At 44.1% G+C, this 281,782-nt stretch overlaps 1 protein-coding gene across 1 annotated transcript; it reads right to left on the bottom strand.

Annotated features, from left to right (window-relative positions):
- Nucleotides 1-74,575: 74,575 nt before the first annotated feature.
- On the bottom strand, nucleotides 74,576-243,694 carry TDO2 (tryptophan 2,3-dioxygenase). The gene is made up of 12 exons (XM_069243128.1): nucleotides 243,603-243,694; nucleotides 243,232-243,340; nucleotides 223,280-223,370; nucleotides 202,295-202,365; nucleotides 178,946-179,073; nucleotides 144,986-145,172; nucleotides 126,128-126,235; nucleotides 105,613-105,724; nucleotides 103,250-103,307; nucleotides 100,142-100,221; nucleotides 96,947-97,037; nucleotides 74,576-75,062 (listed from the first exon to the last, which is right to left on the bottom strand). The coding sequence occupies exons 1-12, from the start codon at nucleotides 243,635-243,637 to the stop codon at nucleotides 74,903-74,905; spliced, it is 1,230 nt and encodes a 409-aa protein (XP_069099229.1). The 5' UTR covers nucleotides 243,638-243,694; the 3' UTR covers nucleotides 74,576-74,902.
- Between the last annotated feature and the right edge of the window lie 38,088 nt (nucleotides 243,695-281,782).

The following is a 281,782-nucleotide window of genomic DNA, read 5'->3' as shown; positions in this document are numbered from 1 at the left end:
TAGACTTTTCCATGATTTAGAGCCCTTCCTCTGCCATGTTTTACTACACTGTTTCAAGCACTATCTGGCCAGTGCCACAATGCTCAACTTTCTGTACCAACTTACTATCACCTTACAACCTGAAAATTTAAATAAGCCACTTGGGTGTGGACAGTTTTTTTCTCATGTCACAGCACAAATTGATTCAACACCAGCAGAAACCTGTCTATAAAAATGGACAGATCTTGGGACACCACAAAGAAAAGGCAACTTTGGTACAGGGTATTTGTTAGCACTCTTTAATCTAAAAGTGACCACTATGATGACAGTAAAATTGTATACTTTTATTTTCAAATAATGTTTGTGAGGGGAAACACCCTGAACCACGACTCCATAATAAGGAAGTCCTGGACAACAAAAGCGGAACAACGCTTTCGTTAACCACGACTTTGTTGTTTTGTGCCTTAACCACGCATGTGCTGAACCACGCACATGCGTGGTTAAGGCACAGAACAAGGGAGTCGGCTGAGGAGGACGATGCGATGAGTCAGTTAAGTGGGGCTGTTTTAGGGGCTGGGGGTCAGGGTATTTTTAGTTTTAGGGGCGATTGTGGGGGGTTGGGGTTTTAGTTTTAGGGGGCGGGGGTATTTTTAGTTTTAGGGGTGGGAGGTTGGGGTTTTAGTTTTAGGGGCGGGGTGGGGGTAGGGGTATTTTTAGTTTTAGGGGTGGGGTGGGGGGTTGGGGTTTTAGTTTTAGGGGCGGGGGTGGGGGGTCGGAGTATTTTTTGTTTTAGGGGCGGGTAGGGGGTTGGGGTTTTAGTTTTAGGGGAGGGGGCGTCGGGCAGTTTAGGTTTAGGGGCGGGAGGGAGGGAGGGGTATTTTTAGTTTTAGGGGTGGGGTGGGGGATCAGGGTATTTTTAGTTTTAGGGGCGGGTGTGGGGGGTTGGCGTTTTAGTTTTAAGGGCAGGGTGGGGGGGTTGGGGTTTTAGTTTTAGGGGAGGCGGCGTCAGGGTGGTTTAGGTTTAGGGGCGGGGAGGGAGGGAAGGGTTATTTTTAGTTTTAGAGGCGGGGTGGGGAGGTCGGGGTATTTTTTGTTTTAATGGGAGGGGGTGACAGACTCAATATTTGTATTTTTTACTAGGATGTTTATGTGCTAATAAGTGGATGAGGTATTGCTATAGGCTGGGGGGTGGTGGAGGAGAGTCCAGGTAAAAGTTCCAGTCTACTGTATCACAGGTACACTGTCCACAGGGTCATTGGGTGGGGAGCCATGGCAGTTGAAGGGGGACAGGGTGACAGAGTGGGACAAAGGGTGACAATCAGGGGAGTCTTATTTCCTGCCAAGGGTCTTGGCAATGTTCTCTGGCTTCTGCCTGGATCGCAGGGACCGTTTGCAGGGTGGTTCTCCTTCTGCAAAGGGTGAGGCGTTGGGTGCCTGTTGTTCCTGTGGCGGGGCCGCCTGGCCACTATCGTCAGCAGAGGTTTAGGGCTGTTCATCATTTTGTCTAGTGTCAGGGGCCCGTTGGTGTGCCACTGCCTCCCTAATGGTGTTGGCCATATCTGCCAGCACCCCTGCAATGGTGACCACGGTGGTGTGGATGTCCCTCAGGTCCTCCCTGATCCCAGATACTGTCCCTCATGCAGCCGCTGGGTCTCCTGCAACTTGTCCAGTATCTGGCCCATTGTCTCCTGGGAATGGTGGTATGCTTCCAGGATGTTGGTGAGTGCCTCGTGGAGAGTCGGTTCCCTGGGCCTGTCCTCCCCCTGTCGCACAGCAGTCCTCCCAGCTTCCCTGTTGTCCTGTGCCTCTTTCCCCTCAACTGTGTGCCCACTGCCACTGACCCCAGGTCCCTGATCGTCCTGTGTTTGTGGGGTTGCCTGGGGTCCCTGTAGTGGTGGACACACTGCTGATTGACATGTCCTGGGGACAGAGGTACGGGTCCACTGGGTGGGTGCTGTGGAGGTGTTTCCTGAGGTGGGAGGGGACTGTCCCTGGGTAACCGACTATTCGGTGGTCCCTGATGGGCCAGGTTGGTCATCCTGATCCAGGCGGGCAGAGCCTCACTGCACGCCTGTGGGCCTCTTCTGTGGGCCTCTTCATCACTGTGGGCCTCTTCTGTGGGGTGACTGGATTTTGCTAGCACCTCCTCTTCGGTGACGTTGTGTGGGGGACCTGTGGGGATGTAAATGTAGTGTTATTGTTTCTGCTAGTGCCATCTTGTGCATGGCTGTGTTGCCCTGTATGGTTGTGATTGCCCTGGCAGCTTAGGCTTGTGTGAGTGGTGATTTGGTTGGATAGGTGATTGTCTCAAGTGTGCATACTTTGGTGATGGGTGTCTGCAGGTCTGTGATGGGTGTCCATGCATTGTTGTTGCACGCAGAGCTTGGTAGTGGGAGGAGTGGGTTGTGATGGTGGGGTGTATGTGAGGTGGTGGAGTGATGGGAGTGAGGGTCGGGGTATGTGATGTCTTACAGGTAGGGGGGTGATAGTAATAGAGATTTGACTTACCAGAGCCCAGTCCTCCTGCTACTCCTGCCATGCCCTCAGGATGCAGTATTGCCAAGACCTGGTCATCCCATATTGTTAGTTGTGGGGGAGGAGGTGTGGGTCCACCGCCAGTCCTCTGTGCTGCTATCTGGTGTCTTGCAACCACTGAACGCACCTTCCCCCATAGTTCGCTCCACATCTTCCTGATGTCACCCCTTGTTCTTGGGTGCTGTCCCATGGCGTTGACCCTGTCCACAAATCTCTGCCATAGCTCCATCTTCCTAGCAATGGATGTCTGCTGCACCTGTGATTTGAATAGCTGTGGCTCTACCCGGATGATTTCCTCTACCATGACCCCTACCTCCTCCTCTGAGAACCTGGGGTGTCTTTCTGGTGCTATGGGTGTAGTGTGAGTGGTTTGTGTGAGGGTGTGTGGGGTGATGTGTTGGGGTGTGTGCTGTGAGGTGCATGGATGGTGTTCTGTGGCTCTGGTTGTGTGGGTGCTCTTGCTGTATCTCTCTCTAGTAGCAATGTTTTTGAGTCGTAAAGGGTTGTGGTTAATGTGTGTTTGTGTTTTATAGTGGTGTGGGTGTGGTGTGTGTATGGGTGTCAGGTGTGAGTTATTCGAATTGTCCAGTGTGATGGTGTTTTGTATGTATTTTGAGCGCTGCGGTATGTACTGCCAATGGTTTACCGCAGTTGAATGTCCGCTGCGGTGATTCGTGGGTCATAATGCTCTGGGCGTAGTTCTGTTGGCGTAATGGTGTGGGTTTTGGTACCGCCAGTTTATCACTGACCTTTGGCCTGGCGGACTTGTGTGTGTGTCTGTATAGTGACGGATTGCTATGTGTGTGTCATAATATGGGTAGCAGTAAACCACCGAGGCGGTGGTATGTTGGCGGTAGTCAGCATGGCGGTAAGCGGGACTTACCGCCAATGTCATAATGAGGGTCTAAGGGCCAGATGTAGGAAGCCTTTTGCATGTCGCAAACTGCGAAAAACGCAGTTTGCGGCATGCAAAAGGCCGAACGCGATTAAGGATGCAACTCGCAAATAGGAAGGGGTGTTCCCTTCCCATTTGCGACCGCATCGCCATGCTGAGTTGCTTTGTGACTGCAAATGCGGTCGCAAACCAACTCGCAGTTACCACCCACTTGAAGTGGGTGGTAACTCATTCGCATTCCCCTTTGTGAATGCCCCAAAAAAATAATTTCAGAGCAGGCAGTGGTCCTATGGACCACTGCCTACTCTGAAAAAAACGAAACCAAATGGTTTTGGAAGTTTTTCTTTTTGCAACTCGTTTTCCTTTAAGGAAAACGGGCTGCAAAAAGAAAAAAAAAACTGCTTCATTAAAAAAGCAGTCACAGACATGGAGGTCTGCTGTCTTCAGCAGGCCACCATCCCTGTGAGTGCAAGGACTCGTTATGGGGCCGCAAAATGCGACCCACCTCATTAATATTCATGAGGTGGGTCTTTGCGACCCGATAGCGAGTTGCAGAAGGTGTCTGAGACACCTTGCTGCATACAATTTTGCGAGTTGCAAATTGCGAGTCGGTCTGACTCGCAATTTGCAAGTCGCAAAATTGTAGATTGCTACATCTGGCCCTAAATATTTTATTTTCATTTAGCTTTACAGCAAGCTAACACCAGGAGCACTATTTTTATGCTCTAATGAATGGAAGTTACTATTTCTAATTCATCTACCTTCTTGACCAACCTATATGATAATCATGTTAGTGGGATCCTTAACATCTACCAAATCTTAAGCTGAAGTGCTTGACAACTGCAAATACGACCTCTATCTAAATCATTGACTGGGATTCCCTTTGAGGGAATATGAGAAATCCACTTTTGTAGAGAATATCACAGTCGTGCAAGATGATAGAGTGGAACAAATTAGACCAAAATTCAACTCATACTATGGACAGGTCATATTTGCTTGAAAAGGATACCAGTTTTAATTCAGGTGAGGAAAGCAAGTGCAGTTGTTGGTAATTGTGTAATAACTGTAAGATCTATGTCTATTGAGTGGATTTTACCATTTGAAAAAATCTATAATCTCCATCTCAGTACTGGAAGGAGAAGGCTTACATACTTAACTTCTGAGTAAATTGAACTATTATTGGAACATGTCTTAATGGATGCACTGGACTTAAGCAAACTGGACGAGTTTTATATGATGAACACTTAATGCAGAAGAATGTTGATTTAACATAGTATGCAACATTTCAAAATTTCAGGGGTTAGCAATTGGGTAATTCCTGTGCCTCTGAGACTCCTGTCTTTATTAAATTATCTGCTCTGAAATGGGCTGTAGTAACAACTGTTGAAATTGATGTAACAATGGCCAGATTTACCTTATCAACAGTGCCTTTGTACTTATTGACTATTGGGAAATAGGATGATTGACCTAATTTTAGGTGGTACTCCTGATCTTCCCTCTTGTCTGAGAATAATTTTTGTAATGAGTATACAGTCCTCTTCTTCTTTTCTCTTTTTTATTTAATTTAATTTTATCAGTTTGAGTTGAATGTGATCTTTTTTTAACATCCTAATTCCGATCTATTTTATCCTTTACTAAAGAAGTAACAATTTCTTTATAGCACTGTATTATTAAGGATGAGCTGTTTAAAGCTAGTAAAGACTTTAAAACTGTTGTTTGGATTTCAAGAGTGTGATCAGAAGTAGTTGTTACCTTTTCTATCAACATTAAAATTGATTATTGTATTCTTTAGAGTGCCTGCATAGCTTCAGAGAGGCAAACATAGTCTCCTGTTGGGATGAAATAATGAGAGGGAAACCAGGTGACCAAGATAGGTCTTCTCCAGGTTCTTGTCCATTACGTGGCATGTCCTTAAAAGGTTCAAGCATCTCTTTTGCAAATGTGACCCTTTTCACACTAAATAGCTGTCTCATCTCTATATGTGGTAAAATAAAATCCAAAGTTGGTACGGATGAAGGTAATAACTTTTTAACAATAGACTGACCATGTAAATTAGTCAGCTGATCAATAACTGTAGTAATAGACTGACCATGTAAAATAGTCAGTTGATCTGAACTACTTGTATTCAGTTTGGAAGGAACTTTCATGAGTGAAATTCTCATATGTTACACAGATTGAATGATTCATGTAAGTGTTGTAAGTACTAGAAGTAATTTCTCTATTTCCTTAGTGAGTCTGGTATATTTTAGAGGAAAATTCAGGAATAGGCTGGAGATCTTCTAATGAGCCAGATGCAGAGATTATTTTCTCCCTCCTTTTACAGAATACGTTTCTCCTTGCCTTGTTAACAAGATAGCACAACTCCTTCATTTCTTTATTATCATAATTAGTGTTATACCTGTCAGCCTTAGAGTAGTTTTTGCCACATTTTTGTCCTTCTCCACTTTTCCTGACATCATTTTTTGCTGGTATTAGGACTCTCTGCACTTTACTACTGTCAGTGCTAACGTTCATGTGTCCAGTCCTTAAATAATAATATTGGTTTATCCCCACTTATAAGTCCCTTGTAAACTGGTACTACCTAGGGCCTATTAGTTAAATGCTATTGGTGGGCCTGCAGCATAGACTGTGCCCCCCACCTAAGTAGTCTTTTAAACATGTCTCAGACCTGCCTTTGCCGAGCTTGAGTGTGCTGTTTTAAACTGCCATTTTGACCTGACATAATAACCCTCTTGCTAGGCCCAAAGCTTCATTGTTAATGCATATAAGGCATCCATAGGGAAGGCCATGGGCAGCCCAGGGGGCAGGGTGCTATATATTTAAAAAGTAAGATTTATTTTTAAGCTTTGCATGTCCTGGTAGTGAATCTTAAATTAGTTTTTCATTACTGCAAGGCTTCTCGAATAGGCTAACACAGGAGCTGCCTTATTACATTTTATTAGTTTAATTTCAAATGGAAAGAGCTAACTGGTTCAAGTTTAGTGTCTCTAGACTGGCAATTTAAAATCCTAACTGATGGTGAAGTTTAATTTTAAATTGCAATTTTGAAAATGCCACTTTTAGAAAGTTGCCATTTTTTGACATAGCCCTTTAGTGACTGCAGTCTGTCTCTGGTCACATGACTGGGTGTAGTTGGCAGTTGAACTTTGTACATTCCTCCTAGACAGCCACACACAAAGGGAGCTTAGGTGTGAATGGATGGGCCATTACTAACTGGATAAGAGGGAGGAGCTGCACACAGCCTCACTTACATTAGAATAGGCTTGGTCCTGCCCACACACAAAGGGCCTAACGATCCTACAGTATCAATCAAGCCAGCTTGATGCCAGGCCGAGGCAGACAGGGAATTCCTTGCACTTCAAAGCCACTGTTTAGGAGCTTCTCCCACATTACAGAATCAGTGCACCAGGGTATAAAAGATGGATCTCGGACATCAGCACTTCAGTACTCATCTTGTTCTGTGTATACTCTGCCAGTAAGAAGGACTGCTGTGCTTCTGAAAGAACTGCCACTCCGCTGGTCTCTTGCTATGCTGACTTGTCAACCTCTTGTCTCTGAAATAATACCTGGACCTGCAACTTCATCTTGAACCCACAATCTCAGAGTGACTCAAAGGGCTAGTTGGCAGTCCTCCTGATCTGAGCCTCTGGGACACAACAGGCACCCCAATACTGTCTTCAGTGAGTTCCTGTCCTCTGAGAAGTGCCCTTCAGGTCCTGGACCCTTGGTGTGGCTCTTGAGTTCTTAAATTCAAGCTTTTGGGCTCCATGCAAACAGGCCTGTTCACACCTGCACTGCTCGCACTGAAAATCAGGGTGAGCTGCCATCAGCTTGTCTCTTTGCCCAGAAAACACCAATTACTGCGGAGGACCACCAATGTGAAGTATAGGCCTGCTTGTCCCCGACACCCAGCTTGCTCTTTGCGTCATGCCCAGCAATGCTCTCTGTGCTACTAGCGACTTTCTTCCATGAAAATCAGACTCTTGGCACAAAACTTGAGAAGATAAAACTCTGGCAGGACTAACATGCGACTGTATCCGATGTGCACTCAATTGCAGTCGGCTTTAATGTTTGACTTTGGCCCGGTCCAGAACGACCAGTTGACCCAGCTGCTGTTGCCACTTTTCTACTTTGAGGCACCATATTGCAGTTTATTCTCTAAAAATTCATAACTACCATTATACTTATTTATTAAATTGTAGTCTGTTTTTCTGACTGCTGCGGGTTCCATTTGTGGTGTGGTTTCACTGTGTTACTGTTTGAAATGTTGCACACATACTTTACACATTGCCCTCTGAGTTAAGTCTACTTTCTCCGTGCCAAGCTGCCAGGGGATTGAACGCAGGTAAATTTGAGTCTTTCTTGTGCTGTACCCTGACAAGAATTGTGGTTGCTGCTTGACCAGGTTTCACACCCCAGTCACCGAACAACCCAATCCCTTACAATTATACAGTTATTCCTTCACATAATTGAAATTTTAACTTGTCAAAAAAGTATAAAATAGAAATAAAAATAAAATTCAACAGCACTGTAAAAAATAATTTTAAGAACCACTCCCCTCTACCTGTGTAACAATGACCACCACCCACTGAGTTCTTGAAATGACATACTCAATTCCTTACAAAGGGGCAAAAATGGATTTGAATCCAATGCATTCGGGCAGTGAGAAATATTAGCAGATAACTTTGACAGTTTGTAGTTTGCACATTGAGAATGCTTACCGCAAGCTAGTTAAAAATCCTCCTTCACTCTCACTGTCCTGCGCAGAGTCACCCCCCCCAAAAAGGGCTAAATTGCTGGGCAACACCAGGGAAGCTAGACAGTGCAGAATGCATTGCAAGGAAATGACTGGTGCTGAAAGCTGGATAGTGTGAATTTCATCCATCGTTCTCCCCCTCCAATGGGAGGAAGGCAGCAAGGAGGCAACGAGCACCAGCAAAGCAAACAGTGTGTCCACCATTTCCTTCCATTATCCATTCCACACCCTGCGCCCTTCTACAGCAGGGATATGGAATTGTGGATTGTGGGCAGGCATGAGTGCCTACTCATTTGGGCTACATTTTTTGATGGGTGGTTTGATTATTCTGTATTGGAGCGATTTATCATGATGGGAGCTCTAGGTCCTCTTGATCAGCTTTGATACTGGATATGGGTTGGAGCTGGCATGCCTTAAATTTAAAGAAACAAAGGGGAGTACATTTTGTAATGAATTTGAAAGAAAACAATTTGTTGAAGATATTGTGTACTATTATGTTTTTTTGAATATCCGTTTTGTAAAGCCCTTACAATTAAACCCTTAAGCCTTAATACCTTTTTGGAAAGTTGTATGTATTTAGGAGTGAATGGCAGGAAGCTGCACTAAAACAATAATGAATGAATGCTTATTGATTCAATTAATTAAAACTATGACAGTAAATACAGCTAAAATGAAATAGGTAAAAGGAAAACAAGACAGAATTCTGTTCATTTTTAAAACAATACACAATTACATACAATTGAACATAGATGTAGGAAACTGAATCAGAAGTAGTTTATTAGATTCAATTTTTAAAAATAAATACATCATGTAAGGTCAACTTGGCTCATTTTATTGGATCAGCTAGCTAAGGTTTTGCAGTTCATCCAGGATTTGTGAGAACGTTGATGGGTGGACATGGAGACTGGTAGAAATGGGGTCTTTGGTTGACAGTCAGGTTACCCCCTGTCCAAGCAAGGACCCTCACTCTAGTCAGGGTAAGTCACACACAATCCAAATTATCCTGTGCCTACTGTCTGTTAGCTTGGCACTGAGCACTAAGGCTTAACTTATAAGGCAATGTGTAAAGTATTTGTGCAATAAATCATGCAATAACATAGTAGAACACCACAAAAATACACCACACGGTATTTAGAAAAATATATAATATTTATCTGATAAGATGTTGAAATACCACTGTAAAAATTATGTAAAGTGTCTTTAGTCTTTTAAAAGCAACAAATGTCTCTTATAAGCACAAAGTACCTGGTTTCCGTTCACATTCTCTGCAAGGGACCGCAGAGGAGGAGATGTGAGGAGATGAATTTACAAATGGATCCCAACAGAAACAAGAAAATCAGTAACCCAGGCCCTCGTCAGCAGCAGACTCGACTACGGCAATGCCCTCTACACCGGTATCTCATCCAAACTCCTCCAACGCATCCAAAACGCCTCTGCCCGACTCATCCTCAACATCCCTCGCCACTGCCCCATCACCCCCCACCTAAAAGACCTTCACTGGCTCCCTGTCAACAAGAGGATCACCTTCAAGCTCCTCACCCACGCACACAAGGCACTCCACAACACCGGACCATCATACCTGAACAACAGACTCAGCTTCTACACCCCCACCAGGCATCTCCGCTCCGCTAACCTCGCCCTCGTCTACATCCCCCACATCTGACACAAATTATCCGGCAGCAGATCATTCTCGTACCTTGCCGCCAAGACCTGGAACACCCTCCGGCCGGATCTACTACAGACCCAGGACCTTCTTTCCTTCAAAAAACTCCTCAAGACTTGGCTCTTCGATCAGTAGCAGCCCCCGCACCCACCCTCCAGTGCCTTGAAACCCTCACGGGTATGTAGCACGCTTTACAAATTGATTGATTGATTGATTGTGGAAAACGGGGAGGTGTGTGTCATTTTTTCCAGCGCACACAGACAATGTGTCGTTGAGTTTTCACACAGGGCAGGCTTTGCGTCGATTTCCAGCAAGTAGACTGGAATCCTCTTTGGGTTGTGGGGTTTTTGGATGCCCTGGGGATGATGCATTGAAATCCTGGGCATGCAGGATGAAGTCACAGGAGCTGCGATGATCCGGTGGGCGATGCGTGGAAATTTCTGCCACACGGCAGGCACTGCGTCGATTCCTCTCAGGAAGTCGGGCTGTGTTGTTCCGGCTCGGCTTTGCATCGATCTAGTGGGCCATGCGTTGAATTTCCCGTTGCAACGCTGGCACTGTGTCAGTCTTCTCCTTGTGGTTGGGCTGCGTTATTCCGGTTGCAGGATGTGCATGGTTTCTTGCAGGCTGTGTGTCGATTTTCGCTGCACAAGGAGTTCATTTGCAGGCATGAAGTCTTTTTGGGTCTGAGACTTCAGGGAACAGGAGACAAGCTCTATCCAAGCCCTTGGAGAGCACTTCTCAGCACAGCCAGAGAGCAGCAAGGCAGCAGGGCAATAGAAAGGCAGCAGTCCTTCTCAGAAAAGCAGTCAGGTGAGTCCTTTGGGCAGCCAGGCAGTTCTTATTGGCAGGTTGCTGGTTCAGGGTTTCTTCTCCAGGAAGTGTCTTGGTGAAGTAGAGTGTCTACCTCAGTAGTGTCTTCTTCAGACGTGTCTGAGTTGGTAGGGTCAGAGGCCTTGCTTAAAAAAACAAATGTGCCTTTCAAGTGGGGGAGACTTCAAAGAGTGGCTTAGAAGTGCACAAGGTCCCCTTTCAGTTCCATCCTATCTGCTAGGGTCACAGTAGGGGTGTGTGACAGTCCTTTGTGTGAGGGCAGCCTACTGTCCTTTGACATGTAAGTGCCAGGCCCTCCACCCTCCCAGCCCAGGAAGACCCATTCAATATGCAGATGTATGTAAGTGTATCTGAGCATCCTGTGTTTGGGGTTTGTCTGAGTGAATGCACAAGGGAGCTGTCAACTAAACCTAGCCAGATGTGGATTGTAAGGCACAGAAGGATTTTAAGTGCAGAGAAATGGTCCCTTTCTAAAAGTAACGTTTAAAAAATAGTAAAATAAAATCCAACTTCACCATTAAGCAGGATTTTGTATCACCATTCTGGCCATACTAAGTATGACCTAGCTACTCCTTTCAGATCAGGATCTATCACCCAAACAGTATGTGAGGGTAGCCCTAACGCTATCCTGTGAAAGGAGCAGGCCTCACAGCAGAGTACAATGAATTTAGGACTTTTACACTACCAGGACATATAGGACACCCATGTTCATGTCCTGCCTTTTACCTACATAGCACCCTACCCTATGGGCTACCTCGGGCCTACCTTTTGGGTGACTTATATGTAGAAAAAGGGGAGTTTACGGCTTGGCAAGTACTTTTAAATGCCAAGTCGAAGTGTCAGTGAAACTGCGCACACAGGCACTGCAGAGGCAGGCTTGAGACAGTGTTAGGGGGCAACTTATGTGGGTGGCACAACCAGAGCTGCAGCCCACTAGTAGCATTTAATTTACAGGCCCTGGGCACACGTAGTGCATTTGACTAGGGACTTACAAATAAATTAAATAAGCCAATTGGGTATGAGCCAATGTCACCATGTTTTAAGGAGAGAGCATATGCACTTTAGCACTGGTTAGCAGTGTTAAAGTGCGATGAGTCCCTATAGCCAGCAAAAATGAGATCAGAAAAAGAGAAGGAGGAATGCAAAACGTTTGGGGGTGACCCTGCAGAAAGGCCTTTTCCAACAGAGACCATTGGGCATTGTTCACTAAACTGACTTCCCTGGAGTTAACAATGATCTTAGCCTCTGCAGTATAGTACAACTTCTTCAACATGTTAAAAAAATGTGCAAGTTTCTTAGTCAGTAAGAATTAACATTACTGTAGTTGCAAAATCTTTATTAAGAAACCTGATAATATTTGACTCTTTGAAAGACTTGGAGATCTCTATTCCTGCCTGAATTTGATTGAATAACACTGTTAAGAAAGGGAAAAGCTCCTCTGCAAAGTTATTCTAAACTTCTATAATGTGTATTGCTTCCACTAGTTTTTGCTTCTGCCATGTTTTTAAGTGCATTAGCTCTATTTTCTCGACCAGGGAGCCCTTTTGGGAACTAGGGAGTTGCAGTAGATGGAAAGTACTAAAATATTGTTCAAGCCTTGTTTGAGGAACTACGTACATTTTTTCATATATATTCCTGTAGTGTCTAAGAAAATGTCAGCTATCTCCTAACCCTCTACCTCGATTACACGGGTATCCAGATTCCCAATTTTTGGATTGCCTGCTTATCCTTTTTGTTGACCAAGCCAGATATGTCCCTATCTGCTGGCTTTCCTTGTATAATTTTTGGTGAAAAGCTCTATCATTAGTCATTTCTTCCACTGTAAGAAAATCTCTGTACTCCTGTTTTGCCCTCTCTATCTTCCCCTTTTTTGTCATTTTACTGGGGATGCAAGTCTACCCTCCAATCCCATAAACTACCCATAGCATTATCCACTGCCGCTTTACCTGCTCTGTTTAACTTGGCCTTATAGGCTATCACCTGCCCCCTAAAAGTGGCTTCAAACGTCTCCCATTCCATAAAATCAGAGGCGGAGTTACAGTTTGTCCCCAAAACTTCCTTTATAAAATGTCTTGTATCATCTAGCCCCCCGATATTGAAACATTAAGGCACTTGTCTGCCTCCTGCTGCTTTCTAGTCATTATTAAACTTGAAAAGGTACTCCACTCTTCTATCCTGCTCTCTTCTACTACTCCTGTAACCCCCAACCACCACACCCACCTCTCCCCCCACCACTGGACCCACTTTCTCCCCAAGGCTCCCATCCCTTACCTGACACCCCTCCTGTTACCACTCACTCAAAAAATGAAAAAAGAAAAGAAGAAACATTCTAATTCATTTATTCAGTAATTATTACTTCAATAATATATTTCTAAGCTTTTAAAATCATAATTTGTATTTTTTTCTTGCCTCCTCAATCACTGAAAACAAATGGAGTTGACCCTTAACAATGACCTGACCTAACGTTTTCAAGTCCCTGATTAGCCCTTGAAAAGCTGTTCCATGACATGCCCCCATAATTGATAGGTCAGAGTACACCCTCATATTAACATTGTCTGCAATCTCAAAAGTTTTCCTATGAATTGCTGCAGCAAGAATTTTGTGTCAGGACCGGAGGCTCTGATTATGCTTTCTCTTTCTTTTACTGTTCCAAACAGCAGCCAATGAAATAACAGTAAACAGAAAACTTCAATACCCATGATACCACAGATATGGTCAAATGGTCCAATCATAGTCCAGGACCTAATCCCATATAAGCCATGACCCCGACAGTCACTTCCTCTTTCTTTGCTGCTCCGCAGCAGATACGTACAACATCATTATTTTGATCTGTTTTTATATTTGTGCATAGCATTGTGAAGATTTATTTTATTTTTCCAGTTTGCCATTGTGTCGTGCATGTGTGTTTATTCGCACTGTTTGGCCGAGTCTTTGCCGGTGGAGCGGGAGCAGACTATGCGTTGCTCGTGTAGTCCTATTTCTATTTTCAGGAGCGCGTTGTGTCGCGTGTGCGAGCCGACTCTTTCCCTTTTCTTTTCCCTTTTCTTTTCCCTTTCTCTTTTTCTTTCCCTTTCAATTTCCCTTTCCCTTTCCTTTTCCCTTTCCATTTCCCTTTCCCTTTTCCTTTCCTTTTCCCTTGCCCTTTTCCTTGCCCTTTCCCTTTCCCTTTCCCTTTCCCTTGCCCTTTCCCTTTCCCTTTCCCTTGCCCTTTCCCTTTCCTTTGCCCTTTCCCTTTCCCTTACCTTTTCCCTTTCCCTTGCCCTTTTCCTTTCCCTTGCCCTTTCCCTTTCCCTTTCCCTTGCCCTTTCCCTTGCCCTTGCCCTTTCCCTTTCCATTACCTTTTCCCTTGCCCATTTCCTTTCCCTTGCCCTTTCCCTTACCTTTTCCCTTTCCCTTGCCCTTTTCCTTTCCCTTGCCCTTTCCCTTTCCCTTTCCTTTTCCCTTGCCCTTTGCCTTGCCCTTTCCCTTTCCCTTGCCCTTTCCCTTTCCCTTGCCCTTTCCCTTTCCATTTCCCCTTCCCTTTCCTTTTCCCTTTCCCTTTCCCTTGCCCTTGCCCTTTCCCTTTCCCTTGCCCTTTCCCTTTCCCTTGCCCTTTCCCTTGCCCTTTTCCTTGCCCTTGCCCTTTTCCTTGCCCTTTCCCTTTCCCTTGCCCTTTCCCTTTCCCTTTCCCTTACCTTTTCCCTTTCCCTTGCCCTTTTCCTTTCCCTTTCCCTTTCTCTTGCCCTTGCCCTTTGCCTTGCCCTTTTCCTTTCCTTTTCCCTTTCTCTTGCCCTTGCCCTTTGCCTTGCCCTTTCCCTTGCCCTTGCCCTTTCCCTTTCCTTTTCCCTTGCCCTTTCCTTTTCCTATTCCCTTTCCCTTGCCATTTCCCTTTCCCTTGCCATTTCCCTTTCCCATGCCATTTCCCTTTCCCTTTTCCTTGCCCTTTGCCTTGCCCTTTCCCTTGCCCTTTCCCTTTCCCTTTCCCTTTCCCTTTCCCTTTCCCTTTCCCTTTCCCTTTCCTTTTCCTTTTCCCTTTCCCTTTTCCTTGCCCTTTGCCTTGCCCTTTCCCTTGCCCTTTCCCTTTCCCTTTCACTTTCCCTTTCCCTTTCCCTTTCCCTTTCCCTTTCCCTTTCCCTTTCCCTTTCCCTTTCCCTTTCCTTTTCCTTTTCCTTTTCCTTTTCCTTTTCCTTTTCCCTTTCCCTTTCCCTTTCCCTTTCCCTTTCCCTTTCCCTTTCCCTTTCCCTTTCCCTTTCCCTTTCCCTTTCCCTTTCCCTTTCCCTTTCCCTTTCCCTTTCCCTTTCCCTTTCCCTTTCCCTTTCCCTTTCCCTTTCCCTTTCCCTTTCCTTTGCCCTTGCCCTTGCCCTTGCCCTTGCCATTTCACTTTCACTTTTGAGAAGGGAGCCGCTTGGTACAGCGACACAACGGAGCTTGCCTACCCATATTGATTGATCATACTGTGCTCCCCAGATACCCTACAGCGATAGCTTAGGGTTATAATAATTGAATAGGCACTGCCTAGAGTGCATATTCCAGGCTGCTCCCTCCACACTTTATTGGCAAAATTCCAATTATAGTCTAGCAGGGGTTTTTTGCACTCCCCCTTTTGATCTCTCCTGACTTTATATTATTTATTTAAAAAAGATTGAACTCTTGCTACAGGAGAATGGCTCAATGGCATGGGGATGAGTCAAAATTTTCTCCTGAAGATAATTTTGACCGGCTGGAGATAGATCTGGTCGAGGCCCTTGGCACTAGGGTACAGCAATCAGTTAATAACGCCTTTGTGAAGGCATTGGGACCTTTTTCTGGTCAGTTCCTTGATTATGCTCGTACTCAAGGTTGGATGCTGGGACTTCAGGCCCCCAGTGAGAATCTTAAGCCCAAGGACAAACAGAAACAGAGTGATTCTACATCCCCGAATGATCAGGCTGACGCCTTTGAGAGACTTTGCCACAAACGATTCGGCAAGCATAACTACAGTAGTAAAAAAACACTAATTCTTCATCTTCCTCCTCTGGTAAGGATGCCTCTTCTGATTTGGATGATCCTGATGTGCCCGGGCCCAGCAAAAGATCTAACAGACAAGTGCCTCCGCCCAAAGCTTTTGATTTTGACCCAACTGATATAATTCATCCTAGAGCGTCCAATTGGGTCCCTCCTCCTGAAGTGGGCAAATACGTGCAATCCCACTTGCGTAAGAGCTTCAATAAGGAGGTGTGCGCTCGTATTCAGGCAGAATGTACCAGACCTGACCTAGATGGTAAAGTTGCAGATACACCTGAAGTGGATCCCACGATGGTGGTGTTTCTGAAAAAAAAATCTAAAGACCCTCATATGGGTTTAGACAGGGCGTGGTGTATTTGCCAAGATAAGCTTTTAGATATGTCTAGCCCCCTTACAAAAATTCTGGAGTTGGCATTCCACTCCAACGCATCTGGAGTGGTGCTAGACACTGACATTCTAATTGGATGGACGCAGAGAGCTATTTGCCAGCTGGGCAATACTAATTGTGGAATTTCTTCCGAGTGCAGATGGACCTTCTTGATGCGCATTCATCCTAAACTTAATGATCTGTCTACTTCGGAAGCTGGTCCTGCTGCGGATGGAATGCTCTTTGGAGTACCGTTCGTGAAGGAGTTATAAAAATTTTGCTCTACCTACTCCTCCCTCGACAAAGCCCAGATGTCCATAAAAAAGTTTTTTAAATGCCGCCTTTTTCTCAGGGCTGGTCATTATGGAGGGCGTATGCCTGGCTGAGGAGCTTTCACAAGCCCTCAAGTCTACTACCCCAGAGGTAGAGGAGGCCGGTATGGAGATCCTGCGGAGGCCACCTTCTATCCCACCTGTTCCCGTGGTGGGCGCACCAGATTCCGCAGGGGTCCCAGATGGGGACAACAGGGAGCGATTCAGGTTGCAGGATATTCTGGTAAGTGTTATTGCTTCTTCACAAGTGACTTTGGAGGCAGAGTCTGTTCATTCCTGCACAATTGCAAGCTGATTTCTGGGGATCCTTGGGTTCTTCAGACAGTGACAGTCTTCAGACTGGAGTTTTTCAGTACCCCGATACAAACTTGGTCTCCTGCTTCAATGTATTTTTCCATAGCAGATCTGTCCATTAAAGATCAAGAAGTGCAGTCTCTTCTAGACAAGGGGGCTGTGAGGTTTTCCACTCCTCATCCTTGCTGTTTCACCAGCCCTATTTTCTTGGTAGACAAAAAAGGTGGAGGTCACCGCCTCGTCTTGAATCTCAAAGAGTTCAATTGCTGGATATTATACAGACACTTCAAGATGGAAGGGATTCACATGTTGAGGGACATCCTGTTAGAAGGCGATTGGATGGTTCGTCTGGATCTGAAGGACGCTTATCTTTCAGTCCCTATTTTCGCTCCTCACAGGCGGTACCTCCAGTTTCTGTGGACGGGACAATGTCTAGAGTTCAAGGCACTTCGTTTCGGCCTGTCGTTTGCCCTGTAGTGCTTCACAAAACTAATGAGACTATTGGTAGAGTCCCTTTGAGCCAAAGGGGTTTGTTTGATAATCTATCTAGATGACATTTTGCTGATGGCTCAGGATCCTCAGACTCTCCAGAGTCATTTGTTGTGGACTATTCAACTTTTGCAGGATCTGGGATTCATTATGAATGTGCAGAAGTCAGTGTTGAATCCTACCCAGTTGATAGACTTTCTGGGTTTTCAGATAGACTCCGTGCGAGCCCAACTAATTCTTCCCTCTCAAAAGATTTGCAATATCAAGAGTGAGTTGAGGTCAGCTTTATCCAACCAGACTGTGTCTTTGTGAGCCATTGCCAGGATAGTGGGGCTCCTATCCTCTTCCATTCAAGACAATTTTCCGGCTCCCCTTTACTACCGTGCCCTCCAGACATTAGAAATTCAACATCCGCGGAAGGGTCTTTCCTACTAGGAACAGATTCCACTAACCGAGGAAGTGAGGTCGGAGATTCATTGGTGGTTGAACCAATTTGAAACCTCTCCCAGACTTAATAATTGAGTCGGATGCCAGCCAGTGGGGCTGGGGAGCGCATTGCGAATCTATTGCGACTGGGGGCCGCTGGTCACAGACGGAAATGAGGCTTCACATAAATTCTTTAGAACTTATAGCGGGTTCTTTCACCATAAAGAGTCTTTCCCCTCAAAAGGTGGATTGTTGTATCGTATTGAGGATGGGCAATATCTCAGCAGTGAGATATGTCAACAAGCTGGGGAGAACACAGTCCGAGATGTTAGCTGAGATAGCAAAGGAATTTTGGCATTATTGCCTTCTTCACTGCCTGAGTGTCAGGGCAGTGTATCTTCCCTGGGTTCAGAACACCATAGCGGACTGGAACTCCAGGTACTCGAGGGATGCCACCGATTGGAGGTTGAGTCAGGATCTATTTAACCAGATTATTCTTGAAAAGGGTCCTTGCGACATAGACTTCTTTGCCTCTTGTCTCAATTTCCAGATTCCGACTTTCTTCTGTTTACGTCCGGATCCGATGGCTCTAGCGACATATGCCTTCCTTCAGGATTGGAGTCAATTTCGGGGATATGCTCTTCCACCATTTGTGATGACTCCCACGGTGCTAGCTCAAGTGCAAAGACAAAAAGTGGAGATTGTGCTTCTAAACCCTCTTTGGAGGGCTCAACCCTGGTTCCCGGTAGCTCTGCAGTTAGCTTGCACTCCTCCTCTTCTGATTCCGCCTCGTCGGAATCTTCTGATGAGACTGGAGGAACTTCAACATCCTTTGGTTCTGTCGAAAAAACTATGGTTGATGGTTTGGACAGTTTCAGGACGAGGTGGAGTTCCGCAGGCATTGCAACAAGCTGCAGACTTCATTAAACAAGCCGGGTCATCAGGCACTCATAAGCGGTATGCTTCAGCCTGGCGGAGTTGGTCTAGTTGGTGTGAAGGACAGAGTATCGATCCCATGGGGTCGAATGTTGACATGATTGTGAATTTTCTGGCAGAACTTGCAAGCACGGGTCTGGCCTATCGTACAGTGAATAATTTCAGGTCAGCTATTTCTGCTGGACATGCTAGGTAGGAGGTAAACCTGTAGGGGAACATCCTCTGGTCTGTAAAGTGATGAAAAGGATTTGCATGACATCTCCTCCACAATCAAGATATGCTTACCTTTGGGATGTGGATATAGTTTTAAGATTTTTAGATAAATTGCCTTCTAACAGTTATCTTTCTAGGAAACACATTTCGGCAAAATTAACTATATTACTTTGTCTTATTTCTTGTAAACGTGTTTTGGATGTTAGAGCTTTGGATTTAGCGGGCAGAACTTTTTCGCCGGAAGGTGTTACATTTAATGTCACCAGAAGAACAAAAAACAATTGCAGGTTGGTAACATATCCCAGGTTTCCTGAAAATCAACAATTGTGTGTAGTTCAATGTTTGAAGGATTATGAAATTGCTGCAGTTGACATTAGACAAGATGCTAAAGGTCAGTTGTTAATATCGTTGCAAAAACCATTTAAACCGGTTTCAGCCGCTACTTTGGCCAGATGGATGAGGTGGTTGATGAATGAGGCAGGAATAGACATCTCTAAATATGGGGCTCATTCAGCTAGGGGAGCTATGGCTTCCAAGACCTTTGCGCTAGGTTCTCGTCTGGAGGACATTATGAGAGCAGCGGATTGGTCTTCAGAATCTACGTTTAGAAAATTCTATCACAAACCAGTAGTTGATGTGGCTACTGTGGTGGTTGGACAGTTTTAAACAAGCATAATCGGAGCCTCCGTTCCTGACACAGAATAAATAAATTTCTAGCGTACGCTTCAAGAATTTTCAATCCTATTAAGGACACGGTGGCGAGGATTATCCCACCCTTAATCGTGTATGAACCAATGGTGTTTCATTTTAAAGTGAATGATATGATTCAAAGAAAAATGTGATATGTTTCAGATTTCACGCCCTGAATTATAGTGGCAACATAGTTGATTCTAAGTGGCTGTTATCTTCAACAAAGATATTACTTTCAATTTTGTTTATGTTCTTTAGGAGCGGATCAGAAGACTCCATGATATATCGGATTTTTCATTTCATGAGTTGGTGGAGCTTCCCGTTCCCGAAGGGTCCTGTTGAAGTTGCAGTTGCATCTTTTCTTGCCACCTGTTGAGCTAGGACCAAAATGTTTGGACTGCAGATGGGTTCTCCAGGGACTGTTACTCTGTAAGTGTAGGAGGCTGGCCTGGCTTATAGTGGGTACCTGATGGTACTTACACCTTGTGTCAGGTTCAGTTATCCCTTATTAGTAGATTAGTAGTGTTCTAGCAGCTTAGGCTGATAGAGGTAGCTATAGCAGAGCAGCTTAGTCTGAACTAGGAGACATGCAAAGCTCCTACTATACCACTTATATCATATAGCAGTATATCATAGTTAGGAGGTAAGTAAAATACACAAAATATACACACAAACCAGAATCAGGTAAGTAAACAGTTAGAAAAATAGTGCAAAACACTTTAGAGTACAATAGAATACAATAGGCCTAGGAGCAACACAAACCATATACTAAGAAAGTGGATTGTGAACCACTTAGGGATCCCAGGCCTAGTGTAGTGTGTAGAGGGTTGCTGGGAGTGTTAGAAAACACTAAGGGTGTCCAAGATACCCCAACCCAAGACCCTGAAAAGTAGGAGTAAAGTTACCATACTTCCCCAGAAACACACTAAAGTTCTGATAGGAGATTCTGCAAAGACCACAACAGACTGCAAAGTACTGAAGACGGATTCCTGGACCTGAGTACCTGCAAAGGAAGGGGACCAAGTCCAAGAGTCACGAAAGTGTCCACGGGGCAGGAGCCCACTAAACCCTGGAGGAAGGTGCAAAGTGGCTGCCTCCGGGTGGAAGAAGCTGAAGATTCTGCAACAACGGAAGATGCCAGGAACTTCTCCTTTGGACAGAAGAAGTCTCACGTTGTGCTGGAGGATGCAGAGTTTTTCCACACAGAAAGACCACAAACAAGCCTTGCTAGCTGCAAAGGTGGCCATTGAAGAAAATGGGTGCTGCCCCGGCCCAGGAAGGATCAGGAGGTTGCCCCTTGGAGGAGGAGACAGAGGGGCCGCTCAGCAACAGCAACACAGAAAGCCCATGCAGAAGCAGGAGGCACCCGCAGAATCACTTGAACACGGGTTCAAGAAAACTGAGCACGGCGGTCATCTCAACACTACAAAGGGGGGTCCCACGAAGCCGGTGGTCAACTCAGCGAGTTGAGCAATGCAGGACGGAGTGCTGGGGACCTGGGCTATGCTGTGCACAAAGGATTCCTTGCAAAAGTGCACAGAATCCCTAGCAGCTGCAGTTCACACAGTACACAGGATTACTGTCTGGCGTGGGGAGACAAGGACTTACCTCCACCAACTTTGGACAGATGGACCACTGGACTGTCGGGGTCACTTGCATCCAGCTCCTGTGTTCCAGGGACCAGGCTCGTCATGATTAGAGGGGATCTAGAGGACCGGTGAATCAGAGGTTTCGTGCCTGCATTAGCAGGAGGAAGATTCCATAGACCCACAGGAGATTTCTTCTTGGCTTCCAGTGCAGGGGGGTGGCAGACAGTCCCCAGATCATGGACCACCCAGAAACAGTCGAGAAAGCTGGCAGGATTAGGTGCTAAAATGTCGCTGGTAGTCTTCTTGCTACTTTGTTGCAGTTTTGCAGGTGTCCTGGAGCAGTCAGCGGTCGATCCTTGGCAGAAGTCAAAGAGGGAGATGCAGGGGAACTCTGGTGGGCTCTTGCATTCGTTATCTGAAGAGAAGCCCACAGGAGAGACCCTAAGTAGCCCTCAGAGAAAGATTGGCCACCTTGTCAGGTAAGCATCTATCAGGAGGGGTCTCTGATGTCACATGCTGGCACTGGCCACTCAGAGGCCTCCATTGTGCCCTCACACCTCTGCATTCAAGATGGCAGGGGTCTGGGACACACTGGAGGAGCTCTGGGCACCACCCCTGGGGTGGTAATGGACAGAGGAGTGGTCACTCCCCTTTCCTTTGTCCAGTTTTGCACCAAAGTAGGGGCTGGAGGATCCCTGAACTGGTGTAGACTGGCTTATGCAAGGAGAGCACCATCTGTGCCCTTCAAAGCATTTCCAGAGGCTGGGGGAGGCTACTCCTCCCCAGCCCTTAACACCTATTTCCAAAGGGAGAGGGCGTAACACCCTCTCTCAGAGGAAATCCTTTGTTCTGCCTTCCTGGGACTGGGCTGCCCAGACCCCAGGAGGGCAGAAGCCTGTCTGTGGGTTGGCAGCAGCAGTAGCTGCAGTGAAAACCCCAGAGAGCTGGTTTGGCAGTACCCAGGGTCCATGCTGGAGCCCCAGAGATGCATGGGATTGGCACCCCAATACCAGATTTGGCATGGGGGGACAATTCCATGATCTTAGACATGTTACATAGCCATATTCAGAGTTACCATTGTGAAGCTACATATAGGTATTGACCTATATGTAGTGCACACGTGTGATGGTGTCCCCGCGCTCACAAAGTCTGGATAAATTGCCCTGAACTATGTGGGGGCACCTTGGCTAGTGCCAGGGTGCCCTCACACTTAGTAACTTTGCACCTAACCTTCACTGGGTGAGGGTTAGACATATAGGTGACTTATAAGTTACTTAAGTGCAGTGTAAAATGGTTGTGAAATAACGTGGACGTTATTTCACTCTGGCTGCAGTGGCAGTCCTGTTTAAGAATGGTCTGCACTCCCTATGGGTGGCAAAAAAAATGCTGCAGCCTATAGGGATCGCCTGGAACTCCAATACCCTGGGTACCTAGGTACCATATACTAGGAAATTATAAGGGTGTTCCAGTGTGCCAATCAGAATTGGTAAAAATGGTCACTAGCCAACAGTGACAATTTTAAAGACAGAGAGAGCATAAGCACTGAGGTTCTGGTTAGCAGAGCCTCAGTGACACAGTTAGGCACCACACAGGGAACACATTCAGGCCACAACTATGATCACTGGGGTCCTGGCTAGCAGGATCCCAGTGAGACAGGCAAAAACAAACTGACACACAAGTAAAAATGAAGGTAACATGCCAGGCAAGATGGTACTTTCCTATAGTAAGGAGTTTTGTTTCTTCTACGTTTTGGTTCATATCTGACTGTTACAAAGAAAGAGGAAGTGACTGTCTGGGTCATGGCTTATATGGGATTAGGTCCTGGACTATGACTGGACCATGTGACTATGGGGGTTATTCCAACTTTGGAGGAGGTGTTAATCCGTCCCAAAAGTGACGGTAAAGTGACGGATATACCACCAGCCGTATTACGAGTTCCATAGGATATAATGGACTCGTAATACGGCTGGTGGTAAATCCGTCACTTTTCCGTCACTTTTGGGACGGATTAACACCTCCTCCAAAGTTGGAATAACCCCCTATATCTGTGGAAACATGGGTATTGAAGTTTTTTGTTTACTGTTATTTCATTGGCTGCTGTTTGGAACAGTAATAGAAACAGAAAGCATAATCCTCGCCTCCATGGCCTTAAAAGAATTGAAAATTCTTGACGCGTAAACTAGACATTTTTTTTATTCACCCCTAATGTGAAAGCCTGCAAAATTAACCAGAAGAGAACATGGGTATTTCACATCAGCTGCTGGATGAGCTAGAACCCTTTGTGCCCGCATGATTGTTAATTCAGCTGGCACATGAGGTAGAATATGTTTTTTAATCAATTAATCTATCAACAGCGACACATTCTGGATGTTCCCTTGAGTCTCACTACCCTCTGGAATTTCCATAAATCGGAGATTAGAGCGCCCTGTATTAGTCTCCATTTCTTCAACCTTGTTCATCAGAAGGCGAATCCTCTTATGCTGATTAAACATATTTTTAGGAAAAGACACAACTTTATCCTCGAAGTCCAATATCCACTACTCTGCTTCTTGCAGCCTAGTGGGTAACTGTGTGAGATTCTCCTCTGTCTTTGACAGCCTCTGATGTAATCGTGAATTTCTGCTAATATTGTCTCAAACTGCAGGTTTAACTATTCAGATTACACTGAGGACATCCAGTTGTTGCACTCCTGCCTCTGTTATGCTGACTGACCCAGGATCATTTATGAAGATTATTCAAGGTACCCAGCAGGGGTGCCCTCTGTACGATTCTATTTATTTAAAAAAAAAAAAACTGGCAATTGGGATTCGTTATAATGAATCAATTCTTCCACCTACAGAAGGGATGCTGAAAATTAAATCTTTTTCCGATTATATTGTTGTATATTCAAAAGCTGATAGTGCTAATATTCAGCAAGCTTTAAACTATATAACATGTTTTACAGGTATAGGGGGGCTACAAAAAAAGATCAAGCAACAACGGACCTTTTACTATTCAATGCATCATGAATGGATCTTCCACATAGTCTTCAACTGGTCCCCCAGGACCTTATTCACTATTTAGGAATTTATGTACCTAACACTTTTTCACAACTTTTTCAATTGAATTATGGTGTGATTCTTAGAAAGGCAAAAACACTTCTCGAGAAGTGGAACCTTATACCATTATCTCTGATTGGAAGGGTAATTAATTAAAATGTCCATATTGCCTTTATTTCTATTTCCTTTTTAAAATATTCCACTTAAATTTCCCAATTTGTATTTTAAGGCAGTAGATATGTCTTTCGTAATTTTTAATGGAATTTTAAACAGCCAAGGGCAAAGATTAGGATTTTGGAACTAGATAAAGCTCAGGGACAGTTGGCACTATCACACTTACCGATGTTTTCCACAACTTTTTATTAAACCCAAATGATAAAAGAGAGCACAGGTAAGTAACTAGTCATTTTGAAGGCTGATAAACTTCCTCATAAAACAAGATATATGGTGCTGAATGTGCTAACATTTCGCAGGAAGGCACTGTTTAGAATCTGGAATGACCCAATGTGACGTGCCTTTACTCTTTTGCAAGATTGTGAAAGCTGGGGATTGGTTCTATCAAAAGCAGCCTTACAACCTTGGAAAGCCAAAGACTGATTTTACGGGACCAAATGATCCAACAAAATCAGGAATTAGAATTCGATATTACACTTCTGTTTTAGGCAAACATCCGCTTTTTTTAAAAGCAAATTATCAGGTAATGAGGGAAGAAACCCATTAAATATTTCATTTGTTTATTGAAAATAAACTTTTGGGAGTTGGGAACTTGTACCAGTTGCTTCGAAAATATTGTAATCAAACAGTAGTACCTGAATTCTTAGAGAAAATCTATCAAGATACTAAGGCCCGTATTTATACTTTTTTTAGAGCCGCATTTGCGCCGCTTTTTGACGGCTAACGGCGCAAACCTACAAAATACAATGGTATTTTGCAAGTTTGCGCCGTTTTTGCGTCAAAAAACGACGCAAATGCGGCGCTAAAAAAAAGTATAAATACGGGCCTAATTGTATGCTAACCATCGGAGAGTGGCAACATACTTGTGAGTTGGGACATAAATCACTTAGAGCAGTAAACTTCAAATGAATGTTGTTTTTATCAAGGTGGCTAGCATATTATACACCTCCTAGGCTGCACATGATGTTTCATTTGCACCCCAATCAATGTTTTTGTTGTAATACAAACAATAAAGTAGACTGACTACATATATTTATTTTTTACATGTCCCACATTACATCAGTTTTGGAGTAAGGTATCTTTTTAAGTTTTCAGGGGTATTCAATGTACAATTCTATCTATCCTACGTTAGTTTTTTTGGCTGGTCGTGCGCAATAAGCAGGCTTAACGAGTATTCCCAATCTTTTATCTCAATAGCAGTATCGGTGGCTCGCTCATTAATTTAGCAATATTGGAGAACAACTACTATCCCTCGCTTTCAACAATGGGATGATAACATTAACAGGATAAGAACTTTTGAAGAGGCAAATGTAAAGTAACTAGTGGCCCTACCCAGATTTGGGAAGCTTTGGAGAATCCCAGCTAATCCTCTTGAGGGTGATTGTTTCTTATTTCAGAGAATTAAAAGGTTGGGCTCCACCTTTTCAGCAATGGGTCACTTTAGGCATTAGATGTGATATAGAACCCTTTCACACTAGGATGAAAGTATCAACCTTTCATTTAAGGTATTGATCTTTGAAGGACTTCAATTGATTCAGCAAAGCTTTGATTCACTTTTTTGTTGCTATTGAAAGAATCAAAGTTTGATTTCACTATCAGTGCTGGGTCACTTTAGCTACTAGATTTCATCCGGATTCTTCTTGTACTTTAGTAAAGTAGTTTTGACTCGTATCAAATTAACTGATCATTGAATGATTGTTGACTTTAATCTATTCAAATAATGATTATTGATCGATTTTATTGCTGCCAGTGAGGGAATCAAAGCTGAGGTGCTCTAGGTATTAGTTTTACCCTGACTTTATTTCACTTTAGCAGAAAACGTTTTCAGTTCTTATAACTGTTTGACATTGTATGTATGGTGATTTGAATTTATTAAGCTTGGATTTAATACTCATTGACATTTCGATTATCCTTACATATGGAAGATGCTAATTGAGATCATAAATTGTATATGCAGTTTTCAGAAATAACATCTGCACTTTACTGTTATCTATGTGTGGTTAGAAACCTAGAGGTGTTTAGCCTCTAATAGAGGAACCCTCAAACTGGCATTGTTGAAGTTTCTGCTGCACAAGAGCACTTTAATATTTTTGGCAGTGTCTTATTTTTGTATTCTTACTGTATGGTTTTTGCCATTGTATATCCTGCTCAATGAAAAGATTTAAAAAATGGTGACAAAGATCTCAGTCAAAATTAAAATGTTCTTGTTTAAATTTACTTTCTGAAGGTTTGAAACATTGTCAAGCCCTCTGATACTCTCAGCAGGCCAGCATATTGATGTCCGCAGACCCCATCCAAGAGCCATAGTAGACAGAGGCTAAAAGCAAGGATAGAAGAACTAATTAATTAACCCATGAGCTTGTCTCACTCACTTCCTAGGTAGGGTCCAGCTCATGAGTCGAGTTTGAAGGTTTGGTTTAGGCAAGTTAAGAGAGCCTACTTTTTTAGCATAAATATTTTACTTAAAAGGTGCTTAGAACAATGGAGTGTGATAAAGCGCCAATCCTTGATAAGCAAACTTACAAGGGGCCGCGCATAGGTCGATGAACCTTTTGACTCGTTTAAAATGATCTTGCCATAGTCTCTAGCATAGAGCACAATAATCAATCATCATTAATCAAATCTATATTCAATAATCAATTAAAGTCAGTAATTGTCACACACCATGACTTTTCAGCCATGAATAACCACACCTTTAGTACAAGTTTAGTAATTTTATTTCACTTATGTTTACAATACTAAGTCATATGGATAAATACTCAAACTTGATTAAAACGCTTGTAAAACCATATTAAGTATCCAAATGATGGCAGAAACACAATCTAATTAAAACTTGTGTCACAATGCACTCTAGAGCATTAGTTCATCTCAATAAAGTCAGCTTCAATATTTCAAAACTGTTGATGAAGTTCAGCAAACTAATCCATCAAACATTTATCTCTGTAATCTGTCAATCGTTAAGAAGAAAAACCTCATCTATCCCAGATTAGCATTAGCATGTGGGGCTTCATGCAAAATAATTTTAGAACATAAATTTAGAAACATCTAACTAAGGAAAACTAAGACAGCGCAGTTGGTATCTCGAACATCAGTCTCTCAGTCAGAGAGTATGAGCCCAATGACAGATTCTCAAATCACTTCTTCTTCTCAATATCGCATCACAAAATAGGAGTAAGGTCTGAAGTCTTTTCCCTCTGACACGTTGTTATATCAAAGTCACCCAAACTATCCCCCAATTTCCAATTGGTCAATTAATTGTATGTTATTACTATATCCAATTAATTAACTTTCCCAAATCTATGAATTCTAATATTTCTTCTTTCTCATGTCGTTGATTGGTTCGCTTTACGATGTTCTCATCATCCGGCTTCTCAGGTATCGAATTTGTTGCATCTTCCACTCCAGTCAGTGTCTTCATTGTTCGCGTTCTGGGAAAGTACATCCAGCACATTTTACACACTTTTCGATACATTACATGAGACCTCATCTCCTGTCTGCCAGTTCTCATAGAAAGCATCGGTTAAGCATTTCGTTAAAACAATGAACTTTTCACAGTTAGTTTATTCTGTCAGCATTTTCCATTAGACGTTAAGGAATACAGCTTCTGCATGAGGCCTGGCAAGACTAGGCCACAACACTCCCTAAGTTAGGGCCTACATTATTAAGTAAAAACATACTTCATTACTCTCATTATGACATATTACTACATTAATCTAATACACTTTCAATATTTCATAGGTGTTAATCATTCGTTTTACTATATTTTCGTGAAGACTGGTGGCCATTCTTTGAGGTCACAATTTAAACGTGCACATTGTTTTTCAACATTATTTACTTTCTAGAGCATTCATTATTCAAAGTACATAAACACTCATTAATAATTTCTAATTAAGACATCTGCGTTAGCAACCCCTCCTCTCATGACTAAATGTGTCATCACACTACTTTTACCATCCACTACTTTACAGCTTGATTTCTTTGACATTTTGACTTCTTCTCGAATTTTCCCTATATATTCTTTCCCTATTTCTTTCTTCCTACCTCTGATCATTTTCATTCCTTTTCAATTTAATTCTTTTACACTATACCAGCCATATTCCTAATAGGCAATCTATAACAATTAATTTTCCCTGTATAATTTTCAATAGTACCCCATTCCAAATATTACTAAGCTAATTTCCCACTGAAGCAAACCCTTTGCCAACCTTTTCCCAAACACCTAGTTCTTTCAACTCCTTCAAGTCACTAAGGGGGTCATTACAACATTGGCGGTAAAAGCCGCTTACCGCCGTGCAGAAGACCGCCAACACACCGCCGCGGCCACGGTATACCGCCACTGCCATTATGACCCACAGCTCGGAATCTGCCAAAATCCAGACACCCACACAAGTCCGCCACACCAAAGGTCAGTGATAAACTGGCGATAACAAAACCTCCACCGTCACGCCAACAGGAATACGCCAACAGGATCACGACCCACGAATCCATGCGGCGGACTTTCAACCATGGTATTCCATTGGCGGTACACACCGCCGTGCTCAAAATACACACACTCTTACAAAACAGTACCACATTGGACAATCACAAATACACACACCTGATACACATACACACACCACTCCCACACATCCGATACAATATAAAACACACACCCACATCACCAACAAACCCTTATGACAACAATTGCGACAGAAGGCCAGAGAGAGACACCACCAGAAAGAACAATAGCATCCACAGGCACTCAACATCATCACTCACACTACATCCAAGCACCTCACACAACACACCTCTAAATATCACCCCACACAACACACACCACCCCACACATCACCCTCACCACCCCATGGCACCGCAAAGACACCCCAGGTTCTCTGAGGAGGAGCTCAGGGTCATGGTGGAGGAAATCATCCAGGTAGAGCCACAGCTATTCAGATCACAGGTGCAGCACACCACCATAGCTAGGAAGATGGAGCTATGGCGAAGAATAGTGGACAGGGTCAACGCAGTGGGACAGCACCCAAGAACACAGGATGACATCACGAAGACGTGGAACGACCTACGGGAGAAGGTGTGTTCTGTGGTCTCAAGACAACAGATTGCGGTTCAGAGGACTGGCGGCGGACGCCCACCTCCTCCCCCAGAACTCACAACATGGGAAGAGCAGGTCTTGGCTATACTGCATCCTGAGGGCCTCGCAGGAGTGGCTGGAGGAATGGACTCTGGTAAGTCAAATCTTTCACTAATTCATCCCCCACCCACCTGCATGCTATCACATACCCCCACCCTCGCCCTCACCCCCATCACTCCAACTCCTCACATATGTCCCAATATCACAAACCACACATCCCAAACCCAAGCCCTGCATGTAACACCAAAGCATGGACACCCATCACCAAAGCATGTCCACTGTACATACCCATACACCCCCCTAAACAATTATCACACAAGGTCCCACACAAAAATGCAAGCACTGGGGTACAGGGTGACCCACCCATTGCACACCATGGCACACACAGATGCAATAATCATGCTTTTACACCCCTGCAGGACCCCTACCTAACGTCATCGGACAGGAGGGTCCAGACATGTCCACTCCACCCACAGAAGAGGCCCACAGTGATGACAGCAGCTCTGTCCAACTGGATCTAGATGACCAGCCCAGCCCAACTGGGACCTCTGGACAGTCAGTTCCCCTCACACTGGCACAGGCCACTACAGAGCTTTCCCTCTCTGGAAACACCAGCACAGCACCCACCCAGTGGGCCCATACCTCTGTCCCCAGGACATGTCAAGCAGCAGTGTGTCCACCACTACAGGGAACCCAGGCTAACCCACCACCCCAAGAACAGCAGGGACCTGGGGGCAGTGGCAGTGGGCACATGGTTCAGGGGACAGAGGCCCAGGAACACAGGGGAACTGGGAGGGCTGCTGTGCTACAGGGGGAGGACATGCCCAGGGAACCCACTCTCCACGAGGCCCTCTCCAACATCATGGGAGCCTACCACCATTCCCAGGAGACGATGGCAACGGTACTGGCCAAGTTTCAGATGACCCTGCGGCTGCAGGAGGAACAGTATTTGGGGTTCAGGGAGGAACTCAAATCCATCAATTCCACCCTGGGCACCATTTTAGGGGTGCTGAAGGAACTCGTCAACACCAGGAGGGACACTGTGGCACAACAAGGGGCCCCTGACACTAGCCTGGATGATGAACTTCCCACCTTCTCCGCCGGCGCTAGTGGACAGGAGGCACCGTCATAGGACCACGACACCAGCACCCCACCCCCTGCAGGTGGAGAACCACCCTGCAAACGGTCCCTGAGATCCAGGACAAAGACAGAGAACAATGCCAAGACCCCCGCCAAGAAATGAGACCACCCTGATTGTCATCCTTCTGTCCCACTTTGTCACCCTGTCCATCCTTAAACTGCCCGAGCTCCACTTCCTATGCTCCTTTGGGCAATGCACCTGTGAAACAAATAGACTTGACTCTGCCATGGACATTCCTCCACCATCACCCTGACCATTTTACAACCCCCTCCACTATTTAGCACTTAAATAAACACCCTTAAATCACAAAACTATCTGGAGTGAGTCTGTGCTTTCACAAATGTGTATTTGCAATAACTGAGAAAAATAGCAATGTCCATTGTGTTGTCAACATACATATGTCACACAGCTCTAGTCCATGAGGAAACATAGCAGAGGTCACACAGTGGGACCCACATCTGTGAAATCGAAAGGGAAAGTGACAAATCAGGGTCCATACACTGGGTGAAAGTGACAGACAGATGAGAGGTAGAACAAGTGTATCAGATGTAGCAGGCAGTGATGTCTTCTTACCTGTGTCTCCCTGGAAGTATTGATGAATCACGGTGTTTCTGTTGTCGATATCCTCTTCTTCTGGCTCCTCTTCTTCATTGTCCACAGGCTCCACAGCTGCCACAAGACCTCCTTCTGGACCATCCTCCTGCAGAAAAGGCACCTGTCGTTGCAAAGCCAAGTTGTGCAGCATACAGCAGGCGACGGTGATCTGGCACACCTTCTTTGGTGAGTAGAATAGGGAACCACTTGTCATATGGAGGCACCTGAACCTGGCCTTCAGGAGGCCGAAGGTCCTCTGCTCTAGTTTGCCCATGTGCCTCATTGTAGCGTTCCTCTGCCCTTGTCCTGGGATTCCTCACTGGAGTCAGTAGCCATGACAGGTTGGGGTAGCCAGAGTCACCTGCAAATGTCGAGGGACAACTGTTAGACACACACTAACCCTTAGGGACAACCCCAGACCCAGACAACTATTCAGACTGTATAGGGTCCATGTCCTCACCTAATACCCACACACGGTGCCTCTGGAGTTGCCCCATCACATAAGGGATGCTGCTATTCCTCAGAATGTAAGCGTCATGCACTGAGCCAGGAAAATTGGCATTCAAATGTGAGATGTACTGGTCGGCCAAACACACCATCTGCACATTCATCGAATGGTAACTCTTCCAGTTTCTGTATACCTGTTCACTCCTGAGGGGGGGACCAAGGCCACATGTGTCCCATCAACGGCACCTATGATGTTGGGGATATGTCCCAAAGCATAGAAGTCACCTTTCACTGTAGGCAAATCCTCCACCTGAGGGAACACGATGTAGCTACGCATGTGTTTCAGCAGGGCAGACAACACTCTGGACAACACATTGGAGAACATAGGCTGGGACATCCCTGATGCTATGGCCACTGTCGTCTGAAAAGACCCACTTGCCAGGAAATCGAGTACTGACAGGACCTACAGTAGAGGGGGGATACCTGTGGGATGGCAGATAGCTGACATCAGGTCTGGCTCCAACTGGGCACACAGTTCATGGATTGTGGCACGGTCAAGTCTGTAGGTGACAATTACATGTCGCTCTTCCATTGTCGACAGGTCCACCAGTAGCCTGTACACCGGAGGATCCCGCCATTTCCTCACCTGCCCCAGCGGACGTGCTCTATGAAGGAGAACAGCGAGCAGAGGGTCAGCCAACACTGAGGTACGAAAACACAACTTTATTGCACACATTTGTCTATCCGTTATGTGCCTTTCTTAGTGTGAATGCAAGGCCTAGATATGTGTGACGCATTTAAAAATAATGCCATGTGGCCCCCTGAAATGGCGGCTGCCTGACCTGTAAGGTGGGACAATGAGATATGAGGTAACTGCACTGGCGTTGTACACCGTCGCGGCAGGCGGTCAAAGACCGCAGCGCAATCCTGCATTGGTTAACATTGGCTCCTGGGACCCATAGGGCCAATGACGATGTACGCCGACAGTGACTGTACGCACCGCAGTGGACGTGACCGCCATTTTCTCTCTGTTCACTCACTTGATACCTGATCTTCGACAGGAGAGGACCTACACTGCAAGTGCTGCTGTGAAGTCTGGAAGTGACAATGGCTCATGTGTCTGGGGAAAGGGCCCCTGCCTTCACATCGGAGGAGTTGGACAAACTAGTGGATGGGGTCCTCCCCCAGTACACGCTACTCTATGGTCCTCCAGACAAATATGTGAGTACACTGTGAGCATGCTGTATGGGCAATGCCTGTTTGGAGGGGTGTGGATGGGAGATTGGTTGGGGGGGAGAATGAGGCATGCATGAAACGAGGGTGAGTGTATGTGCGTCATGGCAAGTGTAGGAACGTGGGCCAATGACTTTGACAGTCCGGACGGTTATATCTTCTCCTTTTCCCCAGTACTATTCCTGTAGGTCAGTGCCCACCAGAAGAAGGATATTTAGTGTGCCGTCGCCAAGGAAGTCCGGACCCTGGGGGTCCACCACAGAAGGAGCACCCACTGCCGGAAAAGATGGGAGGATATTCGCCGCTGGAGCAAGAAGACGGTGGAGGCCCAGCTGGGGATGGCCTCCCAATGTGGAATAGGTGCCCGTTGCACCATGACCCCCCTGATGTGCCTGGCTCAGTGAGCGTGCTGCTGGCGGCGGTGTCCTGGGCAGCGGTGCTGGTGGGTGGTTCAGTGAGCGTGTTGCTGGCGGCGGTGTCTTGGGCAGCGGTGCTGGTGGCGGTGGTGTCCTTGGCAGCTGTGCTGGTGGCGGCGGTGTCCTTGACAGCGGTACTGGTGGCAGCAGTGTCCTGGGCAGCGGTGCTGGTGGTGGCAGTGTCCTTGGCAGCGGTGCTGGTGGCAGCGGTGCTGGTGGCGGCAGTGTCCTTGGCAGCGGTGCTGGGGTGGTCTTGTCCGCCGTGCAGGTTGGCTTCCCTTTCTTTCTCTGCCCCTTCCCCGCCTTGGATGGTTGCGCAACTGTCTTGCCACTCCCAACTGTAGTACTGGGAGAGCCCTTGGTGGCAGGTGTTTTGCCCTTCTCCCTCCGGGCTGTGGCCAACTTCTTATGTTTCTGAGGTGGGTGACTGTCCGTGGCTTGGCTCCTTGGCACACTGGCTGCCCTGCTGCTTGGCGCACTCCAGAAGCTGGTTACTGCTGGCACCACTGTTCCCGGTGATGTGGTGGCTGAGGTGCTGGGTTGGGACCTGTAAAGGCGTGCCCTAGGTGACGGAAAGGGTGGGGGAGGTGAGGGGAATAGGTCAAGGTTTGACAGGAAAGGTTTTTTAGACACAATGGGATCGGTAGATGGAGGGGGTTTGGGAGTGGAGGAAGAGGTAGTGGTTGTAGGAGGTGTTTGTTTGCTGACTATGGGTGAAGGTGCATGTTCTGTAGGCTGTCGTGAGGTGGATGGCTGTTGGGTGGGTGTGTGACTGCGTTTGTGTAGTTTGGGAGGTGGGCTCACAGACACACTGGTAGAGGACACAGGGGATGTGTGAATGGTAGTGGGGGTGGTGAGTGCACGTGAGCGGTGTGTGTTGATGGGTGTGCTGGGGATAGAGGTAGTGGGTGAAGATGTAGTGAATGCAGGTGTGAGTGGAGACTGACAGGGAGGAAGGAGGGTGACAAGGAGGAGGGGAACACAGTGGAGGCAGTAGATGTTGGTATGTGTGCATTTGTATGATGCTTGTGTGAGTGCCTGTGGGATGTGTGGTGCTTATGTTTGCCAGAGCTACCCTTGTGTGTTGAGGTGTGTGCCTGCTGGTCTGATGGTGTGCTTGGGATAGGCTGAGGTACTGGGGATTGGGGCTGGGTGGAGGAAGTTGGAGGGGGGAGGCTGGACACAGGGACAATGGCTGCCATCAGTGCTGAGGCAAGAGTCTGAAAAGCTTGCTGTTGGGCTGCCTGACCAGAATGAATGCCCTCCAGGTATGCATTTGTCTGTTGCAACTGCCTCTCTACACCCTGGATGGCATTCAGAATGGTAGACTGCCCAACAGTGAGGGATCTGAGGAGGTCAATGGCCTCCTCACTGAGGGCAGCAGGGCTGACTGGGGCAGGGGCTGAGGTGCCTGGGGCGAAGGAGATGCCCACCCTCCTTGGGTGAGCGGCCACGGGGCACACGCTGAGGGGCTGCTGGGAGGGCGGTGCTGGTAGGGGGGTGGCAGCTGCACCTGTAGATGCAGGGGGCACAGAGGGGCCTGCCACCGCAAGGGAGCTCCCATCAGAGGAGGAGTCTCTGTCGCTGGTCTCAGCTCCTGTCCCCGCTGTGCAGCTCCCCTTACCCGCCGTCCCACTGGTGAATTTGGAGTCCATAGTCTCGCCCTCCAGGGCCATGTGGGATGCAGCTCCCTCCTGCTCCGGTGACACTGCTCCTCCGCGTGATGATGCTAATGCACACATGAACAGGGAGACCACAAAAAGGGGGGGAAGAAAGTAGAAAGACATGTTCAGTGCATGCAATACCGCTACCGTCGGCGGACACTACAGACACAGCAGCCCTCTGCACTACGCCATGCACTTAGAGTTCCCTAATTAATCACAGGGACATGAGGTACAAGGCCTATGCCCGATTGCTGCACACATGGAAGTCACAGGAACCTGACTAGGTGTAGTTGGCTCTTAACACTGGTAGGGTGGGGTGCCACAGGGCCTGCCTTATGAAGGGACCTTGCCTACAAAACTCGCCCTGACCAAGGGGTACCCACAACCCACCTCCCCCACCCAAACACCGCCACTGCGCGCTGATTCAGCTGAATGAGAGTGTACTCACCCACTTGTGGCTGCTGTGATGCTCTCAAGCGCCCATCCAACTCCGGGTACACCACCGCCTGGTTCCACAGCTTCCATGTAGGCCCACCGTCAGTGGAGATTCAGATCCACTACCTCAGTACTTTGTAGGATGAAGCACTCTGGGCACAAAGCCCCCTTCAGAACCAGTGGAGATTCACATCCACTACCTCATTCCTTGGCAGGATGAAGCACTCTGGGCACAAAGCCCCCTCCAGAACCAGTGGAGAAAGGCATCCACTTGAGAGTCTGTGGCTTTGCACTCCCCAGGATGCAGCAGTGGGCAAACCACCCACTTGAGAGACTTGAGAGACTGTGGCTTTGCACTCCCCAGGATGCAGCATTGGGCAAATCACCCACTTGAGAGACTTGAGAGACTGTGGCTTTGCTATCCCCAGGATGCAGCAGTGGGCAAACCACCCACTATAAAGACTTGTGTGACTGTGGTTTTGCACTCCTCAGGATAAAGCAGTGGGCAAAGCACCCACTGTAAATACTTGTGAGACTGTGGCTTTGCACTCCCCAGGATGCAGCAGTGGGCAAACCACCCACTGTAAAGACTTGAGAGACTGTGGCTTTGCACTCCCCAGGATAAATCAGTGGGCAAACCACCCACTTGAGAGACTTAAGAAACTGTGGCTTTGCACTCCCCAGGATAAAGCAGTGGGCAAACCACTCACTGTAAATACTTGTGAGACTGTGGCTTTGCACTCCCCAGGATAAATCAGTGGGCAAACCACCCACTTGAGAGATTGTGGCTTTACACTCCCCTGGATAAAGCAGTGGGCAAACCACCCACTGTAAAGACTTGTGAGACTGTGGCTTTGCACTCCCCAGGATAAATCAGTGGGCAAACCACCCACTTGAGAGACTTGTGAGACTGTGGCTTTGCACTCCCCAGGATAAAGCAGTGGGCAAACCACCCACTGTAAAGACTTGAGAGACTGTGGCTTTGTACTCCCCAGGATACATCAATGGACGTGGAGCCCTCTCGTGGAGCTGGCGTCGTGCACTCATCTGGCTAAGGTGCCCCCCCCTCCCTTCCCCCTGAGGTGCCCGTTTTATTTTGATCTGATGCCCCTGCAGTGTTCTCTCCGTTTTGATCGGGTATCTTGTGTGGGCCTCACCCATGCATTTTGGGCCCAGTGGTCCACGGACTATATGGTGCAGTACATGGACTTGAATTCTTGGTGTATATATTTGTTAATAGTGTATATATATTTTTGAATAATGGATTTAGTATTGATTACAGTCATTCGACTCATTTCCTTTTGTCCTTGCATTCTTCCAGGGGGGTCTGGGGGTGTAAATGTAATGTATCAACATGTATTTGTGTGTGTGTTGTAGTGGGTGAGGGTGGGGGCTTTGCGTGTTGCGTGCGTGTGTCAATCTCTTTTCCCTTCCCTCTCCCCTGTGTCGTAGGTGCAGTACTCACCGTGGTCTTCACCGCTGGTATTCATGCTCCTGGTAGAGGAGCAGGAAGACAATGGCAGGTAGAATATGGAGTTCCGGCTCCATGGCGTCCTGGTTCCTCGTGGGGTGTGTAGAGGTGAGCGTTTTCCCTTCCAAGTCCTGTTTCGGCCGTGTTTTTGTTCATGTTGAATCCGCCCTGGCAAAGGTGGCGGATTGACCTCTCATGATACTGTGGGCGGTACATTGTCTTCTGCCTGTCTGTTGGCAGTGACCGCCATGCTGTTTGTTTGTACCGCCGTGGCGGTTGGAGTTTTAAAGTGGCTGTCTATGTTGTGATTCCATTCTTTTTACCACCGGCCTATTGGCGGTTTTACCGCCGCTTTAACTCCGACCGCCAGGGTTGTAATGTGGGTCTTAATCTTCTTTTCTCGTAGTATCTACCTCTTCCTCTATTGTTTGGTCAATAATAACCTCTTTCCTTTTCTCTACTTGTGATCCAGGCCATTTGCCTCCTTTCCTTGAACCTTCTATCAATAGCCTCTTCAGGATTAAACTTGAATCATTTTCTTTCTCTGTGGTGTTTTCTCTTGACGGACCTGCAGGAGGCTCAGGAGGAGTCAGATCACTTTGACTTTGATCCAGCTCAACTCCTTCCCCCTCTGGGTCTGGCACTTACTCTATTCGCCTCTCAGAATCGTCTACTTCTGGGAGAGCACCCTCTGTACTATGCTCTCCTGCCACATCAGTTAAGATTGGTTCCCCAACACCTTCTTGGAGGTCTCCACTCTCGTCTCTCATAGGAGTGATGGAACCGTCCTCACACGCTCAGGTTCGGCTTCAGGTCCTCCTTGTTCTTTCTGTCGTTCCGCTGCCGTAATTTGCCTCACAGTTGTTGGTTCTCTCAACAATGCTTCTTCATGATCCAGTGGGCATGCCACTTTCTTCGTGTTACTTGCACGAATCCAATTTGGGATCCCAGCACACTTCACAGCTGTCGTAGTTGTTTAGATCACTTGGTACGGTCCCCTCCAATAAGGCTCCAAACATGTCTTGCGCATGTGCTTCTGGACAACAACCCAGTCACTGGCTCCCAGGTTGTGCCCTGAACCGTGGATTGGTGGAAGTGTGGTGGCCTTCACCTGCTGAGAGAAAGAGTGAACCACATCAGCCAGACCTTTGCAGTAATCCAACACCATATCATCTGTTAGGTTTACAAGTGCATTGGCTGGAACTGCTGGCAACCTCATTGCTCTGCCCTTGAGGATCTCATGGGGTGATAATCCTGTCTTCCTGTCAGGTGTATTTCTCATAGACATCATCATCAAAGGCAATGCATCTGGCCATTTCAGATTCGTAGCTGCACACATCTTTGCAATCCTTGACTTCAAAGTACCATTTATCTGCTCCATTAGTCCTGATGCTTCAGGCCTGTAACTAAAATGCAACTTCTGCTCAATGTTCAATGCTGCACACAGTAGTTTAATCACCTCATTATTGAAGCGCATTCCCCTACCTGATTCTAAAGAGATCGGAAATCCGAAACTTGGTATCAATTCCCTAAGCTATAATTTTGCTACTGTGAGGCTGTCATTTCTTCTTGTAGGGTACGCTTCAATGCAGTGACTAAAGATGCACACAATCACCAACACGCATCTCAAACCTCCAGACGCAGGCATTTCTATGAAATCCAATTGCATTCTGCTGAATGGACCTCCTGCTCTTCCAATGTGGCTCAAATTAACCACAGTCCCTTTCCCCATGTTTAATTGCTGACAAATGACACAGCGATGGCAAACTGTTTCAGCTGCTTGTTTAAACTTGGGGTTAAACCAATCAATTTTGAACAGGCAAACCATGGCACCCCTCCCATTGTGTACTTGACCATGGTAGTACCTTGCCATTTGAGACAACAGACTATTCGGCAGAACCATCTGACCCTCCTCAGATACCCATAACTCATCCTGTCTTTGAACACATTTCATTTTGCTCCATGATCGTTTCTCTTCCTTGTCAGCATTACTCTGCAGAGTGTTTAACTCCTCTAATGTGTCGATCACTTTTAATGCAAAACTCATACATGTAGTGTCTTCTTCAGATAACTATTCCCACTTGTCTACAAATGATATATAGTTCAAATCGCAAAACCTTGCGACTTGATCCGCATATCCATTCCCCAGCGACATGTAGTCCTGTGACTTTAGATGTGCACTTTTCACCACGACAATTTCTTCAGGCAATTGTATTGCATACAACAACTCCCTTATTCTCTCACCATTTCTCACTGGTGAGCCAGTAGTGGTCAGGAAACCTCTCTGCGACCACAATTGACCAAAATTATGAACTATTCCGAATCCGTATTGGCTATCCGTATAGATAGTGACACTTAAATGAGTAGAAACATGGCACGCTCTAGTAAGAGCTACCAATTACGCTACTTGAGCCAAGAAGCTTCTAAAGGTACCTGTAAATGTGCACACAGCATATCCTGCTCTCGGTGTTCCTGTGTTGTCTCTGAGACAAGAGCCATCAACAAAAACAATTTGGTAATTTTCTTCCAATCAGGTATCTCTAATGTCAGGTCTCTGTTTTGTGCACAACTCAGTTACTTCAAGATAATCATGCTCAACATCTTCCTCTTTTTCAATTTCAGTAGTATCACTTGGAAGTAAAGTTGCCGGGTTCAGCACTATACATCTTTTCAGTGTCACATTAGATGCTCCCAGAATGCTTGTCTCATACCTTGTCAATCTAGCACCAGTCAAGTATTGGGTTTTCGTCCTTGTCAGTAAATTCTCAATCGAGTGAGGGACCATTACAGTCATGGGATACCCCATCACTACTCCTTCACACTGTGAAAGACTCTGACCAACTGCAGCAACTGCATGCAAACAACCTGGTAAGGCTAGTGCAACTGGGTCCAAGGTAGCTGAAAAATATGCTACTGGGTGAAAATAACCTCAATGGACCTGAGTCAAGACAGACAATGAACATGCATCACGCTCATGACAAAACAATTGAAAGGCTTTGTGTAGTCAGGCATACCCAATGCTGGAGCCCTGCACAAACTCTCTCTCAACTCAGTTAACACCTTCATCTGTTCCTGGTCTAACGCTTTGGAATCGGTGACATCCTTATGTGTCAGCTTTTGTAAAGGCCTTGAAATCTCTGCAATAGCCCACCATACCCAGAAACATCCTGACATCTCTCTATGAAGTCGGGGGACTTATCTACAATATCATTTTAATCCTCTCTCTGAATAGTTTTCTCGACTCTTTCTCAATTTGGTGACCCAAATACTTCACTACCTTCTGGCAGTACTGTAACTTCAGTGGTGACACTTTGTGACCAAACTTTCCCAAATGATTTAACAAGGCAATTGAGTCATACACTTGTCCCTTGTTTTGGATGCAATCAATAAATCATCAATGTATTGTACCAGGTTCAATTGAAAAGGTAACTCTAATGACTCCAAATTATTTTTCAAGATCTGGTTAAACAAAGAAGGTGACTCTGTGTACACTTGAGGAAGTACACCAGCAGTAGACTCAATCCAAAAATTTGAAACTAAAGAGAAATTGACTATCCTCATGAAGAGAAAAGAACACTTGTGACAAATCAACCACTGTGAACCACTCTACATCACATGGAATCTGGAATATTATTTCAGCTGGATTGGGCACTACAGGACAACACTTAACCACAATATCATTAATTTTTTTCAAATCCTGGACAATTCGGACTTTCCCACATGGCTTCTTCAACCCCATTATCGGTGAATTACATGGGCTTCTCAACACCTCCTTTAGAACTCCCTGCTTCACAAAATCTGCAATTATCTGAGCCACTTTCATCAGGACATCTTGTGCCAAATATACTGTGGAAGCTGTGAAAAAACTGCATTTGGCTTTAAAGTAACTTTAATCGGCTCCACTCCTTTGATCAAACCCACTTCTTTCCCTGTCAAGTCCCACACATTTTCTTGCACTGTTCCCTGCAAATCAGAATGAAGCTCTCCTACTGTAAACATCGGGAAAAACTCAATCAAAGGGTATTCCTCATTTGTAGTTTCGCACTTGGTATCTGGAGCTGGGTCTTTCTCATCATCACTATTTGTCTGGATCTCAATTCCATCGCTCGAACAAGTGATCAAACACCTTGTTTTACACAATAAGTGCCTCCCCAGTAGGGATACCAGACTTGAATCACAGACTACGAACTTGTGCAGTCCCTGAAAATTGCCAATCTTCACTTGCACTGGATCCGTAATCGGGTTTGTCAAATACTGATTCGCTACCCCTACAATGTGAACTGTTCTTCCTGAAAGGGGCAAATTCGGAACCTCTGCACTTCTTACTGTAGAGCATGTGGCTCCTGTGTCCACCAAAAAGGAGACTCTCTGACCCATTACCTTTCCTCTGACATAGGGTCCCCTCTGATCTACTTCTAAGGAAGACGCAAGCACACATGGCTCCTCATCTGAACTATCTCTCATCCATTCACCACTTATTTCATTCTCACTGTGTAACGGGAATTGGTGCACTGCATTACTACTTCTGTGTTGTCTCTGACCTGTGACCTGTTGAGAAAGCATCATCTGTTGCTGCTCAATCAGGCCTGAGGTATCTGCATTTGCTGTCTAGGTACCATGGGAACCTACTGCTGCATTGGTTGCAACTGTGACATTTGTGCACAGGACATTTGCACCTGCTGCATGGGTTGAATATTCTGCATCTGATTCACATTATTCTGAAAATGTGGATTAGGACCCCGTAGTCTTGGTCCTCTCGTATTTTGAAATGTATTGACATTGTTATTTTGCTGAACAACACCCTCCTGCACCATCATCAGACACTCCGCTTGTAGTGTCCCATGGCTCCCGAAAATGTGACACAGCAACATCTTCTTCATCCCTTGCACATCATTCTGAACCACAGCAGTATTCAAATCCGACCCGTGATTCATATTGCCTCCACGTCCCCTACTTCTCATTTGAGGCTGAAACATGACATTTCCCTGTTGCTGGGGTATCTGTTGCACAGACTTTCCCTGCAGTCCTCTTTGAGCTGCCTTAATCTGCATCACCATCACCTTCTCTTTAATTTTTTTCTCCTTCAACTCAGTCTCATCACTACAGTATTTTGCATACTGCAACTCCTCATCAATCGGCTTGGCTTGCCAGCATACCAAATGACTCTTAATCACCTTGCCTATTTCAGGTCGCAGCCCTTCCACAAACCTGAACACAAAATGCAACATGTCCTTCGGCTTAATCGCTTCCTTGCCACTGTACTCCTTAAATGCCTTCAACAATCGTTCATAATATGCATTTATCGATTCCTTTATCTCCTGCACTGTCCTGTCGATCCTCTGCCAATCAATATTCTTGGACGAAATCCCCGTCTTCAAGAACTCAGTCACCTTATAGTAATGCTTCATTACATCAGGAGATGGTGCACTTGTACTCCTATCCCTCTCTGGCTCACTTGTCGGCCAATCTACAGCTCTCTTACATTCAACCCACAAATCAGCTGGAACCACAATTTCCAGTTAGGTATTCAAGTCTTCCCATAGACATTTTGAGGGCTTCACAAACCTATTGGTCTGCTGATACCACTCTACTGGCTTCTCCCTCAATTTTGGATAATCATTTGTGAATGACAGAATATCACTCCTACTCCAAGGGACATGATCAAAATGTCCCCCTGGGATTTCCCTCATTGGTAAAATCTTTACCGGATCCTTGTCCTGTTGTACAACCTCAGTCACTTCTAATGAATCTTGTTTCTTTTTATCTCTCTTCTTTACCCATCTGCCTTCCAATTTCTCCAAGGCTCCACAAACCTGAACACTCTGCAATAGTACTTTAAGGTGCACCTTCATTCCGGCTGACCTCATGTATTCAAAATCTTTTGCCTCAAAATCTAATCTGTAGCTTCACTTCAAATGCTTTGTTTTCTCAATTTCTATGCCATGCTTCTCTGCCAACTCTGCTAATTTCTGATGCAACTTGCCCACCTCTCTTGTAATCCTTGGACATACGTGTCTCAACTCTGCTTCCGTATAGCATTCTAATCTATTCACCCCCATTGTCCCTTCGACTAAATCACCCACTTCCATGCTCAGTCTGACACAATTGATCTGCTCCTCATCCTTTAAACCATTCTGTGGGGTATTCAACCTGTCTAACCATTCGGTCAACTGTTGAGCTGTTAATCCCTGTAATGAAATGTTACTCGTGTTCATCGGGGGCACTTGCTGTACCACTGCACCTGTTGCGGGGGTGTCAATAGCTTCAAACTCTGACCTGCACTTGCTCCATTCACAGCATCGGGATGTGCAACAAGTGGACTGAGATCTAATAATGACCTTGATCCATCAAAGGTATGACCCACGGAATAGACTACTTGTACCTGTTCATTTATTCCCCTCCTCATTAGACTTTGAGACATCTCTCCCTGTTCACCCAAGATTGGTTTCTTCTGAGCAAACAATGGTACTGCTCGACCAACAGTAATCAGCAGCGATATTGCATCTGGAGCTACTCTGGCACCTGCACTCTGTGGAAGAGTAACTCCCATACTCTGATTCATTACCGGGATCAAGTCTGACTGCGTCCCTGTCATTGGCGTAAACCTTGGCATCCCTTGCGACTGTGCATGGGGCAACAAAATCGTAGTCGGCTCAGTCTGAACCAGCAGTGGTCTGGAAACCACTTGCTCTGTAGGTACCACTAAGTTCGAAGGTGTCTCAAGAATCGTCACATCAAGATAAATTCTCTGGACCGGTGGTAGATGCATCTGTGCCTGAACTACTGAAGTAGTCAACACATTAGGACTACCCTGCACCACACCCTGTATCTGGCCATCATTAACCTGAACACTGTCCCCATTGACTGTGCCGGAGCTGTCTGATCGGTACTAGCACTTGGACCACCGTCATGCACTGCATACGGTGGGGGTCGGTCCCTCAATATCTGCATAACAAGATCCTCAGCTTCTGATTCTTCTTCCACTATAGAAGACCTCTTTGCTTCTTTACTCCCAGACGGACTCTTATTAGTTTTTCTAGTCACTTTATATACTTCCGATTCATCCTCCTGTGTAATAGCAGGAAACAATTTAACATCCTGCAGTGTCACTGCTCTCCATTTCTTCTGGTCCCAATCCCATCTCACTTCCGCTAAGGATTTCTATACTTTTCTTACTCTCCTCATGAATTTCATTTGTTGTTGCTGCCTAGCTAAGAGTTCCCAAACTGCTGATGCCTCAAACAGTGCTGGTCTCGGAAGGGGCTTCAATTCGTATAGGGCCATCCGCAATTGCTCCAAAATCCTCAAATTGAACGTCCCATTCTCAGGAAACGTTAAGCTCCCATTTTTCTCTGTCAACTTGCACCATTGCTTTTACCAAAGACATGGCGCGACACCTTGCTCCTCTATTACAATGTAAACTGGTGTATTCTTTGGCGGTGTGGACTCCCCTACACTCGCTTGTATGTATCTCCCTTTAGGGCACTCTTCAATGCCTTGAAAAACTTAATCTTTTCTACATTTTGTGTATTCAAAATCAAATCTGGAAATGACTTTTACTCCCAAGATTCCCTTTACCCACGTTCTCAACCAATCGCCTCTCACGGATGGCTGCCAATCCGTGCGCAACCCTTCTCACTAACCGACTCACACGTACTGTGGCTGACAAAGTCTTGCAGCTCGTGCTCCCAAACTCAGAATCTCACAAAACTAATGCAAATATTGCAAGCACTAATCAAAAACCAGATTTTTTTAAAAAATCTGCAGGTTTACTACAGGAAAGGTAATACAATTGCTTCAGAAACCTTATGGATTTTCACTGATGGTCCTTTCGCTCATGCAGTTATTCCTCTTTCTCAGTTTCCCAGATTTGCAAGTAAAATTTGACCCGCAAATTTTATTCTCAACTAATCAATAGGTCTGTCCTGGTGCACATAGGACTCGCCAAATCTCAGTCGAAATTTTCTCTCGGGCACTTTAACTCACACACTGACTTGTTGATCATGCCCGATCAACCTAATGAACCAGACAGATTACGTCATATAACCAAGTGTCTCATACATTTTTTCAATATACTCCAGAGACTTAGACCATATAGGGTCCGTACATCAACAACCAAATGGACAATTTTTTAGCACAAAGCGCCACACCAATGTGAAGTTCGACGTCCCTACTCTCATACTGCGAAGTACGCACACTGCTACTAAAACTTCATCTGGAGTACGCTGACTCCCTAGATTCCCTCATGTACGTCACAATTCACCTGTGATTTGCATAAGCTGTGCAAGTGCCACCTATCTCTCTCACTCTATCACTAGAATGCTGAGAACATACCCAACACCACTAACATGATCCAGGATCTGGGAAAGTCCTTTCTGGGCTTAAGGGGACATAAATTTCTCTACAATTGCCATCTTAAAAAACAAAATCCAAATCTCAATAATAATGAATTCTCAATAGGCCAATCTTAAACTATCACCATAACCAAGAACACCCTATGGCAAGCTTTTAAAGGGACTAACCCTCAATCTACCACAATAACTGTTAATCACACTATACCAGATACTTATGACAAGCTTTTAAAGAGACAAACCATCAGTCTGCTACCAAAACCGATAACGCGCCAATCCTTGATAAGTAAACTTATAAGGGGACGCGCATAGGCCGATGAACCTTTTGACTTGTTTAAAATGATCCTGCCATAGTCTCTAGCATAGAGCACAATAATCAGTGCACAATATTCATTAGTCAAATCCATATTCAATAATCAATTAAAGTCAGGAATTGTCACACACCATGACTTTTCAGCCATGAATAACCACACCTTGAGTAAAAGTTTAGTAATATTATTTCCCTTATGTTTACAATACTAAATCATATGGATAAATACTCAAACTTGATTGAAACACATGTAAAACTATATTAATTAACCAAAAGATGCCAGAAACATAATCTAATTAAAACTTGTGTTACAATACATTCTAGAGCATTAGTACAAATCAATAAAGCCAGCTTCAATATTTCAACACTGTCCATGAAGTTCAGCAAACTGGTCCGTCAAACATTTAGGGCCATATGTACGAAAGCTTTTTCCCATAGACACAGAATGGGTAGAATCCTTTCGTACATCTGGCCCTTAGCTCTGTAATTTGTCAGTCGTCAAGTATAAAAACCTCATCTATCCCAGATTAGAATTAGCATGTCGGGCTTCATGCAAAATAATTTTAGAACATAAATTTAGAAACATCTAACCAAGGAAAACTAACTAAGACAGTGCAGTCAGAAAGAAAAGGCACAAAAATAATTCAGTCATATTGTCATATCTACCTATCCACGGTATGGGTCAGCAAACAGAATCAGTCTTTGGCTTCAGGTCAGCAATCGACCAGCATCACATCAGGCTCTCAGTCAGAGAGTATGAGCCCAATGACAGAATCTCAAATCTCTTCTTCTGCTCAATATCACATCACAAAATCGGAGTATGGTCTGAAGTCTTTTCCCTCTGTCATGTTGTTATATCAAAGTCACCCAAACTATCCTCCAATTTCCAATTGGTCAATTAATCATACGTTATTACTCTATCCAATTAATTAACTGTCCCAAATCCATGAATTCTAATATTTCTGCTTTCTCATGTCGTTGATTGGTTCGCCTTACGATGTTCTCATCATCCGGTTCGTCAGGCATCAAATTTGTTGCATGTTCCTCTCCAGTCAGTGTCTTCATTGTTCACGTCCTGGGAAAGTATATTTAGCACATTTTACACACTTATCAATACATTACAAGAGACATCATCTCCTGTCCATCGGTTCTCATAGAAAGCTTTGGTTAAGCATTTTGACAAAACAATGAGCTTTTCACAGTTAGTTCATTCTGTTAGCATTTTCCATTAGACGTTAAGGAATACAGCTTCTGCATGAGGCCTGGCAAGACTAGGTCAAGACACTCGCTAAGTTAGGGCCTACATTAATAAGTAAGAACATACATCATAACTCTCAATAAGACATATTACTACATTATGTTTATACATTTTCAATATTTCATATGTGTTAATCATTCATTTCAGTATATGTTTGTGATCACTGGTGGCCATTCTTCGAGGTCACAATTTCAAACGTGCCCATTATTTTTCTACATTATTTATTTTCTACAGAATTCATTATTCAAAGTACATAAACACTCATTAAACATTTCAAATTAAAACATATATGTTAGCAAGTTCAGTACCCTGCAGGCATGATTTCAAATCTGCATGAATGAAAACTGTTGGACCCGATATTCTTGGTGGGATTTTTCCTCTAACTTTTTTCCGTCAAGCCTCCTGTTTTTGCTATGTTTTTGCTGGGTTTAGGACTCTTTACCACTGCTAACTAGTGACAAATTGCTTGTGCTCTCTCCTTTAAACATGGTAAAATTGGCTTATTCTGAAAATGGCACATTTAATTTACTCGTGAGTCCCTTGTAGAGTAGTACTACACATATCTAGGGTCTGTAAATTAAATGGTACTAGTGGGCCTGCAGCACTCATTGTGCCAACCACTTACATATCCCTTTTAAACATGTCTCAGGCCGGTCACTGCAGCCTGTGCCTGCAGTATTAAACTGTAATGTTAACCTGGCAAGATAAATCTCTTGCCAGGCCCAAACTCCCTTTTTATTACATATAGGTTCCCCTAGGTTAGGCCCTAAATAGCATAGAGGGCAGGGTGCAATGTATTTTAGAAAGTGGACAGGTACTTTTAAGCTTTAAATGTCCTGGTAATTAAAATTCCCACATTATTTTTTGCTACTGTGCATACCTATTCCATTAATATCTGGTTTACCTAGTTCATTTGATAAGTGATAACTTTTAATTTGGAGCAGGTAGGAATATTGCATTTGGTGTCTAAAGGTTTGTAATTCAAAACCCTGTTTAATGGTAAAATTATATTTTAAGTCACAATTCTGAAAATGCCACTTTTAAAATGTTGGTATTTTCTTTTCTAACCATTTAGTGACTTCTGTCCGTATACTGGGACACATGACTAGGTGTAGCTGGTAGTTGGTCTTTTTTTCTTCCTAGATAGTAACACAAATGCTCTACCTGAGCACACTTATAACGAGTTAGACATCAATTGATTTTGACCGCACATAATCTGGGGTAGGGCAGGGAGGTGGGAAATTTCAAGCACCTCTTGGGGGGGAGGCCTCCAGAACCTTCTGCTACTTCAAAGTGGACGTCAGGTGTTAATATTAGATCCTCAGGCACAACTCTTCTGTACACCTCTGGACTTCTGGAAGACTCAGGACTGCTGTGCTGCTCTTCCAGAAGGACCACTACTTTGTTAACCTGCTGTCTGAGTAAAGGACTGGACTTGCCTCTCGGATCCAGGACCACCAAAGTTACTCTCAGCCCAGGGCTAGTTGGGAGGCCTCCTAATCAGAAGCCTCGGGGACAGAACAGGTTCCAACCACCTTGAAACCAACACCTTGACTCAGTCTGCTGTGAGTCTTGTCACCTAAGTGGTGGCATCCCAGTCCCGGACCCTTGGAAGTGGACCTGAAAGAGCTCTGCCAGCCCAGCTGTGGTCGTGTTGTCAGAACCGGTGCAGTTTAATGCATCTCTTCATAGCTCCACTTCGGAGCTACCACCTTGTGATGCATCCCTGCTGCAGGACTTTGCATCTCAGGCCCCTTGTTGATTGGATCCTCGACGATGACACAGAACCTCACATTACAAATCATGCAACGTCTTCAGAACCAGCTGGTGCGTGATGGATGTTCAAACAAGGACTTTGCAACACAAGCCCTTCATCAACCCCATCCTCTGCAACTTTGTAGGACCTCACATCGAAGCTTCACAGCTCCTTGGAACCGCGGCTGCATGATGCATTCTCAATGCAGGATCTTGCTACGTTCCCCAACCGGTATTTAAGGTACTCTTGTGCAGTGGACCTAACTGGGTTCCTTTATCCAGATCTCACTCCATTACAGTTGGCCTGAACTTGTGAATTTGTCCCAGTTTGGTGCAATTAGATAACCACAGTTGGTCCTTTGTGCTTCTAGGCTCTATTTTCACTCATTATTTAAAATGTCATATCTCTGATTCTACAGGTAGGATTTTTGTCACTTTGATCTCAAATAATTTATTACATTTTGCTCTGTGTATCTAACTTAGTTGGGATTTTCTTTGTGTTGTGTTTTCAGTTTATTACTGGTTTGAAGGGCTGCATAAATACTTTCCACATTGCCTCTAAGTTAAGCCTGACTGCTTTATTGCCAAGCCTTGACAGAGATTGTAGTTGCTGCTTGAGTAGGTTGCCCCCAACCAGTAACCCAATTTCCAACAAAACTATACTTTGAATCAGTTGGAATAGACACTTGCAATCTTCTACTTCTTTCACATTAGAAGACCTGTTTAGTTTGACTTATGCCTACCTGAACAATAGAAAACTGTAAATCAAATAGTTACATCTAGACATTAGCACCAATATTTCTGCTTTCTATTACGAGTATGCATTTTATTGTGCATTGTACAGTTAGGTTTGTTTTCAGTAAGGACAAACAGCTTTGGAAACATTGCAAGAATTGCACCCCATGAAAAAAGGCCCTTTTTCAGTGAAAAATATAAATCGTTCTCTGTGTTTATCTATGTGAGAGTATTTCAAATTATGATGGTGTCCCTCTTGGATATTACAGTCAGGGCTCAAATCACAAAATGTGTTCTTTGTGTTGCCATAGTCTAAATGTGTTCTTTGTGTTGCCATAGCCTCTTCACTCACACTTATTTTATTTTGGAGAAAACAAAACAGTGCAGTGTCTTTCAGGGTTCTGCTTTTGAAATGGAATTCAAACTGAAAACATGAAGTTGAAAATTAGACATTTTGGGGGTCATTACAACATTGGTGGTAAAAGGCGCTTACCGCCGTGCAGAAGACCGCCAATACACCGCCGCAGCTGCGGAATTCCGCCACAGCTATTATGACCCACATCTCGGAATCCGCCGAAATTCAGACACCCACACAACACCGCCACACCAAAGGTCATTGGTAAACTGGCGAAAACAAAACCTCCACCTCCACGCCAACAGAAACACGCCCATGCTATTACGACCCACAAATCCACACGGCGGTCTTTCAACCGCGGTATTCCATTGGCAGCACACACCGCCACGCTCAAAATACACACACATCTCCAAAACACTGCCACATTGGAAAATTCCAAATACACACAACTGAGACACATACAAACACCACTCCCACACACCCAACACAATATAAAACACACACCCACATCACCCACAAACCCCTACGACCACAATTTCGAGACCACCATACAGAGGCACACAACACCATCACCCAACCCACATCCATGCACAAAACACCACACACCACTACACATCACCACACACATCAACACTCACACAGCCCCACACATCACACACACCACCCCATGTCACGCCAAAGACACCCCCGCTTCTCCGAGGAGGAGCTCCGGGTCATGGTGGAGGAAATCATCCGGGTAGGGCCACAGATATTTGGCTCACAGGTACAGCACACATCAATAGCCAGGAAGATGGAACTATGGCGAAGAATCGTGGACAGAGTCAACGCAGTGGGACAGCACCCAAGAAATAGGGAGGACATCAGGAAGAGGTGGAATGACCTACGGGGGAAGGTGCGTTCAACGGTCTCCAGGCACAACATCGCGGTTCAGCGGACTGGCGGCGGACCCCCACCTCCTTCCCCACAACTAACAACATGGGAGGAGCAAGTCTTGACTATCATGCATCCTGAGGGCCTCGCAGGAGTCGGTGGAGGATGGGACACTGGTAAGTCAAATCTTAACTATCATATCCCCCACCCTACCTGCATGCTATCACACACCCCCACCCTCACCCCCTCCCCTATCACCCCAACTAATGTACCAATAACACAAACCACACATCCCAACACCAAGCCCTGCATGACAGAACTAAGCATGGACACCCAGCACTAAAACATGCCCACTGCACACACCCATACAACCCCCTAAACCACCATCACACAAGCTCCCACACAGGAATGCTTGCACTGGGGTACATGCTCACCCACCCATTACACACCATTACACACACACATGCAATAATCATGCTCTTATGCCCTTGCAGGAACCCGAAGGACTGTTACCACACTAGAGGGTCCAGACAACACCACTCCACCCCCAGAAGAGGCCCACAGTGACGATAGCAGCTCTGTCCTACTGGATCCGGACCATCGTGGGCCTCGGGACAGTCGGTTCCCCTTGCACAGGCACAGCCCAACACCGAGCTTCCACCCTCTGGTAACACCAGCACAGCACCCACCCAGCGGGCCCAAACCTCCCTACCCAGGACAGGTCAATCAGCTGTGTGTCCACCACTACAGGGAACCCAGGGTAACCCACCACCCCAACAACAACAGGGACCTGGGGGCAGTGGTAGTGGGCACACGGTCCAGGGGACGGAGGCACAGGAACACAGGGGAACTGGGAGGGCTGCTGTGTGACAGGGGACGGACAGGCAAAGGGAACCCACTCTCCACGAGGCCCTATCCTCCATCCTGGGAGCATACCACCACTCCCAGGAGACGATGGCGACGGTCCTGGACAAGTTGCAGGAGGAACAGTATTTGGGGTTCAGGGAGGTGCTCAGGACCATCAGCTCCGCCCTGGGCACCATCGTAGGGGTGCTGAAGGACATACAGCAGACCTTGAGGGGCACCGTGGCACTCCAAGGGGCCCCTGACACTAGCCAGGACGATGAACTGCCCACCACCTCCGCCGGCGCTAGTGGACGCGCCGCCACAGGACCACCACACCAACACCCCACGCCCTGCAGATGGACAACCACCACGCAAGCGGTCCCTGAGATCCAGGAACAGGACAGAGCAAGATGGCAAGACCCCCGCCAGGAAATGAGACCACCCTGTTTGTCCTCCCAGTGTCCCACCTTGTTACCCTGTCCATACTTAAACTGCCCCAGCTCCACTTCCTATGCCCAGATGGGCAGTGCACCTGTGAGACTAATAGACTGGACTCTGCCATTGACATTCCTCCACCATCACCCCTCACCATTTTACCACCCCCTCCAATAATTAGCACTTCAATAAACACCCTTGAAACACAAAACAATCTGGAGTCAGTCTGTGATTTAGTAAATATGTATTATCAACGACAGTGTGATAATGCGTTTCCTATTGTAAAGCTAACATACCTATGTCACACATCACAAGTCCTTGAAGGATGCAAGCAGATGACACGTTGGTAACCACACCTGTGAAAAGTACAACTCAGTTACCAAATAGTGGTTGAAACCGACAGACAGGATAGAGGTAGACCTGTGAAAGTTAATGTAATGTTAAACACGAAAATGTTCTCACCTGTGTGTTACTGGAAATATTGCTGTATGACTGACTCCCTGTTGTCGTTGTCTTCTTCCTCAGCTTTCTCCTCATCACTGTCCACAGGCTCCACAGCTGCTACAACACCGTCATCTGGATAATCCTCCTGCAGAAAAGGCACCTGGCGTCGCAAAGCCAAATTATGAAGCATGGAGCAGGCGATGATGATCTGGCACACCTTCTTCGGTGAGTAGAATAGTGATCCACCTGTCATATGGAGGCACATGAACCTGGCCTTCAGGAGGCCGAAGGTGCGTTCGATCACCCTCCTACTCCGCCCATGGGCCTCATTGTACCGTTCCTCTGCCCTGGTCCTGGGATTCCTCACTGAGGTCAATAGCCAGGAAAGGTTGGGGTAACCAGAGTCCCCCAATAGCCATACACAGTGCCTCTGGAGTTGACCCATCATATCAGGGATGCTGCTATTCCGAAGGATGTAGGCGTCATGCACAGAGCCAGGGAACATAGCATTTACCTGCGAGATGTACTGGTCTGCCAAACAGACCATCTGAACATTCATCGAATGATAACTCTTCCTGTTCCTGTACACCTGTTCACTCCTGTGGGGGGGGGACCAGAGCTACATGGGTCCCATCAATGGCACCTATGACGTTGGGGATATGTCCAAGGGCATAGAAGTCACCTTTAACTGTAGGCAAATCTGCCACCTCAGGGAAAATGATGTATCTCCGTACGTGCTTCAGCAGGGCAGACAACACTCGGGACAGCACGTTGGAAAACATAGGCTGGGACATCCCTGATGCCATGGCCACTGTTGTCTGAAAAGACCCACTTGCAAGGAAATGGAGCACTGACAGCACCTGCACGTCAGGGGGGATTCCAGTCGGATGGTGGATTGGTGACATCAGGTCTGGCTCCAACTGGGTACATAGTTCCTGGATTGTGGCACGGTCAAACCGGTAGGTGATGATGACATGTCGCTCTTCCATTGTCAACAGGTCCACCAGCGGTCGGTACACCGGAGGATTCCGCCATCTTCTCACATGTCCCAGCTGACGGTGCCTACAAAGGACAACAGCGACGAATCAGTCATTATTCCTTCAGGTATGTACCCACAGTTACACACAAGACTACACCACTCACAAATCCCTTCCAGTATGTGTGTTGAGTGTAGGCCTAGCTATGTGTGACGCAGAGGTAAATCAAGCCATGTGGGCCCCTGAAATGGTGGCTGCCTGACCTCTAAACTGGGACAATGGGATTGTGGGGTAACTGCGCTGGCGTTGCACACTGTCACGGTAGGCGGACGTAGACCGCGGCGCAATGCTGCATTGGTTAACATTGGACCCTACGGGTCCCAGGAGCCAATGAACTGGTGCGCCGGCGGTGATGATGCGCACCGCCGCGGACGTCACCGCCGCGGACGTGACCGCCATTTTCTATCTGTTCAATCACTAGATACCTGACCTTCGACAGGAGAGGACCTACACTGCAAGTGCTGCTGTGACCTCGGTCTGGAAGCGACGATGGCTGCTGCATCTGGGGAAGGGCCCCTGCCTTCACTGCACAGGAGTTGGAGAAACTGGTAGACAGGTTCCTCCCCAGTACACGCTACTCTACGGTCCCCCAGACCAACAGGTTAGTACACAGGGAGCACGTTGTATGGGCTAGGCCTGGGTGAAGAGGGCTGGTTGGATGAGGGAAGGGGGCCGAGTTCATAGAACATTAATGCATGGGAATGAATGGGCCACATGGCCAGAGTAGGGAGGGGGCCACTCACAACGACGGTGCAGTTGGCAATGACTGTTCCTCTTTCCTTGTGCATGTCATGTAGGTCAGCGCCCACCAGAAGAGGGACATTTGGCGTGCCATCGCCAAGGAGGTCCGGGCCCTGGGGGCCCACCAGAGACGGGGCACCCACTGCCGGAAAAGATGGGAGGACATTCGCCGCTGCAGCAAGAAGAAGGCGGAGGTTCAGCTGGGGATGGCCTCCCAACATGGGAGGGGTTCCCGTCGCACCATGACACCCCTGATGTTCCGGATCCTGGCGGTGGCCTACCCGGAGTTGGATGGGTGCTTGAGGGCATCACAGCAGACACAAGGGGGTGAATACTCTCTCATTCTGTGGACTTTGTGCGCAGTGGAGGGGTCTGGGTTGGGAAGGAGGCCTGTGGGTGTACCTAGGCTAGGGCGAGTTCCGTAGGCTAGGCCCCTCCGTAATGCAGGCCATGTGGCACTCTACCCCACCTCATTAGAGTGCCAAGTACAGGTATAGTTGCCCTTGTGTCATCCATGTGTGCAGATGTCCACCATAGCCATGTAGGCCATATCCCAGAGATTGCATGTGCAGAGGGCAGGAGCACGGCGTAATGCAGGGGGCTGCTGTGTCTGTCTTGTCCGCCAACGGTAGCGGTATGCCATGCACTAAAACTCTCTTTCTTCTGTCTCCCCCCCTTTTTCTGCTCTCCCTGTCCTTTTGTACATCAGCATCATCAGGCGGAGGTACAGTGGCACCGGAGCACGAGGGAGCTGCATCCCACATGGCCATGGAGGGCCACACCACGGACTCAGAATGCACCAGTGGGACGGAGGGCGAGGGGAGCTTCACGTCGGCCACCGCATCACCAAGCAGCGACATGGACTCGTTCGCCGAAGGGGGCTCCCTTGTGGTGGTGGCACCATCTGTGCACCCCACTTCTACAGGTACAGCCGCCATCTCCCCTACCAGCACCGCCCTCCCAGCAGCCCCTCAGCGTTCGCCCCGTGCCCGCTCACCCAGGAGGGTGGGCATCACCTTCGCCCCAGGCACCTCAGCCCCTGCCCCTGTCACCACAGCTGCCCTCAGTGAGGAGGCCATTGACCTCCTCAGGTCACTCACTGTCCAGGGTGTAGAACGAGAGTTGCAACACAGTAATGCATTCCTGGAGGGCATTCATTCTGGTCAGGCTGTCCTTCAGCGAACCCTGCAATCTCTGGCCTCAGCACTGATGGCAGCCATTGTCCCTGTGTCCAGCCTCCCCCCTCCAACCTCCTCCACCCAGACCCAATCTCCTGTACCCCAGCCCATCCCAAGCATACCTACAGACCAGCATGCACACAAGTCAGCACACACAAGTAGCTCAAGCAAACATAAGCACCATAGAACCCACAGGCACTCACGCAAGCCTCACACACGTACAGACACAGCAACATCCACTGCCTCCACTGTGTCCCCCTCCTCCTCTTCTCCCTCCTCCCTCCCAGTCTCGTCTACACACACACCTACATGCACCACATCTACAGACACCATGAATCGCACAAAGAGACCCAGCACCACGAGCCGCTCACCTGCACTCACCACCTCCACTACCATTTACACGTCCCCTGTGTCCTCTCCCAGTGTGTCTATGACGCCCCCTCCCAAAGTACACAAACGCGGGCACTCACACACCCAACATCCATCCACCTCACGACAGCCTCCAGTACCTGCACCCAAAACACCTAAAGTGACACCTCCGTCAACCACTTCCTCTTCCTCCACTCCCAGACCCCCTCCAACTTCCCATCCCAGTGTACGTCAGAAACTGTCCCTCTGTAAAGTTGATCTTTTTTCTCCCCCCCCCTCCAATTCATCAGTCCCGTCGTAGCGCCTCAGCCAAAAAGCCTCCAATACCAGTGGTGCCTGTTCAATGTTTGTGGAGTGCACCGGCCACCAGGGCAGGCAGTGTGACCCGGAGCCAAGGCACTGGCAGCCCACCCCCTGTAAAGGCTCTAAAATTAGACGACGGGACCGTGTGAAGACTCCTGGTGGGAAAACAACTCACATGGGTTCCAAGGGGATTAGAGAGTCAGCTGTGACTCCATCAAAGGTGGGGAAGGGCCAGAGGAAGTCTGCCCAGCCTGTTGTGAGTGTCACGGCGGAGAAGGGCGCCATCATTCCCGGCTGTCGAGAAACAAACCACCAGCACCGTCGTCACTGTTCAGGAGACCACCGCCGGAGTCACAGCCCAGGAGGGCCCAAGTATCGTCACTGGTCAGGAGACCACCGCCGGAGTCACAGCCCAGGAGGGCCCAAGTATCGTCACTGGTCAGGAGGCCACCGCCGGAGTCACAGCCCAGGAGGGCCCAAGTATCGTCACTGGTCAGGAGACCACCGCCGGAGTCACAGCCCAGGAGGGCCCAAGAATCGTCACTGGTCAGGAGACCACCGCCGGAGTCACAGCCCAGGAGGGCCCAAGTATCGTCACTGGTCAGGAGACCACCGCCAGAGTCACAGCCCAGGAGGGCCCAAGTATCGTCACAGGTCAGGAGACCACTGCCGGAGTCACAGCCCAGGAGGGCCCAAGTATCGTCACTGGTCAGGAGACCACCGCCGGAGTCACAGCCCAGGAGGGCCCAAGTATCGTCACTGGTCATGAGACCACCGCCGGAGTCAGTGCCCAGGAGGGCCACGGCTGCCACAGCCCAGGTGGGCTATGATGGAACGTCATGCCACACACCAATGCCCAGTGTAGGGAACATCATGCCACACACCAATGCCCAGTGTAGGGAACGTCATGCCGCACACCAATGTCCGTACCAGAACCCCCATGGCAAAGCACCGCTGAACAGGGCAAAGACCGCCATGGCAAAGCACCGCTGAACAGGGCAAAGACCGCCATGGCAAAGCACCACTGAACAGTCCAAAGACCGCCATGGCAAAGACCGCCATGGTGAAGACCGCTGAACAGGGCAAAGACCGCCATGGCAAAGCACCGCTGAACAGTCCAAAGACCGCCATGGCAAAGCACCGCTGAACAGGGCAAAGACCGCCATGGTGAGGACCGCTGAACAGGGCAAAGACCGCCATGGCAAAGCACCGCTGAACAGGGCAAAGACCGCCATGGTGAAGACCGCTGAACAGGGCATGCACCGGGTAGGAATGAATAGACCGCCACATCAGGCATCCTTATCCCATGTGCAGCTGGGACAGTGACAGGACAGGAACTTTCACGGGGAGACTCATCCAGTCTGGGCACCAGTCCCCCCCAGAACCAGTGGAGAATGTTATCGACTTGTGAGACTGTGGCTTTGCACTCCCCAGGATGGCACGGTGGGCAACCCACCCACTGTAGAGACTTGAGAGACTGGCTTTGCACTCCCCAGGATGGCACAGTGGGCAAACCACCCACTGTAGATACTTGAGAGACTGTGGCTTTGCACTTCTTAGGATGGCACAGTGGGCAAACCACCCACTGTAGAGACTTGTGAGACTGTGGCTTTGCACTCCCCAGGATGGCACAGTGGGCAAACCACCCACTGTAGAGACTTGTGAGACTGTGGCTTTGCACTCCCCAGGATGGCACAGTGGGCAACCCACCCACTGTAGAGACTTGTGAGACTGTGGCTTTGCACTCCCCAGGATACATCAATGGGCATGGAGCCCCATTGTGGGTCTGGCTTTGCAGTAATCCGGCTGAGGTGCCCCCCCCGTTCCCTTCCCCCTGAGGTGCCTGTAGTATTTCTATCTGATGCCCCAGCAGTGTTCTCTCCGATTGCGGTCAGGTATCTTTTGTTCGCCTCACCCATGCATTTTTGGACTGTTGGTGCACGGACATTGTTATGTGCATGTCTGCACTACTTCTCGTAATGTATATATTTCTGACTGAATTTCGTATATATCTGTATATTTTTGTAAGACATGTATATTGCTACATTACAAGGTTTGTACAGATTTCGCTTTGTCTTTTCATTCTTCCGGGGGGATTGTGGGTTGTTACTGTGATTTGTGTGGATGCATTGGTGTGTATGTTGTATTATGCGAGGTTGGGGGTGGGGGTGGGGGTGTTTGGTGGGTGTCCCCCTAACTTCCCCCCCCCACATGTTGTAGGTGCAGTACTCACCGTTGTCTTCGGCGCCTACGTAGATGATGGTCGTAGAGGAGCAGAAAGACAAGGGCAGGGAGTATTTGGAGTTCCGGGTCCATGGAGTCCTCGTTCCTCGTGGGATGTGTTGAGGTGAGCGTTTTCCCATTGCAGAAACTGGTTCCGCCGTGTTTTTATCCACGGTGAATCCGCCCCGGAAAAGGTGGCGGATTGGCGGGTTGTGATACTATGGGCGGTACATTGTGTTCCGCCTGTCTGTTGGCGGTGACCGCCGCGCTGCTTGTCTGCACCGCCGTGGCAGGTGATGTGTTAAAGTGGCTGTCTTTGTTGGCGGTTTCCGCCAGGGTCACAATTCCATTTTTTTATCCGCCGCACTGTTTGCGGTATTACCGCAGCTTTAACACCGTCCGCCAGGGTTGTAATGACCCCCTTTGTCTGTTTGGTTTCTCAGCAATGGATCTAGACAGCTGTGTCTTGAAGAAACATGTTCTGTGAGTGTCTTAAAAATGACCCATGCCATTTACCATGGAAAGAGAGAAGTCCCTTGTTGATCTGCAGTTGTAAATTATCATACGCTTATAACAGCCAGCAGGAATCCCCACTCCCTGAGAGTCCTAAAAACAATCAGATAATTCCCACCGCTTCTCGGAGGATATTCCATATCCACTCTAATTAGTCTCTTCCACTTTTACCTTTACCAAGACTCTCTCACTTAAATTCCTCCCCCAGGTTCCATGAGTCTACCCCTGTTGCCCCTTACCACTTAGGCACTTTCCCTGTCTGCTATAACTTGCACTACCACCCACGCTGTCCCACACAGTTCATGAGATGCTCCCATCCATCCCTTTCTCCTCTCAGGGCTCATGTGTTGTGTGTGTGTGTGCTCATATATATCTGCTTGAGTGTGTGTAGGTTCCTTTTGGACCTGGCCCTTTCTGCGGGGTTATCCCCAAACTTTTTGCCTATACCCTCCCTTTTCCTTAATCAGCTTTTTTGGCTTTTAGGACTCTGCACACTTTACCACTGGTAACCAGTACTAAAAAGCTTGTGCTGTCCTCTTAAAACATGGAAGAATTGGCTTATACCTAATTGGCACATTTAGTTAACTTCTAAGTCCCTAGTAAATTGGTACTATGGCGGTGATTCTAACCGCGGCGGGCGGCGGTCGCCGCCCGCCATGCGGTTACCGCCAAATGACCGCACCGGCCATTCTGGCTTTCCCGCTGTGCTGGCGGGCGACCGCCAAAAGGCCGCCCGCCAGCACAGCGGGAAAGACCCAGCAACGATGAAGCCGGCTCCGAATGGAGCCGGCGGAGTTGCTGGAGTGCGACGGGTGCAGTAGCACCCATCGCGAATTTCAGTGTCTGCTAGGCAGACACTGAAATTCTTTTTGGGGCCCTCTTATGGGGGCCCCTGCAGTGCCCATGCCATTGGCATGGGCACTGCAGGGGCCCCCAGGGGCCCGCGGCACCCCCTACCGCCATCCTGTTCCTGGCGGGAGACCCGCCAGGAACAGGATGGCGGTAGGGGGTGTCAGAATCCCCATGGCGGCGGAGCGCGCTCCGCCGCCATGGAGGATTCTCAAGGGCAGCGGAAAGTCGGCGGTACACCGCCGACTTTCCGTTTCTGGCCGCGGCTGAACCGCCGCGGTCAGAATGCCCAGCGGTGCACCGCCAGCCTGTTGGCGGTGCTACCGCGGTCATTCGCCCTGGCGGTTTTTACCGCCAGGGTTAGAATGACCCCCTATGTGTACTCATGGTCTGTAAATTAAATGCTACTAGTGGGCCTCCAGCACTGGTTGTGCCACCCACTTAAGTAGCTTTGCAAACCTGTCTGTGACCTGCCATTGCGGTGTGCATGTGCAGTTTTAAACTGCCATTTCGACCTGGCAAAAAGAAACCATTGCCATGCCCACATCTTCCTTTTTATTACATCTGCCACCTCTAGAGTAGGTCCTGGACATACCAGAGTGTAGGGTGCAGTGTACTTAAAAAGTAGGACATGTAAGTTTTACATGTCCTGGTAGTGAAAACTTCTTAAATTTGTTTTTCACTACTGCAGGGCCTACCTCTCCCATGGGATAACATTGGAGTTACCTTATTACATTTAATAAACTCTCATTTCCAAATGGGAGAAAGTAACCAGTTCATGTTTGGTCCCGTTGGAATTGCATTAAAAACTTCTCTCTTATGGTAAGGTCAGAATTTAAATTACAGTTGTGAAAATGCAATTTTTAGGCATTTTCCTGTTGTCGCATGTAGCCCCTGTAGCCTGTGACTTGATCACATGACTGGGTACAGCTGACAGTTGGGCTTTGTGTATTTCTCCCAGACAGCCACACACAATAGAGAGCTTCGATATTCCTAGATGGACCATCACTGGCAGGATGGGAGGGTGGGGCTGGGTGCAGCCCTACTTACACTTGAATTTGAATAGACTGTGTCCTGCCTCTACACAAAGAGCTGCATACCCATGCAGTTATGCTGGAGCCAGAACAGAGAAGGCAGAATGCCTGAGGACTACAAAGAGACATTTCTTGAAGCTTCTCCCACCTTTCAGAGGAGTGCACCAGGGATAAATATTGGACCTCAGGCACCAACTCTTCAGTAAACTTCTGGACTTGAGGTCATTCTGCCAGGAAAATGTATTGCTGCGCTGCTGAAAGGACTGGCACTCTGCTGGACTGCTATTCTGAAGGACTGCTGCCCTCCTGTGCTGACCTGTGGCTTACTCCTCTCCTGCCCAAGTGACAAGACTGGACCTGCATCTGTTGAACCCAGGACCCCAAAGTGCCTCCAAGGGCTAGTTGGTTGGCCTCCTGACTAGAGTCTCAGGGACTCCAAACCATCCACAAAAGTCCACCCTGGCCTCATTCTATTAAGGCCCCTAGCAAGTTTACCCTTTGCCGGCCCTGAAAGGTTGGTGGCTTCAGCTCTGGAGAAAGAGTCCAGCAAAATCTAAAAGTACATGTCAGAGTCCTTCCACTCCAGACATATGTTCGTCTATGTTGGGGGTGTTGTTCTTCAAGTGTGCCCTTTCTTCTCAAAGGTTTCTCTCTGTGGAATGGCTTAAACTTGAAGGCAGAGTGTTCAAGAAGGGTGGGAGTATGTATTCAGTCCAGAGATGCAACATCACCCATTCACCTCTGACAGGCACTTCTAGGAAACAGCCCATGGGCTGTCTAACCCCATGTACAGTGTTACGGGAACTTTAACAATGGCAGCTTGAAAGAACATTGCAAATGATCTGCCTGTCTGAGCCAAGCTCCACTGATGAAGATCTGGTTTTCTCCCGCCAAGTTTCAAAACCCCTGGAGTGATTAGAGCCAAAGGTCTGCCTCCTCTTCCTTTGTCCTTTTTGGTAACATCCTTCCAGTGATTGTCAAGGAGATGCAGTTAATTAACTTACGGAGATTTCACAGAGCCCATTCAAGAACAAGTAGACCAGGTCTCTTGTTCAGTGAGACATTGTAGAGTAATTGACTTGGTCCAACTTAGTAACTCAAAGCTTGAATTAGAAAAAGAGGTCCATATTTCACAAATGTTGCGTGTATTGAGTAAAACCAACTTTGAATTTCCATTTCTGACCGAGGAATTATGGGGGAAAGAAGGTGTCAGTTGCCTTCCTACCTCAGGCCATGCAAACATTATGGTTTTGACATACTTTGTCCAAAGACAAAAACATTTTAAATGCTACAGATTAATATTTTAACTGTCAATTGGATCAGAAAGGGAACATTTATTATAAGATATCCAACTGAATGATAAGGCTTTAGTGTGCCATAATTAATTTACAATGGATCCCACCTGCTGCAGATGCAAAGCTGAGTCATACCACAATCTTCTGTGCTCAGCCTGTATACATGTGAAGACGTGTGTACATGCATGCGTTCATAACCTGTGCATAGCCTATTACCCCAGCAGCACAGGAGTGGATCTTAATTTAAATGTTGGGCACTGGTGGTTATAGCTCAGAACCATGTTAAATAGAGGTTACAGTGAGTGAGGTTCCATGAGAGAGACTCTCACAGAAGAGAGCAAAGATCCAGAGTACCAAAACCTAAAAACTAATCTCAGAATGCTCATGGGTCAGAATGTATTTCATTACAGCTTTGCAATATATTGTTTATTGATGAGCTACAGTAGCATTTCCGCAAAAAAAATCTGCACAATATAATCTGAAATTAGGATGGGAACATATAGAGGGCATTATGGAAGTGATTGCCCATGGATGTCTGATTAAGGCACCACATATCTGCTCATAACTGAACAGTAATAAATCAGAGAGCAGCCCATTATGACTTCGAACACCAGGCGTAATGTCTTGTAGAGAGATGAATTGCTTGCTTACTACCAGAAAGCTTGGTGACGGATCCTTATGTTGCCCATTAGGACCTCGTGTAAAAGTTTAAAAAGTGCACAGATGTCAAAATCTACGTTCTCTTATTATGCAATTAATTTCAATATACACAAACAGTGTCCCATTATTAATGATTAATATGCAGCCAAGGCTCACGGTGTGATCTGCAAGTTCATTAAAATAAATTCTGCTTGAGCTGGTATTGTTTCAGTTGTATGTGGGCAGATGTGCACAGCAGCTTCAGAACCTTGATGTGAGTCTACAGGATGAGAACAAAGCAGAACAGACTAGATTATCCCAATCCCCTATATAAACTTCTACTGTTCCACAACACACACATTTCACATTCAAGGTGAGGGGACTCAATCAAGAGAGACTCCACAGATTGCTAGGGAGTGCCACCTGAGAGGGAGATGAAAAGGTGCATGTGCCCTTTACTAAATGGCTGGCCCAAACTACCAGTCATGACATGACCTTGACTTAGAAATGGAATTCACTCATAGTAATTTACATAGAGTCAGAAACGTTTGACTCTACAGTGACATAATTCTAAGCTTGTCTGTAGCCTTTGATTGTATAAGTGAGTAATGGAAGGTTAGTTGAAGAATATCTGACAACAATGGAAGCTGAAGGGTGTAAGAATGTTTTTAATAATTAGCAAATACTAGGCCTCGAATAGCTCACACTGACATAAATTCACATTTGCAGAAGGAAAGTGCACTTTTATATTTAGTGAATAGGAACTTTCATGTTTTCTCTGAGTGCTTTTCTATATCAGAAAATCAGAACATGGTAGACAGATTTGTTGTGGTGTTTATTTTATATAAAGAAAATGTATTAACATGCCTTTCTGCTAAGGAAGCTGTCTAGGATGTTCCTGTATTTTTAATTTTCAAGGTCCTTTTTCTAGCCCTGAATCAAAAAGACTTTAATTCAAAGAACATGTTATTTTTTTAAGTTACATTAATCCACTAGCATCTCTTTCATTTCCTATGCACATTTTATTCATTTTTACACAGTGAAGTAGATGTTTCTACCTTATCTTATTGAATGTGTCTAATGCATTTGAGTATTCATTGGTTTGTATCTTGTAACATTGTTAGACCAACCCTGTTGGGCCATTAGAATAAACTATGGTCCAGATTTATATTTTTGCTGCAATACTGTGCTAACACAGTTTTGTGGGAAAATGTTTAGTGCCTGTATGCGTTATTTTACAATGCCAGCTCGGCGCTGTATTTATAGAATGGCTCAAACCGGTGCTAATTTTGGGCTAGTGTCTTAAAAAAATAACACCAGCCGGGTGGGGCTGGCGGTAGGGGTGAAGGGGGTTTTGAATTTAAAATTTACGCTAGGCTGGTTAGAGACAAAGAAAATGCTGCTAACCAGCCGTGCGTCACTTCTAGCTGCACAACCGTCCAAAAACATGACCCCTGTCTTAGCAAAGACATGAGTCATGCCCACCACTCCAATGGTCAGCACAGGGAACCAGTGCCCCCTGGGCATGGTTATTGCACCCAGTGCAGAGGGCCCCATGTGATCCCCTAATACTTACCCATACTTACCCTACTTACCTAGGATGAGGTCCACCATCTTCTGGAGTCCCTCTAGTGTGGGTGTGGGTGTTCCTGTGACTTGGGGTGGGCACCTGTGGGCCCATTCCATGGTGTTTGACCATGGAAATAGGTCCACAGATCCCCTAATGCCTGGTCTGACCCAGGCGTTAAATAATGATACTACGCAAGCTTAGCAATATTATTTGGGGGCGCATCCCACCCATGCGTAATTTTTGCATTGACGCAAGGTAGGTTCGCACATCCAAAAAATGGTGCAAACTCCACTATTTTGACGCTAGATGTGTCTTGCATCAAAATATGAATATGGAGTTGAGTTTGCACCAAATTTGCATTTAAAAAAAGACGCACATTTGGCACAAACAGAGTATAAATATGCCCCTATATGTGTGTGGCTTCCTTTGACTAAAACCATCTGAAAGATTATGTTTTTGGGAGTTGTGTTAGAGCTTTTTGTATTTCCTTAAGGAGAAGACTTATGTGAGTCTTTCTATTAAATTATACTTAGGCTTTCTTGGGATTTGTATATGGGCAGACTCTATGTTAGTCCTCTGTATTAACTACACTTTGGTTTTGGCTGATATTTGCTTTAGCTTTTGACATTATGTTAAGTCGTTGGCATGTTTGATTTTGATTCATATTGATTGACTTTTTAAGGTCTAACTCCCCATAATCTAACTAATGACCTTTTGCCTTTAGTAATGACTTTAAGTTGTAATAAACTTTTATGATTTTGACTTGAAGTTTTGTCTTGTGGAGCTTTCATTTACTGACATTTTAGTGAGTCTCTAGGACTCCGACAGCCCAGATCCTATGTCTAGACCCTTCGTATTGTTTTTAATTAGAGGGTCAACAGATTTGTGTTGAGAATGTGGGCACTCTGCCAGTTATTCTAATTATTAAAATAATGAACATTAATTAGCCTAATTAAATATTGTCTGATAATCAAAAATTGTTAGAGTTTGAAAAATCCTGGAATCATTCAAATTGTTGCCAGATTGCCTTTAGATGTTGTTGGGAGGTGAGTATTATTAGGGCTTTGTGGGGTGGGCGTTGCCTTGTGAAAATGTGATGTGTGCTGTCTTGTGACAATGTGATGTCATTTGGTGATTTTGTTTGTGTTTTCACATTATATCAATAGGATGAAAATGTTGTGCAAAGAAATGAACAACAAATTCTGCATGGAAAGGCAACTGATTAAAGAATGAAAAACATCTCCACTTAAATGAAGCTTTGCTAAAATAATAAAAGGAATAAAAGTGAAATGCAACTAGGAGAGAGGGCACAAGTCTCAGGCCCAGGACCACATAATATACCTGTGTAAATGCTAAAATAAACTCACAACACTCTTCAATGTCATTGAACTGGCCAGATGCTGTTCCTCTAGTTATACTCAGCCTGAGAAGCACCCCAATTATAGTTGCAGGACTAGCATCATGTGAGGTGTTAATGGGTGGAGACATGAAGATTCCTGTTAATCCTTCGTCTGCTCTTGTGATTTTTTAATGATGATATGTTTCTGGTTTATGGAAAGGTTTGGCTGACATGGTACGCTCTAGCTCTCGACAGATGGAACAAAGTGCAGCGTCATCATTTTAAAGGACTCATTTAGTACCCACATAGATATTCAGTGGAAGATAGTTTTGCGCCTGTGTAGCCCTTTGTGACCAATTGAACTAAACATTTCTTCTTGCATAGAAGTTTGTGCTGCAATTAACTGTTTCCCATTTCCATATGATTTTGGGAATGCCTAATTTGCTGAATTTTATTTCCTGATTGCATCAATATTTCTGAAGGATTATTTTTCTAATCCCCACAAGATTTGCCATTTTTTGGTAAATGCTACATCATATTGAGCCTAACATTTTTGGAGATTTTTTTTAATTTTATACTTTGTTTTTAAAACAAAGATTTCAAGAGATGTTTTTTATGAAAAGTAGATGGACTCATTTGAAGAAAAATTTTGGGAGGGGATCTAAAAATATTTTTTATTTTAATTTTAATAATGGTAATTAGAATCCTGGTTAGTTTATACTTCCCTGTATGACATGATTCAATCCATATGAATAATACAAAACACAATAACACTAGAGATAGCATATTCAATTTAAGAAACAGATTTGATGGAAAGTTTGGGAAATAATTATCCCGATCTTCTTAATGAGTATAATAGCAAATTCAATGTTTCTAATTGTTGTATCTGTACACACCTGCCTACTTCTGTTTCTGAAGGAGCATCCTATGTTCAGTTACCCATGTCTTACTCGTTATCATATAGTATTTTATATTACCCTATTATCAACAGGGATTTCTGAAAGAGTACAAAAAAAACTATAATGTTTCTATAGAATAAGTGCCTGAAGTTGTAAGGTTAGACTCTTCTACCAAATGTTATAATCCCATTATGTTTTGTAATTCAAAGGCTAACAGAATATATTTGAGGAGCGTGTGTATATTGACTGATGTACAGCATAATTTTATTACAGAATATAATAAGAGAAGAGTGAAAATTGGTATGAGAGGTGTTGGACTTTTTTGCTTATGCAGGGTCATCCCCAATCTTTTTGCCTCCTGCCTCCTATTTTTTTCTGACCTGTTGCTGTTGGCTTTTGAACTCTGAACACTTTACCACTGCTAACCAGTGCTAAAGTGCATATGCTCTCTGTGTAAATTGTATGGTTGATTGGTTTATCCATGATTGGCATACTTGATTTACTAAGTAAGTCTCTAGTACAGTGCATTAGAGTTGCCCAGGGCCTGTAAATCAAATGCTACTAGTGGGCCTACAGCACTGTTTATACCACCTACACAAGTAGCTCTGTAATCATGTCTCAGACCTGCCACTGCAGTGTCTGTGTGTGCAGTTTTAAACTTTAAATTCGACTTGGCAAGTGTACCCACTTACCAGGCCTAAACCTTTCCTTTTCTTACATGTAAGGCACCACCAAGGTAGACCCTAGGAAGCCCCAAGGGCAGAGTGTAGTGTATGGTTAAGGTAGGACATATAGTAATGTGTTTTATATGTCCTGACAGTGAAATACTGCTAAATTTGTTTTTCACTGTTGCAAGGCCTGTCCCTCTCATAGGTTAACATGGGGGCTACCTTTAAATATGATTTAGCGTATGGACATGTGGAGTTTGGGGTCTCTGAGCTCACAATTTAAAAACACATCTTTTGGTAAAGTTGATTTTAAGATTGTGTGTTTGAAAATGCCACTTTTAGAAAGTGAGCATTTTCTTCCTTATACCATTTCTGTGACTCTGCCTGTTTGCGGATTCCCTGTCTGGGTCAGTTTGACAGTTGAGCTGGTTGCACCCCACACTAGACAGTGACACAAAGGGAGCTGGGGTGTAGTCTGCATTTCCTGATGAGCCTTCTGTGCTAGGGGGAGGGGAGGATTGGTCACTCACACCTGAAAGTGCTGTGCCTGCCCTCACACTATGCAGTCTCCAACCCCCTGGTGAGTGTCTGGGGCCTGGCCTGCATAAGGCAGGATTTCACAATCAAGAGAGACTTTGCTTTGAAGAAGGCCTACTTCAAAGGAGAAAATGGTTACAAGAAGGGCACCCAAACCCACAGACTTTAGAACACTTCTGGAATCCAAGAGAAACCTCTGCCTGGAGAAGAGCTGAAGAGCTGAGGAAGAAGAACTGCCCTGCCTGTAACTGTGCTTTGTGGAGCTATCCTGCAGTTGCTGCTTCTGCCAGAGTAAGAGGACAAAGACTGGACTTTGTGTGCCTTCCATCTTGTGAAGATCTCTAAGGGCTTGATTTAGAGCTTGCTTCCTGTTGTTTGAAGTCTCAGGGACATCCAAGTCTTCTCTCTGCCAGCACCTTGAGTCTCTGGAGAGACTCCTATTTTGACAAGTGGTGCCCATTCAGTTCCTGGGACCCTGAAAGGAGAAGCTGGCAGCCTAAGAGGAAGAAATCCACGCAAAGAACAGTGTGAGGGGAAAAGATCGACGCAACTCCGATGTGCGGCTGAAAAATCGACATGCTGCCAGATTCAAGGCTGAAAATCGATGCTCGTCTGCAACGCGACCGAAGAATCAACGCACGGAGCTGGAGAAATGATGCACAGCATCGCTGACGGAGGCTGGTGAAATCGCAATCCACACTGCGTGGTTTTCGGATCATTGTGCAGCTGGATTTCCGATGCAAGCACCGCTGGGTGTGTAAAAACAACGTGCTGACAGGATTGAGGCATCACAGTCCTGCGGAGAGAAGAAACGACGTGCCCCGACTCAACAAAAGGAGAAACAACGCAAGGTCTCGCTCGTGAGTGAAATCAACGCATCGCAAGCCCTTTTTGACACACACTCGACCGTGCAGGGTTATTTTTGACACACCAAATGTACATTTTCAAGCTAACAGTGTTAGTGTGTGTTTAAAAGTACGTGAAGACTCTTTTGGCTTTTTAATTGATAACTTGACTTGTGTATTGTGGATTTTTGTTGTTTTGGTCTTGTTTTGTTTAGATAAATATTCCCTATTTTTTCAAACCTGTGTTGTGTCATTTTGTAGTGATTTTATTAAGTTACTGTGTGTGCTGGTACAAATACTTTACACCTAGCACTCTGAAGTTAAGCCTACTGCTCATGCCGAGCTACCAAGGGGGTAAGCAGGGGTTGGCTGAGGGTGATTCTCTTTTACCCTGACTAGAGTGAGGGTTCTTGCTTGGACGGGGGTAACCTGACTGCTAACCAAAGACCCGATTTCTAACAAGAGGCATTTAAGAAATTGGGTTTCATTCAATAGGAGAGATTATATTTAAGAATGTGCATGGTTTTCTCAAGAGAGAGAAGAAAGGAGTTGTGTGTATGATGCATGCAAGATGTGGGAGATGGAGTACTTCAGTTATGACTGGAACAAGTGAGGAAAGGTATAATTATTTAATTGTTATAAATAGTATGTTGGGTAAAGATCCTTTATTAAACATGTTTATCACATCTGTGATAAAACAGCTTACTTTATTATTCCAAGTAACTGGGTAGGTTATTTTTATGTATCTTCTTTATAGTTTTCGCTTAACATCTACCATGTGAATAACTTGAATGAAATGAGTCAAGTAAGTTATAAAAGAGTGAAACATGGGTTTGGTCAAGTGCTTATGGATGTGTTTAATGTACTGATTTCTTCTACTGATGCAGCTTTGAATGATGTGAATATGAGAAAGTTGTCTCTTTTTGTGGAATGTTCAACTATTAATACTGCAGGTGCATTAACTAAAAGTAATGAAGAGAGTATTCTCATTTGTGCAATGTTGATCCAAAACAGATTAGCTATAAATATGCTTTTTTCAACATAAGGTAGAGTATGTCATGTAATTAAGGTTCAGCATTGTTGTACGTTTGTGCCTTATAATAGCATAGACATTAATACATATATTTATATATATATAATACTGAAAAGAAGGTTAATTCGTTAGGAGAATTCGGTGTTTGGGAAACTTCTTTTGAATGATTTAGTAAAATTGGTGGAGAATTTGGTAAGATGGGAGAATGCTTCAGAAATATCTGTGGTGGTATACCAAAGCTAACTCTATGGACCTAGTATGAATATTAAAACATTTGAAAGAATGCTGTTGTGACAAGAATAAGATGATGATCAGATGAAGGAAGAAGGAGGAAATTAAACTTGTAGACCTGAAAACAGAGATGTTTGATGAATAAAAGCCTTGAAGAAAATGAAATTTAAGGACCAAAAAAGATTAATGAAGTATAGTGTAGTGAAGTATGATGATTTAAAAATCATTGGAGGGAGTTGAGAGTGTTTTTACTAAATAGCAAATAATGTTTCATTTAGATGTGTTTTTACTTTAGCTTGACTGCGTCTCAGACAGTTGGCATTGGCATTCATTGACATTTGCAGAAAGAAAGTGCACTTTTATTTTATGTAAAAAAGGATTCTCCATGTCATTGTGTGTGTTTGTGTTAGAAATAGGTTCTCTAGTTGGCAGTCAGTTTACACCCTGTCCAAGTAGGGACCCTCACTCTAGTCAGGATAAGGGAGATACACAGCTCAGATAATGCCTGCTTACCCCCTTGGTAGCTTGGCACAAGCAGTCAGGCTTATCTCAGAGGCAATGTGTAAAGTATTTCCACCAACACATACAGTGACACAGTGAAAACACCCCAAAATGACTCCATGCCAGCATAGAAAGATTGCCAATATTTATCAAAATCAAACAAGATCAAAATGACAAAAACACAAGATACACAAGAGAAGGTATGAATGTTTAAAGTCAAAAGAGTCTTAATCCAAAGGAATCAATGGATGCTTTGTTTTAGCACCAAGTACCTGGCATGCATAAAAAAGCAGGGGTGAGCTTGCATCAGAAAAGCAAGCAATGCATTGATTCCTTACTCGAAAGTGAGGCTGTGCGTCAATTCTTTCTTCGCCAGGTAAGCGATGCATTGATTCTTTCCTCACAAGTAAGGAATGCGTTGATTTCTGGGCAAGCAGCTTTGGGCCGTGCAGTAATGTTGAAGATTTTGAATGTTGAGGATTTCTGGGCAAGCAGCTTTGGGTTGTGCAGTGATGATGAAGATTTTGACACCCAGAGATTATGTGGAACATCCGGATGCACGTCAATGGTGAAATTGCACTGAGCAGGCGATGTGTGAATTTCTGCAGCCGCAAGGCAGGCGCTGTGTCGATTTTACCACCCCGAGGTGGGTGTTGCGTTGATTTTTTCCTGCTGCTCTGCTCCTGTGCAAGGATCTTCTCTCAGATTCTGCCAGCTTCTCCTTCCAGGGGTCCAGAGACTGGAAGTGGTACGACTAGGCAAGCCAGGGTGTCTCAGCAAGAGAGCCCAGTTGCTGACAGATAAAGTCTGTGATGTCCCTCAGACTTCTTAATAGGAGGCAAGCTCAGTTCAAGCCCTCGGAGAACCTTCACAAGCAGGATACACAACAAAGGCCAATCTTTGTCCTCTCTAAGGCAGAAGCAGCATCTGCAGGTCAACCCAGCAAAGTACACACAGCAAAGGGGCAGTACTCCTCCTCGCAGCTCTTCAGCTCTTCTCCTTGGCAGAGGTTCCTCTTGATCTAGAAGTGTTCTAAAAGTCTGGGGTTTTGGGTCCACTACATATACTCATTGCAGCCTTTAAAGGAGACACACTTCAAAGGAAAGTCTTTGTAGTGCACAAGACCCTGCATCTTCCTTGCCCTGCCCCAGCCACAGTCTAGGGAGTTGGAGACATAATTGTGTGAGGTCAGGCACAGCTCTTTCAAGTGCAGGTGTCAGCTCTTCCCTCCCACCCTAGCCCAGGAAGACTTATCAGGATATGCAGGACACACCCCACCTTTGTGTCACTGTCTAGAGTGAATTCACAAACATCCCAACTGTCATACTGACCCAGACATGGATAAAGCAGCCAAGCAGAGGCACAGAATGGTTAAGTAAGAAAATGTCTACTTAAAGTGGCATGTTCAAAAAGACAATCTAAAAACCAACTTTACCAAAAGATGTATTGTAAATTGTGCGTTCAGAGACCACAAACTCTAATGTCTATCTGCTCCCAACTGAAAACTGCACTAGAAAGGTAATTAAAGGTAATCCCCATGTTAACCTAAGGGAGAGATAGGCCTTGCAATAGTGAAAAACAAATTTGACAGTACTTCACTATCAGGACATGTAACACAGATCAGTACACGTCCTACCTTTTAAATGCACTGTACCCTGCCCATAGGGCTACCTAGGGCCTAACTTAGGGGTACCTTACATGTACTAAAAAGGAAGGTTTGGGCCCGGCAAGTGGGTGCACTTGCCAGGTCGATATGGCAGTTTAAAACTACACACACAGACACTGCAGTGGCTGGTCTGAGACAAGTTTACAGGTCTACTCACGTGGGTGTCTTGAGTAGTGCTGCAGGCCCACTAGTAGCATTTGATTTACAGGCCCTGGGAACACATAGTGCACTTTACTAGGGACTTACCAGTAAATCATATATGCCAATCATGGATAAACGAATAATATTCACAATTGAGTTAGAGAGTGCATGCACTTTAACATTGGTCAGCACTGGTAAAGTGCCCATAGTACCAAAACCAGCATACCGAAGTCCAGCACACAGTCAAAAATACAGGAAGCAGAGGCAACAAGAGAGAGGAAACCACACCAAGGATGCCAAGTCTTACAGTTTCTATTTCTTAGAATAAGCAAAATAGAGGCCTCACTCAGAGTGGTATTCATTTTATAAAAAGAAAATTGTATTAAGTGTCCCTTTTTCGTGAGGAAACCAGGTTGAGGATGTTCCTGTATTTGTAGTTTTCAAGGTCCTATTCCTAGGCTTGGATGGAAGAGCCTTTTATTCACTGAATGTGTTATTGTTTGCTAAGTTACATAAATGCACTGTAATCTCCTTCATTTCCTTTGCAAGGGGTTATTCATTTTGCATTAACATACAGCAAAGTAGTTTTGTATCATATTGAATGTATCTAATTTCATTGGCCTGTGACTTGTAACATTGTTAGTCTAACCCTGTCATTCCATTAGAAGTAATTAAATGTGTGTGGCTTACATTGCCTATACCAATACCAGGACTTATAAAAGTTAGAAGTACATGTCCAACTTTTTAAATACACTGCACCTTGCCCTTTGTGCAGGTCAGGGACTACCCTAGAGGTCACTTATAGGCATTAAAACTGACATTTGGGCCTGACAAAAGGGTTATTTTGCCAGGTCGAAAGAGAAGCTCAAAATTGCACATACAGGCTGCAAGAGCAGGCCTGAGACAATGTTTACAGGGCTTCATATGTGGGTGGCACAATCAGTGCGGCAGGCCCACTATGACTATTTAATTTACAGGACCTGGGAACATGAGGTGCCACTTTACTAGGGACTTACAAGTGAATTTAATGTGCCAAGTGGGAATATGTTAATTCTATTATATTCACAGGTTAAAGCACAAGCAGTTTAGCATGGTTAGCTGTAGTAAAGTGCACAGATTTGTAAGGCCAACATAAACTAGACCAGCAAACAAAGGAGAGATGAAGGAAACAATTTTTGGGGAAGACCACACTATGGCTGACAGGTCTAACAGTAGCTCACAACAATGGAAAATATACGGCATCCAACCCACTTGTGGATAGATACCTTTTCTTTAAGTTTGCCCTTTTGTTGTAGGCATGAAGATGCCTACTTTGTTTAGGGAGGTGCGCCCCAGTTTTTGATCGTCTATTGCAGGTTGGATTACTTGCAATAAAATCGGATTAGTAAAGACTGTCTGAGTGGTGGTGCGCTCTTCAAATGTCACACACTGCCTTCCTTGTTTGTTAGTGTCTCGTCTACCTTTCCACTGAAAACTTTTCAGGAGGAACAAGTGGTGTATAGTAGGCAGTGCACACTTCTAAAATCACATATGGGTCCCATGTCTCTGTTATTGATCCTTCACTCTCTTTTGTTGTCGTTTTGTGTTTAATTTTAGTGTGCTTACTGAAGTCGTTAGTGTAAGTGTGTAAACTGGAAGAGATGACACACATTTTGTAGGCAAGGCCCCTTTGATTCTTTAGAGATTCATAAGGTAGGAAAGTGCTGACCATTAAGGGAGCCTAATGTGCTAAAAGACGGATCTTCTCTGTGGTGACTGTCATTTTAATGCAATATAAAATGTTAGATTAGCCACTCCATCTCACTCTGAGAACGCTCAACTGGAAAGGTAATCCATTAGTATGACTCACCCAACAGTAAATCGGTTTTAGCATAGTCAAACCTGATAAATCTGGCATTTGTATTCATAATCCAGACCTACTGGCTTGGGTTGCTTGTAAAATACCCTTCAAAAAGACATGGCTGTGCAGATCCGTCAGTACATGCTCAGTGTTGGAAACTACGTTACGTGCCACGATTCGGATGTGTGCCCAGCCTGCATCATGGCAAACTGCACATATGTCCTCTGCATACACATTCAGTTATGGAGTTTACTGCAAGCCTGCAATATCATGTTGATAGTCAGGCGTGCAGAGCTGGAAGGGGGCATGAGTTCTAGGATCTAGAGCTGATAGTTTTCGTGCTGCCGATGTCCACTAGCCATGTCTTCACCTTGTTGTGTTGGAAATGTACGCTCTTGATGATGTTGAGATTCAACACCTGCTTCATTTTTAATTTCTTGATTATTACACTGCCACACTCAGACCATGGTATCGACAGTCTCCTTCCTCTAGTGTTGCCTACAGCCTCACATCAGCCTTGAGCTACTGCTTCTGGCCTTTGCCAATGCTTGGAAGTAGGTGGCTCTGAAGGGGAAGTGGCTTGTGGCACCCACTGTCAGAACAGAGGATGCTTTGGAACAAAGCTCTACCTTTTCTCACCAATGATGCACTGAGGCTGTGGGAGGGTAAAGAGGTAGCGGGAGCGATGCCCGCCATTTACAAGCGAAGCCCTGAGGTTACTGGAGGCGAAGTCGGAGATGCCATTCACCAGCGACGCTCCAAGAAGTGAACTAGCTGGTGTTCCAAACTATTTCTCCGCTGCAGACATAACATGGTCAAATAGTAGCTTGACTACCCATTTGCCAATAAGCAGTCCAACATCGGGAGGAAATAATATTGAACTCCATTAGCGAACGTCTTTTAGATTCGTTTACCTGCAGATTGTTAATATTTTGCTATTTTGTAGAATATCACGTTCAATCGAATGTTTAATTGATATTTTCATTTTACATTAAAGTCAGCATTTCAAACACAATACGGATACTGGAAAATGTTTCATTTTCTTTATTATTTTATGTAAATTTCTTACTCAGTTTGTTAATGTACCATGCCATAAACAGTATTTTTCTTGAAATTAAAAAAAAGTTATTCAGAGTCATTTATACTCCGTTTGTATAATATACATTTTATTTACACTAGTACTTGTTTCAGTTAATTTTCATTGACTAGATAACAGTAAATAATAAACAACTTTCTTTTGCATGTAACAGTTTGAAATAATTAAAATGTAATTACAATATATATACATGAATATATATTGTAGTGATCTGCAGAAGTAAAACGCCACTTAAGTTGTAATGCTGCTTTAAAACTAGAACTGTACGTGACATTTAATCAGAATCCTCACTGCTGCTGCTGAAGTAGGAGCTGTCGCAGCATTCAGCCGTGTACAGAAATTTATGAATTGATGGGTTCAGTTTCGGTATCCAATGTCTTGGCACCAAAAATGTTGAGAGATTAAATAAATCCACGAACACCTTGTACCTGTCACTGAATGAAAAGAAAAAATGTTAGAAATTGAGTTAAATAAAATGAACAGTATCAAAGCTTTAAATGTCCACGTGGTATGTTTAACTGGAGGTAAATAAACAAGTTGCATGCTCACCCCTTCTGACGTGAGCTAATCTTCCTCATGACCACACACCGTACGACCTAGCCTAGGCACTATTTTTAATTAACTCAAGTCAATAAAACCCATTTTGTGAAGGGGTGTTTTTATTGCTAAGCAATATACGAGAATGATTTCGTAACTAATCTAAATGTATTATTAAACCAATACAAATTTGTAAACCAAAATAACACATTGTGTTGTACTACACACATATTATAGTGCCTTACTGGACAGAAGACTTCGCTAGCTTTGAGGATTTTGGAAGCCTTGACAGTTTGTGCCAAGCGTAGAGGTAGTAGAAAAACTCTTGTACCAATCAGTATATGTTTGCAACTAAAACTGTTTCTAAATTTAGTCCGCAGAGAATACCTACTGGTGGCTTGCTTGGGGAATGGACATCTTCAGGATTTAGGAGCCCTGGGCAAAATGTATTTTGGGAGCCTGTTAGACATGGCATCTTTTGGAGTGGTTTCCCCCAGACGTTTTGCTTTCTGACCTCCTGTTTTAACTGTGTGCTGAACTTTGTTTTTGCTGGCTTTATGACCCTACACACTTTACCACTGGTATCCAGTGCTAAAGTGCATGTGCTCTGTGTTTAAAACATGGTAATACTGTTATCTCCATGATTGGCATAATTGATTTTCTAGTAAGTCCCTAGTAAAGTGCACTATGTGTGCAAATGCTACTAGTGGGCTTGCAGCATTGGTAGTGCCATCTACTATGGTAGCCTTTCAAACATGCCTCAGGCCTGCCTTTCCGGAGCCTCTGTGTGCAGATTAAATAGACATTTTGACCTGCAGGTGTACCCACTTGCCACGCCCAAACCTTTTTTATTACATGTAAATCATCCCTAATTTAGGTCCTGGTTAGACCCAAGGGCAAAACGCAGTGTATTTAAAAGGTTGGACATGTACTTTTAAGTTTAACATGTCCAGGTAATGAAAAACGGTTTTTTTCACTATTGCAAGGACTATCTCTCCCATAGGCTAATCTGGGGATTGCCTTAAATATCTTTTAAGTGTAATTTCCAATTGGGAAAAGATAGAAAAATTATGTTTTGTGGCTCTGGGCTCTCTATTTAAAAGCACATTGTTTGATAAAGGTGGGTTTTAAGATGCAGGTCTGAAAATGCCACTTTTAGAAAGTTGGCATCTTCTTACTTTAACCATCCTATGCGTGTCTTGGCCTGCCAATCCATGTCAGGTCGGTGTAGGGTTAGAGGACAGCTACCTTTGTGCATTCGATCCAGACAGCCATAAAAACAGGACACTCAACTGCCCCTGCATTCCATCTGCATACTGATGGGTCTTCCTGGACAGGAAGGGTGGAGGGGCTCTCACTTACACTTCAAGGGATAGTGGCCTTGCCCCACACAAAGGACTGATAATTCCTTACAGACCTCCTGCAGTCAGGACTGGGCTGAAAGGGAAATGGACCACTTCAAAACCACTCTGAAGTCTCCCCCACTTCAAAGGCCCATTTCTAACTCTCTACATCCTCCAATCTAAAGTTTCTCCAAGGGCCTGACTGAGCTTGCTTCCTGTTTCTGAAGAATCAGGGATATCAAATACTTCACCTGCATCTTGCTACCAGCACCTGAGCTCCTCTGCTGAAAGCCCTGCTCTACCAAGTGGAGCCAAATCCAGTCATGGGCCCCGAGAGGTGAGTGTGGTGTTGCAAAACAAGAACTGCCACAACTACATTGGTGTGGCACTTGGACCCTTTGCATCCCACTGCAGAAACACCACTTTTATCGCTGCTGCACCAAAGCCAAGGACACTGCTTGCCAACTGTGGGATGGAACAGCCCCAACTTACAACGCAGCCCTGGTTTGGCTGAGGCCGCACCAATGCTACCAAACTAGAACTCATCACTTCTAGACATCAACGCATCACCAATGTTGCCAGATCAGGAAACAACATATCACTTACAAATGCAATGCATCCCTTCCTCTGGATCAACGCATCGACATCAAGCATCGATGCAACAAAGGTACTGACAGTGGGTCTGCATGACTTCTGTACCTGGCCTGTGCTCTATCGTGGTCAGACTGCACTTTTCAATTTGGCCCTGTCCAGTATGCCCCAATAGTTCCAGTTGGAGCTATTGTCTTCTAAGTACTGCATTTTGATTTAATCTTTAATCAGATAAATACTGGCTATTTTTCTAAACTGGTGTGGAGTCCTTTTGTGGTGTTTTCACTGTGTTACTGTGGGTGCATGTGTGTACAAATACTTTACACATTGCCTCTTTAGTTTAGGCTGACTGCTCTGTGCCAAGCGGTAAACTTTTAACGTGTATCTTACTAGCCCTGACTAGGACTGTGATCCCTACTTGGACAGATTGCAAAGCTCTGCCAACTAGAGATGCAATTTCTAACATTGGTGATCACCGGTGAGGATAGGACGCGTATTTGTGAATTGCATACAGTGATTGTTGTACACTACTTCTATATCGCAGACCATTACATATTATTAAACGTTATTTTTCTCTTTGGCAACTTTTTTTGAGTTTTTGCAACAAACATGTCCAAATTTGGAGAGCCAACAGCTGCAACTGCAGGAGTTGAGTTTGAGCAGGATAAATTGAAAACCTAAACTGTGTCCCAGCTCATAGGTTTCTGTGGAGAGTTCAAGTACTTTTCAAAGGCCTTACTAAAAGAAGGAGCTGCAAAAGGCCCTGAGGACCTGACTGGCAGCCGAGGAGGCAGCAGCGCATTCAGAGGAGGGCAGTGTTGTGGATCGGGGGAGGATATGCATGGTGCTTAATTTGTAAATAAAAATGTGTCAGTGCCCAAAGTCCTCCTCTGAAATTTGTGGATGCTGCATTTAATGTGCGAGCATGGAATACTGTGGCAGCATAATCCTGAAGCCGTCTCAGGCCTCTATAATCCATTACAGACACTCCCTGCCCCTTCAGTTCATTCTGGCAGCTTTCTGCTTTCTCCCTTTTTTGTTTTTCTCTTCCTCCGTCTTTCCCATATGTGTCTTTGGCTTGCAGTAAATGCTTGAGGGAGAAGAATAAGCGCTGGCCCTCAAAAATAAGTGCTGGTACTCCCCACCGGAAGCATCATCACAAATTAAGCATTGGGTATGCATCTGGAGTTGTTGGACAGCCCAGATCTGCCTGTGGGGTGAGGGGCCAGTGTCAATCGAGAGAGGGTCCCTTCTAAAGCAAGCAGCAGTGTTTCCTCTAGAGGTCTTCTGCCAGAGAAGCTGGAGGGCAGACAGGAAACCAAGAGTCTCAAGTTGGAGATGGTAAAGCCCAAAACTGAGAATAACCGGGTGAAAGGTATGGAGGAAAAAAGTCTATTGAGGAGAGGAAAATTGTTTTGGCTCATGAGCTGAGCATGAAGGAGATGGACCTCAAAGCCTAGAAGGCTGAGTCCAGTGCAAATGTGGCAGTACATCTTCAGTGTCCTCTGACAGGAGAGTACATATACCCAAGAGTCTGATTTCAGAATACAAGGTGGGGGAAGACATAGCTCACTGGTTTGAGGCCTGCGAGATTGCAAATGCACAGGATCCCTAAGGAGGATTGGGGGGCCAGTTTGTGGAAGCAGTTTCCTGCAGAGGGTAGGGGTAACTTACTAACCCTACAGGGGAGGATAAGATGAAGTATTCCACCCTGAAGAAGGCCCTTATCAGGGATTATGGATTGACCCCGGAGATGTATAGGCGGACGTTTAAGGAGAGTGTGAAGTTTCTTCCCTTTACCTGGGTAGACTGTGTAGACTTTTTCTGCAAGGCACTGGATAGCTGGGTGAATGGCAGTTATGTGACAGACTATCAGGGACTGTTCAATTTGACTGCACAAAAGCACATGTTTACGCTTTGTTTTACAAAGCTGCACCAGCACTTGATTGATAATAAGCCCTCTAAACCCAGGGAGCTTGGGAGGTGGACTGCTGGGTCAGTAGCAGGGTCCACAAGAAAGTATCTGGAGCGAGACCAAGACACTGGTGGGCAGGGTTCCCAGCAGAAGAAAGAGGGGGAAGAGGGAAGAAAAGTAAAGAGGTCTCAAAAGGGCCCAAAACTAGTTACCAAGTTCAGTGTTCCCAAAACCCTACTAAGATATAGAAATGGTTCCCGTCAGGTAAAGCTGCGGGGAAGGGTGCTTTGACTGTGATCAGGAAGGGAAGTTCAGATGGGTTTCCGCGTGTTCTAAGATGACAAAGCCCTCATTGGTAGGCAGTCACCGAAGAGAGAGTTTAGCACTTGGGGAAGAGGTGGTCCTTGCTAGTGATAGGAAGGCAGCTAAGATTAGCCTAGTGCCCATGAGTGACATGGTACAGAGAACCCTCATGCCTGACAATACCAAGAAGTATAGGCAGTGGGTTACCATTAATGGGCATAGGGCGGAGGCGCTGAGAGATTCAGAAGCCAGCATGACAACTGTCCAGTGTTATCTGGTGTCTTCAGAGCAGGCAGTCCCTAATGTGGTCACCAAATTGCTGGTGTAGACAACCACGAGAGCCAATGTATGGTGGGTTCCTTGAGGGTAGCTGTGAGTACATCCATGTCTGTGGATTGTCAGCTGGGCAATGATCTGTACCATTCCACCTGGAAGGAGGAAGAGCTCAGATCACACTTGGAGATGTTGGGGTTGTCAGAATGGGTGTGTCTAACCACATGGTCCACCGCAGCACATGAAGATGGTGAGAAGGACCTGGAGCCTGCCAAGGAGAGGGAGGGCAAGAGGTGCGGAAAACCCACTCCTGAAATTCCCACAGTCCGGAAGAAGGCTGAACTTAAGGGGGACACCCGGGAGCCTATAGGGAAAGATATAGCCAAACTGGGGATCCTGCCTTAGCTGTCCAATTGGCAACAGGAAGGAGTTCTGCATAGCACAGAAGGAGTGCCCTACTCTTGTGGGCCTTCCTCAGCAGGCCCAGGCAGCTGGTGATACCTCTGGCAAGCTGTTTTATTGGGAAAATGGTCCCCTGTATAGTGAGTCTAAAGCTTCTGAACCCGGGGCAGACGATGTGCTAGTGGTACCCCAGCACTACAGAGCCTTCCTACTGTGGCTGGCTCATGATATGCCACTGACAGGTAATTTGGGGCAGGACAAGACCTTCGACAGGCTTGTCACCCACTTTTATTGGCCTCAAATGAAGAAGACCACAGATGCATTCTGCAGTTTTTTTCTTATCTGCCAGGTGAGTGACAAGACGGGGGGATTCTTATCATGAGCACCCCTTTTGAGAGGGTAGTCATTGACATTGTGGTGTCTCTGGATCCCAAAACAGCCATGGGCAAAAGGTTCATCCTGGTCTTGGTGGACTCTGGCACCCGGTACCCAGTGGCTGTTTTCACTGAGAACAGTGACTGCGCCTGCCATGGCCACGGCACTGATGGGGATCTTTATCCGAGTGGGTTTTCCCAAGGAGGTGGTTTCCAACCATGGTACCAACTTAATTTCCTTGTGCATGAAGGCCATGTGGAAGGACTATGGGGTAACTTACAAGTTCTCAATGCCTTACCACCTGCAAACAAATGGGTTGGTTGAGAGATTAAACCTTACCCTGAAAGGCATAGTAATGGGGCTACCCCAACCCATGAGGCGTAAGTGCTAGTGACTCAGGGGTCAGCCCAAACTTGGCAAGTAAAAGGGTTTTCATGGGTGAGTATGTGTTCTGATCCTTTAAATCTAATGTGAGGAGTTTGTCCCACCCAACAACTGGCACATATCACCACACGCCTGCCCCCATTGCTCTTCAGGAACCCCATGAGCCCTTAGTGCAACTTCATAAGCAGACAACCACTTATCAATGTCATCTCCCACCACATAACTTGGCACCACATTTTTGGGTATACTATCCTTCTTGTCCCCAGCAGGTCCTGCATGTATGCTGCCACCATCAATACTGGACTCAGACTGTCTATCCTTGATATCTAGCTCTTTGAGACTCAGTTCATGAGCCAACAGAAGTTTCTTCTCAGCCAAAGCCCTTTCAGTCTCAGCTCTTTTGGCTTTTCTCTCAGCTGCAGCCTCAGCTCTCCTCTCCTCTGCTTCTCTCTCTGCTCTTTTTTCTTTCAGCCTTAATCTTGCCAATTGCAGTTGTAATTATTTCTCTTCCCTCCTTTCCTCTGTGGTCAGGCCATGGCTAGAGACAATGCTCCCTGGTTTAGAAGAGGGCACAATTCCAGGGGTAACATCTTCCACTGCTGGTGGCAAATCGTCTGAGAGACCATCCTCGGGCTCCTCCACCTCAACCTCCTTTTGTGAACGAGCTTCTGCCCAGGCCCTCAGCACCTTTTGGTACTCCTCCTTCTTGGAGGCACCCCGAGAAGGTATTCCCATCCCCTTGCAGAACCCTTTCAGCTAGCTAACAGTGTATGTCTCCAGCTTGGCCTGGTCAAGATCTCCAGCTCCTGCTTGAGACCCAGCCAGAGACATGTTGTATGAGGATTTGATTAAACTGGCAAGCAGAAAAACAAAATTGCAGAAAAAGAAAAAAAATCAAGTTGACCTTCAACTGTGGGTAGGTAGTGTAAACATAGCTTTGGTATGTTACTGCACAAATACAAGTCCTATCTTCACCGCTGATCACCAGTGTTAGAAGTGAGGTCTCTAGTTGGCAGAGGTATATGCCCTTGTCCAGCTAGGGATCACAATCCTAGTCAGGGTAAGTCACACACAATCCAAATTATCTTGCGCCCACCCTCTGGTAGCTTGGCACTGAGCAGTCAGGCTTAACTTAGAAGGCAATGTATAAAGTATTTGTGCAATAAATCAAGCAATAACACAGTGAGAACACCGCAAAAAGACACCACACAGGTTTAGAAAAATATAAGATATTAATCTGATTAAATTAAGGTCAAAACAATCAAGATTTGATAATCACACGTTGAAATATTACTTTTTGTAATGATAAGAAACGTCTTTAGTTCCTAAAAGCAACAATTGTCTCTTGCAAGCACAAAGTACCTGGTTTGAGTCAAAATTACACACACTAAGACCACAGAGGAGGAGATGCATGGAAAAAGGTAGGTGTGTGTCGGATTTCTGGGCGCACAGAGACAATGCGATGATTTTTTCCACACGGCCAGGGTTTACGTTGAATTCTGTCGAGCTGTCTTGAATCCTCTTTGTGATGTGGAGTCTTTTGACTCCCAGGGATTATGGCATTTCCAAAATAGTAATATAATATCCAACCTCACCAGTCATCAAGATTTTGTATTACCATTCTGGCCATACTAAATATGACCTGTCTACCCCTTTCTGATCAGAACCTACCACTCAAATAGTATGTGAGGGTAGCCCTAATGTTAGCCTATGAAAGGAGCAGGCCTCACAGTAGTGGAAAACAAATTTAGGAGTTTTCCACTACCAGGACATGTACAACACATAGGAATATGTCCTACCTTTTACCTACACAGCACCCTGCCCTCTGGGTTACCTAGGGCCTATCTTAGGGGTGCCGTATGTAGAAAAAAGGGGAATTTCAGGCTTGGCCAGTACTTTTAAATGGCAAGTCGAAGTGGCAGTGAAACTGCACACACAGGCCTTGCAATGGCAGACCTGAGACATGGTTAAGGGGTACTTATGTGGGTGGCACAATCAGTGCTGCAGGCCCACTAGTAGCGTTTAATGTACAGGCCCTGGCCACATGCAGTGCACTTTACTAGGGACTTACAAGTAAATTAAATATGCATATTGGATATGAGACAATGTCACCATTTGTTAAGGGAGAGGTAGAGATCACATGTCATTTAGCACTGGTTAGCAGTGTTCAGAGTTCTAAAACCAGCAAAAACAGAGTAAAAAAAGGGGAGGGAGGCAGGAAACAAGTTGGGGGTGACCACCCTAGAGTTGTCAGGTCTAACAAATCCTATAAGCAAGCATTCACAGCAGTGAGAAACCAAACTGGCTGTTTTTCACTACCAGGAGAGGTCAAAGAACCAGGCACATGTCCTGACTTCTACATACATAGCACCCTGCCCACAGGGCTAGCTAGGGCCTACCTTAGGGGTGACTTACATGTAGTAAAAGGGGAGTTCTGGGCCTGGCAAGTAAATTTAGATGCCAGGTCCCTGTGGCAGTAAACTGTGCACACAGGCCCTGGGTTAGCAGGCCCGAGACAGGTTTGAAAGGCTACTTCTGTGGGTGCTGCAAGCAGCGTTGCAGACCCACTAGTAGTGTTTAATTTCCTGGCTGTGGGTATAGGGATACCACTGTACAAGGGACTTTCAGGTAAATTAAGTGTGCCAATCAGGTATAAGCCCATCATACCACGTTTACAAGGGAGAGCACATGCACTTTAGCACTGATTAGCAGTGATAAAGTGACCAGAGTCATAAATTCAGCAAAACGAGTCAGAGAAATTCGGAGGAAGAAGGCAAAAAGTCTGGGGAATGACCCTGTAGAAAGGGCCAGGTCCAGCACACCCAGACAGCCATAAATACAGCACACTCGGCCCCTGCATACCATCTGCATACTGATCGGTATTCCTGGGCAGAAAGGGTGCAGGGGCTCTTACTTACTCTTCAAAGGGTAGTGGCCTGACTGCACACAAGGGACTGATAACCACCCACAGACCTCCTAGCAGACAGGACTAGGGGAACTGGGGCACTTCAAGTCTACTCTTTGAAGCCTCCCCACTTCAATGGCACAATTGGGTGTAAGTACTGGGCCTCTGACACCATATACTCAGAACACTTCTGGACTGAGGCCATTCTGCTTTGAATAAGGACTGCTGGGCTGTCAGGAGGGACTGACACTTTGCTGTTTGCTCTTGTGTGTTGGCCTTCTGCCTGCCACTTCTTGCCTGGGAGTAAGAGGGCCGGATCTAACTCTCTAAATTCAGCAACCTAATGTTCCTCCAAGGGCCTGACTGAGCGTCCCTCCTGTTTCTGAAGTCTCAGAGATATCACTCTTCACCTTCATCTAGCTACCAGCACCTGAGTTCCTCTGCTGTGAGTCCTACTCTGCCAAGTACTGCCAAATCCAGTACTGGGCCCTGAGAGGAAAGTGTTGTGGACACAGGAACTGATGCAACAACACTGGCACGTCACTTGGAACCAACCCATCCCACTGCAGAAACGCCACTTTTGCGGCTGCCTGCACCGAAGCTCGCTGACTGCATGACTCAATGACCCCCAACTTACAATGCAGCCCTGGCTTGGGTGACACAGCACTAATGCATCAGAACCAGCACTCATCGCTTCTGGACATTAACACATCACTTACATTGCCGGATATGGAAACAATGCATCACCTGCAAGCGCGACCCATCCATGCCTCTGGATCAGCACATCGTCAATGAGCATCGACGCAACACAGATACTGTCAGCGAGTCTAGGTGTCTTCTGTACCTGGCCCGTGTTCTATCACAGTTGGACTGCATTTTTTAATTTGCCTCGGTCCAGAATTACCCTATAGTTCCGGGTGGAGCTATTGTCTACGAAGCACTGCATTTTGATTTCATCTTTGAAAATTTAGAACTCGCCTTGTGTCTGTTGGGAGTTTGTCGTTTTGGTCTTGTTTGACTCAGATGAATATTGGCTATTTTCCTAAACTGTAGTGGTGTGCTTTTGTGGTGTTTTCACTGTATTACTGCATGTGTGTTTGCAACTACTTTACACATTGCCTCTTTAGTTTTGCCTGACTGCTTTGTGCTAAACTACCCGAGGGTGAGCACAGGTAAACTTGTAGTGTGTATTCTACTAAACCTGACTAGGATTGTGGTCCCTACTTGGACAGAGTGCAGACCTCTGCTAACTACAGACACAGTTTCTAACAGGGACCCTGATCCGAACAGCTTTGAATTTGTGGTCCATATTCAGCTCCTTCATGTTCTGTTTGGCCAGGTCACTGACTGTGCACAGGCACACTCATTCAAATTCTTAATGGGCTTATATCTAATATTCGAGGGTAGTATCCATCAGAAACCTCAATCTGCCTGACATCTAAACCACACCAGGTAATCTGGGACTAGAACCCACCCCAGAGCCACAGGGGGAACGGGAGCTGAGAGTGAATGACTGGTGCTAGCGGAAGGAAACCTTTCTCCGTGGTTCATATCCTCCAAGCCGCAACTTAGAAACTGAAATTTCATCTCTTGGAATGTTGCTGGCCTGAAAACAAAGGTGTCTGACCCTACTGGGCGATAATTATGATCAGTTTTGATTTCTGTCTTTTACAAGAAACCTGGTTGAAGGAGCCAGTTTATAGACCTGTCTACACAACCTTCAATTGCCCAGCTGTTTCACAGAGCAAAGGGTGGCCTGCAGGCGGCCTTATGAATTGGGATCAGGAGCTCACTATCCTGGCCAGTCAAGAGGATCATTCTAACCACTCAAGATAATCTGGGAATTAAGCTTAAGAGAGATGGGTCAGCCACATATATTTTTAATGTATTTTACAGATTGAGGGGGTGAATAGCCTATCCAACACACTATCTATTTTGGACGAGGCCTTAGATGACCTTCCATATGACAGTATGTTAATTGTTGCAGGAGAGTTTAATGTTACCTTTGAACCTCTTGGTGCCTGTGCTCTAATATCACTGAAGAGGAGGATATAACCTGGAATATCCGACAGCTCAATCTCCCACCAGTTAAAAGGGGCTCTGTGGTGGCTAGTCAGCTGTATGGGATTTCAAATTCAGCCCCACATTGCCTGAAAAATGGCAGGCTAGCTGGTTCTTTCTAATAATTGTCACACTCCTAAATGGTCCCATGTATCTCAGGATAATAGTGCCATATATTAAATATTTAGTTTGGTTTGATTGCCAATACTCTGGAGAAGATCCAAACCAGTATATCTCCTGACTTTCTTGAACACTTTGTAAATAACGTTCATGATAAGTTTTACAAAGATCTCCAGGCGTTAATCACTAAAGATCTAAATAAGGCAAGCAAGCCACAACCCTGTGGTGCCTGGTTTAATACCGAGGGTAGGGCAGCTAGGGTTACCCTGAATGGGCATTAAAAGCTGGTAATAGAGTGGACATTTCTGCAGCTAAGAAGGGCTACAAAGTTACTGTTTCTGCAGCAAAAAGATCTTGGAAATTGGGGGTATGGAGGCTCTGGTTGAAGCAGTGAGGGCCGGAGACAACATACTCTTCTGGTGTACATGGCTGTCAACGTGACATGACCAGCACTGATTTCCATCTGCAACCACAGATTTGGGTGTATCATTGTAAAAACATTTATGCAATCAGTGGTGTTATCGCCCCAAACATCTCCCCAGTTGGGCCTGCACCTTCAAGTAAAACTATCTATGTCTCAGAAAAAGTTTTGCGGCCTTATACTTCAGGAACCATGGTATAATCACAGACTATCAGACGGGCTTTAGGAAAAATGTAAGCACAATTGATCAAATTCTACGTTTTTGCTGCCTTTATTGGAAAAGCATAATGCTGGACAAGAGCCACCTGTGTGTGGTCTTTGTTGATCTCATATCTCGAAACTCTGGGAGGTGTTAAAGCAGATGTATGTCCTCCAGAATCGCTTAGTGATTCTAATAAAATTACACACCGCTAACTATGCACAACTTAAATATGGAAATGAAGGGGAATTAACTGACCCCTTTGTGATTGAGACAGGTGTGAGGAAGGGGTGTGTTTTGGTACTAAATTATTACTTATTATTAATAATTATTACCAAAAAGTATTCACTATTAATAATGACCTAGTTAAAGCACTGGACTTCCCAGAGAATTATGCCCCTAAATGGGGTACTCATAAGATGTCTACCTTGTTATTTGTGGACTACACCCTTTTCATATCGAAAACACTGTGTGGTCTGCAAGCTATAGTGAATAAGTTCCTGCATTTCTGCAGTGATAGCAGACTGGAGATGAATGTTAAGAAGACTACATTTATATTTTTTAACCCATATTAAAAGGCAAGGGCAAATATTATGTTTACAGAGGCCCCACTTAAGCAAGTCTAGGAATTGGTTTATTTGGGGGTTGTTAGGGACAGGCCTTGCAACAGTGAAAAATGAATTTAGCAGTATTTCACTGCCAGGACATCTAAAAACATTACTATGGACCTCATTTGGACCTCGGCGGTCTTTTGCAAAGACCGCTGAGGTACCGCTGTGCTGAAGTCTGCCAGTACAGGCGGTTTTCTGCCCGGCGTATCATGACTGCTGACAGCCCTCTGCCCTTTTTCAAACGGAGAGCTGCCAGCAGCCATACTGGCGGTCGGCGGTGAAGTGGAGGCTGCTCCACCTCCACCACTACGTCATCACAACACCGCCCACCGAATCACATCCCAGGATTCGGTGTGGCGGTGTTCTGGTGACGGGGAGTTGGCGGCGGAGCAGCCCCCATGGATCCTGTTCCCTCCCGGAGGATCACCGGACTAGGTAAGGTGATTGTCCGTTAGGGGAGGGGGGTGGGGGAGTGTTGTGTGGTTGCATGGGGGGTGTGAGTGTGTAGAGGGTGTGTGTGAGTGCGTGTATGCATGTGGGGGGTGTGTTGTGTGTATGGGAAGTGTGTGCGCATATGTCTGTGTGTATGTGTGCGTGTATGTGTGCGTATATGTCTGCGTGTATGTGTAGTAGTTGTGTGACTGTGCGTGTAGGTGGGTGGGGGGTGTGTGTCAATGTTGGGGGGTTGGTGAGGGGGTTCCTGCCACCTTTAGGGTTGGTAGGGGGGTCGTGGGTTTGGGGTGAGGACTCTGAGGAGGGGGTGAGGGGTGGGTAGACCCCTATCAGTGCCAGAGAACGAATTCCCTGGCACTTATAATGCCTACCACCATGGATTGCGTGGCGGTACAGAACCCCATGAAATCAACGGCGGTATGAAGGGTCGTGATACCGCCGGCGGTCTAGTGATGGTCGCTGAGCTGGAGACTGAGGTCTCCAGCCCAGCGGTCATTACCACACTGGCAGTCGGAGTGTAGAAGTGGCGGTTTGGCATGGCAGTAACCACCATGCTTGTAATGCCATTTTGTTTCCGTCGGCCTGTTTGCAGTATTACCGCCACTTCTATGCCGACTGCCACGGTTGTAATGAGGGCCTATATGTCCTACCTTAACCATACACTGCACCCTACCCTTGAGGCAACCTAGGGCCTACCTTAGGGATGCCTTACATGTAAGAAAAGGGAAGGTTTAGGCCTGGCAAGTGGGTACCCTTGCCAGGTCGAATATACAGTTAAAACTGCACACACAGACACTGCAGTGGTAGGTCTGAGACATGATTACAGAGCTACTTAAGTGGGTGGCACAACCAGTGCTGCAGGTCCACTAGTAGCATTTGATTTACAGGCACTGGGCACCTCTAGTGCACTGTACTAGGGACTTACTAGTAAATAAAATATGCCATTCATGGATGAACCAATTACATATACATTTTGTATAGGAGCACTTGCACTTTACCACTGGTTAGCAGTGGTAAAGTGCACAGAGTAACAGCAAAAACGGAGTCCAGCAAACATCAACAACCAGGGAAACAAAGGCAAAAAGTTAAGGGAGACCACGAAAAGGATGAAAGGTCAAACAAACTTAGCTGGGCGACACAGATCTATAGGAGTACCCTGAAACTCCAGCAGAAGGCTGGCACCGTGGTTAAGCTGAGGAGGAAAACCCAGGCCAGTCCTTTAGTACCTGCAGTGGAGATCTACAACACAAAAGTTAAAGGTACAGTTATGTATGGGTCAGAGCTAAAGGTGCACTTGAAAACGGAGGCTCTTGTCAAAGCTGAAAATAAGTTCATTAGGAATCTCCAAAATCTCCCACAGAGCATCCCCCTTCCTCAGCTCCATGATATGGTCATATTCCCCATCAGTTTCCTTTTTTTTGCTCAGACCTCTACTATATTGGTGCAGGCTGTGGTCTACAGAGGAGCTGAAACCATATATATAGTTCATCAAGCTGCTTCTCAGCCAAAGGGGGTGAAAGAAGATATCATGACTTGTTTTTATCAAGTCAATGTTCTAGGAGATAGGATTACTAGAACTGTGGCAGAAACAAAATGACCAAGCTAAATGGCCAAATGTCTGTCTCATAGGTTAACATGGGGGCTACCTTTAAATATGATTAAAATGTAGATTCCCTTTGGGAGCGGATAGACATGTGGAGTTTGGGATCTCTGAGCTCACAATTTAAAAATACATCTTTTAGTAAAGTTGATCTTACGATTGTGTGTTTGAGAATGCCATTTTTAGAAAATGAGCATTGTCTTGCTTAAACCATTTCTGTGACTCTGCCAGTTTGTGGATTCCCTGTCTGGGGCAGTCTGACAGTTGGGCTGGTTGCACCACTCACTAGACAGTGGCGCAAAGGGAGCTGGAGTGTAGTCTGCATTTCCTGATGAGCCATCTGTGCTAGGAGGTAGGGGAGGAGTGGTCACTCACACCTGAAAGGGCTGTGCCTGCCCTCACGCAATGCAGTCTCCAACCCCCTGGTATGTGTCTGGGGCCTGGCCTGGGCAAGGCAGGATTTCACAATCAAGAGAAACTTTCCTTTGAAGTAAGCCTACTTCAAAGGGCAAAAGGGGTATAAGAAGGGCACCCAAAACCACAGACTTTAGAACAGTTCTGGAAATCAAGAGGAGCCTCTGCCTGGACAAGAGCTGAAGAGCTGAGGATGAAGAGCTGCCCTGCCTGTGCTTTCTGAAGCTATCCTACAGTTGCTGCTTCTGCCTGTGTTAGAGGACAAAGATTGGACTTTGTGTTGCCTTCCTTCTTGTGAAGATCTCCAAGGGCTTGATTTAGAGCTTGCCTCCTGTTGTTTGAAGTCTCAGGGACAGCAAAGACTTCTCTCTGCCAGCACCTGGAGTCTCTGAGGTTTTGTCCATCCAGTTCCTGGGACCCTGAAAGGATAAACTGGTAGCCCAAGAGTGAGAAATCCATGTACCGACCACTGTGCGGTGAAAAGATCGACACAACTCCGATCTGTGGCTGAAGAATCGACATGCTGACAGCTTTCTGACTGAAAATCGACGCTTGCCTGCAACGCAACCCGAAGAACGGCGCCCGGGGCTGGAGAAACAACACACAGCGCGGAGGCTGGTGAGATCACAACCTGCACTGCGTGGCTTTCGGACCATTGTGCAGCTGAATTTCTGATGCAACCACTGCTGGGTGTGTAAAAACAGTGCAAGGCCTGCCCAGACGCGAGAGTGCTGACCAAATCGACACACCACATTCCTGCGGAGAGAAGAAACGACACACTCCGACCCGATTAAAGGAGAAACGACGAAAGGTCTTGCTCGTGAGTGATATCAACACATCGCAAGCCCTTTTTGATGCACACTCACCTGTGCAGGGTTATTTTTGACACACCCAAGGTCAATTTTCACTCTAACAGCATTAGTGTTGTATTTAATATTACATGAAGACTGTTTCTGAATTCTTAGTGATGACTTGACTCGTGTATTATGGATTTTTGTCGTTTTGGTCTTGTTTTGTTTAGATACATATTTTCTATTTTTCTAAACCTATGTTGTGTCATTTTATAGTGTTTTCACTCAATTACTGTGTGTGTTGGTACAGATACTTTACACCTAGCACTCTGAAGTTAAGCCGACTACTTGTGCCAAGCTAACAAGGGGGTGAGCGGGGGTTAGCTGACGGTGATTCTCTTTTACCCTGACTAGAGTGAGGGTCCCTCCTTGGACCCTCACTCAGGGGGTAACCTGACTGCCAACCAAAGACCCCATTTCTAACAGTCATACATTGAAATACATTTTAGAATGACCTCTGTATGGGTATGACATTATTTCTCATTCATTGCTTCTAATTGTGTTATTATTTTTCTTGCACCCCGTCAACTACGGGAATCAAGCTTTGATTTCAACCATGGTTATGTTGCATCCGAGATTACTTCGAGACTAGGATGAAATGTGACTTCAACATGTGGTGAAAGTTCAGGTATAGCAGTAGTTGTCTAAGCTGACTACAAAAACGACTGTGCTCTGAACACGTATATTGATTGCCATTGCACACACACTCTGCATTGCTCACTGGTTTTAAGATCTATCTGCTCAGTGATATTACTAGTTCCTTTAGAAGTGGAGGTATGACAAATTGCAAAAACGAAAATCCACTGTAGTCTGTTTTCCATTATTGAGTTGTAGCAATGCTGATGATGTTGTTCCTTTGTGTATAATGCTCCCTGCCAGCTTCAAGATACAAACTCAGATGCACAAAAATATCAGCGTTCTTGCGTCATACCATGTTCTTAGTAGAAGAGATATTGAGCACCACTTTACTTGTTTTCTTTTCAGATACTGTCCTGCATTGTATTCACTTGGGTTATTGTTCAAGCGACAGTTAGCGCACACAATTAGCTATGTGGTACAGCCAATGTTTCCTCACAGCATCTATGGCATTCTACTCTATTCATATCAAACAATCCCCCTGCCCTCTCCCCCGCGCACAAATACTTGGTGGTCTTCGTTATTTGTGAATGTTTCTACATTATTAATTGATAATTGTAAATGTACATATTCACATAATTGTACATTTTTATCGAGCTGCAAATATTTACAGCTGATAACTGGCAAGCACTGTTCACACACAACAGCTCAAGAGGTATGGGGCTTCTTATGTAGTGTGTGTTTGGTCGAGGTTAATAACATGTTTTCAGTGCAGTCACTACTGTAGATTCTCATACTGCGACAGGCAGAAACAGGGACTCCAAATTAATCAATGCCTGATTCACAAAAGCCTCTAAGAAAAAAACGGAAATGTACTGATGTATATTGTCGTCTTTATTTGTAATACATTTATGACTTTTCTGAATGTTGCAGAAAATTCTGTGATTCTGCAAGTCGTAGATTCCTAGGTGTTTTCCAACTCATAACACGTTGTTCATAAGGAAACATATCAGGTGTACATTTATCCATACAGAAATGTGATTCCAAAATGGATTTTTCCCTTAAAGCATTCTCAACACTTAGATCCGGCTTTCTTCACAACTTTATCAACTTTAGTGTTATTCTTTCCCCATTACTACCCTTCTCAAAATGCATTCATTCCATCACTTGACTGAATTTCATATATATCTCAATTAAAAAGAATAGAATAAGCAGCACACAAAAGGATTGTGCCCAAAGTTATTTAATGAATTACTGTGACAAAAAGAAACACTGATGCATTTCGATCCTCGCTGGTCTTGGTCACCAAGCGTTTGGCCCACTGTGTTCAGAACATATTGCCTCTTATTTTTGCCACAATAATTAAATTAAAAAACTCTGGCCACAACCCTTTCACTGCCACTTATTCTTGTTTTTTTTTTATATTGGAGGCGATGGTCACAATCTCAAGCAGACTCCTGATGAACAAACGTGCCACCACAGAAACCGAAAAGCAAATGTTATAATGATGTTATAGTTAGGTATGGTAATAATTTCTTCCCGCATGTTAACCTCCTCTTAGAAATTCACTGAAAACAACAAATGTCAAAGTAGTAGTATGGTTATGGGTTGAAATAAGATAAACACTAACTTCTAAAAACAGAACAAAATTAAATTCACCAGTTATAGTTTACTAAGCTAACTATAACTTGCACCCTGAACTGCTTATGACTCTTATATTACATCACTCATGGCATGTTAAATTACATCACTGATGATGTCTCAAATGAAATCTTTGATAAAACAATATCCATATACAAAATACAGTTGCTGAGTCTACACATGTAGGTGCATAGCATGGAAATAGCACAAGCCGTGGAGGCAAGTGTGGGTGTGCATGTTGAAAGTTATATCGTGCACCACTTAGAAAAACTCTAAAGTTTGGGCTCCAAGTAGTACTCTATGTTAAGATAAAGGCTAAGTGCACCTGATGTCAGTGACAGAGGCATGTTTTGAAAGAGCTTGTGCCTTAATGCCAAAATCTGTTGCAAATAATCTGTGAGAAAAGCTAAAGCTTCTGCTGACAGTATATTTTCCACGATTGGATAGCTGGCAACATGCTTGTGTTAAATAGTTGTAATGCAGTGTCATAGACAGATTCTATGTAGAAGGACATTTATAGGGTGTGGCTGTTTATTTCCAGAACTGTACTGATCATTTTGAGGCTTTGTGAATTAAAGAGCAATGTAGGATATAGGTGTGTCTCACTTATAGGTAGTTTATCTCATACTATGTTTAAAAGGATGGCTCTGAAGTTGTATGTTCATCTCATAATTTTGTGTAGTGTTATTCCCAAGCTATGATGGGTTGTCTATAGAGCCTGGCTGAAAATCTATTTTCATGGTAACTGTATAGCTGTCAATTTCTTGACTTATAATTATGGGCCATGTGAATTATTTGAGAAGGTAATCCAATTAAGGTGAACAGAAAATTGGTCACAGGTGTACAGTGTAAAATTGCTTACAAACCACAAAGCCTATAGAATGGTATCCCAATGATTATATGATATAATCAGTGCTGTCATCAGAGATGTAATTTGTGACATCATAAGCAGTGCACTGGGGAGTGCTAGTTATAGTTATTATATTCTGTTCTGATTCATAAAGCACATGGCTACCCCACTGGGGTTTAAGACTGCTAAGAAGGAAACGAACAATGAAAGGAAGATTTAAAAAAACAGGTTTTGAATCGCTTCCTAAACTTCAAAAAAGTAAGACAACAATGCAGCTCCTGGGAAAGAGTGTTCCACAGAATGGGGCCATTGAAGGCAAAAGATTTAGGGCTACATGTATCAAACAATGGGGACCCCTTCCCGTTTGCGAATGGGTTAGCACCAGTGTGTCACTGGTGCTAACTGTGATTGTTTTGTGACCGCATTCGTGGTCACAAAACAATCATACATGGGACTGCGAGTCGCAATTGGGAAGGGAACACCCCTTCCTAATTGCGACTCGCAATCCCTTTTTGCGATTCGGTAAATAGTTTACTGAATCGCAATAATGGATTGGTACATGTCAAAGTGCATTTTGCACATCGCAAACAGCCCGATTCGCCATTTGCGATGTGCAAAATGGTATGTACATATGGCCCTAAACTCCTTGTCTCAACAAAATCACTACAGTATTCAAACTGCCTGAGCAAAGAGAACAATTAGGGACATACAGCTGAACCGCAGACCTTAAGCAGAGGGTCTGCAACAGTACATAGCCTTGTGTATATAGTAGAAAGCTTTAAATTGGATATGTTCATTCTTACAGAGCCAGTGAAGAGTCCATAAGTGAGGGAAAGGCAAGACAGTTTTAGGACTATGACATAATAGTCTGCCGCTGCAGCTTTTTGCACAATTTAAATCCTCTGCACTGCAGCTTTAGTAGTACCTAAATAAATAAATTTGCCTTCATCCAATCTGCAGATGACCAAGGCCGCCACAGTTGTCTTTTGAGTGTATGGATGGAGAGGCCATAATATTTTCCTCAAACACTTAAGTAAGCCAAAACAACACAACACACTACCACTTGCTTATTTAGTGGTCCATGGTGAGCATTGAATCCAGTAAAAAACACAGGTCTCTGATCACTGTACCAGGTCTAGGCAAGGAGTCCAATTCATCCAGCCACCACTGTGGGCCCCAAAGTTGAGGTGTATTGCCAGCCACTAAAACCTCAGTCTAATTTCCAGTCAATTTTAGACAGTTATTCCTTTTCCATCCTGCAACCCTCAGAAAACAGGAGCTAGGTTTAGGTGGACTTGTATCATCCTATTGCACAGAGATATCTGTCTATTTTCAGCATAGAGGAACAAAGTCAAGCCATGAGACTCTTCAGTATCAGCAAGAGGACGAACATACAAATTAAACAGTGTAGAGCTCAAAGACAAGCCTGGAGGCAACCCATATGTAGCTGAAAAACAGAGGACTCATAAGCTTTAGAGACCACCTTGCAGGAAGGAGTCAAGCCAAGATAAGACCTAATCCTATGAGCTGATATCTGATAGCCTCTGAAGAAGAACCGGATGGGACACCATATCGAATGGCATGCTAAAATCTAGCAGGAGGAAAATGACAGTTCCGAAACAATCCAAAACTCACCTCAGGTGCTCAGTGATACATAGAACATAATGAAAGTCAGGTGGAATCTGGACTTCAGAATATGCAGCAGGTTGTGGCCCTCCAAAATGTTGACAATTGTTAATTGATATTTTTTTTCTCTGATCATTGCACAAGTAGGCAAAAGCAATACTGGGCGATAATTTACACAATCTGTAGCATCCAAATTACGTATTTTTAGCAAGGGGACAATCATGGCATAGTTACAAGCTACAGGGACCATGCCCTCAGAAATAGAGGAATTAAGCAGATTAACTAGCTAAGGCAATGGCATGCAGCTCACCCTTCTCATAATTTCCAGTGCTAAAGAATCTAGCTGAGAGCGTGATTTGGTGGCAGCTAAGTGTCAAGTGATATTAGCTCAGTAAAATTCAACTGGTGAATTTTATCTTATTTCAACACTTAACTATAATGTCACTTTAAACTTTGGTTGTTTCAGTAAATCACAGTTTTTTTATCCTATTCAGCCAACTCCCCCACTGCCATGCACAGTGGTCAACTCCCCCACTGCCATGCACAGTGGTTGTTTGGCCTCTGGTCAGACCCTGTACCCATTCCTCCAATTGTACAAGGCCTTTAGCCGTGCACAGCAGAGGGTTAGACATAGGGCCTAGGCTCTTTCAAGGCACTGCACCCAACCCCTCTTCGAAAGCCAACCCACAACTGTGCATTGCTGAAAGCTATGCACAGCATATGTTGGCTGCAAGATCTGGTCTATGCCCAGGCCCTGTGCCCGTCCATCTACAGATGCCTATTCCCCCACCCCCGGATGCTGGACATACATTTTTGTAAAACTGTTTTCTAGTATTGCAGTACTCCAATGTTGCCCACTTTTCAAACGTCACTCCCATGGTACTGCAAGCTTGCTTGGTGAAGCTCGATAGGGGATGAAGCTTCAACTCCAACTACAGTAGGGTACCATTGTACCCTATGGAGTTGTTAAGGTCACACTGGGTCCTGCTGGAGTACCTCAGTGCCAGTAGCACAATTTCTTTTTTTTAAATTTAGGCCATGCGGTGGGCCCTCCGGGTCTCCTCCCCCTTCAAATGGCTGGTGGTCAGGGTGTCCCAGCCCTGGCCCCCCTTTTTAAAAACTATTTCGGGAAAAAGGGACTGAGTCCCCAAATCCTGTATTGGCAGTAACAACATTTTCGGCCAGCCAATCATATCATCCTAAATGGCTGATGGGAGAAAAAGATCCCTCAGCCAATCACAGGGCCCTGTTTTGTTTCTGTTTTAAATTTTTGTACCAAAGAACACCCTCACAACCAACCATCCAGATGTACCTAACTTTTAAATCCTTTTAAGCCCACATGAAGCACCTCTGTAAAGACACATCTGAACAGTAAATCTTCCTCTGGGAATTAATATGGAAAATCAATGTTTTGAGGCAGCCCATTTTCATATCCCCACTTAACTGATTGGTACAATTTTTCTGTGATGGAACTGAGATGGGTGAACTTTTTTTTGGAACGTTTCATGCAGATTAATCAAACAGCGCCAAGGTTATTGACAACACTATTCCTGTGGAAATTCGGACATCACTTTATGGCTAGGAAACTAACTGCAAAATGTTGGTGAACCGCCTTAATGTGTAAGCTTGTGTATCCAACCCACCCAAAGTTCCACCGAAAATGACATCGAAAATCCACAGTATTGGTGGGATTTTTGTGAGCCTAGACAGAACACAGATGTGTGTAGGAATCTGCTGTAAGGGAGTTAAGGTAGCAAATGCTTCTCTAGCACATTGTGTATGGCTAAACTACCAACATTTTGGTAGTTCCGAATTATGGTGCATCTTAAAAAATTTGTTCATGTAAAGCAGATTGTTTGCTACTTACCTCACAGTAGAACGTAAATAGTGGTAACCGGATGAGCCCCCGGTGCCTGTCTTGCTACCAATCATGCGGTGTACCATACACACATGGTTATCTGGAGGAATTAGCAACACAAATTAAAATAGATCATTAATACTACAGACACCTCTAAAGTTGTCATGGAAACTAATGAAAACTAATAACAAGTGTAATGTGTGGAAACAAAGCAAACTACCAGAGTATGAACAGACTTTATAATCTTGTGGCTATTAACAAAACCATCCAGATGTCTATACATTTCTACATACTCACATACCTTCACCATGAACAGCTAATTACTACACATATTATGTAATTGATGAGATTTTGTATGGCATCTTTGATATCACTGCAACATTTTCGATAACATTGATAAGAATGGCAGGGGCACAGGTTATAGTTACCTTAGGGAGCGAGTTATAGTTAATTGAAATAACTATAAATATAACTACTGAATTTCTATGGTTTTGTACAAGTAACTTCAGAACCGAACTATAACGTAACCTTTGTTTTTTTCAGTGAATATAAATATATATATAATATCTGGAGTTTGTCAGCTTAAGTGACTTGTAACTTTTGTTTGTAAAAAAAAAAGGTGCATTTCTGTATTGCAGAAAAGTGGGTAAGGATATAACGGCACTCGGTGTAAAAGAATACTGAGTAACATTGCAAACAACATATTCTTCCCAGTAAGAATGTTCATGGATTTAGCACCAAGGGCCAGATTACGAGTGTGGCCGTCTATAGACTGCCACATTACAACCCTGATGGTCGGACTGCCAGGGGACTGCCAGCTCCACCAGGATCTCAGATCCCACCAGTCTGGAGGATGGTGGCTGTCCTAATCTGTCAAGGCAGTGCTGCAAGCAGTGCTGTCCTGGGGATTATGAACCCTTCTCAGCCAGCATTTTCATGACGCTAACACTGCCATGAAAAGACTGGTGGAGAATGGGTGCAAGGGGCCACGGGGGGTCCATGCACTTGGCATGGGCAGTGCAGGCCCCCCCCAGGCCAGCAACATTGGAATGTTCAATGTCTGCTTTGCAGACATTGAACATTGTGAGGGTTCTGCTGCGCCCTGTTCCCTACAGTATTGCCGCCAGCTTGATTACGAGCTGGAGACAATACTGTATACGAGCTGGAGACAATACTGTAGCCTAGTTCCCGCTAGGTTTCAGCCTTCCGACCTAGCAGGAAATTCTTAATAACTCCGATGGGGAGGTCGCTGAGTAGGTGGAGGCCACCCTGTCGGGAGTTTGGCGGATGGGCTTTTCCATCCGCCAAACTCAAAATAGGACCCTTACTGTCTGATGCAAACCCTCCCTCCTGACTATATTGGTGCTTGTGCTGGTCAGTCACTGTGGGTCAGCAAACTCTTACAGAACTGTGTGCATGCTTACTGCTCTGGAGGTGTAGCATCCAGCTGCCTAATATCAGACATGTAGGCTGAGGTGGCTGCAAATTGTCATGTTAAGATTTTTTAATGGCCAGGGAACTCTATTGGATCACAAAGCACTGTTTGGTTAGGTTGAGATAAATATTTTATCTTTATGTCAAATTGTGATTTGTATTCAATTGCAGCGTTGAGAAAGTCCGTTAGGATGAAACATGTTGGCTATTGAATTATATGGTCTTTGCAATCAAAGAACAAATTAACTGATATTATATGCCTAAAAAAGTTTGAACTTTCGGAGTTCTTCTGGTTATGCTACTAATTGTTAAGAATGCCCTGATACATACTTCTCCATATTGCATGCAACCTTTCCTGAATTTTTAAAGGCTGGTGAAATTTAGATCAAACAACAAAGAATTACAGAACACTTTGTAACGTTTATTTGTAAAAGACTGGGGCATGGTGTCAAAACTCTCCCAAGAGTATGCAACCGTGGTGGCTGCATTTTTGTATTTTATCCAATAGGGGACTTTTTTCCTATGAAGGCTCCTGCGAGTCATCAAATTGGAGTAACAGCCCACATTGAGCCCGTCACCTGGGCTCTGAGACTGGTGCTTTTCACAGCTGGAGCTTTTGCAAATTGAAAATGTGTTGACTTCCAGAAATTTTATAAGGCAGTAAGTGAACTGTTTGAGCCAGATAAACCACCAGCCTTTATCAACACAGTTTGACGGAAAGTGGTCTGGAGCACCCATGGAATAACATTTAGTTATGTTTTTTTACATTTTGGTGCCATTTCTCATATTAAATGTCTCACTTTAAATAGCATGGCTTGTAAATGTTACGCTATATTCAACTATATTTTGGCTTGAATGTTACAGCACGTGTACTATATGCATTTCACTGAGGGCAGTCTTGATGCTTAAGCTGGCCATCACGGTTACTTTTAGGATTCCACAGATAGGCTAGTTTCAGAGTTGGCTTTGTGAGCTCGGTCACAGCTTTCCTCAAGACTATACCCTCTCATCCCCTGACCCCCAGCTTAACAATTCACTTTGCTATACTTAGTTGCTAGGGTATTTCTGGCATTCGACTTTCATTATCTAATTTCAAAGATTGGCTGCTGCAGATCTAGTTGAAAGTCAATGTTGTTCAAGAATATGGGCTGGTGAACATTTATTTAACAGGGCTTGACGTTCTGAATTTGGAACTGAAGAGGTGAAATGTCAGGACGTAAGATTAAAAACTAGTGAAAAATATATTTGCTCAATAGGAAATACTGAGGTCAGTCATGCGGGATCATCTTGATTCAGGTTATTGGGGAAAACAAGGATGAAATGACAAAGTTGTTGAGCCTTTGATCATAGATCTTCTGAATATGATGAGTACATAAATTGTTCAAGTGTAAGTAAGAAATTGTAGCAGAATCAAGTTTACTATTACATATTGAAAATCAAGGCCAGTAGCGAGAATGCATGCTGCCCACCTGTGCTCTGAAAAAACAGGAGTGTGCAGTCTTCAGTTCAGAAAAGCCTATCACGGTCTGTTGTGTAGGATTAAAGAACCATTTAAATGCACCAGGAGAAGCAGGTATGTAGACCAAAAATGCTGTGTAAGCCAGACACCAAATAAATAAACCATAGATTTTTTGTTATCAACATTTGTTATAAATAAACCCCCAGTTGCCACGACACTATTGGACTGCTACTGCTCATTAGAAAATATGAGTAGGGTGTTATACTTCATGATTACTGGGATGGCTTCATATTCAAAAAAGATAAACTTACATCTCCATTTAGTCAGGAGGGCATCAATGTCCATAAGAGATGTTAGAAGCTGGAATGGAACCTGAAATCGGGGCTCCTCCCTGAAATAAATGAACATGGGATGCGTATCCTTGTGAAACATTTATGAGGGCAGTAATAGTTAGTTACATTTATGAGGGAAGTAATTTATAGTTAGATACAAGTATTTATATGTAATTTTTTCCAGTCTATGTACATTTTGGAATTGTATCAAATATGAAACATTGTGAAAGGCTATTGAGTCTGCATATATCTCACTGGACCGGCAAGATTCAAAGCATATCGATGTCTCTCTGTGATTGGTCACTCTTTGCTCATAGGCAGTGATTCCATGTCCCATTCATATCATTTGTTACTCTGTACTATTTCCTAACACACTTTTCTGATTTGTTGGTCTTTTAGTGGGTATTCGTTGCTTACTTCACTGGAATTTCTGCAACAGTTCTGCATTTTACTTACAACGTTTTCGCTTAGAGTACCATAGTACGATAGCTGAGCAGTATATCAGTGAGGTAATGCTACAGATTTTTAGTTATGATGGAAATGCCATCTTTGTATTAATTCCTTCATGCATGGCACTGGCGAATAGATGCAGTAGTTGGCAGAGAAAATATATGGAATAAGTTAACGGGTTACCATGGGTTTTCACTCATGATTGCAGCAGGTTGCTACATACAATGGGAAGATAGTATTGTTATATAATCACTAATGCTGGTCTTGGTTGCTGTATTTAGACGTTAGCTATAAATTTTGTCCTACGTGTACATGGGATAGACAACCCCTTCTGTGTTATGAACAAATTCACTGTGCTATTGACACAGGAATATAGAAAGGACACATTGCACAAGGTTTAGAAATCAGGCCAACATTTTAAGGCACTACTGTTATAATCTGTACATCTAATAACCACAGCCAACAAGACGTTCAGTCCCACTGTATGTATAGTCAGAACAATACAAATGTTGACTGCTCCTCTGAAGATAAAGGAGCAGCGCAAGACTATATCTCCTGGTGTACTCCCACTGCCATCTACATTACAATGCTTTAGCCTACAACGTCTGACTCTTCCTCTTACCTACTTTTCAGTATCTGTGTATTGTGCAACAGTCTTTGATTTTTCCTCTGACCTTTCTCTTCTAAGTAGATATGGATTCCCCAGGGAAATGGGAGAAGTTTTTGGCAGAGAAAATCTGAGAGTCTTAATCTCTCTGTCCACTCAGTGTTCACAGTGTCACAATGGAGGCAGCTCTAGTCAGAGGAGGGAGAAGCGAATTCTATGCAGCTACAAAGTCTCACTCCGCCTTCCCAAAACTAGAATGCTAACCAGAATCCAAGCTTGCAAAAACACCTCCCTCCTACTTCTGTCCATGTTTGTCATTGATCTCTGTGGCCAGGTACAGAGCATTAACTGTCAAACATAGAAAGCAGAAACTGAGAGGAGTGAGAATCTACCTAACGTGGTGGAGTGTTTTGAAGCTAATATACTGCCCGGCAAACTGTATTGATCATTAAAGTCCCACTCCCGTAATATTGGGCCTCAACTTTGAATCACATCAATAATGCAGAAACTACTCTTTAATGGCCAGTGTAGACCGCTGCAGTTGACTACAAGTCAATATTAAATGAGTTCTGATTTTAATTGGACAAAAACGCTTTCTCTAAAACATTTATTGTAAAGCAATTACACAAGGATAGAACCAAAGAAATTATAACCATGCTCGATACTGTGCTCAGTTTTTGCATTAATATGTGGAAATAAGCACAGAAGATGTACGTTTCACTCAGTTCAGCTTCAGATAAAATTCCATAGTATATGAGAAAAACATTTTGGAATGTGGTTTGAGATGAGATATATAAATACTCTGATATGTGGATCTTTTTTCATTAAATATTTAAAACGTATCCTCACCGGCCGAGCCTTACTGTTTTCCAAACTTAGATAAGACTGAAGATTTGGCCACTAATAGTGCCTCTGCTATATATTACCACATTCTGGCATCCCCTCTCTCGTTCACCTTCACTCATCTTATGCCCTCCGCAAACTACAGCAAATGAGAATAATATATAGACTGTGCAAGTTTCACCACATATCTGAAGCAAGTAGAAACTTTCACTAGTCCTGATTTCGCAGATTTCTACTGAAGCTGATGCGTAACTCCAACCGATCCTTCTGTTACATTGTTTCTGACTTCACCAGAGAGAAATTCGCTCCCTGCTGCAATTTTATAATACTCTAGTCTGAACTAAACCTGCTCTTGATAGTTCCCACTTTAAAATGGCCCACAATGAAGGTAGCATGCTCAGCCCTAACCATGGAACAGCCTTCCTCCATCTCTGCTTTAAATCTCCAGTCACTAGCTTTTTTAAAAAATGCTTGCCTTTTAGGAAAGTACCACAAACAAATTATTTTATTAAGTACTCTTTTTTTAATAGACCTTTTCCTTCCTAACAGGTCCAAACCCCATGATACATGCAAGCACATTTTAACTCTACTAATACCCTTTAAATCAATTAAAACTAAAATCATGATATCTTGAAATGTTTTTATCAGTCAAATATGTGTGCCCAGTGAGCAAACAAGGCTAATTTAAGAGTGTCTCAAGGCTAAGTGAAAGGTGTGCTGGGATACAGCATGGAACACAAATTCACTCACTTGGAGCTTGTTGCCCTCCCTTGCTACTTTAGAGAGATGTTTCCTGTTTTGCTGTTGTAAAAGGGGGTAGTTATTATGGTCTCTATTCTGAGGTCCTTTATGTAGCTTATTTATGGTAATCCAGTTACAACTTTGAACTCGGCACACTCTTTACTTATTTGAGTACAAACTTGGAGGCCCAGTCACATTCTGGCTTGGCATAGGCCTTCAAGATGGATGTTAATAGAGCGATGTCCATAACCTATAGTTACTAAGTTACATGTATTTTGAAATCTAGTTTAACAAATTACAGTAATACATTGCTAATATTTAGAATATACCATTGACCGTTATACACCCTTTCAATGCCCAGTCTCACTTCTTCATTGCAAGTGACGCCTTTATGTCCAGTGTGAATTTGGAGGTAATCTGAACAAGAACTGTAATTGTAGGTTTACCTGTAAAAGTAGATCATCAAGGCTCCCTTTAGGGCATTGTAGGACAACCGTCTGTCTCCTGTAACACAATAATATTTTATAATGCGTCCCATTAAATTGGCAACATTGTTTGTTTTGGAATCAAAAGGTTTTTGAGTTTTCATGGAAATTGATGGTAATGTAAACAAGGCTAACCACTTTTAATTAATTTTGCAACAGCTTGCATCCAGCTACCACAGCTTAAGTCAGACATTTCTTTTTCGACCATTCATGAGTCTTGTATGTAAACCTAAGGTATGTAATGTGCTGATGAATTTCAGGTTTACTGAACCTCTCAGGGAACGGTGAACCTCATTAACCTTATAAACAATCTGCTCTGCAGCTATTATAATGCTGGTTCAGTGAGAATATGGTAAACCCTATATCCTTTGTATTCCGTTACAGCTTTAGATAGCCTGTTAATTAAGTAGAATATCTGGTATTCTCAATCTTATTTCCCAGTGCCTCCAATGTTAGCTAGAGAGATTGTGATTTTCCCACTATCCCACAGTCTTGTAAAACAGCTGTGTCATCCAGATTCAACAAGTAACCTAGCAACAAAGCCACTTCTACTGTATGTATCTTATGTAAAAATATGGTCACAAATCCACACATAACTCCTAAGAAACAAGATCATCAGAACACTCTTTAACTTGAAATGCATTCAGTATTTTGAGTGCCGCCTGGGTTTCACAAGAACAAAAATATCCCATAACACATTTCACAATAAGCCATAAGAACATGGATGCAACAAACTGAAGAACATTTTGTCCAACATCAGCTAGGTTAAAATGTGGTGTTTGTTTTATTCTGGAGTTCACCATGCCCACAGAGACCTGACTTTACGTAAACATTTGTTAAAGGGGACCCTCATTTAGAAAAAAATACTTTCTTTTAATGTTGTTCATCCAGCGCCACATGGCAAGTAGTATTGTAGCCAAGCACATGGCCTAAATAGATTCAGTGAATAACATAATGTTATCAATGAAATTCCACCTGTTACTTAAGAGAAAGTCCCGATTTTTCAAGATTGCTATTGTATGGGAGTCCACTTAAACATTGGGAAAGCCACCCACCATTGCCTTTAAATGTCTGTGTTTTCTGTTGCTGCATGAATGTAAACTTTTTGATTTGGGAATCAATAAGTGCAAATTGCTTCAAAGCAAAAAATGAATATGGTTATTTATGAGTAGTTTCGTCAGCGGTGAAACCATAAATGTGGAACATGCTCTTATGACTTTTGATAAATTGAAGCCCTATTATGAAGTTCTATTTAAGCATAGTGATACACATCAGACGTAATAAGTTGACAAGAACATCCACTAGCATTTCATTTCATTTAATGAACAGCACCGAGATTACCAATCTTTAAAATTTAGAGCGTAATGCCAAATTCCTCTGTGGCCATAAATCGGATGTGATCTGGTTTTAAAGTAAGTCAAAACCATTATTAAACGTAGAAAAAATTAAATCCGTGGGCCTTTATGTAGAACCAGGATTGCATCTGTTTCTTGGCTCAAACGCCTATCATTCTTTAGGTCTCCTCCTCAGATTGTTAAAATGCTGTTGTAGTACTGTGAACATAGTTGCAGTTCGATTTTTTTCGATTGATTTATTCTCTTCATATTGTAAGCCTATCATACTAATGGAGTTGCCACATTTTCTGCAAATCTAATGGTTTATGTTTTTATGGTGAGATGGTCTGCATTGTGTTCTTATATTTGGCATTATTGATGCATAAAGAACGATCATATGAAAGGGGATCTCTACAGACATTTGCTTAGTCTCCAGTAGAGGATTATTTTCTTATCATTATATGGATTGCACGTTACTGTTTTACAGCTAAACCTATATTTAGTTACTTTTGATTTATTTGAATGAAAATTTTGTATTGCACCTAGTAAGGAATTGCTTTCCTTCAGAAAATATATCTCTTTAAAACTTGTAATGTCAATCTAATATTTTCTATACTTTTGCGCTGTATGCACCTGCGGAATTTTCAATTTGTCTAGTTGTTGTGAATTTAATGTTTGTGTAAATGAACAGGAACCAAGTAGAAAGTAGCCGAAGTGTTGGAGTGTTTATGTTAAACAGAATAAGATGGTTGACTTTAAATAAAACAGTAGCTTCTTGTGAGCGTAATGGTATTTGTTCATGCTTCCTCATTTATCACCGATTGCTACACAAAGCTGACACAGAAAGTTTAATCCTGGGATCCCAAATTATAGTTACGTTTGTGGTTAATTGTTTTTAGGGTGGGGATTGGTTTGTTGTTTTCTTCATGAATGTCGGTGTCCTAATAGTTTGAAAATATAAACGTTTTATACTTTGTCTGCAGAATGTACCTTTTCCAAGAAGATGTTCATGACGTTTTTCATCGAATAGTGCTGTGAAAACCTCTTTTTGTTTTTGAATCTCTGCCATCATTTCTTCTTTCTCTTCTGACTCTGGTTTGTCCTTTGGCAAAAAAATGAGAGCTGGTTATGTTCACATTTCTATTTCTGGATTATCGACTTGAGATCTAGTCAGTAAAATCTCTCAAAACAGAAACGGACAAACATTTAACATCAGACATACATCCTCATCCTCATTTATGCCTTCTGTTCGATCCTTTGTTAGTTGTGATATACATTTGGGAGTGAATTACATGTGTAAAGGTATGGAAAAAATAATATTTCAAGTGCTAACAAAAGAATCACTCAGCCTCACAGAATCTAGGGCTAATCTTTGATGACTAGATTTAAAGATCATTTGTGGAAAAGGGGATCTTGTTGAAATCCCTTGGGGCACTCCTCCCTATATACACCATCGCCTCTTCAGTCATTGAACAGTCCATGTTGAGATTTCACTTCTGAATTGTCAGCAACTTAAGGCTACCTTGCTTTTATGAAAAATATTTTGTTTGCCTTTATCTAACTTTTTTTGATGAACAACGTTTGATCAAATCATGTTGTGTTTGTCTAATATTCCTTATTGTATTGTATCTATTCAAGCAAGTACCCATTTTTTCCTTTGTTTTTATTTCTACTTGAGTGCAGTAATGTCTCACAATCAGCAGCTCCAGAATGTATGACTATATATGGCCCTGTCCGCACTCTTCAATCATGCAGCATTTTCAATTTTTCCAGTTGGACTCTTTAGAGGTACATCATACATAGCTTATTTAACTGCCCCAATCAAAAGTCTTCCTGTTCCGAGATGCCCTTGGGGTACATTACTGCTTTCCAGTGAGATTTTAAACTATCTACCCCTTTCCCCAGTATGGATGATCAGTCAGTGACACTTCCTTTTTGAGTGTTCTGGCCTCCTGCTTTTTAGTGGTGAATTTCTCTGCACAGTCGTTTCTCCTTGTGTTCAGATACCCAATGCACATCTAAATTGTAGATTCCTTGATAGATGGTGATCCTTCAAAGAATATTGTGCTTGTAAGTTTACAAATGTTTTGATAACCATGTTTTTCCACACATTTCCTTGATATTCTTATGTGGTCACATCCTTTGAATCCTCAAAGTACCCTGACTTCCAGGAAGTGGGACTCCGTCCATAGTGGTGCTGTGCATGTACATTTTCCCTTCTAACCCATTCCTCCTATGACTCTTTTTCATAATTTTACTACTAAGTTCGTAGGTGATGAGAGACTATTCTTATTCTATAAAGCATCTCTGCAGCGATTTCCACTATTTGCAGATCTCCCTAATCTAAGAGGTGGTTCATGTTGATATGTGAAGGCTTACACATTGACAATTATTATGTGAACAGTTATGTAGTATGTTTAGTAACACTATCCATATCTCTAAGGGTCTGTTTCACATGATTTTCAGTCCTAATCTGGGTGCCCATTTCCATATTAATGTTCAAATCATTCTGGCAAACTTATTAAAGGACCATACTGTTAGACCTGACATGCCTTAGGGTGGTCACGCCTAACTTTTTGCCTGCCTCCCTCCACTTTTTGGACCCTGCTTTGCTGGCTTTTAGACTCTGCGCACATTACCACTGCTAACCAGTGCTAAAGTGCATATGCTCTCTCCCTTTTTAAACATGGTAACTTTGGATCATACCTGATTGGACTATTTAATTTACTTATAAGTCCCTAGTAATGTGCACTATATATGCCTAGGGCCTGTAGATTAAATGCTACTAGTAGACCTGCAGCACTGGTTGTGCCACCCACTTAAGTAGCCCCCGTAACCTTGTCTCAGGCTTGCCATTGCAATGCCTGTGTGTGCAGTTTCACTGCCACTTCGACTTGGCATTTAAAAGTACTTGCCAAGCTTAGAACTCCCCTTTTTCTACATATAAGTCACCCCTAATGTGTGCCCTAGGTAACCCCTAGAGCAGGGTGCTGTGTAGGTAAAAGGCAGGACATGTACCTGTGTAGTTATATGTCCTGGTAGTGTAAAACTCCTAAATTCGTTTTTACACTACTGTGAGGCCTGCTCTCTTCATAGGCTAACATTGGGGCTGCCCTCATACATTGTTGAAGTGGCAGCTGCTGATCTGAAAGGAGCAGGACGATCATATTTAGTATGGCCAGAATGGTAATACAAAATCCTGCTGACTGGTGAAGTCGGATTTAATATTACTATTCTAGAAATGCTACTTTTAGAAAGTGAGCATTTCTTTGCACTTAAATCTTTCTGTGCCTTACAATCCACGTCTGGCTGGGCTTGGTTGACAGCTCCTTGTGCATTCACTCAGACACACCCCAAACACAGGGTACTCAGCCTCATCTGCATTTTGAATGGGTCTTCCTGGGCTGGGAGGGTGGAGGGCCTGCTCTCACACAAAGGACTGCCACACCCCCTACTGGGACCCTGGCAGACAGGATTGAACTGAAAGGGGACCTGGTGCACTTCTTAGCCACTCTTTGAAGTCTCCCCCACTTCAAAGGCACATTTGGGTATAAAACAGGGCCTCTGCCCTACCTCATCAGACACATGCTGGAGAAGAAACCTGAACCAGAAACTGCATCCTGCCAAGAAGAACTGCCTGGCTGCTCAAAGGACTCACCTGTCTGCTTTCTACAAAGGACTGCTGCCTTGCTGTTGGCCTGCTGCCTTGCTGAACTCTTGTCTGGCTGCGAAAGTGCTCTCCAAGGGCTTGGATAGAGCTTGCCTCCTGTTCCCTGAAGTCTCAGGACCAAAAAGACTTTTCTTTTTCACTTGGACGCTTCGTGCGACAAAATTTTTGACGCACAGCTTGTTCTGCAGCAAGAAAAATGCCGCACACCGACGCTGATCGACGCGACGCCTTCGGGATGACCGGAACTTCGACGCATGCCCTCGCAAGGACAACGCCGCCCGACCTCCAGAGGAGAAATCGACGCGACGCCTGAAGTGAGAGCAAAACTTCGACGTGCAGCCCCGCAGAACGACGCGCAGCTGGAAAACAAGCAGGAGAATCCACGCACAGACCCGGGACATCTGGTAATCAAAGCGATCCACAGAAAGAGACTGTTCGCGCGCCGGAAAATGACGCACGACTTCCCCGCGTGAAAAATAACGACTCAAGTCCATGTGTGCTGGGGAGAAATCAACGCACACACCATTTTCCACGTACCTCTTCTTCTGTGGCCCTCTGAGGAGATTTTCCACTCCAAACCAGGTACTTTGTGCTTGAAAGAGACTTTGTTTGCTTTTTAAAGACTTAAGACACTTTATATCACTTTGCAGTGATATCTCTACAAATTCACATTGCAACTTTATTCGTTTTGACCTACAATTATCCTGATAAATATTATATATTTTTCTAAACACTGTGTGGTGTATTTTGTGGTGCTATATGGTGGTATTGTATGATTTATTGCACAAATACTTTACACATTGCCTTCTAAGTTAAGCCTGACTGCTCGTGCCAAGCTACCAGAGGGTGGGCACAGGCTAATTTTGGATTGTGTGTGACTTACCCTGACTAGAGTGAGGGTTCTTGCTTGGACAGAGGGTAACCTGACTGCCAACCAAAAATCCTATTTCTAACATTGGTGATCAGCGGTGAGGATAGGACTTGTATGTGTGCAGTGACATACAGTAGCTAAGTATTTTACTACCTACCCACAGTTGAAGGTCAACTTGATTTTTATCTCTTTTTGCAAATTCGTTTTTCCTGACAATTTTCAAAAACTATATCCGCACTCAACATGTCTCTGACTGGGTCTCAAATAGGAGACTTTGACCTAGTCCTGTTGGATACATATACGGTCAAACAGCTAAGAGGGTTCTGCAGGGCAATGAGGGTACCCACCCAAGGGGCCTCCAAAAAGGAGGACTTTCAAGTGGCGCTGAGGGCCTGGGCAGAAGCCCATTTAGAAGAGGGTGATGAGGAAGAGGAGCCAGAAAATGGCCCCTCAGAGGATTTGTTGCTATCTGTGGATGATATTACCACTGCAATTGTGCCCCCTTCCAGACCAGGGAGCAGTGTCTCTGTGCAAAGCCTGACTGCAGAGGAAAGGAGAGAGGAAAGGGAGTTCCAATTGTAAATGGCAGAACTGAAAATTGAGGCTCAACAAGAGGAAAGAAGGGCAGAGAGAGAAGACAAGCAAGCTGAGGCTGAAAGAGCAGCCAAACAGATTCAAGATGAAGCTGAAAGGGCAGCCAAACAGGTGGAAGCTGAAAGAGCTTTGGCTGAAAAGAAACTATTATTGGCTCATGAACTGAGTCTCAAGGAGCTGGAGATCAAGGCAAGACAGTCTGAATCCAGCAATACTGGTGGCAGCATACAGACATGACCTGCGGGAGAAAAGAAGCTTCGTATACCCAAAAATGTGGTGCCCAGTTTTGTGGTGGGAGATGACATAGATAAATGGTTAGCCTCTTATGAAGTTGCACTAAGGGCTCATGAGGTTCCTGTAGGGCAATGGGGGGTAGCTATGTGGGGTTATGTGCCACCATTGGGGAGGGACACACTTCTCACATTGCATCAACCTGATCAAAACACATACCCACTTCAGAAAGCCACTTTACTTGCCAAGTTTGGGCTGACCCCTGAGGGATACCGTCAGAGGTTCAGGGACAGCACCAAACAAACATGGGTAGATTTGTTTGACTTTTCCAGTAAGGCACTGAATGGATCGGTGCGGGGCAACAAAGTAGATAATTATAAAGGGCTATATGACTTGATTCTGAGAGAGCATATACTCAATGTTACCTATACAGAGTTGCACCAGCACTTGGTAGATAGTAAGCTGACTGATCCCAGGAAGCTTGCTGAGGAGGCGGACCACTGGGTTAGCACCAGAGTGTCCAAAAAGGTACCTGGGGGGGATGCCCACAAAGGTGGTCAGGGTTCCCAACAGAAGAAAGAGGGGGGAGATAAACTTACAGATAAGTAACTCTCAAAAGGCCCCCAAAATAATTCCCAGTGAGGGGTTGGCAACCATTCCTTCTCCAGATTTGGGAAAAAGCCAGGGACATATGATAGGTCAGGGAAATCCAACCCCAAATGTATGGAGTGTTACCAGTATGGTCACTATAAAGGCGACCCCCAGTGCTCCAAAAGAGCACCGTCCACTACTGGACAGACACCTGGGTTGACTAGTGTAGCGCTTGGGGGGGAGATGGACCCAGATAGCTTTGGGGAGCAGGTAGAGATTTCCCTAGTGTCCCTGGGAGAAAGAGAAATGATGCCCAAAGCCCACATGCCCCGAAATACTTCCAAGTACAGGCAGTGGGTCACCATTAATGAGCAGAAGGTGGAGGCTCTGCGTGACACAGGAGCCAGTATGACTACTATCCAGAGTCAGCTGGTGTCAACAGAGCAGATAGTCCCTAATACATTCCACTAGGTCATAGTCGCTGACAATCGTGAGAGTCACCTACCGGTTGCTCTGGTTCCCTTTGAGTGGGGGGGGGGTCTCTGGTACTCAGAAAGTAGCTGTGAGTCCTGCCATGCCTGTAGATTGTCTGTAAGGCAATGATCTTGAGCATACTGCTTGGAAAGAAGTAGAGCTCAGATCTCACCTGGAGATGTTAGGGTTACCTGAGTGGGTCTGCATGACCACACGGTCCATGGCTGCCCGGGAAGGGAGTCAAGGGCGTCTGGAGCCTGAAAAGATGGCCCAGACAGCTGCCAAAGAGGGGGGCCAGGGGCCCGGGAAACCCGCCTCCAATGTTCCCCCGGTGGTAGACGAGGCCCCTGAGGAAGAGGAGGCCCCTGAGCCAACCGGGGAGGACATAGCTGCCCTGGGTAACCTACCTGAACTTGCTGGCTGGCAAGTAGAGGGGGGGCCAACCAGGGAAGCATTCTGCAAGGCGCAGAAAGAATACCCCACCCTTGAGGGTCTGAGGAAGCAGGCCACAGACCACGCAGCAGGTGACGCCTCTGGCGGTCACCATATTTACTGGGAGAATGATCTCCTTTACAGTGAGCGTAGGATTCAAGGTCCTGGGGCACACCGTGTGCTGGTGGTCCCCCAGTGTTACCGGAAATTCCTACTAGGCCTGGCTCACGACATTCCCCTGGCAGGACACCTGGGCCAAGACAAGACCTTTTACAGGCTTAACACCCACTTTCATTGGCCCAGAATGAGGAAAGCCTCAGATAACTTCTGCAGAGCTTGCCCCACCTGCCAGGCTAGTGGGAAGGCAGGGAAATGGCTTAAATCTCCCCTGCTCCCACTCCCAGTCGTTGGCACCCCCTTTGAAAGGGTGGGCATCGACATTGTTGGTCCCTTGGACCCAAAAACTGCCGTGGGCAACAGGTTTATCCTGGTTTTGGTGGACCATGCCACCCGCTATCCAGAGGCAATCCCTATGAGAACAGTGACTGCAAAGGTGGTGACCCGAGCCCTGTTGGGAATATTTACCCGTGTGGGATTCCCTAAGGAGGTCGTGTCTGACAGGGGCACAAACTTCATGTCTGCATACATGAAGACCCTGTGGGATGAGTGTGGGGTGACCTACCGGTTTACCACCCCTTATCATCCTCAAACCATTGGGCTTGTTGAGAGATTCAACCGGACCCTGAAAGGCATGCTTGGTGGCCTGACTGAGGCCATGAGGCGTAAGTGGGACGTCCTCTTACCCTGCCTGTTGTTTGCTTATAGAGAGGTGCCCCAGAAAGGGGTGGGGTTCAGCCCCTTTGAGCTTCTCTATGGTCACCCTGTCAGGGGACCCCTAAGCATTGTTAAGGAGGGCTGGGAGAGAGCTCCCCAGGCCCCTCCCCAGGATGTGGTCAGCTACATGCTGGCCCTCCGCAAACAAACCCAACGCTTCTGGAAGCAGGCCCAGAGTAACCTTGAGGCCAGTCAAGAGGTGATGAAGGAGTGGTACGACAAGAAGGCCACTCTATTTGAGTTCTCACCTGGAGACAAAGTTTGGGTGATGGAGCCAGTAGAGCCCAGGGCTCTCCAGGACCGCTGGACTGGCTCCTTTGAGATCAAGGAGCATAAAGGGGAGGCCACTTACCTAGTGGACCTCAAGACCCTTAGGCAACCCCTAAGGGTCCTCCATCACAACCGGCTCAAACCTCACTTTGAGAGGTCAGAGGTCAGTATGCTCCTAGTCACCGATGAGGGCATGGAAGAGGAGAGTGAACCTCTCCCAGACCTCCTCGCTGTCAAAGAAGGGGATGGGTCAGTAGGTGGTGTCATTCTCTCTGACTCCCTGACTCCAACCCAGAGAGGGGACTGCTATGAGCTGTTAGAGCAGTTCTCCCCCCTGTTCTCCCTTACTCCTGGAATAACCCACCTCTGTGTGCATGACATTGACACAGGTGATAGTGCCCCTGTAAAGAACAAAATGTACAGGTTCTCAGATAAGGTGAAGGCCAGCATCAAGGAGGAGGTCTCCAAGATGTTGACTTTGGGGGTTATTGAGAAATCCAGTAGTCCCTGGGCGAGCCCTGTGGCATTGGTTCCCAAGGCTACTACCCCAGGTGCGAAGCCAGAACTCCGGTTCTGTGTGGACTACCGGGGTCTCAATTCAGTAAACTGGACTGATGCTCACCCTATCCTCCAAGCTGATGAGCTCGTTGACAGGCTAGGTGCTGCCAAGTTCCTGAGTACGTTCGATCTTACTTCCGGGTACTGGCAGATTGGCCTGACTGAGGGGGCTAAAGAAAGATCCGCTTTTTCCACCCCTGATGGCCATTAGCAATTCCGGGTGATGCCATTTGGGCTGAAAAATGCCCCCGCTACCTTCCAACGGTTGGTTAACGGGGTCCTAGCTGGTAAAGATGCCTTCTGTGCAGCTTACCTAGACGACATAGCTGTCTACAGTTCCAGCTGGGAGGAACACCTGCTCCACCTCAAGGAGGTGCTTCAGGCCCTGCAACAGGCAGGCCTGACTATCAAGGCTAGTAAGTGCCAGATTGGGAAGGGTTCCGTGGTGTACTTGGGACAACTAGTAGGTGGTGGCAGGGTGCAGCCGCTCCAGGCCAAGATTGAAACTATCAAGGCCTGGCAACCACCTAGAACACAGACTGAGGTGAGAGCCTTTTTGGGCCTCACTGGATACTACTGCAGGTTCGTCAAGGGCTATGGTACCATTGTGTCCCCCTTGACAGAACTCACTTCCAAGAAACAACCTAGGTTGGTGAATTGGACAGAGGCCTGTCAGAAAGCCTTTGATTCTCTGAAGGAAACCATGTGCACGGCCCCGTGCTAAAGGCCCCTGACTACTCCCAGGAATTTCTTGTTCAGACAGACGCTTCAGAGCATGGCATAGGGGCTGTTCTAGCACAGCTGAATGAGGAGGGCTCAGACCAACCAGTAGTCTTTATTAGCAGAAGACTATTACCACAGGAACAAAGGTGGAGTGCTATTGAGAGAGAAGCATTTGCTGTGGTCTGGGCACTGAAGAAGCTAAGACCCTACCTGTTTGGGACTCACTTCCGGGTTCAGACAGACCACAGGCCCCTCAGCTGGCTCATGCAGATGAGGGGTGAGAATCCAAAACTCTTGAGATGGTCCATTTCCCTACAGGGGATGGACTTTACGGTGGAGCATCGCCCAGGGGTTGACCACACCAATGCTGATGGTCTCTCCAGATACTTCCGCCTTAGCGATGAGAGCTCCCAGGAGGTCGGGTAGCTCTCCCCACTTTCAGCTGGGGGGGACACATATTAGACCTGACATTCCTTAGGGTGATCACCCCTAACTTTTTGCCTGCCTCCCTCCACTTTTTGGACCCTGTTTTGGTGGCTTTTAGATTCTGCGCACTGCTAACCAGTGCTAAAGTGCATATGCTCTCTCCCTTTTTAAACATGGTAACTTTGGATCATACCTGATTGGACTATTTAATTTACTTATAAGTCCCTAGTAATGTGCACTATATGTGCCTAGGGCCTGTAGATTAAATGCTACTAGTGGACCTGCAGCACTGGTTGTGCCACCCACTTAAGTAGCCCCCTTAACCTTGTCTCAGGCTTGCCATTGCAAGGCCTGTGTGTGCAGTTTCACTGCCACTTTGACTTGGCATTTAAAAGTACTTGCCAAGCTTAGAACTCACCTTTTTCTACATATAAGTCACCCCTAATGTGTGCCCTAGGTAAGCCCTAGAGCAGGGTGCTGTGTAGGTAAAAGGCAGGACATGTACCTGTGTAGTTATATGTCCTGGTAGTGTAAAACTCCTAAATTCGTTTTTACACTACTGTGAGGCCTGCTCCCTTCATAGGCTAACATTGGGGCTGCCCTCATACATTGTTGAAGTGGAATATTTAGTATGGCCAGAATGGTAATACAAAATCCTGCTGACTGGTGAAGTCGGATTTAATATTACTATTCTAGAAATTTTAGAAAGTGAGCATTTCTTTGCACTTAAATCTTTCTGTGCCTTACAATCCATGTCTGGCTGGGCTTGGTTGACAGCTCCTTGTGCATTCACTCAGACACACCCCAAACACAGGGTACTCAGCCTCACTTGCATACATCTGCATTTTGAATGGGTCTTCCTGGGCTGGGAGGGCGGAGGGCATGCTCTGACACAAAGGACTGCCACACCCCCTACTGGGACCCTGGCAGACAGGATTGAACTGAAAGGGGACCTGGTGCACTTCTTAGCCACACTTTGAAGTCTCCCCCACTTCTAAGGCACATTTGGGTATAAAACAGGGCCTCTGCCCTACCTCATCAGACACTTGCTGGAGAAGAAACCTGAACCAGAAACTACATCCTGCCAAGAAAAACTGCCTGGCTGCTCAAAGGACTCACCTGTCTGCTTTCTACAAAGGAATGCTGCCTTGCTGTTGGCCTGCTGCCTTGCTGAACTCTTGTCTGGCTGTGAAAGTGCTCTCCAAGGGCTTGGATAGAGCTTGCCTCCTGTTCCCTGAAGTCTCAGGACCAAAAAGACTTCTCTTTTTCACTTGGACGCTTCGTGCGCCGAAATTTTCGACACACAGCTTGTTCCGCGGCAAGAAAAACGCTGCACACTGACGCTGATTGACGCAACGCCTTCGGGACGTCCGGAACTTCGACGCACGGCCTCACAAGGACAATGCCGCCCGACCTCCAGAGGAGAAATCGATGCGACGCCTGCCGTGAGAGCGAAACTTCGACGCGCAGCCCCGCAGAACGACGCGCAGCCGGAAAACAAGCAGGAGAATCCACGCACAGACCCAGGACATCTGGTAATCCGTGCGATCCACAGAAAGAGACAGTCCACGCGCCGGAAAACGACGCACGACTTCCCCGCGTGAAAAATAACGACGCAAGTCCGTGTGTGCTGGGGAGAAATCGACGCACACACCATTTTTCCACGTACCTCTTCTTCTGTGGCCCTCTGAGGAGATTTTCCACTCCAAACCAGGTACTTTGTGCTTGAAAGAGACTTTGTTTGCTTTTTAAAGACTTAAGACACTTTATATCACTTTACAGTGATATCTCTACAAATTCACATTGCAACTTTATTCGTTTTAACCTACAATTATCCTGATAAATATTATATATTTTTCTAAACACTGTGTGGTGTATTTTTGTGGTGCTATATGGTGGTATTGTATGATTTATTGCACAAATACTTTACACATTGCCTTCTAAGTTAAGCCTGACTGCTCGTGCCAAGCTACCAGATGGTGGGCACAGGCTAATTTTGGATTGTGTGTGACTTACCCTGACTAGAGTGAGGGTTCTTGCTTGGACAGAGGGTAACCTGACTGCCAACCAAAAACCCAATTTCTAACACATACCATAAGTGCTGTTCTGCAGAACATATAGAAATCACAGGAGAGCAATCATTTTGAGTTGTGCTGCCTGCGTCAACAGTTCAAATCCTTTTTCCCATCACAATATACCTGTGCTTAGATGATTCAGTAGATGTTTTAGGATATATTTGTAGAATATGCCTGTGTCTGCTGTTATCCATAAATGCAGGTATTTAGAGTAATCAATTTCCAGTCTATGGGCTAAGAGTACCTGGAAAAATACCCATCATTTCCCCACCCTCCAATAACTATTACCAGTGGTTCTGGTAATTCCAATACAGGGTACATATAGGGGATTTCAAAATTCGGGAATTTATATTGGGGGAATCCGTTTTTTGGTGCTGATTCTGCATGTTTTTCCCCTTTATCTCATATGCAGATTCGATCAACCCTCAGCAGCAGAAGTCTTTGAGTGAAGCAAAACAACTTGCAATCCTGATAGGCCTGATAACTCCAGATACCAACCCGTTGGTGTTATCGGGGCACCAGTAATGAGCGCTAAGTAAATTTCAATGCAGATACTAGTAGCCACTTTCAAATGGGAAACATGAGAGACTCTGATTAAGTATTGTGAAATCTGGAATATCTGCTACATATTTTAAATGCAAACTTTAGTGTATGCATCAAATTAGTGGGATGAGGCTACAACATATCATCTCTATACAGTATTAGCCTTTCATAACAATCACTACACCATCTCATCTCAGGTCAGAGCATCTTCCCATTTCCAGCAGGTCAAAAGTTATATAGCTGGCCAAACAGTATTGGTTATTGCAGACAGTCTTCAGTGGGCTCAATTTATGCATATATTAGCTACTGTGGCATCATACAGTAATTTTAACCAGAATAGAAATTTTCATCTAAAACTCATTTTCTTCAGTGTTAACAATAGGAAAATATTTCCCCAGATCATTCGCCTTACCTGCACCTAGGGTAGCAAAATCAAAAACACAGTGATGGCTGGAATGCTTGAATTAATCTTAGTCACTGGCTGTTGCTCAGGAAGCATTCCAATCCCTAGTTTTTTGCCCAACATACCACCTCAGTATAGACCCAGTCATATGCAGATCAGTCTTCACCCTGTTCCTCATGGGAGCAGTCCAACCCAAATTGCTAGGCCAAGTCCTCTCTGACCCAGAGCACAAGCAACCTAGGACTGGTTCTGTTAACGCTGAAATTTTACTAATGAATATTCATGTATTTTGAATGTTGAATCTGCATAGAAAATGGATCAATATATAGAAGTAATACACAACTTTGAAAATGTGCCTACATGAGTGACCGCTAGTAATCACAAAGTGTCCTTATTCACTGCTTATTAATGTAAAATGCCGTGCTCATGTTTGGGTTAATGTAGTAGTATGCCATATTAATGGCCATGTATAATGTATTTGCTTAATTAATCATAGGCCTTAAATTAGCGAGGTCTTGGGCCTAGTTCCATGGCCTCACGTCAAGGTGCACTGCTTAGTCGAGTCACATAAAATGGCTGCTTAGAGAATTACATTTGTAATTTTCCATTGCGTTGACCACATGCTAGTAGCTAAATTTCTTTCCCATGAGAACTGCTTGCTAGAATATGTTGTACCAAGCTATTGATACTTTGTAGAACTTAGTGTGTGTAAAGGCGATGTTCCCCAGAACTAACACTGGATGTACTGGCTGGAGTATAAAGCAATACAAAATTGTTACCTTACGACCCCAACGACGAGAACAGGAGAAGAAGAGCCAATCATCAACATGTGAAAGACTGTAAGACTGTTTAGTTATATCTTAGATTTGAGGTTCTACTTTCATTGGACTAAATGTAAACGTAGGATTCTTTGACCAGTAGCAACGTGAAAAGATGTTTTAGAGAATCTAACTTAGCCAGACTGTACCGAGAGGGGAGAGACACATTCTTTCAAAATTGCACAGAGAGAGCTCACTTTTTTCTAAATCTTTACAGAAAAGTACCTTTCCTATTTTTGTCCATTCCTGAGACATTTTGATCTTGAACTTTATTGCTGAGTCCTGAATTCTTGCTGACCGAACAGATGTTCAGTTGACGAAGACTGTCACAGCTTGCTGAACCATACTGAGGCAAGGTATAAGACTATGTTAATGACTGCCATATGTATTTGCTTTTGTCTTTAGGTACCAACTGCTAATTTTGATTGAGACGTAGTTAGATGTTTTCCAAATTTGTGTTGACTAAATTGTTTTGCATGAAGCCCAAACATGCGATTCTAATCAGAAGGTTTGTTAGGAGATTCACTAAAGATGCTTGTTTATCATTGACAACAGTTGATGTCTTTTCTTTGCTGAATCTGAATGTATGCTATTTTTACAGTGCAGTTATTCTTGCTATTGATTTGTAGTGTAACTCTGGAATGTGTAGTGATCCACACATTGATCAAATTGAGATTCTTTAGAAGATTCTGTCAGCCAGCATTGTTTCTGTATGTTTATCATTTGATTTTGAGATTAAGTTATATGATTTAGAATTGTTCATTTAGGGAAATAAACATTCTAACTTTTACATAAAGTTGTGGTCATTCATGACCAAAGGGGTTGTGGTACGTGGAAATTACTGACTCCCAAGATTGTTGATCCTATTGATTGTTATTAATATTGATTGTTATTGAAACTGAGTCTTATGGTGGGAAACTGAAACTTCAACAAATATTGTTTGGTTTTGAAACTGAGTCTTATGGTGGGAACTACTGTAAGCACAGTCAAAAGGTCCATCAAACCTCTAACGCGTCCCCTTATAAATAAATGAGAAAAGAAAACAAATAGGGTCAGATGTGCTAACAGTTCTGCCCTGGTTGGGGCTCTTCAGCCAGTTACAGCTTGGTTACAGGGCCACAGTGAGCCAGGAACCAGTTTTGGGTTGCCTGTGTTCCAGTTCAGGGAGGACCTGGCCTGGCATTTTGGGATGAACTGTTCCCATGAGTAAAATAGTCAAGACTGATTTGCATATGGCTAGGTACAAACAGAGGTGGCATGGGCAGCAAAACAACTGGCATGAAAATTCATATGCTGAGGCACAACAATAGATCTAATAATCTTTCCCATGCCCAACACATAACTTTAAAACATTTATTTTAAAATGACCCTTAATTTCCTTTTATCTTTGCTATTCCTTTGATAAGGAAAGGGAAATCTTTTCATGATAATTTGTAAACTTTGAGGCAATGTTACACATAGACCAGAGGACATAAATACACGCACATCATTTTCATTGTGAGCAAAAAGAACACAGTCAACGGTTATTTGTTGAAATAGTCTGTAAATATGTTCCTAACCTTGAAGTGCTGAGAGAAGAATTGTGTTTCTGAATTGTAAAATGGCCCTGCTTCTAAGTTTGTTCTGGTAATATAAATGTAATGCATCTTGTTTATTTTGTGAGTAGAAAATACATGGTGCAATGTTCCACATATTTTGAAACATGGTTTGTTTTAAAAAACTCAATGTTTTCCATTTAGGCTGCATTATTTTGCAGACAGAAAGACTTAGGCCCAGATTTATTCTTTTTTGCACCGCATTTGCATCACTTTTTGACGCAAAAGCGGTGCAAACTTACAAAGTACAATTATGGCCCATATTTATAATTTTTTAGCGCCGCATTTGCATAATTTTTTGATGCAAAAGCAGTGCAAACTTACAAAATACAATTATATTTTGTACGTTTGCGTTGCCTGTGTGTCAAAGAATAACGCAAATGCGGCGCTAAAAAAGTATAAATAAGAGCCTATATTTTGTAAGCTTGCGCTGCTTTTATGTCAAAAAATGGTGCAAATGCAGCACAAAAAAAGTATAAATATGGCCCTTAATTAATGGAGTGTAGACCATGTTTTCAATGCAAATGTAGCTTGTGAAACTGAAAAACGTAGAGATTTGAAGGAAGACTTCAGATGTGCAGGAGTGTCTCATGTTAAAGTGAAATGATTGGAAAGTAAACTATTGTGCACATGTTATGTAAGTCACGACTGGTGTCTCACTGAGTGCTGAGGCCACACACTGTTAAAATGTGTATTTATCACTCTGAGGTATTAGTTTACAGCAAAACTAAAGAGGGGACGTATTTAGCTCCTAAAAGACCTGCAGCTCTGGATTAAAAAAATCTTCTCTGGATCATTATTCCTCTCTATCCTTTTTTTTTTAAATGTTTGTTTTTTTCTGTCATTTTCTGTTGACATGTCATCTCAACCTTGATCTTTCCTGAGCTACATAATGGGAATCCCTCTTCTTATTTTATCTGTAAACTAGAACACTTGAAAAATTAGAAAACAGTATAAAAATATTAAAAATGGATTTTCCAAAATGACAAATCCTAATAAATTGATCACCTTGAACATGGTGATAATATAACATGGGATTATTTTTTACAGATTTATTGCATTTGTTTTGAGATTCCTGAATGAGGTATTGGTGTTTAGAGGGATGGAAGGTGTAGTTCCTGATTGTACCAAACTGTTAGGAATGGGGTCTTTGGTTGGCTGTCAGGTTACCCCCTGTCCAAGCAAGGACCCTCACTCTAGTCAGGGTAAGTCACACACAATCCAAATTATCCTGTGCCCACCCTCTGGTAGCTGGGCACTGAGCAGTCAGTACTAACCTAGAAGGCAATGTTTAAAGTATTTGTGCAATAAATCATACAATAACACAATATAGCACCACACAAATACACCACACAGTGTTTAGAAAAATATGTAATATTTATCTGGATAAATGCAGGTCAAAACGATGAAAAATGCAATAAGTATATATTGAGATCTCACTGAAAAGTGATATAAAGTGTCTTAAGTCTTTTAAAAGCAAATAAAGTCTCTTTCAAGCACAAAGTACCTGATTTGTGTGAATAATCTCCGCAAAGAACTGCAGAAGAGGAGATGCGTGGAAACAAAGAGGTGTGCGTTGATTTCTTGGGCCCCTCACGGCAATGCATCGTTTAGTTTTCACGCAGGGTCGGCTGTGCGTCGATTTCCGGCGCTCAGTTGTGGATCCTCTTTGGGTTGCAGGGTTTTCAGACGTCCCGGGGACGATGCATGGATTTCCAGTGCTGGCAGGATGAAGTCACAGGAGCTTTGTCGATCTGGTGGGCGTTGCATCTAATTTTCTACTGCACGACAGGTGCTGCGTCGATTCCTCTCTGGAAGTTGGGCTGCGTCATTCTGGCTCGGCTATTCATTGATCCAGTGAGGCCGTGCGTCGAATTTCCGGTTGCTGCGCTGGTGCTGCATCGATCTTCTTGTTGCGAAGTCAGGCTACGTCATTCTAGTTCAGCGTGAAGTGAAATTGTCACCGCGGTGCAGGCTGTGCGTCAGTTCTGGCAGGCTGTGCATTGCATTTTGCCGCACAAGTAGTCCTTCTTGTTGAGACTTTACTGGGGACTTGTAAGTAGATTAAATAAGCCAATTGGGTGTAAACCAAGTTTACCATGTCTTGGTAGCAGTGGTAAAGTGTGCAGAGTCCTAATACAAGCAAAAACAGTGTCCAAAAAGTGGAGGGAGGCAGGCAAAAAGTTAGGGGTGACCGCCCTAAGGCTGTCTGGTCTAAGACAAACAATATAGGAGCCAATAAATGGTTGACCACAAATAAGGCAGCAACCACATCCTTGCCTGTTGCAGTGTAATAGAGTCAATGTGCTCTGTGTATGCAAATACAAGTGAATGTGAAAGCTTAGTCCAACTAACGAAGCAATTAAGATAGGAATAGAACAGAACTCACACATAGCTTGCAGTAATTACCCAAAAACTTGAAAACTCATTTCAAACTCTCCTTTAATATTTAACCACCTCCTCCTTACATCATCCTTTTACTTCTCAGTTGATCTAGGCATTATCTCATGTTTTTATGCACTGTTACATGTAAAGCACTTCACTGCCATTGTCTCTTTTTGCTATAGTGAAATAAAGATGCCAGAGCATTCTAGACCTTGTGACTTGGATTTGGTTACCGTACACCAGTTCTTTTGAATCAAGGTATTTGTTAACTGGTATGCCTGCAACCTTGTGAGGAATAGTCAGATGGGTACGAGTATGGGAACATAAAGATCAGTTTTCTTCCTCTCTTATTTTAAAGGAAGTGGATATTTCTCAAATTCACAAAACATCATTAAAGGCTAAACCCCAAACAGGGTATCAACAACTTCTCAGAATTTGAGGTAATAAAATAAGAACTGGCAGTAGGTCTCTTGGACACATGGTGATGTTGTGCCCACTTACTCAAAGGTTAGCAAAGCTGACCAAGTGCAGCATGTGCCAGTCTCAGAATTAGGTGCCACTGTGAAGTTGTAAGGAAAACCACTGCTAGAATGTCTATATTTCTGGCTGGAGAGGGGGGGGACATGTTAGATGTCAAGGTAGGTTTCTGGGATGAGAAAGATAATATTTTTGGGACTTTTCATCTTTGGCGTGGTCTCCCTTAACATTTTGCCTCTGTTCCCCAGGTTGTTGATGTTTGCTGGACTCTGATTGTGCTGTTTTTGTTACTCTGGGCACTTTACCACTGCTAACCAGTGCTAAAGTGCAAGAGCTCCTTTACAAAATGTGTATGTAATTGGCTTATCCATAATTGGCATATTTGGTTTAATAGTAAGTCCCTAGTAAAGTGCACTAGAGGTCCCAGGGCCTGTAAATCAAATGCTACTAGTGGGCCTGCAGCACTGGTTGTGCCACCCACATAAGTAGCTCTGTAATCATGCCTCAAGCCTGCCACTGCAGTGTCTGTGTGTGCAGTGTTAACTGTAAAATTGACTTGGCAAGTGTACCCACTTGCCAGGCCTAAACCATCCCTTTTCTTACATGTCAGACACCCCTAAGGTAGGCCCTAGGTAGCCCCAAGGGCAGGGAGCAGTGTATGGTTAAGGTAATGTGTTTTATATGTCCTGACAGTAAAATATTGCTAAATTCGTTTTTCACTGTTGCAAGGACAAGTGTTGATTCCCTTTGGGAGTGGATGGACATGTGGAGTTTGGGGTCTCTGAGCTCACAACTTAAAAATATATATTTTAGTAAAGTTGACTTTAAGATTGTGTATTTGAAAATGCCACTTTTAGAAAGTGAGCATTTTCTTGCTTATTCCATTTCTGTGACTCTGCCTGTTTGTGGATTCCCTGTCTGGGTCAGTTTGACAGTTGGGCTGGTTGCACCTCATACTAAACAGTGACACAAAGGGAGCTGGGGTGTAGTCTGCATTTCCTGATGAGCCATCTGTGCTAGGAGGGAGAGAAGGAGTGGTCACTTACACCTGAAAGGGCTGTGCCTGTCCTCACACAATGCAGTCTCCGACCTCCTGGTGAGTGTCTGGGGCCTTGCCTGGGCAAGGCAGGATTTCACATTCAAAAGAGACTTTACTTTGAAGTAGGCCAACTTCAAAGGAGAAATTGGGTATAAGAAGGGCACCCAAAACCACAGACTTTAGAAACGCTTCTGGAAACAAGAGGAACCTATGCTTGGAGAAGAGCTGAAGAGCTGAGGAAGAAGAGCTTCCCTGCCTTTGACTGTGCTTTGTAGAGCTATCCTGCAGTTGCTGCTTCTGCCAGGGTAAGAGGGCAAAGACTGGACTTTGTGTGCCTTCCATCTTGAGAAGAAATCTTCAAGGGTTTGATTTAGAGCTTGCCTCCTGTTGTTTTGAGTCTCAGGGACAGCAAAGACTTCTCTCTGCCAGCACCTGGAGTCTCTGGAGATACTCCTACTCTTCCCTGTGGTGCCCATCCAGTTCCTGGGACCCTGAAAGGAGAAGCTGGCAGCCTAAGAGGAAGAAATCTATGCACAGAGCTCCGTGCGGGGCAAAGATTGATGCAACTCCGATCTGTGGCTGAAGAAACCGATGTGCCGCCGGCTCAGTGACTGAGAATCGGCATTTGCTAGAAACGCGACCGAAGAATCTATGCATGAAGCAGGAGAAACTACACGCAGCAGTGCTGACGGAGGCTGGGAGATCGCGACCCGCACTGCTCTTTTTTTCGGATCATCGTGCGGCTGGATTTCTGACGCGAGCCATCGTTATGCGTGCAAAAACAACGCAAGGCCTGCCTGGACCCATGTGCAGACCGAATCAAGGCATCACTCTCCTGCGGAGAGAAGAACTGACACACGCCGACTCGACAGAAGGGGGAAACGACGCAAGGTCTTGCTCGTGAGTGACATCGACGCATCGCAAGCCCTTTTTGATGCACACCCGCCTGTGTGGGTTATTTTTGATGCGCACCAGGTAAATTTTCACGCTAGCAGTGCTAGCGTGTGTTTAAAACTACTTAAAGACTATTTTTGATTTTTAATTGCTGACTTGACTTGTGTATTGTGGATTTTTGTCGTTTTGGTCTTGTTTTGTTTAGATAAATATTTCCTATTTATTTAAAACTGTGTTGTGTCATTTTGTAGTGTTTTCATTAAGTTACTCTGGCCCTCATTCGGACCTTGGCGGGCGGCCGCCCGCCAAAGTCCCGCCGTCAGGTTACCGTTCCGCGGTCGAAAGACCGCGGCGGTAATTCTGACTTTCCCGCTGGGCTGGCGGGCGGCCGCCTTCAGGCCGCCCGCCAGCCCAGCGGGAAAGAGGCTTCCACGATGGAGCTGGCTCGGAATCGAGCCGGCGGAGTGGAAGCTGTGCGACGGGTGCAGTTGCACCCGTCGTGTATTTCACTGTCTGCGCAGCAGACAGTGAAATACATTTAGGGGCCCTCTTACGGGGGCCCCTGCAGTGCCCATGCCAGTGGCATGGGCACTGCAGGGGCCCCCAAGGGCCCCGCGACCCCCCCCTACCGCCATCCGGTTCCCGGCGGGCGGACTGCCGGGAACCGGATGGCGGTAGGGGGGGTCGGAATCCCCTGGAGGATTCCAATGGGCGGCGGTACACTGGCGGGAGCCCGCCAGTGTTGCCGGTCCGACCGCGGCTTTACCGCCGCGGTCGGAATGCCCATTGGAGCACCGCCGGCCTGTCGGCGGTGCTCCCGCGGTCCTCCAACCCGGCGGTCATGGACCGCCAGGGTTGGAATGACCACCTCTGTGTGTTGGTACAAATACTTTACACCTAACACTCTGAAGTTAAGCTTACTGCTCTGCCAAGCTACCAAGGGGGTAAGCAAGGGTTAGCTGAGGGTGATTCTCTTTTACCCTCACTAGAGTGAGGGTCCTTGCTTGAACAGGGGGCAACCTGACTGTCAAACAAAGACCCCATTTCTAACAATATTGATAACTTCCTTTCCGTGTGCACCAAATATGCCATGCTGAGGAGAAGGTATCTAATCTGGAGGTTGGGAGTTGATTAGGTGCGCTCAACATAAAACACAGAAGATGTAGCTGTAAATCTGCAAGGATCAGAACAAGTTCCAAATGAATGCTTATTCTGCAGGTGATGAAGGGGATGTTCCAAGAGTGTTAGCACCCTTCATGTCTAACATTAGTCATCTGGGAGGAGGATAGTTGGTTATGAAGTTTGTTGTTTTTACTGTTAAGGGACTTCTGATATCCTACTCCACTCTGTGGATAGCAGTATTCTTCAAGGTTGAGGGAGTACAGTATCAGCAAAATAGTTACAGAGGAGGCATGTAAGGTAAGTACTAGTATGCACTGGTAAATCGTTGGCATTCAGTGTGAATCTATAATTATGTTAATAGGTAGGAAATGCTGGGGATTATTAACTTTGCGTATCGTACAATGCAAAACAACACATGCACAATCTTGTTTTCCACTTCCAATATTTTTAGTTACTGTCAGCATCTAGAATGACACTTACCCAGAGTGCTTGAAAATCCTCTTCTATTCCTTTAAATATATTAACTTGAAGTTTTCCCCAGAAGTTGAACCCTTCCTCTTCCAGTCCAGGAGTTCTTTCAAGCCACGCCTTAGCAAAAAAATATAATAACAATTTTAAATTGCTGTTGTAATGTTATATTTGATTTTTGTCTGAAACACTTAGGCATACAAATATGTGCACGTGAAAAAAAAGAAAGCGGGTTTACCTTTTAAGCAATACACCTGAAGAAACAACAAAGTCCTTGGTGTGCTACCTGAAAATGTACTACCTGAATAAAACAAAATATAGTCTATTTTTGTACAGTCAATAGACGATCGCTATGCATGACCTGCTGTATCTCATGGCAATCAACAAATGATCAAAATAAATGAGCAACAAATTTCCATCTGTGGCTAACTGGACATCTGAACATTGTGCCAGTTTATCGAACTAATAGTAAGTAGATCTACAGTCGGTTTGTATATGATTTCTGCATGCACACATGTTATAACTGCCTCTGAGGAAAAGTTTATTTTGCTGCCAGAAAGAGGGAGATCGAAATGTTATTGAACAGATATTTTGTTTTGATACAGGACTATGCTACCTTGTTCAGATGAATCCAGTGCGCCTGCATGCGAGGATCCATGTTCTGAAAGCAACAGGCTAAAATCTCCAAAAATGGAAAGGGTTGCACGTTTGCTCATGTTAGAGGTATTAACTTTGTAAATTCCTAACTGGACTTTTCGTTCCACATATATTGAAAATGAGAAGTAAAACAGTTGACATAAGCAAGTCAATTCAAAGGGCCACGGCCACCATGAGCCTGAGAGCAAAGACGAGGCACAAAAGGAAAAATGAAAAAGAAGTTTGCTCACAGTCAAACTTATCGGCAAACAGCCCCAAGGAGGGACAAACGTAAAGCATTTACCAATGATAACAAAGGATTTTTAAACAGCAAGCCCATGAACGAGTGATAGTGATGGGCGTGTGGTGGGCATGATTTAAAGTCCACCGATAGATTACAACATCTAAAAGTGCTTACGCACTCTGCCTAACAATAAGGGTTAAAGGATTGACTAAAGAGGAATGGGAGGTACCACCATTAATTTAAAAAAATATATAGTTAATTAAGTTATGTATAGTTCTTTTGGCTTTCAGGTTATGACCCATTTGTGAAAGTGCACATGCAAGAGACATATGGATTTTTGAATTGTAGTGTGATCCTATGTTCTTGCTCAAAAACAGCTTCTCTACATTAGGTTTTGCACTTCCATGATGCATACAAATCAGTTTACTTGACTGTCAAGTCTGCATACGGGCATGCACAGCCCTCACCGGGGCACAACAACACTGGGACACTAGAACACAGACACGATCACTCGGGTGCTGGTGTGCAATAACCACAGGCAGCTAAAGCATCTTTATTTATGTCCTTGGGTCACACCCTACCCTAAGAATGCGTGTGCTATACAATGTATAGTAGTGGCCGGGGGTTATATGTTGAAACCACAAGTACTTCAAGCACCCATGGCTCAACAACGAGTTCGGAACAACAAACTTGTTGGTATCACTAATGCCTTTACCACGAATGCCTTTACAACGATTTTTCGTTGTAAAGGCATTTCTGGTAAAGGCATTAGTGATCAGCATGCACGGTTCCAGCATGCTTCCCCCCTAGCACCCCACCCCTAAAAATTACTGCGACCCCCCCACCCCACAACCACCCCAACCTCCCACCCCCAAAATTACCCCTACCCCTCCCCTAAAACCTAAATCACCCCAATCCCCCAACCCACCCCTTAAACCTAAACCCTGACCCCTCTTACCCCCTTAAACCCCAATCACCCCAAGCCCCCACCCCACCCCCAAAAACTAAAATAAAATACCCGAGTCCCCACCCTGCCCCTAAAACCTAAAGCACCCCAACCCCCCAACCCACCCTTAAAACCTAAACCCTGACCCCCAAACCCTAATCACCCCGAGGCCCCACCCCACCCCCAAAAACTAAAAATACCCTGAGTCCCTACCCCACCCATAAAACCTAAAGCACCCCCGCCCCCCAACCCACCCCTAAAACCTAAACCCTGACCCCCTCTCCTCCCAAACCCTAATCACCCCGAGCCCTCCACCCCACCCCCCAAAAAACAGCCCCAGTCCCAGCCCAACTTACCTCCTCCTTCACTGCATCGACTCCCTTCTTCTGTGCCTTAACCATGCATGTACGTGGTTCACACATGCATGGTTAAGGCACGAAAACCAGGAAGTCGTGGAAAACGAAACCGTTGCTTCGCTTTTGTTTTCCACGACTTTGTGGTTTAGGAGTTGTTGTTCCGTGTGTTTCCCGTGGCCGGGTGGCTCACTACCTCCCTTATAACCTTTTAAAAAAAAAGTAAATAAATAAAACAAGATAACATTCATATCCCAAAGACGTTAGGCACTTGGGCAATTGTTCGAACAGTCTTTGAACTTTGTGCTCAGCAATCAATGGACCTCTTTTACAAGGCCATTGTGGCACACTGTGTCACCAAAGCATCATTTTTTTTTTTTTTTTTCGCTCCGGTGGAGCAGTATGCCAGCCCATATTTACAAGGCCAAGCAAAGCCACCTTGCGTGGATTTTCATGCTTTGTAAATATGACCCCTTTCATGCATAACACTGCATGAAAGGGGCATTCCATGGATGTTGCTATGGGTGTTCTCATGCAACACTCATGGAATCTGATGAAATCTGACTCATTTACATATTTACAAGGCTGGAAATGCATCAGAGGAAAGTACAGGGATGCATTGTATATCTGTAAATACGACGCATCGCTGCACTTTCAAAATAATACTGTCACGGGCTACTCGTCATTTATGTCTTTGGCCCACTGGAACTGCAGAAAGGTCTTGATTCTTGCAGGTTCTGCCTTGACCCAGGTAAGGACGGCCCTTTCTGGTAGCCACGGTGCTGCCGACGGAGGAACGCCAAAAGCAGACCGTGCTCTCCAGAAAGAGTCCCAGAGGAAAAAACCCCAAAGGGAAAAACCTCTAAAGCAGGAACTCCTTGGAACAAAAAAGAAGAAAAAGGTAAGTCTTCCAACAGGAAAAATAATACCGGAAGAAGCTGGAACAGGTGAGGAAAATTAACTGGAGAAAAAAGTAGCAGGAGCGAAGATTACCACCAAAGGAAGTGTTGCAGCTCAAGGAGAACAAGAATAACTCACCTTATATACCCAAGAACAGAAAATGACCAACAGGAAGTAAAAAGTCACCATATTGGATTGGGAAAGGAACATAGGAACATATAGAGAAACAACACCATGTTGAAAAAGGTTCCTAAAGCATGCAGGGAAAAAGAAGGCATGCTGGGAAAAAGAAAGAATATGGTTGCTGAATATGCACATAAAAACACGAGGAAGGGAAGAAAAAGAAAAGAAAGAAAGAAAAAGGACAGGCTCACCAGGTAAGTCAGGGGTTTGGGGGAAGGTGCCCAAGTATATATTGAGGGCGCGCCGTGCCCAAGACACGCCGAGGCCCCATGCCCAATTTGGGTCCTCAAGCGAGAAAGTAAAGCACAGCAGGGGTGCGGCACAACCGGCATTTATGAACCGCGGCTGCGCCCCAAGCCGAATGCTCGGAGCCCCGGGTTTGTGCGTATAGAGACGAAAAAATGACAGATCAAAAGTGGGGCGTGAACAGAAGAAGCATCTTCCCAGGAACATGCACTAAGAGGATAGCCTTTCCAATGAATGAGATATTGGAGATGGTTTCGGAATATGTGAGAGTCACATATTTCTTGAACTTTATATTCGGGTTCGTCATTCACCAATAAAGGGGGAGGACATGTGAATTGTCCAAGAAAAGGGTCAGGTGTATAGCTTGTTTCCGGTCCAGTGAGGACCTGGCTTGGCATTTCGGGCTGGACTGTTCCCATGAGGAACAGGGTCAAGACTGATTTGCATATGGCTGGGTCCAAACTGGGGTGGCATGGTGAGCAAAAGAACGATGGATTAAACCCAGATCTGTGACTGGGGGTGAGTGTTTGACAATGTTCAGCATTCCGTCCATCACTTGTTGTTTTTGCTTTGTCGCCCTAAGTGGGAAGGGTATGCCCAGACGTGGGTCCCGTGCTTCCCATGCCACTGGATTCAAGCTAGCCTGGCTGATGAGGGGTGAAACCCTGAAACCGGTCCCAGGATGCTTGTTTCCGGTCCAGTGAGGACCTGGCTTGGCAGTTCGGGCTGGACTGTTCCCATGAGGAACAGGGTCAAGACTGATTTGCATATGGCTGGGTCCAAACTGGGGTGGCATGGTGAGCAAGAGAACGATGGATTAAACCCAGATCTGTGACTGGGGGTGAGTGTTTGACAATGTTCAGCATTCCGTCCATCACTTGTTGTTTTTGCTTTGTCGCCCTAAGTGGGAAGGGTATGCCCAGACGTGGGTCCCGTGCTTCCCATGCCACTGGATTCAAGCTAGCCTGGCTGATGAGGGGTGAAACCCCGAAACCGGTCCCAGGATTCTTGTTTCCGGTCCAGTGAGGACCTGGCTTGGCAGTTCGGGCTGGACTGTTCCCATGAGGAACAGGGTCAAGACTGATTTGCATATGGCTGGGTCCAAACTGGGGTGGCATGGTGAGCAAAAGAACGATGGATTAAACCCAGATCTGTGACTGGGGGTGAGTGTTTGACAATGTTCAGCATTCCGTCCATCACTTGTTGTTTTTGCTTTGTCGCCCTAAGTGGGAAGGGTATGCCCAGACGTGGGTCCCGTGCTTCCCATGCCACTGGATTCAAGCTAGCCTGGCTGATGAGGGGTGAAACCCCGAAACCGGTCCCAGGATGCTTGTTTCCGGTCCAGTGAGGACCTGGCTTGGCAGTTCGCGCTGGACTGTTCCCATGAGGAACAGGGTCAAGACTGATTTGCATATGGCTGGGTCCAAACTGGGGTGGCATGGTGAGCAAAAGAACGATGGATTAAACCCAGATCTGTGACTGGGGGTGAGTGTTTGACAATGTTCAGCATTCCGTCCATCACTTGTTGTTTTTGTATAGGGTTTCAATTGACAGATGTGAAAAACTGGATGGATTTTCCATGTTCGAGGTAAACAGACACGGAAGAATACAGGAGTAATCTTCTTAAGAATACAAAAGGGTCAATAAAAATGAGGTTTAAACTTATTTTAGGAGGGACGTAGAGGCACAAATCTGGAAGAAAGCCAGACTTTATCTTGGACTCGATAAGATGGAGCCTCACATCATTTATCTGCCATTCTTTTCATGTGTCTTTTAGTTAATACAAGATTAGACCGAATAAGTTCTGGAATTCTATGTAACCTTTGGGAAAAAGAGGTGATTGCAGGAAGTGTAGAAGAGGTCTCAGGATTAGCAGGAAAAGATGAAATCCATATGAGCAGAAAAAAGGAGTGGCTTTTGAGGCACTATGTACGGTATTGTTGTAAGAAAATTCAGCAATGGGTAAGTAATTGCTCCAGTTACTCTGAATGGAATTACAAAAACAGCTGAGATATTGCTCAAGTCCTCGATTCAGACGTTCCATCTGCCCATTGGTTTGAGGATGAAATCCAGAAGATAAGGCTACATCGATATTTAAGGCCTTGCAGAAGTACTTGCAAAACCGTGATATGTATTGAGGACCCCGATCTGATATAATAACTTGGGGAAGGCCATGGAGACTAAAGATTTCTTGATTGAAGACCTGGCTCAATTTTTTAGATGTAGGTAACTTCTTCAAGGCAGTAAAATGAGCCATTTTTGTGAATGAATCTACAGTCACCATTATAACTCGGTTTCTCGCTGAGGTAGGTAAAGAATACATAAAATCAGTTGATATTGTATACCAAAGACTGGTGGAACTGGTAATGGTTGAAGTAGTCCTGCAGGCCTTTTATGGGGTATTTCTGCTTGGGTGAAATGGTTCATGATACCACGTAACTTTCAGCATCTTGCTTCAGTGTAGGCCACCAAAAAGAGCGAAGGAGCAATTCCTGCGTGGCTTTGATACCACGATGACAGGCCACAGGGGGGTTGTGACACATTTGGAGTGCCTTTTTCTGCACTTTCTTAGAAGGTAGGAATAATGTGCTTTTTATGATAGTAGTATCCTTAACTCTTGTGTACTTTTGGACGCAGTTCTTTCAATTCTTTTTCTGAGAGAGTTGAGTACTCAGACTGTCCTTCATTGAGGAAAGACTGGACTGAACTAATTATTTTGTCTGGTTCAATTAGAGACTGTGAAGGGGTGTTAGTACTTTCAGGGTAGCGTTGAGATAGAGCATCTGTCAAAATATTTTGAGAACCTGGTGTATAGGTAATATAAAAATCGTATTGGTTAAAGAAAAAGGCCCAACAGGCTTGATGACTGTTCCAACACTGGAAATGTTGTAGGCACTGTAAATTGCGATGGTCTATTCCAACTTCAAAGGGTTCTTTAGAACCCATGGAGAATTGTCTCCCCTGTTGGCAAGCTGTTTTTAGAGCTAAGAGTTCTCTTTCCAATACCGAATAATGTTGCTCAGAATCAGAGAGCACATGAGACAGATAAAATATCGGATGTTTTAATCCATTGTCGTCCTGTCGTTGTAATAATGCTGCCGCAATAGCCCTTTCTGAAGCATCAGTAACAACTATGAATTGTTTGTTGGTGTCCGGATGCCGTAGTATAGGTGCTTGGGTGAAGGTTTGTTTTAGGTTTGGGAAAGCATTTTCAGCCACGTTTGACCAGAGAAAACCATTTCGCAAACTCTCTTTTTGAAGAGACTGTGTGATTTCACTAGTCTGTTTTGCAAAGTCTGAAATAAATTGACGGTAAAAGTTGGTCAGACCTAAGAAACATTGAGTTTCTTTGATTGGTGAGGGGGGTGGCCAATCTAGAATGGCATGAACCTTCTCTGGATCCATGGAGATACCAATCTGACTAATGTGATAACCTAAATATTTCACCTCAGTCTTATCAAATTCACATTTCTCAGGATTTCAGTAGAGCTGATGTTGCCTAAGTCTGTTTAATACTTGTTTTACGTGTTCAGTGTGGAGTTCAGGGTGTCTGGAATATACAAGGATATCATCTAAATGAATCACTACAGTGTGATTCAACAGGTTGGAGAATATCGAATCCATGAACCTTTGAAAAACAGAGGGGGCGTTTGTTAAACCAAAAGGCATTACCCTATATTCATAATGACCAAAGGGTGTTCAAAAGGCGGTTTTTTACTCATCTCCTTTCTTAATTCTTAAGAGATGGTATGCTCCCCGAAGGTCTAATTTGCTAAAAATCTGTGCCCCACAATTACCTCCAATATGTATTTGATGAGAGGTAGTGGATATCGGTCTTTTATAGTGATTTTATTTACTCCACAATAATCTATACAGAGACGTAGATCCTTCCTCTTCTTGGGCACGAAAAAGAGGGGAGCCCCAGCAGGAGAAGACGATGGTGCAATAAGACCACTGTGTAGATTTTCTTGCAGATAGTCCTTAAGTATCTTTTTTTCAGGTTCCGTAAGAGAATACATTCTACCAAAGGGAAAAACCGCTCCAGGTTCAAGGAGAATGGTACAATCGTAGTCTCTGTGTGGGGGTAGTACTGGTTTTGATGGTTTTTGGAACACATCTATATAATCAAGATAGTGACTAGGTACCCCTTGAATAGAGTTTATGGAACACCCTAATTCCTGTTCTGTGGATAACATCTTCTTTGGGGACCAATAGGTTTCGGAGGCATAGCAATCATCTTGACAGAATTTAGAAGACAGAGAAATAGTTCTGGTTTCCCAATTAATATACGGATTATGTCTCAGAAACCAAGGTATTCCTAGGATTATTGTATGATTAGAAGAGGATATTAAATCAAAAGGGACATGTTCTTGTTGCTTTCCAAAGTGTAGACATAGAGTAGAAGTGGTATTCATGACAGGACTGGGTGATAATAGGAATCCATCTACAGTATGCAATTGTTCTGGAATGTCCTTCAGTAGTTGTGGAATTTGTTGTTTCTTGGCCCAGGTCTCATCCATATAAATTCCACTGGCTCCACGGTTTAATAATGCCAAAGCTCTTTATTCCCGACCGCCAGGTAATTGCAGTCTAACAGGTAACAGAAACAGGACAGTGGCATCTTCCGTGGAAGAACTGATGGAAGGTATCGCAGAAGATCCCGTCCCCTCCCTTCTCACAGAGGACGGGAATTGGCGTTTCCCGAGGACTTCACAGGATGGACTTGGCAAGTGCAGAGCAAGTGGCCGGCAGCTCCACAATATAGACATAACCCTCTTCTCAGTTTGTCTTTGTGTTCACTAGTAGAGAGAGGACCACGGGCAGTGTCTATTTGCATTGGTTCCTCTTCTGTTGTCTCCGTTAATGCAAGTTCGAGGCTCTTCAGAATGATGGGCGATTGTACGTGGGTTTCCTGCATGAGAAGGTCCACAATGCTTTCTCTTTTCTAGACGACGTTCTAGTAGACGATACTCTATGGAGAGCGCCTAATCCATCAAGCCTCGTACATCGTCCACTCTAGCAGAATGTACTAATTCATCCCTTATTTCGTCTCGTAGATCTCTACGAAAAAGAGTCACCAAAGTACGTTCTACCCATGTCGTCTCGGCTGCCAATTGTCTGAAGCATGTTATATATTGGAGAACATCTTGGGTACCTTGTTGAATGTCACATAAAGCTTCTTCTGCTGACGCCTCCAATCCCGAGCGTTCAAACATTTGTTTAAATGCAGTGACAAAAGCTAAATAGTTAGACAGCACAGAGTCATTGGAGGCTACTAACAGAGTCGCCCAGGCCCAGGAAGGACCAGACAAGGCATTGATGACATAACCCACTTTTGATTTATCTTGCGCAAATTGTGTTGGTTGCAAGGCAAAATAGACAGTCAGAGCATTGAGAAATTATTGTAGCTTATTTGGATCCCCTGAGAAACGAGGCTTGGTAGCAGAGACAGTGGGAACATCTGTGGTTCAGGATGCCAGGGCTTGTCGTAAAGCCACATTTTCATTTCTGAATTGTTGCAGTTCCTGGGCTTGCTGTTGAATAGTTAAGAGTAGCGACTGGTTGGGTTCTGCAGCTGCTGTTGCGGTATTCTCCATTCTGCTTGACGAAGTCTGGTTCGTTAGGCACTGCAGTCTATCACGGGCTACTCGTCATTTATGTCTTTGGCCCACTGGAACTGCAGAAAGGTGTTGATTCTTGCAGGTTCTGCCTTGACCCAGGTAAGGGAGGCCCTTTCTGGTAGCCATGGTGCTGCCGATAGAGGAACACCAAAAGCAGTCCGTGCCCTCCAGAAGGAGTCCCAGAGGAAAAAAACCCAAAGGGAAAAACCTCTAAAGCAGGAACTCCCTGGAACAAAAAAGAAGCATAAAGGTAAGTCTTCCAACAGGAAAAATAATACTGGAAGAACCTGGAATAGGCAAGGAAAATTAACTGGATAAAAAAGTAGCAGGAGCGAAGATTACCACCAAAGGAAGTGTTGCAGCACAAGGAGAACAAGAATCACTCATCCTATATACCCAAGAACAGGAAATGACCAACAGGAAGTAAAAAGTCACCATATTGGATTGGGAAAGAAACATAGGAACATATAGAGAAAAGACACCATGTTGAAAAAGGTTCCTAAAGCGTGCAGGGAAAAATAATGAATGCTGTGAAAAAGAAAGAACATGATTGCTGAATATGCACATAAAAACACAAGGAAAGGAAGAAAAAGAAAAGAAAGAAAGAAAGAAAGAAAAAGGACAGGCTCACCAGGTAAGTGAGGGGTGTGGGGGAAGAAAATATTGTGGGCATGGAGCGCCCAAGACATGCCGAGACCCCATTCCCAATTTGGGGCCTCGAAAGTAAAGCACAGCAGGGGCGTGGCACGCCCGGCCGCTATGAACCACGGCTGCGCCCCGAGCCGAATGCTCGGCTTGCGCTGCGGTCCGCAGTGGCGCGACAGATACAGCATGGCGCAACAAGCTGGCTTGCAGCACCACACTGTGTAATTTCTTTGTAAATGAGCCCCAAAGTCTCTTAGGGCCCTATTATGATTTTAGCAGTCCGACCATTGGACCGCCAATATGACAGTGGGGAGGTGGCCGCCAGCCCTGTGCCTCCCTACCGCCATATTATGATGTTTCCGCCAGGCTGGCCAGCGGAAGCAGTGCGGCAGCACTGGCCTCAGCTCTCAGGGAGCTGAGGCCAATGCCGTCGCACAGATGGTGCCCCCAAAACCCTCGGAATGCGCAGTCTGCCATGGGAGACAGTTTGCACTCTGAGAGTGCTGACAGGGGGGCTTCTGCACTGCCCATGCCATGGGCATTTGCAGTACAGGGGCCCCCCTGTGGCCTCATCCCTGCCTTTCTGCCGGCCTTTCTGTGGCGGGGTCCCTACCATGGAAAGGCCAATGGAAAGATAAGTCAGAATCCGAACAGCGGTGCTGAGCTCGGCACTGCCATGGCTGACCACGACTTGCACCACCAACAACCCATCAGGATCTCTGATCCGGGTGGTGACGGCGGTGTACTGGCAGTCTGTCTTCCAGGATCGTAATGTGGAGGTCAGACCGCAAAGGTTGCGGTGATCTGACTGCTATCCTGGGTACGGCAGTCCATGGACCGCCATATTCGTAATGAGGCCCAAAGTCTCTGACTGGGCACGGGGTTGGCTCTCAGTTAGTATGGGTGGCCACAGGTACTATTTTCTGTACTTGGCATTGCTGATTATCTTCCGCAAGTTGGACCACTGATAATGGGCTGCAGTCACTTCAACAGTCGCCAGACGTCCTCGTCTTTGAATCCTCCTGAGCATGGTCAGCGGTAATTGTATCCTGCTTGTATGCTGAATCTTCTTCAGCAGCATCTTATCTCCTGTATGAAATTTTTCTGAACCAGGATACTTTTCTCAAGATCTCCATGCTTCCTCTCCTCGCTGTCACCATGGTCCCCCTTACTTGCACCGCCTCCCATGCTTCTTTCACAAAAGGGGTACAAAGGTTCCACCCAGAATGGTGATTTTTGATGACCACTTTGTCACCCACTTGCAGGTTCTGTTTTACAGCTCTCCTGTCTAAGCTTAGCATGTCATTATTGGTTCTCCTTTTCTCCTGAGCTGCTTGTACGCTGAGCATTGCTGGCTGCCAGTTAAGCCCTGCTCATAATCTTGGGTAGATCTTCTCACCAAGAGATCGCTCGGGGCACACCCTGTGGTACTATGTGGAGTTTGCTGATATGCTCTTAAGAATTGATGCAAACTACAATCCAGACCTCCCCCATTGTCTACTCCTATTAGGAGTGTTCTGTTGAGTGTCCTCTTAAATCTTTACACTTCCCCATTGCCTGGGGCCATGGGGGAGTTATTCATTGATGCTGAATGTTAAACTGGTGCAGGTATTCTTAAAAATCCTGGCCTTGAAAGGGTGGGCTGTTATCCAGTTTAATTTCCTCAGGCAGTCCTAACAGGGCAAAAATCTTTTCACTCGAATGCTGTGGACCTCACTAGCTCGACTGCAGGAAATTTGGGATGACTGTCAATGATGACCAGTGTGAGCCTGTTATCTGGACAATTATGAAAGTCCATGCTCACGGACCACCTGTGCTTGGTGCTGGCAGTTTCAGTTTTCATGGGAGCCACAGGTGGCTCGCCACCTGTGATAACACTCTCTCCTTGACCAGCCGGTTAATTCCTGGAAGCCACGTCTTGCTCCTTAAATGCGTTTTTGTTTTAGCAATGTCCTGATGTCCTTGGTGTGCAAACTCTACGGTTTCGGCCCACAAACCACGGGGGACAACAATCTGATGAACAGAAAGGATGAGCCCTTCTCCACTCTGACTGAGTTCATTCCGGCATCTCCCCAGCTCTGCCTGTGCTTCCTGCTCATCTGCCATTGCCATTGAACCGTTGGCCCCAGCCAAGAACTTCCTTTAGTGACGTCATTGTAGCGCTTCTCTTGTTCACCTCAGACAAGCATCTGCCTTTGTTGCTTCCACAATTTCTTCGTGGGATAGCACTCTGGGACATGCCATCTCTGTGATCGTTCTCACAAATCCCTCGGCTCATCCTCTCGTTGTGTGTTTGGATCAGCCATTAGGGGATGCCACGACAAACAGTTGGCTGGACTGTGTATACCAGGCAGTACACCACTTCAACTGAGTATTGCTGGAGCTGAACGGCCCACCTCTCAATTCTCCTAGGACCATTTCGAGTGGTGCCTGTAATTAATGGTACCAATGGTTTGTGATCAGTCACTACTTAAAATCTTTGACAGCAAAGATAGAGGTGGAAATGCTTCTCTTTCTATCTGTGAATATCGAGTCTCCATGGCGGTGAGGGATCTGCTCATTTACGCAATGGGACCTACTCACCTTTGCCTTTCAACTGCATTAACACAGCATTGAGCCTTATGGGGCTAGCATCCACAATAAGTTATGTTTGATGTGTTGGACTGAAATAAGCCATGGTGGCATCTTGTAGAATTGTTTTCTTAATGTCCTTGAATGCCTACACTGATTTACTGTTCCATTCCCAGGGGACATCATTCCTGGTCAGCACCCTCAGTGTGTCTGAAAGTTAGGAATAAATCTGACTCAGTAATTAGCCATCCCCAAAAACTGTGAATTACAGAAGGACTTCACGGTGTAGCAGCAGTCACAATAGCTTCAACTTTTTTGGAGTCCACTTGCAAGCCATCGTTAGAGGATCTGTCCCCAAAAAAATCTACTGCATTAGTTTCAAACAGCCATATGTGTCAGAAGATTACCCATTAAATCAAACTTCCACAGGAGCAGATGCCTTTTACCCAACTCCCTCCAACAGATGTGTGCTCAGACTTTAGCTGATTATCTGATCCCTGCATCCGCTAGGGGGAAGGGGAATGGAAAAAGAGAGACCGCCTCCAGATCCAGCCCCAGCCTGTGTTTCCCACTTGAAGATAGGATATTCAGTGTGTCTCTCTGAAAACCTGCACCTTTGTTCTTATTGGGATTTCTTTAAAGGAAGGACTTACAGTCGGGTAATAAGACTCCCTACTCTGCATTCAGCTGTTCAGCCATTCACATTCACCCAATTCTATTGTTCTCCTAACCTGGATCTTTTGAGAGCCTAGCCTCTCTCTAAGACAGCAATGTTAACTTAATATCTTCTTTTCTCCAGGAGTCGGAGGTTTCCAAGGTTCTCTGGAGAACAGTTCAAAAGTTTGCAAATATACAAACTACTAATATTTTTTACAGGAAACAAAAACTCCTTCTAAAGGTTCAGTTTTCTCAATCACAGTCTCTAGGAATTAGTCTGAGCACTGAGCTTTGTCTCTAAGATAGGCAAGTCTGCAAAGCAAAGAGTTCTTGAATATATATGTACATATATATATATATATATATATATATATATATATATATATATATATATATATATATATTGGCAAGTCTGGAAATCACACAAAAGGATTCCTTACTGCAGTTGCTTGAAGTTCTGTAAAGCCAAAACAAATTCTCCTCAGAAAGCCGATAGCCAGTTGTTGGAAGAAGGAAAAAAGTCAGCTTCTTCAAAAGGGAAAAAGTAGGTGGTGTGCACACCGTAACAAGAAAAATAATTAATTACTCAAAACTGGAAGAATTCTCTATGAAACGAACTACCTCAGGAACACTGCTCAATCTCATCAGGATAACAGTTGAAGGGCAGGGCTCCCAGAGAGAAACAGCTGAAGGGAAGCTTCAGCACGAGACTAAGGTAGAAACACTAGAGCGCTGACCTCACAAGGATTTGCGGCCACCATCTTGAGTGGCAGTTAAACCTGAAGAAGCTAGTTCCAAGAACAGCCACCGCAAGAACCACCGGGAGTGAGGACGCCAATGCAACCAACGTGGGTACAAGAAAAAGGGGAATCGTTTTTGCTGAGGGAAGAACTTAACAATGCTGGCAATAGTTTTCCTGACAAATTGTGGCTGTGAAGGGTCAGGCCGCACTCCACTAGTCATTGCAAAGTATCTCAGCCTGGCATGATGTCCTTCAAGAGTGCTTGAGAAAATCAGAATGTCATCACTCACATTGAGTACTCCGACTGGGCCAGATAGTGCTTCTTGTATGGCATCTTGAAAGGCCTTCTCCTCTGACGATACTCAAAATCTGACACGTTTGAAATGTCACAATCCTACATGTGTATAGAAAGTTGTTATATATCCACTGGACTCCTCCATTCTTAGTTGATGATATCCAGAATTCAAATCAAGTTTTGAAAAAAAAATTCACTACATAACTCAGCCATTATTTTGTGTATGGTTGGTGTGATGTGCCTCTCCCTGCAAATGGCTTTGTTTGGCAGTCTTATATTGATGCATAGTCATACTGCGCCGGCCTGCTTGGGTTCGGGATGAAGATTAGTGGCAAGACCCTACCTAGCAGGGGGCCCATTACTTTCTCTATGTCATCAGACTACTCCATCTGTTCAAATTCCTTCTCGACTAGTGGGTGAAGATGGAAGGGCACCTTTCTGTGGCATAAAGCTACTGGTCGTACAGTGTAATCAATGTGAAGCTTCACTTGGATACCTTTCAAACACCCCAAACCTTTGAAGAGTTTGGGAAGGCATTCAAAATGTTGTCAGTATGTGACTGATGAATTTGCAAAGAAAACCAAGCCTAAGTCCTTGGCGGTGTCCAGCCTAGTAGAGTTCCGGTACTTTCCTTGGTCATCATGTCTTTGTGTCTCCATTTTCTACTTCCACTTCGAGGACACCTCATAATGGAATGTGGTCCGTTCCTCCATATGTGTAGATTTTGGCCTTGTTGGCCTTGTTGGAAGGATCTTTGGCTTGGGATTTAGCTTACAAAACTGTGCTGAGTCAATTACCGAGTTGTTGTTATCAATAAGGGCGGTAATCTTCACTCCTACATCTATGTGGCACATGAAGGAAGGTCTCCAGCGCTGGTTGTCCCGTCCAGTAAAGTATGTAGCGAACACTTCCTTGTTGTTGTCTTCTTCGGGTAGGTCTAATTATGCCTCATTTTTCAGTGTCTGGCTCCCCTCTCTATCTTCCAGTGATAACTGGGGAATATTCATGCTCCTCTTCCCCTTTGTGTTTGTGCTGGACCCAGTGCTGTAGCTGCAACAAACTTTTGCAAAGTGGGTGTGACAGCCACACTTCAGGCATGGTTTTCCTTGTGCTGGGCATCCTTTTTGGCGAGTCATCCCACAGTTTCCACACGCCTTCTCATTTGGTCTTGCAATGGCAGTCTCTTGTGACCTTACTGGGTGCCACTGTATGGCCTCTAACCGCTCCTCTTTGACTTTAACCATGCTAATTGTCGCTAGACCAGTGGAACATTGGGTGAGGGCAGAATCCGATTCCCATGCCCGTCTGTTGACTAGTTCATGTGACCTGGCCAAAATAAAAACGTCGTCCCAGTTTCCGTAGGTTGGATGATCGTCATCCTTAAATTAGTTGTGCTCTGATTTTGTCTTTATTGTCTATCCCAGTGCATGTGCTCAGCAAGTTGTGTAGCCTTGAGAAGAATGTGTCTACGTACTCTCCCTCTGCCTGACTTGCTTGTCAAAGTTTGAATCTCCTATAATCTGAGTTTATTTGAGGATCGAAATGCCTGTTTAGGGCAGCAATGACTGCATCAAAAACATAATCTGCTCCTTTGTAGGTTAACTTTTCAAATAATTCGTACAGTTCATTATCTCCCATGTGTAACATCATAGAACATTTAACAGCTCCTACCGTTTCATGCGTGGTGCACAAATAATGCTGCAGCTGCCCAATTAATTGGTGACATCTCAGTGCTGCTGGATCACTAACTTACTTAATGATGTGACTGGGGCATGTGCACAGTGTTGTCACCCTGAAGGCACAGCTACTTGGGATAGTGATGACATGGCACTTTGCTTGTTTTATTTCTCTGTCCCTTTTGTTGTTTTATATTGGACTTGCCAGCTTCTTCAGGCTCCACTGGTCTGTATGAGTCATTACTTAAGTTTTCACAGAGTATTATGTTTGTTACTTTGTTGGTTATTCACTTATTCATTCTTGTAAAGAAATGGCTCCCTGTTGCAGATACCCCCCACTTTTTGCCTGATACTGATGCTGACTTGACTGAGAAGTGTGCTGGGACCCTGCTAACCAGGCCCAAGCACCAGTGTTCTTTCACCTAAAATGTACCATTGTCTCCACAATTGGCACAACCCTGGCACCCAGGTAAGTCCCTTGTAACTGGTACCCCTGGTACCAAGGGCCCTGATGCCAGGGAAGGTCTCTAAGGGCTGCAGCATGACTTATGCCACCCTAGGGACCCCTCACTCAGCACAGACACACTGCTTGCCAGCTTGTGTGTGCTGGTGGGGAGAAAATGACTAAGTCGACATGGCACTCCCCTCAGGGTGCCATTCCAACCTCACACTGCCTGTGGCATAGGTCAGTCACCCCTCTAGCAGGCCTTACAGCCCTAAGGCAGGGTGCACTATACCACAGCTGAGGGCATATGTGCATGAGCACTATGCCCCTACAGTGTCTAAGCAAAAACCTTAGACATTGTAAGTGCAGGGTAGCCATAAGAATATATGGTCTGGGAGTCTGTCAAAAACGAACTCCACAGCTCCATAATGGCTACACTGAATACTGGGAAGTTTAGTATCAAACTTCTCAGAATAATAAACCCACACTGATGCCAGTGTTGGATTTATAAAAAAATGCACACAGAGGGCATCTTAGAGATGCCCCCTGTATTTTACCCAATTGTTCAGTGCAGGACTGACTGGTCTCTGCCAGCCTGCTGCTGAGAGACGAGTTTCTGACCCCATGTGGTGAGAGCCTTTGTGCTCTCTGAGGACAGAAACAAAGCCTGCTCTGGGTGGAGGTGCTTCACACCTCCCCCCTGCAGGAACTGTAACGCCTAGCAGTGAGCTTCAAAGGCTCAAGCTTCATGTTACAATGCCCCAGGGCACTCCAGCTAGTGGAGATGCCCGCCCCCTGGACCCAGCCCCCACATTTGGCGGCAAGTCCAGGAGAGATAATGAGAAAAACAAGGAGGAGTCACTGGCCAGTCAGGACAGCCCCTAAGGTGTCCTGAGCTGAGGTGACTCTGACTTTTAGAAATCCTCCATCTTGTAGAAGGAGGATTCACCCAATAGGAATAGGGATGTGCCCCCCTCCCCTTGGGAGGAGGCACAAAGAGGGTGTACCCACCCTCAGGGCTAGTAGCCATTGGCTACTAACCCCCCAGACCTAAAACACGCCCTTAAATTTAGTATTTAAGGGCTCCTCTGAACCTAAGAATTTAGATTCCTGCAACTTACCTGAAGAAGAGGACTGCTGAGCTGAAAGACCCCTGCAGAAGAAGAAAAGAAGACACCAACTGCTTTGGCCCCAGTCCTACCGGCCTGTCTCCTGCCTTCCAAAGAAACCTGCTCCAGCGACGCTTTCCCAAGGACCAGCGACCTCTGAATCCTCAGACGACTGCCCTGCTTCAAGAAAGACAAGAAACTCCCGAGGACAGCGGCACTGCTCCAAAAGAACTGCAACTTTGTTACAGAGGAGCAGATTTAAAGACCCCTGCAAATCCCCGCAAGAAGCGTGAGACTTGCAACACTGCACCCGGCGACCCCGACTCGACTGGCGGAGAACCAGCACCTCAGGGAGGACCCTCCGGCGACTCCAAGACCGTGAGTAACCAAAGTTGTCCCCCCTGAGCCCCCACAGCGACGCCTGCAGAGGGAATCCCGAGGCTCCCCCTGACCGCGACTGCCTGAACCCTAATTTCCCGACGGCTGGAATACCCTGATTCTAAGAGGAGCCCAAAGAAGCTGCTCCCATGTGCTGATATGTTGCTCGGCGTATCTTGCAGCACTTGCTGTCCCAGTGTGGGAGATGCTGCTTTCCTTCAAAAACACTGGGGCATAGAAACTCAGACACAATAACTCTGGTGCAGGCATTCAATATCCATGAGGGGCTAGAGCACCTTTATTTATGCAGTCTGGCCGCACCCAGCCCTCGGATTGCGTGTGCTGTATAATTTATAGTAGTGGAGGTAGGTCACTACACTAACCGTGCTGTAACAGTGGCCATTTAAGGATGTTTCATCACATTTAAAGCCTATTTCAAGGAAGACTGCAAGCCTGGTCTTGTGTATCATACAGAGAAACGTGGCACATTTGCGTGCTGGATTATAACCCTTCTGCCAGGATCACTTTGCTATTCACAGGGCCGTCTCAGCAGGTTTAAATGATCAAGTTTGGCCAACATTCGAATGTCCCACTTTTTCAAGGTTTTTAGAGATCTCTCTGTGAGGAAAGGCTGGTCCGTAATGGACAGTGGTAGTACTAAAGTGCAATTTAAGGCATGTGAGCTAAAGAATGCCCCCAAAGAGCAGAAAAAAATATTTTTACATTCAGGGTAGTCCTGCTGCTATGGATCCAATTAAATTACTCTTGTGGTACGTCTGCCTTACTCCTGAATTCCAGCAATAAACCACGAGCAAGCTAGCTATACTCCTAGTTCACTTTTACAATATATATTGATAGAAAGAACCAAGCGTGGTTGACATTTCTCTTGAAACATATCATGCGTGTCTCAGGATACTTTCTTCCAGTTATTCTGTTCCCTTTTTTTGGAGTACAGTTTTTTGCCTTTCTGGAACTGTTATCTTCTATTGCATCACTGAGAATGATTTAGAAAATCAGAGTCAAATCATTAATAAGCATTTAGAACACTTTCTATTAACACTTGATATTGCGTGATGGCGTTGGTATAGACTAGCAAAATTTAAAATGAGTTCTCAGTATTTGAGTAGATTGGACTACTTAATTGAGTATTTTAAACAGATTAGACTAAATTGTGCAAACTGAATTATAAGGGAAAAAACAATTTTTTTGTCAGATATAATTACCTCTACTAGCTGTAAAAGAGTTTGCTCCTCCTCAGATTTAAGTAGCAGCTCGTTTTCTTTCCCTTTGAAATTGTCACGGTAATGACGTCTATTGTAAGGCACTCTCAGACTCTCTGGCACCCCAAACTTATTCTCTAAGAGGCGAAATTGCAAGCTCTGAAATCCGGAGGCAGGAGTCAGGTATTCCCTATGGATAAAAAAGCAACATTGCATCTATGTGTATTTTACTTTCATTTTGACATTTGTGTGTGCCTTCAGAAGGTGATACTAGAATTCTATTGTTTCTAAAACTGTTGCATAACTAGTTTTTTAAATGACAGCAGCTATTTACCTGGCCACTTGGTCAATAGTGAATTTTCTCTGCTATTTACTTGGTCACTGGCTAAATGATAGAGATTCTATACTGTTTGGTTGGCGGCTGTGCAAAATGCAGAAAAACGTCACTAGTTTCCCTGCTGCTGGCTAAATAGTAGAGATTGCTGTTTGGCCGGATGCCATGCAAATAGTAGAACAACTTCACCGTATACCCAGCCACTGGCTAAATAGTAGGGATTCTGCACTTCTTGACTGGCAGCTGTGCAAATAACAAGGGAAATTCACTATTTATCTGGCCACTGACTAAATAGAAGAGATTTTGTATATTTGGTCAGCAGTCAAGCAAACATATCTTCACTTATTAGCTAGCAGCCGGCAAAGTAGCAGAAATGTAGTTAGGCCCGAAGCCAAGTAAATGGCAAATAAATGTAATTATTTATGTTGCTTCTGGCTCAATAGCAGAAATTATATTATACTTGACCAGTATCCTGGCAAGTAGCAAAGAGATTTCAGTATTACCTGGCAGCTGGCTAAAAAGCAAAAATGATGTACTGCTTTGCCGGTGGTCTTGCAAATAACATGAAAAGAAACTTCATTATTTTACTTGTGGCTGTCTAAGTAGTAGACAGTATAGAGAACATGACCAGTAGCCATGCAAATAGCAATGGAGCTTTACTGTTTGCCCTGCTGCTTTCTATACAGCTTATATTTAGTTTATTACGCCTTATGCTAATTTCAATAGGTACTTACACCAGGTAGAACATCAAAAAATTAATTTGGCATCCATCTCCTTAATAAAAGTAAGGGCACTTGGACTGTATTGCCCTGGTGGCACAACTGACATGTGGGCCCACTTTGTGTATCCGTGGGGCACTTTGGTATTACAGAAGGGACTGCAGATGTTTGTGTGCTCCCTTCAGTAATACAGATTGTGCAGGTGCACATGTAGCACCAGCACTATTTTTAAACGGCATTCACTTATAAGCATGGGGGCGTGGCACCATGCAAATGAGGGAACAAATTTGCCTCTGCCCCCACACCCATAATACATGTCTCTAAGACACGCACTTAAAGCGCGCCACAAAAAGGTGCCACACTTTCACTTTACCTCCAAAAACTAGCCCTCTGGAGGGGAGAAAGGGAGTCCCATGGAGCTCCAGACATCCCCTAACAGGTGAGTGCAGTCACTCATTGCACCCACCTGCAAGAGGATCTCTCTCTCTCTTGAAAGTGCAGGCTATATTGCCACCTACACCATGAAACGTGGAGTGACTTTTAAGCAGCAGCTCTGTATTTCACTTGATTTTGCTGCTCCCAGGGCAGCCTGACTTCGTGGCTGCAGTGAGGGCAGCACATTGACCATAATGGTCCTCACTTCCCCTGTTTCCACCCAGTGCACCTGTTTGAAGGTGTGTTGTGGTGAAAGCATGGTAAGTGTGCCCTTATGATAATAAAGGGCCTTGATGTATTATTATTTCATTTGCAAAACATGGTTGCAAATTCTGCACATACTTTGTTTGAATAGAATAGTGTTCTGCAAACCAACCAATACACTGTTTGGTCAGTTCACAAAATACTGAATTGCAGAAGGTTGCAGAATAACCTGCTTAATTAATATTCATTAAACAGGTGCCATTTTGTGAGTCTCGGTGATTGGCTATAACCACAGGAATGGTGGCCTGCCAGGCAGAGCACACTGCATTCCACAATGGAAACATACCAGGCTGTGTTCCTTAAGGAAACCAGTGGTTTTAGTTTTAGAAAACATCTTCCCCCTGAGGCTGCCAACATGATTTCCAAATTTAAAGAGATACTAAGAGAACCTCTTCCACATTTGAAATTCGTCACCATCCCAACTCTTTATTTGTTAGCTGGTTTGCAACAGTGATTGCAGTCACAAACTATCAATAAATTAATTTCCAAACTGCAAAGGGGAAGAAGGAATCCCCTTCCATGATCCTTTCTGTTTGCTTTGTGGGAACACTTGCAAAAGCTGTTTTACTAGTTTTGTTCCCCAACTTATATAAGTGGTTTTGAACATAATGGTGAGCACCTTTGTGGTCATTGTGGTCATTGTGGTCAGAAACCCTGTGCCTTTGTGACATGAGGCCCTTAGTGCTAAAACGTGCTTAGATGCAGGCACTAACTTATAGGTCTAAAGTTCCAAGGTGTTTACATTTTTCCAAGTTATTTTGACAGACATGGCACAGGATGCCACTCCATTACATCAATGGCCAAGACATAGTGACTTGGGATGCTCTTTATGGATCTGTCTTGTGCTCTAAAAATTGTCCTACTTCTTTATGGTTACCCACAGAGTGACTAATGATAAAGATGAAATCTTTGCAAGACTAAAGAAACTGCTTACTCTTCTAGAGCTATGTTTGCATTCTTTTTCACAAAGCCGTGGGAATGTACCAGGAGCAGATATAGAATTGCCAAAAGGCTTCATTTTATCAGAACAACTCTTTTTTTTGCTGCAAATCAGTACATTCTCAAATTATTTATTCTGGTCCAGCTCAATTAAACAAATCAGACAAAAGTAAAAGCAAAAACCAGAACTGGAAGTGTATCCCAGTGACATAGAACCATTTAATATTTTGGGTGATTTCATGACAATGGAAATAATTAGGTAGGGCCTCTTATGAAGTGACCAACACAGTATAATTAAGAGGGTTCATTCCAATCTTTTGAGAGAAAGAAGAAAAAATATGGGTGTGATTCAGAGGTTCAAAGACAAAGTTAACTCTGTCGCAAATGTGGAGCAAAATACCTCTGCCTTCTTGAAGGACCTCCATCTGTCAAATTTAGAATAGTCCGCTGGCCCTGTAGTCAACTCTACATTTTGAGAGGAACTGCTGTCATGGTGGTTTCTGTCTATGCATGAAATACTTAAAGGACAAAACTATCAGACATGAAGGCCAGCCATCAAACCGTTTTTGTCTTTCTAAAATAAACTCTCAAAGTGGGAGTTTGTTTCTGAAAAACAAAAAAACCTAATTGTCCCACAGGCTGGGTGTCTTTCCCCAGATTGACGAGGGTCATGGGGGGGTTATTACAACTTTGGAGGAGGTGTTAATCCGTCCCAAAAGTGACGGTAAAGTGACGAATATACCACCAGCCGTATTACGAGTCCATTATATCCTATGGAACTCGTAATACGGCTGGTGGTATATCCGTCACATTTGGGACGGATTAACACCTCCTCCAAAGTTGTAATAACCCCCATAGTTTTTTAATTGTCTTGTACAGCCAGGTTTCAGTTTAAATAGGACAGATAGTATAGAATCCTTCCTTTGATGACCCCTACTCTGTCAGGCCATCAGCAGAAGCATTCCATCAAGGAGTCACAGCAAAAGAATGGGACTATAAACAAATGAACAGAATTTCATTGGATCATGAATCGTGTTTGCATTAAATCAGAGAAAGACTTACAGGCATCAAATATACAGAAGGAAAGAAACTCACAGAGATTTTTATTCATTGACTTTATTTCAAATACTGTGAGAAATTAGACACTGAATAAACAGATCCTTTATTACTTTTATTTTTGTGACCTTCAGCTCAATCACTTCACAATTCCATTATAATACTCATTTTCCAGACAGGGGATGTCAATCCACAATTAAGGCTTCTTAAATGATTTGAGGTAATTCTCTTTGAAATATCATTTTCTGGCTGTAGCTCAGACACAGCCTTTATGCTGGGTGATTACTGTCACTACAGTGGCAATAATGCCCGCTCCAAGCAGATGTATCCAAAACAAGGACATGATGAAGAATGGGATCTTACCACCTGGCTGTCATCTGCCTTCCTGAGCAGTCATCAGGCACAAATAACAGGGCAGCCATGCTTAGAGTCTTTACCACTTTAACAAGAGAAATATCTGGCCTACCCCTTAATCCTATCAAGTACCCTATGTGGTCACTGAAGAAGAATTAATCAGCAGCTCTATGCTAAAAAGGACCTCACAGAATTTCTTTGGGTAGCCATTTCTGGATTCTATATCACTTCATTTCTGGGTCTCCAATCTCCATCTGCAGGAATGCAGTCAATGCACACTCTAGGGAAGCTACATCTATTTTCCATCATGTCATGCAAAATGCATCAAACTGGTCCATGCTCTTAGGGTTTCAACACACAAAGAGCTTTACTACTATGCACTTACTACATACCCACTTCACGTACATGCATATGGAATGTCAGACCAAAGATCTGATAGTCACACCGGATCCATCTTTGGGCCATCAGAGATGATCAATCTGGAGCCTTCATCGCCCCCTTTAATCCCACAATAGCTTTCTTATGATCTTGAGCTCTCCTTTCCTGATTGCCATAGCCAAGTGACCCCTTTGTTAGATGTTAACCATATTTCCTGGTTTCATCCAACCTTTAAAATACTCTGCAAAGTTTCAGTCCCTGTGCCCTCAGATCCACCCTCAGACTACTGTGCCAGTATCAGACAGCGTCTTCTATCACTCAGAGGCCAAAGTGTCCAGGCTTTTTATTCACTTTGTATGCTCCCACATTCAGTAACTATTTACCAGTTCTATATATGGACTGATGAGGTTGGGGGTCCTGGGGACTTACATCATATTAATCTTGAATTAGATTAGATTACATTAGATTAAGAAATGTATAGAGCGCATGACTACCCGAGGGCTTCCCAAGTAAGTCAAATCCCATACATAAAACCAAGAGATTACCTAGGAATAAAATAGGAATGTCTTCAATTTCTTACAAAAATATAGTTCTGAGTATTCCCGGCGAATTTCCAAAGGAAGGGAATTCCAAAGGTGTGCAGCTTTGACTGAAAAGGAGTTACCTCTCCATCTCAGAGGATCTAAGAGGCCTTGCCAGAACGTAAAATGACATACATTACCTAAGGAATCTGGGACCCTTATTATGCAGGGCTTTATGTGTCATACATATGGCCTTAAAGTTAACCCGTTGCTTTATAGGAAGCCAGTGAAGAGAAGTTAATGCAGGTTTGGCCGATATATATCTAGGAGTGTTCTTAAGTAGCCGTGCAGCAGTGTTTTGCACAACCTGCAATCTCCTTATCACATAGCCAGGGGAACTAAGAAAAACAGAATTGCCATAATCTAAACAATACAATATTAAGACTTCAATGGGGAGTTTTCTGGCCAAAAAAGGTAAGAGATTAAGGATTTTCCTCAAAGTTCTTTATAGGCCGAAGCAAGACGCAGCAAGCTTTTTGGATTGATGGTCCATCGTGAGGCGAAGGTCTATCCAAAAGCCTAGGCTATTTGTATTATCTCTAGGGGGCAGAAGATATTTGAAGTCATCCAGGAATGATGCTGGGGAATTGAAGAGGGTATAATTGCCAATGATCATTACTTCCAACTTTCCATCATTAAGTTTGAGTTTAGACTCATCTGCCAAACAGGATGAGAGGTTCGATTGAGCGGTAATTCCAGAATGTGAAAGCGACACTACTAACTGAGTATCATTAGCATATGAAATCAAAGAAAGGCCATGAGGTTCCACAATTTTGGCCAGGGGAGAAAGGTAGATATTGAAAAGAGTAGGACTCAGCGAGGAGCCCTGCGGAACACTGCAGGTAAGAGAGAACGTGTTGGAGTAGAACGAGCGATCAAGGACTTGAAATTTTCTGTCTCAAAAATGAAGAGAACCAACTCAATTAAGTGCTTTCTATTCCTATGACAGAGAGTCTTTGAAGAAGGGTGTTGTGATCTACAGTGTCAAATGCGGCACTGAGATCTAATAAGATGATGGCAGCATGCCCGCCGTGATCTAGTATTTGGCGGGCATTTTCCACAACAGCTAGTAGAGCTGACTCTGTACTATGCTGAGGTCTAAATCCCATTTGAGAAGGGTGCAGGAGTTCATGATCTTCAAGAAAACAAGTTAGCTGATTACTGATGTGCTTTTCCATTATCTTAGACAAAATAGGGAGAAGGGCAATAGGTCTATAGTTGCTCAGCTGCATGGGGTCGAGTTTAGGCTTTTTCAATAGAGGTTTGACGACAGCATGTTTCAAAGACTTAGGTATAAAACCAGAACTTAAGGATTGTTATTAAATATTTTCCAATACTGGAGAGATTATGTTGGAGGCCAAAGCTAATATATGGGGTGGAGCAGGGGCTAAGGGGGATCCCGATTTTATAACATGCAAGTAGTTGATGACAAGAGCCTTGGTCACAGGCTGAAACAAAGAAAGAGAGACCATAAGAGCTTCAGGATCCTTATGAGGGTTTCGATCTATTTCATAGCCGGGAGAGGAAGGAAAAGAAGAGTTGATGTTGATGATCTTCTTTTGGAAGAAGCTTGCCAAGTTATTACTGTGGGAAAGGAAGCCTCTATAGGAGTGTCGATAGAGGGGGTAAAGGTAAGTTCCATTAGAACCATTAACAAAAGGGATATTCTAAGCCATGTGGCCTAGAATAGCAGAGGTGTCCTCCTGCTCTCGTTCTTCTTCCTTCTCTTCTAGAATCCTCTGTGCCTTTAAGTGTCGGTCCTCCACCAAGTCCTGTTCCAAGGTTTCCTTTTCTAGGTTATTTTGGCCCTCCTGATCCTCATTCTGGTCCAACTGCTATGCATCACCCTGGCACTAGTTGCCTGGTACTCGTGGTTGTAGTCTTTCCTGACCCTGGTCTTCCTGGCCATGCACCTGACTCATTCTTGTATTAGCCCTTCCTAGGCCTCCTGATCAGGTACTATTTAGTCCTGATATCCTGGTTCTCCTAGGGCTGGCGCTCCAAATCTTCCTGATTCTCCTTGCCCTGGTCCTTTTCATTGTGGTCCACCTATAACTGCATCCACTGGTCTTGGTCCTCTTTATTAGGTCCCCTTGGTGTGATCCTGCTAATTCTGGTCTGGTCCCATCAGTCCTCATGGCTCTGGGTGTCCCAGTTCCCCGATCTGCGCCAGTGTGGTCCTAATAGCCCTTGGTTTGACCTCTCTGGCCCTCCTTGCCCTATTCCTGGTCGTGCTTATTCTGATCCTTCTAGTCCATCTATTCCTCTCCTATTTGGTTCCTGATCTTAATGGCCTTAGTCCCGCTGCTCTTGACTTGACTAGTTCTCTGAGTTCACCTCTAATATGTCATGACACTCTTAGCACTGGTCCTCCTGCTCATTGTCATCCTGGACCAAAGTGACTACTTTGTCCTGATCCTTCTTGTTCAGTCATCCTGTTGTTAGCCACCTAACTTGGTCATGATGGCTCCTGTCATCTTCTTGTCCTGGGGCGTCTTTTCCTCCACGTCCTGGTACTGGTATGCCAGTTCCTTATACTTCTGACCCTCTCTACCTTGAGTTTCCTTTTCCTCTTGGTTGTGGCCTCACTGGTCCTCCTTATCCTGGAACCTTTAGCTCTTCTCCTGCTGGCTCTGGATGCCTGGCCATCTCCTTTTGCTTCTTCAAGACATGTTTTCCTAGTCTTCCTCAATCATTCTGTTTTGCTTAGCAATGGCCTTCCTCTTCCTGATCCTCACACTCTGTGTTCTATTCCTAGATGTGATCATTTAGTCTCTGGTCCTCCTTTTTTGGGCCTTTTTTTCTGCCCAATCCTCTTGTTTGTGGTGCTCCTGGCCATTATGGTCCTTTCTGGCTCTTCTTTTTCTTTTCTGATCCTCTAGAGACCCTTGTTCATTAGACCTGATCCTTCTGATCCTTCACAGCCTGCTAATCTGATATTTAGTACATTGATTCCTGTTCCTGCTGATCCCCTTGGTCTATCTGTCCTCCTATGTCCTGGCCAGCTTAGGCCATGTCCTCTTAGCCCTTGTATTCTTTGTTTGGATCATACTTGTACTTCTGCTCCTGTGCCTTGTCTTGGTCCTTCTGACACTGCAACCACTTGTCTAGGCCCTCTTGGCCCTAATTCTCTTTGTTTGTGTCCTTCTGAGCCTTGTTATTTTGGTCCTAATCCTCTTGGACATCCAGGTCCAGTCCCTTAGTCCTCCTGGCTCTGGCTTTTCTTATCCACCGGATCTTTGTCACTCTGGTTCTGCTATCTCCAGGTTCAGGTCTTTCTGCTCCATGAAGTGATCTGGGCACTGGTCCATTGATCATGGTCCTCTTGGCACCCCTAGGCCGGTTCATGGTCCTCTTGGTGCTGATCCTTCTAATAATCCTTACTCTCACCCTGGTCCTGGTGGCTCTGGTTCTTCTGGTATTCTTGGTACTGATCCCCCTCATCTTCCTTGCTTATTCTGGAAACCCTGGCATAATCATCATGCTCCTAATCTTTCTAGTCCTCCCAGACCTCGAAATAATCCTCCTGGCCTTGGTCTTTCTGCTGCTTGCCCTTGTACCTCTACCCAAGTCATCATGGTCCTCCTATTTCTGGTTCTCCTAGGCTGGGCAATCCTGTTGGTCTTTTTCCTGACCATCATGTTCCCAGCCCTGTGGCGTGGACCTCCAAGCTGTGATCATGCTGGTATGAACATCCCAGGTCCTGATCCTCCTTCCTCTTCTTACCCTGGTCCTCATGGTCCTGGTACTCAAGGTCCTGATCCTCTTTGGCCTGATCATCTCGGTTGCCCAAGTCATTTGTTTCCTGTTACTCTTAGAACTTTTCCTTCTGCCTTTGGTTGCTTGTGTCCCAGGTCTCAGCTACCTGGCACTGGTCAAGGCCATACTATTCTTAATTTTCATCTAGCCGACCTGCCATACTAAACATTGGTCTCCTTGGTCCTATCGCCCTGGTCTTTCTTGTCCTAGTGTGCTTATTATCATTAAGTTTGCCTTTTGGCCATCATAGCCCTTCTTTGTTCCCCCAGTCTTGACCCATCTGGCCCTGTTACTTTCTGGTCCTCTTAGTCATGGTCACCTTGTCCTGATTTTCCTCACCATCAGCCTCCTAGCCCAGGCCCCACAGGTACTGCCCCAACTTGCTTTTCATGTTGGCACTCGTAGTCTTTGTCGTCCTAATGTGGGTTGTCCTGTTCACTTCATCCTGAATTTGTTCCTCGTCCATTTAGTCCTATTTGTTCTGTAACCAATGATCCAGGTCCTCTTGATCCAGGTTCTCCTTGCTCGGTCATTCTGAGCCTGGTAATTTTTTTGTCCTGGCCGTCCTGACCACCACTGTCCAGTCCTATTGGTCTTCTAGGTTGTGGTTGGTCTCCTTACGTCTGATTCTCCTCACCTTGGTTCTGCTACTTGAAATAATTAGTCTGCCCCACTTAGCAATCAGAGTCCTGGGGCCAGATGTATGAAGAATCCACTTTGCAATTCTCTAATTGCGATTTTTAAGAAATCGCTATTTCTGATTCGCAAAATGGTATGTATCATATTTGCGATTCGGTAATAGCGATTTCTTAAAAATCGCAAATGCTATTACCGAATTGCAAATAGCGATTCTGAGCCCATTTGCACCTATGGGCCTGTAGGCCCATATTTGCTAATTTTTTGCATTTCCCAAATTGCGAATTCCTAAGTGGAATTCGCAATTTAGGAAATGCAAAACCCCAGGGTGCGGGGGGGCTAAGACCCCCTCCGCTGCACCCCAAAAAAGTATTTCAGGACATGTAAGGCGCACTCATGCCAAGGGGGCATGTGTGCGTTACATGTCAATTTTACAAATGCATTTTTAAAGCATTTTAAAAAATTGCACATGGTTACCACCAAGTTTTACTTGGTGGTAATTGCAATTCCTTAATGCCCAATTCACATTAAGGAAAAGCTTGATACATGTGCATAAGAAATCGCAAATAAGGGTTCCTTATTTGCGATTTCTTATTTAGAGAATCACAATTTGTGATTCTCTAAACGGGCTCGGAATTTTAAGGAATCGCTATTATACCGAATCCTTAAAATTGCATAGCTAATTCCTTTCATACATACTGAAAGGCATTTTTGCATTTGCAAACCGCCATTCGCACCATTTGCGAATGCAAAAACGCTTGATACATCTGGCCCCTGGTCTTCTATGTTCTGAACTTCATGACACTCCTTTTCCTCTTTCCAGTCCCCCTGGTCATGATCCTTTTAGATTACCTAGTCCTATTGCTCTGGTGTTATGGGTACTGTTGGTGATGCCCCCACGACCTTCCTAGTGCCTGTAATGCTTATCCAAGTATCCTGGACATATTGACCATTACCCTTCAGTTCCTGATATTCGTAGTCCTATTCAATCTGGTCCTGATACTCCTGGTCCTAGAACCTCCTGCTCCTTCTTTGCATGGTTCTGCTTGTCCTGGCACATCACGGATCATTTTAGCCTTTCCTAGTTCTGATGTCCCTTCACTTCCAATTATGCTAGTCTAAGAACTTCCTCGTCCTGTACTTCCTTATAATGCCGTGTCTGGTCATCATTTCCATGTACTCCTGCACCTAGTCCTTTGGATCACGGGTCTCCTGTTTCACAGTTCCCTGTTCTGGACCTTTTCATCCTCTTCAACCTAATTCTTACCCATCACTCCTCCTGGCCCTTCTCCAATTGGTTTATCTAGTCACCTGCTTTGTCTGTCCCTAATCCTTCTGATCTTGTCCCCCTTCCTCCATGTATTACTGGTGTTAGGTCTGGTACTTCTTTGTCTGGTCTTTATGTATTGGTTCTTTTAGTACTGACTCCACTACCTTTGGTTTCTCTAGTTCTTCTAGTTCCCTGGTATGCATTCTCCATCCTAATCCTACTAGTCCTCCTGGTCTCCTCAGTAGGCTTTTCTACCTTGTTCCTGTCCATCTGACCCCGGCCCCCCTGTGATGGTCCTCCTAGTAATGGTTCTCTTGTGTCTGTTCTGTTTCATCCATGTGGCACTGGTCCTCCTAGTTCCCTTGTTGCGAGTCACCCTTGTTCATGTAGTTCTTGTCACCCTAGTTTAGGATCGCCCTGAGTCTAACCCTCATGAGCCTTCTGATCCTGATCCTAATGGGAATAGACTTCATGGTCCTATATTTCCTCCTGGTCAGGGTCTTGCTGGACCTAGTCTATTTGCTTCTGGACTCTTGATCCTCCTATATCTGATCTCTGTGGTATTGGTTTCTTGTCTCTGGTCCTTCTTTCCACTGGTTTCCTAGTACTCATCCTTTTTTGTCTGTACACCTGGATCTGCTACTCCTGGCCCTGGTGGTCCTTGTCTCTCTGGTCATAGTGGTGCACTCAGGCCCTCCTAGCTCTCCTTGTCATTATAGGCTATGGGATTCTGTTAATTCAGGCCCATGTAAAGTGGGTCAAGATCATCCCACTCTTTCTCCTCCTGCTCTCAGTATCTCTTGTATTCTTAGCCCCACTGCTTAGCATGCTAAAATCAAAACTACCATCCCCAAGATACATTGTGCAGGTGATTAAAAGTTCAGCATGGCTGTACAACATGAGTATTACTGACTTTGGCAATGACTTGTAGCCATGCTGCAGCACTGTGATTGATGTGCAGAGTGGCTAAAACAATAAAACAAATAAATATGATGCATAAGTGCTAATGCACTTTAAATAAAAAAGTACATTAATCCTGGCTGCATCATAGTGCCTTCTTAAATTAGTTTTAACCATTTAACCACACTGCAAGGCATCTATACATTATTGTTAAAGCCAGTAGCTCTCATAAGCAAATCCTACTGGCTTTGCCAATGCTTGTTCTTCATGGCCGGCCTAATAAAGACCTCCTTCACAATATCAGGCTGACGTTCAATAGCTCCACTATTGGGACTGTGGCTGTCTAAATGGCAGAGAATATGTATTATTTTGCTGGCTGCTGGGTAAGTAGCAGATGTTATGTACTATTTGGCCAGCAGCCTTGTAAATTGCCACTTTCAGTATATATGTGAATATGTGTGACAAATGTGTTTTCCTAGACACCAGGTGACCACCTTACTGCATGTCATCATCAACACTGTCCCCAGTCTTGAATTTCTTAGTTACAAATCCCTGATCCAAAACAAGACTGCAACACCAAGAAAGCCTAAAACAATCACAAAAAAGTTCTGAAATTGAAACAGTGTCATTAAGATAGTCATCCTATTCAAAGTGGGGTGTAGGGCTCTAAACCATATCAAGTACCAGAACAAAGCTTAAAGTGTTTGTTACTGGAATATGTCACCAAACTCTGCCTCGTGCACTCTCCAACATCATGTGGAGCATCATAGGACTGCTCACGAGGTAAACTTAAAATGGAAATTCAGTTTTAAGTATTTTTTAGGTGTGGCTTCCTCTGTGATCTCCTAACACAAATAACCGATGCAATATCTGGCTATTCACTGTTTCTACCACTTAAAAATAGAAGTTGTTATTTTCACCAAAAAAAGTGCTAATGGTCTTTTGGTCGCCTCACCTGGGTATCCAGAAACATAGCAGAAATTATGGGATTCTATGTTATCTGCCTCCCTCAAGTCGTTATATACCTGAGGGGGAACTTGTGTGGTATTCATTCAGCATCATGTGGCATCTTCCTCTCAAATACGTGTATTTGCCTACCCACATTGACAGAGAATTTGAAACTACACTGATAATAGAGAGCTGCTTGTCACAGACAGACTGTGACTAGAAAACAGGTATTCTTGTTATTAATGCAGAGTGAGGGAAGGCAGCTGCAGAGGGCGGTAAAGGAGGGGACAGGTAGTGGAGTCATTTTTGTCTTGTCACACTAATGGATGGCACAGTAGTGCTGTAGTCCATAGGTGGCATTTAACTATCCATGCCAATAGATGTTCTGTAGACACCAATTACCGTGGCCCTATAGGAAAGTTTAATATGCAATTTAAGGTTTTAGACAAGTTCAACATGCTTTATGGGTCAGGGCACATGCACTTGGCCTGGTTAGCAGTATCCCAGTGCACTCAGTCAAAATAAAGCAGCAGCATCAGTCCACAGAACAGGTGGTGACTACGCAAAAAGCTGCAGTTTCTCACAGGGCTCATGAGCATGCAATCCAATAAATGTGGTGATAGAGCAAGACAAGATGATTGTAAAAATGTGCCACTTGTCTTTTGAACCTCAGAGCTTAGGTAAAGTCTACAAACTGATCTCTTCACTCAAATCCCATCTGTTCCTGTTAGCCTTGTATATGAGGTGAGATAATGCTGCAGTATCTTAGAATTTGTTCATTCTGACCTATAAGTACAGAGTGAACGAGATTTGATTAAATCTCTCTGCGAAAACAAAAAGTGCCACATCTTAAAATACAATCAGCACATATTCTGAGAACAGCTACGAAGGTTTCAAATGCCAGAAAGCACCAATCGCTTCAAATAATCTACCTCACTTCTACTGATCCACCATCAACATATACATGCACAGAAGAGGCCAAAAGTCCGGTAGGGAAGTTTGGAAAAATCCTGAGAGACTTTGGCACCTAAAAGGCTAAGGTGTGGGATTAAGAGTAGATAATAGCAAATATGTGTCAGATAGGCCTTGCTTTTTCTTACAACATCTCACAGAGCACTAGATGAGCATAGACTTGCCAACGGAAATTAACTCCCCCCTACTATGTGTGACTTGATCGTTAAGTATACTGGTTATTTTTTTGTACCTTAATATAAATAATGGATACTTATATAGCATGTAGCGCAAATGTATTGGGTCTCTCTGCTCAAATGCTAGATGTCATCTTTATGACATGCAACTTTATGAATTGTATGGACCTTGGACAGATGAAGCATTGTGTAGGAATCCCAGAAAGGACCTGCAAGCCATTACAGACATTCTTCTATCTCATTAAGCTTTCTTGACTGTTTTAAATTTTAAATGTGATTTTAAATTGTCCACGCATTTATTGTAGTTACCGAACTGTAATGTTAGGGGCCCATCTATGTCCAACCCAGTGATAAACCTATCCAGAGCCCAATCCAGGCAACCACAAGGACAAACACTGTACTTTAGCTCAGATCAATCCAACAAACCCAGTGATTTAGCAGACAGCTCAGCTAAGAGTGCACGACAGCTCAATTCTGTTCCTGACTCAGTTCATCCTAGCATCAAAACAGAGCTCAAAAAATCTCAGCTAATCCCAGCAGCGTACTTTCAGGACCAGTACCCAATGCAGCCCAGATTCCAGCCCAGCCGTGATCTACTGAGAGCCAAGATAAATGCTGGCACTAAGGGCAAGATGTACATGGCCCTTGCACCCCTTAGCACCACATTTGCAGCAAAATGTTTGCCGCAAATGTGACGCTAAAGGGCCACTACCATAGTGCCATATTTAAAAGGTGGTGCAAACTAGGTTTCTCCTTTAAACCCTCTCCAAGAATCAAGGAATAGATTCTTCAACTTCAAGCAGACTGTTTCTCTGTGTTATATTGCCCCATAAAACAAAATCCGTCTGAATATTTATCCAGGCATTCAAGACCTGCCACATGGAAGAGGAGTCTGATGCCGAGGCGGTGGAGGAATATATTTGGTGGTGGAATGATCCAGGCTGCTCCCATCTCCCTGGTGGACATTGTTAAGGTCACTACCACTGATGAATACCTTCGACCGGCCATCTGCGTAGTAGTGTCTGGAAATTGGTACACCCTCACTTAAAGGGCCTCCCATCGTACTGAGGAAGTGAGACTGGCCTTCACATCCCTCCATAGTGTTCATCTGGAGCTATCTGTCTCTTCAGAAGGGTGCTTGATGAGAGGCCCCCGTTTGGTAATCCTGAGGACCATGCAACAACAGCTGGTTGACCTCGCCCACACAGCTCACCAGGGGATTGTCAGAACCAAATCCAGAATGCGATGCATGGTATGGTTCCTGAATCTACATGACCTAGTTGAGTGTGCTGTCTGGCATTGCCCGCTGTGTCAAGCTGCTGGACCTGGCGAGTCATCCGCACCCATCATCACTGAGACTATACCCCCTTTCCTGTGGCACAGAGCCAGTGCTGACTTTGGAAGTCTACCTGATGGCAGACATATGCTGGTCGTCATAGATGATTTTTCAAAATATCCAGAGATTTAGATCATCGACTTAACGACAGCCAGCCAAACAATTCCCTATTTGGAAAAAGTCATGGCAACCTATGGTTCATTGAGTGAACTCCGAAAAGACAATTGGCCCCGTTCTCCAGTCAGGAGTTCATTGAGTGCTTACAATCCTGTGGCATCCATCACAGGGGAATCACGCCACCTTGGCCTCAAGTCAACGTTGAGGCAGAAAGGTGTATGTAGACAAAACATGGACTGTGCCCTCTATGCCTTTCTGAAGGAATACTGGCTCACACCACATGCCACGACCAAGGTGAGCCTCAGTGACCTCTGTATTAATCAGGCCTTGAATGATACCGTTTCCCATGTGGAAGAACCCTCACCAAGTGTATGAAGCGCTGCCTCAACGCCTGGCCCAGAACTACCATGTCTCTTGAGCAAGGCGTGCAAAAAGGCGAGTCATTTGCGTTGGCAATATGGTGTTAGTCAAGAAGCAACATCCCTGGAGCAAATTCCTACTGCCTTTTGAGGTTGATCCTTGGAGAGTAATCGCCGTAAATGGAACTATGATAACTGCTCAGATGTGAAGTGAGACTGTCATGAGAAATGTGTCTCTACCATCAACCAGTTTACAGTGTGGCACATCAATCCCCAGCCACACCCAATGTGGGTGTGTTAGCACCTGAAGGGGATTTCTCATTGGCAGGATGTCCAAGGACGCAAGCTTTCTCCCCTTTGCTGATATCCATTCAAGAGGCAGATGAACTTCCGTTGCCAGTGACCCCGTCCAAGTCCAGTGACTTGAGAAAGAACAATTCAAATCTGCTCTCCGATCCTGAGATCTGAAGCTGGGGTTGAAACGCCCAGGTGGCAAGGGACTGAGAGATGCCATCTCAGGCCTTGTCCAATTAAGTTTTCCCACTTAAAAGACTTTATGATGAATTAATGTTAAGGTGCTGACCCTAGATTCCAGTGAAGGTTGTGTCTCATCACCATGTTATGTCTCTCTCTCTCCATCTCTTACCAAGTTGTTTTGAGGTTTCCAATGCTATGCACCAATTTCTCGTTTGTGCATTGTTCAAGTTTTATCCAAATGTTTATGTTTGGTGTTTTGATGTCTGCGTAAAGGAGGAATGTTATGTTTCGTGATGGACCACCCCATATTGAGAAAGCATGCTGGGGTGTTCACGGAGTGGACCCTGTGAATAGCGGTAAGGTGGTCACCGCCGTGATGTCAAGGACCAATATAATAAATATGGCCAGGAACCAACCCTGTGGTTCTTTAGCCAGTGCAACACCATACCAAGCTGTGCCTCTTTATTTGAAATGGAGCATGGCCTAGCCCTGACAGGCTCCTCGGCAACCCAACAACCACTTGGCACTTTTACTGATAAGGAGTTTGACATTTCAAGGCAAAAGTAAGAGTACATGATAGAGTATTCCTGAAGCACTCCAGGAAACCTAATTTTACTGATTTCCCAGTTTCTCCTTGGAATTCTAAAACACTGGAAATCGGCACCCTTCTAAGGCCATACACCTGTCTGAAGTGCTATAGACAATGCCACTCACCCAAGAATTTGCACAGAGCACTTGTAGTGGACTTCAGTGGGTGTAGCTGTCCTGGGCGTCTGACTCAGGTGGGGCTAGATGGACAGACACAATAATACTTTTTGGAACAGCAACATTCTGTCCACCTGTCCCAGTTGTCTAGACAGAAAGATCTTCACAATTGGTTATCTTTCATATCAGAACCAATAGGCAAGCTATTTATATTTGCCATTATTAATTGTGGAATCACAAGAAATAATTTGATCAGGATTACTGCTTGTCCCCATTTCTAAATTTAGATGGAGTTGGTATACTTTTAGATGAAGATTAGAATAAAGTAAACTGTGTGTGGCTGTAAACATGAATGACAGCAACATATGCCATGTCCTTGTCCATCTGTAAACACGCATGAACACATTTTACACCTCATTTCCTTAGTTAAGGCCATGAAGTGGTTACCCCTTGCTTGAATTTAAAATCATTTTTTATATTGCAAAAATAAGCACAATTTGTGGAGTTAGTGATTTGTAAATGCAAACTAATGCTTATTGTTCTGTACTTTTTTATTTATATGTAAACATTGGATGTGATAGTATGATTTATTAATTAATTTCATACATTCATGTGTCTACTTCTGCGTGTGTTCTTTGTGAACATTTTAGATTTTGGGGAAGATGGCTTACACGCTAGCTTACTGACAATATTAATGTTGCTACGCAGATCTGTTTGTTTATGTAGTCAGCCTTTACTAACTGCACAGCAGGTGTTAGACCTGTCAGCCTTAGGGTGCTCTTCCCTCCAACTTTTTGCCTTCCTCCTCTACTTTTTGTGACCTCATTTTTGCTCGTGTTAGGACTCTGTGCACTTTACCACTGCAAAACAATGCTAAAGTGCGTGTGCTCTCTCTCCTCTGAACATAGTAATAATGGTTTATCCCCCATTGGCATGTTTAATTTACTTATAAGTCCCTAGTAAAGTGGCACTCCATGTGCCCAGGGCTGCCTGTAGATTAAATGCTACAAGTGAGCCTCCAGCAGTGGTTATGCCACCCACTTAAGGTGCTCTTTAAACATGTCTCAGGCCTGCCATTAAACTGCCATTTCGACCTGGCAAAATAAAACTTTTGTCAGCACCAAACTTTCTTTTTTAGCAATATAAGTCACCCAAAGGATAGGGCCTGAACAGCCCAGAGTGCATGGTACAAAGTATTTAAAAGGTTGGACTTATATTTTCAAGGTCTACATGTCCTGGTAGTGAAAAACTCTTAAATTCACTTTTCACTACTGCAAAGACTATCTCTCCCATAGGATAACATTGGAGTTGCCTTATTACTTTTTAAAAGTGTAATTAGAAAATGGAAGAGATAACTGTTACAGGTTTGGTGTTTCTGAAATCACAATTTAAAATCCTAGCTTATGGGAAGTCAGAATTTAAATTGCAGTTTTGAAAATGCCACTTTTAGAAAGTTGGCATTTTCTTGCGTTAGCCATTTGGTGCCTGCAGCCTGGCTCTGCTCACATCACTGGGTGTAATTGGCAGTTGGGCTTTGTATATTCCTCCTAGACAACCACACACAATGGAAGCTTAGATGTGACTTGATGGGCCATCACTGGCAGGATGGTAGGAAAGAGTTGGACACAGCCTCACTTACACCTGAATAGGCTGTGTTCTGTCCACACACAAAGGGCCTAAGAAGCCTGCATTTTTACTCCAACCAGCTTGGAGCCGCCAGGGCAGGGGAGTCATGGAATGCCTTGCACTTCAAATGTACTGACTAGAAGCTTCTCCCACCTTCCAGAACCATGGCACCAGGGTATAAAATATGGACCTCAGACACTGCCACTTCAATACACTTCTGGACCTGTGGATACTCTTCCAGGAAGGACTGCTGTGCTGCATAAGGATTGCCACTCTGCTGGACAGCACTCTGCTGGACTCCTTCTTTGCTGTGCTGACCTGCTTTCCTTTTGTGTTGGTGGGAAGGACTGGACCTGCATTTCTTAAACTCAGAACCCAGAGTGACTCCAAGGGCTAGTTGGAAGACCTACATATTTGAAGCCTCAAGGACATAACAGCCTTGCATCTGCACTTAGACTATGTCATCTAAGAGTCTGTTCTGCTTGTGGTTCCACCTCAGTCTTGGACCCTTCAGAGTGGGCCTAAGGTACTCCACCAGCCTGTGGATCCAGCAGAACAAATGCATTTCCTCTGTTGAGCAGTGCCAATCTGAACAGATATTTTGGATCCTTTATTGATGCTTCTTGTCTTGAAATATTATTGATGCTTCTTGTCCTGGAAATACAACGCTCTCTCAACAACAAATAAATAAGCTAAATTTGCTCAACTACGACGCTCCTTGTATCTCCTGTTAAATTGCATTATACTGAATCAAAGGTTTTGGACCTGAAATTATGATTTAAATCAAGACTAATTTAGTGGGGCTTTACCATCTTTCGCATTGTATTCTTCTCCTGGAGGACGTGGGTCCTTGTCCTCCGGCAAAGTTCCCACACCTACTTCATGAACCAGGCATTCCACACAGGAAGATAGTGCCATTGGACCCTCTCCATCTATTGGAGTCAGTTTTGCCAATCTGAACAGAACTGATGCTCCACCACCGCTGTGTGGATTGGACTCGTCACAAAGATTTGCAGCACCACTGCAGCCTGCATCGCCCTCAGAACTGCCATTGCATGATGCACCCTTGGCACAGGCCCTTTGAAAACGACTCCGGGCTCCACATCGCAGTCTTGCAGCTCTTCACAACTGACACATCACCCTGCCTCTGCATTGCATCCCTGACACCGAATACCAAAAAACACCAACGGAGAAGGACCTTACACTGCAACCTTGCCGCATCTCAGAACCGACACATCACCTCAGTTGTTTGACGCATCTACAATGCAGGTCCACGTAACGCCCTGCAAGCTAGGATTGATGGTACCTTTGGTTGGCAGGCCTAGCTGAGTCCCTGTAGCCAGCCTTGCTCAATTGCAGTGGGCCTGAACATGTGACTTTGTCCCAGTCTGGTGCGACCAGATATCCACAGATGACACTTTAGGGCTTTTGGCATTTTTTTACCTAAAATTTTACAATTCAATATTTCAGATTCTACTAATTGGTTTTTGATGTTTTGCTCATTGTTTTATTTATTAAATTCTGATGTATTCTAACTCTGTTGTAGGTTCCTTTTGGGGTGTGTTATCACAGTTTTACTGTTTGAAGTGTTGCACAAATACTTTACACAATGCCTCTAAATCAAGCCTGACTGCTCTGTGACAAGCTACTAGGGGGTTAATCACAGGTTACTTTGGGGTTTATTGTGACTTACCCTGATAAGGATTTGGGTTGTTGCATGCCCAAGAATCACACCCCAGTTACCGAACACCCAGTTTCATAAAGCAGGCAATTGAGTGCGAATGTGCAAGCACATGCAGTTAATTATGATCTGAGGTAATGTGAACACATTTCCTTTCATTGGTGATCACACTACCTATACCTTTAGTACAATCTTTAGTAGAAGCACTGTGGTGTTTGTAGGACAGTTAATAAGGTGCTACATATAACAAGTGCCTGAAAGATTTTTTGTTGTGTGGTTTTGCAAGGGGAAATCAAGGACTAATGAACATATTATTTCAAAACATACAAAAATTACTAGCTTCACATAAAGTCCGTTGTTCGTGAAGGTCTTGAATTCAATTGTTGGTCAGTATTCCTGTTGAAAGAATGCTTATATAAAACATATTTCTGCATCAGTGTTCTGAAAGCACTTTGCTCTTTCTAGAATGACGCTTCATAGTATCTTCATTATTTACATATTTTGGCACTGAAGCTATATAATATATGATTTGAATTTCTAATGGATTTTGTTGACATTTATTAAAAATACCTACTGTAATTGGTTTCTCAAAATAAAGAACAATGCAAGATGTGTTATTCTCTGACAGCATTTAAAAAATACATTACTACACTTTATGGGTGCGTTTCACAAAGAAAATTGGAAGACTTTGGACAGTGATCACTGTCTCCACCTAAATGCAAATTTATAACCGACAAGGAGCTTTCTGTTTTGCGGAATGACAGCAGCATTTTAACAAAGAAACTGCATTACCCAGAATGAATTTCCTTATGAAAGGAAATTAAAATGACACCAATACAACTGAGGATATAAAAGGGCCAGCTGCCCAACACCCCTCCTTTTTTTTTTTGAAGCGTGGTTGTGTTCTGTGTATTGACATGCTGTTGGTCATTTAATATACAAATGCATTTATTTGTGCGAAGGGTTTTCTCCTTCGGAAGCATTTTTCTCAGCATGTGTGAGCATGGGTTGACACTGTGCAATTGCATTCTTCATGATCAACTTGGAAGCCTATTTCCCTCTAGGGAGTGTTTGAAGTTTTGGTTTATTTACTTCTGCTCCTGTGAGGTAATCCTTTTTATTGCAGCCTTTGTGGCAGTGTGGAGAGTAGTTTTCACCAAGCCCATACATCTGTAATTCAGTTTTCTTGTTTTTGTCAGCTTCACTCACAGTGTTTAATCTTTAATTGTTTTCTTCCTTCACTCATGCAGCTCCTGCCTATTTCCTTTGGTTGCTGTGAATTCAGCAAGCCTTTCTTAAAGCAAATGATATGCTATTATTATTTTTGTTGTTACCAAACTATATTGAATACCCTTTTGCTTTGTACATTACAAAAATGTTTGAAGATACAGGTAGGGGTTCTGTTACCCCTGATTAATGTATCTGAAATTCGTAATCAATAAACAAAATAAGGAGAGGTTGTTGCGCAATACACTCATATACACAAGTACATGCACGCATGTGCACACACACACACACATGCTCACACACACACATTACCTACTGGCTATAGCCAGTAGGTAGTTACAGTTAGGACCAACTTTTCTCATAGATGAAGACTTTTTTGTTTTGCTAGTAACTTTGGCGCTGTTTGATTAATCTTAATGAAATTCTCAAAACTAGCTGTCTGGAAAGTTTTGGAGTGATTCATCAAGCCAGGGCTGAGAAAAAGGGAGGATCCCAAAACTCTTTTTCACCATGCAATGTATATGGGAATTTATCATTTTTGGAACATGACTACAGCCCAAACCACTGAATGGATTTACACCTAATCTGGAAGAAAGCTTGATTGTGGTCCAGAAAGATCTCATTTTGTTATGTGGTGTAAATTTGTTCAATAGTTTGTTAAGGAAAAAAGTATAGATCTCTAGGGACACGGGTACAGGTGGGGGATCAATGTGTACATGTGGATTCAGGAGAAAGGCAAGACCCTTATTGGCTAGCCTCAACCTGACAGGAAAGTTGTGGTTGGCATTTTGATTTTTGGCTGGGCCTCTTGAGAGAAAACATAAATAAAAGCACACATCAGGGGTCAGGAGAGAGGTATTCTGACCCTATAGGACACATGGAGGGGTCTCTGAGGGACCACTCATTGGGTAAAAAATTGCCCAAATTTTTTTAATGGCCAAAATGTGGATACATTGTGGGGCACAGCGAGATGCCCAGTGCAAATCAGCAGTGGATCCATGGATCCAAAGCCAAATGGAACAAAAAAAAAAATCACAAACCATACTCCTGCCGCACGACGGACAGAGGACCTGTGCAGCGAGGGGTTGGGACATGCCCTGTGGCCAACTCCCGCCACAAATGGCCAAAAGACATGCATGATGGTGGTTGTATTAACATCCAGTACTTATATATTGCTTCACTTTAATAAAAACATAGAAATTCACTGAAAAAAGCAAAGGTTTCTGGGAAGTTATAGTTCTGTCCATGGTTTTCCCACACAAAACCATCGAAATTCAGCAGTTGTAGTAATATTTATCGTTATAGTTATCTGAAGAAACTATAACTTGTGCCATTAAGTAATTTACGGCCACGAGTTATAGTTTCTTACCATAAATATAACTATAAATATAACTGTAACTGAATTTCTATGGTTTTGTGTGGGCAAAACGTGGACCTAAATATAACATGCATGCAACCTTTTCTTTTTTTCAGTGAATATAGATACACACTGAAACACAAACACACACACACACACACACACACATATATATATTTATATTCACTGAAATAAACAAAGGTTACAGGGATGATATAGTTAGGTTAAAATTTTACACGCACAAAACCTCAGAAATCCATCAGTTATAGTTATCTCAAGTAGATATAACACATGCCTTAAGGTAACTATAACTTGCGCCCCAGCCGTACACATCTTCCTCATCAACAATTTCACTGCAACTGTTGCAGTGATACTATCAATGATGTCATGAGGAAAGTAATATGTGGGGCAATTAGCATGTATGGCGAGAGAAATTGCATGGGTAAAACTTGTTTTGGGATCTCCCCTTTTTTCAGCCCCTCCTTGATGGCCCACCCTGAATCCTTCCAGACAACAACTGCAGTGACTGGAAAACTAGTTTTGAAACTTGTGTGATGATTTGTCAAATAGTGCTAAAGTTATTAGGAAAACAAAAAAACACTACCTACTGACAACTCCCAGTAGGTATTTAGGAAGAATCTCTAAAAAAGAACCTTACTGACTTCTTCAACTCATCCACTTTGTTACCAAACCAGTGTCCTCTTCTGTTAATGCAGTAGGACGTAGGATACTAAGTGGCCTCGTCCATATCTGGCAACCCGTCACAATCAGGGGGAAGAGGTCAGCTGAGTCTAATCATTGTGATAAGCAGACTGGCATGAGAGGTCACACAGACGGGTGCAGTACTTCTCTGTTATTGGTGAGGACTTTAGTTCCGCTTGGACTGTTTCTGTCATGAAATATATTGTGGTCAGCTGAAAAGACCAATCCATACAATAATGATATCTGTTATGATGATGCTGCTTATTTTTATGTTTTTAATGATGATGGTGATGATGATGGCATGACACCTGCTAAAAAGCATTGTGCATACTCATTCCCTGAAGATTTCCTAGATGCTGTGGGAATTGCCATTTTAATCCAGGATTTATGCAAAAATCCAATTTGAATGAATTGTTCCTACCTTCATTTACAAATAAGTATGAGTGGGCAAAATCAAAGCATCAATTGATAGATCTTCAATAATGAAGAAAAGGGCTGAATTCCCCAGACCCTCTTTCTCCAACAAAAGGTCTGAAACTCCGGTTTTAGATCCCAAAATTGTCACCTTTCTAACAAAGAAGGTAAAATATAATTGTCCTCATGGCAGGACAAAGTCCTGAATTTCTCAGGTTCCTTAACTTGGTTTTATACATGGCTAAAATAGGCTAAATTATCAGGGGAGGAACTAGATCCTGAGGTTGTTTTGAATTGGGCCCAAAGGGCCATATGTTTTTTGGGCAACACAAATGCATCACTCTTCTTTGAGAGATGTAAGAGTCTTCTTTTGACCTTAAGTTGGATGGTATGGTTGACTCGGAGGCTGGAGGCACTGTCCAAGGGACACTGTTTGGAGATGATTATGTTAAACAGATTCATAAATATGTTCAAACATTTACAACTTTGGACAAAGCTTACACCTTCCTCAGGAAATTCTTTGGTAGAGTCTCTCCAGGGCCAGTGGATTCAGAGGTTGTTTCACCAGTCAAGAGACCTACTTCAGACCATGCACTGGGCTCTAGGCAATTTCTTCTAGGCTGGTCTTCAAAGAAGATTTGACATATTGGCTGATTCTCTGGACAAGTAAGGGGAGGGAGAGTACAGGATAAGAGTGCTCATCCTACCATTTGCAAACGTTGATGGAAGGATGGCCTTTTTGTCAAGGAATGGAAAGCACTTTCACAGGATCCCTGGGTACTTCAGACCATGACAAGTTTTTGTAATCCCCTACTCACCAATTTTTTTTTCCCAAGAACTGACAGTCTTGGTGTCAAAAAAGTGGAGGACTTATTATCCAAGGGTGTGATACAGGGATATGGATTTCACCCACAGGGCTTTCTAAACAACATCCTTCTTGTGCAGAAAAAAGAACAAGAAATTAGAACTAGCCTTAAAACTAAAGAGTCTGAATCAATTTGTTGTTTACAGACACTTCAAGATGGAGACAGTGGCAACTTTAAGAAACTTTTTGTTATTGGGGGATTGGCTGATGAGGCTGAACCTCAGAGATGCGTACTTGACAATTCCCATCTATTATCCTCACACAAAATAGTTTGTTTGAGGGACTCATGTGTTCAGGTTTAAGTTTTTTTCTTTAGGACTATCCTCAGCACCTTGGTGTTTTACAAAACTTCTGATGGTCATCTACTTAGATGACATGATAACAAGTTTGACTCTGAAAATCGCTATTAAAGTGGTACTTCGTAAACCTAGAGCCTGTGAATTAGTGCTGCTAGTGCCTGCAGCACCTATTGTACCACCTACCTAAGTACCCTTTTAAACATGCCTCATGCCTGCTATTGCAGCCTGTGGATGCAATTCAAACTTATATGTCAACCTGGAAAAATAAACAGGGTATACACCTCCCTTTTTACTGTATATGCCACTCCAAGGATAAGCTTTAAACAGCCCAGAGGACAGGGTGCAATAAATTAAACAAATGGACATGTACTTTTAAGTTTTACTTGTCCTGGTAGTGAAAAACGCTTAAATTTGTCTTTCACTATTGCAAAGCTTACATCTCTGTTAGAGTAACATTGGGTTAAGTTACTGCATTTAAAAAGTGATATTTCAAATTGGGAGCGGGAAGGAATGTTGAGTGTGGTCTCTTGAGAATTGTAATTTAAAACCCTCCTTATTATTAAAGTCGGATTTGAAGTTACACTTCTGAAAATGCTTTTTTGTCCTAACCATTTGGTGTCTGCAGCCTGTTTCCTAGGTGTAGCTGCCAGTTGGTCTTTGCATATTACTCCCAGACAGTAAAACAAAAGAGCACAGCTGTTGGCATGATGGGCGATCTGTGACTTGATGAGGTGAAGGAGCTGACACCTACCACACTTACACATCATAGTGGTTCGGCCTCAGCACACGCACAAAGGGTTTGACACTAGACCATTGTGACCCCAGAGATTCTGGGGTCAGGGCAGGGAGGCAGGAAATTTCAAGTATCACTGGAAAGGAAACTTCCAGAACCTTCTCTTACTTCAAAGTGGACACCAGGTATAAATATTGGACTCTCAGACCCACATCTTCACTACACCTCTGAATCTGTGGACTGCTCTGCAAAAAGGACTGCTACTCTGTCACCTCACTGCCTGCTGCCCTGCTGCCTGGGTGAAGGACTAGACCTTCATCGTGAGCCCAGGACCACCAGAGTGACTCCAAGGGCTAGGAGACTGGCCACTTGATCAGAGCCACAGGGACAGAAAAGGTTCCAACCACCTTGAAGCCAGTACCTGGACTCTGTCTGCTGTGACTTCTACCCCCAATGTGGTGCTATCCCCAGTCCTGGGCCATTGAAAGTTGACCTGAAGGTACTCTAGGTGTCCAGCTGTGGTTCTGTGAGCACACTCAACACAGTGCAAAGCATCTCTTTGCAGCCCCTTCAGAACCACTGTAGCACAATGCATCCTCAATACGAAGCTCGCATCACAGGCCACCGTCTCCTCAGAACTGCTGCTGTATGATACATCTTTGATGCTGAACTTCATATCACAAGCCTTTTGTTACGAACAACCCCAACAATGACATAGGACTTTGCAACGCAGCCCTGAAGCGCCTTAAGAACTGCTGGTGTGTGACGCAGGACTTCATATTTCTACCCCCTTGTCTACGGAATATTCAATGACACAGAACGTCTCACTGCAGTCTCGCAGCTCCTCATAACCACTGCTGTGTGATGCAATCTGAGTGGAGAATGGCGCAAAGCTCTGCAAACCAGTATTTGAGAATTTGTTTCAGTGGGCCTAACTGGGCCATTGTAGCCAGTCAGTGCACCATTGTGGCCTGCCTTAACTTGTGACTTTGTCCCTGTCTGGTGCAACTAGATAACCACAGTTGGTGCTTTATGCTTCTAGACACAGGTTTTACTTAAAACTTTGAATTTGCATATATCTGGTCCTACTGATTGGATTTTTGTTGTTTTTGGTCTCAAGAAAGGCATTACATTTGACTCTATCTTTCTAAAATACTATGGGATTTTTCTTGTGTTGTGTTCTCACTTTATTACTGTTTGAATTGGTGCATAAATACTTTACGCATTGCCTGTAAGTTAAGCCTGACTGCTTTTGTGCCAAGTCACCAGAGGGTTGAGCACAGGTTAATTTGGAGATACTTGTGCTTCACCCTGACAGAGATTGTGGTTGCTCCTTGAGTGGAGTTTAACCCCTTCAACCAATAAACCAATTTTAAAAAAACATGGATTCCTAAGGGTTTTTGGTGGCTGGAGAACAAGGATTGCTCAAGCTACCAACAGAAAAACTAACCTCTAACTGGAAATAGTTAAGGAATATGCTAACTTATTCTCTTGTATCTCTCAGACACTTGGCAAGAAATGTCTCCAGGCATCATCAATAAATGCATGCTGTATTCTCAGGCCCACTGCATTTCATGGCACATCAAAGATTAAAAATAAAACACTCAATTGATGGACTGACATAGTCTGTGTTTATTGTTCCAGAGGCAGAAACAATGGGAGACACAATATAGCCACCTGAAAGAGTCACACCGTTTTCAGAACATCCTCAAACATTGTATTAAACTAGGATGCAAGTCTTCATAGCTAGGGTGCAAGATGTGACAATGTTTGGACTAGTGGAGGATGGTCCGAGAAGTTGTCATTAGGACATATATATTGTTTAGAGCTTCTAGCAGGCTTCTTTGTAATTCAAAGCCTGGCAAAACAAAAGGCAAGATGCTTAAATCTGTTACGAGTGGATAATCTGACAGCAGTCCGATATGTGAACAAGTTGTGAGTAACACTGTCAAAATCCCTAACAGAAATAGTCAAGACAGTTTGGGCCTTTTGCCTTCAGCACTAAGGGGGTCATTCCGACCCTGGCGGTCCATGACCGCCAGGGCCGGGGACCGCGGAAGCACCGCCAACAGGCTGGCGGTGCTTCCTGGGCCATTCTGACCGCGCCGGTTTACCCCTGGCCCAGGGAATCCTCCATGGCGGCGCTGCTTGCAGCGCCGCCATGGGGATTCCGACCCCCTTCCCGCCATCCTGTTCCTGGCGGTTTTTACCACCAGGAACAGGATGGCGGGAACGGGTGTCGTCGGGCCCCTGGGGGCCCCTGCACTGCCCATGCCACTGGCATGGGCAGTGCAGGGGCCCCCTAACAGGGCCCCATAATGATATTCAGTGTCTGCTTTGCAGACACTGAAAATCGCGACGGGTGCCACTGCACCCGTCGCACCCCTACAACTCCGCCGGCTCCATTCGGAGCCGGCTTCATTGTTGAGGGGGGTTTCCCGCTGGCCCGGCGGGCGGCCTTCTGGCGGTCGCCCGCCGGCCCAGCGGGAAAGCCAGAATGGCCGTCGCAGTCTTTTGACCGCGGTGTGGTCATTCGGCGGTTCCCTCCAGGCGGGCGGCTCCCGCCGCTCGCCGGGGTCAGAATGACCCCCTAAATGTCTCTGAAGACGAAAACTCTGCTGGAATAAATCAGTTACCAAAATGTTTCAGTTGAAGGCTGGATCCAAATGCTCTGGCTTTGGATGCTTTCCTCCAGGATTGGTCACTGAGGATCCATTATGCCTTTCCGCCTTTCATCATTCTATCCAGATGCCTCACATGTGTTCGCACTCACCCATTAAAAGTGATTAAATTCACTCATAATGGAGATCCTAGCCTTGGTATTCACTCTGATTAGCGCTGCCAGTGGATTATCCAATATTACCTCCTGTCTCACCTCATATCTTGAGGAACCCACAAGGCAAGGTTCATGAATCAGTCATAAGGGGCACATTGATGTTGGTGACATGGAATGTCTCAGGCCGGTTGGAGATCTGACAAGAATTTCAGAAATCACTTTTAGCCATAGTGAGTCATTGTTTCCCAGAGGAATTCCTTGGGCATATCAGAATGGAACTGTTGGACTAACAGGTGTTTGGAAAGGAATCAAGATCCCAATTCAGTGAATGTAACCATGGTCCTCCATTAATTAGTCTCTTTAGCAGCAATCCCAAAGTCTTATAGGGCAGTGAATTGCTATAGGTCATCTATTTCAGCAAGGCATAACAAGGTGGATGGGAAACCCATAGGCGAACATCCTGTAGTTTGAAAGGAGTTAGATTTTTGAATCCACCTAAGCCAGATATACTTCTACGTGGACTATAGACAACATTTTAGGTCTGTTTGAATCATGGGCAGATAATTAAGGTTTGCCATTCAAAATCTTTGTCCCCCAAATCAGTGATGCTATCGTGTTTAGTTTCCTTCAGGAGAGTCTCAAATGTTCAGGTCCTAGACATACAAGGTATCAGGTTCACCTCGGACGGCGTCCACTTTAATATAGTCAAATGTACCAATGGTTCCACCACGCATAGTAAATTCCTGACTTTTCCATCTCACCCTGTAGTTAGGTGCTGTCCTAAATTAGTGGAAGTTATTAGGGATCTGAGAACACAGGAATGATAGGCATTAATTGCTTGTTAAAATGACGCACCCATAGACACCTATGGGCCTCCCTGTGCTTTGCTGCACTGATGTCAACATTTTCTAAGCTTGTGCAGCAAAGAATCACAATAGCATCAAAACGTCTGATGCGATTGTGCTAACGACCACCCTGGTGTGCCGTATTACAAATACAGTGCAACCATGGTATTGGTGCCCCTGTGTGTTTAGCTGAGAATGACACAGACCAATTTGGTGCGCAGTTAGCGAGAGGGACTATGACTTCTAAGGCCTTATGGGCAGGTTCTAGATTGGATGATATCTTGAAGGCAGTGGACTGGTCTAGATTCTCTACATTCTACTGTAAACTGGTTGAGCATGAAGCCACAACAGTAATACATCTGCTTTGAATATGCTTAATGGTTTGCCTCTTGTCCTGTTATGGAAGAGCTTCTCATAACAGGTTGAGTAGGAGAGTCCTGATTTTAAAAATTCTATGTTTTTTCCTAGTTTCCTCAACAACCAATGTTCAATCTGGCCACTAAAGGGACGATATTGGATGATGATACCTAGATTACGAAGGGGCGCCTCAGAAGGTCCTGAATTCTAGATGTGACAAAACAATCTGGCTTGGAATCTGACTACTTCAATTGTTTTTGCTTATAAGACTTATATGTTTAAGTCTCCTTTTTTAACATCAAAAAAAGAGGAGGAGCATAGAGCAATTGGTCTTTTTATCGCCTCAGTTCAGTGTTTAACTTGAGCTGGTGGTTGGACCTTGTGGGAGTAAAATCCCTTCTAATCTCATAGTGGAAAGAGGAATGAGAGGAATTTATGAATGAGTGCAGTTGTACATGTTTGTGAGCTTTCACAAACTACTGAGGTTAACTTTGCATTGGAATGCTCATTTTTCCACTCTAGGGTACAGAGAATTCTGCAATCGTGGAGAAGATTTCCACATTCATAAATGAGCTGCCAGGAATACCTTTCTCATTTTCTGGCAGATATTAAAAAGGTAAATTAGGTCACAAACACATGTTTATGACCAATTGTATCCTTTTAAAGTATAGCGATGGCTTTCGTCATTCTAAAGTGCCAGCCAGGAACCAAATTTATGGAATGCCACAAACCGGCGCTAAGCTTGGGCTAACGTCAGTAAAAGTGACGTTAGCCGGGAGGGGGTTGCGGTAGGGGTGAAAGGCGTTTTGCCTCAAACAATGACGCTAGGCTGGTTAGAGGCAAAAAAAATGCAGTTAACCTGCCTAGCATTATTTCCTGATAAACAACCATCCTAACACATGAGTCCTGTCTTACAAAAGACAGGAGCCATGCCCACCACCCCAATGGCCAGCACAGGGGACCAGGGTCCCCTGGGCATGGTGATTGTACCCAGTGCCATGCAGGGGGTCCCAAGTTAGAGCCCCTAATGGCACTTGAAAAAAAATTATTTACCTGGGATGGGATCCCCCATCTTCTGGTGTCCCTCTGGTGTGGGTGGGGGTGTTCCTGGGGCTTGTGGACGGCACCTGTGGACCCATTACATGGTGTTTAACCATAGAAATGGGCCCACAGGTCCCCTAATGCCCGGCCTGGCCCAGGCGTTAAATAATGGTGCAAAGCAAGCTTTGCACCATTATTTAGCCCCTCCTCCCACCCGTGAGTCATTTTAGCACGGGGATAAATATGGGGCTTTGGGTATAGCACAATTCTTTCGATGGGAATGCCTAACTTGCATCTCATTTACGCAAGGTATGTGCACACATCCCAAAAATGGTGCAAACTCCAATATTTTGACGCTAGACATGTCTAGCGTTAAAATATATATATGGAGTTGTTGGAAAATGGGTTATTGGTAAGGGCAGGTAAGTACCTACACTTAGCAATAGGCCACTAACCTCCACTTAGGTCCAGTTAGGTCTCAATAAATTAAACTCAGATCACAAAATACAGTAAAAATCCAACAACAATTTATAAAAATAGATTATATTTGTATCTTTAAAATGACCACAAAGCGAATAAAATTGGATAAGGGGAACAATTGATATGAATTTTTAAAGAATTAATGCTTTCTAGCGCACAGAAACAAAAATGGCCAATCTGGTCGCACCTCAACCGAGGCAAAGTCAAAGTTTAATGCCGATCGTGATGGAGCCCGGCTTGGCTACAGCCCGAGGGAGACCTCAGTCAAAACTTTACCTTAGGACTTAGTCGTTTTTCTGGAGATATTCTTCAGCGGGACCAAGTCGCCAGTCCAATCCGACCTCCTAGAGCTCTTCCTTGGATACGCATCGCGGGAGCCCTCGGTGGAGATTTTTACCTTCGGACTTAGTAATTTTTTCGAGGTGAAAATCCTTTGACTGGGGCAAACCTGAATCTTGATCCGACGTCCTTGGAGACCTTTTCGGATACACTGCCTGGGAGGTCCCGGTCAACTTCCTACGTTCGGACATAGTCACTTTTTCTGAGATTTTCTTCACCGGGACGAACCTGCAAGTCAGGCCGGATCACGGTTGAGGCAAGCCGGCTAGAGTTGCCGCAGCCGGTCAGTCCCTTTATGGAGCTTTTTTCTAAAAGTTCTCCAAATTTCTGGGTCTTCTTCCAGATGTTCTTTTAAGGTTCTTTTGAGGTCCACAGCTCACCCCAAGGCTCCAAAAGCTCTGAGATGCTCCTTGCTGGTGCGGTCTACAACTCCCAGAATGCTCCTGGCGCAAACTCCTTTTTGGCTACTGGACAGTGGTCCTCTGGTCAGTTTCTTCAGGAGTTGGTGCAGGGGACTCTGGTTAGCAATTTTTCATCTTTAGCAAACAGGGGGTCCCTCCTTGAACCAGTTGAAGTCAGGCAAAGTCCTTCCTGTAGTGAAGCCCAAGTGTGTAGCTGGTGCAGTCCTCCAGTGTCCAGGTCAGAGGTCCAGCAGGGCAGTCCTTCTTCTTCTGCAGTTCATTCTTGTTAGAATCTGATAGGCATCTCGGGTGTGGGTGCAGGTCTGCCAATTTTACCCTTGCTCCTGGGTGAAAAACAGGGGGGTCCTGGATCTCAAATCAGGGGCAGGGTCCTTCCCCCTGTGATGACCACTTCCTGGGAAGTGTGGCAAAAATCAATCCCAGGAAGCAACATTCCTCAAAATCCATCATGGCTGAAAGTGATTTTTGGAGGCTACAGCTGGCTGAGCCCATCCACTGGTGTGGCTAAAAATCCCAAACACACCACTCTCCTGCCCTCTCATAATCTAATCAAGGGGGCACCTAATTGTCTTGGTTTGCAGGATGTGAGGGTGTTGCTGGGTTGCTCCAAATGTCCTTCCCCACCTTGGAAGACCAGTTTGGCAGCCCTCCCCTTCCTGCTTCCCCATCTGCTGAGGGGAGATCTCCTCCCCCAGGCACATCTCCTTGTGTTGAGCCAGGTCACTTCACACCTCATCCAGGCAGCCTGGCCATGCTGCCAGAGGCTTGCCAATCAGAGCAAAGCAGCAAAAACACTGCAGGGCTGAAGTTGGAAACCTTTCAGGTAAAGTTTATAGCTCCTTACCTTAACAAATTATATTAAATCCAACAACTGGAAGTTACCAAACTTGTGGTATCTGTTACTTAGGGAGTCTTTTAAAATTAAAATAAAGTCTCCCCATTCCAGCCTATGAAGGCCATTCACTACAATGAGGGAAAAACAAATTTGTCTGTTTTACCTCACCAGGGCTTAAAAAATTATTATAATAAGGTCCCTGCTTAAAGTTACATGGCACCCAGCCCTAGGGCCACATAGGGCACACCTTAGGAGTGACATAGATAAAAATAAGGTAGTTTAAGACTAAGGAACTACTTTTAATTCCAAAGTCGAATTTGCACGTCAATTTAATTTAAAATAACACTGGGCACCCCAGCAGTGCACCTATGGGGGCACCGCCCATGCTGGGGTCCCTAAACCTACATGCCCTACCATATACTAGGGACTAATAGGTAGGTTGACTTAGCCAGTTATAAGTAGCCTAATTTGCAAACCGATTTTACACAGAGTACAGGCCCTGGGACTAGTTAGCAGTACCCAGAGTACCATTAGCGTCAGGAAAACACCAGCAGAAAGTGAAAAATGAGGCCCTCTGCAATCATCCCTGTTTTCTAACAGGAGTTAAGTTTGCACCGAATTTGCGTCAAAAATAATGACGCAAATTCATCGCAAACATAGTATAAATATGCCCCTATATGTCTACACGGTCCTTAGTATATGGGTAAAAACATCAATAGCTGCACCGCACCAAAGAATATTGAGCAGTGAAGATAAAGAAAACAATGAAAATGGCATAACGCACAGAGAGCAGAAGTCGAATAAACAATTTAGAAAAGAACTGGTTTGATTTAAAAACGTTTTGAATTATTCCGAGAGCATCTGACTGTCACAAAATAATTGACATGTTATCCAATGGTACCACTTTAGGGAAAATATTTAAATGCTTCTGCACTAGACTCATTATCACAGTAAGTACTACTGTTAGTATACGGCTGTTATTCTTATACTGGTAAGATAACTTCTCTTCCTATATGACACTCATCTTGGCTTACCATAGAACAACTCAAAGCCTTCTATGTAGATGAGATACCTTAACTAAATTCCAAACAAGATGTACACCAATTGTCTTTTTGGGCACCATTAGTAGTAAAAGTTGGCTGCATGGTCCCTTTAAAGCAAATTGCATTAAACTATGGAAAAATACATTGACATTGCAATCAATGGACAGTGTTTTGTTTTAAGAAAAACTGTGTTCCAAAGTACATACCTGAAATCGAAGAAGTCTAGGGCTGTCATTGTTTCCAAAACTGTAAACTGCTCCACCAGAAGTTTGAGGATTATTGAGATGCGATGCATTCGAGTAACAACTTTCAGCATGTTCCTCTCATCTCTCATCTTTTTAGAGAAAAAAAAACATTTTGAGACAAGTTATGAGATTGGCAATGCAACATGGAAGCAGTGTTTCAAAGCTGTAAACTTACATCATATGTTCAATGAACCGATGATTTGTCCACAAGTTTAAGTGAAATTAGGGTCACTTGTACGACTGACCGATGCATTGAATCGGGCCATTTACCATGGCAAAAATTATTTTCCAAATGTATACGCATCCAAACTGTGATTCTCCAGTTTCGCAGTTTGGTTGTAGAAGTCGCTATTTGGAAGGGGCATGTTTAGAATGGCCCTTCCAAATTGCGATTTCCAGTATAATAAATCTAACTTTTGCAACCGCAGTGTGGTCGCAAAACCTTTTTCATTTTACCAACTCAAAGTTAGTGGTAAATGCATTTGCAAATTGGAAGGAGTCCCCATGGGACTTCTTCCCCTTTGTGAATGTTGGATAACATTTTTTAAGAGCATGCAGTGGTTTCACAGACCACTGCCAGCTTTAAAAAAAATGAAAAGAAAACGTTTTATTTTTTATTGTTGATAAGCATCCCATCTTTCTTCAAGCAAAGCAGTCTCAGACAGGTGTCAGCAGGCCACATCCCTGTGACAGGGGCCATTCCTAATAGGTCACAAACTGCAGTGTAACTCATTAATATTCATGAGCTATGTAGGAAAGTCCTCCTTTTTGCCCTGGTCACCCCCAAACTTTTTGGACACATACCCTTTTGGTTACTGACTCTTGGCTGTGCCCTGGTTACTGCTTACCAGCCCCAAGGCCAGTGCTCTGTGTAAAGACGAAATGCAAATTAGGCTATTTATAATTGCCAATATTAAACTACCTGGTAGTCCCTAGTATATGGTATGGCATGTGGGTTTAGGGACCCCATCATGGGTAGGTGCACTGCTGAGGTGCCTAGTTTCATTTTAAAGGCAGGCCTGCCTTGCTGGCTGCTTTTCTGACTACAGTTATATGCAAACTCGGCTTTGGAATTAACAAGTACTTAGACTACCTTATTTTTACATATAAGTCACCACTAAGGTGTGCCCTATGTGCCCCTAGGGTTGAGTACCATATAGTTATAAGCAGGGACCTTATAAAAATTGTTTTATAAGCCCTGGTGAGGTAAAATAGCTACATTTGTGTTTTCCTCACTGTAGTGAATGGCCTCCTTAGGCTAGAAGGGGGAGAAGGCAGATTCATACCGTAGTATGAAGAGGTTCTTAACTAAAAGGTTTGGTCTGACCCCAGAGAAATATAGGCTCAAGTTGAGGGACACCAAAAGATGAGCACCCAGTTCTGGGTTGATTTTGTGGACATATCAGTAAAGGCACTAGAGAGCTGGATACAGGGCAACAAGGTAAGTACCTTTGAGGGGCTTTGCAATTTGATTATGAGGAGGCACCTTGTAACTAATTGTGCCCAAGAGAAGCTCCACCAGTATCTAGTTGACTCTAAGTTGACCAACCCCAGAGAACTGGAGGAAGCAGCAGATGACTGGTTGGGAACTAGGGTTAACCAGGAACCCCTCAGATCAGAAAAAGGGAGGACATGGTTCTTCTCAGTGGAAGAACGAAGGGAAAGATGATTGGCGCTATTTGTTTCTCTGCGCTAAAAAGCATTAATTCTTTAAAAAATAATATCTCTGGTTCCCTTTCTCTGATTTTATTTGTTTTGGTGTAATTTTAAAGCTAGAAACATTTCCTATTTTTATTAATTGGTTTTGTATTTTTTTCAACTGTTTTCTGTGTTGTATTTAATTACTGTTTTGTGATACCTGAATGCTTTACGCTTTGTCTCCTAAGTTAAGCCTTGTTGCTCATTGCCAAGTTACCAAGGGTTGAGCTGGGGCTAATTTATTGAGACTTAACTGAACCTAGTGGGGATTAGTGGCCTATTGCTAAGTGTAGGTACTTACCTGCCCTTACCAATAACCCATTTTCCAACAAGGTAGGTCTACTTGCGTCCCACTAGGAATCACAAGTATGAAACAAAACATTTCATACATAAGGAAAAGTGATTTCTAAATAGTGATTTCGATAAAATTTATTTTTGGGAATCGCTTTTGCTATTCTTTGTGCATCTGCCACCAACTTAAAATTACCTTCTCCTCACATCCTCATCCCGTTTCTTACATTGTGAGGCTTGTCAGTCCGTGGAAAGAAGAGAAACCACTGCCACTGAAGCAAATGCACTCCTCTCTGTCCAATTGCGTCCATTTATGAGAAACTGTGGTCCATAATAAACACAATTGGCCACGTATGCACCCTCCTAGACTTGGTATCAGGCATGTCTGTTTAGTTCATGGTGCAGAAAAAAAACTCATTTGGAAACACATGCATGTCCTCCTTCTCCTCAGGTGTTGACTGTGCGTGTGCTTCCCACTCTGGTCCCTTGCTTGAGGGATGTTGACTTGTTCTCTCTCTTTTTGCCTCGTGTTTGTCTTTTGCATTCTCTCAGTCTCCATGCTGGTCTTAATTGGAGCCATGTGGTACTGTTATGGTGTTTGTTCTGCATTTCACTGGCTCCCTGCTTGGCTTGGGGCTGGCATGAATGTGTTGTTCTTGATAATATTGCAGGCTTCATTTGATGGAAATAGATGCCCCCATCCAGGACCTGGGGTGATGTGGAAAGGGACTGGGGATGGACCGCACCCTTTTGTTAAAGATTTTCAGGGTTTGACAGGTGTTTTCAAGTTCCCTTGCTAGATGTGGTCTTGCTTGCTTTGTGTACATTGCTTGGTGGCCCAGTTTTTGTGGGAAAGGTATTATTTTCCATGTGCTGAGGTATTTGCTTCCCTGTCAGTCTTGTGGTCCTTTCTGCTCTTCACATTCTTATGTTTCTGTGATGGCTTTCTGCATCTTGTGCCTCCTTTGTTCATTGGCTATGTTTGTTTGGTGTGCCCCATTTCTTTGGAATGTTGTCCTCTTTTCCATATGAGTCTTGTTTGGTTTTGGACTGCTAGTTGCACTTTCTGTTATTGAGTGGTATAGCCCTTGGAATGTGCTCTTGTCTCCAATTGCGAGGACCCGTGCACAGCCTGGCCTTCTGTATGGCAGCCAGTCTCCCTCTATTGAGCTTGGTGCTTGATGCCTATGGGTTGCTTCTCTAATATTTGCCCTGTGGTTTGCACATAGGTTGGCAGTGCCCTTTCAGTGCTAAGGGTATAGTTTTGTATGCTTGAGTTGATTTTTGGCCTCTCCTCACATATTTTGTGGGGCTTGGGATGTTGGAGGTAGTTTGCCCTGCCCTTCTTTGAGGATCACTGACTCATCCTCCCTCTTACCTGGCTTGCCTCTTGTTTCTTAAGGGTGCTTTATGGTGTCCCCCGTTGCTCCTGCAGCCTCCTTCCTCTTTTTTTGTGTTGGGAATCGTCTGCTGGATGTGTGCGGGCATGAGCTGAACATGTTAATGGCTGGAACTATTCAGTTCATTGCTTCATAGTTTCTGAAATTCCCTTGCTGTGGCTGTGCTACAGTGTCAATAGGGGCACATTGTTGCATGGGGTCCATGTCTTTCACTATCAAGGATGTCTCTGTTTATGGCATACTGAGTTTGGCCTTTGTCTGGGGAGTGATTCCCCTGTCATCTTAGAGCTTTTCCATTGGGGTGCCTAATCCACTCAGCTACACCTTCCTCTCCAATGGGTTTAGCACTGTATCACTGTCTTACATGTGACAATTAACCCTGCTTCTGGCTTTCATCGTTGGTTTCTGTTTAAATCTATCCTGTTTGGTGTAGTTTTGTGACCCCATTTGGTGTGCTGTTTGTTTCCCACTTCAGGTGTTTCCCCTAGGAGCTTGGGATTGGATTTGTTTTGTGGGTCATAGCCTTCTGTCCTAGGCTGTCCCTTGACCTTCTTGTTCAGCACTCCCAGCCCTAAGCCTCTACTTTGTGGTGCAGGTGTCATTGTTTGTCTCTCTATGTCCCCTTGTTTTTGTTTGGACCGAGGTGTGCATGTCCTGTTGGTGTGCTTGCTGCTATACTTTTTGTTGGCTATGGGTTCCTTGACTGGCAACTATCTTTGGCTTCCTTGGCTCTCTCGTTGCTTTGTGGCAGTGAACTATTGTGAGCATCCCCTCTTTTAGGGCCTGTTGATTTGTCCACATTGGTTGTGCCTATTGACTTTTGGACATCTGTTGTTGGTTACCTTGCTTTGGAGTTGATTTAGGCAAGTTGTGGTAGAGCTAGGCCTTTATTAAGTTTCTGTTTTTTAAGGTATACAGTGATGTTATCTGTGGTCAGGAGAGGTACACCTCACAATGTAAGGAAAGAAATGAGGAAACCAAATTAAAGTAATGAAGTCACCTGTAAGTAATCTTTTTATTTGAATAATTCCCAATCCCAGGGCCTAGTTTTCTACTATGCAATAAAGGCAGAAACGTAGGTACACCACAGACCAAGGATGCTTCATTGAAGTCAGACTTTGTTTTATTTTATGCTTGAGTGATACTTGAATATTCTTTTGATCAGAAACATTTTACAAAGCGCGTTGTAGTACATTATAGCAGTGTGGGTTTATATTGTTAAATGAAGATGCTTGAGAAGCTGTTGGTTAATGATGAGTGTATTAAAAACTACAATAATACACATTTCAATTACAAATATACATATATACCAATTGTCTTTTCCTTCATTGGGTTCAACACTGAGAGGAAAAGTATACATAGGAACATATGGATGAAAGTAGATGTTGAGGCATTCATTCAGCACTCTGTATGTTGTCAATACTGCAGTGATTGATATGAGAAATCTAAGATTTACAGGCCAGTGAAAAAGAGGGTCAGCAAAAAGAAGTCCAGTGAAAAGCACCTGTGATTTCGAAGGACCAAAATATAGATTAAATGAGTTTTAGGACTAGCAAGATGTTTAGACTAGGCCTCGGCAAAATTTCTGTTATGCATGAGTTGAGATGTATCTATGTGCTGGATTTAAAAAGCGTACCAAAAGTTCTAGTACATGGGGATGGAGAAAGAAGCTTACCAAAGATTCTAGTACATGGGGATGGAGAAGGGTATGAAGTGGAAATTGGATAGTTTCAGGTAGAGTGCCTTGCACCATGGATCTCAAGAAAGAGGTTATCTTTGTTATGGTTACAAAAAGTGACCTGTGCACCATCCAATTCATGAGTGGTGCAATATCAACTATGTATAGGTAGGGCTCTCTCCAACTCACAGATGCTGTGAATGGACATCATCACAGTGGCAGTGTAATGCATTTACTCGGAGAAAAGACAGAGTGCCAGAGGTAGAAGTGAGCTTTGGGTTATTTAATTGACAGCAAGCAGAATGAGTAGATTTTGCTGCTTATTGCAGAGGGAGGAGGAATGCCTCTAGCCTGATGCATATGTATGGAAGCAGACTTGCATCATATGATATGGTCATGAGCGTTGACATCAAGTTTCTGGAATTAAGTATTACCAGTGTTAGAGAAGATACAGAACAGGACAGGATTATTATGACCTGAATCATGCCTAATAGTCCTTATTGCTCATGTGGCAAAAAAGCATGGTAACAGTTTTCTAGACCTAACCCTGGGATTAGTCAAGAAAGTTGTAGCTATGGCATGGAGTTCGGTTAACATCCCACCAATTACCCAAGGGGTGCAAAGGATTAACTAACAGACAGAAATGAGGATGTTTTCCTGAGCATCAAAGTGCAAAAAAAGATAAGTTGCTAAGGTGCAGCAGACACAACCCTAGCATGGAAGAATATCATGCAATCCTGACCCTTCCACTCTCAGATTACATGCACAGGTAGACTTTAAGCTTGACAAAGAATACAAACGAACATATAAATGTCTGTTCTTTACACATGGCAAACAGAAGCACAGCTATAGACACTATAGTTGACCACCTCCCATCACAAACAATTCCTCCTATCAGCACTGCCCAAACACAGATTCACAACTGACACAACCTAGCTGATAAATGTCCAATAGGCCAGACTTTACCTACTTATTAAATGATTATTAATTTTATAGAAGTTTAGCAGTAGGTATTCACAGAATGTAGCAAGGCAAGACTACAACACACAGGGAGAAAATACTCAATGTGAACATGTAATTGGGGCCGCACTGTGAAACAACACACATTTGAAAATTGGAAAAAATCCCATTTAGGGCTGATTAACACAGATCTGAAATGTAAAGCTGTCTTATTGCTTCTTTATAACTACTCCTAACTATGGAGAAAATTACTGACTTGAATATAATCATCAAAGAATCCCTGGAGGGCTCATGACCTGCATAAATATCCAAATGTTTTAAAAATGTAACGTTTACATATGTAGAATGCCCACCAGGTTCACAAGTACATTTTTGTAAATGTGATGAAATGTGCCTTTGCACATTTCTTTTTTCTTTTTTTCCTCTGGCATACTTTCTTTCCTACGGAAACATTTTTACCCTTCCGTAAGTCATTTGGCTCTGTTGCTTTTCATTTTGTACCCTACAAACACCTAATTTGTCACTCATAGGCATTTTGCCTTCAGTCATCTATTTTTGCTGAATACACTTTCGTTTTCCATAGAACTGCATACTTTAACGCTGCTACCCATTGCTAAAGTGTTTGTGCTGTCTCCTTAGAACATGTTGGACTGGCTTATATACAATTGACATATCTAGTTCACTTTTAAGACCCGAGGAAAATGTCACTACCTCTGCCCAGGTCCTGTAAATTAAATTTTACTAGTGGGCCTGAAGCACTGATTAGGCCACCCACTGAATTAGCTTTTTAAACATGTCTCAGGCCTGCCAGTGCAGCCTGTGGGTACAGTTATAAACTGCTATTTAGGCTGGAAAAAATAACCTTTTTGTCAGGCCCAAACCTTCTTTTTAATACATATCAGACAACCTTAAAAAATGTCTTCGAAAGCCCAGAGGGCAGAGTGCAGTGTATTTAAAAAGAAGTATATGTACTGTTAAATCTTACATGTCCTGGTTGGGTAAACCTCTTAAATTCATTTTTCACTACCACAAGGCCTACCTCTCCCATAGGATAACACTGAAGTTACATAATTACATGTTTTAAGTGTTTTCCAAATGGGAACGAGTAACCCTTTCATGCTTGGTGTCTGTAGAATTGTAATGAAAAATCCTAACTTATGGTGAAGTCGGATTTTAAATTACAACTTTGAAAATGCCACTTTTAGAATGTTGGCATTTTCTTACTTTAGCCATTTGGTGCCTGCAGCCTGTCTCTGTGTCACATTACTGGGTGTAGTTGACATTTTGGCTTTGTGTATTCCTCGTAGACAGCCACACACAATTTGAAGATTAGGTTTGACTGAATAGACCATCACAGGCAGCATGGGAGGGAGGAGCTGGACCCAGCCCCACTTACACTTGAATAGGCTGTGTCCTAGATCCACACGAAGGGCTGTATACTACCAGTAGTTAGTGTGGAGCCAGGGCCAGTTTGGCAGGGCACCCGTGTACTTCAAAGGCATGCCTCTAGAATCTTCTCCCCACTTCAAAGGCACAATGGGTGTTAGACCTGACAGCCTTAGGTTGGTCACCCCCCAACTTTTTGCCTGCCTCCCTCCACTTTTTGACACTGTTTTTGCTGATTTTAGGACTCTGCGCACTTTACCACTGCTAACCAGTGCTAAAGTGCATAGGCTCTCTCCCTTAAAACATGGTGACATTGGCTCATACCCATTTGGCTTATTTAATTTACTTATAAGTCCCTAGTAAAGTGCATTATATGTGACCAGGGCCTTTAGATTACATGCTACTAGTGGGCCTGCAGCACTGGTTGTGCCACCCACATAAGTAGCCCCTTAACCATGCCTCAGGCCTGCCATTGCAAGGCCTGTGTGTAGCAGTTTCATTGCCAATTCACCTTGGCATTTAAAAGTACTGTCCAAGCCTTAAACTCCCCTTTTCCTACATATAAGTCACCCCTAAGGTAGGCCCTAGGTAACTCATAGGGCAGCGTGCTGTGTAGGTAAAAGGCAGGAGATGTACCTGTGTAGTTTATATGTCCTGGTAGTGTTACACTCCTAAATTCTTTTTACACTGCTGTTAGGCATGTTCCTTTCATAGACTAACAGTAGGGCTACCCTCATATACTGTTTGAGTGGTAGATTCTGATCTGAAGGGAGTAATAAGGTCATATTTAGTATGGCCAGAATGGTAATACAAAATCTGCTGACTGGTGAAGATGGATTTAATATTACTATTTTAGAAATGCCACTTTTAGAAAGTGAACATTTCTCTGCACTTAAATCCTTCTGTGCCTTTCAATCCACATCTGGCAGGGTTAGTGGACAGCTCCCTTGTGCATTTCACTCAGACATCCCAAAACACAGGATGCTCAGTTACACCAGCACACATATGCATACTGAATGGGTTTTCCTGGGCTGTGAGGGTGGAGGGCCTGACACTTACATGTCAAAGGACAGTGGCCTACCCTCACACAATGGACAGCTAAACCCCCTACTGGGACCCTGGCAGACAGGATGGAACTGAAAGGGGACCTTGTACACTTCTAAGCCATTCTTTGAAGTATCCCACACTTCAAACGCACATTTGGGTATTTAAACAGGGCATCTGACCCTACCAACTCAGACACTTCTGGACAAGATATCACTGGGGAAGAAACTCTGAACTAGAACCTGCAATCTGCCAAGAGAAGCTGCCTGGCTGCCGAAAGGACTCACATGACTGCTTTGCTTAAAAGGACTTCTGCCTTGCTGTTGCCCTGCTGCCTTTCTGTCCTCTGGCTCTGCTGAGAGGTGCTCTTCAAGGGCTTGGATTGAACTTGCCTCCTGCTCTCTGAAGGCCACAAAGACTTTGGGGCATATTTATACTCCGTTTGCGCTGGAATTGCGTCGTTTTTTTTGACGCAATTCCGACGCAAAACTAACTCCATATTTATACTTTGGCGTTAGACGCGTCTAGCGCCAAAGTCCATGGAGTTAGCGTAATTTTTTAGCGTGGACACCTACTTTGCGTTAATTATATGCAAGGTAGGCGTTCCCGTCTAAAAAATCGACTCCGAGGCATGTGCGTTGGATTTATACTCCCGGGCAAAATTCACGCCCGGGAGTGGGCGGGTCAAAAAAAATGACGTACGGCCGCTTTTGCGCCGTTTTTTAGCGCCTGCAAAAGGCAGGCGTTAAGGGACCTGTGGGCTCTGAAGGAGCCCAGAGGTGCCCTCCCATGCCTCCAGGGACCCCCCCTGTCACCCTTGCCCACCCCAGGAGGACACCCAAGGCTGGAGGGACCCATCCCAGGGACATTAAGGTAAGTTCAGGTAAGTGTTATTTTTTTTTTTTTTTTGTGGCATAGGGGAGCCTGATTTGTGCCCCCCTACATGCCACTATGCCCAATGACCATGCCCAGGGGACAGAAGTCCCCTGGGCATGGCCATTGGGCATGGGGGCATGACTCCTGTCTTTGCTAAGACAGGAGTCATTTCTATGGGGGTTGGGAGTGAAAAAAAATGGCGCAAATCGGGTTGAGACGAAAAAATTGCCTCAACCTGACTTGCCCCATTTCTTGACGCCCAAGCCCCATATCCCCCTACGCCGGCGCTGCCTGGTGTACGTCGTTTTTTTTAACGCACACCAGACGGCGCCGGCGCTAACGTCATTCAATAAATACGGCGCCCGCATGGCGCTTCAGAATGGCGTTAGCCGGCGCAAATTTTTTTGACGCAAAACTGCGTTAGCGCAGTTTTGCGTCAAAAAGTATAATATGGGCCTTTATGTCTGCAAAGAACTCCTGAGAAAATCACCGCACTCTGAACTGGAACAATGCAGCCCGGCTCCCTAAGTGGAGATCTACGCAGCACCAGCATTGCGACCGGAACTTCGTCACAAAGCCCACTGGATCGATGCATAGCCGAGCCAGGATGACGCAGCCCGACTTCCTGCAAGAAGAATGGACGCAGCGGCTGCCATTCGACAGAAATTTCCCTGCATCACCCATCGGATCGAAGCAGCTCCTGTGACTTCGTCCTACATGCCCAGGATTCTCCACATCGTCCCCGGGGCGCCAAAATACCCCGAAACCCAAAGAGGATCCAAGTCTGCGTGCTGGAAATGAATGCAAGGCCCTGGCTGCATGAAAAATATTGATGCATCATCTGTGTGCACCCAGAGAAACCGATGCACACCTCCCCGTTTTCCACGCATCTCCTCCTCTACAGTCCCTTGCAGATAATTTAGAAGCAAACCAGGTACATTGTGCTTGCACGAGACACATAGCTTTTAAGAACTCAAGACTCTTTTTTATCATTCTCTAAAGTGATATTTCAACATGTACTTCAAATCTTGATTGTTTCGGCCTCATTGTACTCAGATACATATTATATATTTGTCTACACATGTGTGGTGTGTTTTTGTGGTGTTTAAACTATGTTACTGCATGAATTATTGCACAAATACTTTACACATTGCCTTCTAAGTTGAGCCTGACTGCTTAGTGCCAAGCTACTGGAGGGTGGGCACAAGATAGTTTGGATTGTGTGTGGCTTACCCTGACTAGAGAGAAGGTCCTTGCTTGGACAGGGGGTAACATGAATGCCAACCAAATATCCAATTTCTAACAATGGGTATACATACTGGACTTCAAACACAGACTCTTCAGTACACTTCTGGACCTGTGGAAACTCTGCCAGGTAGAGGGACTGCTTGTCTGCTGCTCTGCTCTGCTGACCTGCTGTCCTCTTGCCTGGCTAAGAACGACTGGTCCTGCTCCTCCTGAGCCCAGAGTGACTCCAAGGGGTAGGTGAAAGGTCTCCTGATCTGAATCCTCAGGGGCACAACAGGCTTCCAACAAACTTGCATCTGCACATGAGCTTTGCCACAGTGAGTCTACCCTGAAAAGTGGTGCCACCCCAGCCCTGGACCCTTGGAAGTGGGTTTAAGGTGCCCTGCCAAGCACCTGTGTAACCTGCGGAACTAACATATTTCCTCTGCTGCATGGCAAAACCCCAAGCAGAACTGATACATAGCTACTGCTGCATGGATTGGAACTGTCAGAAAGACCTACATCACCACCGCAGTCCATAGGAACTTGCACTGCGCATTGCATACTTGATGCAGGCCCTTGCATCCCTCATTGACAGCAGCCTCGAGAAAAATGATGGACTCTGCACTGCCACCTCGCAGCTCTTCAGGACTGACGCATCATAGTGCAGAGTTTTAAAGCTTCCAGGAAAGCATCATTGTATTTACAGCAATCTGTCCTAACTAGAGCGCAGAGAGGTTACCTTACAGTGAATGGTATGGCAAGTTAAAATAGAAAACCTCAAAATCTATAGCCGATCCATATTTGGATATATTGAGCCTGAAGAAGCAAAGCCACCAAAATGAGTCCATGATCTTTAGAATCTCAAATAGATGAATTATGCTAGGCAGCTACATAAGCAGGCCTGCTTCATTCAAGCAAGTGCACAATTGAGTGATCAGCTGCAATTACCTTCTAAAGGACATAATACCAAATGTTGATTACCAGGACAACCGAAACGTAACTATATTTGCTCTTAATGTAATATATGCCAATTCTGAATCAATAAACTAAAATCTTTTTCCTTCAATTCAGCTAGGACATATTATTTTAATGAGTTCATCAACTGCAATATCACATATGTAATTGTGTGTAATTGTCAACTGATTTATGTGGCAATACTTTTCAAGATGTTGAAACTAAGAGTACAGGAGCATAAGAGAGCCATCAGAAATGGTGATACTAGGAATGCAATTCTCCAACATATGAAGATGACACATCCCACAGATCTGAAATTTACCTTCCATGGCATTCACATAATAGACCCTGGTCTCAGAGGGGGTGAGTTAGCCCTTAGACAAAATGAAGCAAAAGGGATAGCAAGGTTGAGAAAGGTAGAAAAGGGCCTCAACACATAACATTAACTACAATATTTTCTGTAGAGACATTTGGGTCACTTAGACCTTTGTAACATGAGCTAATGTTCCTTAGTATAGTTAGGCCATATTTGACAATTTATATTTTGATTTGTTTGGGATCAGGGTGGCAGATGAATCACAGTAAAGTAATGCAGAAACACTATTTAGATTATATAAAAAATATGCTATTCTATAGGGTTTTAAATGTATACAGTGTCAGTGATGGCATATTCTCAGCATTGAATAATGAAAAACATTTGTGTGGTATGGAAACCCCACGTGTGTTTATGATTTGGATTGTATGTATGGAGAAGATCTTACATGGATGAGTGGGTGCCTAGGGACAGGTAGAAACTAAATTCACAACACTGGTATTTTAATTGGAATATTCCTTGGACTCTGAACCCTCGGATAAGATATGGAAAGAATTAATCAAGAAGTTGGTGCTATGTGATAATACACATGACAAATGGAAATATAGATAGGAATACATGCCTCACTTTCGATACTGTATGTAAAGTGAATGGACCCTCTAAGATGGTGCCAACGTGGATGGGGACGACATCAGTGTATGTTAGTGATGAAATAAGGTTAGTGTATAATAGGTGTGAAAAGTGCAGCAAATGATAATGGATATGTAATTTACAATTTAGTGATTTTAAAACAGATAAGAACTCTAATTTGTCAAATATTTAGGTTGATACATACTTAAACTGTGACCCAGACACGTAGTTGAAAACACCAAGATGATGCTCAGTGCTGTGAATGGATGCACATTGGTTTCATACTTTCAGGAATAGGTTGTGATTATTTTGTAAAAGAATGCAATATAGATCATTTATACTATTGAGAGTGACGGGTACCCGGAGTGGGACACTAAGATATACATCGTAAAACCAAGATGGCACCCACAGCTGCTAATGAACATATGCCGGTCTGGTGAGCACGGATGCTCTGGGTGAAGTAGATGGGATGTGGGCTTTCAGTGAAGGTACTGTACAAAATGTGGATTTGATGCTGATGAGGAGAGGCCATCCAGGTTATGGATTTGTTTGCCCAATGATGGAAGTAATTCCACAAGTAAGGTTATATAAAATATGTATGATACAGGCTGGTGGTTGCACGTTAGAGTATAGATGTGTAATTCATGCATTGTTTATAGTTGGCATCAATGAGTCAAAAGTGGGGAGTTAGTCAGAGTGGAACATGTTTGTGTTCATAATTTGGGAACGCTCAAAGATACAATGGATACAATGAGAATGTGTCAGACACTTGGGATCAACGGGGGTATGATTAGTGAAACAGTGTGCGTTGGGTGTGTTTGCAATTTTGAAGTGTTCAAGGACATGTTTCGGCAGTTTGTATTCTGCAGTATGGTGTCCCACGTTTGTACAATGGGCTTGTATTTTATGTAGTTGAGGATTATGAATTAAAGAGATATTTAAGCTAAAAAATTTGCAACATGAATGAGGAGGTTTAATGGCAAAATCTGTTATGTTATTTTTGTAGGATATGCTTGCTGTGCATAACAAGATTATACACAGTACAAAATTGATAAATCAATAGGTAAAATAAGGGATGTCAGTGATTACTGTATTGCACAGATTTTTTTTTATATTAGTTGAACATATAACATGGTGAATAACATAAATGTTAGGAACATCACAGTGAGGGAATGTCTCTTTTTACTTAACGGTAACAATACACAGCATGATAGAAAATTATCAAGCACAGTTTTGAATTATAAAGAAACTCTCTGTAAGTAATATATATTTGTGATGTTTGTTTGTTTTGTTTTTGTGAAATGAAGTGCACGTAGGTAAAGTCTACGGTGAGCTGCGACCAGGAAGAAGGGATCAATTATTTCTTGGAAACCCAGTACCTTATGTTTTGAGAGAGGGTGTGAAGAAGGAGCACTGTAATGATATTTCTGTGATTTCAGTTGGAATCAAGTGGTTGGGCAATCCAATTGTTTTCTACATACTATATGCAAATATATACAATAAAGATTTTGTTTTATATTAAAATGATTTTTAAACAAAAAATAATGGTTTCGATGTACAATATTTTTATTATGTGTAAAATATATGTTTATGTTTGTGTATGTGCATTTTAGGCTCTGATGAAGTCCCTACCTTCAGGATGAAACAAGTTGGCTGGAACTGTCTGTATTGGTGAAACATTTTGCAAATACAAATATTTGAAAATTGTATTTCGAGAGTTAGATATTTACATGATCAGATTTCTTTTTGACCATCTATCTTTAAATGATTTAAAATTCATGATTCTTGGTCAATGAACTTCTGGGGAGTAGTTAATGTATACATTTCCCATTTACACTGTGAGTTCTCTACAAATATATTAGGTTTTGCTGGCAGTCACACCCATGGGAGTGTACATTGGGATCTATTGAACTAATAGACCTGTGCAGTTTTTAAAAATAACCACTACCAGTGGGAGTGTATTAAGCATCATTGACAAATTCAACACAAAAAAGTTGAACAACAACTCAATAGACCACCTCTCAAAATACTCTAATGAATAACATGCCAACACACCTTGCACCATATTTGGGGCTTGTTGCACATGCATGCCTAATCCACAATGAATTGGACTGCAACCTACAACAACATGCAAAAGCAATGTGCACATCATAGCTCATCTCAACAGCTTCTGCATTACCCACTCACCAAACACCAACCAGACCAATCCACAGGTTCTATTCAGGGTGGATCAATCATGTCTCCACGTGTCTTTTCCCATCATTATCAGGGAAAAAAGCCTACAATTATTCTCCCATCACCGGAACAAAATGCCCCTTCAGCCACCTTACAACGTCAAGTCACTGAGAGACGAGATCTAGACAACCAATCCTCAAGCTCTAACCATAGCAGACCAATCCTTACTCCCTGATTATCTTCCCTGTCTTCAGCAGGCTGAAACTCTGCATTGACATTCTCAACGAAATGCAGACTCAGACAAGGGCCCCACTTGCTTGGGGTGTTTTAGGCTAGCAATGGTTTTGGTCCAAAACCCCTGCTTCTCAAGTAAGCCATCTACACCATGTACCTCATACAGCATGTAGCATTTCCTATATCAAAACCCGCAGCCAGACCAAATACACATTATGCATGCACACAAAACAAAGGCCAAAAATGTTTGCCAACAAACCACTCACTGACATTCTCACACTGCCCACATAACAAAATTGAGCAGCTCAGAACAGCTCAGTACAAACAGAACTCTAAAGCTCTGATCATGCTCATCAATTTACACTCTTCACCTATGAGTAGCTGAAATTATGACATATCACAGTTTAGAACATTCTTTATCACAGTAGCATGAATCACCCACATTCACACAAATCATTGATGCACCTATTCCTGTGGGCTACAAAATTCAACAAACTAATTCCACATACAAGACAAGAGGAAAACTCACCCTCATTCACAAGTCTACTAAACACAATACTGTTAATGACCCAGGAACACCTATGTAATTTAAGCTTTGCCTATTGCTTCCCATTGTCAGAATCAAAGGTGGTGTCCTTCCGTTTGCTCTACAATCCCCAGTACTAACAAAAGCTTTCCAAAATATATCTACAATCTCATCACGTCTGCCACCATTCAGCTTACCAACCTCAATTTCCTTGAAAATCTTAACCCTTTTCCTCAGATGATCAAAGAGTATAAAGAAATCATTGGGCACATTCTGTTAATCAAATGGAAAGTCTTTTAACCCAGCCTCACTCACAACTCATCGCAAGACCTGTTGCCTCTGCACAGAACAGATCACGTTGCAATACCATTCCCTATTCTTCGCATCACACCTGCGTGTGAATGTCAACCAAAAAGAGAACAAGGTACATTCTACTCCTTTAAAGACTTTCGAATAGAATAATGGAAGTCTTTGTCAACTTGCCTAACTTTCACACAACCACATCTAATGTCAAAACATCCATGACATATGCAACTAAGCTTTGATTTGAACTCAAAGTACCACTGAAAAAATGATCCTCCAAACTTAAACCCTCAGTGATTCAGTATATAAAAATTTAAAATCACCTTCCATGGGAATATCATCAATGAAGCAACCAGCAGAAACAAAACACCTTTAAAGGCAGTGAGTCCCTTCACTAATCTACTGCCTGCTGCCAGGCACAGCACACAACAGACCACAGGCAGCCAAACCATACATAGAACTTAACACATAGGACAGAGCTTGCCTTTGTGTGTTTTAAAAAAAAAACTTTTGGGGGGATTAATGGATCTTGCTTGATACCATAAATCCAACGGAAATTTCATTCCCAAGTATCACAAATATAGGGCAAGCTTCTCTGAGCCACTCATCTCTCCTTCCAGGGGATTTTGGTTCTAAATCCATGGCTGCAAACCCCCAAATGGTGATGCATGGGTTTGTGGTACTCAAACATGAATCAGGCCCTCTTTGTGGATCTTCTTCTGGATTTATTGTGCCTCTAAAGAGGTACCTGGGGTCTGCTGTATATATCTTGGTACTACAGACCCTGGCCAGTATTTTAAGTGTTGGGATTCAGCTAATCCTAGATGGGTCCATGGGTCAGTGAGTCTTTTTTTCAGTTTATTTATTTAGACTGGGAGGAGGGCATTGAGGGTCTCGCTATTATGGCCTGGGCTGAAGATGTGCTCACACTGTCTCCTTAACTAGCCTTTGTAATTGTTTTTCATGGTGTGCGACCTATTCCCTGTGTCCTGAAAAAGCAGTTGCAAGAGAATTCTTCTGTTCTAGCCAGCTAATGAGATCCCATATCTCTGTGTCCCAGAATTGGAATCGCAAATCTGAGGGAGACAACAAGGGGAAAAAATCCATCTTCCAATTAGATTACTTTATTTTTTTGAAATTTTGGTTTTGCAGATATCAGCAGTGAGATTTAGGAATCCTCCTTGATTTAAATGGTCTGCAGCAAATAATGTTTTAGCTGACGCCCAATTCGGTTTTAGACCTGGTTTAAGCACAATAGACCAATGCTTAAATATTTTCAAAATTTGGGGAAATACACAAAGGCAAAAAATGAATCAGTACATCTGCCCTTCATTGATTTATCGAGTGCTTTTGACCTTATGAATCGTGATAACTTGTAGAAACAAATAGAAGGGTTGAGCGTGGAACCAGAACTTTCAATACCCATTCGTCAACTTCACACAGACCTGACCGTTAAAGTGCAATATGGACCTCTGGTGAATGCTCACCATGTATCAAATCTTCAAGGAGTGATAGACAGGAATGCATCCTGGCCCCCTTCCTGTTCTTACTGTATATAAACATGAAAAATTGTTTCTTGATGGAGAGAGGGAAGGGTGCACCGTGGATGGGTTCCCATTTTGCTGTTCCGGACGATGCAATACTGATAGCTCGCATGGCGAATAGACTGCAGATTCTCCTAGACTTATTTCTGTTTTTTTATGAATGAACTGGACCTTCAAGTTAATTTCTCAAAATCTTTCATTATGACTTGTGGTCGTCCTAGCACAAAGTCCAGGTTTTTTACTATGGGAGGCCACATTTTAGCTAAGGTAAAGAATTTTAATTATTTAGGAATCCTTTTTAATCAGCCTCTTAGTTGGGCATCCCCTTTATAAAAGCCAGACTCCAATCCTTTTATAGCACCACAGAAGCCCTATTTGGATTTGCCTGAAAATTGCACTGGAATTTTGGCCCAGAAATGCTGCCAATTTATAAATCCAAGTGTATATCAGCAGAACCCTATGTTGCCAGGTTATGGAGGTATAATAAGGCCAGGCCACTTTCAAATTGCAGAAAACAACTTTGTTTGTAGATTATTGGCAGTCCGAGGCAACATAGCTTCCCTGATATGCCACAAGGAAGCAGAGAATAGTTGACCGGTCAGACTCCATTATTGCTCTGGATGAAAATGTGAAGTGCACCTAAGACTGTAGTAACTAGAACTTGCATAATGGATTGTTTGTCCTTAGATTAATCCACTCAGATGCCGTGGCTATCATATGTTAAAAGCACACTTAATACAATAGGCCTTATTGACCTGTTTGACAACCCCCAAACGATTAATCAAGATCATAAACTATGCGTCAAACAGTGTCACTTGACCTATTGTCGAAATACACGTCTAGAACTCGCTTAGGCCAAAGTCTCTATTGTTAAGTATGCCTCTGTTTCAACAATGACTGGGACGGAGCCATATTTGGGGTAGATTGAGAATTGTGTTTCTCTATATTAAATTTCATAACAACAGCTCTCCACATCCGGAAGAGATATGAAACTTAATGTAGTGTTTACTTTTGGCTGTTTTTTGCACTTTATACACATTTTATTCTGAGTTTGGGTTTTTTACGAAATTCCGAGGATGTTTGTAGTTTCAGTGGATTGCATTGTTATAACCTAGTGCACTTTATGCACGCCCCACTTGAGTGTGACGTACTTATGATAGCTTGATGATGTTTGTTGTCTTTGTGGCATTGTAATGTTTTTATTTCTGTATCTTGTTTGACCTCTTATGCTTATTCCTTCATGGCCACTGCCAAATAAAGTTTATTGTGACTGACTGTCTGATTAAAATGGCCATAAAAATATACAAAAATAGTGACCATTTAAAGTCCCCTTGGCTATTTTTTATACATTGTAAATGCTTATAACTCAAAAACTTAACAGATTTCCACCAAACCAACAAGAGCATGCTTTCTCAGTTATTTTGTACATTTATATCGGCTTTGCTGTACATCCATTTAGCAGATCCACTGGATGTAGGGAGAAACAAAATTTCCTTTGGGAGCTAAAATTGGATCTTATATCACTCGACCTTAAAAAAAATTCCATTGTACAGATCTGCATAAAAATTGGGATGTCAGATATTAGCTGGCCATGCAAAGTGATTGCCAAACTTGGTGATAATCCGTTTATAGGGACAGAAGTGATAGCCAAATCAAAAAATGTCTTTTCATTTGAATGGCCATCTGAACCAAAACTACACAGTGACATGACAAAGGAATGATAAACTGCATGGCCTCCTTAAGTTTGTAATGAGTCTGGCAGAAATGATAGAGCAGGTGGTTGACCACAATTTATTGAATGTTCACTAGAACTGGGATTAACCTTGACATGAAGTCTTGTGGAAACCACTTTTTGTGTTTTCAAGCCTACTATGCATCAGGTTAGCACTACATTGATGCTGGATACAATTAAAATGCAGTGGTGGCTGGTGAACTTTGAAAATGGTACAGCTCAAATCAAATTCACAAATTGGTGCACATATGCAAGTGTAACAAGCAAGCATTACTATTTCGGGGGTGAGAAGGGGCTTGTGGGTTCTCCCCTGAGAACGTTTTATAAACAAATGTGGTACAATTATGCATTTTACAGTACAATTATTTCTGTAATGTAATAGAATTAAAATACCATGGATTTGCAAACCATTTCTGACTCTATTGAAATATTTCAGAGAATTCCTTTTTTGCCATGGAAGCCTGGCCTTTCAAAGGGTGTGGGAACTAGGTAAGAGTACTCGGAGTTTGGATCACCTATGAAAGTTTCAGAAATTTGTTATATGCACAACAGAGGCAAAGTATCCTATTGAATATGCTCGAATTCAATGAATCGTAAAGTGCAAGGCAATTTGGCACATTGAGAATAATGGGTGCTGGTCCAATAGGGATGCTCAATGTATTAGAGGTGCTGCACAAATAGGCCAGAACATTCTATTCTGCCAGGCATTATGAAACATAAAAATTACTTTCAGATTGGTCAAGGAGCAGTTCATAGTTATGCCACAAAATTACTGTGAATTTCGACAATATGCATGCAATTCAGAGGAGATGTAAAAAAAGGAACAAAACTAGAGCTACTCCAGTACACTCTCTCTGACCAGCCAATGGGTTCCTCCGCTGGTCTCATAGTAATTAGCGAAGCGCTGACAGGCAAGCAGGAAGCTGATCAGATGTCGAGACACACCGCATAGAATGCACTGGACAAAAGAGCTCTATGTTCTGAATAGTCTTTCAATTTCTCTCTCTCTGTCTTGTCTTGTTTTTCTCTCTATATCTTCAGTTATGATCTTTCTCTTTCATCCCTATCACTCCTCCTTTTTGTCTCCTCTTTTTTCAACCCTCTATCACTTTCATTTTCTCTGTTTTCCACCCTTTCTCTCCCTATCTGTCTTTTATTTTTTTTGCCGATCAACACCATCATTAAACTTGGTAGATGACACAGTTTCTATTTTGGAATTTCAAACCTGTGAAGCTTGCAACCACATTGCTTCCCACACAGTACTAAGCTCTGGAATCTGAAAAAGTGAAGCATGTCAATTCATGTCACAAATTATTTTATCAGGTTCTCATAGGTGCTGTACCTGAAGTTTTCACCTTGTGGGCTGAGTAAGAATACAGTACAATTGTTCATGGCAAATGTCACAAAAAAAAACAATTTGCCAGAACTGTCACATAGGTGCAAAATCAAATTTGGAAGCAAATGCCTAGAACACCAGATTCTAATATTTATGCATGCAGATAACTGTCTGTCTCCATGAGGAAATTAGGCAACACCTGCTCATAAATTAGTAATACATTTCCATAACATAATTCATGAAAAGCTATAATCACTGTTGGGTATGTGCTTCAGCGCAAGGGGATGTCTTGCTAACGGTATTACTTTACTACAATGCATTTTGAATACCGTGGCAATAGGTCTCTTACTTTCAGGGCCTAATTGTGAAACACAGTGGGGCCCATTCACGAAGGGAAACTTACACACAAGTACACCTACAGATGTACATTTACTCTTACACTTTTGACTTGCACATAAAAAATATTTTTATGCGACTGAAAAGTTACTACTGATAGTGACTTTTTGACCATATTTGTCATTTCACACATTTGGTTTAGACACTTGCACTCAGGACAGAAATGTTTATGGTAAAGTATAGGGACATTTTTAACAGCTAATAAAATCATAGTAATAAATATTGAAAATATTTGCAAGTCAAATGATAATGTATATTAATTTTATGAATACATTTTAAATGAAAACTATATATTTTTACAAACTATTTCACTATTAACTAAATTTGATCTTATGGTTGTCTGTGCCATTCATCTGCCGATATTAATGGCTGGATCTCAGTTTTACATTTTACATTTATTTAAGTGTGTCAAATTATGAATTACAATCATGTTTTAAAGATTTACTTTTGAGTCCTTTGTGCCTGTAGTAACTGTAGAAGTGCAGTTTGTGAATAGCAACAAGTTTACTCTTTCTTGGGTGGATGCATGTCCCTCCCTAAACCCTACCCTAGCCCTCCCTTAATTCTTTCTTATTCCTCCTTAAGCCCCTTCCCTTTTCTAGGAAGTATTCCTAATTTTCTTGGCACTCATCTCACCTGTCCCACATTTACTAGTAAACTTTAAGCATATAATATGTGTAGATCTCCACACATAAAAGCTAGAAGAGGCAGAGGTGGAAATTTCCGCACAAGTACGTTAGTAATATTGTTGTAGTACTACTAAACGTTCTATAAAATGCTATTGTGAATAGGTGCCAATGAATGCATGCAGAACAAAGCCCTTTAAGAAAGTCCTGCCTTCTTCTACCAGTTTTCAGGCGTGTTTAAGCTGTTTGTGTTTGTTTTAGGGCTACTGAAACCAACAGTGGAACAGGTTACCTTATTTTCCTTAACACACAAACCTTGGGTTCTGCACTGTTTGTTGAATGCTAGAAAAAAAATGATGTTGAGCTTCTGAGGACAGTAGAAGCATGGGGTGCTCTTAACTATGACAGACAGATTAGCTGTAAAGTATGTTTTGTACAATACCTTAAATATACATATTTAGTTTGTTAAGATCCATTTTCATTTGTTTTTGTAAAATTTCCATGAAGATTTATTCACTCTTTTGAAACGTTCAATGTCAGCAGTGAAGGTTCATTCTGCGGGCTTTGTTTTGTAGTCAAGATAATAACTAAAGACAATGGTGAACTTACACAACAATGGAAAAAATATAACTAAATAACTTTACAATGGCTAAAATGAATAAATAGTGTAAAAAACACATTTTTAGAAGTATCCATCAAGCAATAAATAATATATCTTTCAGTTTAGTCTGGTTTTCACCTTTTGAAAGATGAAACTCCAGTTACAAAGTGCATATAGTTTCTGTATGACTTAAGAAAGTAGGCATAATTAAAATGACCCCTCCTTCTCTGGTACCACTCTTTTCCATACAATTTACACATAACCCTCCACAACATAAACCACAGGTATTCTGAAAATCTTACAGCAAAGCCAAATCTATCTACAACCTCCAGCGGTCTCCCCAAGTATCTTATACAGGCAATGAATGTAGGCATAAATAGTTAAACTCTGTTAAACATCTGACACCAGATGCCACAGTGTCACTATGTTTATGCTGCACTTTGATCACGTCTCAATGCTCGCTCACTCAGCTTCTGTGGCCAGACCTCCAGATGTGCTCCATTCACATCACTGGCATACATGGTTACACTTTCGGGCTGCCTATCATCCAGGAAAGCAGAAAGAAGTATCTGCAACAGCAGATTCATGAAATTTCACAATTTATTGAGTGCAAATTAACTGACATTATCGATGCCCACATTGCTCCAGTCAGGTAAATAGGGAGCACCTCAGAACTGCACACCAGGGCTGTGAATCGGTAAGTCCATCAATGACAGCTTGCTATGTTTTTTTGAACAATGAGTGTAAAACATGTCCAACCTGCTGGGTTGGTCATCTGACTCCCCAGTGCTGCATGCCCACTGCATTGAATGTTGACTGCTTGAGTAAAAGCAAATGCTGGAATGATACTGCAAGTGTGGGTGGATGCATAAGGAGATGACCCTTGTTGCAGGGAACAGCAGCGGCCTGCAGGGCTTTGTACGTTAAGCTAAAATAAGCCCTCATGTGCTCACAACCACCTCTTACTGGCATCTGTACATAACCCTTGCTCGGAGTGAGGGTGAAAGGCTGATTTGCAATTGTATTTCACAGGCAAACTGCCTCATAGTGCTATGTACATTAGTTTTACACTGTGTAAGATGAAGAAGGTAAAGGATCAGGCAAAGGGGAGGGCATGGACCTGAAGCCCATAACAACCTGCAGCTGCTAAGAAGTAAAAGGGAATTTCCTGCTAAAATGAGCCTTCCTTTTCATCTACTTTCAGATAAATCCTTCAGTGATAATGAATGAGAACAGACCTTGGCCTGCCATATCCAATCACGGGCAACAATAAAGGAAACTAAACCAAAGTTCTAGCATACAGTTATGAGGTAAAATCCAGTGGTCATAACACAATAAATATTAGAACATGCACATATGTGCTTGCATTGTACTCACATGTCCATTTTGGAATATCTCCCGAACAGAGTCCAATTCCCACAGTATCTGCTTGAACCATAATTCGTAAGCTAATAATAAAATATTTTAACTGTGAGTTAATAATAAAGATGTACAACATTTACAGGGGTATTAAATCAAATGAAAATCACAGACTTAAACAAACTGCAGTTATTAATTTCTGACATGAAATTGTTATAGTAAAGATAGTACATATTATATAGTATAATAGTGCTTTAATTTGAAATAAAACCTATGGCTTGATTCACAAACTGCAGTTTTTAGTACATAATTACTCACATACTGATAATGCCACTGCCTCTCCTATATTCTCTGTGAGGAAATTTCAACCATTGTAACAGAGATTTCCATACATGTGACACGTACATATATTACTTTGTAGTAAAGTAGGCAGGATTGGAGGGAAAACAGGGAATAATTGTAGGGGGACGCAAAACATGCGGAGTTTCAGTCTGCCAAATTCTCTGAAGTTACACAAACAATTCAACGGATTTGAGGAATTCCGCCAAGGGGCGGAAGATTTACTGCTTGTGATGCAATTTAGCACCCATAGTGTAAGCAGCACTGAAAATCAGAATGAACGGCATGATGCATTGTACAAAAGTGTGTGGCCATTCGAATTGATTTTGCTGCCACTCGAGTGGAAAATATATTGCAGTAAAACAGCAGCTCTCTCTGACTGTGATTGGGCGCATCCACCACTATTAGAAAATGGCACCGGAACGCTCTGTGGTAACTGGAAATTGCGCCAGGGGTCATAAAATATCACTTGTAAGTGAGTGTTGTGGAGCCTTGCAATGTTCCTGCAAGGTGTGAATGGCAGAATAATTCCACCACATGCCAACTGGCAACATTTTGCAGGCACTCACTGACTGTTGCAGTGCAAAGATACACTTCTAAAGTTGCTAGCACCCAAAACATCTCAAAACAGGCCTAAATACATCCATCTCACCATGGAATAAGTCATATACAACACATGGCCAATGACTACTACAACAGAATCTCATAGAAAGCAATAAAGGCAGGTGTTAGACATTGGGTCTCATGTTGGCAGAGGTATGCACCTTGTCAAAGTAGGGACCACCATCTTGGTCAGGGTATGTCATATGCACCCCCTACATTAACCTGTGCTTAATCTCTGGTAGTTTGGCACAGAGCAGTCATGCTTAACATAAGAGGCAATGTGCAAAGTATTTGTGCAGCACTTAAAATACAGTAACAGAGTAAGTAAACAGGACCAAAATGACAAAATCTAATAAGTAGATCCTGCGATATGATTTTTTTAAGAATACATTGCAATGTATTGTTTTAAGGTCAATAGCACTAAAAAGTTGAGGGTTCACTAGACCAGGGTAAATCCAAAGTTCAGGCTCACATCAACAGAGGGCAGGCCAGCTACAGGACTCACACAGAGTCTGCTTAAAACAAACTTTGGATGCAGCAAACGTCAACATCGAGGAGCAATGCAGAGGTGATGTATCGGTTCTGATCCAAGCAGTAGGGTAGATGTGTCAGAGTCAAACTCCATTGAGATGAATGCAATTAGTCATCATCCAATCTCACAGTCGTGTCCTCTGTTGTTGAATCTGAAACACATCAGCGTCAGAAGGCACTGCATCCATTCCAAGCAGAGCACGGGCTCAGATGCAGCGACTGATTTTTGCAGAGAAGTAGCTGGAAAACCCACATCTAAGGCCCAGGACTGAATTGGCACCTCAGGCAAGGGTAGGAATAACAAATGACAGAGTCCAGCAGTAGGAGCAGAGTTGCAGGCAGTCTTTGATGTCCCAGAGACTGCAGAAAGCAGGAGGCAAGCCAGCATGCCCTTGGATATACTCTGCCTCCAGACACTCTACAGGGGTTACACAACCCTTTGTGTGGGGCAAAATACATCCCTATTGAGGTGTAAGTGTCAGCTCCTCCCTCTCATCTAACCCAGGAAGGCTTATCAGCCTTGTCACCAGCCGACAGAATGCAAATGTCGCTCCCCAATTCCCTTTGTTTGTGACTGTCTAGAGGGAATGCACAAAGCCCAGCTGTCACTTATCCCAGATGTGTATTCAGAGACAGGCAGAGGCACAGAATGATTAAAGTACAGATATGCAAACTTTCTAAAACATGGGATTTTCAGATTTGCAATTAAAAATCTGACTTCACTGTAAATTGGGTTATCAAATTGTGAGTCCAGAGACACCAAGCTCCAAATTTCTATTATTTCCCAATTGGAAGTTACTTTTAAAGTTTGCTTCAAGGTAACCCCAATGTTAACATATGGGAGGGGTAGGCCTTGCACTATTGAAAAACTAATTTAATTGTTTTTCACTACCAGGTCATGTTACACTTAATAGTGCACGTCCAATGTTTTAAATACTCTGCACCCTGCCCTAGGGCTAACTGGGGCCAACCATAGGGGTGACTTATATGTATTAAAAAGGAAGGGTTGGGCATGGCAAGTGGGCATACTTGCCAGTTTGAAATGGCCGTTTAAAACTGTTCATACAGGCTATGCAGTGGTAGACCTGAGATATGTTTAAAGGGCTACTGTAGGGGTTGGTACAATCTGTGCTGCAGGCCCACCAGCAGCATTTAATTTACAGGCCCTGGGCACTTGTAGTGCACTTTACTAGGGACTTAAAGATAAATTAAGTTTGCCAATATTAACATGTTTTGAATTACCTTAATGAAATTAGTGTGAAATTGATATATATATATATATATATATATATATATATATATATATATAGATGTGTGTGTAGTGTGTGTAAATACATATATGTAATCATCACTGTATAGTTAGGACATAGTTACCATAGAAAACATTTTTTGGTTTGCTATTAATTTCAGCAGCATTTGATACCTTTTTGCAAAACTTTCCTAAAAACAGTTCATCCACCTCAGCTCCTTCTTAAAAGCTTAAGGGTGATCCTTCAAGTGATGACCAAAACAAAAAGGGGGGTCCCAAAATGCAATTTTCTCATGGAATTGCCATGGAAATTTTTGAACACTGCTAATTGATTGTACGAAATCTGGCAGAGAGCTAGATTTATACTCTGAAAGCATACTTTTTGTGATTTATTGTAAATGTTCAGTAGTTTTTGTTAAATTAAGGTTCACAAGTTATGTATATTTCACACCGCTGTACATTTGCAAAGAATCTGTAATACCTTCTCTGAGGATCCACAGTGATTTGCAGATCTGCAAACTCGAACTTTATGATGTGATTGACTCGCCATAGCCTGAAGAAAAAGTTGCACCCACCGTTTTAGGACTCAGTACTCAGTCTCTATGTGCTAGGAAATAAAAAGAAAAATGTATAAGGGGCAAGCCAAGGGTACCCTGACCCTTTAGGCCTTGAGGGGGGAACCAGGGTAAAATTCTAATTTGTGGAACTATTGCGACACCCAGCATGGCCCCATGAACATTTATGGGGGATCAGCGTATCCATGCAGTTGTGAAAAAATTAGAAGGGGTCCGCCGCTTTGGGGTGTTATTCAACCATTGGGGTTGCCCACTCATGGGGTGGTTGGAAGCAGGGCTTGTCTGCATGTCAAAGTCCATGCACTTGGTTGACCTAGTAGGGTATGGCAATAATCTATTACTTTAAATTAAAAAATACCTTAGAGTTATAGTTAACTGCAGAAACAATAACTCAAAATCTCATTGTGCACTGCTTATGACCTGAAATACTACACCTCTCACGATATGCTGCATGACATCAAGAATTAACATCACTGATGACCTCTGAAATTACATAATTGATAACAACACTGTGCATTATGATTTGTGTGAAATCTTACCTTTGATTCTTCATTGAATATAGATGGTTAATGAATTTTAAACTTTAAAGAAGTTGATGCATGAAGGGCAGCTCCTATACAGTTATTATAATTGTTATAATTATAGTTCCTGGTCTTTGTCACAAGTTATTTCCAATGTTCCGGTTTAATTAAAAAAATTGGGAAACAATACCAATAACTAGAAATTCCAATAATCTAATAATCCAAATCAATTTTGGAACTTGATAATGTTACACATTCAATGAACAATAGTGTTACAATCAGAATGTTCATTAGTGAAGTACTTTAGACTAACCATGTTAATAATATTTATCAAGTAATACTATAGCTTTGGCCCTTTCTGCTTGACCTTAAGTCTTTATTGATCACTCTTGAAATCACTAAAGCATAATTTTATGTCAGTCATTTTCAAAATTAAGAGATCCAGTGTCAAGTTTATCGAGATAATATTGCTTACAGTAGGCCCTAATTTATTTTTGGTTCATTGTTATTCTGAATCGCACTCATATAAATGAGACATGGAAGAGTGTGTTCCTTGTGCCAACTTTGAAGAAGAGAAACCCATGTGACGCATCAAACTAGGGCCTTCTTTCTATTTTGTGATATATTCAAGCTTTTTATCCAGATTGCTTTACTAAAGAAGCTTGAAACATGGTTAGGAATAATTAGAGTTCTTCCTGTTTCACAGATGAGCATTAGGCAAAAGAATGTCGACTATACACAACACAATAGTGCTAGTGTTTTTGGTCAGAAGGCCTCCTTATATGATGGTGCTCAGCCACAGCATTGTGCCTTTGGTGGCTTCTTCAACACTTTTTTCCACTTCTCTAGAGCTCTGCTTTGATCAACTATTTTATTGAAGACAATCCATATTCCAGTCTTTAGTGACATTCGGCAAACCTTTCTTGTTTAAAGAGTCTCTGTTCCTTATATGATCTAGGGCTGTATTTATGGCCTGGTTTGCATCGCTCTTGCACGACACAACCTGGTTCAAGAGTGACGCAAACCTTAAATGAGATTTAGGAAGCCACACAAGGCCACCACAATATATCATCCCTTTCCTAGTTGCTCTTTAATTGCTCTAACATAGACAAGATTACCCACCTAAAATAATACATGAAGTGCCTTTTCTGGTAAGGAAGGTGTAAGTGGAGATGGGATGGAACTGGAGAGTTCATTTCTATATTCATGAATACCTACTAAATTCAAGACAACAAATAGTATTGTAGACTTTTTCAGTAACTGCAAACAGGATAGGTAACTTCCTACTCACAGAAATCGAAGTGGAACAAAAATCAATATACTTCCTGATAATTATTTTAATATTTAGTGATATATAAATCCTCAAAGAGGGTCATGAAAACATATATTGTATAAAAAATGTTACACACCAATATAGCAGCACCCTGATTTCTCCCACTACTCTGCTTTATTTATTTTTTCATCTGAATAGCCTATACAAATCTTTCACTTTTAGAGGATTATAAATAAGATGTATTCCCTCTTTTATGACTGCCATAGAACATTGTATGCAAATGACTTAACTCAGTCAGAAAACGTGGACAGAGAAAGAGCACAGGCTCTTGAATGCTAGTATTATATAACATATAATTACTTTCGTTGTGACTATTCCAGTTTTCCAGGCTGGTCTCTAGTTGAAGAGCTCTCCTGTCATTTGTAAGAAGAACCCATGAATCTTATGATCAGACTGTATCATCATTAAATAATTCTGAAATTGATTAGAGATATCCTGGAATAAGACTAATACCAATCATATTTAAATGATATTTTAAAGCAAACACCATGCTCAGAAACTGCTCTGCATTTACATTATCATTACACTTTTACAGTATCTGTTTCTTCACTAGACATAACTTGTCAAAGCGCAATCCAAGTTCAGACTACAAGTATACATTTGCTGTTGACTTTCCTATAATTGCCTGAATAAACTGCCTAGAAATCTCACAGCTCTGTAGATCACTATGATAGTGTTTCCATATGTATGAAGTATTTTACTTTGTATAACTGTTGATCGTAACTCTAGTTTTATTGCTTGAATGAAAGGGATTGTATTTCTGTATTCTACCCTGTTAGAAATAGGGTTACTATTTGGCAGTCAGTTTACACCCTGTCCAAATAGGGACCCTAACTCTAGTTATGATAAGGGAGCCACACAGCTAAGATAGCCCCTGCTCACCCCCTTGGTAGCTTGGCACGAGCAGTCAGACTTATCTCAGAGGCAATGTGTTAAGGATTTGTACACACACAGTAGCACAGTGAAAGCACCACAAAAGTACTCCACACCAGATTCGAAAAATAGCCAATATTTATCGGAATAAAATGACCAAAGTCCAACATACACAAGCAGAGATATCACTTTTAAAAAGCTGCAAAGAGTCTTAATACAGAGGAATCAATGGCTTAACACACAGTGCCTTGGATGTGTCAAAAGCAAAGACGATGCGGGCCAATGAGGAGGTGAGGCAAAGGAAAACAAAGCAATGTGTTGGTTCGTTACTGCTCAGGGGAGCTAATGTTGGTTCCTTGCTGACAGGGGAGGTGATGCATAAAATCTCTGCTCACAGGAGAGAGGATGCCTCAGTTCCTTACTGGCAGGGGAGGTGATGCATCGGTTCTCTCCCCCCAGGAGCGGTGATGTGGCAGTTTCCGGTCACGCAGCCTTGGTTCCTTGCTATGGTGCAAGGTTGATGCAAAAATGACACCCAGGGGTGATAAGTGGGAAAATCCTGACACACTGTGACAACAGAGCCTCTGTGGAACAGGCGCTGCATCAGTCCTGCAGGCGCTGCATCAACACTTCCAGCAGCAAGGCAGGAGCTGCATCCATTCTTCTGCCACAAGCTAGGCGATGCGTCGATTTTCAGCCACCGGGATCCAATGCGTGGATTTTCTTCCGCAGGACACCCGTTTCAACCTCCGAGGGCCCAGGCACTGGTTTTCGCACCACTTGGCAAGTCAGGACTCTCAGCAGAAGAGTTCAGGCTCTGGAAGATGAAGTCTTTGATGTCCATGAGACTTCAAACAGGAGGCAAGCTCAGTTCAAGCCCTTGGAGAGCCTTGGAAACCAGGATGTAGAAAGTCTAATCCATTTAATCCCAGGGCAGAAGCAGCAGGCCACCACAACAAAACAAAAGGCTGAGTGGCAGCTCCTCCTAGAGCATCCAACTCTTCTTCTTGGTAGAATGTCCTCAGTCCAGAAGTGTTCTGAAGTTGTGGTCTCAGAGGTCTAATACTTATATTCATTTTTGCTTTGAAGTAGGCAAACTTCAAAGGAAAGTTTTTATAGTACACAAGACCCTGCCTTTCCTTTCTTGGCCCCACACATACTCCAGGGGCTGGAGACTGCTTTGTGTAAGGACAGGCACAGATCTATTCAGGTGCAAGTGTCAGCTCCTCCTCCCACTCTAGCCCAGGAAAACCCATCAGGACATGCAGGACACACCTCACCTCCCTTTGTGTGACTGTCTAGAGTGAATTCACAACCAGTCCAACTTTCATCTTGATCTAGACATGCATTCCACAGCCAGGCAGAGGCACTGAATGGTTACGCAAGAAAATGCCCACTTTCTAAAAGTGGTATTTTCAAACTTACAATCTGAAAACCAACTTCACCAAAAGATTTTTAAACTGTGAGGACAGAGACCCTAAACTCCATTTCACACCTGCACCCAATGGGAAATCATACTGAGAAGATATTTCAAGGCTATCCCCATGTTACCTATGGGAGAGATAGGCCTTGCATTAGTGAAAAACAAATTTAGCAGTATTTCACTGTCAGGACATAAAAAACTCATCAGTACATGTCCTACCTTTTAAATAAACTTCACCCTGCCTATGGAGCCACATTAGGCCTACCTTAGGGGTGGCTTACGTGTAGTAAAAGGAAACGTTTGGGCCTGACAAGTGGGTACTCTTACTTATAGGGCTACTCATGAAGGCCGCACAATCAAGGCTGCAGGTCCGCTAGTAGCATTTGATTTACTGACCCTAATCAGCTCGAGTGCACTTTACTAGGTACTTACTAGTAAATCAAATATGCCAATCATGGACAAACCAATTACCAATCCAACTGAGAGAGCAAACACTTGCACTCTAGCAGTCAGAAGTGGTAAAGGGCCCAGAGTCCTAAAGCCAGAAAAAAACGAAGTTCAGCACAGGATCAAAACAGAAGGTCAGAAGCCAAAAAGACAGGAGAAACCACACTAAGAGCTGACAGGTCTAACACATGTCCCCTCTGCTGAAAGTGGGGAGAACTACCCAACCTCAAGGGAGTTCTCATCGCTAAGGCAGAAGAACCTGGAGAGACCATCAGTATTGGTATGCACTGTGCCAGGGCACCGTTCCTCCATAAACTCCATTCCCTGTGGGGAGATGGACCACCCTAATAAGTTTAGGATTCTCACTCCTCATCTGCATTGACCATCTGAGGGGCCTTTGGTCTGTCTGAACCCAAAAGTGACTCTCAAACAAGTAGGGCCTTAATTTCTTCTTTGCCCAGCCCACATCAAAAGCCTCCCTTTAAACTGCACTCCACTTCTGTTCCCGGGGAAGTAACCTCCTACGGATGAATTCTACAGGTTGATCTAGGCCCTCTTCGTTAAGCTGTGAGAGCATGCTCTGAAGCATATGTCTGCACCACACATTCTTTGGAAAAGTCAGGAGCCTTTAGCACAGGTTCACTGCACATGGCCTCCTTCAGGGTGTCAAAAACAGTATGGCACACCTCTGCCCAGATCACCTGAGGCTGCTTCCTGGAAATCAATTCTGTCAAAGGGCAACAATGGTGCCATACCCCTTGACGAATCTCCTGTAGTAACTGGTGAGACCTAGAAAGTCTCTCACCTCTGCCTGGGTCCTGTGGGGTGCCCAAGACAGAATAGTATCAATTTTGGCTTTTAGATGTGCCACCTGGCTATTCCCTACCTGGTGTCCCAAGTACATCACAGACCCCTGCCCTATCTGGCACTTACTGGCCTTGCTAATGAGGCCTTCACTTTGCAGAGCCATCAACACTTCTTGCAGGTAGTAGAAGTGGTTTCCTAGATAGAGCTGAAGGAAGCATTGTTGTCCAGGTAGGCAGCACTGAAGTTGTTCAACCCAGCCAGGACTTAATTTACCAACCTCTGGAAGGTGTTGGGAGGGTTCTTCAACCCAAAGGGCATAACAAGGAAATGGTAATGCCCGTCGGGTGTTGATAACACTGACCTGTCTTTGGCCGCCCTCGATTAAGGCAATCTGCCAGTACCCAGACATCAGATCAAATGTGCTGAGGAACTTGGCAGCTCCAGACCGGCCAATGAGCTCATCAGCTTTGGGGGTGGGGTATGTGTCAGTCATAGTGATGGCATTGAGCCCCAGTGGTCAACACAGAACCTTAGTTCAGGTATGACACCGGGTAGAGCAGCATGCGGACTAGAACCACTGGGCTGGACAGGGGCTGTTGGAGTGCTCAATCACCCTTAGCACTAGCATCTTAGAAACTTTCTCCTTGATGCTGTTTCTCACTCTATCAGTCATCCTGTAAGACTTGTGTTTAACAGGAAGGCTGTCCCCAGTGTCAATATCATGAGTACACCATGGGGGGGTGAGTGAGAATAGAAAGGCGAACTGTCCCAGTACCTGGAGACAGTCCCTCAGGTGTTCTAGGGTCAGAGTAGGGGAGAGGTTCACACCCTCAACTGAGCCATCCTGCTCTTTGGCAGACAGGTGGTCTGAGAAGGGGTCACTCTCCTCTTCCACCCCATCACCTGTGTCCAAGAGCATGGTCAACTCTGACCTCTCAAAATGTGGCTTGAGGTGGTTCATGTGCAGGGCCCTCAAAGGGTTCCTTGGAGTCTGCATGTCCACCAGGTAGGTGACATTAATCTTGTGCTACTTCACCTCAAAAGGCCGGGGCAAATGGTCTTGAAGAGCATGGGACTCTACCAGGCCATCACCCACACCTTCTGGAGAGGCTGAAACTCAACCAGAGTGGTATTCTGGTCATACCAACATTTCATGGCCTCTTGGCTAGCCCCTATATTCTCTTGGGTGAGTTTCCAGAAGCGGGATGTCTCATTCCTGAAAACCCATCATGTAACTAAGTACATCCTGGGGTGGCTTCTTGGGAGCTTGGTCCCAACCCTCCTTCATTAAACTGAAATACCCTCTCATTGGGTACCCATACAGAAGTTCAAAAGGGCTGAAGCCAACCCCCTTCTGTGGTACCTCCCTGTAGGCAAACAGCAGGCATGGTAACAGGACGTCCCACTTCTGCCTCATGAGTTCTGAGAGACCCATTATAATGCCCTTCAGGGTATGGTTGACCCTTTCAACCAACCCATTACTTTGGGGGTGTTAAGGCATGGTGAACCTGTAGGTAACACCACACACCTTCCACATGGCCTTCATGTATAGCGACAGGAAATTAGTACTTCTGTCAGATACCACCTCCTTGTGGAACCCGACACGGGTACAGATCCTCATCAGTGCCCTGGCCACAATGGGCACAGTTACTGTCCTCAGAGAGATAGCTTCTGGGTACCTGGAGGAATGTTCCACCAAGACCAGGATAAACCTGTTGCCTATGGCTATCTTGGGATCTAGAGGCCCCACAATGTCAATGCCCACCCGCTCAAAAAAGGTGCTCATGACCGTAAATGGTTGAAGAAGAGCCTTGCACCTCTTCTCAGACTTGCTACTCACCTGATAGGTCTGAAAGGCCCTGCTGAATGCATATGAGGCCTTCTTCATTTGGGGCCAATAGGTCTTGTCCTGCCCAAAATAATCTGTCAGTGACACATCATGATCCAGACCCAGTAGGAAGGCTCTAAAACACTGAGGTACCACCAGCACACAGGCTGCGCCAGGCTCCGCAGCCTTAGACTCACTATACAGGAGATCATTCTCCCAGTAAATCAAGTGAGATCCAGAGGTGTCACCACCTGCTTGGGCCTCTGCCTGTTTCCGAAGGCCCTCAAGGGTTGCACAGAACTCCTCCCAGGTGGGGCCTCCTTTCTCCTGCCAATTAGTCAGCTCAGGCAGGGCCCCCAGTTTGGCCACTTCTTCCCCTGTTGGTTCTGGAGCACCCCCTTCAGGTGCAGCCTCCTCCCAGACCGAGGAAATATCAGGAACAGGTTTCCTGGGCAACTTGCCCATCCTCCTCCTGGCAGGCAACTGGGCTGCTGTTTTAGGCTTGAGATCTTTCTGAAAACCCTCCCTGGCGGCCATGGATCATTTGGTCATGCACACCCACGCTGCCAATCCTAACATTTCCAAGTGGGACCTGAGCTCTACCTCCTTCCAGGTGGTATTCTCCAAGTTACTCCCTAGCAGACATTCAACAGGCATGGATGGACTCACAGCTACGCTCAAGAAACCTGAGACCTCCCCCCCATTCAAAGGGAGCCCGAGCTACCACGTATTGGTGCTTAATGTTGTCTATTGCTACAACTTGGTGGACCACATTAGAGATTACTTGCTCTTGAGACACCAGATGACAGCTGACTCTTGTCATACCGGCTCCTGTGTCTCTCAGAGCCTCCACCTGCTTCCAGTTGATGGTCACCCACTGCCTGTACTTTTTAGTGTTGTCAGGCATGAGCATTATCTGGACCACCTCACCCAGGGAGACTCGGGTCAACTCAGTCACATCCCCACTACTAAACTGGGGCCAACTCCTTCCCAAGCACTACACTCGCCACCCCTAAGGGCCTACCCACTAATGGGGGCTGTGTCTGCTTCGGACACTTTGGACTTCCCCTGAAATGCCCTTCCTGGCCACAGGCAAAACACTTCAGGGGCCCATTACCTGCAGGCTTACCTGAAGTGAAGCAACTTTTCTTCTCAACAGGGAGTTGGGAATCCTAATCGTGGGAACTAGTTTGTGACCCTTTTGAGAACTCCTTACTTTTATCCTTGTCCCCCTTCTTCCTCTGGGGACCCTGCCCACCCTTGTTTGAGTTTCCCACATACAACTTATTTTGGACACTGGTGCTGAGCCAGCAGTCCGCCTCCTTGGCAAGCTTCCTGGGGTCAGTAAACTTGCTGTCAATCAAGTGCTGGTGCAGCTCTGGAAAACAACAACTAGACAAGTTCTCCCATTCAATACAATTGTACAGTCCCTGATAGTCTGTTACCTCCCTGTCCTTCACCCAACCATCCAGTGCTCTTCAGAAAGAATCAACATACTCCACCCAAGTTTGAGACCCAAGTTTAGCACTCTCCCTAAACTTGACCCTGTAACTCTCAGGGGTGAGACCATACCTCTTGGTCAGGGCGTCCTTCATGGCATTGTACCTCATCTAATCCTCTACTTCTAAGGCCAACAAGGTGTCACTCCCCTCCACTGGCCTGCCCCAGTTTCTCCCAGGGATCCTGTGCATCCTCAGTGCTACCTCATACCCCCTGAACCACTATTAAGTGTCATCACCCACAACAAAATCTTTCACCACACCTTTAGGTGTAATCACCTTCCCCTCAAACCACACTGAAGAACTGCTGCCACACTCTGTGCTGGCTTTGCCTTTCAAGTCCAGCTTCTTTAAGCTCAACTTGTGAGCCAAGATAATTTTTCTTTCCTCTATGGCCGGTTTCTTTGCCTCCATTTCCAACCGGTGCCTGTCAATCTCCAAAGAGTGCTTCCTAGCATCCCCCCTGTCCTCCAGCTCCTCTGGGGTCCGACCCTTGGAAGAAACACTGCCTCCTAGAAAGTGCCTTCCCGCTAGGCAGATCCTGTTGTAGCACAAAATCACTGTGTAGACTCTGCTTCTCCAGATCCACACTGTTCATTTCTGTATGCTCACCAGCCTCCCTTCCTGCCAACCACGTCCTGAGCACCATTACCAGCTCCTCCTTTCTGGTGAGGCCTCTAAAAAAAGGACACCTGAACTCTTTGCAGAACCTTTTGAGCTGAGGCACCATATAGATTTGCAGCCTCTCCAGCTCAAACATCAAATCTGCAATAACTGTTGGAGGCTCACCAGACTAAGACATGATTGAGGATGAAACTTAGAGGATGCACAAAAAACCTCCAGAATGCAAAAAGAAGAAGGTCAAAAAGAAAAAAAACAGTGTCTGCGATATGGAAGTAGTGTACACCAATCATTGGATGTCAACTAGAAATACAAGTCCTATCCTCACCGCTGATCACCAATGTTACAAATGGAGTCTGTAGTTGGCAGTCAGTTTGCACCCTGTCCAAGTAGCGACCCTCACTCTAGTCAGGGTATGGGAGCCACACAGCTCAGATTACCCCTGCTCACCTCCTTGGTATCTTGGCATGAGCAGTCAGGCTTATCTCAGAGGTAATGTGGAAAGTATTTGTGCACACACCACACATACAGTAACACAGTGAAAACACTACAAAATTACTCCACACCATTTTAGATATAGCCAATATTGATCTGAATAAAGCAAGACCCAAATGACAAAATCCAACATACACAAGCAAAGATATCACTTTTAAAATGTTGCTGAGAGTCTTAATCCAGAGGAAACAATGGTTGTCTCTTTTTAACACACAGTAACCTGGATGTGTCAAAAACAAAGATAATGCAGGCCACAGAGGAGATGAGGTGCCGGAAAACAGAGCAATGCTTTGGTTACTTACTGCCCAAGGGAGGTGATGCATTAGTTCGTTAGTGGCATGGGAGGCGATTCATCAGTTCTCTCCCCGCAAGAGAGGTGATGTGTCAGTGTCTGGTCGCACAGCCTTTGTTACTTGCTGCACTGTGGGGCGATGCAAAAATGGTGCCCAAGGACAATGCATGGGAAAATCCAGATGCATTGTGATGACAGAGCCACGTGGAACAGGCGCTGCATCGGTCCTGCAGGTGCTGCATCAGCCTTCCAGCCGCAAGGCAGACGCTGTGTTGATTCTTCTGCTGCAAGCCAGTTGATGCGTCAACTTTAAGATGTGGTGATCCGATGTATCAATTTTCTACCATAGGACACAATTTTCTACTTCCAAGGGCCCTGGTACTGGATTTAGGACCACTTGGCAAATCAGAACTCTCAGCAGAAGAGTCCAGGCACTGGCAGATGAGGTTTTTGATGTTCCTGAGACTTCTAACAGGAGACAAGCACAGTTCAAATCCTTAGAGAACCATGGAAAGCTGGAGGTAGAAAGTTAAGTTCAGCCCTTTCACTCCCAGCACAGAAGCAGCAGGCCAGCACAACAAACCAACAGGCAGAGTGTCAGCTCCCCTGCACCACCCAGCTCTTTGTCCTGGCAGAATTTCCTTAGCTCAGAATTGTTCTGAAGCTGTGGTCTCAGAGGCCCAATGCTTATGCTCATTTCTGCCTTTGAAGTAGGCAAACTTCAAAGGAAAGTCTTTGTAGTGCACGAGACCCTACTTTTCCTTTCCTGGCCCCAGACACACCACAGGGTGTTGGAGACTGTTTTTTGTAAGGACATTCACAGTCCTATTCAGGTTCATGTGTCATCTCCTCCCTCCGCTCTCACATAGGAAGACCCATGAGGATATGCAGGACACACCTCAGGTCCCTTTGTGTGACTGTCTAGAGTGAATTCACAACCAGCCTAACTGTCATCTTGACCCAGGTGTGCATTCCACAGCCAGGCAGAGACACAGAATGGTTAAGCAAGAAAATACCCACTTTCTAAAAGTGGCATTTTCAATCTTACAATTTAAAAAACAACTTCACCAAAAGATGTATTTTTAAATTGTGAGTACAGAGACCCCAAACTCCATCTCTCCCTTTGCTCCTAGTGGGAACTTATATTTAAAAAATATTTCAAGGCAATCCTTGTATTAACCTACGGGAGAGATAGGCCTTGCAATAGTGAAAAACAAATTTACCAGTATTTCACTATCAGTACATAAAAAACACACCAGTGCATGTCCTGCCTTTCCAGTACACTGCACCCTGCCCCTGGGGCTCCCCTGGGACTACCTTAGGGGTGACTTCCATGTAGAAAAAGGGGAGGTTTGGGTCTGGCAAGTGGGTACACTTGCCAGGTCAAATGTCTGTGCCCTTTTTTCCAGGTGGCAAGTCTCATCTTCCAAAAGCTTAGAAAGACAATCTTAACCCCTCCTTTGAATAAACTATGATTCCCTTTTTTGTTTTACACTTATATTTGACCACAACATCATTCCAAAATGTATTTTTACTCTTTCAAATAAAAACAAATGAAATATTGACTTACCAATTTACTGGGACAAAATTAGCAACTTCTAAAATATCATCAAGGTAAGTATAGCTTTACTATTATTACCCCCTCTGTGGTATTTCAGGAATCAATATTAAGATTATGATGTATCTGTAGATTGAGAGCTCAACTGCAATCCTTTTGTAATGAGAGGCACTGCTCATTTACTGCGGATGAACCTTGACTTTCTTGTTTCACTGTCTTTTTCTTATTCTATTTAGATTTCATTACTTGGGAGTTTGTCGGTAACATCCATCCTCCCATTGGAAAAGTCAGAAACGTACCATACCATTCTATCAATAATACATTTATTGATGTTATCATCAAACCTCTTAAAGTTAGTGCACTCCCATGAAACCAACATACATTTGTAGTAGTTCAGAAATAAACTACTTCACCTTTGGTCAAACTTAAGTTCTCTGTCATAGTACTTTAAAAGTGTGTAAGGCATTTCAGTGACGATGTCTCAATACACTCAGATCCTGGCACTTCACAAGTTGTTGTCTTAATACCATGGCTATGAGTTTCTTGGGTAGAACAGTATAGATGATGTTGCAAAAATCCAGACATGCCAAGGTTGAAGTTTGTGTCAGTTCCCCTCTGTAATCAGTTTGGAGTAGCGAAAGATTGTTTCAAACTATGGAAAGTTACAGATTGGTACCCTAAAATATTGCATTGACTTTAGAAAAAGTTCAGAGTTGAAGAGTATCCTCAGCTTCCTTGTTTTCAGAGGTTGATAGGCTTCCTTCAATGTAATACCTAAGAGTATGAACCACCAGTTCTCCCTACAAAGAAATATTTTTCAACTACTCTAAATGGGCTACTATCTTTACTTTTCTTACCTTTAATTCCTTTTATTGTCTCCACCTTTCATGCGCTCTTTCTTCAACTCTTCTTTTATGTTGCCTTGATTCACCTAATCTGTTCATTGCATATTTTATCTTAATGCTATAGATTTTCTTATTCTTTCTTCTATATTTTTATATTCATCGTTTCATAATCATCCAGTAGTTAAAATGAATGCAAACATTAATAGCGTCAACTTGTGTACATACGAGATACAGACACTGATTCACAAAGATAAGAATGGTACAGAAATATGTGAACTATGGAAAACCTCTGCTTCTTTACTACGTTTTGACTATTCACATGCCATGTCCCTGCACACAAATGCCTAAATAATAACTGTTACATTATATGAACACTTTTATAAGAAAGTCATGCATGAAAGTGACACTCATTTCCATAACATTACATGTGCATAATGCATGCAAGGTGTAGATTAGGCATGTATAGTTTGGGACATATCGAGGAATTTCAAATCATTTAGGGTAATGGTGTTCCTTTTACAAAGATTTGTTAACCGCAGCAGGCATTCCTTTCTAGACATATCCTGAACTATTGCCCTCATTATGACATAGGGATTATTCTTAGAATACTGCCGATGCCAACGGCACGAGAAGACCGTCAGTGCTGGCGGTCTTCTGCCCTCCATATTACGGACACTGTAGGATTTCCACCACAATAAGGGCAGAAATCCTGCAGTAGCCATGCTGGCGGACGGTGGCGCCCTGACGCTGCTACCACTAGCACAACCCCGCCAGTAGGATGCCGCAAGCCGTACTAAGGCCAGCCTGGCAGTATCCTGCTGGCGGGGCGCTACTGGTGGTGCAGCGCCCCTTTCCATTCCCTGCCGGATGACCTCCTCACCGGAGAGGGTAAGTCTGGCGTCCGACAGCGGAGGGGGTTGAGAGGGTAGGGGTGTTTTGTGTGAGTGTGTGGTGTCTGCCTGTGTGCATGCATGTGTGTGAATGTGAGTGTTGTTGTGCATGTGTGGTTGAATGTATGTGAGTGAATGCCTGCATGAAAGCAGAAGTGAGACACTACATGTCAGTGTGTATGCTTCCCGGAATGGGTGTTTGGATGTATGAGTGAATGTGTGCATAAAATGTAGGTGAATGGGTATATGTGTGCTGCGTGTGGGTGTCTGTGTGCGTGTATACGGGGAGGGGGGTGTAGGGTGAGGGGCATTGTGACTGTAAGGGTGATGTGAGTGTGTGTGGCTGTGTGCGTGCACGGCTGTGGGGAATGGGGCAGTTGTGTGGTGGGTGTGTGTCTGAGTGCGTGTATGGGGTGGGGTGTTTGTGAATAAATCAGGGGTGTGTGTTTGAATCAGGGTGAGTTTGGATGGGAGTTGGGTGAGGGGGTTAGGTTCTTGCTGGGGGTTGGGGGAGCCGCCTAACGGTGACTGGGAAGGAATTCCATCACCATAAGCCCTACTGCCATGGTTTTCGTGGCGTTGCTAATGCCGTGGCAACCATGGTGGTAGGCCGGCTCAGAATGCCCCCGGCGGTACTTTGTGGGCCTCCGGGTCAAGGAAATATATCTCAAGCCCGGCGGTTCATATCGCCAAGGCAGTATCAGTGGTAATGTGGCGGGTTGGCAGCGGCCAAGCCGCCACACTCATATTGTGGCAGTATACACCGCCAGCCGGTTGGCAGTGATACAGCCACATGAACCCCGGCGGTCAAAAGACCGCCTGGATCATAATGACCCTCATAATGCCACCAGTGGCACTCTGTGGGCCTCAAGGTCAGAGATGAATAACTCCAGACTGGCAGTTCATACCGCCATGGCGGTATGAGTGGTGATGTGGTTGGTTGGCAGCAGCCAACCCGCCACACTTATAATGTGTGCCAGACAGTTGGCGGTGATACCGCCATATTAACCCTGATGGTCCAATGACCGCCAGGGTATAATGACCCCCTGTATTGTACAGGGCACTTTTCCATTATGTTTTCACATATATAGCTGCAGAATTTGCTTAGGGGCAGGAGAGCATACAGGGCGGAGAGCAGGCAATGAGAAGTGGAGTTGCAAAGGTGCACGTGGGCTCTCAGGGCCCGAGATAAGTGGGCCCTTTGTGTAAGCTCCCGCCACATGCCCCTGGCAAGTGAACAGCAATAGAAAACAAGGTGGATTGCCCCAGGAGACGGCAGCTTTCTGATGTCTAGAAACAGCAGGGAGGAACTGGCCCATGTGTAGTGTTGGGAGCCTTCATACTACTAATTAAGGTGACACAGACACACAGTAGTAGGTTTATATAACTGGCCCTGGGCACGTGCACCCAGCGCCTTTTTATTAGCAGAGTCACCTGACTGGTGACGCATGTGATGGATGGGTGTGGGGTGAGTGTAGAAGCCAGCCCTCAGCAGAGTGGCTGGTGGAAACAGTAGAATGTGTCCAGCAGGACACTACATTCCTCCCAAACTTTATTTAAAAGCAAACCACTAAATCCAACCTATGGGAGAGAAAAGATAAACAATAAAACAATTGCTGAGTCTCTTCATGTTGTCCGCCGGACATGCTGCATGGAACAGGTACAGCTGGGCACTCTGCATCACTTCACACCTCCCCTGGACATGAATGGCAGTGTTGATGATGTCTGGATACTTCAGCCGCCTGCCCACGACATCACAGATCATTTGGGGACTGTCTGTCTTGTCCCACCTGGACTCCTGGTGTTAGAGTCTATGTACAATGTTTGATGCTGGTACATCAGGAGCAGTAAGGAGTTCACTTTAAGGATCTCTGGAAGACATTCCAGCTCCAGGGATGGCACACATCCAAAGACTGCGGATGATCTAGATGAAGAAGCGTCGTCTTTGAAAACCTTGGTGAACCTCTGCGCCCATTGGTAGAGCAGCATCAGGCTTCCATCTTGTGCAGAACTCCACTACTCCACTGGACACTCTTAGAGGCCCTTTGGTGGGCTGCTAGGGGACCTTGTGGACTGTGCTGGGCCAATCACAGGCCAAGCAAAGGCATCGCTGAGGAACTGGCAGGGTTTGTTGGTTCTGCTGAGAGGATGAACGATGGGCCAATGGTGGCCATCTTGTGCTGTGGTGTGGCTGGCTGGCATCGCCTCTTCTCCCTGACATTTCATCACACTCTTGAGGGCTCTGTCTGTCTCTCGGGCTGTTGCCCATGTTGTCAGGTTCACCGGTATGGCCCTCTGCCCACCTCTGACATTGTCTCTTTCCTTCTCCATGGGCATCCTTTCGTTGGCACCTGGCGTGCCCATCCTCCTGGCTTGCGGTGATGTCCTTCACTGCTGGGGCATATGGTGCTGTCTTCCTGTTGGTGGCAGCTGTGGCTGCAGATGGCTGGTAGGGACTGTGCTGGCCACAAGCATTCTCCTTGTGCGCCACGTGAAGCATGCAGCCTCCCTAGGCTTCTGCTGCTTGGCTGGGGCGGCTGTAGACTCTACCTTTGCTGTGCACGGTTGCACACATCGCTCTCTCTTCTGTGCAGTCACTGTCCATGGGCGCTGCTTCCCTTCACCTGTGGGCACGGCAAGTATCTTGGTGCTGGAGGTCAGATTGTTTTAGCCAATGCTTTGTGTATTTTTAAAGACACAAAACGAGTGCAGTGCCTCTGTTTGGCCCTAGATAGCACCGTGATGCTGTTCTTTACATGCCTTCCTTTGCTGGTCAATATGAACTAACTGGACACTAAAATCACCAACAACTGGAGGCTGAAAGGTCCCTGTGATGTTGCATGGATCGACTATGACCCCACTAGTTAGCAGGGCCCCTCTCGATAGCAGACTCATCACGATATCTTGGAACATACATAGTGTGAGCACCAGAAATGTGAGTTTGCTGTGAGCAGTACTTGTAGAATATATCAATCTTGTCTTGCTGACCTCACATGCTGACTTACTACAAATGCCTATTTTACAGTGAAAACTGGAGATAGCCCCTTCCTATAAAGAGCTGGTATTTTCAATACATGCGACAAGCAGATGATTTTTTTATTTTCCCACCGTGTGAACCTGTTTCTGTCGCTTTGTTCTGCACGTATGGGTGGGAAAGTCATCCTTACATGGTTGAGAATGCCACAAAAATGCTGACCAAATTTGCAGTGCATTTTTCTTGCTACTGTTCTAGCACACCCACTCCTGTAAACTCAGGCGGAATTTATAAGTGTGTAACAAATGCCTTTGTTGAACAAAATACATACGTGTGATTATAATCTCTGTGATTTGGGAATCACATGTGATGCAAATTATTTTACATTACTTATGTTTTTAGCTGACAGGTAAAATCATTGACTGAGTCATCATATGATTAAAATAAAACATATGGAATGTATAGATTTTACTCATTAAAGCAACATTGCCGACTTTGTTTCTGCTTGTTCTCTGCCCAGTTACATGATATACCATCTCAAACTCAGATATTTCTACTGTCTGTGAAAAACCCTTGATCAGTATATGTTTCTGTGCAAGAATCATTGACTCAAAAATGGCACTTAGTAACTTAAAAACTGACCACTTGCATTTTATACTTATTTCTTATCGTTATTCCGTCAGACAAAAGATACTATTTTTGTTATGTTACATATTTTTACATAATTAAAAAAGAAATTCAGAGTATCAGTACTTCTCCTTTTCTTAACGTACAAAATAGGATTTGATGTCTGAGCATGTCATTATTTAATCAAGAAAGTAATGATGTATTCTACGTTTGTGAAAATAGAAATATAGGTATTGTTCGGAAGATAGAAAATATAATCAACAATAATAATCTGTACAGGATTAGACATCTGAATGAATAAAGTATTGGAAGATATTACTGCTTTTTTTGGCTAAGGTGGTGATTCTGAGTGCCTCATTTGGGAGGTGTGCTCTTCATCGCACTGGGTCAGAGGTAGAATGTTAACGAATGCGATAAAAAAAAATCATAATTTTATTCTTGAAAAATGGGACATAGTTTGCAGCTTTAAATTAACATATTTCCAAGATTGACGGGCCGAAATGTATCTGGGAAAATCCATACTTAAACTCCGACCTCTGCAAACATATTTGCGCATAGCACTTGTAATTAAGCACTAATAGTGATCATATTTTCCAGCAATACACATATATTCGTATACACTCTGTCCATGCATACTACTTTTATATTGAATATGTGAACCAAAGAGATTTACCTTGATGGGTTACAATAAAAAGATGCTCATCGTGGATTTTGTTTCCTTTCTTTTCACTCTGCAACTCTTGAGCATTCAGGACCTTGTCAAGCTTAGAAGAAATGATAGAAAATGTTTGAACTGTAACACATCGGAGAATATAACCCAAAAAAATGTTCAGTGGTAGGATTAATCTGACACACTAGCTTTTCATTACGTGATGGGTTTCATTTAGATTACGTTAGTTCTATCAATACCTAATGTGGTTGGCAGCCTTCAAGATGCCAAGCTAGTGTAATTGTTGATTTTTTTCCAGAAAATGTTTCAGTGAGCAAATATACAGAATAAACAATAAGGCGTAATATGAGGCTTAACTGGCATGGAGTTGTAACTTTAAGGTGCAATACATTTTTAAGTATTTACCTATACCTTTATGAATGACATCGGATAGGGTAAAACATCTAACATGATGATTATCAATAATGAAGAAGAAGGTGGTTAACAAGAAAGGTGAAAAACAATAACCATAAATGTACAGAAGATATTATAGACTAAACAAACGTGACTTATTGTGTATATTTCACTTCACTATGTAGAGCATTGACCACATGAAACCCTTGACAAAAGGCTCCCGTATTATCTGTAACCTCTGATGTCAGGGACTTGAAACTGGTGTGTAAAAAGGCGCTTTCTAGTTTCCGCAAATCCTCTTGCAGAGTGCAGAAGGTGTTCTTTGCGCCGGCCATTGATGCTGCTGCTAATAAACCTCGTGCACTCTTTGGTAGTGTGAACTCTTTTCTATCCCCGAGTGCTACAAAAATTTCTCTTATGCCCTTTGCTCACCTTTGCGAGGAGCTTGCGGATTTTCTTTCTATAAAATAAAAGTAATCTGTAGTCAGTTCCCCAGTCACCTTGCGTCACAAGCAATGACGGAGGGGGTTCCTGCTGCTGGCCCTGTGTTGGCAGAGTTTGAGCCTATTATGCTGGAGAATCAATTTTTGCTGTTGGCTAAATGCAAGTCCTGTTTACCCTGTGCCTCCTGCCCTCCTGATATCTTGAAGTCAGTTTTGCTGTCTGTCAACCCCATTCTGAACAAACTGCTGAACGCTTGACTGGAGTCTGCAGTTACTACAAGGGGGAAGAAACAGACCCTACTATGGGAAACATTTATCTAGTTGCAAATGGCCTATTGGGTCCATTGGGCTGTTTGTGACCGGAAAAATGCTTTTTCCAATGTACAAAAGGCAAAATGCGATTCAGTAACCTGCTATGGACTTGCATTTTGCTTTTATAATTCAGTATTTGAAAGGGGCATGTTTAGGGTGCCCATGTCAAATAGTGAATCGGTATGGTATATATTACTGTTTTGTGATGAAATTTCAATTGCAAAACAGTAATATTTTACCACTAGTTTCAAACTGGGGGTAACCCATTCACAAAGGGGAAAGGGTCCTCAAGAGACCTGCTTCCCCTTTAAGAATGTAAAAATGAATACTTCTGGGCAAGGTACAGCACAGAGATGTCTCCCAATTTATCAAGTCTAACTTTGATCAAGGTGCTTCAGCTATTGTTGTACTAATGGATTTGTCAGCATTTGACATGGTCTCACATTCTATCTTGTTGAATAGTCTAGAGAAGATTGGAATAAAAGAGAAAGCCCTAAAAGAGAAAGCCCTGTCCAGGCTTAAATCATACCTTGAAGATAGATCTCATTATAGTTTTCTTGCTCTGTTTACTTCAAATTCCAAACTTTTTAGATAAGACTTCCCCAGGACTCAGATTTGAGCCTCATTGTTTAAAAGGTTTATTTGGAGCCCTTTGCTAATTTGGTCGAATTGTGGGGCCTGAAGGTGAACTTTTATGCTGATGACACTCAGCTCCTTTGCCCTTCCAGAATTAGACATTTGACACCTTTAATTCCTTCAAATCCTACTTTAAAGCAGTTGGCAATTGGATGGGTGAGAGTTGCCTCAAACTGAATTCCGATAAAATTATTATTATTATTATTTATTTTTTGGCCAGACTCTCTGTTTGTGGCCGTCAGAGCTGGGGGTACCTCCTAATCCCTCCTCCTGAGTGAGAAACCTGGGCAATACATTTGACTCCACCCTGTTTCATGTACCCCAGTTCACAGTGGTCTCAGTCAGGCTGCTTTGCTACTGTAAAGTCCTTGAGGAGGATTTTGCATTAGGTTCCAGTGACATTCTGGAGGACCATTGTTCATGCCTTAGTTACCTCTAAATTGGACTATGCAAACAGCCTATATCTGGGCTTAGCAGCTTACCTAGTGCAATGATTGCCAGTCATCCAAAATGCTGATTCACATCTTATTCTTAAGGTTCCTGCATGTCATTCTGTGTTTCTACTCATCTTCGCCAGCTACACTGGTTACCAGTCACTAGTCACATCAAATTCAAAGCACTGATCTTCACCTACAGAGCTTTGGAGCAGACAGACAGCAGTATTTGAGATGTGGAATTAAATCCAACTGCTGGGGCAAATCCCTGAGACATAATTCATTGAAGCTCCTGCACATCTCTAGAGTTTGTAGGGTTAAGTGGAGTGGGAGATCTTTTGCTTCTTTTAAAGCAAAACTCTGGAACTTCCTTCTGGTTGCACTCTATTTTGTACCATCGGAGATGATCTTCAGGGAAGGTCTGAAGACTCATTTGTTTAATATTTAGGCTGGTGACCTAGGATGTTAGCCTGTTTTGGAATGGTCCTGCTACTAGCACTGGGACGCTCCCTTGGGAGGAACTGCATGTTTTACAAATGCTTATTGTATAGCATTGTACTGTATTGTATTTTATTGTATTGTATTGTATGTCGATATGTTCCCACTTCTCTCTTGTTTGTGGAAACATTGGTCAAGTGTGCTCCCTGTCCTATGTTTTGTTATGATACTGGATTGTCTGCTTGGCACAATGAGAAAGTTCACATATACCTTTTCCAATGTAAAATGCTGCTGCAATACCTTGACAGTTCATATCCAAAGTACGGTATGTATATGAAAGCATGTATGATAAATCAGTCACAATATTGAAGACCGTTTATTTAAAAGCACTGAACTTTGAATGTTAGTAAGGAATCACCTACATTGTAACAGCAGTGGTAAGCTATGTATTTGTGATTTTTTGATGTTTATATCAACACAAAAATATGAAAAATACTAAACTCATTTTAAACCTCATTTTAGGCCATTGTTTTTTGTAAAGTGATATCATAACTATTGCCGTTGATTAATTTAAACATTTTTATTCATAATTAAAACAATATTGGATGAGATATGTAAACATTTAAAAGAACAACAAATACCTTAGCATTATCAGCATATTTTAAATGGCTCACGAGCAATTAACCCTATTATAATTATTAAATCATAATTTATTTTCTATAATAGCAGTAGCGAAAGAAAGATAAAAACAAATACTACTGAGATGTGCCAATCCACCACATTTTCACACGTGCTAAGAGAATCAACTGTCTGCATAATACATAGAGATGAAACTGCATTCATAAATTAATTTAGTATAATAATGTAAATATGGAGTTGACTTCGAAATGCAAATATCTAAGCTGATTTGTGTCAGTATAACAGTATTTTTAAACTTTTACTTTTCCCTTAAGTCATTAAGGGCCAGATGTACTATTGTTATGACTATAAAAAGCAGTCACAATTTGCAATCAGTCTTTTTGGGACAAAAAACGTATCTTCAGTGAGGACCCATTCCCTTTTGGGATTCATTTACCACCTCAAATTGGGACACACTAACTTTTCAAACTTCCGTTCTGGTCACAAACCATCGATATATATGGTAACAAATTGCAAATCAGTAAACTGTTTAGAGACCCATTTAAGAGTTGATAAAAGTTTACTTACTCCAAATGTGGGTTTTATGCATACGAAATACCAGGATTGCAGTCACAAATACTCCAATTTTATATACTTTAGTGTTTGCAAATGTACAATGGGATAGTGCATCTGGCCCCTAGTTATTTTTTTTTTAGCAGTTTTACATAGTAGTGCTAAATCAAGCGGTAGTGTCACACTTTGAATGACAAGAAGAAGAATACACAGAAATTAATTAGATAGTGTAACCTTCAGGAAATTAAATGGTTAATTCAGGTCCAAGAACACAGTGGATTATCGATTGAAGTAAATGTTTGTGTTAGGTTTGGGGAAAGAGATATGATTTCCAGGAATGCAAGTTGTAAAGGAGAGAGTTAGTTTAAGTATATTTTGAAAAAAAAAACACTTTTAATTGCTTTCCACATGGAAGAAGTGTGGGTGGGTAGGTTTTCTCAGCTGTGTGTGTTGTGAGCACAAAATGTTGATTGTTGCTCCAGGGAAGAACTGCCTCATAGTTTGAAAGGTCCTGAATTTATGAGGACTGAGGTCTTACTCATCAGTCCTCTTGACACATTCTATGGTAAGTAAATTGGTCATATATGGAGGTTTCATGCAGGTGGATGCTTTGTAAGTAGGGACACTGATTTCAAAGTGCCAGTCATTGAGGTTTTCATTCAGTGAATATTATTTTAACTTATTGTTGAAGATGGCCCTTCTTAGGGGAGTTCCCTGAATCTTATTTGCTTTTTCCTCTTGGTCTTTTTCTGACTCTCTTTGCAAAGCCTTAGGACTCTGGTCACTTACTCATTGCACTGCAGTAGGAAGTGCATGTGCCCAGCCTACACATGCTAGGAGGGGCTGCTTACATGATTGGTTCAGGTGCTGTACCCTGCAGGGCCCTGTAAAAAAGTTGCACCCCACATCTGGGGCAGGTACTGCCCTGGCTACTATTGGGACGTTGCACTGAGTGTGTCACCCACTATGATAGCCTGTGAATAATGTAGCGGGCCTGTCAATGCAGTCAGTTTGCACTCTGTCCAAGCAGGGATGCTCACTCTAGACAGGGTAAGGGAGTTACATTCCTAAGACAACCCCTCTTCACCCCCTGGTAGCTTGGCACAAGCAGTCAGGCTTATCTCAAGGAAATGTGTAAAGTATTTGTATCAACACACAGTAATACAGTGAAAACACTACAAAATCGACACCACACCAGTTTAGAAAAAAGGTGATATTTATCTAAATCAAACAAGACCAAAACAATGCAAACGTTGTTGTTACACAAAGTACCTGGATTGCATCAAAAATAAAGACGCATGGGCGAGCGTGCAAGGGAAAAGTCAGCAATGCTTCGATTCCTTACTCACAAGTGAGGCCGTGCATCGTTTCGTCTCCAGTCAGGTAGGTGGTGTGTCGTTTTTCTCCCTCGCAGAAGAGCGATTCATTGATTTCCAGAAAGGGCACCTTGGATCTGCGCAGGTACACTATTATTTTGACGCCCAGAGACAATGTGTGTGAAGTCTGGACGCACGGTGTTGGAAAACCACACTGCGTGGGGTTTGCGTTGTTATCAGCAACTGCAAGCAGGTGCTGCATCATTTCTCCAGCCACAAAGCATCAATCTCCCAGCCGTGATGCAGGTGGAGCATCAATTTTAGCCATGAGGTGGGTGGTCCATCGTTTATCAGTCGTGTTGCAGGTGGTGTGTCGCAAATGTTCCCGCACAGTGTTAAGTGCGTTGATTTCAGCCTTGCCAACTTCACCTTTCACGGGCCCAGGGACCGAATGGGGCACCACTTGGCAGGCCAGGAGTCTCGGCTGAGAGTCCAGGTGCTGGCAGAGGAAGTTTTTGATGGTCCTGAGACTTCAGAACAGGAGGCAAGCTCAGTTCAAGCCCTTGGAGAGTCTTCTCAGCCAGAAATGCACAACAAAGTCCAATCTTTGCCCCCTTTCACAGGCAGAAGCAGCAACTGCAGGATAGCCTAACAAAGCACAGTCATAGGAAGGGGCAGCACTTCTCCTCAGCTCTTCAGCTGTTCTCTTTGACCGAGGTTCCTCTTGAATCCAGAAGTGAACTTGAAGAAATCTAAAGTCTGGGATTTTTGGTCCATTACGTATACCCCTTTCTGCCTTTGAAGTAGGCAAACCTCAAACGAAAGTCTCTGTTGTTCAAAATATCCTGCCTTGCCCAAGCCAGGCCCCAGACACACAGCAGGGGGTTGGAGATTGCTTTGTGTGAGGGGAGACACAGCCCATTCAGGTGTAAGTCACCACTCCTCCCTCTACTCTAACACAGATGGCTCATCAGGATATGCAGGCTACCCCAGCTCCCTTTGTGTCACTGTCTAAAGGAGATTCATAAACAGCCCAACTGTCGGTCTAACCCAGACAGGGAATCTGGAAACAGGCAGAGTCACAGAACGGTTAAAGGAAGAAAATGTCTACTTTCTAAAAGTGCCATTTTCAAACTAATAATCTAAAAAACAACTTCACTAACAGATGTATTTTTAAATTGTGAGTTCAGATATCCCAAACTCCATACTTCTATCTGCTCTCAAAGGGAATCTCCACTTTAAAGACATTTAAAGGCAGCCCCCATTTTAACCTATAAGATAGAGATAAGCCTTGCAACAGTAAAAAACAAATGTGGCAGTATTTCACTGTTAGGACATGTAAAACTCATCAGTACATGTCCCACCTTTAACATACACTGCACCCTACCCAAGGGGTTACATAGGGCCTACCTTAGGGGTGCCTTACATGTATGAAAAGGGAAGAGTTGGGCCTGGCAAGTGGGTGCACTTGCCAGGTCAAATTGGCAGTTTAAAACTGCACACATGGACACTGCAATGGCAGATCTGAGCCATGTTTACAGGGCTACTCATGTGGGTGGCACAACCAGTGCTGCAGACCCATTAGTAGTATTTGATTTACAGGCCATGGGCATCTGTAGTGCACTTTACCAGGGACTTAATAGTAAATCAAATATGCCAATCATGGAAAAGCCAATTACACATGCAATTTCACATAGGGGGCACTTGCACTTTAGCACTGGTCAGCAGTGGTAAAGTGCCAAGAGTAACAAAAACAAGAAAAACAGAGCCCGGCACACAGCACCAACCTGGGAAGCAGAGACAAAAAGTTAGGGGAGACCACGTCAAGGATGCCAGGTCTAACAGGGTACATCGTAGAATTGTGTGACAATGAATTTGTGGAAATTGCTAGGGTGGGTCTTGTGTTGACAGCATGTTGGCACCGCAGGGAGGTGCTTGGAGAGAAAGTATTATTATACTGCTAATGTAGTTTTCACAAAAATGTGATTGATGACCAGATTTACATGATGTTCATACTGTAGTAATTAATATGTGTGTTGAATGCAAACTTTATTTACATACACTTTGTGTGAAGTCTCTTTTGTGATGTTCAGTGTTTTTATTGTATGGTAGTGCTGTGCCAATGCTTCACACGTTGCCCTGGTGATAAGCCTGACTTTTCTGTGCCAAGGTACATAAGGGTGAGCACAGGTTATACAGTGAATGTAATCACCCACCCCCTGATGGGAGTAGTAGGTTCTACCTGACTAGGGCCTCGCCTCAGCCAACCAGAACGTGCCACCTCCAACACTTATCTTATGTTATCTCGTGCTATGGTATGTTATGTGAATTTGTAAAGCGCACTATCACCAGAGACGGTATTCTGGCATTGAGCAGGTGTATGAACTTAACCCTGCACATCAGTGATTAATCTATTGAAAAGTCTTCAGCTTTTTGCAGAATTCAAGAAATTCTAAGGAGGCTTTGGTGTGGAGTGGAAGGTGTTTCCACGCTTTGGAGTGATGTAAGAAAATGCCTGGCTTCCTGATGTGGTTCTGTGCATTCATGGGATGTGGTTAAGTAAGAGTCCCGTGGAGCGGAAGTGTTTAGGTGTGTAATGAATTGGGTCACTTATTGAAGGGGTGAAACATCTCTCAAGCAGCAATCGTAAGTCTTCTCAAGGGGAAGTCACAAGCAAACACTAAATTAACCTATGCTCAACCCTCAGGTAGCTTGGCACAGAACAATCAGGCTTGACTCAGAGGCAATGTGTAAATTATTTATACAACACTTCAAACAGTAACACAGTGATAATACACCACAGAAAGATCTCACAACAGATGTAGAAACATAGAGCTATTTAAAAAAAGACCAAACAACAAAAATCTAATCAGTAAAACCAGACATAGGCAGGTTTAAACCTTTTAGTAAAAACAGTGCCAGCAAACACAAAGTGCCAACTGTAGACATCTGATCATGCCAGAATGGGACAATGTTACAAGTTCAGGCTGCCTGTGATGGAGCACAGTCTGGCTACAGGGGCCCAGTTAGGACTACTGAACAAACTGCCTTAAATCCTGATTTGTAGAGCATAGCAAGGATCTGCATTGAAGATGTGTCAAGCAGACAAATCGATGTGTCAGTTCTAAGATGCATTAAGGATGCAGTGCAAGGTCATGTGTCATTGTCAAGGATCCCACTTAGGAGGACTTGTGATGTGAAGTTCAGTGTAAAGGATACATTGCACAATGCAGAGAAGACCCTTCTAATAAGGTGACAGGCTGTGATGTGGGTCTTTGTGGCAGCACTGATCCGCTCAGCAGCTGAAATGAGTGAATTCTGCTTGGAGTTGAGCTGTGCAGCAGAGGAGATACTTTGGTTCTGCTGGATCCACAGAGGTTGGCAGAGCACCTTAGACAGGCTTCCAAGGGTCCTGGTCTGGGGTGGCACCCCTTGGCAGTGTACACACGCAGATGGCAGAGTCCAGGAGCCGGTTTCAAGGTTTTTGAAGCCTTCTGTCCCTGAGGCTCTAGTCAGGAGGCCAACTAACTAACCCTTGGAGTTACTTTGAGGTCCTAAGTTCAGCGGATATAGATCCAGTTCTTCTTACCCAGGAAAGAGGGCAGCAGGCCAGCAAAGCGGAGCAGCAGTCCAGCAGAGTGGCAGTCATTTCAGCAGCACAACAGTCCTTCTACCTGGCAGAGTATCCACAGGTCCAGAAGTGAACTGAAGAGTTTGTGTCTGAGGTCCAATATTTGCACATAGTGCCGTTGCTCTGAAAGGTGGGAGAAGCATCTAGACATTCCCTTTGAAGTCCCATGCATCCTGCCTTCCCTGTCCTGGTTCCAGACCAACTACATGGAGTATGCAGTCCTTTTTTATGTAGGCATGACACAGCCTATTCAAGTGTAAGTTGGACTGGGTCCACCTCTGCCCTCCCATTCTGCCAGTGATGGCCCATCCAGGCACACCTTAGCTTTCTATTTGTGTGAGGTTGTCTATGAGAAATACAGAAAGCCCACCTGCTAGCTACACTCTTTCATGTGAACCAGAGACTGGCTAGAGACACTAATGGCCGGATTTACAAGGCCCTAAGGACTTCTTAGCACCACACTAGTGTATTTTTTTTTACGCTCATGTGGTGTTAAGGAAGCCATTCTCCTTCGCCATATTTACAAAGTGGTGCAATGCTTGCTTTGTGATCCCTTGTGCCACATTATGCATGTGCCATGCATAATGAATGCAAAGGGGGCATTCCAGCAGTGGGAGCAGGCGTTAGCATGAGGCACACATTACTTTTGATTGATCCCTATTTACTTTGCAGGATTAGCACCATTATTTCTAGTCGAATCCTGCAAAGTACCACAATAGCGTCATAAATTATCACGCTATTGTCCTAAAGTATGCCAGGGTGCGCTGTATTGTAAATAAGGCACTACCATGGTGTTTTTCAGTGCCGGTAGGGGGGCGCAAGAAAAGTGGCACATCACAGCTGATGTGCCACTTCCTTGTGAATCTCACCCTAAGTGGCTAAGGCAGGAAAATGCCAACTTTCTAAATGTGGCATTTTCAAAATTGTAATTTAAGTCTGACTTCACAATAAATTTGGATTTTTCACTACATGATTACCTGCTCCTATTTAGTAATTACATCCCATTAAATGTAATAAGGTAGCCCCAGTGCTGTCCTATGGGAGAGGTAGAGTCAAAAATGAATTTAAGTGTTCTTCACCCTGCCCTGAGGGCTATGTAGGACCTACCCTAGGGATGAATTATATGTGTTAAATATAAAGATCTGGGTCTGGAAAATTGTTTAGTTGCAGGGTGAGACTGCAGTGTAAAACTGCACACACAGGCTGAAATGACAGACCCAGTACAGGTTTAAAGGACTACTTTAGTGGATGGCACAATCGGTGATACAGGCCTGCTAGTAGCATTTAATTCACAGGCCTTGGGTACATGTAATACTAATTTACTGGGGACTTATAAGTAATTTCAAAATGTCAATTGGGAATAAGCCAATATTACTATGTTTAGAGGAGTGAGCACATGCACTTTAGCTCTGGCTACCAGTGGTAAAGTGTGCAGAGTCCTAGGGCCAGCAAAAATGAGATCAGCCAAAAAGGAGAAGGAAAGCAAAATGTTTGGGTGAATACCACCTTAAGGCTGATAGGTCTAACAGTGCAGATGGTGGAAGAAGATGATTCAGGTAGGTGAGCCCTGAGTTGTGTAGTACCTTTCATATATATGTAAGAGGAGCATGAATTGCTTATATTTGTGTGCAGGTCCCTGAGATGTAGTTTGTTGTGAGTTCTATATGGAAGATTGAAGATGAGTCTGGCTGCTGAGTTCTGGATGCATTATACCCTTCTAGTGAGTTGCTTGGCTATCCTGATGTAGAAGGTGTTCCCATAGTCCAATCTGCTGGTGACTAGGGTGTGTGTGACAGTTGTTCTAGTGTTGTTTGGGAGCCTTCCGAAAATCTTTCTCAGCATCTGTGTATTGGACACCTAAAAAGTGTTTTAAAAATGCGATGAAATAGTACACACATTTATTATTTCTTTAAAAACAGTATGATTAAAACATTCATACTTTAATGCAGTGTAAAAGATGATTAACAGTATGTTTTATGTGTGTGTAATGTTTACAATTGTGAAGCCTAAATGAAACTTAAATGTCAATGAATAAATCTCCACACTTGAAAGTTTGCATTAGCTTATGTCAATATTAATAATCCACAGAGAGACTCTTAAATAGTTCAACATAGGTGGTTGACACCTTAAGAAAACATTGTAAAGGCATATTTGCATATAGAGATCACCCTAAATTCAAACCTAATTCCCAGATAAAAAAATAACTTAGAGGGGTTGTATTGTTAAGGCCTTTATGAGAGTCAGCCTCTTTATATTTTGAAGACATTCTGATTTATATAACTGAGTGTTCTTCTTTTCATCCTGTAGGCTTAGGCAATATACTAGCAAGTTTCATCAACCTTAACCTTTAGCTCTTTAGCATTCCTGGTATATTACTCTTTGCATAGTGAAACTTTAAGCTTCTTGAGATCTTGCCTCCCACCCGCCCAGTGGCTGAGTTTAGCCCTTTGCAAACCTGCCTTTTCGCCCAACACATCTTTCACCACGGTCAGTAATGAGAGATATTTCCAGGGTGTTGAGCCAAAAATGTTTGTAGTAGATTATCTTTATTAAGAACATCATCTGTTTTACAATCACCACTCATAAAGTTGAATTTTTAAGGCAATTGGTAACAATACATCATCTGAGGCAGCTTATGTCAACCCATGTGACAGAGAGATCAACACTTTATCAACAAATGTTTTTCTTACATCATAAATTGTATTAGCATTACATTTTTAATATTATAACGCATTCAATTGGAGACATACAGTGGGCCCTCCCTTTTGCTCCTGATTATTAAGGAATAGGAAGGACTGCTAGAGCAAAAGTCCACATTGTGCTCAAGAACTAAAGCATTGTGTAATGATCACCAGTACAGTTTTCACAGTAGGATTTTACTAATAGGCACCTCTTCCAAAGGCAGCAACAGTACAACTAAATGTGAACTCAAGAATTTTGCCACTCCACTTCATCAGATTCTACAGAATGATTTGAAAGAGAAGACTCTAAACACATTATGCTCCTCCTTCCTTTTGGAAACAAGGTACAAAACAGTTAAATTAGTCAAATATCAAAATACACTTGGGCAATGCAAATAATGAAACAGTTGGAAAAGTACAAAGTCTATTTAGACTCTGTTAATTATTAATTAACTGAATGGGACATCTTTTAGCAATACGTACAATTGGAAATTGCCCCAATGCAAAAAAATGAACTCCATTTACAGAGGAAAATCCAACCAAAATGCTATATAAATAAAGAACAATAATTGACAAAATAGGAAAGAATGGATGTTGTATCTCTTACATAGAGTGGAAATATACAGAGACAAACACAGTAAAGACAGTATTTGAAGTTATTCATTCATAGTCCTCCAGATAGGTGAGGTCTCTTGCTCACTCTTTTCCCTCTCCCTAAATCACTTCTATCCACATTCCCCTTATTATTGCAACTGTAGGCACCTCCATTTTTGGGGATTTATGCTGCTGAGTTTTTTGTTTCCATGCATTTGGGCACTGCTGACCAATCCACAGTCTTATGCACTGACCCCCAAATCATGTTGAAATTGGCTACATTCATGATTGCCATATTTAACGTACTTATAAGTCACTAGTATATGGTATCAACATGGACTGCAGTACATATTATGGCACCCTTAAAATGACAATGCAAAGCATGTCTGCATGTCTGTGTTCCCCTGCAGCCTGGGTAGGCAGTTCTAAAACTGCCAGATAGACTGGGTAAACTAAACCTTTTGCCAGACCTAAACCCTCCTTTTTAATACTTATAAGTCACTTATATAATAGACTCTTAGGGCAAGGTGGATTGTATTTAGAAAGCAGTGATTGTGTTCTTATGTTTTACATTACCTGGCAATGAAAATCTCCAAATTAGTTTTCATTGTGGTAAGGCTGGCTCCACCGTAGAAAAGCACTGGGTTACATTATAACGTCTTGTAATGCATTATTTTTGTTTAGGATAGTTGAAAAATGTTTATTCAATCACACATTTTAATAGTAATGTAACATTCAACATAATGACCAGGTCGGATTTCATATTACTATTTTGAGAATGCCACTTTTAGAAAGTTGTAACTTCCTGCCTGAGCCAAATGTTTCTTTCAGTGTTTAGTCTCACCTGACCATTACGGGCTCTTCAACTGTGAGATTTGGTAAGATGTGGATTGCTTACAGCAATGGACAAAGGGCACAGGTGTGGGGAAATGTTTTGTTCTACCTGAGCAGGATGACCTGGGCTTCAAAAAGTAGCCTACTCTGTCACTGACAGATGTAGCTTAAATCTAAGCTTGCCTGTCTTTTGCCCTCATGGCCATCCTATCTCCAAACTAAGTGGGTAGGGGAGCCATCCCACAAATGGTTTCAAGTGACCACAATGAAGGGAATATTAATTTATTTTATTTGTTTCATTAATTTTATAACAAACCTCAGTTAGAACCTTAAGCAATGCATTCTCCAGACACTGACAGCTTTAGCACTAGAAACAGGCTCCACAAATCATTTTCTGTTTCATTTTAGTACTACGATGTAATTACATGATTCATACACAAACTCACATGAGATAACAAATGATTCCACTTCCACTTCAGTATCACGTATTGTTTATACACCTACCGTGCTCACATGTGGCCCCTAATACATTCAAAATTCCTATAGTTTATTAAACCTATACCAGGGAGAAAGGTTGCCTTTCCCTCGATGTGGTCAATTCAACATCCCCCAAAAGTGTTTTATATATTTGCCCATATGTTTAAATAGATTGCTTAACTGACACCTTCCTGTCCTCATTGCTTCCCCAGACCATGAATGTCCTTGTTGCATTAAAGAAGACTTGATCATCTGAGACAGTGCTGCCTTTCGGGCTTCCAGTAAAGCTGTTTAATACTGTCAAGACTTTTGGGGAAGCCTTGCAACTTCAACCTACTGGAACTATCAGCCTTAGGATGCTCTTCCCACAAACCATTTGCCTTTGCCCTCTATTTGTTGCTGAAATTCATTTTTGTTGACCTTAGGACTCTGTGCACTTTACCACCTAAAGTGATTGTGCTTACTCCATAAAACATTGCCTATACCTGACTGGCATATTGAATTCATGTATAAATCCCTTGTAGAGTGTTATATTACATACCGAGGGCCTGCAAATTAAATGCTACTCGTGGGCCTGCAGCACTTATTGTGCCAGCCATTTAAGTAGCCCCTTAATACCTATCCAATGCCTGTCATAACAGCCTGAATGCAGTTTTAAACTGCCAATTCAACTTTGCAAAGTAACCCCCTAGCCGAGCCTTAAACTCCCTTTTTATTGCACAAGATAGGCCATAGATAACCCATAGGACAGGCTGCATTTTAATTAAAAGCTTAGACATGTACTTTTAAGTTTTAGGTGTCCTAATTATGAAAACATCCTATTTGTTTTCCACTACTGTGAGGCATACCTCACCCATGGGGTAATATTGGGGTACCTTATTACATTTAATAAGTGCTAACTTTTGATTGGGAAAAGGCAAACATTTCATGTTTAGTGTATGAGAAATCATAATTAAAAATCCTCTTTGATGGTAAAGTCAGATTTTAAGTTACACTTTTGAAAGCACTTCAAAGGCAATTCTCTAGAAACTTCCCCTCCTTCAAAGAAGGCACTAGGTATACTAGTAGGACTCTCAGACCCACTTTTCATTTCAATTTCTGGACGTGTGGAAGGACTCTTAGGTGGCTGTATGCTGCTGTTGCCTGCTGTGTACTACACAAGACTGCTTTGATGCACCTGGACGGACTGCTTTGCTGACTGGAGCCTGCCTTGAACACTCAAAGGCCTGCCCTGCTACTTGGGCCCTATTTCATCACTTGAACTCAGGATTACCAGAGTGACTACAAGGGCCAGTTGGTTGGCATTCTGATCAGAGTCCCAAGAAAAAAGAAAAGACTCCAACCATCTTGAACCCGCCCCTGGACTTAGCCTGAGTGGGTCCTATCCCCTTAAACTGTTGCCCTTCCAGTCCTGAGCACTTGGCGATGGGGCTCAATGTGCACAGATAGCCAAAATCCAAAACTTGGAATTTAGAAAATTTGGGGCTTAAAGATGCTCTGAGAACCAAGAGAAGGCTGGCATCAACCTGCTTATCTATCTGCCCAAACTGGATTTCCAGTCGGCCTGACATTCACAGCAGCTCCCAATATGTTCTTCTCTGCAGCAGCAAATTGTTTTCAGGGGTCTTCCACCAGAGGGGTATCTGGCCTCCTGGAACATTTGTCAGCTACATCTTCCTGCCATATCCCACTGGAGATTTTCAACTTCCCGAAAAAAGTACTACATCCGAATGTATAAATCTTCACTGTGACTTCATTCAGAGGCTCCCCGATGAAGGTGCTCCCTCCTCAGAGAGCGCCAGCAGCCTTGCCGTCCTGACCTTTACCTTCTCAGAACATTTTTTTCAGAATTTCGTCTAAGTTCAAAGTTGGATTCTGACTGTGCCCAATCCACTTCTTGTATCCGACTCGTACTCCATCATGGTCAGCTACATTTTTTTTACGTTGACTTGGTCTTGTATGACTAGTTGTTCGCTGTCGGTGCTTTGATCTTCTGGAGTCTAGTTTTTGCCTTAAACTTTAAAAATTCATAACTCATGTTTTACTGACTGAATTTCTGTCATTTTTGTCTCAAATAATTGATTAAAATGTACTCTTTTTCTAAGTTGGTGTGGACTTTTTCTTGTGTTCTCTTTTCACTTTATTACAGTTTGTGTGCTACATAAATACATTTAACGTTGTCTCTAAGTTTAGCCTGACTGCTTTTGTGCGAAGCTACCAGAGGATTAAGCACAGGTTAATTTAGTGACTTTTGTAGTTCATCCGGGCAAGGATTGTGGCCGTTATTAAAAGAGGAGTCACTCCCATTCAACCAGTAAGCCAGTTTCTCTTACAACTTGTGTAAGCTGTCATTAAAGCATTAAACCTGATGCTGGTAGGCTTGCCTTTGGGGTTTTATTTTCCTAGTACATGTGAGTATTGTTAAGAATGAATTTAAGTCGGACTAATTCTCAAAGGACTTGAGTTAATAGTCTTAAATACACTCTTACAGGATTACTCACATGTTTTGGCAATGTTGACCTCATAGGGATTCACAAAGAATCTAAAACTGTAATTGACATCCTGGATAATGCCAATGTGTGCAATTTACACATGCAGGCTTTCCACCAGGTTAACATTTGTATGTGAAAATGGGCGAAGATAACAATTTGTGTATGTCTGACACCAGTGCTTAATTTGTAAATAAAAAGGTGCCGGGCCCAAAGCCTTCTTCTTAAATACTGAGGCAGCGTAATCCTGAAGCTATTGCGGGCCTCTTCAATCCATTTAAAGCCACTCCCTGCCCCTTCAGTTCACTCTTGCAGCTTTCTAACTTTTCCCTTTGTGACACTTTTCCATCTTTCTCTTTCTCTGTCTTTCCCATATGTGTCTTTTGCTCGTAGCAAATGCTTGACATGGAAGAATAAGCCCCAGCCCTCAAAAATAAGTGCTGATGCTCAGCACCGGAAACAACGAGCACAAATTAAGTACTGTCTGACACTAATAACATGATTTTTTGGTTTGTACAATAGCTAAGCACTTGCACACTCCTTTTCCAGGTGCACATCTGCTTGTTTGTCGAGGGTGGGGATCATTCTGCAAGGTATATGTGGAAATCTAGAAATTTACAAGTGGTTATCCCCTGACTTTAGCAGGGTATCCAGTGTAAGATGCAATTTATAAAAATGTCACATTCCTAAACATGAAAGCAACCATATTTCCGAACTAAAATTCCTAGTCTATCTATATTAGGCTCAGGGTTGATGGCATTTTACATTTAACAAGTTTACTTTCAAATGTGGAAAATTTGCCAGTATGATGGAATTGCCACAGTCACACAGTTAGTATTAGGGATGGAATTGTGTGTATTTTAGGGTGGGGCATCCTCCAAAAGTAGGAAAGTACCTAAAGACTCCTTAGCGTGTGTACCTATGTACTATTTGTAGTTATGTTACGAGCCTTGTCATTCATACAGGATGGAGAAAGTAGTTCCCAGTGTGGAAATTTGGCGGGAATACTGTCATTTTAAAGGAATGTAGCAGAAGGAATTTCTTCTCTTCGAAAAATATGTTTCTCATACACAAACAAAAAAAGCATTGGTGAAGCTAACAGATCTTTCACTGGCTTCAATTGTCTTGGTTGTATCAATGTTTGGTTTGACTTATCATGATTGTTGTAAAACAGGCCTATCATGATTTTTGTAAAACATTATTGGTGGAGCAATGCCAGGTCCTGGCCAGTATAAAGAGAGAAACATTGGTTAACAGCAAATATTTTCTTTTGTCTCATAAACACACTTTGCACTGCAGTCTCTGGCACTGAATGGAACATTTTATTGTGTTCTCACATTCAAGTTAGCTAGTGGCTAAAGCAGGTTGACCAATTTCCCTGTGGTGTTTGCTGTACTGGACGGAATAAAATGTGAATTACACAATAGCATACAAATGGATTAGGAGGGCTCGCTGTAAACCCCTGTGAAAAAGTATATATATATATATAGATATATATATAGATATATATATATATATCTATATATATATATATACAGATCGATAGATAGATAGATAGATAGATAGATAGATAGATAGATAGATAGATAGATAGATAGATAGATAGATAGATAGATAGATAGATAGATAACTTGGCTAACGCCACACTTAAAAATAATGTGCAAGTGCAGATGTATATGACATCAGATCAACGCATGTTGATTATTTCCAGGTGGTGACAAATCTGCTTGTTTATATTTTATGTAAAGGAGACCTCAAGAAATCTACAATTATTTTAGATCACTTGGAATATTTCTGGGAATCTTTATGATTCACTAAATAGTCATAAACTTGTTCTAATCATATAATCAATCTATGGAAGCAGATTTCTTATTTCTAAGTGGCCCACTCTTATCCTGCAATATGCATATCTTCACAAAAAAAGCAGAAAATACAACTATTTCAAAAGAATGTTGGACAACAGATTTTTTTCTTACCTTGCTGTTTTTCCTGCTCTCCTGTTTCTGATATATTTTATGGTGTTTGGCAGTACATGTCACTCAAGGCATGTAATGTACTTTAAGTTAATTTACATCATACCAGAAAAAAGGACTGTTGGGAAGCATTGGTGAGAGTCAGTCTTTCAAAACCTGTTTTGAACAGGTTGAGGCTTGGGTGGTAATGGGAAACCTACAGATTTTGAAGTGCTAAAAACGGTGGAGAACTTTCTTAGGCATATACTACCTCTATGGTGAAGGAATTTCACACACAGACTTTCTGTGGCATTTATGTCTTCCTCAACAAGTTAGAGAATTTCCAGTTATCACCCAACCTCACATGAGGTATGCGCAGATTTTTTACTAATTTTGTCTCAACGATCCCTATTCAGGAAGACTAATACGAGATCGGGATGAAAGGTGATACCTCTGTATTAACGCTTTACAAAATAGCTTTTGCAAAAACAGTGAATGAAACAGGAATAAAGTAGGTGGTAACAGCATCCCTTCTCTGCCAAGTGATGTTCATCATTTTTACAAATGCCAAAAAGGGAAATGCATTGGTCAAAAAAATCAGCTAAATACAAAAGTATGATTTTTCATGATTTACGTAGTTTGCTCCGACCCCGATTGAAACTGCGAGGATTATAAATGCTTGCTACCGGCTTCTTGCATGTGATACTTTTCTACAGTGTGTAGAAGTTCATTTTCTTAAGGTACTTTTCTGTCTGCGAAAATTCAAAATGTATTTAATAGTTGCCCATTTTTCACTTAAGTGGATGCAATGGTGTTATGTGGTTATTGTAATACTCGTTTTTATCATTCTACCACCCCACCCTACATTAAAGATTGTGAGTAAACACACACTGTACACACTCATTTCACAAAGCTGGAAAACTTGTGAGGGTCAAGTTCAATTGTATAATTGTGGGGAGATGTGAAAACCATTCCTTTGCTGTGCTATAATTCTTTATTAAGCAATGATCGGATGTGAAATAACTGTTCTTACCAATGAGCACGGTCTTACTTATTCTATAAAATGTAGATAGAAATAAAATTCAAGTCGAGAATAAATTCCATTTGACTACACAAAATTATTCGTGAACCATGTCAAATGATTGTATTTACCTCTGGTTAAAATGACAGCAAAACGGATTCTAAAATATGTTGAGCCAGACGCCTAGAACCTTAATGATTTCTAAATGAGATCTAAAGACATTTCCCTTTCAACGTGATACTTTTTGTAGCGTAGCTCATGGCGTTACGATTTGGGCGGGACACAGCTAACACAAATGCGTCAAGTGCAGTTGCCCAGGGGCACCGGACTATAAGGGGCCACCGGAAACCCAATTATAGCTAGTTCCTCTAAGCCATTATGGGGTAGGAGGAGCTTGTTTTCCTTGCATGCGTCAAGGCTCTTAAACTCCCCCACAGCCTCAGGATTTAGGGACAGCACCCCACAGTTGCATCTGTAACGAATTGAAGTGCGCACTACTTAACATGACTGAATGTGTCATCATGAGAGAAATGTGACAGATCGTTGTAGCGAGTGCGAGGTAGAGAGATATAGGCCCACATGTGCACCGCACTTTCTAAGATTTCAATGTGGCCTCAAAATTCGTAGTTGTATAATATTTCTTAATTTACTCTAGTGTTAGTATCCCCATAACACTGCTAGAATTCCAATCTTCTTTTGAAGTGGCACATGCTGACATTTAGGGTGAAAATTACCTATTTAATATAATGTTTATATTTATGCTTCTGTATGCGGTAAAAATAGGAATCCATTCAATTACTAATTCACAAACAGAACCAGATCCTCATCCTAAAAGGAGAGTTGGCTTCTGTGAAAGTAGAAAGACAGCACAGTAAATGATTTGCAATATAAGTATTATGGCCCCTTATACTCAACCTGCATTTGTCGAATTATTCGCTGTACTATGAGATAGTTTGACTTTTTCTGTGAGTCTGTGTTTTGAGGTGAGGGTGTGGATACAGACTGCTGCGGGCAAGCACTAGAAAACTAGAAAACCCTGATAGAAAGAAAACATGCGACATGTTCATGCTCACATATGCAGACTCCCCTCCACGCCTGGGCCTCTCTACTTACTTGCAGATAGTCTCCATAGATACGTCCGCCTTTGCTTGCATTATTTATCCCATCCTGCGACGAATCTTCGCCTCCTTTGTCCGCAAGAGTTAGTTTATTTAAAGTAAATCTAAAGGCAGGAGAGAAAGAATACGAGTCAGAGAGAAGGACATGGTGAGAGCACTGCCGCTTCTGGAATCAGGTTGTGCTGCGTCCGTGTACCTGGCACAGTCCACATTAGCTCACAGGAAATTAAGTGGAGTGCTTAGAATTCGTTTAATAGCACGGCAATTAAAGAACTCAATTTAAAATGCCAACATATTAATCTTTAACAGTGTCATGCCCAGGCACCGAGAGCGAAAATACTCGTAATGGCAAAGCGTGTTACTCACTGGTGCTTGCCCCCCAAAAAAGGACAGCCGCTCATAATTTCTGTTTTGATCGTGGTATCGATGTATCCCTTGGAGTATTCCCTACGGTATTTCTTTGCCTTTTACGTGTTGCGCCTTTTATAAAATGCCTTTCCAGTGCCGACCAATCACGGTGTGTTTGCTGTCCCTGCCCACCATCTCATCAGACTCAGGAGGTTTTTGTGTTTGCTGTTTGATCCGATCATTGAACTAACTAGTGTTTACTGATGATACAGAACATGAGTGCTCAAGATTGTGTGCAAGAGGGCCACAACTTTCCACTTGCAATGCATCTGCACCGGCGATACGTTTTTTAAATATTTTTATTGTTTTTAATTTATTACTCCTTATTAGGATTTAATAACGGACTTTATTCTCTGACAGTCTTTCTATAGTTTATACACTTCTTACGAGGTCATATAAATATTACATTAATCAATAACTTTTATGTTTGATTTATCCCTGTCTTTGAGTTCAACCTACACCAGTAGAATTCCTCTACCACTTTAAAAAGCTTTAAAAACTGTGGAATCTTTAAAGCATACAGTTGAACCGGTTACATATCAAATTAAAAGATATCAGACACATTTCCTATGTCAAATTTAGATAATAGATTTTATTTTTTCCATAATATTCCTTAAATCTGGATGCATAAATAAAAGTTTGTCCTGCCCCATACAGTTACAACGTGGACAACCTATTTTATTAACCTGGATAACACTATTTCCTGCGATATGACTTCTTATTTTCATCCGTGATTTTGAAAGCTGACCTTTAATAACTAATTATATTTACATTAGTTTTTTATTATTAATTCATATACAATGCGAAATGTAACGTGCATCTTGGCCCTTCCAGACTTAACTATGGGCTCCCCTACCTCAGCCCAATCTTTGACCATCATTTTATTTCCCTGTACCCAGTAACTTGTGATTTTTGTTTCTGTGGACTGCCTATTCTGATCCTGCAGGTAACCCTCTTATTGGTACCTCGAATTGAGCCTATCACGTTTACTGCCCTGACTCCCGACATCCATGGACTGCCTTTTATGTCTCCCCTTCCTTTCCACTGAGGAATAACCCAATTTTTTTTTTGAGCTTTTCAGCCCATTTGCCTTGTCCCTGCCGGTACCTGTAGGCTCTCCATTCCTCAGCCCTGCCTAAGTCTTGCTTTTTGTTGCCATGGGTTTCAGCCCTTCCAATCTGAATGCCCTTCCACCTCTGCTCAGAGGCCTTCATTTGCACCAGCTCTCCCCCTGTTTGGAAATCCAAGCTTGAAATGCTTGCCTCTCCCTTCTGGCTTCTCCCACTTTGCTTCTGCTACATGACCTTCTTTAGTGGACATGTCCCTCAACTCTTGTCAACTGCCTCCATCTGCCGCTCCTTCACCCTCTTTGCACATTGTCCATCTTTTCAGTAACATGTATCTTGGCTGGTTAGGCTTTGCTCCCACAACCCCCCTTTGTTGCTCCTTTTCCTTAATCATCATATTTTTGTCCTGTCTCTCGCATTCTAGTTTGCTCCTTCTAGCTTCCTCATTCTATTGTTGTCCTTTGTTTTGATACCCTTTGTGACTCTATTTAGTCAGGTTGCCTTGGTGTGGTCTTCATCCTCTTTGAACCCCCAGCAAAGGTGTCCTCATCTTACTAGGGTTGTCGCCTAGGCTCTTATTATCCCAATGAGAATACTCGATTTAGGCACCAGAATCACTTGCGCTGTTGGGGACTGAGTCTAAACCCACTACAGGTGACACCTGTCGGCCTAATCCGGGTTTTGCTCCGGCTAACTAGCAGTGCCTCATTTCTACCCAAAAGCAGGGATGATTGGGCAGCCGAGCGCCATGACACACTTGACTCCTCAGGGAAATCGTAGTCACTCATATCACATCCATTTCTCTCAGTTACATTAGTCTCACATATACAAGAACAATCAAAGGCAGAATATATTTCAATAAGGTTTTATTGAAGCAACTGCTTCTTAGATAATAAAGCATGTACTGCAATAACTAGGACAATAAAGCATGACGGGATTGAAATTGTGACAAGGAGAGTGAAGCATAAAAATAACACTACCATATTGTCACTAGAATCGTTAAAATAATTCCTACCTAGGCTGTGTGAGAGCACAACATGTTAAGCTCTAGTTCTGAACTTCAGGTTCCTCTGGGAAGGCATCATCCCTCATACCTGAGCAAGAGGCCTGTAGTCTACATAAGCAGATGTAGCGAAGTACTCAGCAATCAGCATACAGTCGTTGTCATCTGGCTGGAATTTCTCTCTAACGTACATGGGTCAAAGTAGAGTTAATAAAACAGCTGATGTTCCAAGGAAGGATCCCTACGTAAGTGTTATGTTTCTATGAACACTAGAGACAAAGCGTTACCATGTTTGCTGGCAACCTATCTTACTGCAGCCTTGAGAAATGCACAGTGTGAAAGAAATGTTTAAGAATCAGTGCTGCCTAGGCAAAGAACAGCTAGATAAAGAAAATAAAACAAGACTGCAAATGCGGCTATTGGTAAAATAATAAACTAAGCTGTATGAAATATATCCAGGTTAAAGTGCACAGCGGCAGGCCTAGTTTGCTAAAATAAAGTGTATGAAGCTGTAAATAAAATAGCTACACAAAAGGGCTGAGTTGTGATTGGTCCCTGGATTATGAGACACTGATTAACCCCTGGAATGACCTTCTTAACTATTTCCCCTAGCCCTCTTTTTGTTGCCTGGAATCACATGTTTCCGGCATGTCCCTGTTGTTTCCCCTGCCTAAATGTTAACTATCTTTTTATTACCCTGTAAGCCTCCTCTTCCGGCCTGCCCTCTGCAGGCTATCCTTTTAGCTATGACATGTGACTCTCTGGGTGATGCCCCTGTCCATTCCTCCCTGACCTGTCTCCTGTAGGTCCCTTTCCACCATGCCCCTTGGCCCCCTTTTGCTGCTCTGTTTATTTGTCCTTTTTGCAGTCCCCCTACTACATGCCTGCATCATGAACTTGTTTTTAGTTTTCTGCATTCCGTCCAATTTGTCATGCATTTTGCAGCATCTCCTTCATTGTTAATTCATTTGACCTTCTTTTTCTTTTCTTGCATCCAATTCCATTGGGCCTGCCCGCTGCTGGTTTCATTTACAGCCCCATCCTTTACCCTCTTTTTGCTTCCTCCTGCACAGTCCTTGTGGGTATGCCTATTGTGGGCAGCCCGTCTTGACCCCTGCTCTGAATGTTGGTTCTTCTGACCTCGCTGCAGAGTTCTCCTTTGCCTTTACATCTTCCCCTTGACAATTATTATATGCCTAGCCATTCAAGACTTTGTTCCTGCAAATTCACTTCTATCCACTGCTTTTTGTTGTTGTCCACTGTCTTGTCTCTTTTAACTTGCCCTAGTGGGAGCCACTTCTGCTTGATGCACCTGCTGCCCTTATTTTGTGTAATGTATTCTGATGCTTCTGCCTTCCACCTTGGAGGCCCCCTTCCTCCTCCCTGCTTAATGACTGGTGGGTGGAAGGAAATTTGTGGCTCCTCTCTGATTCCAGAACTTTCTGTGACCAAAATGTGAGGAAAATGAGTTTGTTTAGCCAAATTTTGAGGTTTGCAAAGGATTCTGTGTAACAAAACCTGGTCAGAGCACCACAAGTCACCCCATCCAGGATTCCCCTAGGTCTCTAGTTTTCAGAAATGCACAGGTTTGGTAGGTTTCCCTAGGTGCCGGCTGAGCTAGAGGCCAAAATCTACAGGTAGGTACTTTGTAAAAAACAGCTCTGTTTTCTGTCAAAAAATGGGATGTGTCCACGTTGTGCTTTGGGGCATTTCCTGTCGCGGGCGCTAGGCCTACCCACACAAGTGAGGCATCATTTTTATCGGGAGACTTGGGGGAACGCTGGGTGGAAGGAAATTTGTGCCTCCTCTCAGATTCCAGAACTTTCTGCCACAGAAATGTGAGGAACATGTGTTTTTTTAGCCAAATTTTGAGGTTTGCAAAGGATTCTGGGTAACAGAACCTGGTCAGAGCCCCACAAGTAACCCCATCATGGATTCCCCTAGGTCTCTAGTTTTCAGAAATGCACAGGTTTGGTAGTTTTCCCTAGGTGTCGGCTGAGCTAGAGGCCAAAATCGACAGGTAGGCACTTTGCAGAAAACACCTCTGTTTTCTTTAAAAAAATGGGATGTGTCCACGTTGCGTTTTGGGGCATTTCCTGTCGCGGGCGCTAGGCCTACCCACACAAGTGAGGTATCATTTTTATTGGGAGACTTGGGGGAACGCTGGGTGGAAGGAAATTTGTGCCTCCTCTCAGATTCCAGAACTTTCTGTCACAGAAATGTGAGGAACATGTGTTTTTTTAGCCAAATGTTGAGGTTTGCAAAGGATTTTGGGTAACAGAACCTGGTCAGAGCCCCACAAGTCACCCCATAATGGATTCTCCTAGGTCTCTAGTTTTCAAAAATGCACAGGTTTGGTAGGTTTCCCTAGGTGCTGGCTGAGCTAGAGGCCAAAATCTACAGGTAGGCACTTTGCAAAAAAACACCTCTGTTTTCTTAAAAAAAAATGGGATGTGTCCACGTTGCGTTTTGGGGTGTTTCCTGTCGTGGGCGCTAGGCCTACCCACACAAGTGAGGTATCATTTTCATCGGGAGACTTGGGGGAACATAGATTAGCAAAACAAGTGTTATTGCCCCTTGTCTTTCTCTACATTTTTTCATTTCAAATATAGGAGAGTGTGTAAAAAAGACATCTATTTGAGAAATGCCCTGTAATTCACATGCTAGTATGGTCACCCCGGAATTCAGAGATGTGCAAATAACCACTGCTCCTCAACACCTTATCTTGTGCCCTTTTTGGAAATACAAAGGTTTTCTTGATAGCTATTTTTTACTCTTTATATTTCAGCAAATGAATTGCTGTATACTCGGTATAGAATGAAAACGCACTGCAGGGTGCAGCTCATTTATTGGCTCTGGGTACCTAGGGTTCTTGATGAACCTACAAGCCCTATATATCCCCGCAACCAGAGGAGTCCAGCAGACGTAACGGTATATTGCTTTCGAAAATCTGACATTGCAGGAAAATGTTACAGAGTAAAACGTAGAGAAAAATTGATGTTTTTTTCACCTCAATTTCAATATTTTTCTTTTTCAGTTGTTATTTTCTGTAGGAAACCCTTGTAGGATCTGCACAAATGACCCCTTGCTGAATTCAAAATTTTGTCTACTGTTTAGAAATGTTTAGGTTTCTGAGATCTAGCATTGGTTTCATGCCCATTTCTGTCACTGACTGGAAGGAGGCTGAAAGCAAAAAAAATTGTAAAAATGGGCTATGTCCCAGTAAAATGCCAAATTTGTGTTGAAAAATTGGGTTTTCTGATTCAAGTCTGCCTGTTCCTAAAAGCTGGGAAGCTGGTTAGTTTATCACTGCAAACACTTTGTTGATGCCATTTTCAGGGGAAAAACCACAAGCTTTCTTCTGCAGCCACTTTTTCCCTTTTTTAAAAAAAAATAATGAAATTTTCACTGTATTTTGGCTAATTTCTTGGCCTCCTTCAGGGGAACCCACAAAGTCTGGGTACCTCTAGAATCCCTAGGATGTTGGAAAAAAAGGACGCAAATTTGGCTTGGCTAGCTTATGTGGACAAAAAGTTATGAGGGCCTAAGCGCGAACTGCCCCAAAGAGGCCTTAAAAGGCCTGGCACAGGAGGGGGAAAAGGCCTGGCAGCGAAGGGGTTAAATATCATTAAAGCATAGATTCCCTTTGGGAGCAGATAGAAATATGGACTTTAGGGTCTCTGAACTGTAAAAATACATCTTGTAGTGAAGTTGGTTTTTCGATTGTGTGTTTGAAAATGCCACTTTTAGAAACTATGGCCCTCATTATGACATTGGCGGTAAATCCCGCTTACCGCCACGCTGACTGCCACCAACTTACCGGCGTGCAGGCGAGTATTCATTCACCATATTATGACACACACACACCAATCTGAAAGAATACAGCCACATACACAAATCCGCCAGACCAAAGGTCAGTGATAAAGTGGCGGTCCCAAAACCCATACCGTTATGCGAACAAAACAATGCCCATCATATTATGACCCACGAATCACCACAGCGGACATTCAACGTCAGTAAACCATTTGCGGTACACACTGCTGCGCTCAGAATGGACATCCACATACAAATACAAACACCTGACATTCATACACACACTACACCCACACACCCACACCACTATAAAACACACACCCATATTACCCACAACCCCTTATGTACAACAATTGCCACAAGGAGACTGAGAAGGAGAGCACAGAGACAACTAGAAACATACACCACATACACCCATACACCCCTCACGCACTACACATCACACACCCCACCACATTACCCAACACACACTCACCAACACAAATCACACAACACCCATGGCACCACAAAGGCACCCATGTTTCACTGAGGAGGAGTTAAGGGTCATGGTGGAAGAAATCATCAGGGTAGAGCCACAGCTCTTTGGAGCACAGGTACAGAAAATATTTATAGCGCTTACTTTGAATTCACAGCGCTCGCACGCCGACATCGGCCTTTCCGACTCTCTAGGGACCCGGAGAGTACGGGTGAATGGGCTTATCATGGCCCCCTACCACGTACTACACGTAAGACTCATGGATTGCTGGCTTTTATGGCCCATACTTCATACAAAACCTATGTTTCCTGTGACTAGGAAACACCATTAATCAATTCAGGAACTAGTCCAGTCGCATGATTTGCTTTGGACACGTCCCCTCTTATATAAAAAAAAATTGCCTTGAAGAAGTCATGTTGGACGAAACACGTGTTGGCTGTTTCTGCACACATATGTTTTCTATGTTTTCAACTTAAGAAATTAAAGATTTTGGATTTCTGTTCACTGTGGACTAGTATCTGGAGTGCCCTGGTATTTCCTTCTTTGAAATTGACTTTCCAGCACGGCTCAAAGGACGTTTCTTGCATTTGAATACCCTTGGTGGTTGGGTATTTCTACCAGGTTGGCACCCGTCCAAGGACTCGCTGCATCCATCATTGGACATTGTTCTTTTGTTTCAGATGTTCGAATTATAAGCATCAACCACCAATATACTAATTTCTATCAACAGAAAATATTTATAGCAAGGAAGATGGAGCTGTGGTAGAGAATCATGGACAGGGTCAACCCCGTGGGACAGCACCCAAGAACAAGGGACAACATCAGGAAGAGGTGGAACCTACCTATGGGGGGAAGGTACGTTCCATTGCAGCAAACCGCCAGCTCACCATATAGAGGACTGGTGATGGGCCCTCACCTCCTCCCCCATAGCTCACAGCATGGGAGGAGCAGGTACTGGCAATACTGCATCCTGAGGGACTCGCTGGAGTTGGCGGAGGACTGGACACTGGTAAGTCAACATTTAATAATTATAACCCCCACATACCTGCATGCCACCACACGCCCTCACCCTCACCCCATCACTCCACCACATCCCACACACTCCACCACCACATCTCACTAATCCCAAGGCCCGGCATGCTGTACCAATGGATGGACACCCCTCCCAGCCCTGCATGGACACTCATCACTAAATCATGCACAGCATAGGGAAACTAACAATCCCACAATACACCAACATTCACAAGCTAATGTCAGTGGAGAGGAGGTGCCACCACAATCCAGTCCCCCAACAGAAGAGGCCGCCAGTGATGACAGTAACCCTGGACTTCTGGATCTGGACGACCTACCTGGCCCACCAGGGTCCACTGGACAGCCAGTCACCCAAGGCCACTCACAGACCACGACAGACCCTCCCCCATCAGGAACCAACACCACAGCACCCACTCAGCGTACCCACGCCTCTGTCCCCAGGACACGTCAATCAGCAATGTGTCCACCTGTACAGGGACCCCAGGCCACATCTTGCCCACAAGACAATCAGGTACCTGGGGTCAGTGGCAGTGGGCACACCATTCAGGGAACAGAGACACAGGCCAACAGGGACACTGGGAGGACCGCTGTGCACCAGGGGGAGGACAGGCCCAGGGAACCGACTCTCCAGGAGGCACTCGCCGAGATCCTGGGAGCCTACCAACATTCCCAGGACACGAGGGGCCAGATCCTAGACAACGTGCAGGAGAACAGGTGGCTGCAGGAGGGAGAGTATCAGGGGATCAAGGAAGACTTACAGGCCATCAACACCACCCTGATTTCAATAGCAGGGGTGCTGGTAGACATTGCCAACATCATAAGGGTGGCAACACCACACCAGCGGGCCCCTACCAACCACTAGCCAGTCATCTGAACAGCCCTCCACTTCCACTGCCGCTAGTGGCCAGGAGGCCCCGCCACAGGACCCAGAGGCCACCAGCACTCCTCACCCTTCAGAAGGTCAACAACCCCGCAAATGTTCCCTGCGAACCAAACAGAAGCCAGAGACACTTGCCAAAACCACTGCCAGGAAATAAGACTCTCCTGTTTGTCCCCCTTGTGTTCCGCTCAGTCATCTTGTCCACCTTGAACTGCCATTGCTCCCCTTCCTATGTCCCCATGGACACTGCAACGGTGCTACAAACAGACTGGAAGAATACCCTGGACTTTCCTTCATCATCACCCCATTCCATTTCACTTTCCAGTCCATATTGTAGCACAACAATAAACACCCTTGGATAAAACTCGACTACTAGTATTTCATGTATTGCAAATTTGTATTGATTGAAACAGCTACAACCATTGCAAATTAACTGTACATAGTGTGAGCATAGAATGAATGGCCTGTTGCTGGCTGTTGTGACCACATCAGGGCATTGTTGTGATATCACCAACATAGGTAACATTAACTAGGGGAAAGAAGTGGGTAATGCCAGCATGCCAATTCCAAACAGAATACACCAATAGTCATAGAAATGTGAATTTGCACTGTCTTACCTGTGTGTCATTGGAAGTACTGACATATCACTAATGTTCTGTTGTCCACATCCTCATCCTCTGCCTCCTCATGCTCACTGTCCTCAGGGTCCACTGCTGCCACAGGAGCATCTCCAGTCTCGTCCTCCTGCAGAAAAGGTACATGGCATCTGAGGGCCAGGTTGTGCAACATGCAGCATGCCACTACTATCTGGCAGACCTTCTTGGGTGAGTAGTACAGGGATCCACCTGTCAGATGGAGGCATCTGAACACGGCCTTGAGGAGGCTGAAGGTCCTCTCAATGATCCTTCTTGTTTGCCCATGTGCCTCATTATAACGTTCTTCTGCAATTGCCCTGGCATTCCTCACAGGGGTCAGCATCCACAATAGGTTTGGGTAACCAGAGTCACCTGCAAATATTGAGGGACAACATTTAGCCACACACTATCCTGTTTGGCCGAAGGCATAGGCAAACACCAACATACACTGGGTGGGGACCAAGGCTCACCTATTAGCCACACCCTGTGCCTCTGTAGTTGGGACATCACATTTGGGATGCTGCTATTCCTTAGGACGAAGGCATCATGCACCAACCCAGGATACTTAGCATTGACGTGGAAGATGTACTTGTCTGCCAGGCAGAAACACCCCTGCACATTCATGGAGTGGAAACTCATGATTCCTGTACACCTGTTCATTTTGCCAGGGGGGACAAACGCAATATGTGTTCCGTCAATCGTCCCAATTATATTGGGGATATGTTCCATTGCTTAAAACCCGGCCTTCAAGGTGGCCAAATCCTCCACCCGGGGGAAAGCAATGTAGCTGCACATGTGTTTTATCAGGGCAGATAAGACTCTGGCCGGCACTATCGAGAACATTGGCTGTGACATTCCTGCTGCCAAGCCCACTGTCACTTGGAAAGAACCAGTTGCCAGGAAATGGAGCACTGATAGAACTTGCACAAGAGTGGGGATCCCAGTCGGATGACGGATAGCTGTGATCAGGTCAGGTTCCAACTTGGCACACAGCTCTGTGATTGTGGCCATGTCCAGTCAATAGGTGAGTATAATGTGCCTGTCCTCCAGTGTAGCCAAGTCGACCAGGGGTCTGTACACAGGGGTATGTCTCCATCTCCTATTCATCCTCAGTGGTAGATATCTAAGGGACACAAGAGTGAGTAGGCTGTCACAATTTGAACAACTATACCACAACAGCAGCCCACATCGTGCAATCATGTTTTGGGACAGTGTAATTTAAAAGTATGTGAGAAATGCAGAAATTATCAATAGGCCTGTTAACCCCCCCTGAAATGGCAACCGCCTGTCCTGTGTGGAGGGACAGGTGGAAGTGAGGTAATGCCGCCAACGTTGTTCACCGTGGCGGTAGGTGGTTGTGAACTGCGATTCCTCATTGGTTTATATTGGGCCCTATGGGGTACAGTGGCCAATGGGGATCTACGCCGGTGGTGACGTTATGCACCGCCGCAGACGTGACTGCCATTTTATTTCACATTCCTTGCTTGTTTCCTGACCTTCCAAGGGAGAGGAACTACACTGCATGTGCTTCTGTGACCTGGGTCTGGAACCTACCATGGCCAGTGTGACCGGGAAAGGGCCCCAGCCTTTAGTTTGGAGGAGTTGGAGCGACTGGTGGATGGGGTCCTACCCCAGTATGGACAGCTATATGGGCCTCCAGACCAAAAGGTGAGTACACTGTGGGCACAATGCATGTGGAATGAATGCATGGAGTTGTGTGTGAAGGCCTCGTGGAAGGGGGTGGATTTCCTCTTGGCAGTGTACATGGTGTGCACTGGGCTATGTGTGTGCCAATGGTGATGGAAACAGGTATGGTGGGCCATTTGTGTGAAAGGCTGGACTGTTTGTCTAATGGTGTTCTCCTGTCTGTATTACCTCTGCAGGTCAGAGCCCATCAAAAGAAGGGAATATGGCGTGCCATCGCCAAGGACATGCTGACCCTGGGGGTCTATGGCAGGTGGAGCACCTACTGTCAGAAACGGTGGGTGGACATGAGACGCTGGGCACGGAAGACCCCGGAGGCCCAGTTGGAGATGGCCTCCCAATGAGGAAAGGGTGCCCATCGGACACTGACCCCCCTGATGGCCCACATACTGGCGGTGGCCTACCCTGAGCTGGATGGGCACATGAGGGCACCACAGCAGCCACAAGGGGGTGAGTACAGTGGCTATCATTACAACCTATGGCTGGTGGGGTGGTATCCGGGTGGTGGTTGTGTGTTAGTGGGTGCCTCTAAGGCCAGGCCAGACATAGCAGCATAGGTCCTCTGGAGGCTAAGGGTTGAATGGAAAATATTGGTTACCTAGCTTGTTAGTATTCACTTCTAGGCAGGGCGGCGTGGGTCCCAGGTGTGCTGCAGTTGGCGGTGTGCCCCCCACCTCATGCCTTGGTGACTAGCTATTTCACTGGTAGTACAATGTGTTAGAAATTGGGTCTTTGTTTGGCAGTCAGGTTACCCCCTGCCCAAGCAAGGACCCTCACTCTAGTCAGGGTAAAGGAGAATGACCCTCAGCTAACCCTTGCTTACCCCCCTGGTAGCTTGGAACGAGCCGTAGGCTTAACTTCAGAGTGCTAGGTGTAAAGTATTTGAACCAAAACACAGAGTAACTTAATGAAAACACTACAAAATGACACAATACAGGTTTAGAAAAATAGGAAATATTTATCTAAACAAAACAAGACCAAAATGACAAAAATCCACAGTACACAAGTCAAGTTATCAATTAAAAACCAAAAAGAGTCTTCATGTAATTTTAAACACAGCGCTACCGCTGTTAGCGTGGAAATGTACCTGGGTGCGTAAAAAATAACCCCACACAGGTAAGTGTGCGTCAAAAAGGGCTTGCGATGCGTCGAGATCACTCATGAGCGAGACCGTGCGACATTTCTCCTTCAGTCGAGTCGGCGTGTGTTGTTTCTTCTCTCTGCAGGAGAGCGATGCGTAGATTCGGACTGCACTCTCGGGTCCAGGCAGGCCTTGTGTCATTTTTACACGCCCAGCGATGTTTGCATTGGAAATCCGTCTGTACGATGATCCAAAAAACAGGCAGCGCAGGTTGCGATCTCACCAGCCTCCATCAGCGATGCTGGGTGTCGTTTCTCCAGCCGTGGGCATCGATTTTCAGCTGCAAAGCTGGCGGCACATTGATTTTTCAGCCGCAGATCAGAGTCGCATCGATCTTTTCCCCACACGGCGGTCGGTGCATGGATTTCTCACTCTTGGCATGCCAGCTTCTCCTGTCAGGGTCCCAGGAACCGGATGGGCACCTCTTGGCAGAGTAGGAGTCTCAGCAGAGGCTCCAGGTGCTGGCAGAGAGAAGTCTTTGCTGTCCCTGAGACTTCAAACAACAGGAGGCAAGTTCTAAATCAAGCCCTTGGACAGTTCTTCACAAGAAGGAAGGCAACACAAGGTCCAGTCTTTGTGCTTCTGCACAGGCAGAAGCAGGAACTGCAGGATAGCTTCACAAAGCACAGTCACAGTCAGGGCAGCTCTTCTTCCTCAGCTCTTCAGCTCTTCTCCAGGCAGAGGTCTCTCTTGGTTTCCAGAAGTGATCTACAGTCTTTGGTTTTTGGTGCCCTCTTATACCCATTTTGCCCTTTGAAGTAGGCCCACTCCAAAGGAAAGTCTCTCTTGCTTGTGAAATCCTGCTTGTCCAGGCCAGGCCCCAGACACACACCAGGTGGTTGGGGACTGCTTTGTGTCAGGGCAGGCACAGCCCTTTCAGGTGTCAGTGACCACTCCTCCCTTCCATCCAAGCACAGATAGCTCATCAGTATATGCAGGCTGTTGGACTTTTTTGCTTATGCATGGTCATCCCCAATCTTTTTGCCTCATGCCTCCTATTTTTATTGAACTGTTGCTGTTGGCTTTTGAACTCTGAGCACTTTACCACTGTTAATCAGTGCTAAAGTGCATATGCTCTCTGTGTAAATTGTATGCTTGTTTGGTTTATCTAAGTTTCTCATATTTGATTTCCTAAGTAAGTCTCTAGTACAGTGCACTAGAGGTGCACAGGGCCTGGAAATCAAATGCTACTAGTGGCCTGCAGCACTGGTTGTGCCACCCACATTAGTAGCTCTGTAATCATGTCTCAGACCTGCCACTGCAATGTCTGTGTGTGCAGTTTTTAACTGTAAATTCGACTTGGCAAGTCCCTTTTCTTACATATAAGACACCCCTAAGGTAGGCCCTAGGTAGCCCCAAGGACAGGGTGCAGTGTATGGTTAAGGTAGGACATATGGTAATGTGTTTTGTATGTCCTAACAGTGAAATACTGCTAAATTTGTTTTTCACTGTTGTAAGGCCTCTCCCTCTCATAGGTTAACATGCTGGCTACCTTCAAATATGATTAAAGTGGAGTTTGGGGTCTCTGAGCTCACAATTTTAAAATACATCTTTTAGTAAAGTTGGTTTTAAGATTGTGTGTTTGAAAATGCCACTTTTAGAAAGTGGGCATTTTCTTGCTTAAACCATTTCTGTGACTCTGCTTGTTTGTGGATTCCCTGTCTGGGTCAGTTTGACAGTTGGGCTGGTTGCACCTCTGACTAGACAGTGACACAAAGGGATCTGGGATGTAGCCTGTGTTAGAAATGTTTTTTTTGGTTGGCAGTCAGGTTACACACTGTCCAAGCAAAGACCCTCACATTTACACATTGTTTCTGAAGTTAAGGCTGCCTAATCATGCCAAGCTACCAAGGATATGAGTGTGGGTTAACTGAGGGTGATTCTCCTTTATCCCGACTAGAGTGAGGGTCCTTGCTTGGAGAGGGGGTAACCTGACTGCCAACCAAAGACCCCATTTTTAACAGGATTGATTGAGATTCCTTGATTTGGCTCAGTTGGAAATGTGATGATCCTCAGCAACAGGCTCACCTCCTAAATTCTAGGCTGCATTATTCATCAGGTCCTGCAATGGTAAATACAGTGATCTCTGCAACAGCAAGCCTTCAACTTTAGTAGCCTGATATGCTCTCTACTCAGCAACAGGCACACCTTTATTATCTTATTACTATTTGTCCTCAAATTCAAATAGCCTGCTTACTCATCACTCAGTGACTGGCAGGCCTTTGAAATGTTAGGCACACCTCTAATATGTGAACCAATTTTCATTTAACTTCAAATAGCCTTTTTTACTTAGCCCTCAATGACAGCCATGCTTTTGAAATTTGAACTAATCATTTTTCTTATTACCACCATAATACTTTCACATGTTGGAAGATATGTTTTACAACAGGAGAAGCATATTGCACTTATAGAAGCATTTTGAAACAAGTTGGGAGAAGTCTTGCTTTGTCAACCCTATTAGAAGTGCACCATTGACAGGCACTGTATTGATATGTGAACTACTTCATTTAGTACATGCGAGTTTCAATGGCTGTCATTCATATTTTAGAATGTGTTGTTGAATGCTCTTAGTGAAATTGTCACAATAATGATATGCATTGTGAATAACACGAAGGTATACTATCTATCACTATGCTTAATGTCACAGCACCTCCTCGTTTTTGGTCAAGTCCTAGTGATCTACCTATTAAATGGAAAAAAATTGAAAAAAGTATTTGAAAGATATGCCAGAGTTTGCAGCACTTCATTCAGTGCAGAGGAGAACAGCACTTTTACTTCACTGTCTTGGAGTTGATGGTCAGGAAGTTTTTGACCATATTCCTGATGTCCCAGACAGTGAAGCAGTTGATGTCAATGAATGTGAGGCATGTATATGGAGCTTATATCATTTCCCAAAAGTAAGCACTATCCTTGAAAGATATTACTTTGGAAATAGAGTACAAAATAATGAAGAGTCTATAAAAAACTATGTAACAGTTCTTAGATGCTTAGCAACTTGATGTTAATTTGGCACTTTGCTTAATGAAAAGATCAGAGATCAGTTTATGTTGGGATGTAACATTGAGAAGGTACGTGACGAACTGTGGTGGCGAGATGAACCTACCTTAGATGAGGTCTTATCAGTAGCCAAGAAAATTGAACACTCCATGAAGTGTGTGGAAGTCTTAAAAAAAAAAGATACTAACAAAGATATACATGTTGTCAAGGAAGAAAAAAAAGAAAGGAACAAAAATGTACTTGCAGTGCAGTCAAAGGCAGAAAGGAAATGTTTCAGCTTGTAGAATGAAAAAAGTTTAACAGAAAGTAAATGAGGTGGATGTGACTAATAATGAGGATGGATAAAACCCAGATTTTGAATGTGGTCAAATCATTTTACAAGTTGGAAACAAAAATGATGCAGTTTCACTGGACTATATCGATGTCAGGGGAAAGAGAACCAAAGTATTATTTGACTTTGGAGCAAAGATCACAATTTTTGCGTGTCATTTCTATAGCGATAAACTTAAAGGGAAAGTGAGGTTATTGAAACCTGACATCAGACCTTGTGCTTATGGGAGGAGCCCATTGAGCTGCTTGGATATTTTGTGGGGTTAATTGAATTTGAACAGAGACACACTTCTGGAAAGGTGTATGTTTCACAGAAGGTTGACAGCATAATAAGTTGGTTCATCAAAGTGATTTAGGGGTAATGTTGGATCCTACTAGCTCTCCACCCATCAGTTTGAAGAAAAACCATTCTGTGAGTGTAGTTGAAAACAGAAATATTACTGGACTAACTTAACATGATGATTTAAAGAATGAATTTCCATGAGTCTTTAGAGGTGGGTTAGGTTGCATGAAAGGTTATACTCATAAGATTCAGTTGATACCTGATACGCAACCATTCTGCAGAAAATGTTTTTAGTGTCCCTATAACAGTAAAACAAGAGATGTGAGTTGAGCTAGAAAAAGTTAAGGGTCAAGCAATAATTGATGAAGTGGAAGGAATTGAATAGCTATCGCCTGTTGTCATGGTCAGAAAATCTAATGGATGTGTGAGACTATGTGTTGACCTCAGAAAGCTGAACAAATGTGTCATAGTTGATAGATGTCCTTTTCCAATATTTTTGAGCTATTGATGACTTTGGGAGGAGCAAAGGTATTTAGTACCATTGATCTCACTTCAGCCTATCATCACATCGATTTAGAGGAGTCATCTAAAGATATCATGGTGTTCATAACACCCTTTGGAACTTTTAGGTATGTTAGACTACCATTTTGGGTTGGTCTCAGCAGACTCAGTCTTGTATAAAATAAATTATGTATGTGTGTATTGGGATTATATACATTGGTATGGAAAATATGAGCTTGAACATAATTAACCTGTTCTGTGCCTTGGATGAGGTGACCACGTCCAACGCTACAGTTCCCGTGTGCCTTGGACGACGTCACCTCGTCCAAGGCACACGGGAACTTGGGGGAGCGCTAGCACGCCCCCCCTGTGCACCCCTCTCCCCCACCAAGGCGGGGATGGAAGGGGAAGACCTTCCCCTTCCACCCCCGACCCCCCTCACCCCCCTTGTGACGTCAGCGCGCGAGCGCGCGCTGATTTGTCACAGGGGCCTCCCCCATCGGAGGCCCGGAGGGGCTTCAAAGGGAAGGAAATGTATTTCCTTCCCTTTGAAGTCTCTCCCAGGGTTTCAAAAGCCGGATTGCTTGCAATCCGGCTTTTGAAACCCCACTAGGCACTAGGGATTTTTTTTTTCTTTCAGAAATGGACATAAGGGAGTGACCCCTTGGGCAAGGGTTGCTCCCAGGGGGGGGCATTTTTCAGGAAGGCCCTTTCTGCCCCCCCTAGGGGCAGAAACCTCTAGGCATCAGGGATACATTTTTTTTTTTTGGTGGGGAGCGACCCCTTAGGCAAGGGTCGCTCCCCTAGGGGGCAAATCATATTTAGGCCATTTCTGCCCCCCTTGGGGGCAGATTGGCCTATTTTGATGAGGCCAATGTGCCAGGGCAAATTATTTTTTTTGTGTTTTTTTGTTGTTTGTTTGTTTTTTTAGAGATGGGGAGCGACCCATCAGGCAATGGTCGCTGCCCTGGGGGGCAAATTGTATTTAGACTATTTCTGCCCCCCTTGGGGGCAGATTGGCCGATTTTAGGTCAATCTGCCCCCAAGGGGGCAGAAACCACTAGGCACCGGGGATTTGTTTTTTGGCGCCAATGTCACGCAGGGGGAGCAACCTAATAGGCAAGGGTCGCTCCCGGGGAGGGGGTGGGGGTTGAGGGGGGAAATTTATTTTAGGCCATTTCTGCCCCCCCTCGGGAGCAGAAACCTCTAGGCGCCAGGGTAAATTATTTTTTTGTGTTTTTTGTTGTTTGTTTGTTTGTTTTTTTAGAGATGGGGAGCGACCCATCAGGCAAGGGTCGCTGCCCTGGGGGGCAAATTGTATTTAGACCATTTCTGCCCCCCTTGGGAGCAGATTGGCCGATTTTAGGTCAATCTGCCCCCAAGGGGGCAGAAACTACTAGGCACCGGGGATTTGTTTTTTGGCGCCAGTGTCACGCAGGGGGAGCGACCCCGTAGGCAAGGGTCGCTCCCAGGAAGGGGGGGGATTGGGGGGGTGGGGGGTCAAATTTATTTTAGGGCATTTCTGCCCCCCCCCCGGGCCGGCTGAGCTAGAGGCCAAAATCCACAGGTAGGCACTTTGCAAAAAACACCTCTTTTTTCTGTGAAAAAATATGTTGTGTCCACGTTGTGTTTTGGGCCATTTCCTTTCGTGGGCGCTAGGCCTACCCACAGAAGTGAGGTACCATTTTTATCGAGAGACTTAGGGGAACGCTGGGTGGAAGGAAATTTGTGGCTCTTCTCAGATTCCAGAACACCAAAATGTGAGGAAAATGTGTTTTTTTAGCCAAATTTTGAGGTTTGCAAAGGATTCTGGGTAACAAAACCTGGTCAGAGCCCCACAACTCACCCCATTTTAAATTCCCCTGGGTTTCTAGTTTTCAAAATTGTGCTGGTTTGCTAGGTTTCCCCAGGTGCCGGCTGAGCTACAGGCCAAAATCCACAGGTAGGCACTGTTTTCTATGAAAAAATGTGATGTGTCCACGTTGTGTTTTGGGCCATATCCTTTCGTGGGCGCTAGGCCTACCCACACAAGTGAGGTATCATTTTTATCGGGAGACTTGGGGGAACGCTGGGTGGAAGGAAATTTGTGCCTCCTCTCAGATTCCAGAACTTTCTGCCACAGAAATGTGAGGAACATGTGTTTTGTTAGCCAAATTTTGAGGTTTGCAAAGGATTCTGGGTAATAGAACCTGGTCAGAGCCCCACAAGTCACCCCATCTTGGATTCCCCTAGGTCTCTAGTTTTCAGAAATGCACAGGTTTGGTAGGTTTCCCTAGGTGCCGGCTGAGCTAGAGGCCAAAATCTACAGGTAGGCACTTAGAAAACAGAGCTGTTTTTTGCAGTAAAAAAATGGGATGTGTCCACGTTGTTCTTTGGGGTATTTCCTTTCGCGGGCGCTAGGTCTACCCACACAAGTGAGGTATCATTTTTATTGGCAGACTTGGGGGAATGCTGGGTGGAAGGAAATTTTTGGCTCCTCTCAGATTCCAGAACTTTCTGCCACAGAAATGTGAGGAACATGTGTTTTTTTAGCCAAATTTTGAGGTTTGCAAAGGATTGTGGATAACAGAACCTGGTCAGAGCCCCAAAAGTCACCCCATCTTGGATTCCCCTAGGTCTCTAGTTTTCAGAAATGCACAGGTTTGGCAGGTGCCGGCTGAGCTAGAGGCCAAAATCTACAGGTAGGCACTTCGCAAAACCAATAAAACACCTCTGTTTTCTTTAAAAAAATTGGATGTGTCCACGTTGCGCTTTGGTGCATTTCCTGTCGCGGGCGCTAGGCCTACCCACACAAGTGAGGTATCATTTTTATCGGGAGACTTGGGGGAACTCTGGGTGGAAGGAAATTTGTGGCTCCTCTCAGATTCCAGAACTTTCTGCCACAGAAATGTGAGGAACATGTGTTTTTTTAGCCACATTTTGAGGTTTGCAAAGGATTCTGGGCAACAGAACCTGGTCAGAGCCCCACAAGTCACCCCATGTTGGATTCCCCTAGGTCTCTAGTTTTCAGAAATGCACAGGTTTGGTAGGTTTCCCTAGGTGCCGGCTGAGCTATAGGCCAAAATCTACAGGTAGGCACTTAGAAAACAGATATTAGCAAAACAAGTGTTATTGCCCCTTGTCTTTCTCTACATTTTTTCCTTCCAAATATAGGAGAGTGTGTAAAAAAGACATCTATTTGAGAAATGCCCTGTAATTCACATGCTAGTATGGTCACCCCGGAATTCAGAGATGTGCAAATAACCACTGCTCCTCAACACCTAATCTTGTGCCCTTTTTGGAAATACAAAGGTTTTCTTGATAGCTATTTTTTACTCTTTATATTTCAGCAAATGAATTGCTGTATACCCGGTATAGAATGAAAACGCACTGCAGGGTGCAGCTCATTTATTGGCTCTGGGTACTGTAGGTTCTTGATGAACCTACAAGCCCTATATATCCCGGCAACCAGAGGAGTCCAGCAGACGTAACGATAAAAAGCTGTAGAATGTGAAGATTCTAGCCATGACATCACATTTAAGCGGAATTCTAATAGAGAAGTCAAAACTCTGTCATATCTAAAAGATTACATAGTATGTTAAATGTTATTTTTTTCATGTAAGTAGTAGAATGTGAAGAATATTTTCTTATTTTAAATATTCTTTGTCATTTATTGTAATATAAAGTTTATATGAGAGGGAGGTATGTGGTAACATGAGTTGTGCACCACGCTATGTAGAATGTACTATGTCATCACCTCTAGAACCGAGGCATGAGTTTGTTCCAAAGAGAATGTTTATATTCAAAGAGGGAAGGACGGGTGCCTGAGCTGAGGTGGATGGCTGAGATGTTTATTTTGTATAAAGAACTGTCATAATTAGTTTTACATCATCTATCTGAACTGTCAAGTCCTGATTTGTTGGAGACTCTCTCTTCCATTAATTGCCGTGTGTCCTTGTTCCATAACCCTCACTGTCAAACCCTGTATTTCACCAATTCAGACATGTTCCCTGCTGGAACCTTTTGGTTGCTCCTTTCTCAAGACCATGTTTTTATCGCTTTGTGTCTTGACTCTCTTGGTTTGCCTTCTGAAGCCTTCCCTTCCAAACTTGTTCCATGGCCCTCATTTCATTTATCTGCCTTTTGGCTCATTATTCCTCCTCCCTGTGGACTCCTCATCTGTCCCCTTGTTCTTTGTGCCTCATTTTCATACCTTAATTCCTAGGCCTTCAGTGACATTTCACCTCTTAGCTACCCAAGTGCAGGAAATATCTGCACAATCCTGATGAAACCATTTGTGGGCTGTTTTTTGCCTTGCATCTCTGTTCTTCTCCTGTTCTCCTCCAGGCCTCTAATTCCATATTCGCTATGTCAGCCTCATTTAAATAGACAGTTTTCAGATCTTTCAGTCTGTCTCGTTTATATTTCTCTTCCACACTCCAGCCCTGTGAGCCTCAGTTTGTCCTTTTGTCCTACCATGTGCATGTTCATCTTCCTAGCCTCTGCCCTGTGGCTTTCTGTGGGCAACAGATCTTTCTCAACTGCATGCATATCTTTTACCCATTTTAGTGAGTTCTAGTCTGCTGTGTGCTTGGATTACATCTTCCTGGCTCCTGAATTATGAACTTTATTCTGCTGTTGTGCTCATGTTGCCTTTGTGTTGGGTGTTCGTTGTGACTATTTTGTATTTACACTGCATATTAGGTGATCATGCGTTAGCTTTATTAGTTTTCAATTAGAACTGGGCATGCACAGCCAACGTGCCTGTCAGACTTCACTTAACTAACACTCATAGGTCAGACATGGGACATTAACTCAGCTGTATTCCTACCTCTTCCTCATGGGTTTGTGGCGTTGCAGTTGTGAATTAGCATTTCACCTCTATTCACGGTTCAGGGTTTTATTTTAGTCTTGTGACCTCAGTTTGACCCTCTCATTTGATTTACCAACACTGTTGTTTTCTTTTCTATTATAGGTGGGCTTCTCATTGAGATTAGTTCCAACATTTTTCCATTGTACCACTCATATCTGAGTGTGCCTTACAAAATGCATCTTTTCTGTTTTGGACCTTGTGTGATATATCTGCAACATTATAATGTGAAATTGATTCATTGTTGCACTTGCATAGTATCTGGTTAGGCGTTAGCTTGCAACTTTGCCAAACTCTGTCACACATCTGACATCTAAACGGGCATACATGACGTCCTTTCTCTTTAAGCTTACATGGCTTCTGAGTGAGACTTTAAATGTGACTTCTGGCTATGGTTTGCATTATGAAATATGTATTCTGCTATTGTGCTAATGTTGTCTCTGTGCTGGGTGTTTATTGACACCTAATAATGTATATTCTCTATGTTGTTCTGCTGTTTGAACTTGCATAGCATGTGGGTGGGCCTTAAACTGTGAATTGTGATTTGCTGGTAGACTGACTTTGCATCTGCTTGTGTGTTACATTGTAAACTCTTTTCACTGTTATTATTTTCTGATGTTGCAGTCACATTAAAATAGGATGTGTATTTAAATTGGAATTATTGAAATTCTTCCTAGATTCTGCTGTTAAATGCTAAACACATCAGGTGTACATCATAATTTGTACTTGGTATTGTTGAAATCTCATGTCTGAGAGCATTAGGTTCTGAAAATATAAAATGTAACTCTCATACTCTGAAAGCGTTTGAATTGATCCTACCAGAATAACCCAACTGTTGTGCTCTCATTGTATTTGGTCAGGTATTGCACTGTGAAATATCAAGTTATTTCTGTGAGTTATATTAATTGATGTGCAGGCGCTGCCTCTACTCCCATTCTGTCATACTGAACAGAAATGCATTACTGAACACATGCCAATGCTCTCAAACACTCCACAGAACCACGGTATCTTTATTTTCTGTCTCCCTCTGCTATCATTCTGTCCTATTTAACTCCCTTCCTAAATCACATGACCAGCACTATCCTCAGAGTCATGCAGACCAAATAAATTGATAACCCTGAGTATGGATCTGGCTCTGGTCTAATCCTATGGCCTAAGCACTCCCATCAGCACTCAAGTCACAGCAACACATCTGAAGCCCACTTTTTAGTCATAGAATTGGTTATATAGTTGCATACCAATGGGGCACACTGCCAGTAAACTTCACAACAAGGTACTTCAGTGACAGGGAGCAGCAAGAGAAGGAGAGACCAGTGGAAGTACTTCACCAGCTATTACCACCAGCCACCAGCCACCTTGCCTTTGTTCCTCAGAGCTCCAAAGAGATCACTAATCACCCTACAATGCAAAAGGAAGCAACGCAAAAGGAAGCAACAATAAATGACACAAAATGGAGGTGTAGTCAAACTCACTGGATCATGTGAGCAATACAGGAGAGGTTTCCAATCATCAGTTTTAGATGAGGCTACTCTCATGTGCTAAACCACACATAGAGATCACTATGTAAAGGTAAAGTTCAAAAGTAGATTGTTACTGAACTTATAGGAGGATGCATTTTAGGATGTTATGGAACAATGCAGTATGTGTGTTATAGTAAATGATGTGTTTGTCTTTTGTGTGATATCTTATGTACTGAAGTCCATCATTCTGGTCATGTTTATATATTTTGGAAATAAATGTTGCCATTCATGTGGCTTTCAGTGCTGTACGTGCTGTAACCATGATGGTGTGTTACATCAATGGTTAGTCAGTTGGTACACTGCATAAATGAATGAATGAACTAAAAGTTCTTCTAAGGCATGAGCTGGCACCCCAAGGAATATCCTGGTACTGAGAGAATCAAAAACTAACTGCACAGATGATTAAGAAAGTTGAAGAAAATCAGGTCTTGCGTTTTATTGATGGACAGGTGGTTGTTGAGATTCTGATCCCAAGTAGTAAGAGGTTCTATAATTTGCAGTGAGGAAGGTAAAGAAGAGACCACCAGGGTGAGCAAATCTAGCAAGAAGAGGAGTAAGGAGGTTAGCCAGGGAGAGGCACAAGGCCCTGATACATAAGATAGGCTGGAGCCTATTTTTGATATATACTGGCCAGAAGGCAAAGAGGTTTAAAAAAAGATCATTTAGCAATGAGCAGCAAGTGAGGAATGCCTGGAAATAGAAGAATGGGGGGGGGGGGTAGTCTCAACATGATATGTGAGTCCACATTCTGGATTACATGAACTCGATGGGTCAAGTAGATTAGAAGTCCAAGGAACAGTGAATTCCCTTACTAAAGGTAAGAAAGAATAAAAGCCATGACCACTGTTCTCCTGGTGAAAAGGAGCAAAAGTGGGATGATTTCTCAGGGCTTGAGAAGAAAGGAGAAGCAGAAGGAAGGCGCTGACCCCATTTGGTGTGAAAATGAATGAGAGGTACCAGATTAAAACCAGAAATCCTTGGCAGAAGTGACTGGATCAGGAGAACTGATCTCTTGGGTCACCACCAAGATGGACATATTATCCTAACCTTAGTCCGATAACTGGTAATCTTGAGGTATTTATTATTCATCCACGTAACTACTGGCCTCATGCCAACATAAAATCTTTCCTGAGTGCAGTTACGATTACATTGAATGATGCAATTATTTGTGGATCAACTGCATTGGAGGTTTTAGCCAAATGAGTGAATCTGGGAAGTGAGGGGGTTGATCTAAATGTTAAAACTGGTGTGGCCTAGAAAGAAGCATTCAGGGATGTCACAAGTCATGGCAAAAAATGAAGAGCAGAAAAGAGGAAGTTGGAAAGAAAATATTGTAGCCAGGCAAGAATAAGGTTATAAACAGCAATACAAGAGAGAAACACAAGATAAATGGTATATGAGACCTTATTAAAACAGTTGATAGGTCTAAGAGGATCAGGGTACAACCCTGCCTTCATCCAGGATAGTTTGGATGTGATCAGAGTGAGCAAGAGGTACAGTTTTAGGACCTTGGGCAGAGGTGACTGAGAAGCATCTAGACCAGTGCTTCTCAAACGTTTTGGCACCACAACCCAATTTTTAGAATGACAAACATTTGCAACCCATTTAGCTTTAATGGACATGAGGGGGCAATTGTTTTTAATATAACAAATACATCATGTGATAGCACACTGCCATTTACAGACAGCACATTTTCCAGTGAAATTGCCATTAAATATGCACAGACATGTAGTATTACTTATAAAACTATATTACACACAAATGTTAATGTGTGGAAATCAGGTATTGTTGAATATGTATAATTTATACATCACCAAGTAAGGTGTCCTGTTTTGTTTTGATCATATTAAAGTCTTTGATTCCAACACTCTTCAGAATTGCTCCCTTAATTGCTGAATGTGCGCAGTTAATTTACAAGATTTTACAAAAAATGACATCCTGAAATGTGACAAGATAAATATAAAATTTAAAGGCACCTTTATTTATTGCTTGGATTTTCAGGACCAACAAAAAGATGGCTCACAACCCATGTGAGGGTTCCAACCTTCAGTGTGGGATACAATGATCTAGTTGTTTATTGCTGTTGATGGAAGTAATGATTGGATTCTTTTTGTCTTGGACTTTAGCAGGAAAATGGAGAAGAGGGGAGAGGAATGGTCAAACATTCTTAACAGAAGAATTAAAAAGGGTTTTATAAGTAGAGGGGTGACCAAGGCTTTTGTTCATGGCTCTAGCATCATCACATTAGCCAACAACATATCACAAAGGTCAAGATGATCAGGGCTGACAGTGTCCATAGCCATGGACAGACCAGAGGTGGGCAGTGGTTGAAAGCAACCCTCATATGATAGAAGTAAAATAAAAAGTAATAATAATGATAGCAAAAGGGGGCAATTTAGAAAGAGAAATGGCCTCTGCAGTATCTGATGGTGGAGAAGAAGGTCCTTCATAGGGAGAGAAGAACAAGATAAGATATTGTAGGCGAGATTGATTGTCTTGACGATATAATGAAAGAAGTCAGCCACTACAGGGCATAATTCCTGGTTGAAGGGGATAGAGTTGGCACCAACAGGAGCATTACAATGCTCTATGACAATAGCAACAATTTCTTGCTGTATGTTTCAACCTGTATCAGTTATGGGGGCATAGGGAGCTGGGCAAGCCCACATAATGAGCAACTTGGATGTATGGTTTAATTGCCATTGCTTTAAATTCAGGAATATAGGGGGTCATTCTGACCCCGGCGGTCTAAGACCGCCGGGGCCAGGGTCGGCGGGAGCACCGCCGACAGGCCGGCGGTGCCCCACAGGGCATTCTGACCGCGGCGGTTCAGCCGCGGCCAGAAAGGGTAAACCAGCGGTCTCCCGCCGGTTTACCGCTGCCCTTAGAATCCCCCATGGCGGCGCAGCTTGCTGCGCCGCCATGGGGGATTCTGACACCCCCTACCGCCATCCTGTTCCTGGCGGTTCGCCCGCCAGGAACAGGATGGAGGTAGGGGGTGCCGCGGGGCCCCTGGGGGCCCCTGCCGTGCCCATGCCAATGGCATGGGCACGGCAGGGGCCCCCGTAATAGGGCCCCACAAAGTATTTCAGTGTCTGCCTAGCAGACACTGAAATACGCGACGGGTGCAACTGCACCCGTCGCACCTTCCCACTCCGCCGGCTCAATTCTGAGCCGGCATCCTAGTGGGAAGGTTGATTTGCCCTGGGCTGGCGGGCGGCCTTTTGGCGGCCGCCCGCCAGCCCAGGGCAAATGTCAGAATCACCGCAGCGGTCTTTCGACCGCGGTGCAGTGTTCTGACGGCGGTACCTTGGCGGACGGCCTCCGCCGTCCGCCAAGGTTAGAATTAGGGCCATAGTCTTTTCTTCAGACATGTCAGAGATGTTTTAATAGTGTTTGGCTGTCCTAAGCTCTTGGGAGATCCAGAGCTCTGAGGAATGTTTGCAGTAGGAGTGGAAATATTTCAGAGTAGCAATGAAATCTAGTTTACAATTATATGGCAATGCCTTACATTATATTTAAATTATAATGTAGGTGCTGAGACAAGCTGGTTGTATTTTGTGCTGTTAGAGAGAGAGTCAAATGTTGTTCTGTGTAAGGTCCCTGTGAATGTGCTGATTTTGTGTAAGTGTGATTGTGGAGTATGTAGTGTTTTTTGCTTATATTGCCTTAATTAGTTACCATAGTGCATCCTTACTTCATTTAGTTTCTTGGAACATTTAAATTTATCATTGTGGGGAATGGCAAAGGAAAGAGAAGAGAAACTTACCTGACGAGAATGCCCACAGTCTTGTGATTACATTCTTTGAGGCAAGAGGTGACTTAAAAATTAAGAAAGAACAAGTGTCTCTGCATCTGGATGAAGGAGGGTTGAAACAAAAACAGAGAGAAGGGAAGAAACTGGAAATGGCTCATTCTGGCAGAAGAGAGGAGGAACTTCCAGAGGAAAAAAGTAGAAAAGAACATGAAAAGAGGAGGAAGATAGAGAGAGGGGCAAGTAGGAGAAAGATTAATTTGACAAGGAGGTCAGCAAGTGGAACAAAAACCATGCAGGAAAAGAAAACGGGAAACTTTCATTCAAGACAGAAAGCAGCATGTTAAACACAGAGGGAAACACAGCGGATGAGGACAAGGAAGGAAATGCCCGATCGGAAGAGTGGTCGATGCCACCGACAGATGCCACACGCCTGCCATAGTCTAGAAGGGCTTTGGTAAATCCATGTGAGTTATTATAAACCACTCAATGACATTTGTTTTACTCTTACTCTCCCATTTGTTTCTTCATTCACATTTCACCCTCTAATGGGCTGAAAAGGTTTAACTGTCTCTGGGTGGTTGGGATTAATTGCAAGTCTTGGCTCAGTCTAGGTACCCAGTATTCCAACTCTTTGGAGAAAAATCCTTACATTTCTTTCTCACACACATTTCTTTCCCTATTCTCTTTTCTAAATTCTTGTTGTTCCCCCTCTGCTTTCCTCTCCACCGTAGACTTGATATCTTTGTTAAAGGGTTGGCAGTTCTGACCCAGAAGAAAAGGGAATTGGAGAAAAGAAATGTAAAATAAAAGTAAAGATGTTAGTAACAGACAAGGGCTAATCTATCTTCTAAACACATACCTACCTGAGAAACATTCTCTTTTTCTCTCAGAACATTGATGGCGAGATTACAAAGAACCTTTAGAGGATAAAATGGCAAGAGTTTAAGGATTGGCTGCAGTTACACGATTGTCAAGAACGTTTTGGGGAATAACACTTTTACTTTGTCTCACAAAATGAAGACAAAATGATTTATATTTTATGCAAAATAGTAAATTCAAGATATGGAAAACTGTGATAACCAAGCCTCCAAAGTCTAATTTCTGCCCATCCCTATACAAAATGGTATCAGAAATTGGAATGGAAGGAATGGAGGGTTTTGTCACAAAACTAGCTGATGGCCAGCCAAAACTGGAGAGAGCTTTGAAGAAACGTATGGACACTTTTCAAAAAGATTGGGTGGTTCGAGAGAATATCGGAAACAAAAATATTGTGAGACAAAATATCATATCAAGAGTATTGATTACAAAAATATTGTAAAGGAAAGCATCTATAGGTAAGCAAAGTTTTACTATATATAACTTCACATATATAATATATATATATATATATATATATATATATATATATATATATATATATATAAATCTTCAAGGTACGCAGAGGCGGAGTTAGGGAAATTAAATCTATACTTATTTGCACCTATCCACTTAATATTTTGGTCCTTGTTGTTTTTGACACGGTCTTCTGTACACACAATATTTTTGTTTCCAATATTCTATCAGTGATTCAAAAGATCAAGAGACATTTTGAAAAGTCATACAGGGCTGTCTGAGCAATTAGATAAAGTGTCTTAGATTCAAGATATGGCCTTAAGAAGACTTGATCATGTTTTAGAACAACAGAGGGGAAACACTGCTTTATCATCAGTTGTATTTAAAAAGTATATCCCTGGGGAAGATCCCAACTTCTTTTTCAATAACTTTGAGCAATTTGGTAAGGCTGCCTCATTGTCCATGGATCATTGGAGACATTATCTAGGCCCCTTGTTAAGGGAAGACTCACAAATTGTGTATCAGGCTGCTATCCCATGGGGTCTGACTCCTAATCCTGAGGTTTAAAAAAAACTTATTCTTGAAGGGCTAGGCTTGGATGACAAATTTATAGGATACATCTGTGACAAACAAAGGAGGAAGTCGGACAAACCCCTTGTGCTTAATTTTATTGAGTAAAAGACTTAGGGTTTCTGACGCGTCTGGTCCTTAATAAGTAAACTTACAAGGGAATGCGTATAGGCCGATGAACCTTTTGGATCGCATGGAGTATCCTAATCACGTAGTGACCAATGGCATCAATAATCAATAGAGACTCATTAGTCAATAAAACAATTATAACCATTATTTCATGAATAACCACAACTCAATGAAGCATTTAACAATTTTATTTCCCTATTAATTACAATTCCAATGCATTTGCTTAACTCAAACTTTATTTAATCAGTTCAGAATTAGTTTTATTAACGACCACCAGTAACACAATCTATAGCAGCATTAATAGCAGAGTTCAACAAATCAGTCCGTCAATCATTTGTCACTGTCAAGTCACCCGAAAGACCCTTAACTAACCCAGATTGGCATTAGCATGTGGGACTTCATGCAAAACAATTTAGAAAACCTGAATATGGAAAACATATAGCTAATGGAAAAACTATAAAGCAGCGCAGTTGGTATCTAGAAGAAAAGGCACAAAGTTAGTCATATTTTCATAGCTACCTACCCGCAGAATGGATCAGCAACAAAGTCAGTCTTCGTCTTCAGGTCATCAAATAGATCAGAAACGCATCAGGCTCCCAAGAGTATGAGCCCAATGACAGAATCTCGAACCGCGTCTCTTGATGTCATCATTTCTCCCCTCGTATCTCAAATTTGTCCTTGCATCTCCCGCATCTGAAGTTTTAGCCCCTTGTCATGACTTTTTTATTAGAGTTTTTCAGTCTGTCCCCCTAATTCCTAATTGGTCAGTCAATTGGCAGATATGACTCTAACCTATAATATTAATTTTACAAATCTGTGAATTCTAATATTTCTTCTTTCTCAGTTCACGGATTAGTCCACTGTACGATGTCTTCATCATTCGGCTCTTTAGGTATCAAAAATGTTGCATGTTCCTCTTCAGTCAGTGCTCTCATTGTTCAAGTCCTGGGAAAGTACATTTAGCCTACGCTACACATAATTGTATCAATTTGACTTCATCATCTCCTGTCCGTCGGTACATTGCAGAAAATTCTAGCTAAGAAACTTTAACATGGGGTTGTTCAGGGTCAGGTTAATGCATCAGCTTCTGCAGTGCGCTAGAAATTCAGCTTCTTGTGTGAGACCTGGAAAAGACTAGGCCACGACTTCAGCTAAGTTAATTCTACAAATTAATGCAAAACATAGGTTATACATCTCACTATGACCTATTACTACATTATTCTTATACATTTTCATTATTTCACAATTTTTTTGTTATTTTAGTACAACTTACGTACAAGTGGCTGCCATACCCCGTGGGCACATTTTCAAACGTGCACATTATTTTCTCTACGATTAATTTCTCTACGAGCTTTTCGTTAATCAAAACACATAAACTTTCATTAATAATTTCTAATTAGCATATCTGCGTCAACAGGGTACAGATGGCTAAAGGCTGAAGTGGCAACCAAAGAGGGAATATTGAAGAAAATATACTTAGAGCAATTCCTTAACTCTCTTAATACACCAGGGCAAAGATGCTTCAAGCAACATAGCACTTTGACTCTTGAAACAGCGGTAGAAATCACAGCAGATTTAATAAAGGTCAAGGAAACTGAACTGGGAAAGAAGAGTTGGGTGTGAAGGTAAAAATAGCTAACACATAAAGGCTAGCCAAACTAGTTTTAGGGAGCAATCCTGAGAGAGCAACAATTAGTGCGGGAGGCCTTCAACCCCCTTCAGGACCTCAATATTATAGTTGTGGGCCACATAGCTCGGTTTTGTCCTCAACAGACAGAACCCTGGGATAATGTGAATATCTTTTTATTAAAGGTGGATATCTAAAAGGAGAAAGAAGAGTCAACCCCCATAAAAGTAGAGTAGGTCCCACAACTACCTGAATCTTTTATTTCGGACATAGATTGGGCCAAACTGGGGTCTATGGTTCAAGAAACCTTCATAAATAGGAATTTTGACTGATACTGTTGGTTACTGACTCAGACTGTGTCCTGTGCACTGCTAACTAGTCCCAGGGTCAGTGGTTTATGTAAAATGGTATATGCAAATTAGGCATAATTATAATTGGCTCTGACAACATACCTATAAGTCCTTAGTATATGGTAGGGCATGTAGATTTAGGGACCCCAGTGTAGTTAGGGCACCCCGGGTGCCCTGCAGTGGTCTCTGGTATCATTGTAAAAGCAGGCCTGCCGTTCTGCCTGCTTTTAAATTAAAGTTAACCCCAAATTAGACTTTAGAATTAAAAGTTCTTCCAAAGTATCAAACTACCTTATTCTTACATATACGTCACCCCTATGGTCTGCCCTAAGTGACCCAAGCATAGGGTGCAGTGCAATTATGAGCAGGGACTTTATAAAAGGTGTTTTATAAGCCCCGGTGAGGGAAAAACAGCCACATTTGTTATATCCCACTGTAGTACATTAGCTCCAGAGACTAACATTAGGAGGCTTCATTTAAAATTAATAAAGTCTCATTTCTACTAGAAAAGGGCTAACTCTGTCAAGTTTGGTATCAAATTAAAAGGTAGAATAAATCCAACAATTTGCCAAGGTAAGGTAGGATTTATTACAACTAGTACAGAGAAAGAGTTTTAGAACTCTTTCAAAAAGTTACCAAAATCAGCCCGGTAGTGCCATTTTCTGATCGGTCAGTCTCTGGCAGCCTGAGCCAGTCTGCCTTAATGAGGTGTGAAGAGGGCTGGGCTGAAACTAAGGAAGCATCTGGTGGGAGGAGAACTGTTGCAGCACATGGCAGAGCAGGATGGGGTAGAGCAGCCAAACTAGTTTTGAAAGGAGGGGAAGTCACCTGGAACTGAAACTGGACTTCCCCCATTTCCTGTCCACCCAACCAGATGGAAGCCCCAGTAATTAGTTTAGTGGAGGGGCTGGAAGGAGTGTGTTGGAGGAACTTAGCCACACCAGTGAGTAGGCTCAGCCAGATGTAATCTTCAAGGAGAGATTTTTCCATGTTGGATTTTTAAAGAATGTTGCTTTCTGGGATTGATTTTTGCCACACTTCGCAGAAAGTGATCACCCCAGAGGGTGGCACCCTGCACCCCATTGGTCAGGAACAGCCCTCTGCCTGCCATTCCAGGAGCAAGGATAAATATGGCAGAGCTGCTCAGCAATCCATATGCCTGCTGGAAAAAGATACTGGAGAAGAAGGACTGCCCTTCGGAACCCCTGGCCTGCACCGGAAGGACTGCACCTGCAAGGCCTGCTCCGGCTAGATACTTTGGACTTCACCAAGAAAAGCACTCTGCCTTGCTTCTGCAACTCAAGAAGTGGACTCCCTGTAAGCTACAAGGACAAAGAAGCTGATCAGTCACTGCATCAAGTCCTGCAAGAAGACCCCAGTTGAGCACCGTCCAGTGGCCGTTTGAGGATTCTGACCAGGTGCTTTCTGGGAATTGTAATCCTAAATTCCACGGAAAGTCTCAGCGCTTCTGGAACTTTGGACCTATGACCCAAAAAGGACTTCTGGAAGAAGTTCCAGAAGTTTGGAGCAACTTTGTTAAAAAGCTCCTTAAGGTGACAGACCTGTTAATGACAGTCAAGACAGCGATGTGCAACTGCAACCTGACCTGAATTTTAGGTTCATACTGCTGAAGCTCCAGAGATTTTCCCAGTTGAAGAGACTTCCAGGAGTTGACTGGGACCTCACGCTGAGCCAAGGTGACGACATTGTATCGCAAGTCGACCTGAACAGAAGCCTTGCTCAACGACGAGAGAAAAAGCTCCAGAATAATTTCTAAGTGTGAAGGTAAAACTTTGACTGAGGCCTTCAGCTCAGTGTATCCATCTCCATCACAGTCAGCCTCAACATTTGACTTTGCCCTAGTCAAGGTTGACCAGATGTCACTGGTTTGTGCTTTTTGTTTCTAGGTGCTAGAAAGCCTTTTTGTACATTTAGGCCCTCATTACAACCCTGACGGTAAATGCCGCCTACAGCCGTGCTGACGGGCGCCAACATACCGTGACCGCAGCGGTAAGCCGCCATGGGTATCATGACCCGCACCGAGAATACTGCCACAATACAGACACCCACACAAGTCCGCCACCCCAAAGGTCAGTGATAAACTGGCGATAGCAAAACCCACACCATCATGCCATCTGGAACATGTTCACAGTATCATGACCCACGAATAAACGCAGCAGTCTTTCAACCTCAGAAAACCATTGGCGGTACACACCGCCACGCTCAAAATGCACACACACTTACAAAACCACACCACATTGGACAAATCGAAATACACACACCTGACACACATACACACACCACACCCTCACACTCATACCACTATAAAACACACACCCACATTACCCACAACCCTTTCAACGAAAAAATTAGAACAAGCAGAGAGAGAAAAGCTAAGAGCACACCTTCACTCAGATGCACAGAACACCATCACTCATACACCATCCATGCACATCACATAATACATCACAACACATCACCCCACACATCACCTCACACATAACACTCACACCACATCATGGCACCTCAAAGACACCCCATGAGGGAAGGTGCGTTCTGTGGTATCAAGGCACCAGATTGCTGTAGAGAGAACTGGTGGAGGACCCCCATATCCTCCCCCACAACTAACAACATGGGAGGAACAAGTGTTGGTGATCATGCATCCTGTGTGCCTCACAGGAGTAGCAGGAGGACTGGACTCTGGTAAGTCAAATCTTTGCTACTGTATCCCCCACCCTACCTGCATGCCGTCACTAACTTCTACCCTCACCCCCATCACTCCACCACCTCACATATACCCCACTATCACAACCCACACATCCCAATACCAAGCCCTGGATGCTCCACCACTGCAGAGACCTCCATCACAGACCTGCATGGACACCTATCATCACAGCATGCACACTAGAGAGACTCACCCACCCCATACAATCAGCAATCACACAAGGCAAAGGCGAAAGGGAAAGTACAATTCTATAAGGGAAAGATACTCATTGCACAAGATGGCACACAAAGATACAATACCAATACATTTGCATCCCCACAGGACCCCTACCCAACGTCACCGGACAAGAGGTGCCAGCTACATCCAGTCCCCCCACAAAAGAGGCCCACAGTGATGACAGCAGCTCTGCACACCTGGATCACGATGACCAGCTTGGCCCATCTGGGACCTCTGGATAGTCGGTTCCCCTGCCACAGTCCCAACCCACCACAGACCTTCCCCCTCAGGAAACACCAGCACAGCACCCATCCAGCGGGCCCGTGCCACTGTCCCCAGGACACGTCAATCAGCAGTGTGTCCACCACTACAAGGACCCCAAGCAACCCCACAAACCCAAGACAATCAGGAACCTGGGGTCAGTGGCAGTGGGCACACGGTTCAGGGGACAGAGGCACAGGACAACAGGGAAACTGGGAGGACTGCTGTGCAACAGGGGGAGGACAGGCCCAGGGAACCGACCCTCCATGAGGCACTCTCCAACATCATGGGAGCATTCCACCATTCCCAGGAGACCATGGGCACGGTACTGGCCTAGTTTCAGGAGACCCAGCAGCTGCAGGAGGGACAGTACATGGGGATCAGGGATGACCTCATCAAAATCTACACCATCCTGGTCACCATAGCAGGGGTGCTGGCTGAAATGGGCAAAACCACGAGGGAGGCAGTGGTTCAACAAAGGGCCCCTGACACTAGCCAAACCGAGGAACAGCCTTCCACCTCCGCCAGCGCTAGTGGACAGGAGGCACCACCACAGGACCAACAGGTCAACAGCACCCCACCCCCTGCAGAAGGAGAACCACCCCGCAAACGGTCCCTGAGATCCAGGCAAAAGACAGAGAACATTGCCAAGACCCCCGCCAGGAAATAGGACCCTCCTGATTGTCACCCTTCTGTCCCACTCTGTTACCCTGTCCACCTTCACCTGCCATTGCTCCACTTCCTATGCCCCCTTGGACAATGCACCTGTGATACCAAGAGACTGGACTCTACCATGGAACTTCCTCCACCATCACCCCAGCCCCTTGCCCATACCCCCATCCTATTTAGCACAAAAAATAAACACCTTTTAAATATAACCCATACTAGAGTCAGTGTAATGATTTGAAAGATGTATTCTTACAACATTCTCAAAGCTTTGCAACGTCTATACTGATTGAATAATACCAATGTATGACAGTTGGTGGGCAGCAGTACTCATAGCAGGAGCCAGAATGGGGGACACAGATCTGAAAAAAGGAAATCCAAAGGGAACAGTCAGTGTCCATAGACACAGGTTAAGAGGCTGCCATGTACAATTTCCTACAGTAAACTGATATGTGAAGAGAAGTTACAGTCTCTTATCTGTGTGTCACTGAAAGTACTGCAGGATGATGTTTGTCCTGTTTTCAACATCTTCTTCCTCTGCCTCCCATTCCTCACTGTCCACAGACTCCACTGCTGCCACAAGACCATCACCAGCCTCATCCTCCAGCAGAAAAGGCTCCTGCCGTCTCAATGCCAGGTTGTGCAACATACAGCATGTCACGATGATCTGGCACACCTTCTTGGGTGAGTAGTACAGGGAGCCACCAGTCAGATGGAGGCACCGGAATCTGGCTTTCTGGAGGCCGAATGTCCTCTCAATAATCTGCCTAGTTCGCCCATGTGCCTCATTATAGCGTTCCTCTGCCCTTGACCTGGGATTCCTCACTGGGGTCAGTAGCCATGACAGGTTGGGGTAACCAGAGTCACCTGCAAATATCGAGGGAGAATTGTGAGACACACACTAACCCTAAGGGACAACCCCATACCCAGACACCTACTCACACTGTGTGGGGACCTCAGGCTCACCTATTAGCCACACCCGGTGCCTCTGGAGTGGCCCATTACATAAGGGATGTTGCTATTTCGCAAGATACAGGGGTCATGCACAGAGCCAGGATACTTGGCTTTCACATGGGAGATGTACCGGTCCGCCAAACACACCATTTGCACATTCATCGAATGGTAGCTTTTTCTATTTCTGTACACTTGTTAATTTCTCCTGGGTGGAGGGAACAAATGCTACATGGGTACCATCAATGGCAGCAATGATGTTGGGGGTATGTCCCAGGGCATAGAAGTCACCTTTCACTGTGGCCAAATCCTCCACCTAGGGGAACACAATGTAGCTGTGCATATGTTCCAGCAGGGCAGACAACACCCTGCTCAACACGTTTGAGAACATTGGCTGAGACATCCCTGATGCCATGGCCACTGTAGTTTGGAAGGAGCTACTTGCCAGGAAACGGAGCACTGACAGGACCTGCACTAGATTGGGTATACCAGTGGACTGGCTGATAGCTGACATCAAGTCTGGCTCCAATTGGGCACACAGTTCTTGGATTGTGGCACAATCAAGTCTGTATGTGATTATGATGTGTCTGTCTTCCATTGTTGACAGGTCCACCAGGGGTCTGTACACCGGAGGATGCCGCCATCTCATCTGCTGCCTCAGTGGTGGTAGCCTATGGAAGAGAACGGTGAACAGAAGGTCATTTACCACATAGATAGCACAACTGTGTCGGAACTAATGATACAGAAGCCGTGTGTTAAATCGTGAGTCAGTATATCTGCCAATATGTGCTGTGACGCAGTTAGGTGCTATGCCATGTGCTCCCCTGAACTGGCGGCAGCCTGACTTGTGAGGAGGGACAAGGGGAAATTAAGAAACTTCAATGGTGTTGTGCAGCATCACGGTAGGTGGTCAAACACCACCGCGCAACTCTGCATTGGTTATTATTGGGCCCTATGGGTCCTAGGAGCCAATGGCGATGTACACCTGCAGTGACAGTACGCACTGCCACGGACGTCACCGCCATTTTCTACCCTTTCACTCACTTGATACCTGACCATCAACAGGAGAGGACCTACACTGCAAGTGCTGCTGTGACCTGTGTCTGGAAGCAACAATGGCTCATGTGTCTAGGGAAAGGGCCCCTGCCTTCACTGCGGAAGAGTTGGACAAACTGGTGGATGGGGTCCTCCCCCAGTATACGCTCCTCTACAGTCCTCCAGACAAACAGGTGAGTACACTCTGAGCATGATGCGTGGGCAATGCCTGCTTGGAGTGGTGTGGATGTAAGCCACATGTTGGGGGGTGGCCTGAGGGCTGCATGTGAGGTGGTGAGTGTATGTGCGTCAGGGCATGGGTGGGAACTGGTGGGCAATGAGTATGACGGTCAGGACGGGTGAGTAAGTAAGGTTTTTTGCTCTGTCAACCCTCTAGGTCAGCATTCACCAGAAAAACGGTATTTGGCGTGCCATAGCCAAGGAGGTGCAGACCCTGGGGGTCTATCACAGGTGGAGCACCTACTGCCGCAAGAAATGGGAGGACCTGTGCCGCTGGAGCATGAAGACGGCGGAGGCCCAGCTGGGGCTGGCCTCCCAACATGGAAGGGGTGCCTGTCGCACCATGACCCCCCTGATGTTCTGCATCCTGGCAGTGGCATATCCGGAGTTGGATGGGCGATTGAGGGCAATACAGCAGCCACAAGGAATGAGTACAGTTTCATAAAGCTGACTTTGCGTGCTTTAGGAACTGGCTGGGTGGGGCATGTGGCCTGTGGGTGCCCCTAGGCCAGGGCAATCATGCCAGGGTAGGTCCCTTGTTTGCAGGCTCAGAAGCACCCCTGCCCCAGTGTTACAATTGAGCAACTACTATTGTGCAGGGTCCTGTGGGTGTCAGGTGTGCAGGTGCTGTGTCCAGCCTCCCCACTCCAACTTCCACTACCCAGACCCAATCCCCTCTACCTCAGGCTATCCCAAGCACACCTTCAGACCAGCATGTACACACATCAATACACAAAAGTGACTCAGGAAAACATAAGCACCACACATCATTACACAGGCACTCACACAAGCACCATACCCATGCACACATACCAACATCCACTTCCTCCACTGTGTCCCCCTCCTCCACATCCTCTACCTCACTCCCAGTCTCATCTCCACTCACACCTGCATGCACTACATCATCAGCTATTGCTTCCATCACCAGCACGCCCATCACAACACACCGCTCACGAGCAATCACCACCCCCACAACCATTCACACGTCTCCTGTGTCCTCTCCCAGTATGTCTGTGAGCCCTCCTCCCAAAGTACACAAATGCAGAGACACACCAACTCCACAGCCATCCACCTCACAACAGCCTCCAGCCCATGCTCCTTCACCCAAGCTCAGCAGACGTACACCTCCTACAACCACTACCTCCTCCTCCATTCCCACACCCCCTCCATCTGCCCGTCCCAGTGTGTCAAAGAAACTTTTCCTGGCTCATATTGACCTCTTACCTACACCCCCGTCCCTCCCCTAGGGCCAGGATGTCTAGATCCCAAGCCAGCACCTCAGCCACCAAATCTGCATCCGCTGTGGTCCCTGCAAGTCCGGGGGAATCGTAGGGGGCACCCGTCAGAGCTGCCAGTGTGCCACCTACACATGGGAAGGACCACCCGATTCCGCCACCTGCCAAGGTCAAGAAGGGGCCGGCATGCAGCAGGAGAAAGTCACACCACCCACCCAGCAAGGCGTCATCTGAACCCAAAGAGGACAGTGCCAAGGTCCCAGCAGTGACTAGCAAGGTGGGGAAGGGACACAAGACAAAGGCCAAGTCATGTCAGGGCACGAAGCCTCCTGGTGAGGGGCTGGTGACCACCATTTGCCCAGAGATGCCAGCGACCTGTGCCACGGGCACCACATCCGCAACGACCGCCACCTGTACCGCCGCTCCCACAACGTCAGTCTGCAGCATCCTCCCCAAGGAACAGGCATCCGAGGCTGCCGGAGACGGTCTGGTGTCTCCCTCCACCACTACAGACACCTGCAAAACTGGCAGCACCAGCAGAATCTCTGCCACAGCCACCGCCGCAACCACCGCCGCAGCCACCACCACCTGCACCACCATCTGCACCACCACGTGCCCAGCCAGTGCCACTACATCGGACGTCAGCAGCATACCCAGTGGGCAGCTGTCCGAGGCTGCAGGTGACGTCCTGGTCCCTGGACACATCACATGAGGCACCACCACCAGCACTGGCAGTACCAGCAGTTTGCAGCCTAAGTCGCCACAGGATGGAGTGTGGCTCTGCCTCAATGGAGTATCATGCTACCTGTTCCAT

This window comes from Pleurodeles waltl, chromosome 1_2 (assembly GCF_031143425.1).
Source record: "Pleurodeles waltl isolate 20211129_DDA chromosome 1_2, aPleWal1.hap1.20221129, whole genome shotgun sequence".
Classification (NCBI taxonomy): Eukaryota; Metazoa; Chordata; class Amphibia; order Caudata; family Salamandridae; genus Pleurodeles; species Pleurodeles waltl.
Note: the sequence above shows the minus strand (reverse complement) of the source record. Positions and strands in the feature narration are given on the sequence as shown.

Bases quoted from the DNA above. Each gene is read 5' to 3' on its own strand.
- TDO2 (XM_069243128.1), bottom strand. From the start codon at position 243,637: ATGAGCGGCTGTCCTTTTTTGGGGGGCAAGCACCA. The intron at 202,366-223,279 runs GTAAATCTCTTT...TTTTATTATTAG, and splicing joins TTTTATTGTAACCCATCAAG to CTTACGAATTATGGTTCAAG. The intron at 145,173-178,945 runs GTATGTACTTTG...TTTTATCCATAG, and splicing joins CTAGACTTCTTCGATTTCAG to GGAATACCTGACTCCTGCCT.